The sequence below is a fragment of the Heteronotia binoei genome, chromosome 5, assembly GCF_032191835.1.
Source record: "Heteronotia binoei isolate CCM8104 ecotype False Entrance Well chromosome 5, APGP_CSIRO_Hbin_v1, whole genome shotgun sequence".
NCBI classification, from domain to species: Eukaryota; Metazoa; Chordata; class Lepidosauria; order Squamata; family Gekkonidae; genus Heteronotia; species Heteronotia binoei.
This window is the reverse complement of record NC_083227.1, coordinates 118,445,391-118,733,748: the sequence shown is the minus strand read 5'-3', so window position 1 is coordinate 118,733,748 and position 288,358 is coordinate 118,445,391. Positions and strand designations below refer to the sequence as shown.

General features: G+C 42.3%; 4 protein-coding genes across 5 annotated transcripts; 1 reads left to right on the top strand and 3 right to left on the bottom strand.

Annotated features, from left to right (window-relative positions):
* Positions 1-129,627: 129,627 nt before the first annotated feature.
* On the bottom strand, positions 129,628-154,919 carry LOC132572802 (T-cell immunoglobulin and mucin domain-containing protein 4-like). Of its 2 annotated transcripts, none has more exons than XM_060240251.1 (9): positions 154,785-154,919; positions 146,644-146,982; positions 144,130-144,450; positions 141,689-141,760; positions 137,339-137,668; positions 134,483-134,514; positions 132,687-132,759; positions 131,632-131,671; positions 129,628-130,965 (listed from the first exon to the last, which is right to left on the bottom strand). In XM_060240251.1, exons 1-9 carry the CDS (start codon positions 154,828-154,830, stop codon positions 130,893-130,895), a joined length of 1,326 nt encoding a protein of 441 aa, XP_060096234.1. In that variant the 5' UTR covers positions 154,831-154,919; the 3' UTR covers positions 129,628-130,892. The 2 variants fall into 2 exon arrangements, with proteins under 2 accessions (XP_060096234.1, XP_060096235.1); XM_060240252.1 differs by having other exon boundaries at positions 137,339-137,524.
* Positions 154,920-184,550: 29,631 nt separating this feature from the next.
* Positions 184,551-186,423, bottom strand: LOC132572046 (hepatitis A virus cellular receptor 1 homolog). Its single transcript, XM_060238833.1, has 2 exons — positions 186,338-186,423; positions 184,551-184,915 (listed from the first exon to the last, which is right to left on the bottom strand). Exons 1-2 carry the CDS (start codon positions 186,384-186,386, stop codon positions 184,551-184,553), a joined length of 414 nt encoding a protein of 137 aa, XP_060094816.1. The 5' UTR covers positions 186,387-186,423.
* A 6,058-nt stretch (positions 186,424-192,481) lies between these two features.
* On the bottom strand, positions 192,482-197,007 carry MED7 (mediator complex subunit 7). The gene is made up of 2 exons (XM_060240253.1): positions 196,899-197,007; positions 192,482-194,333 (listed from the first exon to the last, which is right to left on the bottom strand). Exon 2 carries the CDS (start codon positions 194,309-194,311, stop codon positions 193,619-193,621), a length of 693 nt encoding a protein of 230 aa, XP_060096236.1. The 5' UTR covers positions 194,312-194,333; positions 196,899-197,007; the 3' UTR covers positions 192,482-193,618.
* Positions 197,008-204,149: 7,142 nt separating this feature from the next.
* ITK (IL2 inducible T cell kinase) lies at positions 204,150-282,411 on the top strand. Its single transcript, XM_060238311.1, has 17 exons — positions 204,150-204,384; positions 235,022-235,126; positions 238,268-238,349; positions 245,425-245,550; positions 248,449-248,489; positions 255,632-255,783; positions 257,322-257,387; positions 260,880-260,934; positions 264,103-264,182; positions 266,595-266,731; positions 267,888-267,962; positions 274,185-274,356; positions 276,004-276,220; positions 276,813-276,877; positions 277,426-277,544; positions 279,011-279,168; positions 281,913-282,411. Exons 1-17 carry the CDS (start codon positions 204,247-204,249, stop codon positions 281,982-281,984), a joined length of 1,860 nt encoding a protein of 619 aa, XP_060094294.1. The 5' UTR covers positions 204,150-204,246; the 3' UTR covers positions 281,985-282,411.
* The last annotated feature ends 5,947 nt before the right edge of the window (positions 282,412-288,358 follow it).

The following is a 288,358-nucleotide window of genomic DNA, read 5'->3' as shown; positions in this document are numbered from 1 at the left end:
GAACACAGCTAACCTTATACCAGTAACATGTCCCTTTAACATCAGGCTGCATGTCATATATAAAACATATGAAGCTGCCTTATACTGAATCAGACCCTTGGTCCATCAAAGTCAGTATTGCCTTCTCAGACTGGCAGCAGCTCTCCAGGGTCTCAAGCTGAGGTTTTTCACACCTATTTGCCTGGACCCTTTTTTGGAGATGCCAGGGATTGAACCTGGGACCTTCTGCTTCCCAAGCAGATGCTCTACCACTGAGCCACCATCCCTCCCATGTCGATACAACTCTCTGGGGACTCAGTAATGCCATAGAGTTTTGCATGAATCCTAGATCCTAGTTTGCCAGCACCCACAGTTATTTGTTGAGAGGATGCTGCTGTGTGTGTAAAAATGTTTGTTATTTTGCACTGGTTTGTGTTTGCAACGGGTGAGCGTTTCAAAAACAGGTGTGTTGTAATTCTAGGAGATCCCCACCTGGAGGTTGGCAACCCTAATGCTGGGCATCTGTGCAAAAGCTGTGCTTTGGGGAAAAAACTGTGTTGGGGGTGTTAAAGGTTTTTCAGTGTCTCTCTGTGTGTTTTACAGGTGGGGGGAAGTGTTGCAAGACAAGCATGACTAGTTCTGCCGCCCATTCTAATAACACTGCCGCATTAATTATTAATTGCAAACACCTATAGTTTCTTATTCATGCTTTTCCAACATTAAATCCTATTTTTCTAGCATCTTCAGTGGCCTGTTCTCAGACGATTATAAAGAAGATATCCTCTTGTTCGCTGCAAGCTCTCAGGGAGGTTGCCAGTCTCCAGATTGGAGAATCTAACTTTGGTTGCCAAAACAAAAATGCACATCCTTGCAAAAAGAGTTCTCACAGGCCCATGTCTGGGAAAGTTATTTCTTCCAAGGGGCTTTCGACCACAGCTTTTAAAAAAACAAACAAGGTAGAGCTTTTCAGCTTTATGATTTTTTGACAACTGCCTTCTAATTTGATTGATCTTATATTTTGCTATTTGTGAGACAAACAGCATTTGACCCGCAAACAGTCCTAAAAGGTCAGGGGCCCTAGGTCAATGGTTTTACAGGTGAGGAATGCAGGCACCAGAATGCTAGAGAAATGTTGTTGTACAATATATTTCAAATGTTGCCAGTCACTTCCGGTGTTAGACTCCCATCAACATGAATCTTAACAGCTCTTGGACATTCTTATACACATTCTTTTAAAATTATACTCTCTGCTTAGACCTGATAAGGTCGGACAAAGATAAATAAACAGAAAGAACTTGGGACAGTTTTTCAAAAACAGATTTGTTGCAATTCTATGAGATTTCCACCCAGAGGTTGGCATCCCTAATGCACAGCATTTGTGCTTGTGCAAAAGCTGTGCAAAGCTGTGTCTGTTTGTTACATGTTTTTAAGTAATTAGTTTCCCTCACATTTCAACGCAATGAACATTTTTTTAAATTTTTAGTTCTTTGGGCTGCCAAAGCCTCTGATTTTAAATGCATAATTTGTCAAAAGAAAAATTTAATAGCAGTGGTCTGATAGGCACAGAACTATGGCTGCCAGCCACAATACGAATCACCCAACAAAGAAATTTTATTTTTACACAATGTATAGTCCATATTAAGCAGTTAGGCATTCATAACATTACCTTAGTAATATTTGCTTATAACATTGCAAATTATTGTGACTATCTATATATTATAAATGGCATTATTGCTTCAGTTTTTAATTTTGTATTAATGTTGACTTCTCCTCTTGAAATGAAAAATGATCATTGTGTCTCGTCACAACTATATAGCTTAAAACCCATCAATGATTTCTATGATATGTATATAAGGGTTGGCGCATGTTTCTTAACTTATCATAAGTTTAATTCATTGTATACACACATCAATGTTGATATTAACTTGTTTGCTTCAAAAAAGCAAAAAAGCAGAAAGCAAAGCGAAGACCCTGTTGTGCAGGCAGTCTGTTTGAAACATGGTCTGCTCTTTTAATTGGGAAATCATTATCTGCTACAAGTTATTAAATCAGAGCACAAGATAAGGGGGGAGATGACAACGGCGTCTACAGGCTATGTAGATCTATGGAAAATTATAACAATAACTTAACCATACAGTAGTTACCGTCACAACATGCCAAGAATGTTCATAGAGCAAATACAAATCAGTTCCTCCCTCCCCTTCTCCATATAGGGGAATCCATTTCCTAGCATTTGGCCAAAGAATAAATTTAAATGACATATATCGAAGTTAGTGGGACTTTCAAAAAATGAACACAGGGCTGAACAACGGTCTCTTCAGTTTATATCTATCAGTCTGATTTAATATCTAGAATGGGTATTCTTCTAAGCACACGTGTACTCTAAACCCGCCCGAGGCACTTTGTGTAGTTTTGAACTGTATCATTATATATCAAAATTATTGCTTAAAACAACAATGTGTACTTAAAAAAAGAAAAATAAGAATACAGAAAGAAAAACAGAATAGAGAGAGAGAGATAATTGTATAAAAAGCTTACATTTTAACAAGCATATTCTCAGCATTATTATAAGGTACAATTGTCATAAACTGTAGAGCTGAAATAAAAGTTAAGATTAAAAGTGAGAATTTTACAAAGATGATTATTGACTAGATGACTGTGTCCCCAGCCTGGAATTCTTCCTCTGTAGCTTTAAATAGTTAAGTATTGGTTGAAAGATTAGATTTTGCTACTTTTTGCAGTATTTATCAGAGGCATCTGATGCATAATTAGTTTCTGAGGAGACTGTAGGTTTGGCATTCAGATGCATCTTTTTCTGGGTATCACAGTTATGGGGGGCAAATGCACTGATTGGGGATTGACATTTTTTTCCCCAATTGCATTTGTTAATTGATTTATGTCAAAAGTCACGCTCGCAACCTTTCCTTCAACATTTTTTTAATGTTTTCAAAGAGGCTTTTAACCATTCTAGCAGTAAGTTCAAGAAGTGCAAGCCCGGTAGGACACACTTATCAGAACATGGGGAGAAGTAGAACAACGTATAAACTGTTTACAAGGCTTTAATTCCAGGGGGGCTAGCCACTCCCACCCCGCACACCATTGTGTTGTGGCAAAAGTACAACTGTGTCTTATGCAGGAACAGGGTTTACCGTTCTTAGGGTGCAGCTGGGTTTTCCTAAGCTAACTTAGTATCCCCATCTAGAAGAGAATTTTTGTGGGAACGCTTTACCCCAGCCTTTCTGAAAAAAGAGATAGTTCAGACCAGATCTTTACTAATAAATTTCCATATGAACAATGCTGTACTCAACAGTGATGCACGGTATAGGCTCATCGCTTTTCACAGGACATAACTAGGGTGGCCATAGTGTCTGAAGGCCAGCCAGGGACACCTTTTGGGGGGGGGAGGTAGGGGTGCCGGAAACAGGAAGTGACGTCACTTCCGGTGACGTCACTTCCGGTGACGGCATGCCACCGCCGGAAACAGGAAGTGACATCACTTCCTGTGACATCATTCCCCCCCACGCCACCTGCCGAAAACAGGAAGTGACATCACTTCCTTGGCATCATTCCCCCCCCCCACGCCGCCTGCCGGAAGCAGGAAGTGACATCACTTCCTGTGACATCATTTCCCCCAAATGACATCATTTTCCCCCAAATGCCACTGCCAGAAACAGGAAGTGACTTCACAGCACTTCCTGTGACGTCCCCAAAAATCCCCCAAATATCACCGCCGGAAACATCAAGATTATTTATAGAGAGGGAAAGGGGGAAGTAAAGTTAAATGAAACTCTTTTTTTACTTTTTTCAAAGTGAGAAGACTAGAGAGAACGGGTTCCATGCTGAGAAGCCAGTCAGATTCCAGTGAGATTCCAGTGAGACTGTGCTGCATAATGCAGCCTATTTATTTTGTCCTGTTTGCTCTGTTGGCTCTATCTGCGCCACCTTCATCACTTTCGGGGTGTGGATCCTCCAGTGGGGTGGTCTCCCGACTCCCTCCGCCGGCTGTTTCTGATAGCCCTACGCCCCCTCTTTCATGTGATATGTGTCCCGTGCGGGTGCCACCCTCCCTCCGGGAGATGCCGCAAAATGAGCCCCCTTGAGGCTTATGGCGGCAGGGCTCAGGGGAAGCGAGCTAGACTGCTGTTCTTTTGAGGGGTTATAGAGTGTTTCGAGCCCGTCCCTGTAGCATCGGTCCCATCGTTGTGGGACCCAGGGGGCCGGCGCAGCGGCACGCCGAAGCAGCCTGTCACTAATAACACAGGTCGAGATGCAGGACACGAACCCGGAAATGACCGACAGGCTGCTTCAGCGTGTTTTCATGGGTTCCTAACTTTAATCTTTCATCATGTTTTCATGGGTTCCTAACTTTAAAAAGCAACACTGTGCACACTCTTCCCCACATTATCCTGAACAGCTCTTTAAAAGTTCTTTAAAAGCCGGAGCAAGTCTTTTTTCTGTACTGATCCCTTACTTATGCCCCGCTGAAGGCAGGGGCCATCTCTTCTCTCATCCAATATCACCAATACAGAAAGTCCTTTTCCTGGTTTGGTTTTAATAATGTTTAATCATGTCAATTTTTGGCGAATGGCTTTTTTGTAAAACACTTTGAGTAACAAAGAAACATGGTATAAAAAGACACCGAATAAATGGACACCACTGGTTATTACATATAAGGTTTTTTCTTTATTTTCACTTTACAGTGAAACACTTCCCTGTAAGTATGACCTATTGAACAGGATAAGGGTGATGGTGTAAAGGCTGTGGATCACAATTGTGAGAGGATAGGTTTCTTTAGTGTTTGCTTGGGTGGACTAATATTAGTCGGGGCAGCTGGGGCAAGAAACAGCAGAAGTCTATTTGATTTTATATAGGAAAGTGGGTGTAATATTGTATAAAGTTGGCTACAAATCAAAGGTACTGAGGGTGAGCATTATGGCAAAAGGTGGGAATGGGGGAGGCCGGAATTAGGTTGGGGTACAATAAACATATTACAAAGTAACACACACGCAAACACTGAAGAAACCTGTCCTCCCACAATTGCGATCCACAGCAATGGCAACATAGGGCATGATCAAAGCCTACTGGGGGGGCAGGGGGTTTGAGGGAGAGCCCCCAAAACTGCATGGAACCCTCAGACTCCAAAAATAGCTCTATAAAAACATGAAAGTGACACACCCCACACAGCCTACACACCAACCCCCTCACATCAACCAGAGGTAATTAAAAAAAACCCAAAATGTGACAGAAAGAAACTTAACTTTTAACCCCCCCCCCCCAAAAAAAAAAACAGAAACAGGAAAAGGGACAACAGGACGGGATGCAAAACCAACAGCAACAAATCCAAGAAAAGGCCAACAAACTCAACTGTCAAAAAACTGAACTTTTTAACAATAAAAATCTCAGGCCAAATTAGTCATCACCCTCCCCTCACCAAAAAAAAAAAACCCAGAACCAGGAAAAGGAACAACAGGACAGGATGCAAAACCAACAACGACACGGATCCAAACAAATCCAACTAAGAAAAGGCCAACAAACTCAACTGTTAAAAACTGAACTTGTTAACAATACAAATTGGGCCAACAGCCCCCCCCCCCCACAAGAACCAGAACCAGAAGAGAAAAGGAACAACAGCAGCACAACACAGCAGCAACAAGTCAAACGCAGAATCTTTTTAAAACAGTAAAAAAAACCCTTGACTTTTAACAATACAGGAACTTTACCAACCCCTCCCCCCAAAAAAACTTCACCCTAACCCAAAGAAATCCAAGCCACCCAAATCAGGAAAAGTAAAAGGACACTGCACTTTTAAAAGTCCTCTCACTAAAGTTAGATATAGGAAAATTGGCAACCCCTCCACCCCAGGCCCCCACCCCCAGCAGAACCCCCTAACCCTAACCCCAAATAAGCTACCCCACCCACCCAAATCTGGATAAGTAAAGGGACTCTGAGTCTTAAAAAGTCATTTTACTTTTATCCTAACTAAAATAAAAACGAGAACCCCAAGACTGTCTTACCTTAGATCTCTTCTCCAGGCAGGTCAGGCAAGGCTGAGAGAGAGCAGCAGCAGCAGCTGAGACCAAGGGCCAGCACAGCACAATCTCTCTCACACACCAACACCAACACAGCAGTGGAATGGAGTCCAGCCAGGCAGACTACTTTAAGAGGTTCTCTGGCCCTATGCAGAGCAGTTTCAAAAAATACCACTGCTCTGTGATTGGCCAGAGAACAGTGTTTACCTGGATACCCAAGTAAACAAAAAACCAACAATGTCGCTGATGGCTGGGGGATTAGCCCAGCCATCAGCTACACAACAGCCCTGCAAAGCATGCCTTTGCAATGCATTTTGCAAAAGCATGCTTTGGATTGGCTGCTGCGGCTCCTCTCCCCTTCTACCTCTCTCCCTGATCCCAGGGAGGCTATGGGAGAGGCGGGAAAAGGCTTCCAAAGGTGGTAAAGAAGGCAAGCAGCTTCCCTGAGGCTGCAGAAGCAACTTTCCCACCTGTTCCACTGAGTTCCATATACTTCTAAATATTGATTCGGATGTATACCTCCCCGTATAATACCTTCTAATTGGATTCGGAAGTATACGATGCCGTATACTTCCGAATCAGGGGGTATTCGGCAGTCATTTCTGTTCGGCTGAATTGAATGCACAACCCTACTAGAGACATTATGATTAAAACCAATGCAGGGTGCTACTGTGTTTGCAAAAACATTTCCTCTGCAGAGAAAGCAAGGATACTTTTGATATAAGCAGCCTGAATGCCTGTGAGAAAGACACACAAGCTTAGAATTTAAAAGGGCTTTCCCATAAGTTACAGTGAATTATTTGCAATTAAATAACATTTATGATCTGTTAAATGCAGTTAACGTTGCAGAGCCTTATAAAATGACCCCAAATGGCATATTAAAGGGCTGCTTTGCTATTTTTCCCACAGCATAAAAATTAATTAGATGAAGAGTATGCTGTTCAAACTGGACAGCCATTTGGATAGTAGGCAGTAAGCTGAACCATAAAATATGCACATTATGGTGCCAATTTTTTAAAATAATATTTTTATTTAACTTTTATGTTTCCAAAGGTTTTTCCTCCTTTTCAGATCACTCTCATTCATGACATATGGTCTTCTAACCATAGCTATAGTAGTTTAAATTGATAATAGAGAGAAAAACTGTCACATCTTAATGTGTCTTGATTTCTGGATTTTGTTTCAACATACAGGGGTAAATTTAGAAAATATCAGATTTTTCGAAAGATGAAACTGGAAAGAAGAAATGTCTTTTCAGGGTACTTATATGTTTTTTCCATACAGAAATGTCATATGTTCCATCTTTAATCCTGTTCTGTTCCATCTTTAATCCTCAATATAGCCAGAGCCATGAGCCTTTTGGCAACAGAGGCTGATTCATACAAGGAAATTGATCAATTGTTCCAGAATAAAAAAGTAATTTTGTATGTGTAAGTCATTGCAGTAAGTAATGAGGCAGTCATTCCAGATGAAACTCCAGAGACAAAACTGTGGTATCATCACTCGTCTCATTGTTACTGTTTTGTTGAGAAGGGTGATACAAAGTATATATTTAAACATCTTCATTCAAGTTCACATCTTCATATTCCATCCTAAACTGAACAAGTGTAGTTCTATGTTTATATGGAGACTGTCTGCACCTGTAGTAGAGACTCATCAATACTGACTGATCAGACAATGAGAAGTTAAATGATGTGTGAAGCAATCCTCATTCTTCAGGTCTTAATGTCTTCATAGACAGTCAACCCATTCCTATTTAGTTTCCTTGGAAGCTCTTTGAAAATCAAAAGCAGGAGAAAACTGAAATAAACTTGCAGTCAGTAACTTTCTTATTCACTGAAGAACTCAAGACAATCACTTTGAGTAGATGAGAAGAACTGTGCCAGTCTAGAAAGGTAAGGATTAGGTTGATGACACAAAGTGAGTAAAAGTTCAGTTATTCACAGCAAAAACCAATCAAGCAACTAGTAAGAGAGAGGAGTCAAGAAGACGTCACAGTCAATAACTTCCAAGGGTTAGTAGAGCCAATGAGTATACAAGTATCAGACTTAAGATAAATCACAATAACATGTATCCAAGAGGAGAGAAAGTAAATTGAAAAAAGCTCTCTCCTTCCCTTTCTCTCTCTCTCAAGTTGCAAAAAGAACACACATTAGACAAAAAAGTATACAGCACAAAATGTCTCATAGCTACTGAAAATAACACCCATCTTCTAAGTTCCACAGCACCACTAGCATTTTCCCCTCATTTTTATCACCAGTTGGCAGTGAACTCTTTTATGCAACACAAGGAATTATGTGGCCATCCTTCTCTCCTTATTTCGACTCCTGAATGATCATAAGCAAAGCAATTCTAGGGCTTTCCCAGTGCTTTTCTATGGAAGCCCTGGTATCTCAGCAGCTTGTCAAAGCAGCACTGCAGCAGCTTTCCCAGCATTTTCCCTTCCCCTGTCCCCACGGCATTTCAATATTTTTAAAAAGTCTTGGGGAAGGCCTCTCTACACACTACAGCTACTGGGCAGGTTAAACATTCTGAGCTTTTCTGAGCTTTTAACATTTTCTGAGGTTTAAATTCTGCCAATCACCATTTTTAAAAAACCTGGTGGTATGAGGGGGAACTGCTGTGGAAAATGGGACAGGGTGTTTTCGCACTCACCTTCAGCCGGCGCCGCGACCCTCTTGACGACGGAGGATCTGTGCTGATTTCCCACACGAAGCGCTGGAGCAACCAGAAGAGCCGCCAATTTCCGGCGCGAAGCCCGCTCAAGCGTTTTCCTGCTTCTTGGCGATTTACGTTTGAGCGGGCTTCGCGCCGGAAATTGGCGGCTCTTCTGGTTGCTCCAGCGCTTCGTGTGGGAAATCAGCACAGATCCTCCGTCGTCAAGAGGGTCGCGGCGCCGGCTGAAGGTGAGTGCGAAAACACCCACAGAGAAATTGGTCATGTGGGTAGGGCAGGGAAAATCCAGACTTTTCCACAGGCAGGTAGCCCTACTTGCTATGATATTTATCAAAAATTGCAGCAAAGCTGGAAAAATCAAGTGGTGCACAGAAACACCATGATCCTGTGGGGAAACAGGGGGAAAAATCCACTTCCCAATAGCAGCAGCCCCTCTGGCAAATCATCCAAGCCGAAACAACCCCAATTGACAGCTTGCTACCAAATAGTTTCCTAAGTCAATCTTCAGGTTGTCCCTGAATCTCAGTGGTCTATTCTCTACTGGAAATGAATTGCTGTTTCCAAAGCTTCAAACAAGTTACTGATATGACTTGAAATAATATGGAAGATTTGTTTAAAAACAGACTCAGTCATTTGAATTCCTTCATGCTGCTAGCCAGTGGTTCCTGCTGCCAACACATATGGAAAAATGAGCCAAAGATGTGGTTTTGTGCCCTGGTTTTGAGGGCCCTTTATGAATGTGGCTGGAAGGTAAATTGGCCTTGGCTCTCCCACCTGCAAGATAAACCCAATTGTTGCTAGGTCAATGTGGACTTAGGTCATTGGCTGTAGCTTTGACAGCTGTCGCAGTGTAATTGCTATCAAAGGTAATTACTACTGTCAGAGCAATTATGCTGAGTCATCCCCTAACAAGATAATTGGACCACAACTCCTATTGGGCAGTCCAGAATGCCCATGAGGACTGGGATCCCTTAATTACCCACCATCTGGTACATTAGGAGGGGTGGGGAGGGTGTGGTAGAAGGTATACTGCCCTTCTTGCCACTCTTCCCAGAACAAGCTGTGTGGCCAAGGACTGATGCCGACATCCACATCGTAAAACTAGCCTGTCCAATGATATGTGTTTAGTTAGTCTTTTTATGTTTAGTGTTCTTATTTTTAATTATGTACTTAATTATGCCTTAATTATGTACTTCTGACTTGCTTTTTCTAAATAAAAAGCCTTAATATTTTTAGCACTGGCCTGTGTATTTGCCCACTAGATCTATCCAGGGGATTTAGTGCTTTAGGCTCTTGGTCACAACACTGCCTGTGTACCTTTGGGTGTGGCTGCAGGTTGCAGGTGGTCTACTCTGCAGGGCTGTGAGCTGCTAATAATCCTGGTAAGGGCGGCGGGGGGAGGTTCTATTTTTCCCTCCTTAGTCCCCAGACCTGTAAAATGAGGGGGGGGCAGACTACTGGAAAGGCTGTATAGCTTTACAGCCTGAGGTTTGTTTTTCAAGGAAGGCAGCTCTGGCCTCCCATGGCAGCGTGGCAGTGGGCTTGATTCCTTGATAATGGTTTTTTAAAAAAACACACTCAAGAGCTGTCCATTTTCACTTAGGAAAATTTATAAGAAAAATTATAGGTTCCAAGTTGTGAGAATAATAATACAGAAATCATAGAACAGATAGCAGTATGTTAGCATGGCAGACCTGGTTTTTCATTGTTTTAAACAGGAGCAGTTCCATTTTACATTCACAAAAGATCTAATGCAGGGAAATTGTGTGGTAGAAATAGTAGTAAAGAACTGGCATTATGACTGATCATTGAACTAATGTGTTTCGTCTGAACAATCATTTTGTTGAGTTTCCCCATCTAATTACCATACTGCTACTCCTTGTGCATTTGGCACCATGGAAAACATGCATTGGAATTGACTAATTAGTCAATAGATGAATAAGAGGTCATAACTCAAGAGAAAATAACATGCTTTGCATATAAAAAGTCTCAGGTTCAATCTTGACACCTTCCACTAATGAATCAAAGAAAATGTGAATGAGGAAAGTGCTTTCTCTGCCTGAGACTTGCAGAGCCACAGGCTGTTAGAGAAGAACATAAGAACAAAAGAACATAAGAGTAGCCATGTTGGATCAGACCAATGGCCCATCCAGTCCAACATTCTGTGTCACACAGTGGCCAAAAAAAAAAGACAAAAAACCCCAAGTGCCATCAGGAGGTTCACAAGTGGATCTAGAAGCCCTTCCACTTTGCCCCCCCCCCAAGCACTGAGAATACAGAGCATCACCGCCCCAGACAGTTCCAGTAATATACTGTGGCTAATAGCCACTGATGGACCTCAGCTCCATATTTTTATCCAATCCCCTCTATGCCTGTAGCTGCTGCCACCTCCTGTGGCAGTGAATTTCGCATGCTAATCACCCTTTGGGTGAAGAAGTACTTCCTTTTATCTGTTTTAACCTGACTGCTCAGCAATTTCATTGAATGGCCTCGAGTTCTTGTATTGTGAGAAAGGGAGAAAGCTTTTGATAAAGTTCCTCATCAAAGGCTCCTTAGTAAGCTCGAGAGTCCTCTTGTGGATCAAAAACTGCCTAATTAATAGAAAGCAGAGAGTGAATATAAATGAGCAGTCTCCGCAGTGGAGGATGGTAAGCAGTGGGGTGCCGCAGGGCTCAGTACTGGGTCCTGTGGCAGTGAATTCCACATGTTAATCACCCTTTGGGTGAAGAAGTACTTTCTTTTCTCTGTTTTAACCCGACTGCTCAGCAATTTCATTGAATGCCCATGAGTTCTTGTATTGTGAGAAAAGGAGAAAAGGATTTCTTTCTCTACTTTCTCCATCCCATGCATAATCTTGTAAACGTCTATCATGTCACCCCACAGTCGACGTTTTTCCAAGCTAAAGAGCCCCAAGTATTTTACCTTTCTTCATAGGGAAAGTGTTCCAAACCTTTAATCATTCTAGTTGCCCTTTTCTGCACTTTTTCCAATGCTATAATATCCTTATTGAGGTGCGGTGACCAGAATTGCACACAGTATTCCAAATGAGACCGTACCATTGATTTATACAGGGGCACTATGATACTGGCTTTGTTTTCAATTCCCTTCCTAATAATTCCCAGTATGGTGTTGGTCTTTTTTATTGCAACCACACACTATCTTGACATTTTCAGTGAGTTATCTACCATGACCCCAAGATCTCTCTCTTGGTCAGTCTCTGCCAGTTCACACCCCATCAACTTGTATTTGTAGCTGGGATTTTTGGCCCCAATGTGCATTATTTTGCACTTGGCCACATTGAACCTTATCTGCCACATTGACACCCACTCACCCAGCCTCAACAGATCCCTTTGGAGTGCCTCACAATCCTCTCTGGTTCTCACCACCCTGAACAATTTAGTGTCATCTGCAAACTCGGCCACTTCACTGCTTACTCCCAACTCCAAATCATTAATGAACAAGTTAAAGAGCATGGGACCCAGTACTGAGCCTGGCGTCACCCCACTACTTACCATCCTCCACTGCGAAGACTGCCCATTTATACTCACTCTCTGCTTCCTATTAATTAGCCAGTTTTTGATCCACAAGAGAACTTGTCCTTTTACTCCATGACTCTCGAGCTTTCTAAGGAGCCTTTGATGAGGAACTTTATCAAAAGCTTTCTGGAAGTCAAGGTAAACAACAACTATTGGGTCCCCTTTGTCCACATGTTTGTTCACCCCCTCAAAGAACTCTAACAGGTTAGTGAGGCAAGATCTTCCCTTACAGAATCCATGTTGAGTCTTCCTCAATAACTTGTGTTCATCAATGTGCCTACTCATTTTGTCCTTGATAATGGTTTCTACCAACTTTCCCGGTATTGAAGTCAGACTGACTGGCTTGTAGTTTCCCGGATCTCCTCTGAAACCCTTTTTAAAGATAGGGGTGACATTTGCTACCTTCCAGTCCTCAGGAACGGAGGCAGATTTCAATGAAAGATTACATATTTTTGTCAGGAGATCCAGAAGTTCACCTTTGAGTTCTTTCAGAACTCTTGGATGTATGCCATTTGGACCTGGTGACTTATTAGTTTTTAATTCGTCACCAGGTCCGGATGGCATACATCCAAGAGTAGATGTTACTGAGGAATCCAGACAGCTTTGTATTTGTCTTCATATTTACTTGATCTTTATTTCCAAAGATAAACACCTACTAATGTGTTTTAATAACATATGCTGATGATAAATCTTTCTTCAAATATATCAGAAGCAGAAAGCCAGCCAGAAAGGCAGAGTAATCATTAAATGATAGCTTCTCTCCCAGCATCAACAGCACATTCCCATGTCACCACCACCACCCCAGACTCCTGAAGATGATCTGATGTATGCCATCCACTGACAGGCCAAAGAAGTATGCCTTGCAGAAGTAACAAAAGAGAGTTTTTAAATAGATAAAATAATTCACAGGTCATTGGGCCATATATAATTTTCTAGAGAAAGCTTAGATCTTAAATAAGAAATCATTGTTCCATAATGTTTCTAAAACAGACCTCTTTATCAAAGGAGTAGAAAATACCCAGTATAAACCAATTCTAAATAGGTACCTGACAGATCCACCTCCATAATTTCTTATAAGTATAGCATGCACTATGAAAGCTGTAACATGTCATTACTGAACAGCTCTTTTCTTCTAGCTTATGTGTGGCTTTGCCCTAGTCCTATTTTCCTTTCTTGAGTTCAGCTTTCTTCAACTCTGGCCCATTATGTATGCACATCTTACTGCAGATTTCCAGAGCAGTATGCCTTTAATCTTGACTTCAAATTCTGTGCCCACCTTACGTACCATTCTTTCCCTCCAATTAAATTTTCCTCCAATTAAAAAAAAACTTTGCTAAATGATGTTGGAAATCACTTGTGACTGGTGTCCAAAGTTGTTGCTGTTCTTTAAAAAATGTAATTGCCCTATTGCAGCTGTGCAGTAGCATCAAGCAGGCACCTTACATTTCATGAAGTTGAAATTGATACATTTCCCCCCCCCACAAAGACCCAGTTTATTTAGGATCATAAAGTCCTGTGTCCCCTCCCCCCCACCCACTTCACCTCCAAATGTCCAGGAATGTCCCAACCCAGAGTTTGCAGCCCTACTTATTGGGTACAATGGTCAAAAATTGATCTGTGATAAATGTGTTTAGAAATAATTACGAGCAGGGCTTTTCTTGCAGAAAAAGCCCAACAGGAACTCATCTGCATATTACGTCACCCCCCTGATGTCACCATTGTTTCATAGAGGGCTTTTTTGTAGAAAAGCGCAGCAGGAACTCATTTGCATATTAGGCCACAGCCTCTGATGCCAAGCCAGCTGGAATTGCATTCTTGTGCATTCCTGCTCAAAAAAAGACCTGATTAGGGTTTTTCCAGTTTCAGCGCAACACCAGACGGATACGTTCAACAGGGCTCTGTGAGAACACTCCGGACTGCTCAACTTCGGGGATCTTCAGGAACTCAAGGACCCATTAGAAACCCAGTCGGGGGTTTCTAGAGGCAGAAGGCTGCTTGGGGAGGCAAGTATTGTGACGGGAGTCACAAATTGAGCTTTCTCTTTCCACTTCCCCTTGCCTGGGTTGGGCGAACACCATTTCGGCAAGACAGACATGATTGCCGGAGTGGTGGAGTGGGAACGGTAAGATATATAATATTTTTCTTACTTTTAAATTGCTCACGGTTTTTTCTTTGTTTTTGTTTCTTCTGCACACTTCCGTAAAATCTCGATCTGACCCGGTTATTTGGGGTGGAGTGTGGAGACGGAGAGAGACACCGAGAGAGAGACGTGGGGGTTGGTGACGAAGTTGGTGAGTGTGAGCTGAGGCGAGAGGAGGCGACAGTGGAGGAGAAAAAGCAGCTGAAAGATACAGCGGTTGGAGAAGACAGTGGAGCCGAAAGTTGGAAGAAGAGAAGGAAAGAACATTTAACCTAACATTTGACATTTAAACACTTAAAACGAGAACGAACATTAGAAAGAAGGAAAGGAGAAGATGAAGGACGAAGATTTAGCAGTAGAGAGAAAGCAGATGGGAGGTGGATGAAGAAAGAAATTTGAGACAGGAACATGAAGACTATAGCAGAAAGTAATTAGAAAGTAATTAGAAGATTATAATTGAAAGTAATTAGAAACTGAGACAAGGTTGGGACTAAGACTGAGATAAGGCGAGTGGGTGTGTCTTGGTATCATTACTACTTTCTGAGGTTTTTTTGCTTCTCTTTTATTTCTCGTGTGTGTGTGTGTGTGTGGCTGTTTAAGAGGTTTTGAAAGAATATTGTCAGAGGAGCTAGAGATGCTTATGAGCATAGTTTGAGAGTTGGTGAGCTATAAAACAGATACCAAAACTATGCTGAGGTACTGATACATGGATATATTGAAGTATTGGATGATCTGAAATATTGAAATCCTGTGAAATATTGAAATTTCTGAATTACTGTAGTAAAGGTAATCAAAGGACTCATATTAACAATACTGGTACATATTGCTGGTTAAATATATACTGTCACCTGAAAGAGAATTTGGTTTGAAACAATTTTGGATACCTAGAGACGCTTAAGCCTCTTATATTTCCAATCACAGAAACCAAAAAAAGAGATATCTGGGCTGAGCCAAACGGTGAAAGTGTTTGATTCTAAATTGGTAGTAGTTAATAAAAGGCCAGAGACAGTGGAATCTACACAAAAACTAATACAAAATAGGATAATAAAATTAGAGCTTGACAGTGCAGTCTTAGTTCTAAGATTCCAAAATGTTCCTGAACAAAAATCTGAAGATCTGACATCCAAAATGTGTGACGCATTGGCACCAGTAATAGATCTAGAGCCCTCTGAGCTAGAAAAAGAAATAGATCGTGTACAGAGGGTCAGCACAGCTTATTCAAAAAATCACTCACTCCATAGGGAGGTTTATGTCAGGATCAACAGAAGAAAAGTCAAAGAGACAGTATGGAATGCCTGTAAAGGCCAAGATTTAAAAGTAGAGGACAAAGCTGTGAGAATTTTACGAGAAGTCCCATAGCAGGTGTAAACAACCTATACTCTGAAGCAGAGCAAGGTGTTTCTTTACAGTGACAGACAAGGCAACACAACTCAAAGGTAAGCAAAAATATTTATTGAGCTGGCAGGCAGTTTCAGAATAGACTGGTGAAACTAAAAAAAACCCGTTATAAAATATAACTAACTAATGCACTTACATCACATCATAATCACCAGCCGGTAAGCAGGACGGCTCTTTGACAAGAAAACAGTAGTAAAAAAGTGGTTTTGGGAAACAGTATAAATCCCCCTCAGCTGGCTAATGACAACCAAAAATGGGCATCCCGGAAGAAACAATCAACCAAGCTGACTTTCCTAGTGCCGCTGAGATTGGCCATTAATTAGGAGGAGTTTAGAACAACTCCTTCCAAGGTTACACCTAACCAAAACACTGCTGAAGGAATAAAAGTTGGCAAGCAGCCCAGAAATCAAAACCACCATATATATATATATATATATATATATATATATATATATATATATATATATATATATATATATATATATATATATATATATATATATATATATATATATATATATATAAATTAGAGTTTTAAAATCCACAATACCCTTTAAGAGAGATTTTCATTACAGCAGGTGTGAAATAGAAGGCAGGACTACAAGCAATTGGCAGAGTTCTTGCAAGAGAAATCAATATCTTATAGATGACTCTTCCCAGAAGGGCTGTTATTTACATCCCAAGAACGAAGATATAAAATTGACTCTGTATTTAAATTAGAGGAATTTATGGATCAAAACAACATTAAAAAGAGCAGGTACAAAGAGGGAAGGACTCATAGAGATACTAAGAAGAGGCAGGAGAAAGGAGAGGGACAAGGCTTCACAGAAGAATCATCAGAAGAGGGAAAAGATTCTGAGGAAGAAAGGGGAGCAAGCAGATCTATGGAAACAAGACTGCAAAAGAAGAAGTCGAACATAAATGGTAATAAAGAGCACCAGACATACTAGAGAGTAGTCAATTGAAACTTTTGTCGGTTAACAGCAGTGGGTTTAATGTACCACAGAAAAGAAGGAAGACATTTTTACAACTTTCTAGATTGAAAGCTGATATCATATGCCTCCAGGAAGTACATATTAGAGAAAAGGATAAACACCTATTAGAAAACAAAAATTAGGGTAAATACACATGGCATTGAACCCTAAAAAGAAAAAAAGAGAGGTGGCTATATATGTTAATGAAAGACTTGAATCAAAATGTGTCTGCTCTGCAGAGGATGCGAGATCTCTTTTTTGTTGAATTAGAGAGGACAGCAAAAAATACTGATTGTAAATGTTTATGCACCAAATGAAAACCAGGAACCTTTTTACAGCAAATTGCAACAAATATTACAGTTGTATGTCTATGGAAATATTTGTGTAATAGGGGACTTTAATGCTGGTTTTGATAATCAGGAAGACAGAAAGCACAGTAGACAAGTAAAGACAAAAGGTCAATTATTATCTAAAAATTTTATGAAAATGGCCGAAGAATATAAGATGTTGGATGCCTGGAGACCCCATAACCCGTCAGCGAGAGATTTCATGTTTTACTCAGAAAGGCATGAATCTTGGTCCCGAATTGACATGGCATGGCTTATTCTGAGAGATCTTTTAGATGTCCAGATTTTGGCAAGAACATTAGCAGACTATAGCCCTCTGTTATTAATGTGGAAGGGCAAACCTAGAAATATGAGGTGGAGGTTAAATACTTTACTGCTGAACAATGAACAATTTGTTTCTGAAGTGGAAAAAGAAATGAGGTTCTTCTTTAAAACTAACACGCCAGAGGAAAAACCCCCAAATATAATCTGGGATACCAGCAAAGCTTATTTTAGAGGACTGGCGATTAAGTATAATTCATGGCAGAAGAAACTGAAGAAGAAAAAATATGAAGAATTATGTGCTGCTCTCAAAATTAAAGACTCCCTTAAAAACAACCCTAATATTAAGAACCTGAAGAAGGAGATAAAGCTCCTTCAACACCAGATGAACTTCTTGTATCTAGATGAAATGGCAAAAAAGATTAAATATGCAAGGCAAAGCTATTTTGAACAAGCAAATAAGCCTGGACGATGATTGGCATATAAATTAAGGAAAGAGAAAGCCAAATACTTTCGTTAAAAGATAAAAAGGGTAAAGAGAAGTTTAAAAATAGTGAGATGGCTGAAATAATTAGAGACTTCTACAAGGAATTGTATGGGAAAACAGAGATTCAGGTGAATGATCAGATCGAATATTTACAAGCCCAGGACCTTCCTAGCATAAATGAAGACCAAAGAAAGATATTCAATCACCTGATAATGATACAAGAAATTAAAGAAGCCTTATCCTCTATGAAGAAAGGGAAATAACCAGGGCCTGTGGGTATCCCATTAGAATTTTATACCACATTTAAAGATTGCATACTAATGCCTTTTAAAAGATTGACAGAATATATATGGGAGGAAGCCAAAATACCTGAGACATGGAAGGAAGCAAACATAGCCCTGATACCGAAATCAGATGTCGACCCAAAAGAGGTTAAAAACTACCATCCAATCTCGCTATTAAATGTTGACTATAAGATATTCGCTACAATACTGTCTATAAGACTAAAGAAAATTTTAGCCCATATTATTCACCAAGATGAGGGAGGCTTCTTGCCAAAGAGACAGATTAGGAATAACATCAGAATGGTCATGAATGTACTTGAATATTATGAACAACATAGCAAGGCTAAAATGGCTCTAATCTTTCTCGATGCAGAAAAAGCATTCGATAATGTAAACTGGCAGTTTCTTTTGGAACTATGGAAAAAGATGAATTTTGGGGCCAAATTTGGGGAAATTACGGAGGCTATATATTTCAATCAGAAAGCTAGGATAGTTGTGAATGGCACGTTAACAGATACTATTAACCTCTGGAAAGGTACCAGACAGGGCTGTCCATTATCCCCTTTGGTATTCATTTTATATCTGGAGGTATTGAATATAGCAATTCAGAACAATCAACATATTAAAGGGCTAAGAATAAAAGGGGAGGAATATAAGCTTCAAGCATTTGCAGATGATCAAGTATTTATTCTAGAGAACCTTATGCAATCCATTGTTATTTTAAAAGAGGAGTTAGAGAAGTTTGGGGAGGTGGCAGACTTAAGAGTTAATCTAGAAAAGACAAAGATGCAGGTCAAAAACATTACGAAAAATGAATCTATAGAACTGCAACAACTATCCAATTTTCAAATAGTTAAAAAAGTGAAGTATTTGGGGATATACCTTACCAATAGATGCAGTACAATATTTTAAGGATAACTATGGAAGGTTATTAAAAGAAACAGAGCAAGAAATGGGCAAATGGGGGGAATCTTCAACTGTCCCTCATGGGCAGAATAGCAGCTTTGAAAATGTCTATCCTTCCCAAAATAATGTTTCTATTTCAGGTTATCCCAATACAGTTAAATAAATCCTTTTTCCATACTTTGGACAAACTAACTGGCAATTGGGTCTGGCAAGGAAAGCAAGCAAGAATTAAGCGTAAACTTCTGCAGGACTCTAGGGAGAGGGGGGACTATCCCTACCTAATTGGGAGATTTATTACAGAGCAAGCATACTGGTCAGGCTGAAGGAATGGAACAAATTAGAGAACAGGAGGTTGTTGATGATTGAAGAGCATGATTTAAGAACTGGCTGGCATGCATTTATCTGGTATAATATAGAAGGACATAAATACTTTAAAAACCATCTAATAAGAAAGTCCTTACTTGTAACGTAGGAAAAAATGAGAAGATCTATATATGATAAGACTCCAAGTTGGGTGGCGCCATTAGAGGCCTCCACACAACCCCATCTATCAATTCACAAGATTCCTTTAACATATGCAACTTTATTGAATAAAGATGGGAGTATAAGAACAAAGGTACAATTGACAGAGCAGAATATCTCTTTGGACTGATGAAGATTGGCCCAACTAAAGTCCAGATATAACATGGATAAAGAGAAAGGTTTTCATCTGAAAGAATTCCATTTTGATAAACTTCTTTTGAAGACCAATGTAAAACAGATAAGTAAACTATATAGTCACCTCCTGCAGTTGGAGATGCAGGATAAGGAAGTAAAAGATGTAATGATGAAATGGGCCAGAAACATAGGTCACACAATCTATCTGGAACAATGGTCACAAATTTGGCAAACAAATATAAAGATTAAGAAGTTGGTTTCTTTTAAAGAAAAAATATATAAAATGATATATTTTCTTTAAAAGAAACCAACTTTTTAATCTTTATATTTGTTTGTCAAATTTGTGACCATTGTTCCAGATAGATTGTGTGACCTATGTTTCCGGCCCATTTCATCATTACATCTTTTACTTCCTTATCCTGCATCTCCAACTGCAGGAGGTGACTATATAGTTTACTTATCTGTTTTACCTTGGTCTTCAAAAGGAGTTTATCAAAATGGAATTTGATAATGGCATATGATTCTAGCAAAGCTAGCAAGAATGTTCCCAGGTCTATCTAATAAATGCTGAAAGTGTGAGAGCACTGTGGGAACGTATTTTCATGTCTGGTGGACTTGTAAAAGGGTTAAGGACTTTTGGATGAAAGTCCACAAAATGCTTCAAAAAATGTTAAAAACTGTTATTCCTTTTAAGCCAGAGTTCTTTCTTTTGAACCTATTGCCAGATAAACTGGGTAAAGCTGAGAAACATTTGATAGTTCAAGTTAGCACTGCAGCGAGGATATTGTTAGCTCAGTACTGGAAAGGAATCGATATGCCAACAATGGATGACTTAATTGTAAAGGTAATAGACACAGCTGAGATGGATAAGCTTTCTAACTTGTTAAGATCAAAACCTAGGGAATATGTGGGAAAAAATTGGAATTTATTCTGTGAATGGTTGACAAAGGGATAATGTTGATAAAAACTAGAAAGACAAATACTCCTGCCAGAAAATGAGTAAATGATGTGTATGCTAACTAAGTGATATCAATTAATTCTTGATATTAATATTAATTTACTTAAAGATTACAAGGTTGAATACAAGAGGATGGAAAGTGAGGTATCACTGTTCCCTTTACCTGTATGTGTTTTGATGTTACTGTGTGCATATTAGGCATATTAGGCCACATCCTTTGATGCCAAGCCAGCTGGAACTGCATTCCTGCTCAAAAAAAGCCCTGATTAGGAGGTTCCTAATTCAGTGAAAAAATCAAGGATCATCTCCCTGGATTGTGGAAGAGCTGCAGAACAAAGACCCTGAGAGACTGTGTGGACCTCTGAGAGCAAAATGGACCCTGAAGTGAAATTTATTGAGGAGAAGGGAGTCTTGGGGGATCTGCTGAGTGTTGCTGCTCAATTTTGCCAACAGACTAGGAAGTGGACCAGCTTCTCCTGCATCTCTTCTCCCCATGCAGAAGGGGTGGCTGCCCTGCCTGCTCTTCCCCAGTCTTTGCACACTTATCTGTACCTGAACAACCCTTAACACAGCTTGTGGGAGTCAAGGAATGCAGCCGTCAGTTCAAAGACAACACGAAAGTATGCAAAGAGCAGACCAACTCTGCAGGTGTACTGTAAGTCGGAACAATAGCTCAGCCCACCCAGCTGCTCTTGGTGGATGACTCCATGGAGTCTGGAAGAGGCAGCCAATGCACCCACATCACGAGCTGGAGGGAGAAAGGAAGATTTGCACACAAACCCTTGTGCTTTCAGTAATCTGTGGCCATTGTCAGTTAGAGGTGCAGCAGAGTGATCCAAGAGTGCTGGCTCAGCAAGAGAGTCACTCACTGGCCTGACAGTCAAAGCGTGTTCTGGGATTGTGAGCTGCCTTCCATTAATCCTGGGGAGATTTGCTCCAAGTTTGCTCCTTCTCCAGGCAGCAGGAGAGGACAGTCCAGCCAGCCTCACTGTGTGTGTGGGGAGCTGATGGCTCCTCACAAGCATGGCTCTGTGCTGCCTTCTCCTGCCACTTTGGCCCAGCCAGGATTCATTTAATTTTTTTAACAAGTGAAATGAGACTAGTTTAAGGTCTCATATCACTAGACTCATGCGGCTTGCAAAATAATTAAATGAAAACAATGAGGGACACATGGATGAATGATGGAAGGTACACAGTGGGTGGAACAGCCTTGATGTGGGCAGGGAGTAACCTTCAAGTGGCAACAAAGGGGCAGAGGGAATCTGAGGAAATCTGTATGCTTTTGAATTGCCTTTGGCTCAGAAGCAAAACAAGGGGGAAATCGACACAAAAACACTCTCAGAAAACCCAGAGAAACAGAAACGAGTAAAAAAACTTAGCACTTAAGTGGGGAGGAAAATCAATGCAGAATGAAAAAGCAAACCCTGTGGACATGCATAGCAAAAGTGAGGCAAAATACCCATGCATAATAGACCTCTATGTCCTTCTTTGCTTCCTATGCTTTTTATACCACTGCCCACTTTGTCCTGTTTAATTTAGCCATGAGGCCTCTTGGTTGTCATATAAGATTTCATCTGTTTTACTTCCTTCCTGAATTTTAGGAACAATTAGATTTTTTCAGAGTCTGCTTTCTTATCATTAGCTTCTTTTTGCCTGGCATCAGCCCCTTTCTTCTTCACAGATACAAATTTCCAGCTGCTTCATGACTACTTGCCCCTGTGTCCCCTTCATCCCTGGCTCTTAGAATTGTATCTCAGTTACCATCCTTCCTGTCCCACAAATGTAACTTTTCATTGCTCTGGTTGAGATCGTAATGCAAGCCAAATTGATTTTCCTTCATCACAAAAACTTGGTTGTAGGACATCTGACAGCTTTATTCCCTAAGCAGCTGGAATGTTCATGAGCATTCCATGCCATCATACTCAGTTCAGCCAATGAAAATCAAATGTTTCACTGCCACAATACAATATCAGTTTTGTTGTGTACAGTTTGCAGGTTTTTCCTTGAAGGCACAATTTCTGTTCCAGTGATTGCATTTTGAAGCACTCACACTACAACCTTATGTAGCAAGGAAAATGTGATACTTCCTCCAGATAGTGCATCCATAGTTACAGCATTCACTCTGTGGATATTGTTCATTGGATAGTCAGTGATGAGCAATACTGGGAAATTTCATAAAGTTTTTAGTTACATTATTTGTTATATCAGAATGATCTATGCAATCTCCCATTCTTTGATTTCTCTGCAGGAGCCAGATTACCACAAAAAATGATAATATGTACTTTAAATACCCTGCTGCAATATGCCAATATGATACTAGATAACTGCTTAAAGTTAAGAAATCTTAATACCAGTTGGATCACTTTGTGGCTTTAAAGGATTACTTACTAAAGGCAGTGCTCAATGCTTGTGCAATATGCATTATTCTGTTGGGATGGATCCAGTTCAGAAACACACATGCTGCTGTGTTTTGTTGTCACTTGGCAGACTGTTTGATATTAGTTCTGTTTCGTACAAGTCCAGACAAATCTCTCTCTGACTTGATCTTCACACAGTCCCATCCAACAGCAGTATGCTTCAACACTAAATTTGCCTGGGATAAATATTAGAAAAGGATTTTTTAAATGTAATTCATTTTAAATGCCAATTTATAAAGTCGTAGCAAATGCAAATCACCAACGTTGGGAATAACCCATTTAAACCTCATTTCAGTAGTCTGCCAAGGTTGAGGACTGTTCTTGGCAATTTAATGATGGGTTTGGAAAACTTACTGCCGATCTGGCAGCAGAAGATACTGGCTGATGTCTGGCAGTCATGCAAAGGACAGCCAACAGATTTGTTTAGATTACATGGGCATCATCTGTAACTGCAGTATGGCAACATTTTGGAAAAGAGGAGGGATTTTATCCATGTCAGTGAAGGCAAGGCTATTATCCACACTTAAAAGGAGAAGTCTAGCAAAGATTGCATTGGACATGTTGATAACTTCTTGCAAAAATTTGGGAGGCACAAATTTTTAAAAAGTCCCCCAACCTAAAAAAAAAAAAAATTCCTGGCTTTGCCCCTGAGAGGCAGGGCCAGCAGGCCTGATCTTCCTGCTTCTTGAAGGCAGCCAGTTGCGAGAAGCATGAAGCTCCACCACTCTGGTTGCGAGACCACAAAGATCCACAGCAACCACCTCTCACCTGAGTTTGGGGGCCTCAATTGGAAGTTGGGGGTTCATACCCACCCCAAACCCTCCCCCAGCTATAGGCCTGTGGGGGGCAGAGTTAAAGCAAGTGTATGGAATGGAAGTAAAACTGAAGGTCACAAAAATTCATAGGTTTCTCAGGACTGCACAAAAGTAATTTCAAAATTTGATGGTACATTTTCATGCATTTTAAATTTATGAAAGTCCCTGTTACTAGTCAATTTTTGCTTAGCAAAAAATCTGCACACTGATGCGTATGATAAGGTAAGGGGAAACCATTTGCATTCATCAGACACTTGGTGCTGTGAACAGTAAAGACACTTGCAAGACATGTGTTGCTCCATTTCCCTTCTTTCTCTCCCCTCACCCCCAAGTCAGCAGTACAGTAGCAGCTCTTGCTGGGAGCTGTTCAGACCTGCCTTATTAGTATTTGACTTGATTGCTCTGTTGTGTTACTGGGACAAGAACAAGGCTGGGATTTTATCCTGATTACCCTGGCTTTCTTCTTTATCCAGAAGATCTTCAGCGATGCGGGCATGACTCACAGCACTGAAGTATTCAGTCAGTCATCTCTTCTACGCAGCAACTCAATTTATTGATGATGGGCAAATCCTCCATTAAATTCCAGTCACAGTTAATTGCATATTTGTTTGGTCTCTTGGATAGCACATTTATTCTCCATTAAATACAAGTTTATAATATATGAGGAATGATTACATCCTCTCTATTGTATCTTCCTTTATTTTTCTTCCCGTTCCTGGGATGAAAGGATAAAATATTTCTCCCTTAGTTATAATAAAGGTGAAAAGTAAAGTCTTTTGCATTTGTCCAAAGCTTTAGGCTTTATAGCATCATTGTACTATATAAAATCTGCAAGTATTCCACACACTCAGGCACAGTGATATATCCCTCATTAAAGTTCTAGTTCAGCAACATTATTTTGCCTCTGCTCAGTTAAATGTCAAACCAGAAGACCTTTTCTGTGAAGTCCTTAACCTCTTCTGCCACAACATCTTCCATTATTACTTCATCTAAAATGGATATAAAGGACATAGAAATTAAGGAATCCTAAGCAAGAAGACTTTAAGCTAACACAAAGAGGAAAGCAAAGGAGTATAGTCAGAGAATCAACAAGAGGTGGGCTGTGCAACATTGGCAAGGCTATGATATAAAACTGCTTATTTAGGCAAAATTCACACATGTATCTACTTCACTTGATCTATGAGCATTAACACTTAAGGGTATTGCACAGTAACTGGGCATTGCACTAGGATCAGGGGTGGTCAATGGTAGCTCTCCAGATTGGCCATGCTGGCTGGGGCTGATGAGAGTTGTAGGCAAAAACATCTGGAGAGCTACCATTGGCCACCCCTGCACTAGGTGAACAAGGTCTTTACCAGTGCAGAGCACAAACAACTGTCACAGCATGGATGACAGTACAATACTCTTTTTCTGATGCTACACCTGCAGAAAGACTCTTGTATCCTATCTCATATGCTGCTTTGTCAGTTTCCAGAACTGTGGCATAAACTTTATCATAAATTCAGTCAAAAATTCAAGGCTTACTTGTTTTTTGGCTCAGTGAGAGACAAAGATTACATTACTGGAAGGACACAACCACATTTCATGAGATAGGACCTCTATCTCTAACCATCTTCCAACACGACTACTTTGGCAATGGAGAATTTCACAAGAAATGGTTTTTAGAACTTCCCTTAGTAGTTTACTCTACTGCAGAGCCACATTTATGTGACTGGAAAACTTGAGATTCTGCTTGGCAGCATCATAGCAAATTTTCATTTGGAATGTGCTGACTTTGGATTTTTAATACGGGGTCAAAACTTAATATATAACTGTTTTCATAAGACATTTGAAAACCACTTTTCATTCTCTCTCAATTCCTGCCATATATGAACGATGGAAATGCAAATTAGAACATGAAAGAGAAATCAAATGATTATTTTCAATGTGGGTTTCACATTTGGTAATGCAGACAAATTTCATTTCAGCCTTGTATATGAAGCTGGCCTGCAAACAATGTGCTATCTTTTTTACCAAAGAGAATACTGACACAGAGAAAGGTTTCTCCACAATATTTCTCCAAATAGTTCCCTCCTGTGGCAGTATATGGGGTTATACAACTACCGCAGTGCTCCCAATATTCCTCAGTGCTGAGGTCCACTCTTGTTTAAGAGAGTCATTAACACTCGACCTGACTAGGTAGCCCCATGAAAGATCACTAACCTGGGAACTGTGCACAGCTGTAAAAAAACATCCAAGATTGTGATTGTGATTGCCTCCAGCTCCTGAAGTTAGTTTCTTTATACAGTCTGCAGTACACCCCTGCCTGTGCTGTGAACTTCACTATACACAGCAGCAGGCTCATGCTGCCTAATCAGGCCTTCTCGCAGCTGCTGAAGCAAGCTCATTAGGAGAGGTCGTTAAATGAAGAGCAGAGGCCTTTCCCCAAAGAAATAATCAAGTTGCTCCCGCCTAAGATCACATAGCATGGATCTGTGTGTGAGTGGTCTACACACAAACATAACAGGCTGAGAGCTCTGTCTCTGGCCCATCAACCTTGCATACATATTCAGAATTTCTTCCAATAACTCTGTATACAAATGTTAAGAAGAGGTCAGCAGATCCATTTGACTTCTTTGCCCTGTATATTTCTTATATATCCTGTGATGTGCTGCTCTTATAGTGATCAAAGTGCAGCCTCACATCACATGTCTCATGTACTTTTAATAGTTGTGTAAAAAATGGATATTTTGTTATTTGTTATTTGGGGTGAAAAAGCAGCTACTGCTAAAATTCTCTCCTGCTTAAAAATATAACAGCCCCATCTCCCAAGGCATACATATGATGACCATAGCTTCATATAATTCTGGCTCCCCAGCATGCTGCCAGGAACTAGGAGTGTGCATAATGAAATTCCTGAACCAAAGATATACATTGAAATAACTGGTTTGGGCAGTTATCACAATATTCTGGAACAGTAACACAAATCCGAGGTGTTTAAATATTTAAAAGGTAAAATAAAAACCACCCTCCTGGAACAATCCATGTTTTCCCCTATCTTTGGGTCCTATGTGTGTGCTTTCTTTGATTCTACTCATTTCCTAAGCAATGCCATTTCCTCCTTAGAATCGGATCCTTGCCAGGGAGGAGTACAGAGTGCTTCCAGTCAAACAGCTTTGGAGACAAGCCACAGAGAGCCACAGTTCTCTTTCTTTCCCTTCCTTTGTGGGGGCAGAACCCTTTCATTCTTTGCAAGTCATATGACTGGGAAAACAGAAAATGGGGGATCACAGAATTCACCCCCTGGCCTGATTTACTCAAAACTTGGGAATTCTTTAGATGACAGGCAGCATTCATTCTGCTACAATTTTGTTGTCATTTGGTTTAAAAACAGCCACTCCAACACCCCTGAAATGTCCCTTGTGGGAAACAATGGCAGATTGACAGAAAGCAATGAGTTGTGTGCAAAGGAAGCCACTTTCATTTTGTGGGAGAAACAAACATACCACACCAAGGAAGGATGGCAAATAGAGAGTTTTTAGTGACAAGGTAAGGCATTTTTATTGCCAGTCACTGAAAGAGTGGGAAAATGCAGAGAGGGTTTAAAATAAAAAAAATGATGTGGCCTGCCAGAATTCTCCTGTTAGGTTGCCATTTGACTACCACTTTAGGAGTAAGTAGAGAGCAGTGTAGCTGCTACTTTGGAGGTCTGTAAAATCAAACCCCATTATTAAATTGGTTGAAAATTAGAGTGTTTTTAGATTACAGGGAATACAGTGTTCTGTGCCAGTATTTTTATAAGCAGCTACCACAGATCATCATATACATTCCCCATTGAAAATAATCATCCTGAACTCTGCAACCACATGGATTTGAATCCCAAACCAGTAATGTAATACCTGAAAATAAGCAATCACAACAAAACAAACAAAAAAACTGAAGCCCAGATCTGAAATTACAATAAAAATTTTCTCAATGCAAACCCCTACCAATGATTTTTAAGCATGAGACTCAGGTCTCAACAGATGCAAAGTTAATTACCAGCTTTCTGCCTTGCATATAGCTACAATAGTTTTCTTTCTACTATTTCTCTTAGACTGTCAGTGCATTATAGAGATGGTGGCTCAGTGGTAGAGCATCTGCTTGGTAAGCAGAAGGTCCCAGGTTCAGTCCCCAGCATCTCCAACTGAAAAGGGTCCAGGCAAATAGGCATGAAAAACCTCAGCTTGAGACCCTGGAGAGCTGCTGCCAGTCTGAGTAGACAATACTGACTTTGATGGACCAAGGGTCTGATTCAGTATAAGGCAGCTTCATGTGTTCATATATGTTCATATATATAAATCCTGAACTAAATTAGCATGTGATTACCGGACAGATTCTGAAATGCCAACTGGGATCAAAAAATGCAAGTGGTCACAAACAACACACACAGTTTTCATTTTATTTTATTTGTCAGTCCTAGAAGCCTGCTCCTAGAAGATAGTTTTCAAGTCTTTGGTAGTAGTAGAGTTCCGCACACCATACCACTTTAGGCTTCATTCTATGTATCTTACCCTCAGGCAGATAAGATATTATGGCCACAGAGACTTTTCCCAGTGAGTCATGAGTGGTGTAGAGAAGGTGCTTCAAGGTCCAGCCATGTCACACATGGCAAAGTGCCACCCACTTTGGCACAGTCACACAGAGCTTTTTTGTAGAAAAAGTCCAGCAGGAACTCATTTATATGTTAGGCCACACCCCCTGACATCACCAAAAGTGTCATCATCCCACCACACCCACCTTGCCATATCACTAGAAGCGTCATCGGCTAGGCCAAACCCCCTAACATCACCAGAAGTGTGATCATCCTGTCATGCTCACCTCATAGAGTTTTGATGATGGATGGTGAAAGTTCTAGAGAGAGTAAAGACACTATAGTCACTCCACCAAAACAAACACCACACATATCTTAGCTTTAAAGCAGTTTCCAACACAATTGTTAAAATTCTTCTCTGAAATGGTTTTTGTTTCTTATTCTGCTGTTTACCTTGTTTGTTGTCAGAACCAATAAAATATTATTTAAAAAGCAGTTTCCAATTTTTAAATAATTAATATAATTAATATTTTATATTATATTAATATTTTATATTAATTAATATAATTAATATTTTATTTATTTTAAAAGTGACACTAACAGTGACATAAGCAAATGTCTGAAACTTGGAAAACTACTGAAATGGTGAGATAAATCTTTAAATCGAAGTTGGATTATCTAACAGTCTAAATTGTACACTCCTAACCTACCTCACATGATTGTTGTGAGGATAAAACAGAGGGGAGGAAAAAAATGTAAGTTGCTTTGATTCCCCAGTGGGAATAATGGCAGGATATAAATGAAGGAAATAATTAAAAATATCTCTATTGCTGAGAAAAATGAAATGGTAGGGGAAGAGAATCCCTTCTTTTCAGTTTCTCCTCACATCCCACCTTTTTGGTCCAGCCTTGGGCTTATAGCGCTGAGGCCTCACTGCCAACTGTAACCAAGCTTTAAGTACAGAATTTCTTCCCTCTGTTATTTCTTCTCACTGTCCATTTTATAGCTCCTTGGGAGCAAGGACCTGTCTCTGTTGCCTACATACCATAATTCTGAAGTGTCACTATATTGTTGTTTGTATCACTGTTCCAGCAAAGCAAGTTTGGTTTCTATCTACCCAATTTGGCTGGGAAGAAAAAGAAAATATTTGACTCCAGGATGAGATAGGAACCTTAACAGCTCTGAGATAAGCTCTTCCAAACTTTAATTCTGCAATCTAGGGAGCAAGAACTCCTTTCAGCAAGTGTTAGTACTGCAAACCAATTCCACTCTAAAGTAGCTCAAAGCTTGGCAAGTACCACAAGCATCAGAAACTCACCAATCTGATTTGCTCATTGACACTAATTCATGCCTTCTGGTATTACAATTTCTGATGGGGATGGTAGATGAAAAGAAAAGTCAGAAAGCATTGCATGACATTTGGGAAGTCCCTGTACAGGAACAGATGCTTGTTTGGAGGTTAAAGCAGGGGAGCACAGCTATCATATACCCTTGACCGAAGAATGGTACATTCCTTCTATCTGGGATGGTTGTCCTCTTCCACCAAGTGTGCAGCTTCGGGAGGGACGCACATGGAGCGGTGAGGGAGGTAGGGGACACCTGCCTAGTCAGCCAGATCAGCCAAATCAACCCTGGTGAACAATGGGGTGACAGATGTCACAGCCAGATTGCTCTCACATCCAGGAATAGATGCTTGTTTCAAGAACACATTTGAACTCAACCTCCTTCAAAGTGGGACTGTGGCAATTGTGAAAACTAGAGACCAATTTTTCACTAGGCTTGTTTGGGGTGGGGACCCGTTTTGTTCCCAGTGCTTCTCTAGGCTTTCACACAAGCTGCTCTGGAGCTGCGAGTTGGTGCACTGCTTTTCTGCAGCAAGCAAGATCCTTTTACAATCGGTTTCTACTTGCCATGGAAAAATGGCGCACCAACTCGCATCTCCAGGGCAGCTTGTGCAAAACCCGAGAGAAGCGCTGGGGGCAAAAGGGCTCTCCATCCAGAACAGGCCCTAGTGCAAAATTGGTCAGAGAGTATCCACAAAGTTGCAGGGCACAAGCTGCTCTTCTCCAGCTCCAATTAGCAGAACAGTATGATGTTCAAAGCAAAACCCTCTAAGCAAAATCCTCTACTTACTACGAATCTGAAAGGCAGAAGAGTTCAGTTATAAAAGGTCAATAATTTTTCTTAAAAGTTCTACAATACTGGTATGAGACTAATAGATGGAAATCATTAGCTTAATACAGTATTATCTCCCCTAAATAGGCCCCCCCTCACAGCGCATCATCCCTAACTTTATGTTACCTCTGGGTTGCTTGCAGAGATGGTAGGGCATTTGCTGAAATTTTGTATTCATATCCTAAAGCAACACTATATAATATTGAAAATCTGTGTCACCAGTAGTTTCAATTAAACATTGGTAGAGTCTGTGGTGGCTGATAAAAATCTAATGAAAACAAAGGTAGCTGGAGGCAGATTCTCATTTGTCTCCTTTATGAGCTGCTATAGGCTGCAGAATTGTGACAGCCTTATGGGGTTGTCTTATGTGAGCTGCTACTTGATGGCACATTCCTCCACCCCTTAGTATCATAGGGTTGAATATAGCACAGTGGTTATGCAAGTGTAAGGACTTCCACCTGCAGACCATGCCTTCCTTGTAACCGTCCCACAGTACTGTACCTGGGGGTTCCCAGTGCTGGATTCACCCTCATGAGTGTCATCACTTGATAATTTCAGAGGGTAGCCAAGTTGGTCTGCGGTAGGAGAGCTCGATTCAAGTCAAGGAACACAACAGTGACCAAAAAGACTTTCAGACTGATTTCCCGCTCACTTTATGCTGCTCTCACATTCGTCTTCTCAGCATGGCTTCCTTCTGATTTCATTTCTGCCCTGGGGCTGCAGTAAGCATCGATGTTTTCACACAGCAAACAGAAACTGCTAAAACCCAGTTTCTGTTTGCTGCATGAAAATGCCAACGCTTGCTGCAGCCTTGGGGTAGCTAGTGTGAAATCGGAAGGAAGCTGCGCTGAGAAGACAAACATGAGAGTGGCTTAAGGTGGGTGGGAAATCGGTCTCAGAGTTTGAGCTTTTGAAAGCCAAACTTTCCTTCATCAGATTATGACAAAAGGAACTTTGACTCTCAAATGCTCATTTCCCCCCAGATCTGGTCAGTCTCTAAGGTCCTCCTGAATTCAAATCTAACTGATCTCCTGATACAGTTTCTGAAGTATAGATTGATAGTGGCAAGGAAAGGAAAGATCCCCTGTGCAAGCACCAGTCATTTCCAACTCTGGGGTGATGTTGCTTTCACAATGTTTTAATGGCAGACTTTTTACAGGGTGGTTTGCCATTGCCTTCCCCAGTCATCTACACTTTCCCCCCAGCAAGCTGGGTACTCATTTTACCGCCCTCGGAAGGAAGGAAGTGTCAGACGAGGAACTTCAAACAAGAGCGGATCATAGTGTTGCAAAATTAATCCATTTATTTGAGAACAATCAGTCTAGTATGGAAGCAAGTTGAGTTTGATAACTTCCAAGGCTGCGCTCTGCCTTTTTGTACATTTCAAAGAAAGAAAACAATATGCATTTTCACACTCTCAGAGACAGTCGGTTCTTCCCATACCCCCTTATCTCGCTCCCAGGAAGCTACCCACTGATTGCCTTGGGCAGGCTGACGTCAAAGGCCCAGATGGCTTCTATGCCGGGTGTGAAATTCTTCTCCTTGCGGTTTGGAATTGCTTTAGGGAAGGATACAGGTTGCTGTTCTCACGGTTAGTAACAAGCAGGGTCATAGCAGGGTACAATATGGCGTTAGTCATGTCAAGCAGTACATTACACATATCAAAACACTACAGCTAAGTTACACGTCTGACAGGAAGGCTAAGTCAACCTGAAAATCAAGCTTCCGCCAGGGATCGAACTCAGGTCGTGAGCAGAGCTTAGGACTGCAGTACTGCAGCTTTAACACTCTGCACCACGGGGCTCTTCTGATAGTGGCAAAGACCCAGACAAATGATAGATGCATTTCAGATCAAATCAGACTCCAGAGGGATTCTAAGGAAAGGAGATGCTTTTGACTCATCTTACATCTCCATGTCTATGCTATATTTTCACTCTGCTCTTTCTCTGAGGAGCAAAAAGTGGCATATGTGACTTTCACCTCACTTTGTCCCCGTAACAACCCTGTGAGAGAGGTCAGGCTGAGAGAGAGGGATCAAGAAAGAGACAGACTGGCCCTGGTTCCTGAGCCAGGATCCAGGAGGCTGCCCTGCAATGCGGCCTCATAAGAAGGGCTTCAGGGGGCTGCTGTTGCAGTGCAGCTTGGCCCTGTGAACCCAGCTGGCAAACCAGGCTCTGGGAGGCTGCTGCCACAATGTGGCTTGGCACTACTAGCATTTCTGGTCTGGGAGCACATGGCTCCCTTATTCTGCCAGAGCCCTGGCCATCCCAAGTGGAGGTGTACTCTGGTGGGCTCTGGCACAAAAAGCCCTGCAGTCACATATATGAAAGGCACTATTGTGTGTACACAAACTGGCCAGATTGTGTACATAAAAGGCACTGCTCAGTCTGGCCAAATCATGATGAAGTAAGGCTGACTGACTAGAGAAGGAGAATGCCATAGCATCTCCTTGGTTTCAATTGAATAATTTTTCCTTCCTCCACTGGAAGGCGTAGGGCCATGACAGCCTGAAGGATGGGCCCTTTTCCAGTTTTTTCTTCCTCGTAGTCTATCATTTGATCATTGGATTATCCAGCAAGATACCTCTTTCCTTTATATTACAGCTTGCTTTATTGACAAAACAATCTTAAACAGGTCTGCTTAGAAGTATATTCAATGGGACTTTCTACCAGGAATTTGTTCTTAGTCTTGCATGGTGAGCCCATTCTTTCTGTTGCACAAACTCCCAAGTAAATTAACTTTTCACAGATAGGGTTACTGTATTAATAAAGGACAATGATACTTTTCCTCTATGGCTTATGAAGGCAATGAATGCACAAATGGTAAAGGGAAATAGTTTAAGTACCCTGCAGAAGGAAATCACATTTACAGAATGATTAGCGCAGTACAATAATAAGCTTAAACCACTTCAGCCATGGGAACCCGTGGAGAACAACAGTTGACACACTCCCTGGAAATGGCCCACTGCACATCACTGTTCCACTGGTTCAGTCTGTGCTGGGGTTTCAATCTCAGGGCTACTCCCATTTCTTTTATCTACTATAATAAGAATCACTAAATTGGTCTTAAACAGAGGTGTTGAACTCATTTGTAACAAGAGTCAGTTCTGACACAAGTGTCACTTTGTCAGGCCGAGCCATGCTTGCCATGAAGTGTAGCACAACGTCCTGGAGATATGAACTTTATAAAGATGATTTCAGATGTCAAATGGCAATAGCTGGTGAAGGACAATAGCAGACTTGATTGGATTAGATGTGCTTTGCAGAGGGGTAGTAGGCATGGTTGGTAATGAGACAGGAAACCTAGGTCTCAGTTTCATCCAGGAAAATTCAGTCCAGGAGGATGCAAAGAATAAATGAACATGTCTGACATTAGAAACCACAGCATTCAGTTGCTGACCTAATAGTAGCAGTGCCCTTACAAAGGAATTTTAAAGGGAGATTAGAAAGAGAGACTGCTGAATTACCATCAATAATGGAGCTCAAGACAATACATCTTTTGGATTGAATCGAGAGCTAGTTTTCCTGTCTCCTTACCATTGTGTGCTATTATCATTTGACATCTGAAATCACTCCATTCTCCAAGATATAAGGGCCAATCCAATTCCTAATAGGGTCTTTTTGAAAGAAAATAAATCCAGATAGGAGCAGAGTAATCCAGTCTTTTTAGAGTTCTTTTCACTCCCCCACACTGTCTGCTGTTTGAAGATAATAAGGTACAGTTCCTCAGAGGCAATTGCTTTCCTGCTGTTCTCCCTTATGTTCAGCAAATTGGGTGGAGTTCTCAAATCTTCAGCACAGCTTGTCTCCGAGAGAATAAGGGACCGCAGCCCGGGATTCCTCATGGTTTCTGATCTTCGTCAGCCTTTATCTCTCAGTGTTTTATTCTGGAGCCTCAGTACAACATTCAACAACTTGGATCAACGCATGTTAATTGCTCTTTCTGTTTCTGGCTCTCCCGAGCCACAATTTGGCCACCCCTGCTCTAGACAATGGTAAGCAATGCACTTGTGGATTAATCTGGAGAACTTTCCCTGTGAAACATCCAGAAACAAGTTAACTAATTAGGATGATGAGAGACAATTCTACGGTGACAAAAATGTTATGGGAAGCTTTGTAAGTAAATGTAACAAACCAGGATGTCTATTAGTGGGTCAGTACTTTGAATATTTGCAGAAGAACTGGTGCACAGCTGTTCATGTTGTCGTTTGCAGCAGTGTCTTTTCCTGTAGACTATTCTTTCCTATTAAACACTGGAAATCAAAGATTTTTTTAAAAAAGATCTGTTTTTGCTCTTGGAGCTGAAATCCATTTGCCTGCATAGTTCCTTTTCAGCTAATTTGTCTCTGAGCACATTCCAGACATGGAAAGGGCTGGTTGCTGTTTTCCACTGATGAAGTCTTCTTTTAAATTCTCTGTTGGATGAAAACTTCCTCACTTTACAGAAGCAGAACTGCAGAAAGATTATTTTTAAGGTAGGAGCAGAGACATCCTTTAGTTTACAGCTGCTTCCCCTTATAATTACTTCCAGGACAGGCTTCTTTGCCCTCCCTTAGATGGACCACAGTAATATTTTTTTAAAAAAATAGGGAGACAGGATGTCAAACAGCAACGTGGTAGTTGTAGTGTCACCAGAATGGCTTTCATATCAAAGAAGACTCCTCCCTCACCCTTCTATTTCCCAATCCCAAATGTCATTTAATTTTAGCAATTAGATATTACAAAAGAGATTTTCTTTTTATTTTATTTTTGTTAGCTAATATCCAAGTGTACAATCTCTACCGTTAATGCCATTGGGGCCCAAACAGAAAGTAAAAATTGAACCTATAATATTTCCATCCTAGACTAACCCCTACCATGATGTGGCAGAATGTGCCTGCTCTGACCAGCAGGCCACATTTCTGCCTTGCCTTCTTTGGGGTTCCCAACTCCTCTGGAGGGGTTATTCCTTTCTCTCTCCCAGTAGTACCACCACCGCCTGATCAATATAAGTGTTTCCTGCTGAGAAGACCAGGGCTCCCAATTCGTCTTCCAAGCTCAGAAGCCTTGCCTCCTGCTAGTCCAGTACCTAGCTTCCACGGGGACAAATTATTACCTTGTACACCCCTGGGGGAATTGTCAGTTGCCAACTGCTTGCCTTCCCTCCTCCTGGGGCTCCTTTTTAAAATAGCATGTCTGAACCATCTATGCAGAATCAAAAGTTAAGTATTTATTTATAAGAAAATGCTTACAAGCATATTTTTAGCACCACACCAGATAGAAGCAAGGAAGAAAGAAATTAAAAGTAAATCCTCTGTCCCTCTCTCTAAAACATACCCTAACTTGATTTTAATATTAGGATAGGCTCTGTAGATCAAACCATGCAAACAGTATGTTGATCCACTCAATGAATTGGAAGCTGGATTCAAAAGCCCTTAGAGCAATGGTTGTTAACATTTTTGGGGTCACACACTCCTTTGAGAATCTGATGAAAGCTATGCCCCCTCCCCAGAAAAAACATCACAACATGGTGACAGTGACAACTATACACTACCCAACCATGTATAGCAGCTTCCCATGCCACCCTACATGTGTTTGAAAGGAAACAATTCCTTAATTGTGTGATTTGACATAAAATAGAAAATTTAGCACAAAGACAATTTTCAAAGAAACAGGAAGAAAAACTAAGGGAAACAAAATCATATTTTGCACCTGTTCATGGACCCCTTGAAGCCCATCCATGTACCAAAAGGGATTTATGGACCACAGGTTAATTACTCCTGCATTACAACTTCTTCCATGAAATTCCATTTTAATCTGTCAAACACTTTTCTGCATCTGTATAATAAAAAAACAATTGGAAGTCCTTGTTTCTTGGACAGATCCATTACATTGAATTACTTTCTGATAGTTCAGGACATTTGCCTTTATTTATTTACTAGGAGTAAGGCCCGTTGTGAAGAAACATACAACAGGCTCTAGAAGGAGGCTCTGGGCAAGTGCCTGCCACCCTTGCTGTCTTCCCATGCACCCAAGTGAAGGCATTGACTCCCCACCACGCCTCAAGGGGAGCTAATCTCTGCCATTTAGAGAGCAGTTGTAAATCTGAGTGATCTCTACTGGCTCCCCAGGAAATGGCATTGTACCTGTATGAGGTCCTATCCCTTCTCAAACCCCACCCCTAACCTGGAGTTGGCAACCCTATCTCCTTTCCTTTAACTGCCCTTCAGCTTTCCATTGCCTTCCCCCACCCTGGAGCTTCTACGTAGGAAAATGACAGTCTTTCTTCACAGTGGGGGGAGGAAAGCAAAGCAGTTTGCATCATTCTCCCCCCCCCCCATGTGATCTGAACAATAACCCTGCAAGGCAGGTTAGGCTGGAAGTCTATGATTGACCCAAAATCATCCAGTCAGCTGGGTCTGGCGGATCCCACTCTGAAGCCCTAACCCGTATGTCCTCCTCAAACTCCAACAATGACTCTCCAGGAATTTCCCACCAACTTGGAAAAGTACCACTAAAGGCTTCTGGGCAAGTGCCCCCCCCCCCACAGCCTTGCTGTCTTCCCACCCACCCCATTGAAGGCATTCACTTCCCCCCCCCAGGGGAGCTGATCTTGACCATCTATTTGGATAGCGGTTGTAATTCTGAGAGCTCTCCAGCCCTCACCTGGAGATTGGCAACACTGATTCCCCATGAGGAAAGGCCTTTCTTTCAGAGGCCTGTAGTGATCCCTTAGGAATTTTCCACCAATCTGGAAAGGTATTACTAAAGGCCTCTGGGCGAGTGCACCCCCCCAGCCTTGCTATCTTCCCACCCAAGTGAAGGCATTAATTCCCTCACACACGCACACACACACCCCTCAAGGGAAGCTGATCTCTGCCATTTGGAAGTCCCTAACCTGCAGTTCCCAACCCTGCAGCCTCTAAAGAAAAGGACAGTCTTTCTTCACAGTGTGTGTGTGTGGGGGGGCAAAGCAGCTGACATCATTCTCCTCATTTCTCTTCCCCCCTTTGATCTGAACTAGGGTTGCCAAGTCCAACCCCAGAAATATCTGGGGACTTTGGGGGTGGAGCCAGGAGACTTTGGGGGTGGAGCCAGGAGACACTGGGGTGGAGCTAGGGAGAGGGGGGAAACGGCACCGGAGAGCGTGGCGAGCCGCCCCGCAGCTGCCGCCTCTTCTCCGCTCACTGTGGCTGCTCCTCCGAGATGGGCTCAGGCTGAGCCCATTTCGGAGGAGCAGCCACGGCGAGCGGAAAAGAGCCGGCAGTGGCGTGGCGGCCTCACCCGCTCCGCCTCTGGGGTGGAAGTGGAGGGGGGGTGGAGGCGGGCCGGGGGCATGGCAAGCCGCAAGTCTGGGTCCTAGAAGGGCCCGGATTCGCGGCTCGCCATGCTCCTGGCCTGCCTCGCCCTCCCCTGCGCTGCTGCCGCCTCTTGACTGCTCCTCCGAGATGGGCTCAGCCTGGGCCCATCTCGGAAGAGCAGCTGCGGTGGGCAGGGAGGGGGCGGCAGCAGCGCGGTGCGGCAGCCTCGCCCGCTCCAGGATCGGGCGGCTCGCCATGCTCCCCGGCGCCGTTTCCCCCCTCCCCCCGCTTCCGTTTTTTTGGGGGAGTGGGGGAAGAGGGTGGAAATCCTGGGGTCCCCCACCAGGGCGGGAGGGTTGGGAAGCCTAATCTGAACAACAACCCTGTGAGGCTTCCCTATCTCCTTCTCAGACAGCCATCTTGGGGCAAGGCTGAGGGGAGGAGGGAGAGAGGGAGTGAAAGACAGTAAAGGTGCGATAGCCATGCCTTCTGAGGCAGAGCCAGGTTCCCTGGCTCTGCAGCCCTTTCTGAAGCCAGTTGACAGAGAAGAGATGTGGCTGTCTCTGAGGTAAGACTACTTCTGGCAGTTTGTTCTACATTCCTGGGCCTGAGTAGGCAAGGCAGGGAAGTCAGCCAATGGGATGCCAGAGACATTAACACTGACTTGTGATGGGCCAATTGTTTGTTCTCAAAATATTAGCAAATGGCCTTCCTCGGTTTGGCCATGGTGATAGGAGAATTATTGCTATAGATTCAATTGAGTTGAATTTATATCCCCCCCCTTTCTGTGAAGAGGCTCACAAAACCAGTTTGTCCAGTCCAACATGTTGATCTAGAACCAGGTTAAGAGGTTTGGCCAGGATTTTATAATCTATATTGAGCAAAGATATGAGTCTATATGATTATATGTCTTCTGGATCTTTTTATTTATTACAAATCAAGGTGATGCTAGCCTCAGCCTACTTCGACAATATTTCACCATGTGTTTGGAAATGTGCAAATAATTTTTCTGAACATCTATCTAATCTAAATAGAATTTATTTACAGACTTCTCTGGCCTAAGGGATTTACTTATTCAATTTTAGATGTTTAGTAGTTGATTTTATCTCTTATATAGAGAGAAGCTTGAACAAATCTTTCATAAAACATAAAAGGGTTTATTTAAGAAATCCTATGGGATTCTTATGGAACAGTCTATGCCAGATTTACCTTTCAAAAGAAAACAGAGAAAAAATCTGGACATCAATATACCCACAAAGGAATGGTGCAAATTTCATAAAGTAATTATATCTTCTATGTGAAAGTAGGGGTTAAAGAGAATGGGATTAATTTTTTATATGGATAATATTACACTCCTGTGAGTTTGGCAAAGATTTTTCAACATTTTATATATACTGGATGTGATAAGGTAACAGTTACCTTCCTGCATGTTTGCTGTAACTTCCAGCTATATTGGGACAGAGGAGGGGTGCCAGAGAGGATGGGGAATAACAGAGATGGGATTGGGAGGGGGGGAGAGAAAGAATAACAGAATTACTGGCAGGTCCTGTTTATATTATCATCATCAGATGATAATATAAACAGAGCCAGTTTGGTGTAGTTGTTAAGTGTGTGGACTCTTATCTGGGAAAACCGGGTTTGATTCCCCACTCCTCCACTTGCACCTGCTGGAATGGTCTTGGGTTAGCCATAACTATCAGAGGAGCTGTCTTTGAAAGGGCAGCTGCTGTGAGAGCCCTCTCAGCCCCACCCACCTCAAAGGGTTTCTGTTTTGGGGGGAGAAGACATGGGAGATTGTAAGCTGCTGTAAGCTGCTCTGAGTCTCTGATTTAGGGCGAAGAGCGGGGTATAAATCTGCAATTCTTCTTCATGGCCTGTATCATCTCATAATGGCCTCATCTGAAGGAAACATTCACTGACATTTAAATGAAAAATGGTAATCATTACTATTATACATGAACTGCTCTGAGTATATGGCTACAGCCTTTGCCTGTTCATGCATTGTCATTTGCAGGGCCAGCCCTAGGGCTCATGGTGCCCCAGGCAGACTTGGCCCCTGCTGCCCCCTCCATGGAGCCCCACCCCACCGCCCCCTCTGAGGCACCATGCCCCCCGCCTCCCTCCGCCCCCTCCACTGCCCCCTCCATGGTGCCTCCTCCTCCCTCCTCCCTTCCTCACCATTTCAATGCCCTGAAAGAGCAGCTGCCACTGCTGCCTCCCCCCCTTCCTTCCTGGATCATGGGGAAAGGAAGGGGGGAGGCAGCGGTGATGGCCGCTCTTTCAGTGGCTCGCTCATCCTTCCCACTGCTGCTGCCTCAACCTTGCTCTGATCATGATTGCACTAGAGAGCCGGCATAGGAGCCACGAGAGCTCCTGCACAGTTTTACCCACCAATCAGCTGATTGACGTGGGGAGTGGCCTTTAAAGAGCCTGGGAAGTGCGGCGCTCCACCGCCCCTTCCCAGGCATTGAAATGGTGAGGACGGGAGGGAGGAGGAGGCAAATAGGTATTTGCCTAGGGGGCGGGAGGAAGGGTCTAATTCAGTGCCCAGGGGTTGCTGAGGGGTTGGCTGGGTTTGGGGGAACTTTACTTAATTAAAGCAAATGGACAGAGGAGTAGCTTGGACCATAGCTTGACTGACAGTGACATTACTAGGCATCCAAAACAGGCCATTGACAATGGTGTCTCAAGGCTCTGTGGACATTTTATTCCCCCCATATGCATGGCAAATCTTATACTCCTTTTAATATAAAATGTGGAGAGGACCCTGGTGCTTTAGGGACATAAGCTCAAATGGTGAGGGCTTCCTAGGTCACTCATTCCAGAGTGAGGGCACCTTCTAAGCAATATTACCTAGGAGACCATTTAAAAGGAAAAAGCATAGAGGACTTCTTAAAAAGGTTAGAACAGATCAGATGCTCTTAGTGAAAATGCATAAGTAGGACACACTCTGACAAATAATATTTTTAAGCTTCTCAGCAGATTGGTTAAATCCCAAACACGGGGCTTCCTGGCTAACCAGCGTCTTATTCCTCTGTGATTTACAATTTGTGCTGGTTTGTTTTAGCACCAGCTGATGCTTAGGCATCTGTTAAATGAGAGCAAAGATCCAAACATTCTAACGGATCAGTTACATCACATAATAACAGCAGGGTTTTGATTTTAAAGTATGTCATGAGAAAAAAAAATACTTGTGTTTCAATGGATCACTTAATTCTTATGTTTCAGTGGATCATTTAACATGACAAATATTTACTGACAAGTACCAGCCAAAGAGATAAGCATCTCCTCCCCCACCCCAGAATTTGGATTATGAATGTTTCATGCTTATTGTATCTGCAGAGTGTTTTATATTGATAAAATCCAAATTTTTGCATAATTACATGGCTGCTAACATTCATGCGCCTCTGGCAATGATTCTAATTTGGCAAAGTGAATTACTTTCCCCCCCTAATAATTCTTCAGAGTCCTATATACCAAGCAGGATGTCTAAGCTATAGCTGCCTAGCCGTTACTATGCTAATGCATTAACAATTCTGAATGTACAGTTCCACAAATTGTTACTCTACTGGAAAAAAATGAGCTTTAGAAAAATAATTAGGCAAACACCCATTTTGTCAATCTCCAGACAGATTCCAGCTGTTCAAGCTACAAGCATAGAGTGTAGAAATCCGGTAGTTTAAAATTTGCTAGGAAAATGTGGCATTAGCACTTTAAATGCAGTTGCTATAATTGGCATTTTGATTAGAATTAATAAGGCAGTAAATTCTTCTTAACAAGATACCTGGTTCATTACTGAAATATCAATTTGTTGCATTTTAATGGGACTTTCTATATCAGATAGCATAGCACATAGCAGATATCCTGAAGATAAGGTTATTCTTTCTCCAAATGGATGGAACTTGAACATCTGTATTACCAAACAGTATAATGAAAGAGCACAAATTACTCCTGGGACCTCTGAATCAGAAGATCAGGAATTACTCAGATGTTATTAACACAGATCAGGCTTTTGACAAGGTACTTCACCAAAGACTTCAGAGGAAGCTTAGCAGTCATATGATAAGAGAATAGGACCTCTTATGGATTAAAAATTGGTAAAACAACAGGATATCCCAGGCTAGCCCAATCTCCTCAATACTAAGCAGGGTCAGCCCTGGTTAGTGTTTGGATGGGAGACCACCAAGGAAGACCAGGGTTGCTGCACAAAGGCAGGCAACAGCAAACCAAGCTGCAAATTGAAGGCACTTCACTGCCAATGCCCCCCCTGCCGTCCCCCCACCGCCACCTTCCTCCACAGCCCACACCCTTCTGCCCTCTAGGTAGGGCTCATGACAGATTAGGGTGAGGAGGACACCCAGGCCCTCTGTGCCAGCTGACTGGTTTCCTTCACCTCCCTTCTGATTTTTGGAAGGGAGGTGGAGCAAAGACAGAAGTTGTGCACCGGCTGGCTTCACTCGCCTTGGAGTGAAGCCAGTCGGTGCGCAACAGTTGGGTAGCTTTGTTTCACCTCCCTTCTAGAATCAAAAGGAAGGTGAAGTGAAGCCAGCAGTTGCACCCCAGCAGGCTTTACTCACCTCGGAGTGAAGCCAGCTGGTGCGCGATGGCCAAGTGACTTCGCTTTGCCTCCCTACTGAAATTGGAAGGGAGTGGAGTGGAACCAGCTGACTGGCGCTCAAGCCAGGGCATTTGCCTAGGGCACTGGGAGGAGAGGAGCACCCAATTCGGCGCCCCCTGTCCCAGCACTTTAGGCAAATGCCTTATTTGCTTAGTGGAAGGGCCAGCCCTTGCTATTTCCCACGTGTGGGTTTTTCCTCCAACTTCTTTTTCTTCAACTATTCTTTTTTATTTTCTTAACTATTCTTTTTCTTCTTTTTACCTCAACTATTTTTTTCTTTTTCCAATTGAGTCCACACCCCCTCATGCCTTCCCCCTCCCCTGTGGGGCTTCCTTGCTCTTTTTAAAATTATTTTAAATGTGCAAAATTAGTGATCAAACTCTGAGGAATCTGTTTGCACGTGACAAGGCTCTTCTGGTCAGTCTCACTACTATGAAACTGACTAGAAAGCCATGCAACCATTAAACTGGCCAGAAGTAGATAGCACTGGCATTTTTTCACTATCTCCCCTTCAGTCTGGTCATGCTTTCTGTCCTTCTCTTTTTTTAAGCAATATAATATTATTAGATCACTGGTGCATAGAAGCAATAATATTAGTTGATTCTCTAAATTTTGAGCTTTCATTTTTTAAAAAGAAAATAAATCTCTGCCTCCTTCATTCACAGAGATACAAGGAAAAAGATGGGAGGAGACAGGACATTATTTTATTTATTTATTTATTTATTCAGCTTTTTAAACTGCTCTTCTGTGCAAGACAGGGCTCAGGGCAGTGTACATAAAAATATTAATTAAAATACAAAAGGTTAAAATCACAAAATATAGTAATACCAATCAGATGGCAGGGTAAAGCTTCCAGCCATGAGGGACACAGGTCTAAGAGGCATGTAGTCAGCCTTACAGCATCCAGAATCCTGTAAAAAGTTCAGACAGAGAGTTGGCTGAAGTTGTTAAATACAGAATCCGAAGGCAGCCATGGGGCCTCCAGTTCACATGATGGGAGGGAAGCAAGAGAAGCAAGAGAGACAGGAAAAGTAGGAGTGCCAGCCAGCCGGAGAACTGTTGCTGTCCTCAATCAAATGCCTGGTGGAACATCTGTTCCCTGCAATCCCTGGAAAACTGCATTAAGTCCCACAGGGTGTGGATGTTACTCAGCAGAGAGTTCCACCAGTTTGACATCAATACTAGGTAAGCTGGTGGAAACTGTTATTAAAGAGAGAATTAGCAGACACATTGATTATCAAAAGCTCTCGAGGAAGACTCAGCATGGGTTCTGTAATGGAACATCTTGTTTCACTAACCTGTTAGTATTCTTTGAGGGGATGAACAAACATGTGGACAAGGGGAATCCAATAGATGTTGCTTACCTTGACTTCCAGAAAGCTTTTAATAAAGTTCCTCATCAAAAGCTCTTAGGTAAGTTCAATAGTCATGGGGTAAAAGGACAAGTCCTCTCATGGATCAAAAAGTGACTAATTAATAGGAAACAAAGAGTGAGTATAAATGGGCAATTTTCACAGTGGAGGGTGGTAAGCAGTGGGGTATGGCATGGCTCAGTACTGGGTCTGATGCTTTTTAACTTGTTCATTAATGATGTGGAGTTGATGACGAAGAAGATATTGAATTTATATCTCGCCCTCCACTCTGAATCTCAGAGTGGCTCAAAATCTCCTTTATCTTCCTCCCCCACAACCGACACCCTGTGAGGTGGGTGGGGCTGAGAGGACTCTCACTGCAGCTGCCCTTTCAAGGACAACCTCTGCCAGAGCTATGGCTGACCCAAGGCCATTCCAGCAGGTACAAGTAGAGGAGTGGGGAATCAAACCCAGTTCTCCCAGATAAGAGTCCGCACACTTAACCACTATACCAAACTGGCTCTCAAAGTTGGAAGTAAGTAGATAAGTGTCTAAGTTTGTGGATGACACTAAATTGTTTAGGGTGGTGAGAACCAGAGAGGATTGTGAGGCACTCCAAAGGGATCTGTCGAGGCTGGGTAAGTGGCAAATGAGGTTCAACATGGCCAAGTGCAAAGTAATGCACATTGGGGCCAAAAATCCTAACTATAAATACAAGTTGATGGGGTATGAACTGGTGGAGCCTGACCAAGAGAGTCTGATAGATAACGCCCTGAAAATGTTGAGACAGTGTGCCACAGCAATTTTTTTTAAAAAGGCCAATGCTGGGGAATGGAAAGCAAATCAGCCAATATCATAATGCCCCTGTATAAATTGATGGTGTGATAACATTTGGAATACTGTGTACAATTCTGGTCACCACACTTAAAAAATATATTATAGCATTGGAAAAAGAGCAGAAAAGGGCAACTAGAATGATTAAACAGTTGGAACACTTTCCGTATGAAGAAAGGTTAAAGCGCTTGGGGCTCTTTAGCTTGGAGAAACGATGACTGAGGGGTGACATGATAGAGGTTTAAAATTTATGCATGGGATAGAGAAGGTGAAGAAAGAAGTACTTTTCTCCCTTTCTCACAATACAATAACTTGTGGATACTCAATGAGCTGTACAAGCAGGAGCTGTACAAAAGAGATGGTCTCCACTTGTCTCGAGAAGGAACCAGGCTGCTGGCACTTAAAATCAAAAAGGTGGCAGAGTAGTTTTTAAACTGAATCTTGGGGGAAAGCTGACAGGAGATGAAACATCTCTAGTTTGGGATGGCTCATCTCAAATTGCTGAGCAGTTGGGTTAGAATGGATAAAAGGAAGTACTTCTTCACCCAAAGAGTGATTAACACATGGAATTCACTGCTGCAGGAGGTGGTGGCAGCTACAAGCATAGACAGCTTCAAGAGGGGATTGGATAAACATATGGAGCAGAGGTCCATCTGTGTCTATTAGCCACAAGGTACAGATGGAACTCTGTCTGGGGCAAGTGATACTCTGTATTTTTGGTTTATATGGGGGGGGGGGGACAGTGGGAAGGTTTCTAGTGTCCTGGCCCCACTGGTGGACCTCCTGATGGCACCTTTTTTTGGCCATTGTGTGACGGAGTGTTGGCCTGGATGGGCCATTGGCTTGATCCAACATGGCTTCTCTTATGTTCACTGTTCTGATCTTAAAATCATACAAACACCATACAATTGCAATGATACAATTAATTAATTAATGATTGCATGGCATTGTGTGTAGTATAGCCAGGAGATCCTAAGATTGTATGGCAGCCTGAAGTTCTAGCTCTTTCAGCATCATGCAGCACTATGTGGTAAGCTAGACTTTTTGGACTGAAAGAGCTCTGAAAGAGCTGTGGCTGACCCAAGGTTTCATGTAGCTTCATGTGGAAGAATGTGGAGTCAAACCCAGCTCTCCAGATTAGAATCCATCACTCTTAACTAGTGCATCATCCTGGCTCTCTGCAATAATACAATAATGTATTAATATATGCATTGACATGTATAAGTAACATACAACAAGAATCAGGAACACCTTCAACAAAATCTGGGTAAAAAAAAAGCTCATGTGACAACTTATAAAAGAAAAAAAACAGTGGTACCTCTCTACTTCTAACTAGGGTACAATGACTACCAGAAAATGCTGTAATTGTAGTCAACACTTTGAGTTGGTGTACCACCATGAATTCGAACTGGAATTACTGTGATGGGGAAACCAGCATCAGACACAGCCTTGCTCAATTACACAAAGTGGTTAGCAGAGAAATCGTTGTCAACATGGTAGACTAAGACCTAATAGGGTTATTACTCAAACAATTTACTAACACAAATCTTTCAAGGTAATAAAATTATACTGCAACTAGCACAGAGCATAAGAGAATTTTCACCTCACACAGATATGCTGTGACCCTTCAGAAACGCTGTACCTGGTGCAGTTTTGCGTTCATGAAGCAAGGCAAGCCAAAGAATCCCAGCAAGAATTGTGTATTTAGTCCAAAAAGCTGCTGGAACTGCTAATCTCAACTAGAAATGTAGGGGGGAAATTGGTAAAATCCAGATTCCAGGCATTGTGGAGCAAAGATATTGGGGTGGGGGAGGAGTGTATATCTCTGAATATCAGATTTGGTGTCTGAATCTGATTTGGGAGATACTTGGCTATTTCCAAATATATGGCTCTATTATACCCTATGGGTCATTAAAGTCAATGGCAAAACACAATGTCTGGGGGGAGGGGGCACCAAATTTGCAGTGTAGCTGCAGGAGCTTCTTCCCCAAGGAACCTACAAGTTTAAAAAAGATTGGACCTGGGTATTAAGTAGTGAGTTCAGCCAGCATAGTGATTCAGCATCTTTACTATTCGCAAACAAGCACTCAGGACATGCGGCAATATATACAGTTGGGGCAGGAGAAACCCAGCCCCCATGAAGCAGAAAACACCCTGTGATTGCACCCTTTTGGATCCTTCATTAGAATATTCTGTGACGGAATTGGAAGGGTTAATAGAAAAGCTAAGGACTCAGGGAGTCTGAGTCATGTGATCTGAGGGTGGGGGCCGGAGTGCTCGGAGCTCTCAGGATGAGTGAGTGACAGATAACAGCTGGAGAGTCAACTGTCAGCAACTGTCAGAGAGAGACAGTGGAAGTGAGCAGGAGAGCTGAAGAGAGAGCTGATACAGAGAGCTGTGAAGAGACTTCTGGTGAAGTGAAGCTCGCTGTTGGCTCTGTGGAGACAGCCAGGTGGCTGAGAGTGACAATCGAGTGTCACAGTGAAAGACCTGAGTGGTCACAGAAATATTTACACTACTCTTAAGAACTAACAAGGTTGCTGAGGGAGAGATGTGGGTCTGAGGGAGTCAGGAGGGCTGGGAGCAGACACACCAGTCGACTCAAGAGACCAGACACATAAAGCCCAAGAGGCCAACCTAATTAGAGTTTGGAGAGTGAAGAAAATCAGAACTGTGGACCCTGAGATACCTCAGTGAACCTCTGTATTGTAAAGCCTGAACTGTTTAGCAACTGTTATTCATCCAAGACAAAATAGCCTATGTAAATACATCCCTTCCCCCCAGCTGAAGACTGTGTGTAAATAAAAATCTGTGGTTAACTGTTAAGTTCTCTGGTGCCTGAGTATTTGGGAATCAGCAGCAAATCAGCAGTGATCCCCTACATACATAGTTATCTGTCTATCTGAAAATAAAAGAAAACCCCAAAGAGACTAGAAATCCTTATTATACCCACCCCCTTTACTCAGTAGTCGTGAGGTAACACCAGAAGGAGGAAACAAAGTCTGCAGGAGGGCCTGGGGTCGCCATAAGTCGCCTTAAGGGGTGAAGGGCGGTCATATATGCATACTCATTGGCAGATCCTAGGATCCTCTGATACTGCCTCCCAATTGGCAAGTTTGAATTATGCAGCCAATAGGGATACAGATCTTTGGATCCTCTCAGTCTATTGTGTTGTGCCTCAAGCTCAGGACACAACACTGGGGGTCCAATTTTAGGGGCATCCAAAAAGGGTGCCCCCACCCCACCATTGTTTCCTATGAAGGGAAAAAAAACTAACTTCTTCTGCGGCACTGACCACTTCTGGGGTGGTCTCTAGACTTTGTTCTTTTATGAGGTTCCCCTTCAGGTCCCCCTCTGTCATGTCCCCCTGGCACTGCATTTGCTGCTCCTGAGGAACCCTTTCAGGTAGCCACCCCTCACTACTGGATCCCCTAGTTTTGCTGTCTTCTGCATGGATCCTTGGGGTTTCGGAGTGCTGGGATATAACTGGAGGTGTCTCTGGAAAGTTCAGGGGGGGTACTCTACCCCAAGCTAAGTCCCCCCTCAGCATGCCCTCTGGATCTCTGAAAAGGGGGGCTTTGTTTCCCCCACCCATCTACTCTGGTACCTTCTACACTGTGGATCTCTGTTTTTCGGGGGGGGGCACAGTGCTCAAGTGACCTGATACTCTCAGAGCCTTTCTCAAACTGAGAAACTCCCCCCATTGACTCCTGAGGGCTATGGGAGGGCCATGGATCTATCACACATCCTTTCTCCACTTTCCCCCTTCTCTCTCCTTCAGATTTTGGGGTCCATGGGGTGGGCTGATGGGATCTCCTGATTCCCCCTGCCTTCTGCTGTGGGTTCTAACCAGACCCATGCCAGCAGCAGCCCCTGCCGTTTTTGTCTTTTTTCTATCTCGTGGCATCCCTGGCACCCCCTGCAGCTGTGGCCTTGCAGTGTCTCTGCTGCTTGAGGGGATCCTCTACCAAGTCCCCTCAGCTGTGGTATTGCAGGAGCCCATTTCCCAAGATATCACATGGGGGTAGGGGAAGCCCCTGTGCACTGGAGTTCTGTTGTTGGGGCTGTTGGCCCTTTAAGTCTCTGTGAGTTGCCATCCAACTTGCCAAGTTGACTGGCATAGCCCAGCAGCAACACCAGTCTTGCTAAAGTGCAAATGCATGACTGGCTGTTGAAGTCCCCTCTCCACCTCCCACCCACATCCCAGGGGAGTAAGAGGTTCAGAAACAGCAGGAAAGGAGGTAACTGCACTCCCTTTAATTCTAACCCCACTTTCCTGCCGCTGTTTGGGAGCCCCATATGCCACCATAATCTTTATTTGGGCAGCTGTATTTGGTTCCCAGATAACATCACTGATTCTGATTTGGCTGTATTCAGCACCAAATGCAGCTGAATCAGCTGGTATTCAGGGTTGTAATCATTTTGGCCAAACCAAATGCCCATCCCTAATCCCAACATGCTTTCAGCCATTAGAGAAGAACAAAATGGAATAATGCACCAGGTACAAAGTCACTACTATCTTAGTGAAGTATTGCTGCTGTTGGCATAAAACTTAATAATAGTATAGCCATATTTAAGTATAGTAGGAATTATGTAGCAATGTGGAGAAGGGTTTTCCAGTGCCCTCTCAGTATCATTTTTAAAAAATTCATGAGTATATTGTGTGTGTGTGTGTGTGTGTACACCTGCATGCTTGGAAGTCATGGCTGACTTCTGACCACCCTAGAGGGGCTTGGATGTTCAGAGGAGTGACATGCTATTGTCTGCCTCTGTGTCTCAGCCCTGATATTCCTTGGTGGTCTCCCATCCTAGTACTTGCTAGAGTTGCTCAAGATCTGATGAGATCAGGCTTGCCTGTCAGGGTTCATTTGTATTGCCCAGGACAGATCTGGGGAGCTGCTATTACACGTGGGACTTTTTCACACAGCCTATGTATTCCGGTATGGAAGCTGGTTAGTTACTGAACAGTAACGGGTTTCTGCTGGCATTTCAGACAGACCCAACTCAGTAACTGGCTGCTACCGGAATACTGTCACCTTTTCACACAGTCCCGCAGCTGTCCCGATAGTGAGGCATGCCTGAGTCATTACTAACAAAAAGCAGCTTCTTCCAGTTTTCAACCCCTCCTTCCGGGTTGAAATTGGTATGGGGCGCTGTGTGAAATGTCCAGTATCTAATCCAGGAGCAGTTTTCGTGCCCTTTTTCGCCCGCTGGCGCGTGATCTCTGCCTTTTGGGGGGGGGGGGACGTTGGGCTAAGATCGCTATAGTGATGTATCACAACAGCATCACCATAGGGATGCCTGGGTTCGATTAAGATGCCAGAGATCTCCGCCACTGAAACTTGGTAACTTATCTCAATGGAGCCTAGCCATCTCTCTGGTGGTGCTGTTGTGATACATCACTATAGCGCTATAGCGATCTTAGCCCAATGTCCCCCCCCCCAAAAAAGCCGGAGATCGCGCGCCGGCAGGCGAAAAAGGGCACAAAAACTGTCATCTTTGCCCGATGTCCCCCCCCCCAAAAAGCCGGAGATCGCGCACCGGCAGGCAAAAACGGCTGGCGCTGGTGGAAGCGAGATAAAAGCGGAACAGTGTGAAATGGCTTGCTTCAATCACGAAACCCTACCGGGGAAAAAAACATGTGTCTGAAAACTCCCATCCCTGTCTCGGATTACTGCAAGGTGGCACAATACAGACTCCCTTCCAGTTTCCACCAGTAAGTGTGAAAAGGCCCGTAGTTTCCCAGTAAGAGAAACAGTGGCTTGTGGACTGTTTCATTTCAGGAAGAAGCACAGGGAGGAAGGAAAGAACAGCACTTACAATAGACATGTGACCCAAATTTCTCATGGTGATTTTGAGGACTTTGTTATGTGTGAGTCAGCCCAGGGACAGATTAACCCAATTTGTTGTTGTCAGGATAGAATGGATGGAGACAAGTAGCTATCTTGTTTTTATGGCACATTAAGAGCACAAGTGAATGCAAGATCCAAGCATGGTACATGTTGCCTGCATCAAATTAGTGGCCAGTGGTGATAAATTACACAGAAATATTTACAAGAAGGATTTCTGTTAGAAATCCTGTTGTAGGACCTTATATGGTCCTTGAATCAGATGGTAGTTAATTCCCCCACCCTCCCACTGCCACCACTGATAAAGTAATCAGAAAAGCAAGCTCAAAGAAATTCAAAGTAAAACCCATCACATTTAATATGTGTCTATCATGCCACATTTCCCCCAAAGACTGCTGTAAGCTTTGTTGTCTCTCTTTGTATTAAAATTCTGACACCTTTGCTTGAGATGCAATCGTGGGAGAATGTACTGGCAATGTTACAGTATAACAATCAGTTACTGTAAATGTACAACCACTGGTAGTAACATTCATTGGGGTCAGGCAGGCAAAGAAGAAAAATCGTCATCTGGTTTGAACAAACTACAGCACCTGCAACAGACCTCAACTGGATAATACTTCAACAACGTGGTAATTTTAGTGCTATGAAAGGGAAACACTCCACTTATTAGGAGCCATTTGGAGTTGAAGACTGCTTAATAGTTTATTCCTGCTTAAACAAAATTCATTTTGGCTCTTCATATGGTAACTCTGGGATAAGGAAAAAGGCCCACTTTTCAGAATTTGTTTTTTTGTAGAGACAAAGTCGTAACTATTGTCTGCAGCTGAGCGGATTCTGTTCATAATGTAGGCAACCTGCAGGTTCTTAAGAAATCCAGCTGAGTGTTTCTTTGTATTGAGAGCTGGAGAATTGTCACTGGAATGCTGTGCAGCTGAAAAGGCATAGGCTTGGTGGGCAAGTTAAGACGCCAATTGTTCTTCAAACTGTCCTTTGAATATCTCAGTCCACCTCTTGTCTTTTATCTTGGTTTTCTATCATCTAACACAAGCCTGGTTCACACATGCATGTACATCTCTAGAATTTTTTGTCTTTTCTTACTGTATACTTGATGGCTGAATATATGAAATGACTCCTTTGAAAAGCATTGAACATGCAATAACATGAAAGTTCTGTCTGTGGTTCTGTTCTTTTTCTTGGTATTAAGACATTTACAGGTGGGGGGATTCAAAGCAATCATTGGGGGGGATCCCATCCTTCCTTCGGTCTCTGAGCCATCCCCTTGCCAGTCAGCCCACCCACCTGCAGTACCACTGCCTCCACTTTCTTGTCTCATGCAGCAGTATGGGGAGTGGCTCCCACTCCTACCCACTCTGCCCCACAGTGCTGGAAACACCTACCTGGTTCAAGAAGTGACACTTTTTCCCTTTTATTTCCTCAAAATGGTGGCCAAGATGTTATGATGTTTCATCATGAGATCTCAGTTTTTCCATCTGTAATTTACCAGGGTGGGGTCCCTTTGGGGGCTCACTCAGCTTTGCACAAACAGGCCCTTCTTCTATACCTAATCCCAGTGTGTGGATTTAATGAGTCACACACCAAAGTCCCATTTCATAATTAGATACCCCATTTTTCTTCCTGATGGAGATCCAAACCAGCATATACCATTGTTCTCCTCTTCTACAGTTTTTTGCAGAGATCAGCTTAAGGTCACCCAATTTGTTGTTGTGAGGATTTGTTGTTGTGAGGATAGAATTTGACAAGCTTAAGGTCAGCCAGCACTAGCTTCCATGGCAGAATGGAGCTTCGAATCTGGATTTCTTTCTGACACTCTAACCAATAAGCCACACTGTCTCTATACCACAAAGGCCCATTCACAGAGACAAATGATCAGTATTGCAGTCCTCAAGTCATTAACATGTTTGTTTAAAGTAGTCTCCCATTGGCTTGGATCCAGGCTAGGTATTTCCATGGGTTTAAGGATTTCCATTTGCAGATGACAATTCTCCCATCTCCTGTCTCCCATGGCAGCTTGAAATGCACCCTGAAATTCAGTTCCTAGGAGCAGGAAGAGGTTTTCATGGGGATTTTCCTCTGTAGTTGTGGGAGGGGAGATAAGGAAAATCATGCCATGCGGGTGGAAACCCTTGTGCCCATGGAAATGTTAGTCTGGACCCAACCCGCTATTTCCTCTGTGCAGGAATCTGGCCCCCTGATTTCTAGTAAACCTATAGCAGCCCTCCTCTTGCCCCTACCAATTCAGTAGTGTTTTGGATGAATCCAGCTGATGAGTGTTCCTCCTCCTTCCTATTAGACAAATTTCCTTGTCAATTTAACATATATTTTTCCTGAGGTCATGAAAAACAGTTTATCTACCTATCTATCTATCTATCTATCTATCTATCTATCTATCTATCTATCTATCTATCTATCTATCATCTATCTATCATGTGTGTGTGAGTGTAGACATGTAATCAAAGATGTGTTGTGATGCACACAATTAATTTTTGAACTTCTACCATTCACCTTTGCACATATCCAACAATTAGTATTCAGCAAGCTTTTGCTCTAATTATGGAGGATGGGTGGGAAGGGTGAAGAAGTCACTCACATATCACATTATTGCTCACAATCTTTTTTCTTCATGCCCATCTGATTTAGTTACATTTGGTCAGGCTTTTCCACTGCCTTTTGAACCATGGCAAGTAATTCATATCCTCAGATAGGCAATGTTAAGAACAAAGGAACTGTGGTGCCACCTTTGGGTAAAAATTAATACTGCGGATTCCTGACTTCTCAGTCAGGTGAGTGGTTATGAGTCTGTACACTGTTTGAACATCAATAGTTTGTGCGCATTGAAGCAAACCTTTCAAGTCAAAAGTATAAAAGAAACCTGAACTTTAAGTCAGAAGATCAAAGACATTCACCCACACAATAACAAGGAAGGGGGATGATCTATATAGTTACTGCAGATCAAATAGTAGACCAATCACTATTCTCTTTAACAATTTGGCTGCATCAGAGGCTGAAACAAAACATAATACATAGTTCTGTCCAGACTCCTTGACTCAATCTTCAGTTTTTTTAAAAAAATCCAAAGCAGCCTGGAGCTGCAAGCATCTGAATGGAGGAGGAGGAAGAAGAGAAGATTGGATTTATACCCATCCTTCACTTTGAGTCTCATCACGATTTACAATCTCATTCCCTACCTCTCCCCACAGTAGACACCCTGTGAGGGAGGTGGGGTCAGAGCTTTTTTTGTAGAAAAAACCCAGCATGAACTGATATGCATATTAGGCTACACCTTAATATCACCATTGTTTCATACAGGGCATTTTTTAAAGAAAAAGCCCAGCAGAAATTCAGTTGCATGAGGCCGCACCCCGTGATGCCAAGCCAGCCGAAATGGCATCCCTGTCATTCCTGCTCAAAAAAGCCTTAGGTGGGACTTAGAGGGCTCTTTCAAGAACTGTGACTGATCCAAGGTCACTTAACAGGTGCACGTGAAGGAGCAGGGAATCAAACCTGCTTCTCCTAGATTAGAATCCACACACTTAACCCCTACACCAAACTGGCTGCTTTCTCTTTACTCCTCCAGTCTTTCTTAACTCCTTCCTGGTCAATGATATTGCATTCCAAGCTAATTTTTTTTTTAACTGTGGGGGGAAAGATAGTAAGGAAGTTATAGTGGCTCAGATGTAACTTGTCTCAGGATGGTTAAAGATAAAACAAAAAAGTCTAAAGATACAAAGACAATAATCACCACAAAGACAATAATCACCACACTTTGCTTGACTTATGGTTCTAGCCTTACTGCTACATTCCTCTAGAGGAGAGATATTTCCTTATGTTAAGATAAGGGTTTTTACATGATCCTGTAAGTGCTATCATATATAGCAGTCAACACACAGTGCTGACTTGAATAGTCTGATCTTGGAAGTCAGGTTACAAATCTCCTAAAGAAGATTACAGCCTTTGCTACACCATACATCCTCTTCAATCTAAAATGTTTCAGAATAATCCCTACAAATAGGCCTCATTTTGGGCAGCAGCTCACAGGAGCAGAGCTCTGGAACTTCTAAATTTTATTGTGCTCTTTCCTTCTTACCTCCCACCCAAAATACTTGCTTCTGGGCTCCATTGTTCAAACCCCCTGTGAGAATTTTGCCAAACTCTAAGATTTGACAAACTTTTAAATATTTTCCCCACAAAAAATGGGGAAAGAACAAAAACATATAAAGCAGACAAATGGCTTTATGCCCCATAGGAGAAAGTAATTTTGAAAGTATGATGGGCATAAGGTTTGATTATGATGATTATAACTCAAGAAGCATTTTAAGGTAGAAGCTGAGCTGATACAATTTAGTACACCTTCTGATGATGTCAGGGGTGTGTGGCATATGCAAATGAGTTGTGCTAATGAGCTCCTGCACCTCTGTTTCTATGAAATAACCCCTGCCTACAAATATGAAACCACAAAAGTAGTATAAACATAATGATATAGATCAAAAGATCAAGAAGTCAAATAAAGGAATAGATGGGAGTTAAATGACAGAAGGAGGGGAATCAAAGAATTTACAAATGTCTGAGAAATAAAAATGTTAGCTTGATGTTGAAAGGTTAACAGGTTTGATACCAGGTTAGTTGAAATATACTTCACAAACTAGGTGCTACAATAGTCTGTGATATTTTTCTTAACCAGCAGTTTGCTGTGGCTTTGGGGGCTTCAACAGGCTTATGGAGCTCTTCTGCCCAGAAGCCTTTCCACATTCACTTGAATCAAGGAAGTGGCCCACAAAGCTAGTGTCCATTTCTGAGATGACAGCTGTCTTACCACAATATCCTGTCATGCATCAGTGGAGAAAGGAGAAGCCTCATGTAAAGAAAGTCTTAATATGCCAGTATTTGTAGCAGCTTGAAAAGGGTGATTTTGAGCTAGACAAAAATAAAAGAAAGGTTTAAACAATTTGTCTTTGTTTTTCTGTTTGTATGTAGCCTATCTCATATTATAACTGAGAAATTGAGAGAATAATGTAGACAGCAAAAGCAGCTATGGAAGGCGCTGTGGCTCAGTAGTAGAGCATCTGTTTGGCATGCAGAAAGTCCCAGGTTCAATCCCCTGTATCTCCAGTTAAAAACCTGGCAGTAGGTGATGTGAAACACCTCTGCCTGAAATCTTGGAGAGCCACTACCAGTCATAGTAAATAATATTGACTTTGATGGGGCAAGGTCTGATTCAGTATAAGGCGGTTTCATATGAGGGGAAATATAACTCACAATCTGAACCATGCAACATAGTTGTGGCCCTTCATTATGGCTTTATCCTTTGCTTTAGACTGACGGGCTGATTTCAGCTAAGCTTCTAGGTTTTTGGTATGATTTTTCCACAGAGGAAAGTCATCAACTATGTAACAATGTTCCCTTAGTTTTAAATTTGGGGTAAAGACCCATGATTTTTACATCACCTTTTTTAATTCAAAGTTCCTGTATTGCAGTTCTGCCATTTAGATTCACAAATTTAGAGTCACAATTCTGATGTTTACAATCAAGGATAACTTGAACACCACAGTGAAGCCAACAAAGTGCTACTAACCATGATAGTATTCAAATTCCCCTTTAAAACAAGTAAGAAACACTAACAAACTATCCCAGCAGAAATCAAATTTATGTCCCTCACCTCTGTCAGGTTTAATTATCTAGATGCTATTTAGAATAAAGCCCCATTGGGATGGAATCAAAAGCTCTCTATTGGGAGGCTGTTGCTAGTTTAGCCATTCCTCACTCCTTGCTGAGCGCGAATTACAGGAGGAACAATAATGTTATCCCACATGCTGGACCCCTAACTCCTGGTACATTACTTGAAGTTCCATACTTCAGCAGTTTGCAATTGATTAAAACACTGAACATCGGCTGCTTTCCAAACTAATTAAAAAGGGTTTCAGGGCCTAGGAGTGTCTGCATATTATTCAAGGGAATCAGTGGGTTCCATAATAAACATATAACTTGATAAATAAAAGGTGTTAAAATGCATTCAATCTATAGGCAAGAAGAAATGTTTGAGGAGCACAGCATATTATAAGATACCTGTAATGTTCCTGTCCAATTTTGACAGTTTCTCTTCAGCATGGTAGCATAGAATGCAAAACACAATTATATCTGAAGTTATCCATGAGATACTAGTCTCAACGGCTCTGTGTGACCCATTAAATCAATATATTCATGGCTTTTAAAATGGGGGAATGCAGTGGAATGGAGTTCCAAAACCTCTTAATAGAAACAAAATTCTTAAAAAATGTTTGAAAGTTCATGAGGGGCACCCATGTGTTTCTCCTTCATTTCCCTCTTGAGAGTTCCAGCACCCCTTTTTTCTGGAGGGGAAAGAAAAGCCCTGAATATATCCGATTCTTAATATGGCCCTATCTGTGGATACTTAAATCCATGAGTTGGAATCATCGACAGAGAAGAGAAATTTCTCTACAAATTTTGGAGACCCCCTAGGTTTAGAGAAAAATTGAGACATGGGTAACATTTTTTTAAAAAAAATTAAACTATACAAATGTCAGCACAGTCACTGCTAACATAAAGGACACAGCTCTTGGAAATGTGTGTTGATGGCAGCTGACAAAAAGAACCTGAATGGGCAGGAGAGAGAGAAACCAATTTCACACTAGACCTTTAATCCTGGTTTAGCTCTGTCCCCAAACTGACATTCTACACTAGCATCAGAGAAACCAACTCTATGACTCTATGATTTTAGTGCAGAATGTCAGCTTGGGAACAGGGCCAAACCAGGATTAAAGGTCTAGTGGAAAACTGGTCAGAGAGTGAGAGCAAGTGAGTAAGCAGGGCCAGATGGCAGGAAGAAAGGAGTTTTATTACTGCTACTGCAGCTGCCCAGCAGAAATGAAGCAGAATGGGCAAAAAAGGCAACAGCAGTGACAAGAATAAGGAAGGTGCAGTGCAGCTTTCTCCTTCCTTCAATAGCTATGAGGGGAAAAGAAGACAAGTGAAAGGGGGGAGACAAGTGAGAGTGGGTGAAAGTGTAGCAGGTAAATAATGAAGCCCCACACATTGCATGGTTTGAAGCGAGGTATTTTATTTTGACATCAAAGTAGAACTTGTCAGCATAAGCTCAAAATGACTAAGTTAAAATCATCAGCCTTCTGACCATTTTTATTCATCCCCAAAACAAGCAGACAAGCCCCTCTTATCTAATTCAAATGCTCCACCTCCTGCTTTCCTTCCAGTAATTTCTTGTAGTTTTCCCCTGCTCTGTCCCTCTGTGTTATTAGCAAGACGCTCCTTTTCTGTGGGGCCCCTGTTATCTTGGATTCACACCCTTCGCCTGTCTGGTTTTAATAGTATTAGCAGAAGCTCCTCTGAGGGGCCTCTTAACAGTCACTCTAAATGTTGCATCAGACATTCTCTTTTGAAGGCACAACCATATTTCCATTATTATTATTGAGGTATTCATTAATTATTCAGGAGTCCCTCTTCAAAAAGAGAGGGAGGTGTGCTGCATCTTGTACCTTTGTTTCTTCTATTGAGGGCTCCATTTTTTAGGATGACCAATTTCGCACTAGGCTTCTTCTGGGTGGAGAGCCCCTTTTGCTCCCGGCCCTTCTCTTGGTTTTCACACAAGCTGCCACAGAGCTGCGAGTTGGCGTGCTGTTTTCCTGCTGCAAGCAAGATCCTCTTACAAGTGGTTTCTGCTTGCCATGGGAGAGCAGTGCACCAACACCTAGCTCTGCGGCAGCTTGTGCGAAAATGAAGAGAAACACTGGGGGCAAAAGGGCTCTCCACCTGGGACAAGCTCTAGTGTGAAATCAATTCCAATGTCTTTCCATGCTTTGCTTCCTGATTGTTCAGAACAGACAAGGAAAAATGCTCAGAACAGACAAGGAAAAATTCATAAATGGAAATAACAGAAATTATACACTTTTGTACATTTTTGGCTCTGTTTTGTTCTTTAAAACAGCTTGTACATAAATACATATTCTATGCTATTTTTATACAGCTCCTCAATCAGTGATCTCCCTGTTCTTCTTGCTCACTGCAAAGTTTTCCTCATGGCAATGAATCCAGAGCCTTTATATTTGCTACAGTGCCTCATAAATGAAAGACACTAGAGAGAGGAAGCTTTTATTTTAAAACAACTTGGTGCCCAAAAATCTTAAGAGGCTGTGTGGGTTCTCTTGGTGAGCCTGTGCCCACTTACTCTCCTTTGGTATCCTTGACTTTCTCTGTCATGGCAACTAAGGTTAACACTCTAATGTGTTGAATTTGTCTTTAGCTCTGTAGAGAAAGCTATGTGTGGATGAGGGGAAATGTTGCCTGGAGGCAATTCTTATATAGTGTAATGATCCAGCAATCAGCTAATTATATTTTTAATTAATTTGAGATAGACATTAAGGGCAGTGATCTAAAATGTAAAAGGTTCCTTGATTTGAAATGATTAGAAGCAAATCATGGATGCTATGGAACAGAACAAATAATATGTTTAGGATTCCTGTGATCTAATATATGCCCTTTTTTCAAGGTGTGTGTTGACAGGGATCTTCTGGCCAGCTTCCCATTCAGGTACCAGGTCTCTTAGCTTCAAGAATAGAATCACATCAGACATCTTTTGAGTATTATTATGTTATGTTCAACTGTATAGATTTTTTTGATGAATGATGCTGATTGGTCCTAGACCAACCTTCTGAATTAGTAGGCTTATTCTTATGATGTTGACCCTCCCTCCCCCCTGAATAGTTTGACAATAGCTACAAATACTTTTTGTCTATAGGAGAATTTCTCATAAACAATCATCAATAATTGCCCATTAGCAAGCAAGTGTCCTGATATATGTTCCTATTTATTCTACATATGTCTCTGCTATTTCTGCATTACAGAACTTCTCAGTCTTTAAAAAGAAAGCCCTATTTAAGCACTCAGAACAAATGTGCTGGAAGGAAGGAAATAATAATAATAATAATAATAATAATAATAATAATAATAATAATAATAATAATAATAATAATAATAATAATAATAATAATAATAATAATAATAATAATAATAATAGATAGTAAAATTTATTGTTGCCACATGAGGCTGACAGCTCCTGAGTAGGAAATACCTTGTTGAAAAGATCATTGCCGGTTGGGATTACAAATGGAAACATTTCCAAAAGAAGATAGAACTTTGATTTGGTACTTGCTTTCAGTGGCTAGGACATTGTATGCGCAATTATGGAAGCAAGAAAAAATACCAGAAAAATGGGATTGGATTATAAAAGTTATAACATGGAGTGAGATGGATAAACTAACAAGAATCTTAAGAGACTATGATTTGGAAGTTTATAGAAAGGAGTGGGAAAAGTTTATATGTTATGTAAAAGAACAATGGAAAATAAAAGGACATTGGACAATTTTTTTAATAATGATTAAGTATTAGAAAAAAAAGAAGAATATGAATCTAGGTTCATATGGTTCATATGGTTTAAGGGTACCTTTAAGTGTTAGCTTTTTAAGTTTATAACATCGACGGGAGTCAAGTAACGGAGGGAGGGGGATTTAGAAAATAGCAGATGGGATAGATAAAAAAAGTTATTAATGGATATTGTTACCATATGTTACTAATAAAATTCTTTAAACAAAGAAAAGATCATTGCCTGTTATTTCCCACCCATCCACCCCCAGCCTGTCACAGCCTGCTTCCACGTCTGGGTTGCTTTCCATGGTGGTTTGGTTGTTAATATTGGTGATGTGATAGATAGATAGATGATAGATAGATAGATAGATAGATAGATAGATAGATAGATAGATAGATGATAGATAGATAGATAGATAGATGATAGATAGATAGATAGATAGATAGATAGATAGATAGATAGATAGATAGATAGATAGATAGATAGATAGATAGATAGATAGATGCAGTGTACATTCTTACTAAATTAGAACAAGATGAGTTAGTTTTTCTTTTGATTTACAGAAATTGATTTGATGCTGATGGTATGATAGCTTTGAAGGTGCTTGGGAAAATGGGAACAAGCTATGAAGGGTGTCGTGGAAGCAAGTGGATCTATGTGAAAGAGAGAGAAAATAATTAATTCACATGCTGTCAGCTGCAGAGACTGCCAGTGGACTTTGTTTCCTCAGAAGTTGGCTGTAGCCTGGGCTTAGCTGTCTTAGGTGACAATGTATACTGGGGAGATGTTTGAGATGTCAATACTACACTAATTTAAGTAGCATCAGATCTAGATTGGCTAATGGCTAATGACAACAACAAAGTACTATTTTACATAGCAAAAGAGTCCCCCTAAATTATCTCACTATCCATTTTACATATAAACAAAGCAGGAGTCAAGGTGCACCTTTTAGACCAACTAAGGTCTTAAAGGTACAGCTTTCGTGTGCTTATGTTCTGAATAAAACTTAGTTGGTCTTAAAAGTGCAACTTGGCTCCTGCTTTGTTCAGCTGCTCCAGACCAACATGGCTGCCCACTTGGATCTATCTTACATATAATAATTATCTGGAAACCAGATAATTTCTCTTTTTCTTTCTTTCTTTCTTTCTTTCTTTCTTTCTTTCTTTCTTTCTTTCTTTCTTTCTTTCTTTCTTTCTTTCTATCTTTCTATCTTTCTATCTTTCTGCCTTTCTTTCTGCCTTTCTTTCTGCCTTTCTGCCTTATGCTTGTGTAATGTGTCTAATCATATTTTTTTACCTTTTTATAAGCTGAAAACCAGAGGGAACTGAATTCAGTTTTCCACAATTACAGGTGACAATCAGAAAAGTAAGCAGGCACACAGGGCCGGCCCTAGACTGTCTGACACCCCAGGCAAGGCTAATTTCTGGCACACACCCCTGCACTGATAACATTACCCAATCACATGGGGGTGTCCAATTCAGTGCCCCCAGAAGGCTGGCACCATAGACAGCCTAGTTTGCCTAGTGGCAGGGCCAGCCCTGCAGACACATAGCTATTGTTATCACCATGCAGATGATGTTATGGCAGGTGGGTTCATGAGCCACTCCTGTTCCCATTTATAACGACATAAACAGGCAAGAAGCAAAACTGTAAAGTAACGTTACTTTGGACAGTTCTGAATTGGAGTATTGTAAAATAGTGGCACCCACTGGCCAAACAAAATAATCTTTTTTTAAAAAAATCTTAACCATTAATTCTTAACATTCAGAAACCCAAATGCTGTGTTCCTTTAATCTAGTGATAGCACAAAGAACATGTTTAAGAAGTCCACACATCGTCCGACATGTTCCAGAGGAAAAAGAGGTACATTTAAACAGCTTCTTATAAATAATGGACCATAGAATGTGAGTTTTTCTTAATGAGTCTCAACAATTGGAAGGTAAGTAGGGATGTGATTTATACAGTTCTGGTGTAAGTACAGTCCTGAAGCAAGTCTATTACAGCAAGGGCTCCACTCAATCCCCCATCTAGAGGAAATCACCTTCTCAATCTGTCTCCCCCATCTGAGACTTGTTAACTTGGTATTTAGTATTTTTGTTACAACTATGTGGTCATGAAACTTGTTGAGATATACATGTTTGGAAAGTACAGGAAATTCTGTGCTCAAAGACTTTATCATCTCACATACAGCATCATGCCAATGACTCAAAAATTTCAGTTCCCCATTTATATATTGGAGGGAGGGGTTTCATTTTCAAGCAAGCCTAATTCTATTCTAGCTGGAAAATAAAATGCATCTTTTTGCAGATCACAAAAATGTCATAATCTAGATCCCTGTCCAGTAGCAGTAGCACTTGAGAGATCAACAAAATTTGTGGGGTTGTAAGCTTTGAAGATTCAGAGCTCCATTCATCAGATCTAATTGTTAATCTAACTCTTCTACTGCAGACCAACATAGTTGCCCTCCTGAAAGAAATGACACATTTGCTTTAAGGTTTGTTTTCAGTCATTCTTTCATTTGAATCCTGGTCTCCTTGTCACCATTTTGCATCCATCTTTAGGAATATCTATTGCATAAAAAAAAAGCAGCAGTTTTGCCATTATTGAGAAGTCATTAAGAAAACTACAAAAGTCTGAATGCCACAATTTTGTTGCAATTCAATAAGCAGGTTGCTCAGTCTGGGGTAATGAGGGTAATGGTGTGGCTCCTGTGAATAAGATCTTAGTGAATCAGGTTTGCTTCATCGAGCCCACTTTCATTGCAATGGTGACATTTCAACCATGCCAAGTAACTTGAAACATGAAACCTTGGAGCCAATAACAACCTTTTCACTTTGTGTGGTTAATAGATTTCAATGAAGCCTTGAGTCCATTCAAGCCTCTACATCATGGATGGGTAAATTTTCCGATCTCCTTGCATTGATTGACAAGGGAGAGCTCTTTCAGTTGTGCATTAGTGACTCACAGATAAATCTGTATTTAGAATTGTATGTATTCTAGCAGCACTTATTCTTAAACAAGTATAATATTATTAAACTCATTTTAATACTTTATTTTATTTATTAACCAAATGGTTCTGTCGTATGTTAACAAGTCAATGGATCCCAAATTTGGGAGCATCTGAAGATTGAAATTGAAACATTCTTCACATAAAGGAAATGCTCTGCCATTGAATTATGAGTCCTCTTTGATCTAGCTTTCCTTCTTCATTTGCCTCTATTTACCCAGATTGTTCCTTCTGAAAAGCCAGTCTTTCCCAGATACACACAATACTGTTTTCTGCACACCTAGGCTAGTCCATTGAAACTATTGGTACAGATAGTGGAGAAGAAGGAAGAGAATGCTATCACCATATCTCTTTAGCCCAGTGCACAAAGTACAATGAATGCATGTACTATCTGTGTACAGTGTACACTTGATTGTTCTTTGTATTTGTATTCTCATGTTAAATGCATGTACAGCTGAACGTGTGTTACAAACCCTACATATATCCAGGCACAAGTCCCTGATTTCATTTGTAAAGTGAAACTTGTTGACTCTATCTTACACAAATATGTGTTCATGTACAAGTGGGCTGTATGTGCAATAATTATAACATGCAAACAGTACCTGTGGATGCATGGAAGGAGGGTGCAGCATGGTCAAGTGTTTCTTTGGTGCAAAACAGCTTATCAGAAGCACCCACCTATCTACCTATCTGCCTCTTGAACCCACTACACCTGCTAGCAATTTCAGGCAAGAATATTCAGTTAGATGGACCTTCAACTAATTTAACAAGGTTTTCATACGCTCTAAATACTGTAAATTGTAAATGTTAGTTCTAATGTAAAACCCAATAAAATAAGTTAAGTAACAGTGCTCAAAAGATAAATTAAAATACTAGAGCCACCTCCCTAAAAATCTCTGATCTCTAATATTCCTTAAAAACCTGCCTAGTTATTATTCACAGCTGCATTTGTTCCTCAGATGTCCAAGTGCCACAGCTCAAGAATGTTTTATTTAGTCTTTGCTCCTGAGACACATCTCTCAGCTCATTTATCATTTCATTAATGTGCTGTGCATTTGAGATGGTGTGTATAAAATTAATCCCATCACACTCTGGAAGGGGGAATTCAAGGATTCTCATGCAATCTTTAGAGCACATATTCCATGGACCTTCCCTTTGTAAATTAAAATAATATGATGTTCTAAAACCTTAATTAACTGTATTTGTATGGCATGTCAATTTCATCATAAAATTTAATGTTTAATGTTCACCTGCCTTTCTGTGAATGAAGTGGATGAAATTGCTTTTGATTAATTTTTCCATTAGTTCCTAGTTAATTTGAATCATGAAGACAAGTGAAAGTGGAAATGTACTTGATGACCCCACCTGAGAAGATGAATTGCTCTCTAGATCCCCTCTACTCCTTTTCTTCCTTTCTGCACTAGCAAATTTATTTTCTGCCATCAGAAAATGGGTCAGAATATAAATATTAGTCTTTCGATTGTAAATGATTGATCTATGCCTACTGTGTTCCAGGGTGAAAATTCCAGCTGATATAACCCCTATTCCTAGATACTGAAATATAGAAATTTCCAAATATGGAATCTGATGAATGTCTATTGCCTTGTAAAAATCACACAAACAAAATATCAGTAAAGACTAGCGATTGTTATGTCTGGATGCTCTCTGTTGAAAAGTGGGATATAAAAATAAAAACAATAATGGGAGACAAAATATAAATGCTTGGTGCTGACATCTACGCTGTGGTATAAAGGATAAAGGATAGTGATGGGATCTCTCTTATTGTTTCATACTTGTAGATTCACATGGTTGAGTTTGTACTTTCAAAGCCATCTAAGTGAGCTCATGGAAGAGGTGAAATCTGAACCGGGCACTAGGGATGTGCATTCGGCTCGGCCGAGCCGTATTTACAGCCGAATCAGTGCTGATTTGGCCGCATACGGAATAGCCTGCAGCCGACTTCCATAAGCGCCCATTATACGGCAGCCGAATAGGCTCGCTGTGTAGTTACGAATAGCTATTTGTAAGCACACAGCTGTCAATTCAAAAGGCGGCAATTAGCTTCTGGAGCTTCAAAGGAGCTGCTTTGGCGCCTTTAGTGGCTTCTTCCCGCCTCTGCCTTAACCTCCCTGGGATCAGGGAGGGGGGGAGGGGGAAGAGGAGCCCCAGCAGCCAATCCAAAGCATGCATTTGCAAAATGCATTGCAAATGCATGCTTTGAAGGGCTTTCTAAGGAGTCTTCCCTTCTTGGCTGACTCCTCCATGCTGTGTGTGAGAGATTGTGCAAAGGGCTGGCAGTGGCTGGCTGGCCCTTCGCTTAAGCTGCTGCCTGGTGCCTGCTGCAGCTCTCTCACTCAGACTTCCCTGAGACAAGGTAAGACACTCTTTGGGTTCTTGTTTTTATTTATTGTTGGTAAAAGGACTTTTTTTAAAGACTTAGAGTCCCTTTACTTATCCAGATTTGGGTGGTGGTGGGGTAGCTTATCTGGGGGTTTCTGCTTGGGGAGGGGGCCTGGGGTGGGGGGGGTTTGCCAATTTGCCCATATCTTAATTTAGTGAGAGGACTTTTAAAAGTGCAGTGTCCTTTTACTTCTCCTGATTTGGGTGGCTTGGATTTCTTGGGGTTAGGGTGAAGGGTTTTTTTTGGGGGGGAGGGGGTGGCAAAGTCCCTGTATTGTTAAAAGTTAATTTTTTACTGTTTTAAAAGTATTCAGTGTTTGATTTGTTGCTGCTGTGCTGTGTTGTGCTGCTGCTGTTACTCTTTTCTTTGGGTTCTTGGGGCGGGTGCTGTTTGGACTAATTTCCATTGTTTAAAAGGCCACTTTTGTCCCCCTTTTCTTGTTGGTGAAAAGGCCACTTTTTTAACACTTGGCCTTTTGTGATTCTGCTGGTTTTGTTTTGGTTTTTGAATTGCCTCTGGTTGGTGTGGGGGTTGGTGAGGGTGTGTGTGGGCTGGGTCACTTTCTTGTTTTTATAGAGTAGGTTGTGTGTTCTGTGGCAGGGAAGCTGGCACCTGGGTGAGAGACCCAGAACCAGCAGGCTTTTTGTGGTTGGCCAGCTCTCCCCTTGTTATTTGGGGCAGGGCTGGAGAGCTGGCATCTGTAGATTGTGTGTTCTGTGGCAGGGAAGCTGGCACCTGGGTGAGAGACCCAGAACCAGCAGGCTTTTTGTGGTTGGCCAGCTCTCCCCGTGTTGTTTGGGGCAGGGCTGGAGAGCTGGCATCTGGGTTTGTTGCAGCCAGGTCTGCAGAGCAGACCTTGAGCAGATTGTGTTTTGTGTGGCAGTGACGTTGGCAACTGGGTTTATATTGGGGCCAGGCCTGCAGGCCCAGGGTTCATAGATTAGATAGAGGGATGTAGTGCATTTGGGGCCTATAGAGATTCTCTGGTGTGAAGTTAGGTTTGGCTTTGGGTGCCCCAGGAATTGGACCCCCTGGTCCAATTTTTTTTTTTACCTTGTGGGTTTTGTGTGGGACAGTGCCCTGAAGCTGCACAGCAGTTTGGGGGGCTCTCCTCAAAACCTCCTGCTCCCCAGAGCCACACTTCCCATGACAATTGCAGTGAGGAAGTGGCTCTAATTGGTTTTTTCTCACCATTGGGAGCAGTGTTCCTTTTGGGGTGCCCACAGATGGGTGCTGTCTTTTGGGGCCAGGGGTGTTGCATGCTGGGGAGTCCCCTGAAGCTGCCCTGCAGTTTTGGGGCCTCTCCCTCAAACCCCCCTCTGGCCAGAGCCACTTTCCCCACAGCAATTGTAGTGGAGGAAGTGGCTAATTAGGCTTTCCCCATCATTGTTGGCAATGGGCCTTTTGGGGAGCCCAAAGACAGGGACCCCCTGGCCCAATCTTTTTGGGACTTGGGGGGGTTGGAGGGGAGAGTCCCCTGTAGGTCCCCTGCAAATTTGGGGGCTCTCCCTCAAACCCCCTCCCCTCCAGGCGGCTTCAATTATACCCTATTTGCCATTGATTTCAATGGCCCATAGGGTATAATGATGGAATAGGGGCACCCTCTTTGGGTGCCCCTGGAATGGGATCCCCTGGCCCAATCTTTTTGGGACTTGGGGGGGTTGGAGGGGAGAGTCCCCTGCAAATTTGGGGGCTCTCCCTCAAACCCCCCCTCCAGGCGGCTTCAAATATACCCTATTTGCCATTGATTTCAATGGCCCATAGGGTATAATAGGGCCGTATATTCGGTAATAGCCGTGCATCTACCGTATATGCGGCTATTCCGAATACGGTATTCAGTAGTGCGTGGGGAATCCGAATTTTTCCCCCCGTGTACTTCCGAATCCGTGTAATTCCGAATTTTTATTTTTTATTTTTGCACATCCCTATGTGGGCACTTTGATTTGTGGCTTAGACATGTTATAGTTAGTTTGCTACACAGACTATCATAGCATTTCAGATTTGATCTTTGGTAATTATTTTAGGTCTGGTCTAGACATGTAGCAGAATGAATATGTTGAAAATTAACACAGATGAAAAAAAGAATAGACTCTTTCTTTATGAAGTTCTTTTTTTATTTGTGGGTGTTTACTTGGGGGGGGGGACATTAAGATCACGAGTCACCTCACCTACTGACTGAAGTGGTACAGGCCATTCTTTGTTGTTTTCTGTCAAGTTTGCCATTGCCTGCCTCTGTGCCTCTGGTCCTGGTATTCCTTGGTGGTCTCCCATCCAAATACTGGCCAGGGCTGTTTAACTGCTGAGACTGATGACATTGGGCTAGCCTGGACTATTCAGGCCAGGGTACAGTCCATCCCTAAGAATTGTATTACCTCATCCTGTTGTAGGGCTGCCAAGTTCCAGGTGGGGGGAAATAATTCCCCATCTCCAGATCCCATTGCCCACTATCACTGGAAAGGGCAGTAGAAGAAAACTGAAAAAGAAAAATAATGCCTCATCTACTTACAGGAAGTTCTTAATATAGAATTCATGGCAATTCCAAGAGCTACATGGAATTCCAGAAATTAGACAACAATCATAGAATTTCTGGCAAATTTCTAGAGCTACTCTTTGTTACTCTGAGGTTACTCTTGGAATTATGATGAACTCTATTGTAAGAATTTCTTCTAAGATCTTGTTTTTCTTCTTTCTCTTGGAATGCTGCCCACCCTACCCCACTCATACTGGGTGTTAGGAACTGCCTGTTAACCCCATACTGCTGTATAAGCTTCTATAATATTTCAACATCCAGTGACTTGTTTTAAAAAACTGACATGGAGGTGGCAGTTAATGTGCAAAAATATACTAATGGATTTATGGTCTTTTATGCTAAATAATATTTTGGATTCAGAGTTTTAAAAAGCTGCACACACTACTCTGCCAAAACACACATGTACAACTACAATCATTTTTATCCAAACTTTGGAATATGCCTTTGTACTAAAGGCCATGAAAAGTAGAGTCCCCACATAATATTTTTAACCTATTTCAGTGGATGGTGACATGGTTAAGACTTCTCTGTCATGTGCTGAGGCAAGGGATAACATTTTCAAGCAGCAAAGAATTGGGTTCCAAGGCAACCTAGTATGGAAAGCGGGAGTTGTCCCATTTCATTGCCTCAAACCAATAGCTGAATTCTCAGATCCAGTCTTCTTTTGACTAGAATTAGTTGTTGTTTGTTTGGTTACAAAATTTTTACCCAAACTTTTTGCCATGAGCAGGGGCACCAAGGCAGCTAACAGATTAAAAACATACATAATAAAAATACATATTAAAACCATTAAAATCAAACAAAAATATATAAAACAATTAAAACCAAGTTTTTTTGAGCAGGAGGTTGGACTAGATGGCCTCTATTGACCCTTCCAACTCTGTGATTTTATTATTCTAATATATGATTCAATCTAAAATACTCATACAGTACAATAATATGCACAAATATTAAAACAACAATTAAAACATAGAGCTGGAAGGAAGGCACACTGAGGGGATGCCAGGCAAAACAAAACAAAAAGTCTTCACTCACTGATGGAGGACAGCAACAGAAGGGGATAGGGGAGTCTTTCTGGAGAAAGAATTATGGTCTATGATAAGAAGGCCATCTCCCAGGTTGCTACTCACCTAAGCTCAGAAGTTAGGGGCACCAGAAGTAGGGCATCAAATGATGGCCATAGCAGTTGGGTAGGTTTGTAAGGAAGTAGGTAGTCCTTCAGATATGCTGGTCCTAAGCCATATACGGATTTAAAGGTCAACAATAGTACCTTGAATTGTGCTTGGAAACAGATTGGGACGGTAGATGGAACAAGCTGGAGTCTGCAACTGGACAGCATTCTGGAATTACTGAAGTTTCCAAACAGTTTTCAAGGGTAGACCATGTTTTGCAGTAATCTAATCTAAATATGACCAGAGCATGAACTATAGTGACCAGATCTTTTTTACCTAGGAAAGGCCAGAGCTGGTAAACTAGTAAAAGCTACTAAAAAAAGTTCCTGGCCACATCTGCCAGCAGTAAGCCTTGTTCCAAAACCATGGACCCCATCCAGAACAGGTAACACTTTAAGTCCTAGATCTTCCACTTATGAGGACCATGTCTGTCTTGCCAGGAATAAGCTTCTATTAGCCCTCATATACTCCAAAACTGCTCCAGTTCAGGGTTTCTGCAGCATTCCTGGGATCAGTCAGATGTGCAAGATAGAGTGAGTGTCATTTGAATATTGGTGACAGCCCAGCCCAAACCTTCAAATGCTCTCACTCAGCGATTTCATGTAGATGTTGGAAAGCACATGGAGTAAGATATAGCCTTGAAAGTTGCTACAGGCCAAAGGCCAAAGGGTTGAGTAGCAGTCCTCTAGAACAATCTTATGAAACCTACCTTCTAGGTAAGACCTGACCCACTATAAAACATCACTTCCCAGTTTCAGTCTGGAAAGATGGTTGAGAAGGATACCATGATGAATAATATTAAAAGCTGTTGAGAAGTTCAGGAGGATCAATGGAATCCTTGGTCCATCTCCTGGTGTGTATCATCCAAGGCTGTTTCAGTCCCATAACCAGGCCTGAAACTAGATTCAAAAGGATGCAAACAATCAACTTCATCCCAGAATCCTTAAAGTTGTCTAAGCACCACCCTAGAGTCTTTTTAGAGATGACAGTTTCTCTAGTCCCTATAGTTTACCATGTATCATGAAATAAGAGAAACAGATTCCTAGAGCATCCACCCTATTCAGCACTTCTATGTCTCCTAAACTTGTTGGTATACCGCAGAGTCCATCCTCTGAATATGCCTTTTCTTCTATATTGTCTGCAGATCAGTTGTAATTCCAGGAGAACTCTAGAGCCTACCCTGTGGGTGGTAATCTGAATTAAAACACTTTCCTTCTGTTAGGAACAACGTGTCTGCCTCTCCCGACCCCTCCAGGAGATTCAAAGAAAAAGAGCTGTCGGTTGGGAGTCTCCTTTAAAATATACAACTTTATTGATAGCAAGAAAGAGGGGAGTTGCTTTGCAACAAGCTCCCTGATCAGTTCCATATATGCTCTTTTATCCTCTACTCCCAGCCGATGAGTCCATCCTCCTTTCCCCATAGGCTGAGGTACTCAGAAGGTACAGCCTATCCGGACGCCTACTTCATACTTCCTCGTTGATATGTACCCCTCCTGTTACATACATTGCATGTGCATTTAAATGTACCTTTCTCTGAAGTAGGGTGTGTCGGTTAATATTCATTACTTGATTATGCCTGTGTACTTGCTACTTATTAGTCTCTATTGCTATTAATCTTTACTGTTGTCATGGCCTATTCAATTGTGTCATTTCTTTTACTACAGTAGTTCTGCTTCTGCGTTTTAACACTGGCTAATACACCTGTTCTATGGTTACTAAGCGTTTGTGCTTTGCATACCTGGTTCTGCTTCTTGTGTTTTTACAATCACTAAGACATTACACTTGGTTCTTCCTTTGGAAAATACCTTCTGTTTGTTTCAGCTAATTTCATTATTTCACTCCTCTCACTTCTACCTACTGCTATCACATTGTCATCATTATGAGGGGCTGGGAATTATGTGTTTGCCCTGCAATGTGGAGTTCCATATACTGTGATGGATATATTCCATCTGAACTAACATATTAAACTAAGCGAGAATTAAATCTTCGAAATAAAGACATAGTTGAAAATGCTCTTTCCTAAACTGGTACCTGAAGTAGTTTTCCTCTTGTTATTCTTTACCCTGACTTTCTTCTCCTACCCCCTTTCTCTTCTTTGATAAATTTAAATTGTAAGGTTGTCAGGGCAGGAATATGTTTCTGCCTGCTTATTTACTTTGTAAAGCACCATATGGATGATGATGATGATGATGATGATGATGATGATGATGATGATGATGATGATGATGATGATGATGATGCTATATTGTTAGACATGTGTTGATCTTGCAAGGTACATCTGAAGAAAGCATCACAGTTTCTGGGATTAAGTAGTGTAATTTCTTGGCCCTTAGAATTTTGGCAAAGAAAGCAGGAGGAAGTTATGGCAAAATTAAGATCTAAAAGTAAGAAAAGTAGCTGCAGATTTCTGCATGGTAGCAACTATTTTAGAACATTGTGACCTCATTTTCATTCTGATTAGGGATAATATAACCAGAGTGAGTATACTTGATGAGCTGGAAAATAAAGGGGGAAATTAAATAACTTAAGGTTCCCTGCTGCTCCTGAAAAGACCACAGTAGATTATCTTAAGGGCTTTTTGCTCTTAATTAAAAATAGAAATTGCATGGAGATGTCTGTGGCAAATCTATATTTTATAGACATCAAAAACCCTTTGTTGTATTTGATAGCAAGACTCCACCATATCCTTCTACAACATTATTTATTGTAATCCTGAAATGTTGTTCATGAAAGGATTGGGGCTGGTGGGGGGACATTTGCAGCTTAAAGATCTGAGAAGAGACAATTCCTAATACCAGGGGTCATTTTTTAGAAAAATAGGTGGTGGAGCTCATCCATGGATTGTTATGCAGCTGCAATACTATTCAATGGACAAGGAGGTGGAACTCTCAGAAGGAGGAGGTGGAACCCTCAGAAAGGTTCAGGAGCTGTGCTCCTATGAGCTCCCACTGAATCTGAGGCCTGCCTAATACTAAAGTTGGTCTTTAAAGAAAATAAATGTAAAATTTGCCATCATGGTAAATAATTCTCATATCTTTTTCTTGTACAAGATGGTGGGAAATTTCCTAAGAAATGAAAGTCAGGTTTTTAAAAATTCAGCAGCTAAGAAATGATAGAACTGGCTAGATAGAAATGGTAGAACTAACTGGCTAGATAAAAGTGATAAAACTAAGAACTGGCTAACAAGTTTTGACAATTTAGGTTCATTCTTGGACTAAAAATTCTTTGAAAGCAAAGCAGTTTGATAAGGCATCTAAAAATCAGCTACCTACAAACTCATCTGAACACTAGAAAGGACAAACAGAAGTATGCATTCACATCCCAGACCTTTTCTAAAATGTTACTGTATTCATCATGTTAGGGCAGCCACAAATTGGAGATGGTAATCAAGGATATATCAGGACTTTAACATAAGCAATCAAGAGCAGAGAGTTTCAAAACATTCTGAACCAAAATTGTTCTTTGTCAAAGTAAAATCTCATAAAATAACTTTTGAACTGGAAACAAATCTATGGATTGCAGCCTTGTTTTACAAAATGACAGCATTTTTATCTCTTGATGAAGAGCTATTTCAGCTTGTAATGTGCTGGTCCAGTCTCTCCAACACATTAAAGAACAGATGTGTTGAAAGATGGCATTTCATATATCAGGAATTAAAGATTTTCAGAAAGGTCCAAAAGCTCACTTTTGGATATATTTAAAGTTGCAAAAATGGTGTTGCCACACAGTTGTTGTTTGTAAATTCTTAATATTCCTTTAGGCAGCTCTCTCTCTCTTTATATATATATATATATATATATATATATATATATATATATATATATATATATATATATATATATATATATATATATATATATATATATCTTTTACTGAAATCCCTGGGACAAGTGTTCAACTTTGTTGAATCATGTCTTCTCTGTGGAAAACCAGTGGAATTCCAGAGACAGAGGTATATCTAAGGAATAACTGCATGTGGTTTAAAACATGGGTGGGGTCACTGATCTTTTGTTGCCCATGAATGTTGCTCCAATACTTTGACATTTTTGAGAGTTTCAGTGTGGACTGAATTGGAATAGTAGTTTCTTGCCAAAGTCAGAGAAACAAACACTATAGACACATATTTCATGTCATGATTTTCAGCGACGTTCATTCACACATTCAACAAATGAATAGTTTAAACAATTTTATTAATAACATATGGTTACAATGTTTAATTATATCCTTAATTAATCCTGATATTTTCAATCCCCCCTCCCTCCGTTACTAGACTCCCGCCGAGGTTATATACTTAAGTTCAATTATAAAGGTATCCTTAACCAATCAAAATTCAATGTCTTCTTTTCTCACATTCATATTAAAAGATTGTCCAATGTCTTTTTACGTTCCACTCTTGCTCTATATATCCTCTAAATTTCTTCCACTCCTTTTTAAACACGTCCAAGTCATAGTCTCTTAAAGTTCTTGTTAATTTGTCCATCTCACTCCACGATAAAACTTTCACAATCCAGTCCCATTTCTCTGGTATTTTTTCTTGCTTCCACAACTGCGCATACAATGTCCTAGCAGCTGAGAGCAAATACCAAATTAAAGTCCTATCTTCTTTTGGAAATTTTTCCAATTGTAATCCCAGCAGAAAAGTCTCTGCAATTTTCTTAAAGTCGTATCCCAAAATTTTAGAAATTTCTTGTTGTATCATCTGCCAAAACTTTTTCGTTCTTTCACAAGTTCACCACATATGAAAAAAAAGAACCCTCGTGTTTTTTACATTTCTGACATCTATCCGACATCTCTTTACTCATCTATGCCAGTTTTTTCGGAGTCATATACCACCTATACATCATCTTAAAGCATTTCTCTTTAATATTCTGGCATGTTGATATCTTCATCGAGTTCTTCCAAAGATACTCTCAAATATCCATTTGTATTTCTCTATTTACATTAATTGCCCATTTAATCATTTGAGATTTTACTACTTCTTCTTCTGTAGACCATTTCAATAGTAGTTTATATACTTTCGATATTAATTTTTCGTTATCTCCAAGCAGAACCCTTTCTAATTCTGTTTGCTCACGTCTAATTCCATCAGATTTAATATTATTTTCTATCAAGCTTTTTATTTGTTGCATTTGAAACCAGTCATACTTGTTGTTTAACTCTTCTGCAGACTTTAATTCAACTTTATCACCTTGAATCTTTAGCAGTTGATTATTACATTGCTCTTTCTTCATCAGATTCAGCTGTTATTTTTATTACTTCTGCTGGCCCTATCCAAAGCAACTTTCTCTCATCACCATATTTTTTATATTTTATCCAAGTGTTTAGTAAGCTATTTCTAATATAGTGGTGAGAAAAAAGACCATCCATCTTACTTTCCCCATAGTACAAATAAGCGTGTCAGCCGAATTTATTCCCGTGAGCTTCTAGCCATAAAGGTTTTTTATCTAACAGCATTATCCAATCTTTAATCCATGTCAAGCAAACTGCATCATGATACAATCTTAAATCTGGAAGCTGAAAACCTCCTCTCTCCTTAGCATCTGTTAAAATTTTCATCTTAGTCCTTGGTTTTTTCCCGGCCCATACAAAATCAGAAATCTTCCTTTGCCATTTATTGAATTGTTTGCTGTCTTTCACAATTGGAATAGTTTGGAACAAATACATTATTCTTGGCAAAATATTCATCTTAATTGCAGCAATCCTGCCCAGCAAGGACAAGTTAAGTCTGTTCCATTTCATCAAATCTTTGTCCATCTTGCACCATAGCTTTTCATAATTATTTTTATGATTTATAATTATATTTAGAGGTAACTTCACATCCCGTCAAAGTCTGCAATTCTTTCTGTCTATTTGGTTGCATATTTTTACATAAAAAATTTGACTTCTCTTTGTTTATATATAATCCTGCTATTTCTGCATATTCTTTTATCTTGGCTAACAACAAAGGTGTCACTTGAATCGGATTCTCAATTATAAACACAATATCATCTGCAAATGCTTTATATTTATAAGAAAATCCTCTAATTTTTAATCCTTCTATTTCTTTATCATTTTGTACTTGTTGTAATAGAATTTCAAGAGTCACATTCAACAAATGAATAATAATTGGCTGTCACATACTCTGGTGGTATACATGAAAATGTGGACTAGCCTGCTATATCCCCAGAGCTTAAAAGCAGGAGTCTCAATTCTTAAAAGCAGGAGAAGAATTTGCCTGTTTCCCAAAATAGCTTACAGGCAGCCTCCATTTTCCTTTAAGAGCCTGTGCTTCCTGTGAAGAGGAATGCTGAAGACAATAGTGGCATTTGCTAGTGACATTTACTGATGGCAAAAGCTGCAGAGAAAAGCCTACTTTGGATTCAGACAGAATGTGACTATTTAATGGATGACTGGTACATAAGAGCCATTAAGGGAAAATAAAGATATAATTAAATAAGTAGACAGAAGGGAGTAGACTGTGCTAATGGGTGGCCATGGAATACCAAAGGGAAGCAGGAGACAATTGAATAATATATTGTGTTAACAGAAACACAGTAGTAACTCAAAGCAATGGTATAAACTGGAAATGAATCTATAGGGAATTGTGAGGTGGGGGTGTTTATATGTGGATTGGTAAAGACTGTATTTGCTCTTTTGGACTGTATTTGCTCCTCAAAAGACCACTGTGCTTCTGTAAGTATAAATCTTTAATCAGCTCCCCAACTTTCTGTCTTATTTCTGACACAGACACTATAACTCTCCCCATTTCTCAGTCTATGGATTTTCCTTTGCTCTAGTTAAAAGACAAGAGGTTGACTGAAAAGACAATTAATCCTAATGGATCAATACAATATTAGTGGCATCATTTTAAAAAGGGCAACGTGTTTCTGTGTAACAGACTGAGAATACTTCTGTTTATTCCTCATAGATTTTGGATTTGAACATTTGGTGTTGCCTCATATGAAGAAAACTGTAATCATTTGATAGGAAGATGCCTTTCAATTTTTTCTTCTAAGCATTGCCCTCTGAAAGCAAAGGGTGATAATACCAAATCTCCCTCTTTACTGTGATGGCAAAAGATAGACTAAAACATAGAAGTGGAGCTGTTCACCACAGCCATTGTGTGTTTAAGAGCAACCTTGAATCTATGTGACAGTGTAAATGGATTATAATATGAAAATCAGTTCAAGTAGGAATTCAAAACATGCACTTTCCACATTGGTGACTTCACTTCAGTACCTTTTTTTGTAGCAGGAACTCCTTTGCATATTAGGCCACACACCCCTGGTGTAGCCAATCCTCCAATAACTTACTTGGCTCTTAGTAAAGAGCCTACTGTATGCTCCAGGAGGATAGGCTACATCAGCAGTGTGTGGCCTTATATGCAAAGGAGTTCCAGCTGCAAAAAAAGCCTTGCTTCACTTACTTGGACATTGATGTTTTACCCCTCACTAGGTTGTCCTAGGTTGCCATCTTTTTACTTTAGTTCATGTGAATGTCTATCCCTTAGCCCTCTCCTAATGGAGATGTGGCATTGTGTCTCCCCCCATGCTCAATGTAACAATACTATTTCATTAGCTTATTCTAAGCATTAGAACTGGGCCCTATGCTCTCAGGACATACTCAAAAGTGCTGCAGGAATTTCACTTTGCAGATACATAAGAAAGGTACAATCTGTTAAAATGAAATAAATACTAAAGTTATTTACTCAGGAGTGAGTCTGCTTTGAGACTCTGCTTATGAAATGGTAGACTGAGAATCAATATAGAGCTCAGTGGTATTTCATAGATTGTCTGATCTGGTACAGTTTCCTACAAATAGAGTGATACCTGCAAAACAATTGATTTCAGATGCACTAATGCACTGAGAGAAAATACATCATCAAAATAAACAAGATATAGGTTTCAATTTGAACAATGCAGGACTGCAATAATGTTTTTAAAATGAAAACAAACAAACAAAATCTAGATTAGATATAATAAACTGGTTTCTAGTTCTTACATGAAAGTATTTCTGAGCCAAAAAATAGTGTGGCAGGCTGTTGACCTATATTTTTCAGAAATCTTTCCCCCATATATTTGTGAATATCTAGCTTTCACAGCTTTTAGTCTCCTCACAGTAAAGTTGTTTAACTCTTCTCTCTCTCTCTAGATAGCAAGGTAAGATACTGAATCAAAATAAATAAAGGTAAAACTGAATAATGAAAGTCTAACCATCAAAGCTCCCTCAAGGCCCTTTGATCTAGTCTACCTTTTCCAAACTTGGGAATATCTAGATATATTAGGCAAGGGAAGGCAACATGGTATATCTATATCTTGATCTCATCAGCTCTCAGAAGCAAAGTAGGGTCACTACTAGGAAGGGAGACCACCAAGGAATACTCTGCAGTGGAAGACAATAATAAAACACCTCTGCTTCTCGCTTGCCTTGTCCACTGTGACTTGACCTCACTTTACACACAGAGATATACTAGGGAAATTACCTCCTCTTAGGGTAGAAGCTGCATATGATGATTATTGTGATACCTTAGTTCATGAAAGCTTCATTTTCCAAAGGTAGGTAGACTGCATTGATGGAAGACAAAAGATGAAACTACATATCAGCTATCACATTGTTGCAGATTTTAAGTCTGAAACACCTTTTAGGATGCTTTGACACAGCAGACCTGCCAGTTTGCTTTTAGGTTCTTGGGCAAACATGCATTTTTTCCTACAGTTTGGCCAACCTACAACTTCAACTCTGAGAAGGATAGCTTATGAATCAACGGTTATATGACCAAAGTAACTCCCAGAAAAGTTTGCAACAATTATTCTTTGAAATGTTCAGAGGTATCTAATATCATGCCATTAAAGAAAATGTGAGGCTGATACAATTGTGTCTGTATAAGAAAGCCCAACCTAAAACCTGTAAACATCTCCAATCTGAGTTGTGGTGAAACAATGTTATATTTCCCAAAAAGGCTTCTTGAGAAGGATAACTTATGAATGAACAGTTATATGAACAAGGTAACTCTCAAAACAAGTATGCAACAGCTATTCTTTGAAATGTTCATTGGTATCTAACATCATGCCATTAGAGAAAATGTGAGGCTGATGCAATTGTGCCTATATAAGAAAGGAAAGGAAAGATCCCCTATGCAAGCACCAGTCATTTCCAACTCTGGGGTGACATCACATCACGACGTTTTCACGGCAGACTTTTTTACAGGATGGTTTGCCATTGCCTTCCCCAGTCATCTACACTTTCCCCCCAGCAAGCTGGGTACTCATTTTACCGACCTCAGAAGGATGGAAGGCTGAGTCAACCTTGAGTCAGCTACCTGAATCCAGCTTCCACTGGAATCGAACTCAGGTTGTGAGCAGAGAGTTCAGACCGCAGTACTGCAGCTTTACCACTCTGTGCCACGGGACTCTAAAACCTGTAAATCTCTCCAATCTGAGTTGTGGTGAAACAATGCTATAGTTCCCAAAATTAATAATAATAATAATTAATTTTTATCCCGCCCTCCCCACTGAAGCAGGCTCAGGGCGGCTCACATATCATAACATAATATACAACATTTCAACAGTTAAAACAAGGTGTTTACAAAACATATTACAAATCATATATACATATTATAATCATCCATTAAAACCATCTAATTAAAACCATCAAATTACTTTGGTGCTAAAATCTCGATGTTACCCATTTTACAGTTTTTCCATGGTGACAGTATTCCTTCTACAGTAGATTCCATATTAAGGAAAAGCCAGCTGGAAGAGAGCAGTCTTGCAGGCCTTGTGGAACTGGGCAAGGCTCTGCAAGGCCCGCACCTCCTCTGGCCAATAGGCTCCACCAGTGAGGAGCTCTAATCGAGAAGGCCCTTTCTCTGGTGACTTGCAGTTTGGCCTCCTTCAGCCCGGGGATTGCCAATAGATTTTGAGAACCAGGTCACAGTACCCTCTGGGGAATATATGGGGAGAGACAGTCCCTAAAGTAGGCAGGTCCTCGGCCAAAAAGGCTTGACAAAAATTTTGGAAATTGAATTTTATCTGTAAGTGCAGGCTAGCTAAAAGGAGGGATGACTTCTATTTCTGTATGCTAGTGTTTTCTGTGTAATTGTGATTCTGGGTTATTTAATCTGTTCAAGGGTAATTAAAATGATTTTGAAATACAACATTGAATTATCATTAGTTGGGAACAGACAAACTTCTGATCTCTTTCCTTACAGAAGACCAGCACTTGTACTGAATGATCATTTTAAGAGACTGATCATTCTTCACCCAGCCTCATGGTTTAGTGACTAATGCATTGCTTTGAAATTGTCAAAGAGATTTTTGGTTCCTGTGTATCAGTTAATGCACCCACCCCCATGGGTGAAAGTAACTCCATCCTAATACAATGTATGAAAACAAAGTTTGTGTGGATGCCCATTAGTGTCTCACTGGGCTTATTTGTGTCAGTTTTTCTGAACGATGCTCTTACAGTTATAAGTCTTGTGTTGTGGAAGTATTGTTGTTACAGGAAACAGATATGTTCCGTTTTTAAAATTTAGTAGGGTCTCCCTGGGGAAGTATATTGTCCACTATGCTTTCAGTCACCCATTAACTCAATTAAGATTTATATATTTACAGATTGCGATCATAGTTTGGCTTCTAGAAGTTTCCCTTCTAGAAATGCTTTGGGTCGAAATAGAGGACCCAAAAGGAAATTTAACTATGGGAGTTTGTTATCGCTCACCAAATCAAAAGATAGAGGACAATTATAATATGATGGAAGGATTAAAGTGTAGGAATGTCACTCACCAGTCTGTCTCTCTCCTGACAGTGGTCATTTTATTTTATACATTCTTCTATACACAATCATTTACTAGGAGCATGCAGAGTAAGGAGACCTATGTTTGCCTTAGCTTTTTACCCCAAATGTCCATTCCAGGAATGAGGTGAAAAAGCAGAACATTCCGAGGCCCTCAGCATTCTTGCATAGGGCAAAGTACATAAAGGCTTAAGGCTGCCTTCTAAGTCTATAGACGAAGTCAGATCAAGGTTGGTGTGCCAGACAGTTGACCTTTCCTTCATCTTCCATTTTTTAAGGGGTATCAAAAACATTCTGACCCCTCACCATCACTCTCTGGAATCAATTGTATTAAAGGGGTATACTGTTCCAATTGCTTTGCTAATACATATGCATGATTGGCTTGCAAGGTATATTCTTCTCTTGAATTTACATATTCTTATAAACAAGACACATACATATTCTTATAAACAAGACACATAAGGAAGGCAAGCATTGTACAAAGCAACATACCGCTACAGCTAATCCTATCATTCCCAAGCCCCACTGACACAAAGTGCCCAACCATCCTGTAGGCAGTCTGGACCACAGTGCTTCCCACCAGGATGGTAGAATGTCCTTATGAATGGAAGCAGCCAACTGCCGTAGGTTATTGAGCTGATGGTTTATTCTTTGAGAATTGTCAGTGATATTGAAGCAGCGCATATTTTGCAATGATTCACATCCTTGGTGGTGGAGGAGGAGCAGATAGTCTATGGCTCCATCTGTTCTGCATTCAAAGCGGCCAAGGCGATGGAGGTAGAATTAATAGTTTTTGCTAAGCTGCAAGCAATTTTACTTAATGTTCTGTGATTAATAACAGCTAAGGCTGGCACCCCGACGAGTGAAGCAGCCAGAGATACATATTCAGCTTGAGATAATAATGCCATATCAGAAGAATCACAGGTCGAGTCCAAGGGGACAGTTTCTCTGCTAATGCGTGAGGCAGAGGGTTCCATAAGCCAGGATTTTTGAGGCAACAACACAGCAAGGCGACTTAAACAACATACAGAAAGAGATATATTAGCAGGAATATAACTAAAAGTTCAATGGCCGCAAGAAAAAAACCAACCAGGTGGTAAGGGAATATGGCCATAATTACTGGTTCTATTAATTGTTGCATTACATTTTCCACAAGGGGGCACCTGTTTGCAGGCAACCATGCAATGGTTTATGGTGGGAGCAATTTACCATCTGTACACAAGTAAGATTTTCATGGTTATCCACATATGGGGTATATAGAGTTAAGGCATCCGCTGGAAGCTTATAGGTGGGAATGCCAGTTGGGTAAAGTTGCATAAGAGATTTGCGATTCATTTAAACATTTACCAAGAACGGTATCAGTTCCTGGAGCTTTGCAAACAGGAATTAGACAGGTTCCTAATAACATATGTAAATCAGTGTTGTGTCAAACAAAAATGCGAAATGTTAATGTTAGCTAAACATTCCCAAATATTAAACTGAAGACGATCTCCAAAATTAATAGCCTTGACAGGAGACAAAATACATAAACACAAACAACAGAGAATAGTCATGGAGTTAATTGTGAGTATGTGCGAATAAAGCAGCCACTGAGTTCTCTGGCGATGGCTCTCACCCAGCCTCTTCCAATGTTCGTTGAGCTTTGTTAGTTAGATGCTTCACATCCCCCATGTGATATCACAAGCCATCTGGGTGTGTGGGTTTCACCATCTCCCTTCTGAGGCTGAGATTGAAATTGGGAATTGGATTTGGGAGACCCTGATGCCATCTTTAGCTGGGTGAACACAATGTGCCAGAACCCACAAAGAACCTGCAAGAGAGAACACAGCAGCATGCCTGCGCCCCCAGGTAATAAGGGGAACTGGACCATGCCAAGTTAATAAGACCAAATTCAATTGTTCCTGAACCCGCATTTGGATAGGAACCTTCATTTTCACTCCTTTTAATTGTTTTTGAAGAGTGGTTTTCAATGTCTGATTAGCATGTTCCACAATAACTTGACCTGTGGAATTATATGGAATGCCATGCTAGATTTAAATGTTCCATTGTGTACAAAAATCAACAAATTCAGAAAAACTATATGCTGAGGCGTTATCAGTTTTCAACAGTTGCAGACGACCCATTACCACAAAGGCAGAAATAAGGTGAGCCATGACATGTTTTGTGGCTTCACCACGGTGGGCAGTAGCCCAAAGATATCCAGAGTACGTGTCTATGGAAACATGAACACAGTACCAGGGTTTCAAGGAAGCTATATGGGTAACATCAATTTGCCAAAGTTTGTTAGGGAACACTTTCCCTATGAAGAAAGGTTAAAACACATGGGGCTCTTTGGCTTGGAGAAACATTGACTGTGGGGTGACATGATAAGAGGTTTACAAGATTATGCATGGGATGGAGAAAGTAGAGAAAGAAGTACTTTTCTCCCTTTCTTACAAAACAAAAACTCATGGGCATTCAATGAAATTGCTGAGCAGTCAGGTTAAAACAGATAAAAGGAAGTACTTCTTCACCCAAAGGGTGATTAACATGTGGAATTTACTGCCACAGGAGGTGGTGGTGGCTACCAGCATAGCCAGCCCCAAGAGGGGACTGGATAAAAATATAGAGCAGAGGTCCATCAGGTGCTATTAGTCACAGTATATATACATGTGTGTATGTGCATGGAAGAAGACATTGGATTTATATTCTGCCCTCCACTCAAGAGTCTCAGAGCGGCTCACAATCTCCTTTATCTCCCTCCCCCACAACAGACACCCTGTGAGGTGGGTGGGGCTGAGAGGGTTCTCACAGCAGCTGTCCTTTCAAGGACGACTCCTGCAAGAGCTACAGCTGACCCAAGGCCATTCCAGCAGCTGCAAGCGGAGGAGTGGGGAATCAAACCTGGCTCTCCCAGATAAGAGTTCACACACTTAACCACTACACCAAACTGACACATATATTGGTCACTGTATGACACAGAGAGTTGGACTGGATGGGCCACTGGCCTGATTAGAAGGTAATAAGAACTGTTTGACAAATGCTTTGGCATTCTGGTGAAAATAGCTGTGACTGAAAAAGGGATTAGAAAATACAAAGGTAACACTTTTTAAACCTTATCAGCATGCATTGCCCTGAACAATCAAGCCAGGAAGATTAGAATACTTTCGAATAGTGAGCAACAGAAAAAAGTAACTCATAGCAAGAAATTAAAAACTGCAAAATTAAAAATACAGGCAACAAATTTGAGGGTCAATTTGTGAAGTGATACCTGCACCAGGAAGTTGATGAATCAAATCCAATAATATAAGGTGTCAACTACTAAATTGAAATCTGTTGTGAATAGCAGCAATTTCAGCCTGCTGCATTGAGTGCTGTTGCAAAGTAAAGTGAGTCTTTTACACTTCCCCGCCCCAGCAAACTGGGTACTCATTTGACCAACCTTGGAAGGATGGAAGGCTGAGTAACCTTGAGGCAGCTACCTGCATCTAGCTTCTGCCGGGATCAAACTCAGGCCATGAGCATAGTTCAAGACTGCAGTACTGTAGCTTTAACACTCTGCGTCACAGGATTCTATCTGAATCCAAATTAGCATTTTCCTTAGCCAATTTCATCATCAATTCTCCTGCTGCATCAGGATTATCAACCTGTCTTCTGATTGCTGCCTGAAGAAGGTTGATAAGGTCTAAACAGGGCTGTTGTGGCTTTTGACAGACAGTTGCAAAACTATGGGCTGACCGACCTTCTGTAAGTACCTCGGCAAAGGCCTGTAAAGCAGATTTAGATATTATAGCAAGGGTTGCAACAGGAAGCACTGCTTGTGCTTCAATAGTGCTGAACTGTCCATATCCATATAGTTGTTCAGCAGTATAAGCCCCATTGGAGCCAAACCCTTGACCATCAGCCAAATTACGATATTCACTGTCCCATACCACATACTGTCCAGGAGTTAACATCATCCCCATCATATTTTTCCAATCTTGAGGAATAATCGTGTATCCATTAGAGATTCCTTCTAAAAGACTGCACATCGGTTCACCCTATGCCCGTGTCTATGATAGCCTTTTCAATTTCACTCAAAACAGAGTGGGGCAACACAGTATAGTTAACAACCTGTTGCCTATTCTCATTCTGTGCATATGTTACTGTGCATACCAATAAAAGGTCAGACAACTCTTCTGTCTAATGTACAGGGCAAATAGAAACATTTCCACCAATTCTGGAACATTTTCCAATTTAGCCTGATCAAGTTCCTTCTCCAAAACTTCACAGACCATGCGTCCCGGGGCATTAAATGGTGGGCCCATGGGTGGATCCGTTGGCGGAGGAGGGGGGAAAGGAGGAGCAGGAGGCAGAAGTTGGACACCAGTGCATTTTAGGGGACAATTTTTGGAGAACTGGCTTGTGTTAGAAAGGGGCATAAATTTCCCTACTGCATACCAACATTGATGCCAGCCTTGAAGAAGTTTGACAGAAGCTCGGGGCTCTGTGTGAAAGGTCTTCCCTATCTTCTCCCGGTCCCAAAGTTTAAGAGAACTTCCCTCTAGGTACCAGGGGCATTGCTTACTGATCTTACTGTCCACCCCTGGACCAAAAGAAGCCAGGTTATGTGTGACAAGATCTAGGGCTTTTTCGGTGGCAGCACCAGAACTTTGGAACACCCTTCTGGGGGCCAAAAGGGCCCTGCCGGATCTGTCTGCGTTCTGCAGGGCCTGTAAGACCGAATTGTTTAAGCAGGCCTTCGATGCTTAACTGAAAGAGGGCTGCCACCAGACATCATATAGAATGCTGGTGATCGCTGTTCGAAACTTAAATGCCGCCTATATTGTACTGATTCAGCACCATAGAATTGGTTTTAAAAATCGAAAATGTAAATTATGGTTTTATATGTTTTATTAGTTTAATTGTATTGACATGATGTTGTGAGCCGCCTTGAGTCCGCTTGCGGAGAGGACGGGATATAAGTCGAAAGTAATAAATAAATAAATAATAAATCTCTTGTAACAGAGTCTTAAGTTGGCCAGAAGTCACGGACCCGCCAGACTTTTGGATGAGGAACTGCAGCTCCTCCAAATGTTTGCTCTGGGTTTGTGAGAACTGTCCTCCCATACTCACCAATGAAGGGGTTGTTGAGAATGAAGGAGTGCACTCAAGGGGCCTATGCCGGGCATTGATGAGAGGGGTGCCTGTTCACTGCACCACTTGTAGGAATGTCACACGACTCAGGGTTGAGGTTCATTGCACCAGTCTATCTCTCTCCTGACAGTGGTTGTTTTATTTTATACATTCTTCTATACACAATCATTTACTAACAACATGCAGAGTAAGGAGACCGATGTTTACCTTAGCTTTTTACCCCAAATGTGCATTCCAGGAATGAGGTGAAAGGGCCGAACATTTTGAGGCCTCAGCATTCTTGCATAGGGCAAAGTATATAATGGCTTAAGGCTGCCTTCTAAGTCTATAGATGAAGTTGGATCAAGATTGGTGTGCCAGACCGTTGACCTTTCCTCCATTAAAGATAGCGGCTAAACATAAAAACTATGTCGTAATAGGTGATTTTAACTACCCGCAGATTGATTGAGTCAATATGTGTTCTGGTCAAGAGAAAGAGATTGAGTTTCTAGATGCTCTCAATGACTGTGCTATGGAGCAGATAGTCACAGAACCTACCAGGAGTGGGCGATCCTGGATTTGATCCTAAGTAATGCCCAAGACTTGGTGAGAGATGTAAAAGTGATCACACCACTTGGGAGCAGTGACCATAACATTATTGATTTCACCATTTGTATAAATAGGGAGTTGCCCCAAAAGACCAGCACAAACATGTTTAACTTTAAAAGGGGTAAATTCTCTGAGATGAGAAGGCATATGAAGAGGAAACTGAAAGGAAAGGTAAATACTGTCAAAACCCTTGGGGAAACTTGGAGGCTATTGAAAACTACAATCCTAGACGCTCAGATAAAATATATACCACAAGTTAGGAAAGGCCCAAACAGGTATAAGAGAAGGCCTGCATGGTTAACAAACAAAGTAATGGAAGCTGTAAAAGGTAAGAAGGACTCCTTTAAGTGGTGGAAAGCTAGTCCAAGTGAGGTTAATAAAAGGGAACACAGGCTGTGGCAAATCAAATGCAAGACTGTGATCAGGCAGGCAAAAAGGGACTATGAGGAGCATATTGCAAAAAAACATAAATACCAACAACAAAAATTTCTTCAATTTTATTAGAAGCTGGAAACCAGCCAGGGAGGCAGTGGGGCCCATGGATGACCAAGGGGTCAAAGGATTACTGAAGCTGAATGAATTTTTTGCCTCTGTCTTCACTGTGGAAGATGAGAAATGTTTGCCCGCTCCAGAACCACTAATTTTGGAAGGGGTGTTGAAAGACCTGAGTCAGATTGAGGTGACAAGAGAGGAGGTCCTACAACTGATTGACGAATTAAAAATTCATAAATCACCAGGTCCGGATGGCATACATCCAAGAGTTCTGAAAGAACTCAAAGTTGAACTTGTGGATCTTCTGACAAAAATATGTAATCTTTCCTTGAAATCTGCCTCCGTTCCTGAGGACTAGAAGTTAGCAAATGTCACCCCATCTTTAAAAAGGGTTCCAGAGGAGATCCAGGCAATTACAGGTCAGTCAGTCTGACTTCAATACCGGGAAAGTTGGTAGAAACCATTATCAAGGACAGAATGAGTAGGCACATTGATGAACACAAGTTATTGAGGGAGACTCAGCATGAGTTCTATAAGGGAAGATCTTGTCTCACTAACCTGTTACATTTCTTTGAGGGGTTGAACAAGCATGTGGACAAAGGGGATCCAATAGATGTTGTTTAGCTTGACTTCCAGAAAGCTTTTGATAAAGTTCCTCATCAAAGGCTCCTTAGAAAGCTCGAGAGTCATGGAGTAAAAGCACAGGTCCTTTTGTGGATCAAAAACTGGCTAAGTAATAGGAAGCAGAGAGTATAAATGGGCAGTCTTCGCAGTGGAAGATGGTAAGCAGTGGGGTGCCGCAGGGCTCAGTATTGGGTCCCATGCTCTTTAACTTGTTCATTAATGATCTGGACTTGGGAGTAAGCAGTGAATTGGCCAAGTTTGCAGATGACACTAAATTGTTCAGGGTGGTGAGAACCAGAGAGGATTGTGAGGAACTCCAAAGGGATCTGTTGAGGCTGGGTGAGTGGGCGTCAACGTGGCAGATGAGGTTCAATGTGGCCAAGTGCAAAGTAATGCACATTGGGGCCAAGAATCCCAGCTACAAATACAAGTTGATGGGGTGTGAACTGGCAGAGACTGACCAAGAGAGAGATCTTGGAGTTGTGGTAGATAACTCACTGAAAATGTCAAGACAGTGTGCGATTGCAATAAAAAAAAAAGGCCAATGCCATGCTGGGAATTATTAGGAAGGGAATTGAAAACAAATCAGCCAGTATCATAATGCCCCTGTATAAATCGATGGTGCAGTCTCATTTGGAATACTGTGTGCAATTCTGGTTGCCGCACCTCAAAAAGGATATTATAGCATTGGAAAAAGTCCAGAAAATAGCAACTAGAATGATTAAAGGTTTGGAACACTTTCCCTATGAAGAAAGGTTAAAACGCTTGGGGTCTTTAGCCTGGAGAAATGGCGACTGCTGGGTGACATAATAGAGGTTTAGAAGATTATGCATGGGATGGAGAAAGTAGAGAAAGAAGTCCTTTTCTCCCTTTCTCACAATACAAGAATTCGTGGGCATTCAATGAAATTGCTGAGCAGTCAGGTTAGAACAGATCAAAGGAAGTACTTCTTCACCCAAAGGGTGATTAACATGTGGAATTCACTGCCATAAGAGGTGGTGGCAGCTACAAGCATAGCCAGCTTCAAAAAAGGATTGGATAAAAATATGGAGCACAGGTCCATAAGTAGGTATTAGCCACTGTGTGTGTGTATTGGCCACTTTGTGATACAGAGTGTTGGACTGGATGGGCCATTGGCCTGATCCAACATGGCTTCACTTATGTTCTTCTTATGTTCAAGCAGCCATCTGAGTTGAATTTTATTGAACTCTTCTTTGCCTACAAGAAGCTATGGGATATTGACTAAAGAAGTCCATTTTTGTGTGTTGTATACAAATATCATTATCCAAATGATAAAAATTAACTTAAAAGTTCCCAGTATAGTGACTATGGTCACCATGGTGTTTACCAACACCTTTCCATGTGCTCACCAAGTGCTTTTAGAAAGTGAGTGGGAGCCGGTAAGATTTTTGCCCAGCAAGGCTTCTGATTGGCCATTGGAGATTTGATTTGTTGTGTATATTTTGATGGTACAAGGATCTTCACTATGTGTCTGAAAGTAAGCCACAACAGCTATTTTGCAGCTGGTTCTGCCTTCTGTGGCAGTGATTTTGCAGCTGAGCCCACCATGCTATGTCGGAATTCTAAAAGGGCCCACATGCTCAAAAAGATTGGGGAGCCTTGGATTAACTACTCTGCTGCATGTAAGGGGATACCTGCCTTGGGGAGAGGCCAGAGTTTAGTGTCAAAGTGCATGTTTTATGAACAAGAGTTCCACAGTTTAGTCTCTTGCACTGTTAGGTAAAAGAAACTTGGATGGTAGGGCTGGAAAATATTTTTGCTTAAATCCTTGGAGAGACTCTGTCAGTCAAAAGAGACAGTACTTGATGCAATGGATTGGTCATCTATCTCAATTATAAGGTAGTTTCATATGACTGGTATATATTACTTGCTACCCTTCATTTCCCCTCTCTTTCAGTCCTTTGATTCTACAAAGAGGAAGGATAAAATAGATAACATAATATCTTTTATTAGGTGGTTAATATTTGAGGTTATCTGTGCTCCTTCTCACTCCCTCTCTTCTTCCATTCCTTTAACAAGACACACTTTAATCTGATAAAAGAACTCACTGCATTTTATATAACTTTATCATCTTGACTTTTCAACTGGTTAACAACCCTTATCAGTGAATAAAAACCTCCCCCGACAGAATGGCAGAGTGATCAGGAAAGCCATAAACAGAGAGAGGAAGAAGACATCTATAGTTCAACCAAGCTTGAATGCCTGTTTGCTGCCAAAACCATCCGTAAATACAAACGTCTAACAGGTTTATTATCCTCCCTTTGATTGTATGTCATTATAACTGCATTGTTTTCAAAAACACCAATTCCTCCTTACTGCACACTTTGCTATAAAGCTCACATATCTGGGTTCTTCAAAAAGATTAATAGACATAGTTCCCCTTGGATTCTAAACCAGTAAAATGACTAGATACTGCCGTGCAGATTCCAAGTGTACAATTGCATGGTTCATTGCTGATGCTTTCTGTCAAACCTTTTAGAGAAGATATACGGTAGTAAGGATGGACCTTGGGATAATCAAGGAAAGAACTGCACTGGCTATCATTTACAGAGCTACCCTTAAGTAAATTGAACACAGAGTCAGTACAAGTATACATCCTCCACACATATATTTGTACATAAGTATGATCCATCCAAGCAACCTGCTTGCTGCAAAAGAAGTGGGTTGTAAAGCATGTATGAATGCACACATGAAGGCACCTGATACATATGCTATCCAACTATACTCAGAGTACATTAGGAATCAGACTTCTTGAAGCTCTTGTAAGTAATGCCAAAGGGGAAGGACAGCATAGCTTTCCCCCATGGACCAGAAATTTCTTCAACCCCTGTACATGCTTCTGCACATGTGTAGTGAAGTCTGGGCAAATGGGCATACATGAGACTACAGCTTAAATGACAACCTGCTATTATGGTTACCAGTCTCAAGATAGGGCCTTGCCACTCCCACAGCCAGCTCCCTCCCTCCCATGCCCCCCTGAAGATCACCCTACCACTGCAGCCAGCTCTCACCTGGCCCCGAGAAGCTTGCTGCCAAGACCCCAAGCCGTATTGGCTTTGAGGTCTGTGTGTGTTTTGGAGAGACCTCTGGAAGATGTTTCTCTCCCCTCCTTTCCAGAAAGGAGGGAGAAGAAACTTCCTCCAGAGGTCTCTTCAAAACACGCACAGACCTCGGAGCTGGTATGGCTGGGTGTCCTTACGGCGAGTGAGAGGGGGGCCTGCCACGAGTAGGCGTCATGTGCGGGGACTCACAGGCAGGCGGAAGGGCTTGGGCCAGACCTGCCTACCAAATATTCTGACTAGACCTATACAGCCAGGGGTCAGCATATCTTTAGGCCCTGTAGGAGTTTATGATCTACAAACCAACATCACCTGGTGGTCCCTGACCCCGGGGACATCCTACTTTCCTCGACAAAAAGGCCCTGGCTCCTACCTGGTGGAATGAGCGTTCATTACAGATCAGTTTCCCATGAGAGCCACTACAGTCCTTCAGGGCCTGTAAGATGGAACTCTTCTGCCAGGTCTTTAGTTGAGGCAGCAAGCATCCATTCTATATCAGGCCTCCTCTCCAGTGATCTGAGTGACCAGCTGGGCCTAAATGGTCAAATACCTGCTGAGGCACTGCTTAGTTATTGATGCTGATGTTCTGATCATTTTAAATGTATTTTTCTTAGTCAATTGACTTAATAGGCTTGCCAATCCCCAGGTCCCAGCGGGGGTTCTTCCACTTTCCCAGGCTCCTTCCCACCCCCAGTCAACTGGCCGGCGGGGAGAAGCCCCGCCCCCATGTGCCTTTCCACCTCCGGAGGCTTCAGTCTCCGATTGAAAGGCTTCCTCTTGGGATTGTGTGTCTGTGTTACTTTGAAGAAGTTGGCAGCAACTCATGAGTAGAGAGGCCAATCCCTCGCTTCAGAGTCACCAGAAACGGGGTGGGGGGAGGAGGGGAACATCTGCTGAGCACTTCATTATTCCCTATGTGGAGATCAATTCTCATAGGGTATAATGGGGAATTGATCTGGAGGTTTCAGGGGCTCTGGGGGAGCTGTTTTTTGATGTAGAGGCATCACATTTTCAATATAATATCTAGTACCTCTCCCCAAAATACCCCCCAAGTTTCAAAACAATTGGATCAGGGGATCCAATTCTATGAGCCCCCCAAAAAGGTGCCCCTATCCTTCATTATTTCCTATGGAAGGAAGACATTTAAAAAGGTGTGCTGTCCCTTTAAATGTGATGGCCAGAACTCCCTTGGAATTCAATTATGCTTGTCACACCCTTGTTCCTGGCTCCACCCCCAAAGTCCCCAGATATTTCTTGAATTGGACTTGGCAACCCTATGACTTAATGTGTGATTTTATGATGAGCCTGCTTGCAGGGAGGGCAGGATATACATGGGATATATAAATACACCACAAATGTGTTGGAAGTATGAAAAATCTGCAGCCTTATGCTTATCCTTCTTCACCATCTTTACTGCCTCTGCAAATCAAATGAAAGGGGTACAAAGAGGACTGTACCTGTAGTCAGAAAATCTGAATCAGTTTCAGCCAGGGAAATTGTGGATTTAATCTTAAGTGGATATAAAGGAATGAAACCTAAAATCTTGTGGTCAGTCTTACAGCACTCCCCCTTTGGATGTTGACTGAAAATGTGGGCATTGTTTATTTGTAGTTGGTCTGTGGATGCCTTGCACCATTTCTGAGGAACACTAACTTTCTCGTTTAAGCCAGAGCATTAGTTATGTCTGCTAAGGAGGAAACTATATCTCTATAATTAGCATTCCTTACAATGCTGCTGCATCCTCTTGACTGCCTTCATTGTTTATGATATCCCTGCATTTCTTCTAATCAGGTAGACTCATGAGTAATTTATTATTAGTTAAGGATTAAGAGACAACTAGAAGTATAATTCTGTATTTTCCCTCCTCTCTTTTAGTACTCAACAGCAGACGACATTATAGATCCAGCATTAAATATGTCATGCAAACACATTATTGTGTCATATATTGCAAGGTGATATCAAGATAAAACAAACACACTTTTTATTTAATGTGTTCTGCAAAAAAAAATTCCAGAGAGGGGGGTGCTGCATAATAAATATCTTGTTTTTAATAGTTTCAGAGGGTTGGTCTCTAAGGTACTCCTGGACTCAAATCTAGGTGTTTTTAATAGTAACTCCAACCATGGCTTTTCTAGGAGGCATGTGAGACATGGACAATCAATGCAAATTATAAAGTGGGAGTTATGTCCCCATGCTGTGGATGGTAAGATGCAGGGAATTCTTATTATACAATACATCACAATAGATTCTCATTTTGTCTCAGAGTATTCCTTGCATCCTCCGCTAGCTTTTGAAACTGCAAGCATGATGATATAAGAAAATCATACAGTACTAAATCAGTTCTATGAGATATTATTTTTCACATTTGAAGTGATTCAAATAAGATGCAGAAAGGGATATAAGAGAAAGGAAAATTAAGTTGTGGGCTGCAGCCCAACAGAATAAACAACAGTAATTAAAACATTTAGAGGGAGTCCCCTGAATATTGCTCCAGGGCAGAATATCAATTATTATTATCTTTTGCATCATATAAATAAAATTAATATGAACAATGAGTCATTTATTTTGGTCTATAATATGGATTGTAGCCATAATTAAACACTGGTATTTCATGTTTCATGTTGAAGTTAAATGCTTATATAATTCTTATAAAGTTGTAGCAATTCTTGTTTTAGTTTGCAGTTAATTAGAGTTGCATTTATGCTTACCATACAGACCTGAACCTTCTTTAGTGGACTCTGCTCCACTTCTGTGAACGCAAGCCATGATTTGGTACCATAAAAGATTTCCCAGTGTATACGGTGTGAGACCCCTATCCTCTCTCCTGATGAGACTCCTCAATTGATTCCCAATTCCCTCTTAGTTGTTTTGCAGGACACCCTCTAAAAAGCCTAAGTGGGGTGGGGATCCCTAGGATGAGACTCAGAGAGGATGTCTGGTCTGCCATTACAAAGGTACACTTTATTATGGAGGCAGGATGTCAGAGATAGGTATTTTATCTAGCCCCAGCTCCAAGTCATGTGTAATACTAATATATCCTTTGCTTCAAAAACTGCTCCATCGAAGCAAAATGAATAATTTAATGTCTCCCTTAAGTGTGACCTCTGATCCAGTTGTTTAGAAAGCAGCCAAACATGCAATCCACTCAGGATGATCCATGAACGGGATAGTTCTACTATCACTTTACACAAGGATCTTTATACCCACCTCACCTTGGGATGATAGGGATCACCTTGTAATCTTCTGCCAGATGTGTGCAGGAGTTACCTTTAAACTGCCTAGTCAAATTCAGACTTCTTGTCTTGGATATCTCCTGATCCTGGGAAATTGGAGTCTCATGTCTAGCTATGGGGTCCTTGTTTATATAAGGGCCAGCCCGGGTCAGATGTGTATCAGATTCTCTCACTGCCTGGATACCCCATCATCTACTTTGCAGGATCCCTTTTGCTTGTTTTTCTTGACACTGTGCCACCATAGATTTCTGCTGTATGGATTTCCCTCAGTTCACATACCCCCAAATAAGCTTCATATAAATGCTAATAATGGGAGAGATTATGAGTGGGTCAAGCTCTCCCCCTTCTTCTAACAGGGAACAGAGATTGGGAGAAATGAACTACTAGAGAGGTGGCATGAAAGAAAATTCTGGTGGCTGTAAGAAAAGTCTCTTTGACCTGATGTGACCTGGTCAGGAGGTGGGGGGGAAAGAGGTGATAAAAACTCCTTGCAGCAGGAAGGAGGTTATCGGACTGGTGGATAATGAGTTCTTCAGCGGGGCCCATAATAAAAACCCATTTAACTTTAAGCATTATGACATCAATTTCTTTGCTCTCTACTTGGATGGAGAACAGGTACACACAAAACCACTGCAGCTGGACTTTGAATGTGGAAACTGCGTGAAAGAATACATGCAGCTGGTTCAGGCTGTTGGTAAACATATGAAAGACAGGTCTTTGTTAGTAAACCGCGAGGAGTTTGCACAGGGCTACATGCTATTTGCATTTGATCTTTCCCCAGATCAGGAGTGTGCAGACCACTATTCCTTGATTAAAACTGGGAACCTGTGGGCTGAAGTGAGGTTTGCTAGAGCATTGCCTCACACTGTCAACATGATTGTCTATGGTGTTTTTGACAACGTTATAGAGATAAACTATAGGCAAAATGTTTTGTTTGACTATATGTAACATGGACACCCTGCAGCTAACAACTGTGTTATCTACTAACCCTTACACCAAAAAGACTTTCTTGGGAGTGTATCCAAGCAACTGGCTCCCCAAACAGAGTGTATCAAAGACCAGCAGAGCTAGTTGTAAATACCCACCCACATGACCTCCCTGGAGAACATTGGCTTGTCATATACTTGACAGAGGACGGATACAGCGAGTTCTTTGATTCATATGGACATGCGCCTAGAAGTGTTTTATTTCCTAAATCCATTGTGAGATTTTTGAGAAAAAATGTCAATGAGACTGCATTTCAACCAAGGCAATTACAGGCATCTAACTCTGTGGTCTGTGGATATCACTGCATATTTTTTCTACAATTGCGCAGTAAAGGAATTTCTTTTGAGCAGATTCAAGAGCTATACTCTGATGATTTAGCACAGAATGACCGAATGGTGGAGCAATTTGTAAAAAAGAAGGGCATGCCCAGACATGCTCTAAACTTCTTTGTGCAACTCCAGGCCTGTGTATCTTACAGTGAGTTCCACAATAACAACATTGTATTTCAATAAAGCGCCCCCTTGTGGGCTTATTTTGTCTGTTCATTTTTTTAAAAAACTAAACAAAGAAAATTTATTTTAATTAAAAAACATTTATTTACATGATTACAAGGTTATCCAGCCAGAGTGTGTGACAGCTTTGTGGTTTTTTAGATGCTCTGTAAGACAGCTGCGGTGTCTCTGGAATGGAGGCAGGGTTCTTTAGGTATTCCAAAGCATGGCGATTAGTCGTGTTGCCCACAACAGAAGATGGAACGTTTAGTTCAGCCGTAGCCTTCATGAAAACATCCCAGCCTTTAGGCTTGTGGTGGCTAGGCAGATCATGTGTTTGAGTGACAGCCTTCACCAGATCCATAAGATGAGATCTCTTTAGATTTTCACCTCGATATACAAAGGTTCCATTGCCATCCCAAGAAGAAATAATTTTGTTCTGTTTCATTTTGTTTAACAGCATCTTTGCAAGGTTCTTAAACCTGACAGGCAAGCTGTCTATTATTTCTTGGAAGACCACATCAGAACTCGTATTGGTTTCTCCAGAGGCTGTCTCTGGCTGAGGTAGAAACAGGTTCAATTTAGATTTTTCAGTTTCCCCCTGCTTCACATGAGCTAAACATTTTTGCAGCAGAGTTTCAAATAGGCTTACTTTTTGAAACTCTGATAAATCTTGCCTTCAGAGAACACCCTTCATTTCAGTATCTAGGGAATGCATTGCATTGGCTCTGATGTTCTCCTCCTTAAAGGGAGGGGGGGTCCTTTATTGTTCCAGCTGATGGCTAGGAACCAAGTACATTTTTCTGCATATTCCTGCTTGATAAAAAGCCAGTTAAGAGAGGAATAGCAAAGCTTATCAGAGGCCCTATAAATCCGCCAGATTGTTTCACCAGCTGTTTCTTCTTTTTCAGTAGTACTCTCTTGTTACTCAGTTTTTAAATGAAATGTCGCCTTTTCCTCAACACACACACCTGACGTGGTGAAAGAGGAATGTTCCCTTTTAAAGTATTGAGCACAATTTCTGAGATAGCTGCGACCAGATCATCTGAAGCTGAGCATAGAATGGCTTTCTTTTGTTGCAGGGTGGTCTTGATAAGTAGTTTTAGGAGGAGCAGATTCCTCTTTATACGGCTGGACATGTTGACACTTTGGAGGATTTGGAGGTGACAGACTGTTTAATGTACCGCCTGTTTCCTTTTGTGCCCACTGGGTGCTTGTTTTGTTTTTAAGACATACGCAACAGGCCACTAGGGTGGGGAAAGCCCTGTTCTTAGCCTCAATGAATCTGGCATGCACACATTTAAATCCACCACCAGATACCCATAATGTTTTTGTGTTGCAATCTCAAAGGCCTCCAGAAAGAATTGGGACTTCCCCAGGTACATTTGGCGGGCCAGAGTGGCAATCTGTAATTTGTCCCTGGGGTTTTTAAACAGAACCAGGTATTTTGTATTTAAACTTATGGTTCTGGTGCTTTTTCCACAAAAGAAAATATTCTGAGTAATAAATATAATGCTCAGATTCCAATGATGCACGTATTTGGTAAAGGCTCTCTCAATTTCAAGGTTTTGACAAGCAGAGTCCATCAAATCATCCACTATAATCAGACTTACTTTATTAGCTGGGAGCAGTTGATCATCATTTAGGGTTTCAGGCAGCCCTTCAACAAACTTTACAGATGTGAATTTACAGAGGATTTCATCATACAGATTCTGCCAACAGCTGTAAAACCACACAACATTATCAGGTGATACAGAAAGCACATGTTGATCATTGTCAAAAATACTTTTTACAAAGATGCTCTTGCCACAATTGCTAGACCCTGCCAGTACTGCAGAAAATGGATGTTTCCACCGTACATCCATTTAAAAACCATATGGCAATGTTCTGTATTTGTCCACAAGGACCCTCTTATCATAAACGACTTTGAGGGTTTTCTTAAGTGGCCCTTTCTCAATAAGCCAATTCTTTTTCCTCATGATGGAGGGTTGCTGGACTCTGATCTCTTTAGATGCCTGCTCGACAGTGTAATCTAAGACCAAGTCCTTCAAGGTATTAAAGTTATTTTTTTTCACAATTAGAAACATTGAGGGTGATGCCTTTGGCTTTCATGCACACCTTTCATGCGGACATGTGTTCAAGAACAAATGGCTTCTTTCCTAAAATAACCTGGTGGGGGTGGGCCCCAGCCCCAGCCCCCCAGCCCATTTGCTATTGGCCAGGGGTGACTGGGCATGTTGTTAGAGGGGTCACAGGGACCTGAATACATTAAAGTGCACCTCCGCCAAAACCAGGAGTCTTCTGGCTATCCTAGCTGGTGTACAGATGAGGGGAAAAGGGCCAAATACATACAGGATTACCTAGAGAAAGAGGGTGTTCAGTTGAGTCCTGAACACATTGCTGTCAATCCTGCAAAGAGGCAGATTGCAAAATTATTTTTAAATTCCTTGTGAGGCAAGTTTGGACCATAGTGAGGGATGCTACCAAGCTTCTAGAATTTGCCTTTTCTCCAGCATATGATGTGTCAGGGTTTGACATAATTGACGATGAAACAGCAAGCGTGTCCTGGAAACACACAAAAGATACAGTTACCTTAGCTGGCAACACAAATGTTCTGATTGCATGTTTTACAACATCCTATGCACGGTTAGAATTGTATGAAATTTTAGACAGGCTGCAGGACCGCATCATGACACCGATTCAGTCATTTTTGTCAGTAGGGAGAGGGATTTTATTCCGGCTCTCGGAGATTATTTAGGAGATCTGACATCGGAACTCCCACCAGCTGAACATATCACAGAGTTCACGTCAGCAGGTCTTAAAACCTATGGTTACAAATTGTCGGGTGGAAAGGTGTGCATGAAAGCCAAAGGCATCACCCTCAATGTTTCTAATTGTGAAAAAATTCACTTTAATAATAATAATAATAATAATAATAATAATAATAATAATAATAATAATAATAATAATAATAATAATAATAATAATAATAATAATAATAATAATAATAATTTATTTATATCCCACCCTCCCCACCAGAGCAGGCTCAGGGCGGCTAACAACATTTCATACAATAAATTATACAATGGATATTAAAACAACATTAATCTTAAAAACATTCTAATTATAAGTTAAAATCAGCATTTCTGGTGCTATTCTATCAGCGAATATGATGGCAAGTCATTTTAAGCAAATCCTTTGATCATTCAGTCAGCAAAGGACATCTTAAAAAGGATGGTCTTGCAGGCACTGTGGAACTGTTCAAGGCTCCGCAGGGCCCACACTTCTTCCGAGAGCTGGTTCCAAAGGTGTGGCACTGCAATAGAGAAGGCCCATGTGTAAGTGTTTTGAAGTCTTGCCTCCTTTGGCCCGGGGATAGTCATCTGGTTCTTCCCCGCTGACCTCAGTGCTCTCTGGGGTTCATATGGGGAGAGACAGTCCCCTTAAATAGACAGGTCCTCGGCCATATAGGGCTTTAAAGGTAATAACCAGCGCTTTGTAATGAACCCGATATATAACTGGCAGCCAGTGTAGTCCACGCAGGCCCGGCCGTATGTGCTCCCACTTCGGGAGCCCTAATAACAACCTAGCCGCTGCGTTCTGCACCAGCCCGCTGCGTTTAATACCTTGAAGGACCTGGACTTAGATTACACTGCTGAGCAGGCATCTAAAGAGATTGATGTCATAATGCTTAAAGTTAAATGGGTTTTTATTATGGGCCCCGCTGAAGGTTATCCACCAGACTGATAACCAGCAGCTTGGGTAATTGCCCCCAAAACAAATTCTCTTGGTTGCTGACATGACTTCCTGCAGGGAACACTTTGATGCCCACACGGTCCACAGGATATTTGGCATTAGCTGTGAAGAGCACCTCTGCGTGGCCTAAATGGACACCCAGGGCTACTCTGACTTTCTTGACGAAAAGGGAAGCAGACAAGATATTTAATTTGCAACCCTTGTTTAAATCATCTGCCATGAGGCAAAAAGCATCTTTACTGCATGTCAGTTTAATTTTGACATCCACACCATTTAAGAGCAGTTTTTCTTGGAAAAACAGGTCACTGTGAAGCTGACCCAGCAAATTTATTTTTCTGCTTTCAGCCGCTAAAGCTGCTCTTTTAACAAACCCTTTGTTGTCTCCATCCAGGGCAGTTGATTCATGTTGAGCAGCTGTGTCTTTGTACTGAACTGAGTGTTCAGAGTATCATTGCTGTAATTCAGTACAGCTTCTATAAACCCTCTGTATGGATATGCGTTATGCGACTGTATGATGAGCCTGTCTCCCAGAGTCACATCCAGCTGGCTAAAGATGGATGTGATAGGGTAATTCACCAGACTAACCCTTGCATTTCTGTTAAGGTCTGTCCCATCTTCTTTCACAATTTTGCAGCACAGGTAAAGCAGGGTATTATTTAAATCTATATAATCATCTCCATTTCCAGCGATGAAAAAGTCAAGTGGTGCTGATTCTGACAAAGCAGCCAGGAGAGGAACTTCAGTATATAGACATCTCTCAATGCTGGTTTGCATAGGGGCTATTTGGAATAGGTCCAGTTCAGATTTGGTGCGTTCTTCTGACCTGCTGTGAATAAAAGCCATTGCTGTTTAAAATATATCTTGGGAGACGTCTTCCTGCCCTTCTCTTGGCCTTCTTCTTCTGAGGGACCTTGCACTTCACAGCTTTTCTTTTAAAGGGGCATGGTGGGCCAATTAGTTGTGCCCATGATGCCTTTCTTTTAACTCCGCGTTGTCTTTTAAGGTATATGAGGCCTGAGCCTTCTTGTGGCATAGGGGGACTCTTTTTATTTAGAAAAATGCCAGAAATGTGACCTACTACATCTTTGGCTATATTTCTGGCGGCAGTTCTCACATGGGGCTTCATGAGTTCAAACCCCCTTCTCAAAAGAGGGACAGCTTTTCTGAAAAGGCTCTGAAAATTCCACCTACCCCAGCCCCATACATCACTGGGGCACCATGGTAACCAGGAAGAGCACAGCCAGCCTGGTTTTTGTAGTAATTCTTATAGAGGTCAGGATCCCCATAGCTTTTTAAGATGACCATCTTTGCATGCTTAACAGCCCAGGTCTTTCTGCGGATGAAAGTGAAACTTCACGATCACCTTACCAAACTGGAATGGGACGTTCTTGTTCTGGTCCGTCTTTATTTCAATAGTGATGGTGTCTAAGTGGTGCTTATTCACAGGAATATAGTGTGACTTGTCATAGATATTATTGATACAGTCGCCAGTCTCCCCTTGCACAGTGATACAACACAGTATTGGAACATATGCATCACTCACAATTCGGTGATCCACAATGTCTGTGTAAATGTACAAAGTGTTGAACCCCCCTGTGATGTCTGCTGTAAAGTTTATATTTTGGATCATTTGGGGGTGCCCCTAAAAGGTGAGCCAATTCTTTAGAAGTTGAAAAGGTATAAGTAGGCGGTGCTTTTAGACCGATCTACCTATTGGTCTAATGACCGTGGATCATAGTCCATGCTCAGTTCAGGGCAGGGGGGAAATGTGACTGTATAGTGGTGTTCAGTTTCACCACCAGGTCAGGAATGCTTTTATAATAGCCGCTACTGAATCTGTATTTCCACTGTTTCTCTTTGGTAACGATGACAATGGTGGAATCTTCAGTGAGGGATTCCAGAGGTGAGGATACTGTATTTCCACAAGCCCAACCTCCCAGGCCCCTGGAAGGTCCAGTGACCGTGCTAGATGGGTCGTAAAGGTCGCTGTAGTGTTCTGTGGAAAAACACTTGTGCATGAGTTGCTAGGAAGAGTGATAAAGAAGCCGCTGTCAGCCATTTTTTTTCTATATAGGATCACAGAGTTGAGAAGCAGGTACCCAGCTGTTAAATTTATCAGGCCACTCTAACCACTTCGCTAGATGTTGTTTTCTCTTCCCCCTGCATTTGGAGGCTAAGATTTTCTCAATTCGATACACACTGTCTGCTTTACTCTTAACTTTTTGTAGCTCTTCAAGATAGAATAAGCCTATGATGGGGTCTCTGGCATAATCTTTGAGCAAGTACACAGGCCTCTTGCCTCTACAGATGACCTGTTCTACTATAAATAGTTCATCTGTGTGAGGCTCCATTCATATCCTTTTACAAAAACTCCTTTGCTTTTAGCCACATGCACATGATCTCCTTTTCTAATGAAAGGCCTCTCCTTTACATTTGCACCAACATAGTCTCTGTAAAGCATTTTCCACATGGTATTAGTGTTGGTGTGGTTTACATCCACAGGATGGGCTCTAATTGTCCTGTGAAAGCTTTGGTTGTAACTTTTAATAAGCAGCAGCATGTCTATATATCTGAAGGTGTTGTTGGCAGTAAAATACCTCCACATTTTTATTTTTAATGTTCGATTGAAGCATTCCACAATAGCTGCTTTGACTTCATTATGGTTGTAAAAGTGGTGGACTCCGTGTCGCTTTAACACGCCACTTAGAGACTGGTTTAGAAACTCTTTACCTGCATCAGTCTCAAGCTTGGCAGGTATTCTACCTTGTTTGAAAATTTCCTTAAGGGCTTTCGGCACCCTCCCCCCTGTCTTGTCTTTTAAGGCCAAAGCCCAGGGATATTTAGACAATATGTCAACCACTGTTAAAATGTACTTGTAGCCATCATTATTTTTGGAAAATTTCTGCATATCAACTAAATCCACTTGCCACTGGGCATTGAGACCAGAAACCATCTCTTGTTTCTCTGAAAACGGACGCAGGCTTGCTTATGCAATGTGTAAGCATCTTGCTCTGAAAGCCAGTTAGTAACATGATTTTGAGTAAGAGCTTTATACTGCTTTTTGGATGCCTGGAAGAGAGGCCTCACCCCACCAAAGCTTCCTGCTTTTCCGGGTGTATAATACATCGCCTTAAGACCTCCTCTTCATCAGCTGCCCCCATCATCGCTACCTCTTCCTCTTATTATTCATTTTATTCTTTTTCTTGTCACGCTGGGTAACGTTGGTACAGAAACATGACACACACGATAGATTCACATCAACAGGGTTACCGATGTGAAGATTACTGAAAGCCTGGATAAAATTCTCATCAAGCTATCAAAAGAAAATAAAAAGAACAGCTCAGTGAAAAAGTCCATCACCTGCCTTCATTATACACCCATTCACAAACAGTGCTTTACCTGATTACCTGTGAGTTTGACACTGCGTTCTCTTGTTCCACGGATTTGTCTAAAACCTCTTCATTTGCACCCCCCTCTGGAGTTTCTTCATCTTCAAACTGCTCAGCAGGGTCCCGGTAAATACACCATCTCATCTTTAGGGTGGCTGGAAAGCGCCGTCCACACATCATGCTGGCTTCTCCATGCAGGCATCATTGTGTTTTCTGTTCTGCCATTTACCTCTGGAGTTGCGGAGTGCTTGGGCATCTCCACAGCCTCACTGGAGACCAGGTAAGTACAGCACATAGGGACAACTCCGCCAAAGTACATAGTAGATGCAGAAGGGATGTCAAATGCCAGCTGCCTGGCAGGAGTGCCAATGTTGTTAAAGCTAGGCCTTCCCAATGGCAGTGGTGTGGTGAATACCTGGGACCTGGCAGGAGTTTTCATGTTCTCAGCAAGAGCCTGTGCACATGTGTTCAAGCACAAATGGCTTCTTTCCTAAAATAACCTGATAGGGGTGCGCCCCAGCCCATTTGCTATTGACCAGGGGTGACTGGGCATGTTGTTAGAGGGGTCACACAGACCTACTCAGGCCTTCTCAGTGGCGGCCCCCATTTTCCGGGGTGGGGTGCCACAGGCAGAAGTTCAATGACGCTGCAGTGGGTGGCACTGGAGAAGGTGGCAGGGGAGGGGGCTACACATGTGATTTCCGGCCTGCTCAATTAATATACAGGGTTGCTATGTCACAGTGGGGTGGACGTAGATGCTGATTGGCCTGGCTACGCCACGTGGTGTGAGTCAGTAAGGTCATTTCCTGGAGGAGGTGCTTAATTAAATATGCGGGATAGCTATGTCACAGCGGGGTGGACGAAGACGCTGATTGGCCTGGCTATGTCACGTGGTGTGAGTCAGTAAGGTCATTTCCTGGATGAGGTGCTTAATTAATTAAATATGTGGGGTAGCTACATCATGGTGGGGCATAGATGGTGATTGGTGGGGCTAGGTCACGTGGGAGTGGGGCTAGACAGGACACCTCCTGGTGGAAGGCGTTTAATTAAATATGCGGGGTCCCTACATCATAGTGGCGATCCCAAAATAGGTCACTTCCGTCCTCCATTTGATGCAGTTTCTGGTCACATGACTCTGGGGTCATGACCTGGGTGACGTCATTGGAGTCATGACCTTGATGACACAGTTTCCGATAATGTCACCAGATGTGACATCACTGGCCATGCCCCTTCATTAATTATGTATGGGGTTGACACAGTTTCCAGTGACGTCACCGGAAGTGACATCACTGGCCATGCCCCCTTCATTAATAATGCATGGGGGGGTCTATTTACTACTACTGTACTCTTAGTCCATCATACATTCAACTACTCTTACACCTAATAAAACGAGCTACTTGTGTCAGTAGAATGAGTGTGTGGCGTTGGAATGTAGGTTATGCACTGATTTCCCTTTCAGAGAGCCAGTTTGGGGTAGAGGTCAAATGCGTGGACTCTCATCTGGGAGAACTGGATTTGATTTCCCACTCCCCTGCTTGCAGTTGCTGGAATGGCCTTGGGTCAGTCATAGATCTCACAGAGATTGTCCTTGAAAGGACAGCTTCTGGGAGAGCCCTCTCAGCCCCACCCACCTCACAGGGTGTCTGTTGTGGGGGAGGAAGATAAAGGAGACTATGAGCCGCTCTGAGACTCTGAGATTCAGAGGGTAGGGTGGGATATAAATCCAATTTCTTCCTCCTCCTCCTTCTCCTCTTCTTCTTCTTTCAGAATTCCTAAAATCCTAATAAAGGGTTCCTACTATGGTTGATTAGAATGCTGGAGATTTTTCACCCAAGCGCTGATAAGAACTGCAGCAGAATTCACTTAAAGTAGATTCAGGACATATGGCAGAGTTTAATTTATCTTTGTGGTAGAATGTGCCTGCTCTGGCCTGCAGGCCCTGTTTCTGCCCTGCCTTCCTAGGTTTTTCCTCAACACCTGAAGAGGCTTTTCTTCCACACTCAGGTAGCCTGCCACCACCACCTGACCTTTGTATAGAACTGCTCACTGGGAGGGTCAGATTCCTTTCCAAGTTTTAAGCCCTTGCCTCTGTGTCTGCCCAGCACCCAGTCACCACAGGGACAGTTTACTGCCTTGCATGCCCTGGAGGAATAGCCATTTGCCAACTACCTGCCTTATCCTTGGCATTTCTTTTAAAATAATATGTTCAAGACAACGGTACATAGAACCCCTGCTTGTATATGTCATACAGAGAACAACTGCCAGTATCAAAAGTTATAGTGTTTATTTAAAAGTAAACGTTCACAAGCATACTTTTAGCACAGCATCAGATTGAGCAAGGGATTTAAAAGAAACATGCCCTTTCAAATGTTAAAATAGGACAGACATCTTTAGCTTAGGCCATTACATATCCCTATAAAGTTAACATTACCTTGAAGCTCTCTGCCAACTCTTCAGGCAAGCACATGGTCAATGGCTGCCCTTCCAGGGGAGAGTCTGTGTGCCCTCATGGACTCAGCACCCAAGGAAAAGAGACCTCCTTCCTGCTGCACGGAGTTTTTATCACCTCTTTCCCCCCCCCCCCACCTCCTGACTAGGTCACATCAGGTCAAAGAGACTTTTCTTGCAGCCACCAGAATTTTCTTTCATACCACTTCTCTAGTAGTTCATTCCTCCCAATCTCTGTTCCCTGTTAGAAGAAGGGGAAGAGCTTGACCCACTCATAATCTCTCCCACTATTAGCATTTGTATGAAGGTTATTTGGGGGTATGTCTGGGAAGAAGAAGAAGAAGACTGCAGATTTATACCCCACCCTTCTCTCTGAATCAGAGATGTCAGTGGCCATGCCCCCTTCATTAATAATGTGTGTGGGGGGGTCTATTTACTACTTACAGTGTTGTGAAGACTGAGAAAATGTCCTGCACCATCAGTTCTTCAATGACAGAGGACATCTGGGATCACCCATGAATTGGACCAAAGAACTGGACCAATTGTATTAGTCCTACTAAAACAATGTCCAAATTAGCCAACAGACACTTAGGGAACACTTACATAGCATCATTTGCAAGGTGATAATACCTATTGCATAGTAACTGGTATAAATAATTATGATTTATCTTTATACTTCATCACATGTAAGCTGTATCCATCAATGGAGAAACAAGCTTGCAAATAATATGGTGTATTTTCTGTATTTGCCTGCTGTAAGAGGGACCAACAACCTAAATCTATCCAGATAATCCCAAACTACAATGGCTTTTGAAGCACATACATAATCCTTGTACCATTTTTTGAAAGCCAGTATGGTACTGTACTTAGATTGTCAGACCAGGATCTGGGAAACCCAAGTTCCAGTCTCCACTCTGACATGAAAGGTGGCCTTTGGCCTGTCACACTCCATCAGTCTAACCTATGTCAATGTTGTTAGGTGAAGGGAAAAGGTAGTGTAAAAATGAAGTATAAATAATATTTTTGCTCTGTTTGCAATAGCAGTAATTTAGCAATATAGAGGACCGGAAGGAGACAATAACAATGGGGTGAACCACTCCATATTTGAAGTATGCTTTTCTTCTCATTTAATTTCAAGGGCTGACCTCAAGTACTGGTCAAATTTGAGCTCATGCAATAATTACATCTGTCTCACTTTAATTATTCACTACATTTTCAATTTAAGAAAATGTTCTTCATTTCCTCCCTTCAATTCTTGCATTGAGTACTCCTCCGTAGGAACTTAATGCCTGTCAGTGGTGGTGTTTCATGTACAATCTCCATTACTTTTTCCCCCTCAGGGATGTTGTGCAGTTGGATTAGAGTTTTTATAAAGTGCTCCAAAACCTTGAAATGAGAAGTACTGGACAAAATGTGAGGCATTGTGGCTAGAATTCAAAACAAAGTGATAGCAGAAAATAGAGAGCAGACATAAAACCGAAATGTGGAGGGCCTTGGCACTGTGGAAATGTTGTAGAGAGCTGTGTATGCTCACAGCATTAAATGATTGATGAGATACTCAGGCATAGCCTTAATACAGGGAACCTGTTTGTTGAAAAGAAGCAGTAAAAGGAAAGAGATGGGACGGAAGTTAGATGGTCCAGTTGTTTTGCTATTGCAAATACAGTGTAAAATATCAGGGACTGAATTAAGTAAAGGGCTGCTCTAGGGTATATACCTTGTTCACCAAGGGCAATGGAAAGATTTATAACCAGGAGCAACAAATTGGCTCAGGGGCTTCCCAGGACTATAATTCTGTGATAATTCTGAGTACTTTTCTATCATTCCAGATTTTTGATAGATAAAGGTTGTACAGGGAAGCAGTGGGAGGAATAAGTGTGTGCCAAAAGATACGAGGGGTGATAAAGGCACCCATTCTTGTAAAATATTGCTGGATATTTGGGACAGCCAAACAGGGAGAGTGAGATAGCAGCTGAAAGTCTATATGAACAACTTTCACTTACATGGATTCTTAAAGAACAAACATCTTTACTGAGGTTTTAGACTTAGCACTAACATTTCCATTGAGGATAAACATTAAAACTGTTCCAAACTTCTGGTTCAGCACAGACTAGGATATTCTGAATTGATGGGGTGGGGTGGGCATGAACTGGGAAAATGCAATTCAGTTTGGTTCATGGCATGCCCAGTTTGTGAACAACAAATCATCATGAACTTTTAAGGGCTAAATGAACTGGTTCAGTTTGTGTGGTTTGTGATGTGGTAGAATGGCCCCCTGGAGACCCAAACTCACAGGAGATATCTAGATGATTCTCCTCTACTTGCCCTCCAAGTTTGGTGGGGATTGGAATTACAGAGTCCAATTTATGGCCTCCCCAAAGAAGGTGCCCCAGAAAAGAGCTAAGCTTTATGGGTAATTCTTTATGGGGAATTCCAGTATATGACTGGTCATCATAAGCACTCATCAATAGGGGTGGACATGAACTGATTTGTGAAGCAAAGCTCACGGCAGGACAACTGGCAACTTTCAAGCAGTTCATGGGGGTTCATGTCAGTTTGTGAAGGGATACATTTCCATACAGAATGCCTCCACTCAAACAAAACATTTACCAAACTTCAAAACAACAGGGATGCCAAACACTGGGAACACTGTTTTCAGTTTCAAACTAGCAATGTCAGTTTCAAAAGGGTTTATTCCCCCTCCCCCTTTGCCTGTGATCCTTTGTGTTCATTTCCAATTTTATTGCAAAGAGTTTTCAAAATCCCACCTCCCTTGCTTGGATTTGTGATTCTGTGCTTTGAGATCAGTCCTTTTAAGCTTGCAATGCCAGTGGTTCTGGGTTCTACTGAGCACTCTGTGATTGCACTGGTACTGCTGGGCATTCTGTACATTGTACTGGTTGAGCTGGTACAATGTTCCGCTGTGCACTGTGCATACACTGGTACTGCTGGGCACTCTGAACATTGTACTGGTTTTGCTGGGTTTGCAAAAATGCCCCCCTTGCTTGGATTGTGATTGAGCTGGTATTGCCACTGGGTTCTGCTGGACAATAGTCCATTGGAAGATAATGGATTTGGACTGGAAGATACTGGATTTGGATTTGGACTGGGTCTATTGGGCTTGTAAAAATGTCCCCACTATGCAGAGATTCTCTGGTTTGGCCTTAGTCCTGCTGGGTTTTCACTGCCACAGTGGCACAGGTTCTGCTGGGCACATTGCACTAATTCTGCTGGGCTTGAATAAATTACACCCCCCCCTTTCAACTTTAGTTTCTACTGCAGAGATTCTCTGGTACTTTGATTCTGTTTTGCTGGGTTTCTATTGCCTTTGCTTTTTTGCTGTTTTTTTCCTCCATTGGAAAGAATGGAGGATGGGGGCACCACCTTTCATTGGAGGGCTGTAACTCAGACCCTGTAAACCCAATCCTTACAAAACTTGGAGGTAAAAACAGGTAAAAGAGAGCCAACTGGAGATCCCCTGGATGTTTGGTATCTCTAACCTGCACAGGATCTGTTCTATACGCTCCTGAGCCTCCTTTGACACTGGCCTTGAAGAAAGAAAATCTTGGAAACTAGGGGACTTGGATTTTAAAAGAAGCTTCTGAGAAGTTAAGGCTGCTTAAGGGGAACCTTAACTTACATGACAATACGTTGCATTAATATTGCCTCAAATTTAGTGTTAAAGGATTCCTCATAGGTGTTTCTTCAGTAGGGCTGTGCAACTGCTTTGCATGCAGAACGTGCATGCCCCATCTCTGCTGCTTGGCACTAGTGTGTTCAATGCACTGGTTCTGTGCTGCAATCCTTGGAGAAAGCCCCCAGTCAATTTTTTGTATTAGAGGGATTCTCTGATTTGACCCAAGGTCCTGTGTACTGCAGTGCCACTGCCACAGTGGTACTTGTTCTGCTGGGCACATAGCACTGTTATGTTCCTTGCAAAGCAAGCAAGCACCCTCAACACAGTTGAATTGACTGCAGAGATTACAACCATAGATGGCGGCATCCTATTTGGGTGCCCCTAGAACTGAGCCCCTTGTTCCAATCCTGTTGGAACTCTGGGGTTCTGTGGGGAAGAGGCACCAGAAGCAGCCCTGAAACTTTGGTGCCTCTCCCTCAAACCCCTTGAAGAGTCACTTTTCCCACTCTAATTACAGTCTAATTGCTTTTTTCCCATCACAGGGAGCACTGGGCATCTTTGGGTGCTCCTAGAATTGGACCCCTTGGTCCAATCTTTTTGAAACTTGGGGGTTCTGTGAGGGAGATGCTCCTGCAGCTTTCCTGCAAATTTTGAGCCTCTCCCTCAAACCACTTTCCCCCAGCTGCCATTCATTGTACTCTATTTGGCATTGACTTCAATGGCCCATAGGGAATAATGGTGGGATAGGAACAACCTTTTTAGGTGCCCCTAGAATTGAAACCCCTGGTCCAATATTTTTGAAACTTGGAGGTTCTGTGGGGAAGAGGCTCTTGGAGCTGCCTGAAAATTTGAAGCCTCTATGTCAACCCCGTGCCCCCCCACCAGCCACCATTCATTATACCCTATTTTGCAATTTACTTCAATGGTCCTTAGGGTATAATGGGGTCATATATACAGGAATAGCTGAATATTTCCTGTATATTTGAGAACAGCTGGATCTGGTATTTGGGGATATTTGGCCCTCTCAAAAATCTTGCCCCTGAATAACCCCAAATCTGGATTTTACTGGATTTTTTTATTTTAATTTTTTGCACCCACCTAATTATGACTAGAGCATTACTGGCAGAAAACTCAAAGTAAGGCTGAACAAACATGGCATAAAGCCCATATTAGAGCCTATTCCATTGTGGTGATGGTGGTGAAAATGCAATATTTCTCCACTATCATTGTGTCTTCATTGTGTCATCCAGTAGAGCTGTTCCATGTGGTTTGGGGACTCTTATATCTTAGCCCTGGGGAATTGGACTGTGTCCACAGGACATCCCACTGTGATCAGTTTGCTAATTACTTGCCAGACAAATTTGCCCAAATCCGCTCTGAGTTAGATGCTGGTGTGAATGCCTATTCAGATAATGTACCTTTAGCATCTGCTTCTTCAGTTTATATGGGCACCTTTCAACTTGTGGTGCCTGACTATGTGGACAAGTTCTTTGGAGAAATGAGGCCTACCACCTGTGTACTTGACCCTTGTCCCACCTGTCTGATAAAAGCTGTCAGAGAGGGACTGGTCAAGTTGGCAAGGGGAACAGTAAATGCTTCCTTGGTAGCAGGTGTTGTGCCACCTATGCTCAAAGAGGAAGTGATTAGACTTGTTCTGGGGAGAGAAGAAACCCTTCCTGAGTCCTACCATGTTGGAGAACTTCCAGCCAATCTGCATTCTTCCATTCTTGAGCAAGGTGCTGAAGTGAGTGGTTGCTTCTCAGTTCCAGGGACTCTCAGAAGAGACTGATTTTCTGAAAGTATTTCAATCTGGCTTTAGGGTGGGATTTGGAACAGAGACTGCTTTGGTCATCTTGGTTCTCCTGGATCTCTAAGTGGCCTTAAATATGATCAACTATGGTATCTTACTGAACCACCTCTTGGCTTTGGGACTAAAGACTACCCTGTTGTGGTGATTTTAGGACTGACCTTCCAGATAGGACTCAAATCGCCACAATAGGGTGGTCCTTAGTCCCAAAGCCAAGAGGTGGCCTAGTAAAGATAAGTAAGTGCTGAGGATTCTTGCTCTGTCCCATGGCTTTTGGTGTATGGAGTTCCTTGGAGTTCAATGTTATCCCTCCATGTTATTTAATATCTACACAAAGCCATGGGAGAGGTCAACAGGAGGTTTGGGCTGCAGTATCACCAGTATATGGATGTTGCCCATCTTTCTTTTCCACATAATTCTGAAGAAGTGGTTGATGTTCTAAACTGGTGCTTGAAGTCAGTAATGGGCTGGATGAGGGTGAGCAAGCTGAAACTAAATCCTGATAAAACAGGTTGGTAGAAAGGCAGTCCAGGGTTTTAAAATCTCTCCTATCTTGGATGGGATTACACTCCCTTTGAAAAGTTAAGTTCACAGCATGGGAGTGCTGATCAACACAGCAGTCACCTCAGAAAATCAGGTGGCTGTTGTGGTTGGGAGTACTTTCATCAAGCTTTGGCTGGTGCAGCCATTCCTGGCTCAGTAGAATTCTGCAGCTAGACTGCAGTTCAGGGCCAGTTATTGGGATAATATGACCCTTCTATTACTGCAATTATACTTGCTTCCTGTCTTCTCTTGAGCCCAATTCAAGGTGTTGGTTTTGATCTTTAATCCTCTACAGGACTTGGAACCAGGGTATCTGAAGAAGTATCTTCTCTTAAATATTCGTAGCCAAGCACTAAGACCACAAAGAGAGGCCCTCTTGACTGACCCATCAACCAGAGAAGCTCATCTGAAGGGTACACAAGCAAGGGCATTTTTGGTAGCAGCCCCACAATTGTGGAATAGCCTCCTCAATGGGGAGCACCTAGCCCCTTCACTATCAACCCTTAGGAGGCAGCTGAAGACAGTTTTATTCAACATGGCTTTTGATTAATTTTAACTCTTCTGCTGACTGACAGTTTTTTCTTTTTCTCTCTCAAAGATTTTTCTTTTGTTTATAGGATACAGAAATTTAAAAAGAAAAAGGGAAAAGGTAAATAAAGAAATTAAAAATAACAAAGCGCATATATATATATATATATATATATATATATATATATATATATATATATATATATATATATATACACACACACACACACACACACACACACACACACCCCTTCTTCAGTTTCAAAGCAACCCATACATAACACTAACAATACATTCCATTATTATCATAATTATACAGATCAACTCCAGTCTTCTAATTCAATAAGTTCTTTTGAACATGGTTATTCCCTTGGTTACTATCAAAGTTTTCTTCTGCCATTACTATTTATCCCCAAATTTAACATATTAATATTTATTCACAAATTCAACATTAAACAAAGTTAAACAAATATTCTAAAAAAGGATACTATGTGGATACTATAAGCCTCAGCTTTGCAGCAGCATTCTACATCTCTGGATGGGTGTTAGCCAGAACTACAGACGAGCTTCCAGCTGCTCCTTGTGTGCCCAGTCTTGGCCGCTGCAGTGGAAGAAGCCATGCCACCATGTTTCCAGCCTGTTTCCATGAACCAAAGGCTAACACCACCAGAATCCATCTTGTTTTCCTGATTCCATATCCAACAGCTGCTTCAATTTCTGCATAAGGCAATCAAGCTTATCCACGCATGGATCTTGCCAGACCACTCAAGCCTTTGTATAACAAAACCCAGGACAAAGACTGGTGCCAGGAAGAAGACTAGGGAAGATGAAGACCATCTTCAGCCAAAAGCCAAGTGCCATTGTAAACCGGGTGTTACCTAGGCCAACATTTGATTCTCTATTGTCACCTTTTTAGATAAGTCCATTTAATCTTAAGTGTTCCCCACCCAGTAATCACTTCTATTCTTCTTCCCAACTGTCACTTTGGAGCCTCCCCCTGGTCTGTTTCAGTCTGAAAGTTCTCTCAGGTATCCAGGATCCAGGCAAGTCCATTGGTCAAGAGCAAGTACCCAATTAGGTGTCACCAATGCATTTTCTATTGGCTACTGTAGAAGTCCAGCCTTATGGTCACTGCAGAGCCTCCCCTTTCTCCTCCCCTATACCTCCCAGCCCCTGAGGGTCTATTTAACCTCTGACCCAACTCCACTCATGTGTGCATCTAGCAGTACCCCAGTTCTGCTGTCTAGATCCATCCCCAATTCTGGCCACAGTTTTGGGTCCATTTCCCCCATCCTCTTACATTGCCATTGGAGCCTTCTTGAAGACTACGATAGCAGTACCCCAGTTCCGCTGTCTAGATCCATACCCAATTCTGGCCACAGTTTTGGATCCATTTCCGCTGTCCTCTTACGTCGCCATTGGAGCCTTCTTGAAGACTACGATAGGTAAATATCACCCTGTTTGTCTACCCATGTGTTCCTCTATATCTCGCTCTATATTTCCTAGGACTGTATGTATGATTGTATGAGTATTCTATCTTGTATGTATGCCTATATTTTTCTAGAATAAATTGTAATTGTTTTACTTAATTAGAGTCCCTGTTATTTTAAGCATTACTCTCTGGATGGTTAATCTTGTATACATTGGGAAAAGATCCCGAGTGAGCCAGGTGCCCACCTGACTAATTCCCCAACCTCGTTTTGAGGGCATTTCGGCTTACAGTGTAATATGGGAAGCAGAATGTATATTCCAATCGTCATGTAGGAATAAGTGCAAGTACAAACATAATAGTTTTGCTAGATTAGACACTTTCTCTAGAGAGTGGCCAGCAAGAGATGCTCAAAAGAAAGAAAACTTGGCCTAAAGGCACTAGATTCGTATTTCATATATTATTTAATACTCATTGTGTTTTCTTTAAATTAGAAATTCCATACAAACAATGCTTGTTTTATTTTGTAATATCAGAAGATATAGGAAGAGACTTCAAATCAAGCATCTTAATTCAATGCTAGGTGAGTAATCAAAAATACACTACATAATTCATATGAGTCATAGACATCATTCTGCAATTGGGCCTATGATTCTGATCATAACAAGGGGGGCTTCCTTTGTGTATGAGACATCTTAATTCAGTGCATAATGAATACTCCAACCTCCTAAATAATTCATTACTGGATTAAGTACTGAAGATTTCTCCATAGACATATTTTGTAGTGTATTAAATATGCACATGGTTTTTATGGAAAGATCACCAGTGTCTGTTTTATCTCAGGAACAGCTTTCAAAATATAGAAGATACCCAAGCATTTTTAAAAAGAAAACTACCTTCAGGTGTTGTGGTGAGACATATATGTACAAGAATTCCTAACAATGTGTTCATTTCAGCAATCCCCCAGGTTCAGAGAGGTTTTTGGCTCCACAATTTATACCAGATTTATGTTGGATTCATCACTGGTACTGGATTTGTGCCTCATATACATCTGTGTGAATCAAAGAAGAACTGAAACCACTGAGTTGTTTATGAAAGCAAATCAAGATAGTCTCTTTCAAGAATTTCCAAACCAGGGGATCCTTGGTAGGGGGGAGGGGGGGCAGAGCTTAAAATTGCACAACCAAACTGGAGTGTGAGTCATCACAAACTGGAGGGGGGGAGGGGATAGCTTGCCACCAGCCTATTAGAGCATCTGTATGATAAGAAGCCAGTGGACAGACTCCTGACCTTTCTGGGATTAAACCAGAAAGTCAACCTGCAAGGTGTGACATTTGCAGAATGAGTTTTGTCACAAATGAGCTCAGACGGCACACAGGTCTTGCTGTTCTTAGTGATTTACTACCAGTTAGTGCATACAGACCCTGAAACAACCAGCTGCATTCCCTGGAACAGCCTTGGAAGCCCTCGAATTTTCTAACTTCCCCAGTCTATGGTTGGCCCCTCATGAGATGCCTCAGCAGCACCTTGTTCTCCAGTTGTCAACCCTCATCCCAGCTTATCTCCATTTGTCACAGCTGCTACTCGTGCTTCAGCTCTCCCAAAATCTGGTTTCCCCATAGCTGTGGTCAGCCCCATCTTCAAGTGCTCACAACCATTTTCAGTTCCTCCTCATGAACCAGTTTCCAGTAGGTGGATGCTTTAAGTCTAAGGTACTGAATTTAAATTGCAACTTCTGAAGTACAGAACAACCAGATATAGTGAAAGAATGGTTTTATTAGAGTGCTGGAATATTTCCAAAGGAATTTAGCAGTAAGAAAGAAAACAAAGACGCTACCATTTAAGGTTCGAACTACATAGTTAAATCCTAATCCATAGTTACCATGTTGCTTCTTGAGTGAAATCAGGCAATCATTCCAATGAAGGTGAAGTGGGCTTTGCTCCAACTAACAAAGAACACAGAAAATGCTAGCTCCTTAAAGTCTAAGTTTGAATCAGCTGGGGGCCCAGCCAGCCAATCCAAAGTCAGGCCTTTGAAGTTTCTTAACTTGCAACTGTGACACCAAATGGTTTTAGCTGAGGAGCTGTGTATGACAGAGTGCTACTCTCTGTTGTATAAATTCAAAAAATCAATAAGCAGAAGTGAGGTGTGTTTTTGGCACCACTCTTCCTGGTGATAAAAAGCACCAAATCTGACCTGTGAACTTTCTCATGACAAAAACAACAGACATTTTCATTTTTGATCTCTTTAATTCTATGTGTAATGACAGTATCTCCTACCACCATTGTTCTTTTACCCTTTGACTGGATTTAAAAATCGCAAGTTGACCTCTGATCCAGAACTCACCATATTTATCTTCTCCCTTATGCAGCTCCCTGTACTACCTATAAAACTGATTGTGACACTTAGAAGGTCATTGGGACAGCCATGTGGAAGAGGCAGTAGGTAAACAGATAATGGTCTGTTGTATGTTCCTTCTGTATGCACAAGAGGATAAATAAATGGAGCAGAGGTCCATCAGTGGCTATTAGCCACAATGTATTGTTGGAACTCTCTATCTGGGACAGTGAAGCTCTGTATACTTTGTGCTTGGGGGGGGGGGGCAACAGTGGGAGGGCTTCTAATGTCCTGACTCCACTGATGGACTTCCTGATGGCACCTGGGTTTTTTTGGCCACTGTGTGACACAGAGTGTTGGACTGTATAGGCCATTGGCCTGATCCAACATTGCTTCTCTTATGTTCTTAAGAGCACCTTTGGATCAAACTCAGTGCCTTCCACATATCATTTTTAACAATTCTTTTTATGCTTAACATAAAAGATACTGCAAAAAAGACACCTATTTTGAGTATTTTGGTTCTAGAACTTCTTCTATGCAATGCTGATTTCTTTTGACTTTGACTCCTTGTTCTCAAGCATGCTTTGCAAGTTATATTGAAACACCTATAAAACATTCAGTTAAAATGATTCAAACGTATGTTAAAATCTCAAATCTGTTAAAAGTTTAATTTACTAGGCCAATAAAAGTGTTAATGGTTGGAAGATGATACACCAAGATGGAGTATCTTAAAGTATGTGTGGAAGAAGAGTCCATGGAAATATGCGTATGGGGTACGGGTGCATGACTTATTTCACATTTTTTAAAATAAAACAAAGTCTTAGCCTATTATCACAGATGGAGGTAGCATACTAAATAGGTAATGCCAGAAAGCTAATACTAGGAAAACCAGTGATTAATAAGGGATGAAAAGAAGTGAGACATAGTGTCCCATCAGGGATGTTCAATCAGCTGTCTTTTCTGGGCACAGTTTGTTTGCAAATAGTAAGCAGCATCCTCAGACATGCCAGTCTTGCCTGGTTTGGCCTCCCCAAATGGTTCTCAAAGCCAAGACTTCCAACTCATGCTAATTCAATTATATTTGTGCACTACCTTTGCTACCCGATGTCATTTTAATCCTACCTGTAACTCTTCAATCCATTAAATTTAAGCATTTGCCATCAACTGATGAATGCCACCAAATGCACAGGCACAAAAGGCAGCACATTCATTGATGATTTCAGATGATGCAGGACTTACCCAGTGACGATGATCCTGGGGCATATGTAATCTTAGCAAGCTGGTACATGTGAGCATGTGTCAATAGCCACCACCTGTCCAGCCACAGTGTACTGAATGTCACTACTGTATAAAACATGCCCCCCAATAGCTTATTTTGAATTGAGGTGATTATACCAAGTACTCAATAGTGAACAGGCAGAGCAGAGAAGATAAATTTAACTTTCAAAACCTCTTTTACAAACATCAGATCATTCTTGTCTGTTATTGCTGCTCCCCTTCTGAAAGGGCAAACAAAATACAACTTATTTCTCTTCCTTCAAAAGGCCTTTTCTTTCCACTTCTCCTAGTTACCAGACTTCCTTTGTCATCTTCGGTCATTGTTCTAAGAACCTTTTCTTTTGCCTTGGTAAATTGAACTTAGCATTTCCATTAGTTTCATTCAGTTACCTTGTGTGATTTCTCTTCTGTCATTCTTTTGTATCTCTCTTACGGCATTAAAAAAAAATAACTTCCCCTGTTATAGCAATATCATTTACTAGGTTCTCAGGTACATGTTTTAAAAGTTGCTTCTTCAGTTACTCTTCTTCACTCTCACCTTACTAAATTCATCAAATGCATTTGTCTTCAACTTTTAAAAAAAGAAAGAAACTGGATGAAACACCTTGGAAACTAACCCAGAAAAGGAATAAAACAAGGAGGAAAGCAACTGTAGGAATCATTTATTTATTTTATTCAGTTTATATCCCATCCTACTACAATGAGGTCTATTAAGAAAGTCACTATGGTCTTCTATTAGTCCTGAACTAATCTTTTAATTCCCTCTTCTTAAAGGATTTGCCTTCCTATCTTAGCTTCTGGATGGCCTTACTATAGTTGTCTTGTACTTTCTCATTATTCAATTCTTGTTCTGAAATAGCCAGATTTTCATTTTTAATTACTTTTCTCCACCTTCCCTATATTCAACATTCGTTAAGTCATATTATATTGTCTGTAGGTCTTTTTAGAGCCAATTTATTCGTCATTTTAGTGCAGACTTACTCTAGTCAGTCGGTATAGGTCCTTATGAAATTATTTCTTAGACATAGCTAAATCTTTGATTTAATTACTTCATTGCTTCATGAAGTAATGTTTCCCTTTGGAATCACCAGATATAATGCTATTAATATTTGACATTAAACAAATTAAGAACCACTTGGGCCAGTTAGTTGTTACTCTCCACTGTAGGAATTGCAATATGTTGAACATTTATTATTGGAAGTTGGGATGGGCATGAACCAGAAAAAAAGCAGTTCAGTTCATAGTTCATGGCTGGACCCCAAGCTGAATCCCAAACTGAATTGAACCAGGAGACTTGTTTATGAACTGAACTGGTTTCTGCAGTTCATGGCCCTGCAAACTCCACTGAAAGGTACCATGGTTCCCTTTCAATGGGTTTTGCAGAAAGCCTGAAAAACAGCTGAATGACAGGAAGCAACTTGCTCCCAGCTACTCAGCTGTTTCAGACTGTCTTGTGCAGTCCCTTTAAAGTTTAAAAAGATTGCAAACCAGTGTGAAAAACAACTGCACAGTGGAGAGGCATTCCCTACCCTGCAGCTGTTTCAAGCTGTCTTCTGCAGTCCCTTTAAACTTTAAAAGGACTGCAGAAGACAGACCAAAAGCAGCAGCCAGGAAAGGGAAGATCTCCCAGGATGAGACTTCCTTTCCACCTTTCTCCTGGCTATGGCTTACATTCAGCAGGAAGTGTGTGGGGGGGGGACTTGCCTTCCATCTTTAGCACAGCCAGCAAAAAGGTGGAGTTGAAGTGCCCCTGGAAAGGCACTTTAGCCCTTCCATTTAAACCCTCATTTTTGTTCCCCACAGCTATTTAAACCCGTTTTTTAATTTATTTATTTAGATAATTTATCTAAATTTAACATCTGCTAAATTTTAAATCTGCTAACATCAGATTTATTTATTTATTTAGATAATTTAGATAATATTCCACCCTTTCCCAGACAGGCTTATGGCCGTTAACATTTCTAAAACAGTAAAACAGTTAAAACCAATAAAAGCGAACAATACAGTTTGGCGGCTCAGTTGAGCACATCATAATATACTGAGAGTCTCAGACATCAGGTAGTATAAAACCAATATTTCAGCAGAGGTGGTATTGCAGCATAGGCCAGCCAATAGAATAGGATGCCCACTGCCTCAACCAAAAGCATGACGGAATAGCTCCATCTTGCAGGCCTTATTAAAAGGTAACATTTCATTAAGGGCCCGGATCTCTAAGGGGAGGTGATTCCTCCAGGTTGGGGCCAAGGCCAAAAAGGCCCTGGCCCTGGTTGAGGCTAGTCGGACATCCTTCGGGCCAGGGATGGTCATCAGATGTTAGGTGCTAGATGGTAGTGTTCTATGGGGCATATATGAAGATAGATGTCAGTCCCAGGCCATGTAAGGCTTTAAAAGTTAGGACTAAAACCTTGAAATGGATCCAGTACTCCAGAGTATACCATGGAGTTGCTTTGGAGCGGCAACAAAGAGGACAGTGAACGGCGATGTCGTCAATGGCTGTGGAGAGCTGAGAATACCTTCATAAGCTCATCTATCGACTTGCCAGGGGGGCATCAGATCCTGCAGAGCTTCCTGAAGCTGCGCAGAGTCCAGTTGCCTCTGTGGGTGAGCATAAATCTGCTCGCCGCCTAAACAGATGACAGCCACATGGAGCAGAAAGCAGCAATGATTTAAATGTCTGCCACAAAAAGTTGCAGGGACCTGAAATCAGTGGTGGATTAAATGGCTCTTAGTCATCTAAACAAGGCAGCTGGGCTGTGGGGAGTTCCCGGCCACTCAGCTGTTTCTCCTGAAGATCATGCTCTTCATGAACCATCACAAGCCACCATGAATTGTGCTGAAATTCATGGTAGTTTGTCTTGGTTCTTCAGTTCACAAACTCTGGTTCATGAACCCTGGACAGGCTAAAATTCATTATGAGCTCTGGTTCATCCGTTGGTGTGTGCCCATCCCTAATAAGGACATTAAACTGGGAAGGGTATCCTCCTGCTAACAAAGTATAGTTCTTCTAAAAGTCCTGTGAGTAATGAAACTTATCATATCTTATAGAAATGGGAAAACAAAGTTATTTCTGTTGGTGCACAGGGATATGTGGCATTGCAACATTTTTATGCTTACAGATCTCAAGCAACCATACCCTCCTTTCAAAAGTCATGAAATATAAAATAACCAGCTTCTAGGTGCGGCCTGAAGTTCTCCTGATCTCCAGATAGTGTTGCCAGCTCTGAGTTGGGAAATTCCTGGAGATTTGGGGGTGGACACTGAGAAGAGTGGGTTTTGAGGACTGGAGATACTTCATATCATATAGCCGCCCTGAGACACTTCGATGAGAAGGGCGGGATATAAGTCCAAATATAAATAAATAAATAAATAAATAAATAAATAAATAAATAAATAAATAAATAAATAAATAAATTCATAATACCATCGTGTGGCATTTCACATTTGCAGGGTTGTGACCCAGCACCGGGCCATGGAAGCCTTAATACCGGGTCACAAGAAAAGCCAACACTAGCATCATCCCCAGCAAAGCATGAGCTCTTCTTCCTTCCTTTCTCATCTCTCTGTTGTGCAGAGAAAAGCTAGGCTTGAAGAATGACACAGGCTGCAAAGCCTGAGCTCTGTTTTCCTTCCTTCCATCCCCCAATCTCTCTTTGTTTTGCAGAAAAAAGCTAGGCTTGAAGACTGACACAGGCTGCAAAGCCTGAACTCCATTTTCCTTCCTTCCATCCCCCAACATCTCTGTGTTGTGCAGATAAAAGCTAGGCTTGAAGACTGACACAGTCTGCAAAGCCTGAGCTCTGTTTTCCTTCCTTCCATCCCCCAGCATCTCTGTGTTGTGCAGAGAAAAGCTAGGCTTGACACAGGCTGCAATGTCTGAGCTCTGTTTGGCTTCCTTCCATCCCCTCTGTGTTATGCAGAGAGGAGCTGGGCTGCCTCTCTTTCCTTCTCCCCCCCCCTCCCAGTGTTTGAGAGAAAAGCTGGAGTCCACTGGCACTTTAGACCCATGAAGTGTTCTTCAAGGTATGAGCTTTCATATGCCTTGCAGTATGTTCTTTTAGGGAGATTTCCCCAGGAGGCCTGGGTGGCAAAGAAGGAGGGGGGTTTTTTTTCAGCCAGGAGAGGCGGGGAGTGGGCATTCCAGTAGCTTTTTTTTTTTTACCAAATGACCCCTGGGCAGAATTGTTGCTGGCTGAGGTCATCTAGTGGTGAGTAAGGCTTTTCCCTCTTTCTTTCTTTCTTTCTTTTCTTTCTTTCTTTCTTTCTTTCTTTCTTTCTTTCTTTCTTTCTTTCTTTCTTTCTTTCTTTCTTTCTTTCTTTCCTTTCTTTCTTTCTTTCTTTCTTTCCCTGCAAGTGATGCTCTGTCTGTATTCTTGGAGCTGGCGGGGGGAAGCAACAGTGGAAGGGCTTCTAATGCCCTGACCCCACTGGTGGACAATGTGGTGTTTTTGGGCATTGGGTGAGAATTTTGGACTGGATGGTCCACTGGCCTGATCCAACATGGCTTCTCTTATGTTCTTTCTTTCCATGAACATAAGAACATAAGAGAAGCCATGTTAGATCAGGCCAATGGCCCATCCAGTCCAACATTCTGTGTCACACAGCGGCCAAATATATATATATATATATATATATATATATATATATATATATATATATATACACACACACACACACACTGTGGCTAATAGCCACTGATGGACCTCTGCTCCATATTTTTATCTAACCCCTTCTTGAAGGTGGCTATGCTTGTGGACGCCACCACCTCCTGTGGCAGTGAATTCCACATGTTAATCACCCTTTGGGTGAAGAAGTACTTCCTTTTATCCGTTTTAACCTGTCTGCTCAGCAATTTCATCGAATGCCCACGAGTTCTTGTATTGTGAGAAAGGGAAAAAAGTACTTCTTTCTCTACTTTCTCCATCCCATGCATTATCTTGTAAACTTCTATCATGTCACCCCTCAGTCGACGTTTCTCCAAGCTAAAGAGCCCTAAGCGTTTCAACCTTTCTTCATAGGGAAGGTGTTTCCAGCCCTTTAATCATTTTAGTTGCCCTTTTCTGAACTTTCTCCAATGCTATAATATCCTTTTTGAGGTGCGGCGACCAGAACTGCACACAGTACTCCAAATGAGACCGCACCATCGATTTATACAGAGGCATTATGATACTGGCTGATTTGTTTCAATTCCCTTCCTAATAATTCCCAGCATGGCGTTGGCCTTTTTTATTGCAAATGCACACTGTCTTGACATTTTCAGTGAATTATCTACCATGACCCCAAGATCTCTCTCTTGGTCTGTCTCTGCCAGTTCACACCCCATCAACTTGTATTTGTAGCTGGGATTCTTGGCCCCAATGTGCATTACTTTGCACTTGGCCACATTGAACCGCATCTGCCACGTTGACGCCCACTCACCCAGCCTCAACAGATCCCTTTGGAGTTCCTCACAATCCTCTCTGGTTCTCACCACCCTGAACAATTTAGTGTCATCCGCAAATTTGGCCACTTCACTGCTCACTCCCAACTCTAAATCATTTATGAACAAGTTAAAGAGGATGGGACCCAGTACCGAGCCCTGCGGCACCCCACTGCTTACCGTCCTCCACTGCGAAGACTGCCCATTTATACTCACTCTCTGCTTCCTATTACTCAGCCAGTTTTTGATCCACAAGAGGACCTGTCCTTTTACTCCATGACTCTCAAGCTTTCTAAGGAGCCTTTGATGAGGAACTTTATCAAAAGCTTTCTGGAAGTCAAGGTAAACAACATCTATCGGGTCTCCTTTGTCCACATGTTTGTTCACCCCCTCAAAGAAATGTAACAGGTTAGTGAGGCAAGATCTTCCCTTGCAGAACCCATGCTGAGTCTTTCTCAATAAACCCGTGTTCATCAATGTGCCTACTCATTCTGTCCTTGATAATGGTTTCTACCAACTTTCCCGGTATTGAAGTCAGACTGACTGGCCTGTAATTTCCCGGATCTCCTCTGGAACCCTTTTTAAAGATGGGGGTGACATTTGCTACCTTCCAGTCCTCAGGAACGGAGGCAGATTTCAATGAAAGATTACAGATTTTTGTTAGAAGATCCACAAGTTCAACTTTGAGTTCTTTCAGAACTCTCGGATGTATGCCATCCGGACCCGGTGACTTATTAGTTTTTAATTTGTCTATTAGTTGTAGGACCTCCTCTTTTGTCACCTCAATCTGACTCAGGTCTTTCAACACCCCTTCCAATATTAGTGGTTCTGGGGCGGGCAAACACTTCTCATCTTCCACGGTGAAGACGGAGGCAAAAAATGCATTCAGCTTCTCAGCCATTTCCCATCCTCCTTCAGTAATCCTTTTACCCCATGGTCATCCAAGGGCCCCACTGCTTCCCTGGCTGGTTTCCTACTTCTAATATATTTGAAGAAATTTTTATTGTTGGTCTTTATGTTTTTTGCTAATATGCTCCTCATAGTCCCTTTTTGCCTGCCTGATCACAGTCTTGCATTTGATTTGCCACTGCCTGTGTTCCCTTTTATTAATCTCACTTGGACTGGTTTTCCACCGCTTAAAGGAGTCCTTCTTACCTTTTACAGCTTCCATTACTTTGTTTGTTAACCATGCTGGCCTCTTCTTATACCTGTTTGTGCCTTTCCTAACTTGTGGTATGTATTTTATCTGAGCTTCTAGGATTATAGTTTTAAATAGTCTCCAAGCTTCCCCAAGGGTTTTGACCGTATTTACCTTTCCTTTCAGTTTCCTCCTCACATGCCTCCTCATCTCAGAGAATTTACCCCTTTTAAAGTTAAGTTTCCTAAAGGAAACTTAAAGGAAACTAAAGTCTTTAGTTTCCTTTCCTTCCATTTCACTCTTTCCCTTTCTTTCTTTCCCTTTCCCTCTTTCCTTCAATTTTTATTGGATGAAACTTTTCTGTTCATCATACTGTTGTTGCAGACATAGGAGCTCTGCCAATGGAAAGTTGGCACCCCAGTTGTAGCCAGCTGGCCTTTCTATGAGATTACTCTGTGTGTGAGTGAGAGAGAGTGAGAGGTGTGGGATAGAAAGAGATTATTGGAGATTACTGCTGTATATCTCTACAGCACTGGAAGTGATGGTGCTATGAACTTGGCACCATTTTACTGGTCTTGCTTTTAACAGCTGTCTGACACCAAAATTAAACTCCTTCTGTAGATATTAAAAAAAGATTAAAGAAGTTCACTGGCTAAATATCTGCAGAACAGGTTGCTTTTAAAGGCATGGGAAACACAGCCAGTAAAAAGCTGCAAGCCCCTCATAAATATCCTTTTTGGGATAACTACAGAAAAGCTTGTATGAACTTCATATAACTTGAAATTAATTCATTAATTGCAGTACAGTTCTCTGCTATCTTTCACAGCAATTTCCCAGTGTTTCAGCCAAGGAAAAATAGCTGTCAAAAGATTTTCTTGAAACCAAGCAAGCTTGGTTGTAGCTTGAGGCAGGGTTCCAGCAGTAGCAGCTGAAGGAAGGGTCTACTAAATGTGTCAGTATATTTTGAGGTAGAGCAGCTGTCAGGGTCCAGTGTGGGTGGTATACAGTGCTGGCATTCCTGATGGCAAAGGCAACAGCACTCCCAAATGCTTATACTGGCCAATGCTGTCGAGGAAGGGGTGTGTAGGTGGTGCAGGCAATTGAACATGGGCATTAGGAGTGCTTTGCAAGCTGGAGAAGAACACACAAACAGATAGGTGCATGCAAGTGTGGAGATGGAAAGAGAGGACCCTGAGAATGTATGTAAAAGTTGCAGACCGCCCACTTTCCACCTCCATTTTGGCTCAGCATGAGTTTCAGAGAGATTTTTCTGAAAACAAAGTTACTTCAGAAGAGGCAGTTTTGGGGGAGTGCCCTGGAAGTGACATCACAGGAAGAGGTGGAGTTTTGGTTCAGTGTGCCCCGGAATTGACATCACTTGGCCCTTGACCAGGAAGTAACACCACAGGAAATGACATAATTCCTGTCTCCAAGCTCCACCCCCAAAGTTTCCTGGCTCCACTCCCAAATTTTAGTGGGCCATGAACGAGAAGTGTAAAAATAACCGGGCCACGGGAAAAAAAAGGTTTGAGAAACCCTGCCATAGTGTATCCAAAGCAGCCATTTGTTTATGAGTAACTGATCTCTGTAATCTAGAGATTAGTCATAATTCTAAGAGATGTCTAGGCCCCACATGGAGGTTGGCAACCCTAATCCAGAATACACAAATCAGTTCCCTGGAGGAAATGACAGTTTTGGATGGCAGATTTTTTAGCATCTGTCTCCCCTCTCCGAACTCCTCCCTCCCCAGGCATTGCTCCCAAATCCAACTTCCAGCTCTTGATGGGATGCTATTAACACCAGTACCAACAGTGAATAGATTGGGTATGATTTTGGATGGCCACATCTCTGGAGACCCACATCACAAATGTTACCTGATTGGCATTTCCCCATCTTTTCCAGATGGCTCCCTATGGCAACTGGCTCCCTATTTCTCCCCCTAAACCTAGCCACAGTGATCCATGAAATTGTCACCTCCAGGTTGGACTACTGTAATTCACTTTATGCAGGGCTACCCTTGTAACTGATCTGGAAACTCCAGTTGGTCCAGAATGCAACAGTCCATGTTCTTACAGGAACTCCAACAAGGGCACATATACAACTGGTGCTCTGCCAGCTGCACTGGCTTCCAGGTCAAGTTCAAAGTATTGGTTTTAACCTTTAAAGCCCTATGTAGTCTGGGACCAACATACCTTCAGGACTACCTCTTCCAGTATGTCCCTCACAGAGCATTGCGCTTGATAGATCAAGATCAGCTGGTGATGTTCACTTAGCCTCAATCAGAGCCTTCTTGACTCTGGTGCCAGCCTAGTGGAACAACCTCCCTACTGAGATCCAGGTCCTATGGGATTTAATGTAGTTCCACAGGGCCTGCAAAACATAGATGTTCTGCTAGGCCTATGGTTAAGGCGGCTGAGACTTATTTACATTGACCTCCCCTACATGATTGTCATCTCTTCATTGTCTTTCATTCACCTGCCCCCCCCCCCCATCAGTTGTCATCCACCTGTAAATATGTGGGGAACCTGTGTGGAACAGATGGAGATGGACTGGTTGAATGATGCCATTGATTATTAATGTTGATATTCAGTTGTTTTATTGTGACTGGGTTTGTTATATTTTAAATGCTGAATTATATTATTTATTGTTGTTGTAGACCCACCCCTGCGCCTGCTCGTGGGGGAGAAAAGGCTAGAAGTCAAACAAACAAATAAATAAATCCTTTCTCACTCCACACTATGCAGAAACCATGTCTGATCCCTGTTCCAGTGCAGTACACCAGCACAGCATTGAAATATCTGCTGAAACTTTGACATATCGCAAAATCATGCCAGGAAGGAAGGGGCTTAGTTGCTATCCCAAACTGTTTACAGATTGGCTCAGGATCGTGCCTTTGATGAACTGCTGTGGTGATTATTTTTATAACATTTTAAATCTACCCTTCCTGTAAGAAGCTCAGGGTACATACTATGAAAAGTATGTATTTCAATTTAATTGTCATAGCCAGTGTTCCCTCTAAGCTAAGTTAGTGTGAGCAAGCTCATAGTTTTTTAGCCTCCGGCTCACACAATTTTGTGTTAGATCAGGGAAAATGCCCCAGAGCAAACTAATTTATGCAGTAGCTCACAACTTCAATGCAAGCAGGCTCACAAAATAGAATTTTTTCTCACAAGACTCCACAGTTCAGAGGGAGCATTGGCCATGGCAGCCTTGAAGATGAGGTTGAGAGATAGTTGTGAGTGATGGTGTTCATGAGTTTCATGCCAAATACAGATTTAAATCCAGGTCTCCCAGTTCCCTCCCAGTCACAATGCGTGTACAGTCTGTTGATTATAAACAGGAAAGCTATTTGATACATGTCTGGTGAAAAGATGCCCATATTCTGTTAATGTGTTTGCTTGCTAATAGCAGCTGTTGTTTTCTGCTGTGAGCTGAAGTTATTTCTACTGCCAGCACTTCAGTGACCACTAAGAAGACAGCTTCTAATAGTAGTTAAGCTATGTGCCTACATTATATATGTCATTGGTGACCGGACTTACCTTTAAACCAGATGGTTGCATCCAGATGGAATTTTCCATAAGTGGAAATTAACTTTCCCTCCCTCCTCCTCCCCACCCCCGCAGGCCACTGATCTACACACAATGATGCTCCTGCAGGATAGGGTATTCTGAGGAATAACATGTGCAGGGTCTGCGGTGGAAAGGGGAAATCTATGAAATTGCTAATTTAGCCTGGAGCCAACCTCAAGATTCTTTTGTTTTGCTTCAGGTGGCGGGGGAGGTGTGTTCATCAGGCCCAGAATATTTGTATGAATGAGCCCAGCATATCTTGCATGCTTGAACATGTGATGCAGAGACACATTTTGATGAGGAGGGATTTGTGCAGTAGGCAGAGTAAGGGGTTAAAAGCAACTCAAAGGACATACATTGATGGACATGGCAGGCTATTAAGTGGATGCAGTTTTAAGAACTGATACTGCTTTACAGATTAGCAGTCTGTCTGTATGCTTACACACTTCCCTGCAAAATATTCAACATGTATATTTGTAAACATACAAATACTACAGAATACCATAAGTCCCCAGTGCTGTCTGCTCACAGGAAAATAACATAGCATTTGAATTTCCTACCATTCCAGGAATTAAGAAACTCTGTATTCAAAATAGGCTCTCAATATTTAACTAAGTTTTACAGACTAAGTTTTAAATTTTAAAATACAGCACATACAATTGATGAACCTGACTATACTGGAGGCTGAATTTGCAACCTGAGACAGGAGACAAGCCAGGAAGATGTTCTTCAGGCTGGCAGCAGTGGGCTGGCTGACCAATTTCACAGTAGGCTTACAGGCCTATATGCAAAAGGCATCCTAGGGAGGAGTGTTGATGCACAGGTCTTGTCAGCTCTCCCCACAGCTATTTAAACTTCCACCACCAGTTGCCTCCTCCTGCTTTATCCATCTATTCTCTCACACCCACCCTCCCCTCCCTTATGTTATGTTCAAGTTGGTGTTTTTTATGCTCTATATTTTGTCACAGCTTCACTGTGTCAGGCATTGGGATGGATCCATTTTGTGGAGGCTGGGCCTGCACACCCCACCTCTAATTGGGGATGCCCTTAAAGGGTCTTGGGGATGGAACCAAGATTTGGCATAACCAGATCAGGGGCTGTCACCTGATCTCACTACCTGGGGGCAAGGGGACCCACCCAGTTGCTGCACCCAGGTCACCCCAATGGGACTTGGCCACTCCATGGTTTTCCCCCAGCAAGTGGGCTGAGGGAATCCAGCCCCGCCCTGGCCGCGCCGCAAAAGCGGCTGTGGCCGCGGGGCTGCGCTTTGCAGCCCCGGCAGGATGAAAGGCCTGCTTCCCGGGCAGAGCCTTGGCCCCGCCTCTCCCACGCAGTCCTGGGGCAGTTGTTGGCCCGCCCACCCACCCTTCAGTAGTACAGGTTTTCACCGGTCGCCTTATTAGGGCCAGGTAGGAATTTTTTCACTATCACCTGATTGGCCGTTGGTGGTGTGTTTTTCGCCTACCTTGCACTGCAAGCAGTGGTGTGGTGGTTAGGTAGGTAGGTAATTTGGTCACTTGGCGGAATGAGCAAGGGGTTCAGACCTTGCCGGTGAGCACACCAGGCCTAAGCGCCTGCGTTGGGCAAGGCGATCCGTAGGAAGGCAGATGGGCTTCACGGCTCAATGTCATGAATATGGATCGGGTTGCATGCCTCCCCTTGTCGCCCCCTTCTGGTGATCGGGGCAGGGTCTAGGGGAGGCATGTTTGGTCTGCCGGCCTGGTTCTAGCCACATTAGTATGGCTGGGGCCAGGGGTAGGGTGGCTCGCCCTTGCGTGGGACTTGACTTCAGGGCTCATCCCACTTCAGTTTACCTTGCCATGTTGTTTTTACGTTAATAAAGTGGCCCGTTTTCCCAACTTCTTGTGTATGCCTTTTTATTCCGTATGGGGGTGCAATAGGTTTATAGGGAGATCAGGCAGGTTGTCTGATTCTGGATCTGTTCCTATACTGTGCCAATACTCCTTGGTTTGTAACTAATAAAGCTGTGGCCATTTTTGTCCAAAATGTCTGGTTGTGTTTTTTTTTCTGCATGCTGTCTCCCTAATAGGCCATGGGCCCTCAATTAAGTATTTGTAAAGTCTTTCTTTCTTTCTTTCTTTCTTTCTTTCTTTCTTTCTTTCTTTCTTTCTTTCTTTCTTTCTTTCTTTCTTTCTTTCTTTCTTTCTTTCTTTCTTCTTTCTTTCTTCTTTCTTTCTTTCTTCTTCTTTCTTTCTTTCTCTTTTGAGATTACATCTCTCTCATTTAAAAAGGGAGTTAAAAGTACTTTGACTAAACCATGCTTATGCAATTGTTTACAAAATATTGGTTCCATTTCCTAATAGTACAATGGGGTGATCTGCAGGTACCAGTTCTGTGTCTTCAATGCTGGAGCCTTCTGCTCAGGCAAGAATCCCTCCTTGCAGTATAGCTCTTCTAATGAAGGAAAACTCATGACATCACAGGAAGGCTCCATCGTTAGCAGCACAGTTGGATTCAATCCATTGAATTTAGGTTTTGGGGGATTTTTAATCAATCAAAGAAAATCAAATTATGTTTTTGTCCAATGATGTTTTTATCAGCCATATTCTTCACCACTACTCCTTTGATCTCTTTACATTTGCTTTATTGCAAAAGTCTTCTTGTAAGTGATGAGGAATGTAAACAGACTTTGAATGCTTCACTTTCTGACATAATCACTCTGTTATGCCCACTGCTGTGTTTGCCAAATTTTCCTGCCAACCAGGTGTTGCATTTCTTATACCTTTTTTTTCATTAGAGAAAGTTACTTCTCTCTTGGTTACCTCTCAAAAAGATCTCTTTAACCTTTCATTAAATAGGCTGACAGCTGGTATCAGTTCCTCATGAATTAGTCCCATGCATTTCCATTTAATATGTTCCAGCGGATTCGTTAGAGTTCTGTGCAGGTACTTGCCCTCTGCTATCCTTTGTAAATTCAAATATGAAGGCTGAGTAAATAATTAGAACTGGAGGTATGGATAAAAAGTGGGGAGGGAGGAATGCACAGGTGGCTGTGTTGATTTTCATTTGCCTTTCCAGAACAAGTCTACACTAGGCTCAAGCTTAACATTGTTGTACGCTTATGTGAATATAACATACTATAACCTTTTGTATGATGCTATTATTCTTTCTTACCTTTGTATCTCATCTTTGTTCTAAAGAAGCACGTATATGACTCTCCTCTTTCCTTTTATCTTCCATACAACCCTTTAAGGTTGGTTAGGTGGAGAAACAATGACTGACCCAATAGCAGCCAGTGATCTTCAGGGCAGAGTGGAGATCTGAACCCAGGTCTCACCAGGCCTAAGACTCAACTGCTACACCACCATTAATTCCATGCTATGAGTTGATTCAAGCCCTGTTCGTTCATTGGGCAAATGGGACATCTTGATCTAGGTGTCAAGCATTTTGATCCGGTGTCAAGCATCTTACTGGAATGCTGCTTCCATTTCTGGCTATCCCTGCTGCAGTTACTTCCCAGTTTTAGCCTTTCCAATAACTGAGAGAAAGAGCAGTAGTCACAGGATCATAACTGCATATCTACTTTCCTTTCTTTAAGACTCAGCAGAATGCCTGGTCAGCAACTTGGAGGCAGCATCAGCAAGACAGGAGAAGATATGGAGGAACTGGGCAAGCATCAGTTGCAACACAGGGAAATCATGCACACCACTCGTGCTTGGGATTACTTTAGGGTATTGTAGAACTATTTTCAGATGAAGTCCTTTATATCATAAGCAAAGTTACACCCTTCTAAGCCCATTGACTTCCATGGACTGCACAGGATTAACTGTAAATGTCCCACCAAATATAAAAAGTATATGGCTAAGATCCACAAAAGTACAAAAGATTATCTATAGGATCACTCAGGACTGACTCCAGTTAAAGAAAAATGTTGATTTTTCTTCCTTGACATACAAAAGAAGCATATTGATATAATTTTATTGTATTAACATCACTAAGCATGAACGTTGCTCCTGATCTTAGGTCAGAACTGGAGCTCATTATTAAAAGGCAAAAACTAGTTAAAGAATATCAATGTATGGTATGATTAGAAGGCTATTAATACACAAGTATGAATTTTTACAAATGAGAACTAAGATGAATATTACCAGGGAAATTTAGTATCCAGTGAGATTTCCAGTGAGATTTTCAAGCAATGGTTTCTTAGATATGTACCAAATAAAATGGCTGAATATACTAGAGGAAATGGCAATGAGCTTGCAAGAGCTTTAGGAATACAGTTTCTCAGTGGCTCATAATATGTGGGTGCAACACAATTGAGAAGAAAGAATCAAAATATTTAAAAAGCAAATATTGCCAATCACCTAAAAATATTTCCTTCATCAACCTATGCTGAAATTGTTAATTCATTTGACTTACTGATGAGCATATGAGCACTGATCAATGTATTCTGTTTTAAATACTGGTGTTCTTAAAATTGATTAGCTGGCCCAGGATTTGCATAATCTAGGTTAAAAAAAATAATTGGACAACTAAAGATGAATTTGAAGTAAACAATGATGGCTTTACCTTGTAACATTAGTAATTGCTGAAATAGAAAATACCCATTATATATATATGTGTGTGTGTGTGTGTGTGTGTGTGTATCTAAGTTGGTTTTAATTAACATTGCTGGTACTACTGCTGCTATTGCTTTTATTACAACTGTACCTAATAATAGTATATACTATAATTGTTTACAGAGTTTTTGTGCATGTGTGTGCCTACAGCATGCTCAGTATAGAACACAAACATTTCATGTGGTTGCATCTTACTGTCATTTTCTGCTTGCAGAAGGACACTACCATAGAGGAGGGAAAGCAATGTAGTTGGGGGATGGGGTGGCTGAATCCTAGGGGTAATGTTTTGAACAGGCATGACTCAAAGAGGATCCAGACAATGGGATAGGCAATCAGGAAAGTCCTGTTCTTTAAGCTCTGCTATCTGATGGTTGTCACTGGATGCCACCCAGCCTTTGCCTTGAGACCTTGCAATATTAAAATGGAAGCAGAGAAGACAGTTCAGTAAAAGAGTAGTGGTGCTGGGGAGGGGCAGATTAACGGGCAGGTAGAAGCCCAGCAAAAGCAGTTCTGCCTGTTATATCCAAGTTTATCATTCAAGAATGTTGCTTTGAAATGTCCCTTTCCAAAGCCAACACAGCAAGGCTAAAAACAAGAACTGAGATGTTTTACAGAGCAAAAATTCCATTATCTCCTTCCATTCCAATAAGCATCTTTTCAGGTTCTTCCACTTCATTTACGCTGCAATGACAAGCACATGTCCTTTTGTACAGTAGTGGAAATAGGCATATAATCATTCTGAGGAGGATTAAGCATGAGACCCAGGTTGCTCCCTCAAAATACAGGACAGGAAAATCTGCCAGCTTCAGCTAAACTAATTTAGCACACTTCAACTTACTTCAACACAGTTCTGGCTCCTACTGAGGATTATAAACTCAATATATGAACTGGTGAAGGCAGAGCACATGATTTTACCTTGGCTTGGCTCCACTTAAGTCAGTGGAAGTGGAAAATACTATGTGGACACAGTAGCTGTGCTAGCATATGGCTTTTGGGGATGACAAATGCTACATTTTACAATTTTGCAACAAATCCAGTGGAACAACAGCCCTTTGATACAAAATGCCAGAATCCCTTTTCTACACAATTAGCATCCAAAACCCACAGGCGCTGAAATGACTATAACCATATTTGCAAAATTTGCTGAAGCCATTGTGAACTGTACATTTAAGAGCATCAACAACAATGTAAACATAACAAACTGCCCAGAAGATTAGAGTCTTTAAAAGTCAAGGGGAAGGGAATGAATCCAACCAGAACAGTGAGCCTAGGCCTGTATAAATAAGTAAGGAATTTGCTTGCCTCTCAATGGGACATGACTCAAAAGGCTGCAAATTAAATTCTTACCTTTTTGCTTTGTTGCACTGATATAGTGTTATATTTTTTCCTAAATGAGAAACAAAATCCATTAAAACAGTGTGAGTGTGAAACTAATTCATGAAATGAGACATCATTATGTGTTTCATAGAACAAAGCAGACCATGTTTATTTGTATATGGGTTTTCACTAAACTGTCTTTAAAGTCAAAATTATATGTATTTTCTATAAAGTACACACTTCCCACAGCTCCATCAGCTTTGAAAGCAAAAAATCTAGTCAAGCCAATTTGAAGCCAACAAGATGGCATTCATGTTTTAAGTTCATAACTTTATTTGAACAAGGCAGGTTTTTTCACACCATGGCTGATCTTTCATAAGTAATTGTATTGTACATGGTTCTTCTGTGGATCTCTTATAGCCCTATATGCAGTTGGTATTTTAATGGAAAAATGAAATTGACAAGGCTTTTTTCTTACCTCAACTATTAGAGAAAGTATGTGCTTTGTGTTGGAGACAAAGAGGGCATGACTTTTAAAAAGATGTAAAAGATCAAAAAAGGGTTTGGATCCAGACAAAACTTTCCAGTGGCAAAAAAGGCATTCCCCGGCCTCTCACTCCCAAAGCAGCCCACTGGTTTCCTTGAAATGCTGTTACTGTGGGATAGGTTACCTGGAGGAATAACATGAGTTAGGGATGCTAGCCTCCAGGTGAGACTGGGGGATCTTCCAGAATTACAGGAATTCCAGGATTTCTAGGAGTTTCCCAATGTGGAGATGGCAACCCTTCCACTCACCCCCTTCCAGTGGCCATGGGGGACCTGGCAACTCTTACATGAATGCTCTTGAGAGGAACAGCTCTGAGAGAGTTATGACTGATCTAAGGTCATACCAACAGGTGCAGGTGGAGGAGTGAGGAATCAAATCCAGTTCTTCCAGATAAGTGCACTCAACCATTACATCAGACTGGCTTTCCAGAAGACTAGATACGTTAGTTCAGATTTGTTAGTAGAAAGCTCCAGAAGACTCTTCCCATAATGAGCCACAGTCAGTACTAAGCACAAACTATTCCATGTTCCATACTTACTTTTCACTATCAATAACAGTACAACCAGGAGTAGGACAAGAACTACTACAGCACAAGAAACTGCAGCATGGTTCTACAAAGAAAAGCAGAAAAGATCTTTAAAACTCTTTATTACTTGGATTAGATCTGCAGGCAAGCATGCATATCTGAACACAGTATAGTTGTCCTGGAGGATGGGACTGAAAGAACTAAAGGATTATTTCACTTGAGTTGAGTGCTATGGATCCACCTCCCTGTCCCTGTCCCTACATCAGAGTCACCTTTTCTGAAACATGAATGATCCACTCGAAAGAGATCATTTTAGGACCATTTACCCCTCTCATTTTCATATGAGTGAGGAACCCGTTCAGAAGCTTTACTCGGGAGATGACCACTTTAAATTTCTTCCCGGTCACCTTCCCTCAGTCCCTCAGTAACACTCCCAGAAATCCTGTCAGAACGCTTAATAATTGGCACCAGATGGTTTTAAAGGCAAAAACCACAAAATATTTATTAGGTAACAAAAGGCAAGGGAGAGGGATGAAAGAATATTGATTATGACTGTTCAGTATGCAGGAGGCAAATCAGTTGGCAGCTGGTTGGCAGAATAAAACAATTACAGAGAGTAGAGACTAATCAGACTGAGGTAAGATACAACAAAACTTTGGCAGAAGATCTTTGAAATAAACAATAAACCAGGCAGGTTTTAGAGTCACACTAGACTCTGCTTCACACAGGCTGTCTGTGTCTTCTGGGCACTCAGAACGCTGTTTCTTCAGATGTTTAACCCTAACTTGGCAGTGCCAAATCATAAAAACAACAAACCTCAATCACTCTCCCACACACACATAGAGAACTCCTGACTGGTGTCAGTATTCTCCCTCACAGACCCTTTCACACTAACTGTCTTCCAGGACTCACACCCCTGAATACCGATGCGTCTCAACCCCCACAGCTAGTCCTCTGGTTTGAGTCTTGCGCAACCCTGCTGACCACCAGAATCCAGTTCTCCCCTTAGTGTGTATTTGTGTGATCTAGTTTGTACCTGGAGATTGCCTGATGCACTGGCAAAATCTCCCTCAGAGAGTTTCAAACCATCTGAAAACCCCCTCTTCCAGAAAAAGTCCACTCAGCTCTGTCTCCTACAAGGAGCTCAGCCTCTCTGGCTGCTCTCAGCCCCTTGTCCAATTGGTTTTACAACTGCCTGACCTAAGCCCACTGTCTTCACTTCAGACTGGTATACTGAAGACTTCACTCAAAGACCCCCTTGGCTCAGACTAAAAATCCTGAGGTGATTTTCTGCTGAGCAAACCTCCAAAGGATATTTTTCCGTTGCTTGGGCAACGTTCCAGCCAATCGCTGCAAGCCTCTTTCTCAGCTACTCAGGCTAAGGGCCTGAGTCTGTCACAGGGTGTATTTATTTAATTTCTCCTTTGAGCAGGGAAAGCACAGGATTTTGCACACAGAAATGTACAATGAAGCTCAGGCTTTCTGTGTGTGTGAAAAGAAGCATCAACAGGCTGCAATCAGAAGCAAAAGAACAGCTTTGGGGAGAGAGGTTGCTTACGACTTTTCCTTCTAGCCAGTATTCTAACCCAAAGTCCTGCCTCTGTGCTCATTCTCTCCCTGCTCCCCCCACAGGAGAGTCTGATTATGAATTATGTCTCAGCCTCTGAAAATATCTGCAGGTGATCATCTTCTGTAAACACCTCCTTGAAATGGTAAACACCATTATATATAGATGATGATGATGATGACTGGGGCCAGCATCTGTGCAAGCACAAGTAGAAATTCAGGCTAAACTTTTTTGCACTTACATGTGAAAGGATCTTCCAGACTTGTGCCATCCCTGAGAAAAATAAAATAAATAAAATATGAAGAAACAAATGGAGACCAATGTTATTTCACAGGGAAAAAGTTCTTGTTTTCTTTTACACAGATCTCAATCAAGCAATTCTCTGGAACTCACGCAGCTATCTTTGGGGGGGGGGGGGAGGTAATCACAGAAGATGATTTTTAATTATTGGTCGGTTTCATGTAGGACTACACTGTTCCCGCTCCTACTTCCCAGAATGCAGAATAGCAGTAAAATTATCTGGCTTGATTTCCACAGATTTTTCTGTTAAACCCACACTGATGTGTGGGTTTAACAGATTTCCCCAAAAATGATAAGCCCTTACAGTATTTGAAAGAGAAAGATACATAAGGAAAAATGTGGAAGCATCATCTGAAAAACATCACAGGAAAACGGCAGAATTTAGTGAGCCTTTTGTACACTACAGCTTCTTTGAGGCTGATCTGGAATTGGTTAAAAAAAACAACACCTCAAAAGCAAGGTAGAAGAAAGTGAAGTTATAATTTTATGGCTTCATGAAGGAAACAGAAATGCATGCCACAAATATTTCCCAGCTTTCCTGGGCTTTTGACATAGTACCAGCAGGACAATAGTATGTTCCTTTGGTTGTTTATAGTTTATTTACTGGAGCTTTCAACAGGGAAGGTAGGCTAGATAATAAAACCTTGATGTCATTTGTATTTATATTTGAGTGCATCCATTCAAGCATTGACAATCTTAGGACAGTTTTGTAGAAGCCACAGAATGAACTACGCTGTCACGTAATCCAAGGAAGACTCACTATGGTGTGGGTTTTCCTTCCTACAATGAAGCTGCCTTATGAATGTAACTTCACCTAATCAGACTGGAAGGATGTCTTACAACTATCTTCCTTCAGACCAAAAAAGTTTATTTGTAAACCATAAATCAATATCAGCACCTGGATCACTAGGAAACATAAAACATAAAGTAATTTTATTGCATTCTGCTGTAAACCTTGCAGATTTCCTCAATGTGGAACAGTATGAACATTTAATAAATAAAAAATAATAAAAATATAAGTACTGTGCTCTGTACTTACAGCAATGGCAGTGAAGTCTGAAGCACAGCTATGCCCATTCTAACCCCATTGACTTAGAAGTCTGTAACTCTTCTGGGGATGGCACAGTAGGGGTAAGAAATTTATAGTCAGGAGCAAAAATGATGCATGTTTAGAATAAGGATGGGCATAATATGCAAGCATCTGGGTGTCTCGATCATCTTACCCAATAGTTCAAGTAACTGCAATGTTATTATGTGTAATGTTTGCAAACATTGCCCATACCAGCACACTTATTGCCTGTACATGGATTAGATGTTGGCATTTTTGGGGGGAGCTGTCACTAAAATGAACAAAGGAAAAATGCGAAATGCTCATCAAAAACAAGACTTCAGAACACATTGTCCCCTATCACCCACCATTCATAAGTGGATGTGCAAAAGAAGATTTGAAAGTAAATGTGTTGATGATCCTTTTGGGAAATGAAGAAGTTCAAAAGAAGAAGGAAAAGAAACTATCTAATTTCTAGTCCTGACACCACCAATTTGAGATGTGAAATGTGAAAGGAAGCAGTCAAACAGGGGTGGGTTGAAGCTACTGTGTTTTGTTACAGTTCTGGAAACATGCTTTAGTAGCAAGTTCAGTTTTCAGGTCTGGTCATGCAGAACTCTGTCTACAGAAAATATTTTGCTTGCCTGCAAAACAAAATTGATTCCTGTTTGTTGCTTAACCATCAAGCTATATTAGTTTGTTGCACCAAAAAGACCCCAATCTGATTCAAACTTGTTTAAAGGTAAATTAGTCTCCAGATTACAGAAATCAATTCCCCTGGAGAAAATGGATGCTTCAGAGAGTGGACTTTGTGACATTGTACCCCACTGAGATCCCTGTCCTCCCCAGGCTTCACCCCCAAATCAACAGGAGTTTCCCAATCTGGAGCTGACAACCCTTGCCCCCACCCCCTTCCAGTGGCCACAGGGGATCTGGCGACTCTTACATGAATGGGGTTTGCAATGGGAAGGAGGGATTGGTGAAAGTTATCACCTTAGTCTGGATCCAACCCAAGATCTGTGAAATATGATTGCCTGCATTGGGAAATACTTGATGGGATGGCTATAGAACCCAACCTGGGTCATGCCAAACCCTATAAAGCAGGTCTCAGTATAGGGGGGTATTTAAAGTACAGTGTGGGTTGGTAGGAGCAGGGAACCAAACCCAATCTATGCTTATCTTCTTCAAAATGGTTTATCCCCTCTCATTTTCCCCAGTAGCTTGGAGCCCCACCAGGAGAAGTCAATTGGAGAGAAGCTATTTGAGGACTGTTGGGCAGAGACAGGGTTCCACTTGCTCTAGCTGCACTTTAAACACCCTCCCATCCCCACCTATGCTTCAAAGGGAATCAGCAGCGATCCAGAGATGAAATATAGGACTTCCCATGCTCCACTTTGGCTTTCTGTTTGTGTTAGTTTGTAGCTAAAAAGTTTTAGTCTGAGTTTACAAAAAAATACCATTTTAGAGTGCAGGAGTCACTAACAATAACATTCAAGTAGGATCTTAGCCAGTGTCATTACCACTTCAGAGCCAACTTATAAGTGACTTTAGTCTGAACCACATCTTACTGATTCAGTAGCCCTCCCTACAAATGTTTCCTTCTGCTTGAGTCTTCTGTTGCATTGCTATCCTATAGAAAGGTTGATCATGTGAGTCACTCAGATATTTTCCTTGTCACAAAAAAAGAGTGAGAAACACTAGCCTACATACAACTTAGTGAAATTTACTGTTTCCAGTTAGTTTTTATACCTGTAGAAGAAGCAACAGCCTCTGGAGTAAGTGAACTGTCATGTTCAATGCATTCATGCTGAGGACTAGTTGACAAAGACTTGGTGTTAACTAACAGAGGAGAAGATGTCAGAAGAGCAACAGCTGTTGATGCAGAAGATGTGGTCATTGATGAAACATTAGTGATTGGCAGTGCAACAGCAGAGACTGTTGGGGAAGAGGAAGTAGTTGGTGAGATAAAAGGATAAGTTATTGGAATGGTAACTGTTGTCGTTAGGGGAGTCATAGCAGACAGCATGGCAGCTGTATGAGACATGTTGGTTATAGCTGCAGGATAAGTTGTGATTGGCACTAAAAATAGAAAAAAGAAGTAGAGGTCAGAGTCATTTTGAACAAAGCCAATGACACTAAAAAAAAATACCAGTGAAACGTGAATATGCACACCGTTCTGTGAACCAAGTGAAAATAAACTTAGATTTCTGTTCAGAGAAATGGGCAAAAACCAATGTGGGTACAGGGACAAACTTTCTTCACCCCTCACCTAAGAAAAACTGATTAGAATCCTTTCCCCCACTATTATCATAAATTTCAGAAAAGATTCGGTCCTGAATCTTCCAGTCAGCTGGAGAACTAACAGTAAAGAAAGAAAGTAGTTTTTAAGATAAGTGATATTGTCTTGAGAAAGATAATACTTCCAAGGTACATATGGACTTCTCTTTGGACTAGGGTGGCCAGACCGTCCCGGTCTCCCGGGACATTCCCGGATCTGGCCACCCAATCCCGGATCCCGGGCTGCCTATACCGGGACCATTAAAGGTCCCGGTTTAGGCAGCCCCGGAGGCGGTGGGCCGCGGGCGCCGGCGGGGAAGGCGGCGAGGGAGGGAGGGAGCGTCCCTGCGCCTGCGCCGCCGCCCTGGAATAAGGTAAGGGGGCCGAAAGCGGGGGGGCGGGGGGCGGCCTTCCTTTCTTCCCTCCCTCCTCCCTCCCTCCCTCCCTCCCTCTCTTCCTTCCTTCCTTCCTTCCTTCCTTCCCTCACTCCCTTCCCTTCCTTCCTTCCTTCCCTCCCTCCCTTCCTTCCTTCCCTCCCTCCCTCCCTCCCTCCCTCCCCCCCTTCCTTCCTTCCCTTCCTCCCTCCCCCCTTCCTTCCTTCCTTCCTTCCCTCCCTCCTCCCTTCCTTCCTTCCTTCCCTCCCTTCCTCCCCCCTTCCTTCCTTCCTTCCTTCCCTCCCTCCCTCCCCCTTCCTTCCTTCCTTCCTTCCTTCCTTCCTTCCTTCCTTCCCTCCTTCCTTCCTTCCTTCCTTCCCTCCCTTCCTTCCTCCCTCCCTTCCCTCCCTTCCTTCCCTCCCTCCCTTCTTCCTTTCTTCCCTTCTTCCCTCCCTCCCTTTCTCCCTTCCTTCCTTCCTTCCCTCCCTCCCTCCTTATGTTCTTATGTGACACAGAGTGTTGGACTGGATGGGCCACTGGCCTGATCCAACAGGGCTTCTCTTATGTTGTTATGTGACGCAGAGTGTTGGACTGGATGGGCCACTGGCCTGATCCAACAGGGCTTCTCTTATGTTGTTATGTGACGCAGAGTGTTGGACTGGATGGGCCACTGGCCTGATCCAACAGGGCTTCTCTTATGTTGTTATGTGACGCAGAGTGTTGGACTGGATGGGCCACTGGCCTGATCCAACAGGGCTTCTCTTATGTTGTTATGTGACGCAGAGTGTTGGACTGGATGGGCCACTGGCCTGATCCAACAGGGCTTCTCTTATGTTGTTATGTGACGCAGAGTGTTGGACTGGATGGGCCACTGGCCTGATCCAACAGGGCTTCTCTTATGTTGTTATGTGACGCAGAGTGTTGGACTGGATGGGCCACTGGCCTGATCCGACAGGGCTTCTCTTATGTTGTTATGTGACGCAGAGTGTTGGACTGGATGGGCCACTGGCCTGATCCGACAGGGCTTCTCTTATGTTCTTATGTGACGCAGAGTGTTGGACTGGATGGGCCACTGGCCTGATCCAACAGGGCTTCTCTCATGTTCTTATGTGACACAGAGTGTTGGACTGGATGGGCCACTGGCCTGATCCAACAGGGCTTCTCTTATGTTCTTATGTGACACAGAGTGTTGGACTGGATGGGCCACTGGCCTGATCCAACAGGGCTTCTCTTATGTTCTTATGTGACGCAGAGTGTTGGACTGGATGGGCCACTGGCCTGATCCAACAGGGCTTCTCTTATGTGACAATACTGACTTTGGTGGACCCAAGCACTGATTCAGTGTAAGGGAGCTTTGTGTTTGTGTCTTCTAGTGCAATTTTGTTCTCAGATCCTGTATTTACTTCATCAGTATATGGGATAAGGCACTTTCTCAACTGTGCTGCATAATGCAGCCTATTTATTTTGTCCTGTTGGCTCTGTTGGCTCTATCTGCGCCACCTTCATCACTTTCGGGGTGTGGATCCCCCAGTGGAGTGGTCTCCCGACTCCCTCCGCCGGCTGTTTCTGATAGCCCTGCGCCCCCTCTTTCATTTGATATGTGTCCCGTGCGGGTGCCACCCTCCCGCCGGGAGATGCCGCAAAATGAGCCCCCTTGAGGCTTATGGCGGCAGGGCTCGGGGGAAGCGAGCTAGACTGCTGTTCTTTTGAGGGGTTATAGAGTGTTTCGAGCCCGTCCCTGTGGCATCGGTCCCATCATTGTGGGGCCCAGGGGGCCGGCGCAGCGGCACGCTGAAGCAGCCTGTCGGTCACTTCCAGGTTCCTGTCCTGCATCTTGACCGGTGTTATTAGTGACAGGCTGCTTCGGCGTGCCGCTGCGCCGGCCCCCTGGGTCCCACAACGATGGGACCGATGCCACAGGGACGGGCTCGAAACACTCTATAACCCCTCAAAAGAACAGCAGTCTAGCTCGCTTCCCCCGAGCCCTGCCGCCATAAGCCTCAAGGGGGCTCATTTTGCGGCATCTCCCGGCGGGAGGGTGGCACCCGCATGGGACACATATCAAATGAAAGAGGGGGCGCAGGGCTATCAGAAACAGTCAGCGGAGGGAGTCGGGAGACCACCCCACTGGGGGATCCACACCCCGAAAGTGATGAAGGTGGCGCAGATAGAGCCAACAGAGCCAACAGGACAAAATAAATAGGCTGCATTATGCAGCACAGTTGAGAAAGTGCCTTATCCCATATACTGATGAAGTATATACAGGATTTGAGAACAAAATTGTTTCCGGCGGTGATATTTGGGGGATTTTTGGGGACGTCACAGGAAGTGCTGTGAAGTCACTTCCTGTTTCCGGCAGGTGACGCGGGGGAAATGATGTCACAGGAAGTGATGCCACTTCCTGTTTCCGGTGGTGGCGTGACGTCACCGGAAGTGACGTCACCGGAAGTGACGTCACTTCCTGTTTCCGGCGGCGCGCACGCACCCCCCCCCCCAGTGTCCCTGGCTGGCCTTCAGACATTATGGTCACCCTACTTTGGACCCCTTGTCAACTCCAGAGAAACACATTTAACTGCTACTTGACAAAATTCTGTGGAAGTGAATACTTTGCAAAACCCTTTCACTGTAAGTGAATGTATATGTTAAGAGAAATTTGTTTCACACCACCCTCAGCTCTCTGGAGGGAAAATTATCTATCTCCAATCTAAAAATTGCAGGCCAGTGTAAAAAAATAAATTAATACTTTTAAATGATTTGTGGTTTTAAATTTCTTTCTATTGTAAAATCTTTGAAGTCACTCAATGTTACTTTGCAACAATGAGGACTCATTACTTTTTAAATATGAAATGTTAGATTGTTAGGAGTAATTCAAGATTATAGGTGGTCTCTAGGTTACATTTTAAGAACATAAGAGAAGCCATGTTGGATCAGGCCAATGGCCATCCAGTCTAACACTCTGTGTTACACAGTGGTCAAAAAAACCAGGTGCCATCAGGAGGTCCATCAGTGGGGCCAGAACGCTAGATGGACCTTCCCACTGTCCACCTCCCCCCCCCCTCCGCAGCACCAAGAATACAGAGCATCACTGTCCCAGATAGAGAGTTCTAACAATATGCTGTGACTAATAGCCACTGGACCTCTGCCCCACATGTTTATCCAATCCCCTCTTGAAGCTGTCTATGTTTGCAGCTGGCACCACATTCTGTGGCAGTGAATTCCATGTGTTAATCATCCTTTGGATGAAGAGGTACTTCCTTTTATCAGTTCTAACCTGACTGCTCAGCAATTTCATTGAATGTCCATGAGTTCTTGTATTGTGAGAAAGGGAGAAAAGTACTTCTTTCTCTACCTTCTCTATCTTTAATATAAATTTCTCAAATATCCAACAGTTTTTGAATATGATAAATAGAAAAGTATAGCTATCATCATCATTTGTAATAATTCATACCTGAGGTGGGCTGGTTTTCAATATTTTCAGTGTTCTTGTGGGTCAGCAGTGTCCATGGAGGAGATGTAGTCACTTAAAAAAAACCACCAAAAAATCACTGTGCAAATAAAGACCAAATTAAGCCTTTAAAAAAATACTTCTACTGTGTGGATGATTTTTTCCATCCCAGCTCTTAAAGCACAGCAGGGTTTGGGGGAGTCTTCACACAACATCCTCTTCCTTCCATTCTGTTGCCTTCCACAGTTTCCCTTCCTTTGCACCAGTGTTTCTTGAACATACTTTTATCTGATGTTTCCAGAAACACTGGAATCAAAGCAAGTTAGTCCATATGTGGATGGAAGACTGATTATTTCTGAAGTTCCCCATCCACATTCAATAGCATTTCTCCTCACCATCCTCTTGCCATTTCCCTACCCTGCTTATAGAGGGCTTTTGCCCAGCTTTTAATTTTTTTTTAAATAGTTATGTGCATGTGTAATGTGCTGTCAAGTCACAGCCGACTTATGGCAAATCAAGCAAGGGGGCTTTCAAGGTAAGTGAGAAGCAGAGATGGTTTGGCATTGCCTTTCTCTGCAGAGTCTTCCTTGGTGGTTCCTCTACAAGCAGTGTTCCCTCTAAGCTGGGTTAGTGTGAGCTAGCTCACAGATTTTTAGCCTCCAGCTCACACATTTTTGTTTTAGCTCAGAAAGGATGACCCCAGAGCACGCTAATTTATGTAGTAGCTCACAACTTTAATGTCAGTAGCTCACAAAGCAGAATTTTTACTCACAAGACTCTGCAGCTTAGAGGGAACATTGTCTACAAGTATCAGCCCTGCTTAGCTTCTGAGATTTGTTGGGCTATATAGCATGCCATCTTACCTCCTGGCAATAATTTTATTTCTATAATATTAAAACAATATGACTTTTGCTTTTTAAAAACCCTGAGATGGCATAGGATAGAAGTGAGTAAATGGAATGAGAAAGAAAAATCATTCACATCATTGTAGATGCGGTGGGATCAAAGTGGCAAATGTGGTTCAAAGTGGGGAAATGTAAAGTACTGCATATTGGAGCCGACTTATGGCAAACCATTATAAATATACATCGATGGGGTCTGAACTGGCAGACCAGGAGAGATCACAGTCACAAATAACTTACTGAAGAGGTCAACTCAGTGTGCAACTGCAGTTAAAATGGCAAATGTTATGCTGTGTTGGGGATTATTAGGAAGTGGACTGAAAACAAGTCAACCAGTATCATAATGCCCCTGTATAAATCTATAGTGTGGCTTCATTTGGAACAGTTCTGGTCACTGTTCTTCAAAAAAGACATTACAGCATTGGAAAAGGTGCAGAAAAGGGCAACTAAAATGATTAAGGGGATGAAACATCTTCCTTATAAAGAAAGATTAAAGAGGTTAGGGATTTTTAGCTTGGAGAAAAGATGACTGAGGAGTGACATGATGGAAGTTCGCAAAATTATGCAAGGGATAGAGAAGGTAGAGAAAGAAGTACTTTTCTTCCTTTCTCACTATACAAAAACTCATGGACTTCTCTTATGTTCTGATGTTCTTATGCTCTGGTGTTACTGCAACTGCCTCTGCAAACTGTATTGGTAGTGGGTCCACAATAAATAATAGTCTGTATGTAAAAATAGCCAAAATCGTTAGTACTGCAAAGCTTTCTGCTGTCATATAAATGTAAACTGATGAACTGTGGGTCATGGTTAGCTTTATTATCTCATTATGGCACATCATTTAACATCAGGTAAACATACAAATACTTCTGGAAATAAGTGCAATGTGTTTCTGTGGAGAAAAAAACCCCTATAAATACAAATGAAATAAGGAAAGCATAGCAGCAGGAATCAGTCTGCAAGCAGACTATATCTTTCTCTGTTGAGATTCACAAATTATTTTCTTTATTTAACAAACAGTGGACACCACATAAAAGATATTAGACTAGTTGTCACTCTCTCAGTGCTATCTAATTATTTTGATTTTTTTCTAACACCAGATGTTATAAATGTATCCACAAATCTCCAAACTGGATTAGGCCCACCCCATTGAGTTTATCGATAAAGACCAGATTTGAACCAAAGACTTCAATGGCTCACAGCTCATTCTGGACATTTCCAAGTGTGATTTGCTCCAGGTTTGATGCTGTTGAGAAGTGAGTAGCAATGAGCAGAAAGCCCTCACTTTTAAACCCGTTTTTTTGCTCCTGCTGCTCCATGAACCAGCCAAAATGTGTGACCTTTAGTCTGTGAACCAGTTTGTGCCCATCCCTAGAAGTGAGGGTTTCCCCCCGTTCCCTCACAGCATCATGATGCCTTCATGCATTCCTGGAGGTTTCCCTGGTTTTTCTTTGATATTTCTCAAACCAACTTTGCAGTGAATTTTTGGGAAAGTTTGTAGTAAACCCTGAAAACTGCCAGGGTGGGGGGTATTTTTCTTCATACCTGCAGTAGAAGTGGCAATCTCTGATTCTGTGGTGAGAAAATTATAGTTATATCCAAACACTGTCTGAAGATTAGGCTTTGAAGGGTTGATGTTGACGAATGGAGGGTCACTGGTCAAAACCTCAGTGGCTTCTTTCATAGAAGATGTAGACATTGGTGGAACATTAGTGGTTAATGGGGGAACAGGAGGAACTGCTGAAGGAGCTGTTAAGAGAAAAGCAGTTGGAGGACTCGCCGTAGTCATTGGAGGAACTGAGGTGGTTGTGATAGGAACTGGATGAGATTTAGTTGTTGTAGTTGTTTGAGAGGTTGTGGTAGTTGCTGTAAAAAAATAATAACTGAAGTCATATCTGAAGACCTGAACAAAACAAAATATTATCTCATATCAAACAATATAGTTTCTAATAGATAAACCAGAGAAAATGGAAATGGAAGAACCACTGTTGACAGAATGAGTGGCAAGCCCACACAAAACTAATACTTAGCATTTGTACATCACTGTTGATTTCCAAAGCATATTAGATGGCCTTGTTGGACTCAGTGCTCCATTGCAATATGGGGGTACTGGTTTACTGAGTCCAACAAGACCATCTAATATGTTTGTGACAGCAAGATTTGAACCCTGACATCTCTCTCCTGAAATAAAGAATCTTCTGTCATTCCGTTGTGTATAAGTTTGTCTTCTAAGCCATGCCATAGCTGCCCCCAAAGTCTGTGCTTATACACTGCTGTCTAGTTTTTAATGTATTAATGTGACATTAATGTGGTGGCGGGAAATGTATTATTAGTTATTGTGTAGGAATGACATGTATACATTTATGTGTGTCTTTCTGTAGCATCCAGGTTTCCCTTTAATTTCTTGTGTGAGTTACTGCTCGGTGTCTTTTGAGTGGAGAGAGCAACTCTGCCACAACCTTTGGTCTGCAATGCATATTACTTAAGGACTCGTTGAAAAGTTAAAATGTTGACCTTTCCTACCAAAGCAAAACAAGGAATTCTAGTTAGTTTTTGAAGAAGAAGAAGTGGTAGTAGTAGTGGTGGTGGTGGTGGTGGTGGTAGTATTAGTAGTAGCATCCAGGCCTCAGATTTAGTGAGAGCTCACAGGAGCACAGTTCCTGAACCTTTCTGAGAGTTCCACCTCCTCCTTCTGAGAGCTCTGCCTCCTTGTTCATTGAATAGTATTGCAGCTGCATAACAATCCCTGGATGAGCTCCACCACCTATTTTTCTACAAAATGACCGCTGGTAGTATCCCTTGGTAAGCCCAGGTATGGTAAACATTAGAACCAGTTCTGTTTGTATTTATTTATTTGTAATTACTTATTGACATTGGCAATGTCTTATATCGATGTTGAAATGGTTGGTTGTGATCTGTAACTTGATTAATAAAGAAAAAAGATGTAATACATAATATCTTCATTAAACTTCTCATATCATGTATATGGGGTTATTATAATGGATTCTTATACTTTTATTCTTTCATGCTTACAATATGTGGCAACTGGTATTGTATGGTGACAGAGAAAAGATGAAATAAATAAAATAATGGTTCTGTTATCACTCCAGGATCCTTCTCAGCAGTTTACAGTTACATTTCTTGGGGATACTCTTGCCATATGTAAAGTTTTTATTTCATAGATTTCTATGATATCTGAAGAAGTGAGCAGTTACTTACGAAACTTCCTACCCTGCCACAAATTTTGTTAGTCTTTAAGGTGCTACTGGACTCTTTCTCTTTTCTACTTCTATGGAAAGATTGAAGATGTACACAGAAAGATATTTATTTCACTGTGAACCAGATGAAAATAAACTGAACTGTGTGTGCATCAATTTTTCTCCCTAGTAGAGAAATGATCAGGAGGACAAAGATACCTGGCCCTCTCCAAATAATGAGGACAAGCAAGCTTCATATCAACATGGAATTTCTGTCCTCACACATTTTCACATTAGATTATATTGTAGCCAAAAATGTATCTCTCTTCAAAGACTTCAGGTTTTCACGGCTGGTAACATCATTAGGGTTTGTAGAATCTTTCGGGATCAAGTGCCGTGTTCTACTGGAGAAAGTTTTCCTTCCAGACGTTTCGTTCTCAGCTGCGGAGAACATCCTCAGTGGCGTTGCAGCTGGAGCAGGCGCTCAGACCTTCTTGGCTGCTGTGCACTCAATGCACAGCAGCCAAGAAGGTCTGAGCACCTGCTCCGGCTGCAACGCCACTGAGGATGTTCTCCGCAGCTGAGAACGAAACGTCTGGAAGGAAAACTTTCTCCAGTAGAACACGGCACTTGATCCCGAAAGATTCTACAAACCCTATCTCTCTTCAGTCTAACCTATAAGATGTGAAAAGTGCAACCTACTCTGATTTCAACATGTTACTTATAGATATTGTGGGTCTCCCATCAGCTTAATCAGCTTCATCTAAGAAATGAGTCATAGTCAGCTGGTAGGATAGACAAGCGCTAAATTAATGCTTCTGATAGTTTATTAAGTGTAGAAGAGAACGATAATTCCACTCACCTCTGCCAACCTGTAGATTCAAGGTCTTTTTCAAGTCATTAAACCACCCAGGGACCTCAATACGACAGCAGTACATTCCTTTATCTCCTTCTTTCAGATTTACAATTGTCAGAGATACATCTCCTCTTGTAATCCATCCTCTTAGCTGGTATCTGCTTGAAGTTCTTGATGTCACCCTCCTTCCGTCCGTGCGAAGAATTTCATTGCTGCATTTAGAGTTTGGACAGCTACCTTGGCCCCAGCACATGTGAGTTGTGCCACCTCGGACACTGTAGGAGCATGGCAAAGTGATTTCCTGGCCCACTACCCCTCTTACTACTGTTTGAGATATGGTGCCCACTAAGAAGAAAACAGCAGAGGAAATGGTCAAGAATATTTTATTTCACAATATGCAATCTGGCTTCTCTAAAATTAAAAGTACATGTTCTTTTAAAAAGTTATATTGTAGCAGCAAAAGCTGTAGCAGTGATTAACCAAACTACTTGTAATGGCACAAAACATTGACAAACATTCCAACTGCTCAGGGAACATAGATTTGCATTCTAGGTTCTCTGAAGAAAAAGTTCATCAGTTTGATCAACTAAAGTAAGAATTCAGCAAGAGGTTAAAAGCTGCAATGCATGTCTTAGGTAAAAGTAAAGTCAAAAAGTAAAAGTTTCCATCTTTTTTTAAAAAAATACAATTTGCCTTTTTGTATCATGTGGGATTAGGGAAAAGCATCTGTGAGTGGGTGCTGCATTAGCTGACAATGTCTGGCAAGGCTTTGTGTGAATACATGTAACTGTCTTATACTGAATAAGGCCACTGGTCCATGTCATACATGCAGTCATCTGAACCAAGCAGCAGTCAGCCCCCACCGTGTCAGGTCTGTTTATTTCCTGCCTGTTTTCCCTTAGCTTTCTTTAGACTTGCCTAAAACAGCTTGCCCAGCAGGACTTCAGTAAATAGTGACTTTTGCTGCTGTTGCCAAACTGGTGTATTCAAGGTGGTCACAGCCCTCTTTGTGGAATGCTTGAATCCTAGAGAGTAGATTCTTTCATACTTGCTGTTTTGCTTCAGGCACTCTAATAAAAGAAGATCTGTACTTAACTCCATTTCCTTCAGCACAGTCAAGGAAGCAAAGGATCCACCTGATCTCTTTAATTCATCCTTTCCTCTTGGTGTGGACTTTTCAAAATCTGTATCTTTCTTGTCTTCTGTATGAGATAACTTCTAATATTTTGCTAAGCGGAGGGTAGGAAGGTCATTGCAATGCCTGCGGCTTATCAGATTTCAATGCACCTCAATTGTAACACCTGACTGTTGAAGCAGCAAAATGACCCTGTGATTTTAATCCCTATCCGGCTCAGTTATCCCAGAAAGGCCCACAGGCATTAAATGCTTTGGCCTTAATTTTGCTGAGCAGGTCTTCTATGCTACTTTGTGGATGTTATTTTCTCATGGCAAGATTCCCAGAGAAAATGCAAAGAGTCCTCCATATGGGCCCTCATAATTTCCATGCAACATTTCCCAGGTGACATGAGAATAGTGTTGTTATGTTTCAGGGTGTTATCAAGATGGTATTCCAACTTGTTTATTGCTTTTGCTGTTGGCCCTTGGATTTACAAATTCCAGTAATATCCTAATTGCTATACAGACAAAATAATAACATTGAGAGGGGTGCAAAGCAAGCAGGCAGTGCCTTGGAAAACAAATTCATTTGCCCTTCACTGTAAATAAAAAAAAGAATTAACCAACAAGAGGTACAATATGTTGTCGAAGGCTTTCACGGCTGGAGTCCATTGGTTGTTGTAGATTTTCCGGGCTGTATGGCCGTGGTCTTGGCATTGTAAGACCTGACATTTCACCAGCAACTGTGACTGGCATCCTCAGATGTATAACCCAGAAAACTGGAGTTCTTTCTGGGTTGGAGGTAGAGTTGGGTAGAGCTGTGGTAGAGTTGGGTCAGAGAGAACTCCAGTTTTCTGGGTTACACCTCTGAGGATGCTGGTCACAGTTGCTGGTGAAACATCAGGTCTCACAATGCCAAGACCACGGCCACACAGCCCGGAAAATCTACAACAACCAACAAAAGGTACCTTCATAGGACATAACAAAAAGTGTTGTTGACTTATGTGTGTCATTGGCAAAAGAAATCTAGGGTGTGATCCTATGCAGATTTACTCAGTCCCATGCTATTCAATGGAGCTCACTCCCAGGAAAGTGTATTTAGGAATGCAGCCCTAGTATACTTCCAAGTACTTTGTTCTCCTCCTTATAATTATAATGGATATTGCCAAGTCATTTATTAAAGAGCTGATTCTGCTTGCACTGCGGTCAATTCTAATGACAGAAGTCCACTAAATACAGAGAGCTTCAACCCCATTTGGGATATGTTTCATCCATTCATCTTGATGTTAAGACTAGTTTTCTCCTCTGTATTTTTAATCAGGCCAGTAAATATATTTCCAGGCACAAAGATATAGCAGAGAAGACTGTGCTATACCTACCCCAACTATAGTGATTAGAATAGGTATTCCAAGGAGCTAGAGTTGTCAGGTCCCTCCTGACAACCAGTGGGGCTGGGGTGGGGGACTTCCCAGGAGAAAGAGGAAGGCCCAGGTGATGTGGAGATGTCACTTACAGCATGCACAGGAAGTGAAATAATTAACCTGTGATATCTTGGTGACACTCTGGTATTTGGGCACAAACTCTATGGTAAAAATGGCTTCTACTATAGAGTTCTTGCCCAAATACCAGAGCATCACCTGGACATCACCTGTGTGATGATATTTCCTGTGTGCGCTAGGAATGACATCATCATGTTGCTGGTAATGTCATCTGGGCCTTTTACTCTCTCCACTTAAGCCAGCTAATCAATGTTGGAGGGGTGCCTTATATATATATATATATATATATATATATATATATATATATATATATATATATATTTGGAGCTCTGTCTTGGCATTTGGACCCCTGCTTAGATTTGTGCCTACTGGTATTTGTCACTATATTTGCTTGCTGTATTCCTTGGGTCTCTTGATTTCCCTCTTCAGTGGCATAACTTCATAATACTTAGATGACTGGAATGACTGGCTATTCAGTAGGTTTTCTAGCATTTGATCTTGTCATAGAGTGTTTGCTTTTGTTTTGACTTGTTGCAGTTTGTTAGTTCCACACAAAAGGTATTTGTTTTATTCCCCTTAATGAATGCATTTCTGTTTCATTCTATCTAGATCTAACCTTGTTGTGTCACCTTACAAATTACACAGATCCCTTAGCAGTAATGTGTGGTGGGTTTACTGCCTAGAGCCAAGAGTTCCCTTAAGGCAGGTATAGAAACAAAGCCAGCAGCTCCTTGGAATGAGAGGCTGCTTTCTTACACTCAGGTATGTATAGTGAAGATCAAGCTTGAAAGTGGATCATATTCACACTGGTCTGTCTTCAGGACATCCAAAGTACAAAGCAATACTAAACAAATGTCAAGGCCTAATTATTTGAAATATAAAATTTATAAATTCAGTTCTATGTTTTCAGTGGAATTCAGTCCTGTATTTCTTTCTATTCATTCTCTCACGAGCAAGGTCTCACACAGGTTTGCTAGAAATCAATTCACAAAGTAAACTGAACATATGTAATGAGTTTCCATGGAGAGGGGGGTGCTTGAATTTTCTACAGGGTTACAACAAAACAATGTTGAAAGCTGAAAATATTGAACTTGAGTTATTATGAGTGAGAAGGTTTATGAAAGTTGATTCTTCATTAACCTTTTATAAAGGATGCTGAGGCACAATTAGTTCCAGGGAGAAACTTTTAAATCTAAATATTTATGATGTACTTTGCATGCCCCAGATATTTAGACAGCTGGGAAATGCATCATATGATGTACCATCTATGATGTACTTTATATTTTTATGTTATGGTTCATTAATACTAGTTTTATGACCTTTTAATGTGAGCTGCCCTGAGCCTGCTTCGTTGGGAAGTCAAATAAACCCAATAGGTTAAGTATGTCTCCCCCTGTTCCCCTTTTCTTGTTATCTTTGAAAAATTTCAAACATTTATCCCTCACAGTAACCGTATTCTGTTGTGTTTAACATTTTTATTTTAGAATTTCTTCACATGCTGCCCTGAGTATGTGTTTAGCTGAGGGTAGGGTAGAAGTATTTTAAGTAAACAAAACCAGGTTAGGTTACCCAGATTTCATGAGGTCAGTCAGTTACATTATGGTCTAAAGCAGGGGCATCAAACATGAGGCCCATGAGCCAAATCCATCCCACATAGGGCTCCAATCCAGCCCCTGAGCAACTTCCTTATCCTTCTTCCTTTTCCAGGGCTGCAGCTGCATCGTAGTTTGCTTTTTTCAAGCTCCTTCGGTGGCTGTTTCCTTCCTATTTCCTGCCACTTGCCTCCTTCCCTCCCTTTCTCAGACACATACATATACACAAGCACACAGAGAGCTCTGTGGCTGCTTCCTGCTTCACATGGGAGAGATACAAAGACAAACCCCCCTTCACTCACTCACATACACACAACTTCTGCTTCCTTCTCTGGGACTGCTCTTCCTCTTTGTGGGAGGAGGGGAGGGGGAGGAAAGATAGAAAAAAAACAGCTTCAAGATCAACAACGTTTTATTCCAGTTATAAACTTTTGTGTGCAAGCACACTTCTTCAGAGGGTAGGAGCGTGACAAGCACAATATACACTGAGGAAATTATTTTGTCTTATTATGAAGAGTTGTTTTTTTTTAAAAAAAGACTGGATTTCTCTGTTCTTCTCTGGATTTATTTTCTTTCAAAAAGATCGTGTTTAGGAATTAGAAAACCTGAATTGGTCTTTATATTTTGGAGAGTGAAGTGATTTTAGATGCCAAATGATAATAGCACACATTGGTAATGAGACAGGAAAACTAGCTCTCAATTCAGTCCAGAAGGATGCATTGTCTTGAGCTTCATTATAAATTGCAATTCAGCAGTCTCTTTTTCTAATCTCCCTTTGAAATTCCTTTGTAAGTGCACTGCTACTTTAAGGCAGCAACTGAATGGTGTGGTTTCTAATGTCAGACTTATGTCCATTTAATCTCTGCATCCTCCTGGACTGAATCCTCTTGGATGAAACTGAGACCTAGGTTTCTTGTCAAATCACCAAAGCTGGTATCTCCACACCTACTACCCTTCTCCGCTACTACTACCATAGCAGAATGACCCTGCTATTGTCATTCATCTGCTATTGCCATTCAACATCTGAAATCACCTTTATAAAGTTTATATCTCTGGTACTTCATGTTACATTTCATGGCATGCATGGCCCAGCTCAACAAAGCAACATGTATGTCAGATCCATCCCTTGTAACAAATGAGTTTGACACCTCTGGTCTAAAGTGTTTGTGGAGTTTTCCCATAACATATCAAAACACTTACAACTATCTAACCATTCCAAGACAGCAAGGTTTGCCAACAGGCATGGGGAGGGGAGGGGATGGCCTCTTCCTTTAATAGAGACTTAAAATGTATATGAATGAGCAGATGAAGCTTTTCATGGCATGAAGGTAAATTACATCACTTAATAAATAACATCCTTTTAAGCCTCTATTAAAGGGAAAGACTTTTTTCCCAAGTCTGTTGGCAACCCTACCCATATCCAGTACCTGACCAATTAAAAAAAAATGGAAGGTTCCACAAGGATATGTTGTTATAAAATGATTCTACACACTATAATTCCACAGTTGTATCATTTCAGAGGCTTAAATTAGTCAATGGGCTGGATCCAGACTAAATTTGCCATCAGTACAACACAACTTTCCTGTCTCCATTCTTCTCCCATTGCAACCCATGGACCTCCATGAAACACAGTTCCTTGCAGACAGGGAAGCCTGAGGGAGAAAGAGATGTGCAGCAAGAAGGGAAAAACTGGGGAAATTGCCTGTTTAGACCATATTCAGCCCTAAGTCATAATCAAAATGTTAAACAAGAAAAAAAAGTTAAAATACCCAATCATTCAAATTAACTAGAAACAATATATGTTCCAAAAGAATTTACCTGTAAAGTGTGTCTAGTAATGCTAGGACTTTAATTTCAATAGAAGGATTTTTCATTTTTCAGTGAATTTAAAAGACTGAGTAACCTTTCATGCCTTGTAAATGTAAAGTTTTTTTTTTTCATCAGTGTTTCATTCCATACATGATTCAACTCAAAGGATTGTGATTATTTTCTGTTTCCTAGCAATTTCTAATCTTGTGGTAGATAAAAGGGTGGGGAATACGATTTGCATGCAATAGGGTTTTTTTGTTTTAAATGACCTTCATAACAATAGAAAATGATTCAGTTGACATTCTGACTAGTTTTGTCAACAGGCATGAGAAACCTCTATGTATAACCACCAGCTCATATGATAATACGTTGTCTGCAATTAATAGCCCATCCAACTATAAGGGAAAAAATTTGCCAGTATGTACACTAGAATCCTAAGTGCAGCTATACCCTTCTAAAATCATTGACGTCAGAAGGATGCCACTCTACTTAGGGCTAGACTAGTAACAGTTTTCATGGTTTCATATCCCACCTAAGTCAATGAAATCAATAGGATGGGACATCCAAAAAGCAGTGTAATAGGATTACAATTGCAGAAATAAAAACCAAGTGGAAACAAAGCATAGTAATTAACATGACATATTAAACTATGCAGAAATAATATAACAGGATAATACAGATAATTACAGATAGTACAAGTCTCCTTCTCTTTTATGTCTGAATCATTCTGTTTTAATACAGCTATTTTAAAAGGAAATTATTTTATTTTAGTAGCATTTGTTTTAAAAGGTGAGTTAATCCAAATCTAAGTCACATCTGTTAAAGCCATTATCCCACAATTCTTGTAGAATAGTTGATGAGAAATGGTAAAGATGAGAAATGGTATAAATTTTAGAGTTGAACTCTTAGAGCTCTTTCCACCTGTAGTATTATATGTTCAGTGGGATTAATAGAACATGAGACTTGCACTGAAACTGTAACCCTTGTAACTTTTTGCTGTGCAGTATAAAAATCAATTTTCAATGCTAATACAGTGCCATAATCCAATTACATTTTTGGTAGATTTAATTAAATCTTTCAATAGATTTCATCTATATTATTTAAAGTGCTTTATAATTGTTGTTGCCATAAAAGAAAGTATTTTTGAACAGAACAAAAGATAATATCATGGGTATTAAATTAATGTTTCAAATTTCCCAGAAACTTAATATAGCATTTGTTAAATGATTGTGGACTAGCTCTATGTTATGGAAAGTTCTAGATGCAAAAATATTCATTGTATAAGGTACTGTGTTTAACTTCAATACATTCCATAAATATCCTTTGAGGTCTATTTTCATGTATTTATAACAGCCAAAACTTGTTTTAATTGATGATATTCAAAATAGATGTTACACCTAGTCTTCCATTACTGATATCTCCCAAAATAACTTTTATACTCAATCTAAATCTTTTTATCTCCACAGACAAAATAAATATTGGTAAATCCTGAAAGCAAATTTAACTTTGGTCAAAACTACTATTTTAAACAATAAAGCTCAGGCTTATCTGTGGGGTGTTTAAACAATAAAGTTCAGGCTTATCTGTGTTAATGCTTAGATCTGCAACTAAACTAAATCCCTTCAACTCTTAGAGATGAACTGGTATTGCTACTTTGGGATTTGCTATTATCTGAATATAAATTAACAACATGCTTGTGATAATTAATCATAATCCCCTTAATATTTTGATTAAATCTAACAGCATTAGTCAGCAGCTTAGTTAACAATGCAAATAAAATAGGGGAAAGTAGACATCGCTATTTGATACTTCATCGATAACCATTTAAAAATAATTCTAACACTAAACCATTAACAGGGCAATCCTAAGTAGAGTTACTCCAATCTAAACCAATTGAAATCAATGTAACTGTACAGGATCACTCTGTAAATTTGTCATTTCCAAAGGCATTTTAGATATTCTCTTCAAAATATGAAATGCAGAAACAGTGAGTTCTAAACACAAAAAAGTGGGTACTAAAAGTAACTGACTTAAGGGTGTTTCCAGATAAGAAATGTTTTGTTAAATAATGGAAGAGAATCCCTATTTATCTGATATCATTCTCCCCCAAACAATGGAAAATAACACTCACCTATACAAAGATTAATTACTAGAAGCAATGAGCAAAACATGTTCATTGATCAAAGACTTCAGCAGTATCTGATATCCAAAAATGTGTTTGGTCATATACGGACTGGAAGTGCTGAGTGAGCTTTGTCTTGCGTAATTTCTCTATTTAATATGTGAGCACAGAAAATTCACTGTTTCTGTGGTAAATTTAAAGTCTTAAATTATTTTCCTTTCTTGTCTTTCACCAGGATAAGTTTCCCCACCCAATAGTCTGATCATTCTACCCACATTTTCAAATTACTCCAAGTAGAGATGGCCATGAACTGGGAAAAGATGGTTTGCTTTGTGATGGCCTCACAAATCAAACCCAGAACTGAACTTTACTAAAATGGCCTTGCACAAACTGAACCAGTTTGGGAAGTTATTGATGCAACAGAACAGCCCCTCCCTTAGTGTGCTAAAGACTTCAAATTCATAGGAGAACTCCCACTGACTCTCCTCTATCTGCCCCAACATTTGGTAAATATTGGACTTAGGAGGTCTGAGTTACAGTTCCCTAATGAGGGTGCCTCCAAGAAAGTACTTTTGGGGAAAATGTTATGCACAGCTTCAGCAGTGCATGGATGGACTCCATGCAAGCTAGAAGCATTAAACTTGCAGTGGACCTCCCCAGGATGCTTTCCTACATGCCTTCCAAGTTACGTGCAGATTGGACCAAAAAGGATGCACTCAGGAAAGTCTTTGGGAAAACATTTGGCACAATTTCAGCAGTGTATAAAACAGACCCCGTGCAAGCTAGAGACATCAAATTCACAGCAGACCTCCCTGGGATGCTCCCCTACATGCTCTCCAGTTTATGTGTTGATTGGACTTGGGAAGGTCTGAGTTAATGGTCCCCAAAGTAGGTGCTCCCAGGAAAGTGCTTTTAGGGAAATGTCAGGTGCAGCTTAAGCAATGTATAGAATGGACCCCAAGCAAGCTAGAGGCATCAAACTCATGGTGGACCTCCCTGGGACACTGATCCTTCTCCTCCAGACCCAGGAGTCATCTGCATTGTTGAAATCAACTTGCCAGGGGTTCAAGTGATAGAGGATAGCTCTGGAGCCATGGCACAAAGGGAAGCCTCCCCCCTGACGACTCCTGAATGAAGTCTTGGGAAAGGACACACAGAATATCACCAGCAATGTGAGCAAAAGGCTGGCTCTGGAGCCCTGCAAGCAAAGAAGGATCCAACTCCCACATGTTCAACAACTCCTCACTGGATGAGGTAGTGATTCAAACTTGATGCCAAACATGAAGGATTGGCCAAGCACAGGAATAAACCTAAATATGGGGTGAGAGTCAAAGCCCAGTGCAACACACCCAAACTCCAAACAGCAGAAAGAGAGCAGACCACACTCGGAAGAGGTGGCTCAAACCTGCTGCCATGCCAACACCCTATTCCCAGGAAAGGTTGGCCATGCACAGTGATCATCTTTACAGTGAACAAGTGACAGGGCATAGATCTGGAGAACTCTGGAGCCAGGGAACAAATGCTGCCATGAAAATGAAGAGTAGGGTACTAGTTGCCTTGTGAAATTGGTCGTGCACTCCACTCACCCTGCCAGTGGTGTGAGTGAAAGGGGATGGCTATGCAGCCCTGAAACAAGGGGAAGAAGGAAGACCTGCCAACTCCTATGAGGATCTGGGAAAAGAGTTGGCCATGCCCAGCCCACATGTTGAAGAACAAGTTTCCTCTGGTTACAGTCCACCCCAAGGTGAAATTTCATGTGGGGCCCTATACAAGCTAGAGGCATCAGACTCATAGAGGACCTCTTGGGGATGCTCCCTGGGATGTCCAACCCCCCCCCCTCCTGTCCCACCTGAGCCCTGGAGCAATCTGCATTGTTGCAGGTGGCCACATTTCTGGGCCCACCCACAGCTCACATGGTGACTGCAGAGCAGGCCCACTCAGGTCAGGAGCTACCTGCACTGTTGTGAATGGCCATGTCCCCAGGTCCACCCAACCTCTATTTGCATGGTAAATGCAGGGCAGAGCCAACCCCCTCCTGCCCTACCTGGGAGCCATACACACTGTTGTGGGTGTCCACAATCCCAGGCCCACCCACCATCCATTTGCAAGGTGAGTGTAGGAAACCAATGCTCTCCTGCCCCACCTGGGCCATGAAGCCTCCTAGATTGTTGTGGGTGACCATATCCCTGGGCCCACCCACCATCTGCTCACAAGCTGAGTGCAGGGCAGGGGCAACCCCCTTCTGCCCCACCCAGGAGCCACCCCCAATGCTGCAGGTGGCCACATCCCTGGGCTCTCTTCACCCTCTGATGTAAAGATGATTAGATGGCATGGCCAACCCCACTTTCCCCCTAGGCTCAGGAGACACCTGCAACAGTGGAGGTGATTCAGGGCTATGACACTAAGAAGACCCAGACCCAACAGCATTGAAAAATGGAAAGGAGGCATGGAAATAGCTCAGGGTGCTGAGAGAGCAGGGAGAAAGGGAAAGAGAAACAGAGGACCACCCAAACTTAGTCCAATCATGTTTGACTCAGAGTTGCCGCTTGTTTTTCTGATACTGGCTGTAAACCATGGCCTGGATGGGGGGCATGACATTGGGAGTTGGCGGAACAGTCTTGTTTCACTTGCACCACTGTACATGCCCCCCAACCCCTCCCAAGTGGAGGCAGTCATCCTCCTACCCAAATGCCATGGGTGCGACCTAGAGGCCAGATCACCCAGATTGGGGAAAAGGAGGGGGGAACACACAGGGAGGACAATGGGGGGCCTGGATCTTAGTCTGCCAGTCCCAAAGCAGAGTGGCCCAGCAGGAAGAGGTTGACTTTCAGGAAGGACAACTCATCCATCCTAGCTGAGTCTATACAAGAATAGTGGGGGCTGAGGATGTCTCCCAGGTGAGAGAACACCCACTCGCTCTGGACACTGGTGGAAGGGCATGGCTATACAAGAGAGGCTGAACCAGATGATGGCCTTGTGCAGTCAGTGCTCCAGGGGGTTGGAGCTGGTAGGCTTAGGGGACTCAGGAAGGTACTCCTTGACCTTGGTAGAATTCCACCTTGGTAGAATTCTCTGCAATAGCACACCTGCCCTCCTGACACTGCTCCTGACTTCCCACTTCACCATCAACAACCAGCATTGGGGTTCTCCATCTGTCTCTTAGAGGGGTGTGCACCCTCCCTCCTCTTTTTCTCCCCCCCCCCCCCAGCTTCTTCCCCCTGCCATTCCCTCTGGCCATGTTTTCTGCCCTGAAACCTCTGCACCTCACTGCAGAGCTCATGCTTCCATTCTGTAAGTTCTGCACTAAGAGAGCAATGCTGACCTTAATTCATGGGTTACACGTGCAGGTCAGCTTGTACTTCCTCTCATTGCAGACAGGATGCAACCTGGTGGTGATGCCCACCTGCAACTCATCTGCCAAGGCCCGCCCCTGACCCATGGGAGAATAGCATTAATAGCATTTTCACAATGTAGAGAGCCATCATGCATCATGACCTGGGGTGCACACTAGGGATGTGCAAAAAAAAAAAAAAAATTCAGTAGTACACAGATTTGGAAATATACGGGGGGGGGGGGAATACAGAATCCCGTATATTTCTGAATTCCGTAGTCAGAATAGCCACATATACGGTAGATGCGCGGCTATTTCCGAATATACGGCCCCATTATACCCTATGGGCCATTGAAATCAATGGCAAATAAGGTATATTTGAAGCCACCTGGAGGGGAGGGGGTTTGAGGGAGAACCCCCAAATTTGCAGGGGACCTGCAGGGGACTCTCCCCTACAAACCCCCCAAGTCCCAAAAAGATTGGGCCAGGGGGTCCAATTCCTGGGGCACCCAAATCCAAACCTAACTTCACACCAGAGAATCTCTATAGGACCCAAATGCACTACATCCATCTATCTACAGTATGAACCCTGCCACACAAAACACAATGTGCTCAAGGTCTGCTCTGCAGACCTGGCTGCAGCAAACCCAGATGCCAGCTCTCCAGCCCTGCCCCAAAGAACATGGGGAGAGCTGGCCAAGCACAACAAGCATGCTGGCTCTGGGTCTCTCACCCAGGTGCCAGCTTCCCTGCCACAGAACACACAATCTACAGATGCCAGCTCTCCAACCCTGGCCCAAAGAACGCGGGCAGAGCTGGCCAAGCACAACAAGCATGCTGGCTCTAGGTCTCTCACCCGGGTGCCAGCTTCCCTGTCACAGAACACACAATCTACAGATGCCAGCTCTCCAGCCCTGCCGCAAACAACATGGGGAGAGCTGGCCAAGCACAATAAGCCTGCTGGTTCTGGGTCTCTCACCCAGGTGCGAGCTCCCCCCCCCCCCAAAAAAAAAAACAGAACCAGGAAAAGGGACAGCAGGAGAAGGCCAAGAAACTCAACTGTTTCTGGCCTTTTAAACAATGAAAATTAGGCCAAACAGCACCCCCCCCCCAAGAACCAGAACCAGAAGAGAAAAGGAACAACAGCAGCACAACACAGCAGCAACAAATCAAACACAGAATCCTCTTAAAACAGTAAAAAAAACCTTAACTTTTAACAATACAGGAACTTTACCAACCCCTCCCCCCAAAAAAACCCCTTCACCCTAACCCCAAGAAATCCAAGCCATCCAAATCAGGAATAGTAAAAGGACACGGCACTTTGAAAAGTCCTCTCACTAAAGTAAGATACGGGCAAATTGGCAAAAAAAAACCCACCCCAGGCCCCCTCCTCCAGCAGAACCCCCTAACCCTAACCCCAAATAAGCTACCCACCACCCAAATCTGAATAAGTAAAGGGACTCTGAGTCTTAAAAAGTCCTTTTACCAACTAAAATAAAAACAAGAACCTCAAGACTGTCTTACCTTAGACGTCTTCTCTACTCCAGGCAAGTCTGGTAAGGCTGAGAGAGAGCAGCAGCAGCTGAGGCCAAGGGCCAGCACAGCAAAATCTCTCTCTCACACCAACACACACCAACACAGCAGCAATGGAGGAGTCCAGCCAGGCAGACTCCTTAAAAAGGTTCTCTGGCCCTACAAAGAGTAGTTTCAAAAAATAGCACTGCTCTGTGATTGGCCAGACAACAGTGCTTACTTGGATAACCAAGTAAGCAAAAGATCAAAAGAACAACAATGTTGCTGATGGCTGGGGGATCAGCTACACAACAGCCCTGCAAAGCATGCATTTGCAATGCATTTTGCAAATGCATGCTTTGGATTGTCTGCTGGGGCTCCTTTTTCCCCTCCCCCCACCCCCCGGTTCTCAGGGAGGCTATGGGAGAGGCAGGAAAAGGCTACCAAAGGCGGGAAAGGAGGCAAGCAGCTCCCCTGAGGCTGCAGAAGCCCCTTTCCCGCCTTTTGCATTGAATTCTGTATACTTCCGAATATCTATACAGAAGTATATGGGGAGCCATACTCGGCTCCCGCATAATGGGCCCCAACTGGATTCGGCTGCATGCGATTCCATATATAGCCGAATCAGGGGTGCTTCGGCGGTTGATTCGGTTCGGCCAAACTGAATGCACACTCCTAGTGCACACCACCAGTCTGCCAGTGATCCTAGTACCATCTTCACACAAACACACGGAAACAATAAATATGTCCAAAAGATTTGGTTGGGGGGGTGTTTTGGGAGGCATATGTGGGGGTCTTCATAAACATATTGACCAATGTAATATGAAATGTACATAAGGAAACAGAAGATGATGACCAGCCAATAGCCTAGGCAATCCAGGCAGATAACTGGTAATCATATGAGGAAAGGAAATCCATATGTGTGAGGGAGAACAGGGCTGAGGTAAAAACTAGGAGAGAGTCCCACATCAGAAACGGAGGCAAAAGAAACTGCACAATTGTGTGTGTGTGTGCTGAGAAGGCTCAGACAAGTGAAATAGTCCTAGAAGTAAACTGCAGTCCTCATGAGATAGGTTCTGCTAGGGATAGTAAAGTGAGTGAATGAATATGCTTGTGAGGTATATTGTTATGTTCTGGTGGCAAGTACAGTTTTCATGTATCTGAATGCACAAGGGTGCCTCACAAATGTACATCCATATGTTTAAGCACTAACACACTAAAAAGACATTATCAGTGCATGGATTGGTCATTAAGGAAAAGCATTTAATATGATTGATTTATTTTCCCTGGATTTTTAAAGTTTATTGATGATCAATTGTAAAAGTTATCTTTTTCTCTTTGTTTTATCTTAAAGTGAAATTTCATACTGGAGGTCCATGTATGAAGCGGATGTACTCTACAACTAGGAATGGGAATGTATCAAAGGATATTTTTACCACTACTGAATGTATTATTATAATCACTCTTTTTGACTACCAATTTGTGATATTATCTAGTTCTTTTACATGAATAACTGCTAACTTTCTGTCCTGTGTCAGATACATTACGCTAGTGCCAGTGTTTGGGAACCCCAGGAGTAGAGTTTGGCAAAACAAAGAAGACAGCAAAAGAAACAGGTGAGTACAGCATATTCCATAATGGGTCTAGCCTGTCACCATGTATTCTTAGAAGCTGCTGTCTGGCCTTAGCAACAGTTTAAAAATGTGGTTTATTATTCCTGCACTGAACCATTACAAACATATAATGATTGTTAAAGTCAATGTGCTCGAAAATCCATTTGTCACAATACATGTTAAAATACCAGTTGCCATGTTGTGAGTCATCTTGCACATGTATACAGAGATCTAAACTATAAAGCAATTACTCCATTGACTAGAATTACAACTGATATCCAGGCTACAGATTAGGTGGGGGTTTGCCAATTTGCCTATATCTTACTTTAGTGAGAGGACTTTTAAAAGTGCAGTGTCCTTTTACTTTTCCTGATTTGGGTGGCTTGGATTTCTTGGGGTTAGGGTGAAGGTTTTTTGGGGGGGAGGGGTTGGTAAAGTTCCTGTATTGTTAAAAGTCAAGTTTTTACTGTTTTAAAAGCTTTTCTGTGTTTGATTTGTTGCTGCTGTGTTGTGCTGCTGTTATTTCTTTTCTCTTTTGATTCTGGTTCTTGGGGGGGGGGCTGTTTGGCTTAATTTTCATTGTTAAAAAGGTCACTTTTTTAACAGTTGAGTTTGTTGGCCTTTTCTCAGTAATTTGGATCTGTTGTTGTTGGTTTTGCATTGTGTTCTGTTGTCCCTTTTCCTGGTTCTGGTTTTCGGGGTGGGGGTTGTTGACTGATTTGGCCTGAGGTTTTTTATTGTTGAAAAGGTCACTTTTTTAACAGTTGAGTTTGTTGGCCTTTTCTCAGTGATCTGTTTGGATCTGTTGTTGTTGGTTTTGCATCCTTTCCTGTTGTCCCTTTTCCTGGTTCTGGTTTTGGGGGGGGGGGTTGTTGAGTGATTTGGTCTGAGGTTTTTTGTTGTTGAAAAGGTCACTTTTTTAACTGTTGAGTTTCTTGGCCTTTTCTCAGTGATCTGTTTGGATCTGTTGTTGATGGTTTTGCATCCTGTCCCTTTTCCTGGTTCTGGTTTTGGAGGAGGGGGTTAAAAGTTAAGTTTCTTTCTGTCACGTTTTGGTTTTTTTTAATTACCTTGGGTTGGTGTGTGGGGTGGGTCACTTTCATGGGGTTTTTTGGAGTTATTTTGGGAGTCTGAGGGTGCTTTCGGTTTGGCTAGGGCCACTAAATAGGCTGCCCCACTAGTAAGGGTGTTTTTAGGGATTGTGCTTTTTGAAATTTAAAAAAAAATAATCCAGTTTAGGGCTTTATCTTCTTTCAAAATTCAACTACGCCAGATAGGGGCGATTTAAAAAGATTTTAGGTTTCTCATAAAAAACAGCGTGACTACTAGGCCACATCAGGCTCCCTTTTAAAGAGACTAGGGTTGCAGTGCATCTTGCTTTCAGCCACTGAAAGCTGGTGCATCCTTAGATTTCCATAGGATAAACCACAGCAGCCCATAGCTATGAGGGGGCCTGTGGGGGCACAGCCCCCCGACTTCTGGGTGAGGCCCCCTGACTGGATGCCCCAACCAGTCCCCGGGGCCTCTGCCATAGCTCCGGGGGCTGCCGCTGGCCCCACCAGCAATTTGGCTGGCCGGGGGCAGAAGCAGTCTCAGCCTCCCCCTGGAGTTAAAGGGCCAGCAGATCAGCTGTTTTGCAGGCCCTTTAACTCCAGGGGGGAGCTGGGGGTTACTTTTGCTGTGGCTTCACCAGCTGTTTTAGTGGCTGGGAATGAAGGGAGGGTTGTGACCAGAGTGACAGGGAGGGAAAAGAAGGGTCTTCTCTTCCCCCCCTGCTTCTCTTGCAGCTGCCCTCCCTTCCTCACCATTAAAATAGCTGTGCCGGGGCAGAAGTAGCGGCCCACCTTCCTCCCAGTTAAAGGACCCGATGATCAGCTGTTTCGCGGGCCCTTTAACTAGCAGGGGGGCTAAAGCTGCTTCGGCCTCCACCCCACACTATTTTAATGGCAGGGAAAGAAGGGAGGGTGTTGGCAGGGGCAGGCAAGGAAGAGCTTCCCTTCCCTCCTCTCCCTGCTGCTTTCCCTGCCACCACCCTCCCTTCCTTTACAGCCACTTGACTCTTCCCCTGCCCCCTAGCCCCCATCGCAGCAGCTTCTCCTTGCCCCTTCCCCTCCCACCCAGCCCCGATTGCCACCGCTTCTCCCCACCTCCTTTCTCACCCTCCCAGTTCTGATCACTGCTGCTTCTCCTCACTTCTTCCCCTCCCTCCCAGCCCCGATCGCAGCCACTTCTCCTGCCCTTTCCCCTCCCTCCTAGCCCTGATCACAGCCACTTCTCTTGCCCTTTCCCCTCCCACCCAGCCCCGATTGCCCCCGCTTCTCCCCACCACCATTCCCGCCCTCCCATCTCTGATCACAGCCACTTCTCCTGCCCCTTCCCCTCCCTTTCAGCCCCAATCACAGCCACTACTTCTGCCCCTTTCCCTCCCTCTTAGTCCCGATCGCATCCACTTCTCCTGCCCCTTCCCCTCCCTCCCAGCCCTGATCACATCGCAGCCACTTCTCCTGCCCCTTCCCCTCCCTCCCTGCCCCATTGCAGCAGCTTCTCCTGCCCTTTCCCCTCCCTCCCAGCCCCGATCCCCACTGCTTCTCCTCACCCCTTCCCCTCCCACCCAGCCCCATCGCAGCAGTTTCTCCTCGCCTCTTCCCCTCCCTCCCAGCCCTGATCACCTCTGCTTCTCTTCACCTCTGCTCCCTGCTTCTTCCCTGCCTGTTCCCGTGAGTAGCCTCACGCCTGCTGCCTACTCAGAGAGCTACTCATGAGTAGGCAGCCGATCTGTTGACTGGGGCAGGGTGGAGCTGTGCTGCCTGGCCAGAAGGGCTAGGGCCGGCCCTGCCTGTCACTAGAGGGAAGGTCGTGTGGGGCACTGGGGGGCATCAGTGCCCCCCCCCAAAATGTAAATGCCCCCCGACCTTCCAAATCCTGGCTATGACCCTGAACCACAGCTTCTCTCTAGTTATAGGGGACACCTGATTTCTAGTTTGCAAGGGAATCCAGTTTGTCCCAGGATCTAGTTAGAAGTTTAACTAGGAGGATATAACAAGGATTGCCTTCATCTCAAGTTAGCCTTTTAAAAACTAGCCAGGTAGAGGCAGGATCACCTAGTCTCCTAAACTTTACCAGACTACTACTACCCCAAACCAAAGAAGGACAGGTTAGGGACCAAAAAAACAAACAAGTTTTGGTGGGAGGGTTTTTAAAAAGAAGTCAGGGCACCTGTTGGTTCAGGGTACAGTGCAGTGAGTTAGGTTTGTAAAAAATCCCACTCTCAGTTCAAGTTGTGTGAGACTTGCCAAAGATGACATGAGTGACAGACAGCAGAAGACAGGACCTGGGGGCAAGGCCAAGGAGAAGACTAGAGGAGGGGAGGGGAGGGGGAGGACCCAGGTTTCCCCCCCCCACCTGTGTGTAGGGCCACTCCACCTCTGGCCGGAGTGTGACGAAGAAGAAGGCCCGCCTTGGACCCTTCATTGAGGCTGCTGCTGGGGCGCCCCCAGCACAGGTGCCATTAGGTGCTGGCACTGAGCAGGGGTCTGCTGCTCGGGCAGTCTCTCCTCCAGCTGATGTCGCTCGGCCTCAGCAGCCGTAGGAGGGGCAGCAAGAGCAGCCCTCCTTGGAGATGAGATTTGGGGACAGTTTTCTGTCCAAAACAATCACCCAAGGAGGGTGTAGTGTCGTGCAGGAGCTGGAGGAGAAGCTGGTTGAGGAGGACCAGCCCCCTTCTTCGGTTCCTTTGAGCAGCAGCAGTCCTTCAGGAGATGGCCAGGAGGGGAGGCCGCATGGGGTGGAGGGGGAAGAAATGGAGACACATGAGGTGTCTCCATCTCTGCCCACTCCCCTTCCCTGTGATCAGCCCCTCCTGCCACCCCGAGACATGATGTGTCTGCCCTGAGCATCTCACAGGAGGTGGCTCCGGACACCCAAGCTGCTGGTCAGCTTGGGCATCCATACACCTCCGAGTCTGGAAGCATTTCTGACTTATGGAGGATCCATGCTATCCACAGTGCCAGCTGTGCAGGGCCCGGGTAGGTCGTGGGCGGGACCCTGCCCACCTGACTCTGGGGGGGGATGCAGAACCACCTGCGGAAGCACCACCAGGCGGTGCTTCTTAAGGGGGAGAAGCAGGCTGGTGCTGGGGTGCCCAAGCGGCCAACACCACCCAGGCAGGAGGTCTGTACCATTTTGACTACCTCCAGAGCTCTCCAGGAGAGTTCCGTGACAAGGCAGGAATGCCAGCGATCTCTGCCTGAGATGTTTGGTGCGGGTGGCACCTGTGTGCCAAGAGGGAGAATCAGGTATAGCAGGAAGGTGATTGCCTGGAACCTTGCCAGGTCAGTCGCTCATGGGCTTCCATTTTCAGTGGTTGAGAATCCTAAGGTGCTAGGGTAGCTCGAGTACCTGGTGCCCTGGTACAAAGTTCCTGCTAGAACCACCATTAGCAGGACCATTGTACCATCTGTTTTCAGGGTGACCAGATCTGTGGTGAAGGAGCATTTGTCCCATGCTATCGGGGGGACTGTTCATTTCACCTCAGATATCTGGAGCTCCCAACATGCGTTCGAGGGGTATCTCTCCCTGACTGCTCATTGGTGGCAACCCAGTGAGCTGCAGGGTGGGGGTGGCAGTAGCGGCAGGCAGAGTCAGGGCCACCAGGCCAGCTATTGCTGGGCCTTGCTGCATGCTGAAGCAGTCGACACGCCGCAAAAGGCGGACACTCTCGGAGCCATCCTCTCACGGCTGTTAGAGGGCTGAGTAGGCAGCAGGGACATCGCCACGGGTTTCGTGGTGACTGACGGTGGCTCCAACATCAAGGTGGCTGTCCAGTGTTAGGGCCTAAATTACCTTCCTTGCATGGCCCACCTTCTCCACCTCATGGTTAAGGACGCATTGGGCCAGACGAAAAGCCAGGATTGTCGGTATCTAGCTGCGACGCATGAGTACCAATTTCTGCTCCACAAGTGTCGGTACATCATGGGTCACTTCTCACGCAGCAATACAGACTCGTATCTGCTGTGTGAGAAACAGACACTGACAGGCGTGCCAGGGTACCGCCTGATCAGTGACATCAGCACATGCTGGAACTCCACCTGTGCCGTGCTGGAGCACATGATGGAGCAGACAGCAGCCCTGGATGCCTTTGTCTCTGAGATGAGGGTCTCTCGGGATGAGAACCATCTCACCCAAGCGGATTGGGTGGTCATTTCTCAGACTGTGGAGGTTCTTGGGCCCTTAAAGACCCACACAGAAATGCTCTCGTCTGACACAGCACTGGTCGTCCCCATGGTCCACATGGCCCGTGAGGACCTGGCCTCGTTTCTAATGCCAGCTCAAGGCCGTGCAGACGTTCTTCCAATGGTGCACGCCCTGGTTGTTAGGCTGCAGGAAGGGCTTGAGGCCTGCTTTCAGACTTTCACCCTGGATAAGGTCTACATGATGGCAACCATGTTAGACCCGCGCCTTAAGGGCACGATCGCCGAGCAGGCCAACGAGCTCGATCGCTGGCGAGACAAGCTCTCACAGAAGGTCGAGCGCTGCAGAGTCAGGGCAGCCCCAGTGCCGGTAGCTGAGGAGGAGGGGGGTGGATGCAGCTCATCTGCCACTTCCACTGCTATTCATCCCCATTCTCCCCAGCTAGGCAGTGTTTCCCACCAGACTTATGCCAAGAAGAGTGCCGAGAAGACACTCATCGGGCGGCTCATTGGCCACTCTGGGAGCGGTAGGCCCCTGAGAGCGGAGACTGGTGCTGCAATGGTGAGGGACTATCTTTCAGAGCCCAACGAGTTGCAGGAAATGTCTCCTTTGGACTATTGGGTCGCAAAGCAGGGGGTCTGGCCAGCCCTCTCCTCTGTGGCCAAGGCGTTCCTCTCATGCCCACCGACGAGCATGCAGAGCGAGTGCGTCTTTTCGCATATAGGCGACATTGCCCACATCACAATCGCCTGCAACCCTGGACAGTTGAGCAGTTGGGCTTCCTGAAGGTCAACTTTCCTCTGTTTGGCTCCCTGAACGTAGACTTTGAGAGTGAATGAAGTGAGCACCTACTTGTTCCTGCATCCTCTCTTGGCCCATGCTTGGAAGGTGGTTGTAAAATGCTCTCCCACTAAAAATAGACTAGAGTCCAAGGACAGCCCAAAAACTCAATCACAAATTGATTGGCAGTGCACCCCCCCCCCTCATCCATCCCCCCCAAAAAAGGGAATGCTGGTTTAAAATCTGCAAAGCAATCCAAATTTCGCCAGTCCCCATCCACACATGCCTAATAATACTGAAAGGGCCATTGCAGCCCCCAACTGTAACTGACAGCACCCACAGGCCCAACCAGGATAACCCAGGTTTTTTTTCAGGGGCAGGAGGAAGAAAGAGGGAGGTGCCAGTGATGATGACAGGCAGCCAGCAGCCATACCAATGCTGAGGTCCCTCTAATAGCTGGTGTGTTGCTGCTGAGCTGAGAGAGAAGGAATGGTTCCCTTCCTCTCACAGTCTGAGGCCCTCCCAGTGATCTTCCTCATTTGGGGTGCAACTCTGGCTTACCTCCTCGTGGTGCACCCTGGGTAATGCAAAAGAGGCTGGACCAGCCAACCATCCATCACTCAAGGTAAGTCTAAATGTTTCTTGCTTTGTGTCAGATACAGAATGTGGAGCTAGGTGTGGTCCACCGCTTCTCTTGTTTGAGAGTTGTGTTGTTTGGGGCAAGGCTGGAGAGTTGGCATCTGTAGATCGTTCTGTGGCAGGGAAGCTGGCATCTGGGTGAAAGACCCAGAACCAGCATGCTTGTTGTGCTTGGCCAGCTCTCCCCGCGTAGGTTTTGGGCAGGGCTGGAGAGGTGGCGTCTGGGTTTGCTGCAGCCAGGTCTGCAGAGCAGATCTTGAGCAAATTGTATTTTGTGTAGCAGTGACTTTGTCCAACTGGGTTTATATTGGTTCCAGGCCAGCAGGGTACATAGAATAGATAGATGGATGTAGTGCATTTGGGTCCTATAGAGATTCTCTGGTGTGAAGTTAGGTTTGGCTTTGGGTGCCCCAAGAATTGGACCCCCTGGTCCAATTTTTTTTTGGCCTTGTGGGTTTTGTGTGGGACAGTGCCCTGAACCTGCATAGCAGTTTGGGGGCTCTCCTCAAAAACCCCTGCTCCACAGAGCCACTTTTCCCACGACAATTACAATGGGGGAAGTGGCTCTAATTGGTTTTTTCTCACCATTGGGAACAGTGTTCCTTTTGGGGTGCCCACAGATGGGTGCAGTCTTTTTGGGCCAGGGGGGTTGCATGTGGGGGAGTCCCCTGAAGCTGCCTTGCAGTTTTGGGGCCTCTCCCTCAAACCCCCCTCTGGCCAGAGCCACTTTCCCCACAACAATTATAGTGGAGGAAGTGACTTTGGGCTTTCCCCAGCATTGGTGGCAATGGGCCTTTTGGAAAGCCCAAAGACAGGGCCCCCTGGCCCAATCTTTTTGGGACTTGGGGTTATTGTAGGGGAAAGTCCACTGCGGGTTCCCTGCAGTTTGGGGGGGCTCTCCCTCAAACCCCCTGCCCCCCCCCAGTAGCCTCTGATTATGCTCTATGTTGCCATTGATTTCAATGGCCCATAGGGTATGATGGTGGGATAGGGGCACCCTCTTTGGGTGCCCCTGGAATGGGACCCCCTGGCCCAATCTTTTCAGGACTTGGGGGGTTTGTAGGGGAGAGTCCCCCGCAAATTTGGGGGCTCTCCCTCAAACCCCCTGCCCTCCAGGCAGCTTCCAATATATCTTATTTTGCCATTGATTTCAGTGGCCATAGGGTATAATAGGGCCGTATATTCAAAAATAGCTGTACATCTACCATATATACAGCTATTCCGAGTACCGGTATTCGGAAATATACGGTATTCCGAATATTTTGGCCCCATATATTTCCGAATCTGATTAATTTCGAATATTTTTTTGCACACCCCTACTACAGATATCAGATCTCATGGAGAAAAGGGTTGCTTTGAAGAGTGGACTTTGTGGCATTAAACTCTGCTGAGATCCCTCCCCATACCAAATGACACCCTCCAGAATCTACCTCCAATTTTTCAGGAATTTCCCAACCCAAAGTTGGCAACCCTGCACTGAAGATCCATGTCTGGAACAGCTGGCATATACTTCAGCCCTAAAAAGCAGCTGTGGAGGAACCTGATCAGTTCCTTTCACCAGAACAGCTGTTCCCTCCCAACATCATTTATCTAATCAAAAGTGGCCCTCCTCACCCCCGCTACTTTAACCCCTAGTGTGGGGCAAAACTTTAGCACAGAATTAGCTCAGATAAGCCATTTTTAATTAGGGAAATTTCATAGATGAAGTACCTACCACAACCTCCATACTTTGCCACATGGTGATCCCTGTGACTATTTTTTATGGTCAAGTACTAGGGATGGGCATTTTTGAGGCTCAGTTCATAGTTTATGACTGAACCACAAACTGATATGGACTTGGAGTTGGCTGAGAAATTGAACCAGTTTGTATTGGTTCATGACCCCTTTTGATCCCTGGCACTTTTCACAGGGAGCAGAAAACGGTGGGTTAAGTGGCTCTGAACCACTTAAACCTCTGCTTTTCTGCTCCCCACCACTTTTTGCAAGGATCAGAAAGCAGGGATTTCCCCAGGAAAAGCATCAGTTTAAATGCCCACAAACTACCTTAATATTCATGGAAGTTCACTGTGGTGAACATTGCTTTGTGAACCACAAACTGAGCAGTCGGGTTAGATTGGATAAAAGGAGGTACTTCTTCATCCAAAGGGTGATTAACATGTGGAATTCACTGCCACAGGAGGTGGTGGCGGCTACAAGCATAGCCAGCTTCAAGAGGGGGTTAGATAAAAATATGGAGCAGAGGTGGATCAGTGGCTATTAGCCACGGTGTGTGTGTGTGTGTGTGTGTATAGGTGTTTGTTATTTTAGTGGCACTCAATATATATAAATTTTTGGCCACTGTGTGACAGAGTGTTGGACTGGATGGGCCATTGGCCTGATCCAACATGGCTTCTCTTATGTTCTTACAAACCAGTCAAAATTCATCACAAACTTTCACCGGTGAGCCAGTTCATGCCCATCTCTACCAAGTACGTGTCTAAATTCCAGTCACAGAATTTCAGTGTCACATGTTGTTAAGCCCTTAGCTATATTCTGGAAAGCACAATAGGCAGCGTGGCTGGGAGCGGGGCTTTGAGTTAGGAAGATTTATTACAGAAAATTTTGAAATAATTTCCTCTCCAGGAAATGGAGAGTCTGCAGAGTACAGAACAAACTGATAAATTCAAGATGCACTTCTGGCACCCTCTAGTGAGCAAGTTTGAGCATTGTTTCTCTTCAGAAATAATTGAGCTGTATTTGACAGTGACATCTGACAATGCATTTGGCAATGGGAACCTAAATTTTTACTGTCTTCAAGACCTCCACAACACTGCAAAATCCCTACTTCTTGCAATGTTCTGTTCTTTCGATATACCTGTGTGTAAGTGCCAGCAAGACAAGAGCTGCAGTGGCTTTGAATGGACTAGCTTAGAATCAATGTAAACAATACAGCTCCCACAAAGAGCTTGCTAGAAAGAATTTCCACATGGGAGCATGCCACCTGATATTGGTACTTGTGCCTGCTCCTCCATTCATTGACACATACACTGTCATCCCATTCTCATACAAGAGTGACAGGTGCCCGTGGATTGCAGCCAGAAATTTGCTTGTATAAGAATTGCCCCTGCCAGCAGCCCATCTTGACTCTAGGAAAGTTACTTTCTGAGACTGGAGACCCACATGGAATAATAGCCATGCAGGTTGGGGATTGCAGTGTTATTTCTATCCACTTTCTCCACATCTTTCATAATTTTAGACTGTTTTAGACTTTTTGTAATCTAGTAAATTCATCTGTATTCAATAGACTAGGGGTGGCCAACGGTAGCTCTCCAGATGTTTTTTGCCTACAACTCCCATCAGCCCCAGCCATTGGCCATGCTGGCTGGAGCTGATGGGAGTTGTAGGCAAAAACATCTGGAGAACTACCGTTGGCCACCCCTGCAATAGACTTTGCCAGTATGCAGGCTCATTAATGCTGGGTATTAACAACAGGAAAGTGATGTACTCAGGAAGGTGTTTGTTATTTTAGTGGCACTCAAGCAGCACACAACTTGTACCCCTACCTATGTAGGGAACGTCAAAGAGGCAGAGCTTGGAGACTCCAAGCTTCTGATTGGCAGGCACAATTTTCTATTTACATCATTCAGGAGGACTCAGCACAGCTTCTGCCTTTCTCCTATGTGACCTATTTCAGTAGCAACAGGCAGCCAACAGCAGCTAGAATTAATTAATGCCAAAACCATTGTTATAAAAAATTATTTGAAAGTGCATATAGACTGAAGCACGTTTAGCAAATAATCTGTACTTAGACATGAGTATTTACAAAATATTCTTGCACTGCATAATTGCAGGTGCAACAAGAATGAAGGGGATGGGAGGGGCACAGGTGACTAGTGGTAATAGGGTGCTGGGAGGCCTTGGGTAGCTGGAGCTCAGAGTACCTCTAGTTCTGAGCATACAGCTCCTGGAGTTGTAATAATTTGATAGTACTCTGTTAGTTAGGCTGAGTTCTTATTTTGCAAAGCAAAAGGAAATGAAATTACTTTTAGTGAATGGCAAAGTCCCCTATCTGAACTAGAACTATTTGCACATTTAACAACTTATGTGTTAAACAGACCATAGAATAAAATTTTAAAAGTCGCAAGTGAGCTGATACCCCAGGATGTATCTGTGCTGGGATACCCCAGGATGTATCTGCACCAGCTGATCTTTCACATAATTAAGAGCAGTAAATATTGTGAATCTATCGTGCAGCCTATACTTAATAACATGTCCTGGTTTTTTTCACATTAAGAATTTTTGAGTTCTAAATTACTACTCTCTCATGCAATAGGTAGCAATATTGTGTAGGCTTTAACTATGTGTATGTTGTGAAGGGGTCATTCACTAAAGAATGGTAGAAAAAGGGGGAGGGGGATGCTAACTAAGGGTTTGACCCTGTGATCACTACTGATAGGAGCTCCCCTTGGCTCAAATTGCAAATGGCTCACCAACTGCACATGGCATCTAAAAATATTTGGGGAAAGTAGTTATTTTCTATTTTGTGTTCTAAAATGATTTTTTAAAAAGAATTGTACATGTAATTTAATTTGCACTTGCATTGCTGCAGACCAGAAAACTTCCAAAGAAATTTTGCAGCATGAGAGATGCAGATTTTGGCGTATCTGTTCAGGAACAGAAGGACATTACTTTGTTGTAAAAGCAGAGTTGCAGCTCTGGTCTGCTTTTCTGCACTGCCACCAGCTCCATGGTATCATAACCCAGAGAAGAAAACATACCAAACTATAACGGGAGGCATATATATGCTTGACAATGAGCTTGACCACCACAGGACTAGAATCTACTGCAACTTGTTTTTCCAGTTATCTTATGCTCAGAGAGTAGCAGAACTTGATCTATCTACAGAGAGTAGCAGCTCTTCTTAAGTTCTCCATCCAAGATAAATTGATGAATACATATCATTCTTCAGTTCAACTCATAAATATTTTCCTGCACACGGATCCCAGATTCCAGAGCATGCTGAATCCCCCTAGTCTCTGAGGATTCCGCCTGCCTGTAAAGAAGCACAAATAAAACAAAGGGAAATTTGAGCAAAGTGAAATGTGCTAATCTAATGGAGCATTTTCAATATGGTAACATCTTGATTAACCTGTATATATTTACATTTATGCAATGAATTCAAAAACCCTATTTCACATGCTAATGCTGAACCCTACTCATGGCTGCCTGATAAGACTTCCAGTATTGTCCACCACACACATCCCTATATACGCATACTAGTTAATGAGATGGAAGTGTTTTATATCCTACATGGACACACACACTGCCTGCTGGGGTCTGGGAAACTTTGAGGACAGGTTATCAATTGCCTGGCAGAGTACAACCCACTGCTGGCTCATTGTGTTTGGTCTGGTAGCTAATTCTAAGTTTTGTGGACCTTGCAGAGCTGCCACCCTGTCAAAACAATACATGGGCAAGAATATATGTGCTGTTTAGAAGCCCAAATCACCACTGGCAATATGAACAAGTTGCATAGTTTCTTGGATCCAAGTCTATGCATGTGTGCCAGCCTTAAAAGAGACTGCTGAACTTGAATTCCATTCCAAATCATACCTGACAAAGGGAGATATGCCTCACAAAAGCTCCTGTTGGTCTCTAAGGTGTTCCTGGGCTTGTATCCTGTGTTCCCTCTAAGCTGAGTTAGTGTGAGCTAGCTCAGTTTTTCAGCCTCCTGATCACACAATTTTGTCTTAGCTCAGGAAGAATGGCTCCTGAGTAAGCCAATTTATGCAGTAGCCAAATTGCTTGCTCACAACTTTATTTATTTATTTATTTATTTGGATTTATATCCCACCCTCCCCACCGAGGCAGGCTCAGGGTGGCTTACAACAATAAAACATTTACAATATTAAGCATTAACTAATTAAAACCTTAAACAGTATAACAATTAAAACATTTTAAAACAATTTGGTGCTAATTGTACATTCCAATAACTTTAATGCCAGTAACTCACAAAGTAGAATTTTTGCTCACAAGACTCCACAGCTCTGAGAGCGCATTGCTTGTATCTACCTGTTCTACTACGTGCAAACATGGCTACCCTCTATAACAACATTCCAGAGGAGACACTTGCTAACTTTTCCAACTCCAGGATAATTATTCGTTATTTCAGACCGACAGAAAGTTGTTGAATTACTGTTACATTCTAGTCTGCCCAGCACTAAAGCTGAAACAGAGTGAACAGGAATTACCTTGTAAAAAAAAATGTCTTCTGATTCTTGGGTAGATACCCTGTAGGAGATTCAAAACAATAAAAAAGATCTTAAAATCAAAGTAAATAAAAGCTGGTTAGTTCAATTAGATTTTTTTTTTTAAAAAAAAAAGATAAACATACCATTGTTCCCCTTTATAATGGATCATAATACATTAATCTGCCCTATCTGTTTGCTGGTGTGAGTGTGCGCATGTGCAGCACTTAAATCAGATGGATGTTCCACATATTATCTGCATATACAATCATAACTTTTGTACTCCATAATAAATGCTGTTGAAGACATTCTCATTAGCAGGCACGGTTTATGAATTCCAATAGTTCATAATGCTCATCTTTCATTGAAAGGGGAGCATTGTGGGTCTGAGAGTTGTTTCCTCACTTTGCTCAAAACCAAGCTGAGGAAGAAACCCTTACCTGCCCTCCTGCTTATCTTCCTCCTGTGTTCTCACTTACCTGGCTGCAAGGACAAGAATAGCAAGGTCTCTCTGTGAGGGACAAACTAGATGCTATGGACATCTTTACCATTTTAAAGAGACAGATCTCCAAAAGGATAAGCGAGTGGGCATCAACATGGCAAATGAGGTTCAATGTGGACAATTGCAAAGTAATGTACATTGGGGCCAAAAATCCTAACAATAAATACACATTGATGGGTCTGAACTGGTGGAGACTGACCAAGAGAGAGATCTTGGGGTCATGGTAGATAACTCACTGAAAATGTTGAGACAGTGCATGACTGCAATAAAAAAGGACAACACTATGATGGGGATTATTAGGAAGGGAACTGAAAACAATTCAGCCAGTATCATAATGCCCCTGTATACATTGATGGTGCGGCCTCATTTGGAATACTGTGTACAATTCTGGTCACCACATCTCAAGAAAGAGATTATAGCATTGGAAAAAGTGCAGAAAAGGGCAACTAGAATGATTAAAGGGCTGGAACACACTCCCTATGAAGAAATGTTAAAGCGCTTGGGGCTCTTTAGCTTGGAGAAACAACGACTGAGGGGTGACAAGATTTTGCATGGGATAGAGAAGGTTGAGAAATAAGTACTTTTCTCCCCTTTTCACAATACAAGAACTTGTGAGCAGTCAATGAAATTGTTTAGCAGTAGGGTTAGAACAGATTATTGTTTATTATTATTTATTACATTAGATTTATATCCCGCCCATTCTACAAAGACTCAAGATGGCTAACAACATAAAATAAACAGAGACAACATTAACAAATAGTATTAAAACCATAACAATAAAACAATCAAATAAAATCACAGTGGTGCTACTACATCTATTATAGGCAGGATCATATAGTATCATCCTTTCTCCATCGAATCCTAGATGCTGATATTAATACAAGATAGGTCCAGGTGGGGATGGTAGCCCTCTCCCATTTAGATGTCATATGCCATCCAGAACAATTCAGTTTTGCAGGCCCTGTGGAACTGTGATAAATCCCGCAGGGTCCTAATGGCTTCTGGGAGGTTGTTCCAGAATATTGGAGCTGCTACAGAGAAGTCTCTGACTCTGGTGGAATTTAGCCTAGTCTCTTTTAGCCCAGGGACAACCAGAAAATTTTGAGAACTTGATAGAAGTGTTCTCTGGGGAACATGTGAGGCAAGGCAGTCCCACAGATAGGTAGGTCCTAGGCTGTATAGGGCTTTGAAGGTTAATACCAGTATCTTGAAACAAATTCGGTATGCAACAGGCAGCCAGTGCAGTGCCCTCAGCACAGGCTGAATGTGCTCCTGCCAAGGGAGCCCCATTAGTAGCCTGGTTGCAGCATTCTGCACCAGCTGCAGCTTCTGACTCTGAGTCAAAGGCAGCCCCATGTAGAGTGTGTTACAGTAATCTATTCTCAAAATGGCTGAGGCATGGATCACCATTGATAAGTCACTGCATTCAAGGTAGGGGACCAGCTGCCATATTCACCGAAGATGGTAAAAGGTGGATCTGGCAGTGGCTGCTACCTGGGCCTCCATAGTTAAGAAGGGCTCCAGTAGCACTCCCAAACTCTTAACCCTTGATGCTGGCATCAACGGCACCCCATCAAAGGTTGGTAAAGGAATCACCCTTCCTGGGCTGCTGTGACTTAGATAGAGAACCTCAATCTTCGCAGACCCCTGTATTCCCACATTGGAAGATAAAAGGAAGTACTTTTTTATTCAAAGAGTGATTAACATATGGAATTCACTGCCACAGGAGGTGATGGCAGCTACAAGCATAGACAGCTTCAAGAGGGAATTGGATAAACATATGGAGCAGAGGTCCATCAGTGGCTATTAGCTACAAGATATAGATGGAACTCTCTGTCAGGGGCAAGTGATGCTCTGTATTCTTGGTGCTTGGGTGGGTGGGGGGCAACAGTGGGAGAGCTTCTAGAGTCCTGAACCCACTGGTGTACCTCCTGATGGCCACTGTGTGACAGAGTGTTGGACTGGATGGGCCATTGGCTTGATCCAACATGGCTTGTTTTATGTTCTTATGTTCTTAAAGAGGCTGCAAGGGCTTAATCCACATCAGGCTCACAGTGCAGCAAGCTGAGGTGCTCTAGTTTCCCGTTCCTTTTAAAGTGCTAAACAGATGGGGGATTGGGGTCAGTCATTTTGGAACTTTAGAAGGCACAATGGGGAAAGAGTGCCTCAGCCTACTGTTTTGTAGGTCCTTTCAGGATTAGACCCTCACCACTTTTTACATATCTCATTATAATCATGGTGGTGGACTCATGGATGCTCTCATGTCTAGTCTGTTCCTGAGCCTTCCTTTTAAATGCTACCATAACAATGTCTCAGGTGCTGGGGACCTGAGGTAAATGTGGTTTGATATAGATTTAATATCTATAAGGACTCAAGCATTCCCAGGGTTCATGTTACCTAGGATGCTGCTGTAGCATAGAGGTGCAAGAGAGTGAGGCCATCAGAGAGACTTCCATGCTGTCCTCACTATATTCAGGTGACTGGGAAGAGATGGTGATTATAAGACAAGGTCAGAGGTCACAATGTGGTGAGCAGAAAGATTCAGACCCATCAAGAGACTGACAGGGCTGAAAATTCAGAATCAGTTATTTTCACATTTTTCTTTGTCAGGACAAAGGCTGAGGAATAATCTCCCATCACTATCCATATCACAGTAGCCCCTTGTTCGAAAATGCATTTAGAAAACACTGACAAAAGACCAAGTTACAACAGAAAGCAGATGTTCTGTTCTCCACTCTATCATAATGATATAATGAATCACGGTCAGCAGCAATGCATGTTGAATGTGTTTTAAAAAGCTGAAATTGTGCAATGCCTGCTGCCAAACAAGGAGGTTTGTAGTGGCTGAAGTGTTTTCCAGGCTAGAGTTACAATATATATAAAAAGGGCTTCAATTAACAAATGCTACATATATAAAAGGTAGACAATGTATAACATTTAACATGAGAAACCTTGTTTTTAGGTCCAATTATATGCTAATTTATAGTTTATTTAACTTCCACCTTTGCTAAGGGGAAGATACAAGAGAGGGGGCTGAAAAGGGAGTGCTAAGCACAGGAAATGCTCAGGAAAAGTAACCTGCCTGAGGCTTCATATAAATTAATGGGGTATGTTGGTTGATTGTGCCCCCTACCCCACAAAAGTGCTTGTTACAGTGCTCCTGTAACTCTACGAAGAGATGGAGGAAGAGTTTCACTGGAAATTACTTACACTTTAGAAGCAGCAGGATCACACCTGGAATGATGAATAAGAGTACGGTAGCCATTCCAATGCCAATATATAGGCCTGATGAGGTTTCTAGTTTCCTTTGCTCTTTTAACCATGTGGGAAAATATACAGAAGCATTCTGTAAAAGCAGAAGAATGCAGAAATGACCACAGCAAGTAAAAGCACAACTGCAGTTGTTGCAGAAGAACATGGTTCAATACTAGATTTACTGGGGCCTACAACAAGAATTCTGGAAAGCAAGACATCAGTCCCCACCTGCCTCCCTGTGAGTGACACAGAGTAGTTCACTGGTATTATTTTAGTTTCCCCAATTGGCTGTTTTCACCATTTCCTGATCACGTGGTAAGGGTTTAACAGCACTGGCCTAAGCAGTGTTACCTTTCTAAATCCACTGAAGTCAGTGGGCTTAGAACATACAACTCTGTTTAAGGTGGCAATAGATGAGCATGTCCAGTTCTTTCCCCAGATAATGCTCCAGTAGCAAAATCAGTATGACTCCATCAGTACATGAAAACAAGCACCAGTTTGGGTATTCCAGCCTCCTTAGGTGGAAGAAGATAAAATGAATACCAACTGGAGTTTGTGTGGGTCAGTTAACTGTAAGTCCTAAATAGATGCTGACTTCATACTCAAGAGTTGTTTGCTTTCATGATATAAACAAATGGGGGGGGGGACAATTGGGGGGGAATCTAATTAGTTTTGCTTTTCCTTTTTTCCCCCCATTGCTTTACATTGACAGTGCAAAGCAATTCCAGAGGAGTAGCTCTATTATAACACAAAACAGAACAAAACAAAAGTCCATTGGCATCTTAACAATGAACAGCATTCCAGCATTTATTCTGAGTGTTTGTGAGTCAGAGTTCACTTCCTCAGATACAATGAATGAAAGAAAATAATTTTCCTAATCTTTATGCAGAAAATTACAGCATGAGAGTGGGAAAAAAGGAAGAGCTGAGCAAAGAACACCCGGTTTATTATACTAGGCTTCAATTTGCCCTATTCCTCCTCCATGTCTGTAATTTTTTGCATAAAAATGAGATAAATTATTTTCTTTCTTTCATGGCATCTGATGAAGTGAGCTCTAACCCACAAAAGGTCATGCTAGAATAAATGTTACTAGCATTTAACCTGCCACTGGAATTCTATTTGTAATACAAAGTAATGCCTTGGATAGTTAATTATATTGCTAGAACTGTCCATAAAGTTCATAGAAAGGGGCAAAAAGAGCAGTATAATTAGTAGATTGGTTTTCTTATTGCTTTCCATTTGCAACATTTTGCATGAGACCCATTTTACTAAAACATCCTGTACATTTCACAGAAAGGGATGAATTCAGTGATGTTTCAATGCAAAGACTGTGAATATTTCCCATGTACCCCTCACTGCCTCAGCAGCTCTTTTCATTGACGAAAGCAGCAGAAAGGAGCAATTTTGCACCTTCCTCAATGTACCTCCATGAACTTCATAGCTGTTAGTTCACACAGGTCCTGTCTAGGGTTGCCAAGTCCCCAGCTTCCCGCAGCGGGGGACTCTCTCTCACATGCAGAGTGTGTGCGTGATGCGATGATGTCACCCAGATGTGACATCATCAAAACGGTGGCGCCCATGTGGGGCTGCTCTAGGTGTTTCCCGGAAAACTCTATGGTTTTCCTGGATGCTCTAGCCATTTGGGAGGTTAAAACTCTATGGTACCTATGCACCTCCCAAATAGCTGGAGTGTCCAGGAAAACCATAGAGTTTTCCTGGAAATGCCTAGAGCGGCCCCGCATAGGTGCCGCCATTTTTATGATGTCACTTCCGGGTGATGTCATCACACCAGCGACGTTGGGGGAGGTTCCTCCCGCCGGCCCACATTGGGGAGAACCTCCTGCCCAGACCTGGGGATTGGCAGCCCTACCTGTGACCTTAGGGAATTAACTTTCCTGAAATCAAAAAAGGACTAATGGATGAAGGGAAGATGAATATTCATCAGTACCTTCCACTGAGAGACTGCAGGACATAAAACAAATAAATAGATTGGATATCTTTGATAAATAGATTGGATATCTTTAATACTACTAATTATTAGAAAAATTAGATAAATCCATGTGGTGTCAGTTAGTACATTCAGCAGAATTCAATGAAACTGCTATTCCTTGACTGAACCACAGTCAGAGTGTATATGTTGTCTCTTTGAAAGTCTCTCCATGACATTGTACATTTCTATATGCTAGGATTTTCTAATTTGCATTTAAACATGCATCTTCTCTCTTGAAATCTGAGGCAGTCCAGGGAAAAGCTGCACTTTTTACATTCTATTGAAAAGATTCATCTTCACTCTCAGTTTTGTCCCCTCAGCTGTGTAAATGTGTGTAGGTGGGGCTAGGAAATCAAGACAAAACCAAAACACTATGTTCATCCCTGTTTAGGAATTGTGCCTGCCAATTTTTTATAAGGAATATCATTTTTACTTTGGTAGCTTATTGTATTTCTTTTAATTAAAAAAATCAGGTTATGATGCTCCACATATAAAGGTGATTAGAAAGCAGATGACAGTCACATTCATTTTTCTATGAGATATTAGATAATTAAGCAAAGTCAAATCCGGAACCCCTCCAATCACAATGCGCAAGAGAAGGGAATGCAAATTAAGCTTCTCTAGTCTGATATAATTTTAAAATTAAATGACAGAAGTCTGGCTGTAAGATTCTATAATGTAATATTAGAATCATGTTGCATTATAGGATCCAATAGACCTTTCTACGTCCCTCTATAATCATCTTCCTGCATCCAATTCCTTGAAAGCAGTAGTAGAATACCAGAAGATTTCACATCAGTAAGTAGCAAGACATCAAAAGGAGACTGGCTCAGTATGTCACAAAAATAACTCCAAAGCTTATAAAGTATGTATTTTTAAAATTGCCTCTAAAAATGGACATTCTTTCATTTTATGACAAATGGAAGGCCTGATCCTTTGGAGGGAGAAGTAGGATTCCATGCCAATTATATGTCATTTAGATGCAAAACACCAAAGTTAATAGGCAAGTAACGACTGGCTGTGACTCCAATTGTAATAAGTGGAGAATGAAAATGATTGTTTCCTCATTCATACTCCTGCTGCTAATGTCTCTTTTCCAAAGAAGCATTACAATGCTTAACTGGATTTGAAACCACTACCCTATCAAAATGCTAGATAGCCAGTAATATAAAATGCCCAAAACATACATCTTGGGCATTTATATAGTGTAATAGGCCTGTTCCACATCTATAGTCTAATGATTCTGTATCAATCCTTGAAGAGGCAGCAAAGATACTTACATCTGGTGGTGATTCTGTAATGGGTGTCCATGTTGATTCCAAAGGAATGAACAATTCAGTGAAACATGTGGCAGCTTGTAAAGCAGACATAAAGCAACAGGAACAATATAGTTTATGACTTTATCTTATGCATTCAAATCAGGAAGTCAGAGTCTTAAATCATTTGAAAGAATATAAATCTTATAGATTTGGTTTAAAATTAGATAAAAGTACACTAAACTGCATTGTATCCTTTTTATTCTTCATTTTTAGATTTATGGTACTTATTCCACTTTAATATATGCTTCATTATATTTTCTCATCAAATTTTTTTCACTACCAAGTTCTCCCATCTTTTGTTTATTTTCACCAGGAATCTCCTCTTCCAGGGTTTCCGGTGGGGTTCATCTCCTTTTTTTGTTTTGTTTATTGGACAGTAAAGAGGTGATGATATTTCCAGTGTAATTTGAATCAGGCCTTTGGAGAATACAGGTGACATACACCGAAGTAGACTGTACAATCTGAGCGTGCATAACGTCAAAAGATCCTCAGATGAATTGTCTACTATGTTTGCTTTAATGAAGATTGACCCCACTAGTGTCCCCTTGGTTATAAAACTCAAAGAGATGGGAGTAAAAGAACTTTGCTGTAAGCTATGCACTTATGGGTAGTAAATTCCATCCTAAGTTTACATGCAAGTAAAAACACACAGCATTCTACTATAGCCACTAAAGCCAACATGAGTCAAATATAAAATTTTGAGGGACTGTGGTTTGCCTAAAGTTTCCTAGCATGAAAGCCCTTTTTGTTTTATGTATAATTTAAAAGCCAACAATACCAATGCTAAAACTGCAACACTTAAAATTTGTGAGTTATATGGGAACAGTGGGTTATGCTTCACTTCCTCTATTACCCATGTATCCAATGCCCACTTATAATAAACTTGGAAGAGGTTTTGCTTCCTATTTGGAAGGGAACTGTAACCACGGAGGAGAAAGACATTTCTGTTACCAGGCAGATAAAATTAAATAGACAGTAGAACTGATAATAGTTCCTTTGGTAAGAACAGTGTACTTTTGACTAGCAGGCCAAATATCCTTCAAATTATCCCCTACACAAAGTACCCCCCAGAATGATATTTTGTGTTTGTTTGCTATTTGAAATATCTCACTCTCCTAAGAGAAATGAACTTGTGAAACTGAAGTTTTAGCTTGATTATAAGAACGTTTTGATATGCTCAGATGAATAAAAAGTGCATCTGGTAGTACAATTCTGAGAACATATAATAAACAGGGATTGGATATTCAAAAATAACCAAAGCTGTATAGCTGATGCAAAAAAAAACTTGATAGTTTCAAGCCAGCCTCATTTTGGGGAGGAGCTCACAGGAGTGGAGCTCCGAAACCTCTAAATATTATTGTGCTTTCTTTCTTAACCCCACCCTCCCAATACTTGCTTCTGGGCTCCATTGTTCAAACCTCCTGTGAGAATTTTGCTGAACTCTAAGATTTGACAAACTTTCTAATATTTTCTCCTACAAAAATGGAGAAAATAACCAAAATATATAAAGCAGAAAGATGGAAATATTCATCAGGGTACTATGGCCACATAGGAGAAAGTAATTTAAAAAGTATGATTTTATGTAAGGTTTTATGGTGACAATTATAATTCAAGAAGCATTTTAAGGTAGATGCTGAGCTGATATAATTTAGTACACCTTCCAGTGATGTCAGGGGTGTGTGGCATATGCAAATGAATCTGCTAATGAGCACCTCTTTTTCTACAAAATGACCCCTGGTTTCAAGTAAACGTTGAGAACTGGTCTGAGCTTTCACATGGATTGGCTATACTCATGGCCACACCACCTGTGCACAGCAGTTTCACTCACCAGGCAACATATAACATTACTCAGGGTGTATTCACACAATGCCTTCTTATTACTCTCCAGGTCTCAATAGTTTATTCTAATGCTGCCTTTGTCTAGAAGTCTGAAAATATAATCTGTTGGAAGGGGAGACATCACCTTGAAGATAGCAGGGCAGATTCTGTTCTGGTGGAAATGGTTAAGTAAGAGGATCATCAAAAGCTCATGTATCATGGACCCAAAGAGAGAAGCACATATGTTTAAGGAAAGTCTCCAATGGAGACAGCTAGTAACATATCCAATTCCAGCATCTCCTCGTTCCATACTATGGTTTGGATCCCACAAACCTCCAGAAGAAAGCACTTATTTCTCTGAGAATGTTTATTCCTGGTGTTGAGGAACTAGCTACCCCAGGAAGTGGTTGACAGCACCCTTTATGCCTCTAGTGTGAGCGGAGTGTAAGCTCATGGAAGAGAATGAAAGGAGCAATTTCACCCCTTTCCTTCTTCTCATTGCAGCCACCTGGTACAACCATTACTACATGCAGTTAACTTTCCTGAGACTGGAAAGGGGAAGGGGGAACCCACACTGATCCCGGGATGCTTATCATATATAGATAGAAGGATGCATTGTGTAAATCCCCTTCTGGTTTGGTTTCAAGAGATAATAGAGACCACCAAATTCAGAAGCCTTTTGTATACATACCTGGCATTCCATCTTTAATGGGATCTGATTTCTCTGAGAAAGAAATGGAACACAGAAGCCAGTTAAATCATGCTATATTCAGCAGCAGCTAGTAACATGCAGTGAAATGTATTTGTGCTTTCTGAACATGAGCCTAAACTAAAAATAACAAAAAAAAAAAATCATAGTGTAGATTCACTGATCACCAAGAAGGTTCACCAGACTAATCAAACTTCATGGCATCGTGCTGAAAAGTTGCATGAAACCATATGCTTTGGTCTTGCAAACTAGACTTCTCCTTTTGGCAGGAGCTCAGCAAGTGCATATGTTAGCTTGAAGCCATGCTGGACTCTGTGTTTTCCATAGCAGATCACATACTCAAAGGTACTTACAGAAGACTGCCACTCTTCGACAGAGAAAATAGAGCAACAAAATCAGGGGTGCTTAACTTTCCTTCACTTGTCTCTTCCCTTTTTCATTCTTTTAGTTGGTTGATTGGTTATGTGAATGTGCGAGAAAAGATGTGTGGATGAAAGAAAGGTGGCTATTTGACTTCTTAGAAAGGAATCAATGGCCTAAGAATATGATGTCTGTCTTGCTCAGTCAAACCAAAAGGTTCATGAAGTCCAGCATTTTGTGCCTAAAGCTGACCATGACAATGGGGTTTCACTTAGCTATCAGATTTAATAGCTATTGATAAACCTATTCTCTATAACCCTATTCTTCATAAGCGTGTATAATTTTTTAAAGCCACTTGAGTTTTAAATGAGATTAGAGGAGATTACTTGGGGAGCTGAACTACATAGCAAAAGTTGTTAATTTGTTTTCAGGAAAAGTTTGAAAAATCAAGCTATTAAAAAAAACCCTAATATTATTTCAGACATAAAGTATGCTGCAAGCACAGTACTCTGTAACAGAGCATCAGATGTCTAAGTATTCTGTTCACCTTTCTCAATCATAACTTCCACATGTGTTTTCTGATCATTGCCCCAGCCTTTGATTTCCACCCGGCAACAGTATGTCCCTGTAGCTGATTCTGTTACATTCACAATGGTCAGTGCCACATCTCCTTGATCAGTGTTTCCCATTAGTTGGTACATGCTGGATTTTCTGAATGTTACTTGTTGTCCATTACTCCTCACAATTGTATCATCACATGTAAAAGTGGGACAAGTTCCTCGTCCCCAGCACATGGTTGTAATCCCATATCTCTTAGTAGAGTAATCACAGGGTAAAGTGATGTTCTGACCCACCATTCCTCTCACTAGCGTCTTAGCACTTGATGCCAGGAAACCTGTAAGGAAAGATGCTATTGTGATTGAAAAGATTTTTTTTCAAAGAATGGAATTAAAGCCAATAGTAGAGATCTCTGTGTCTCTACAAAGAGGTACATCTCAATAAGCTTTCACCAAGACTAACACGGCAGCAAGGTCCATTTGTCCTCTGATAACATTTTGCCTAAGCACATATTCTCACATCCTAAAGCACAATGTTCTTCTGAGACAAACCTAAGAGCTGGAGGTATAAGGCACACAAGCAAGACCTCAAAAAATGAACAGATGAGTGCCCAGACAAAAACACTTAGTCATTTGTGGCCATGTGACCTTTTCTTAATCTTTATTAAGCTTAACTTTCCAGCAGATATACCAAGTGCTTTTACAGAAGCTGCTTCTGAAATTATTAGTGAATTATTTTAAAAGTGGCTTCATTTAGTATCACTTTTTATGATACATTACTTCCTTTTGTGATTCAGTTTGGAATATACCCTTTGCACATTTGTGTCTCTGCTGAGGCACAATTACTATGACGAAACTATGTGCTAAGCCCCTCTCTTGTCTCAAGATTTTTTAAAAAAGAAGTGTTATCTACCAGAAACCAAACAGCATGAAACAAAAGCACTTATTGGAAAGGCCTTTAGTTGCTAAGAATTATGGTCTGATTGCACAGTCATCCTTAATCATCACTGGCAAGTGCATTTTATTTTCAAATGTGCATTAATCTTTATCCTCGCAGCTCTTGCTAACACAGCTTTGTGGTGAATAAAAAGATCACTGTTTCTTATAAAATGGAAGTGAAACATATAATAGCCTAGATTATATATCCACAACATGAAATGCATTCTACAGCAAAAGATCCCACAAGTTCTTAGAATGGAAGATGGTTTATTACAGGCTCTTTTCCTAATAAAAAATAGCAATGTTACTTAAACATCTATATGGCACACCACTGGTGCTGAATGTATAATAATAATAATGTATTAATTTCCCATGGCCTAGACAATACTTACCAATCACGCAAGAATAACAACAGCATATTCACTTCCTATCATCTGAGCAGCCTGATCCTAAGTTTGATTACGAAGAAGTAAATCAATGTGATCCTAAGCGAAGTTCTTAATTCATTTAAGTCAATGGGTTTAGAAGAATGTAACTGTCTAGGAGTGCAGTTATTTCCATATACATTTGAAATCACAATCACATAGCAGTGCTTGAACATGGAACATCTAGCCCATCACATGCTTACAATAACACTATGTATCCGAAGAAATGAGCAGTGATTCACAAAATTTTGTAGTCTTTAAGGTATTACTGGACTACAAATTTAGTTAGTCTTTAAAGTACTACTGGATCTTGCTCTTTTCTGCTATTATGTATCTCTGAAGTGACTTCAAAGACATTTCATCTGCTGTTATTAATAATTTTATTAATGTAGTTACCTTCGAACAGCATAACTAGGATCCATTCCAGGCACAAACAACAAAACATGGTGAAGGCTGAAACAGCTGCAGAGAAGTCTCTTGATACTGCTAGTAACAAACATTTAAAAGAAAGGTCATTTCCAAAGTAGGTTTCTGACTTCTCCAATTTCTGAGCTGCATTGCACATTGCATCATGCACAGTACACAGTGGCAGAAACTCTATTCAGGCATGCCTTTTCCTGTGGTTAATTCAGCACTGTCTGACTAGCCTAATGAGCAATGTGTCACTTTCTATATTAAAGTGTAACAAAGTTTCACAGCAAAGACAAGAGATTCTACATCACTTCAGACAATGGGTTTCCTATCATGCTCCCCTAACCCATTAAGAAATAGCTCTGAAGTTTTAAATAAGATTTCTAAATTGTCATGACTCACCTCCAACACCCCCCTTTGTTTATTCTTACTCTCAGGGTTACCCTTGGATTTTAGCACCTCCATGCTGGGGAGAGGTCATGGAAGGGGTTTCTTATCTGTTTCCTGGTCCCCGCTATTCTACCAGCTAGCCTAGTCAGGGAACTACTCCAGGAAACATGGGCTGGCTTAGTGCACAGCCCTCTTGGTAGTCTGCTACCACTCCCTTTACAAACAAAAACCCCTGGAAGGAGAAAAGGGGAACCCCCACCTGGGTCCACTTTGAGGAAAGTCAGCAGCCCTGCCCAAAGGCCAATGCACAGGGCCAGCGTGTGGGAATAGGCGAACTAGGTGACGGCCTAGTGTGCCAGCTCTCACTGGGGCACCTCCCGCCCACTGCCCTCCTACCTCCGCTGCGCTGGCTTCCAGCGCCATGCTCCACTTGCCTTGCCTCCCCCCTCCCACCGCCACCCTCCCTCCCTTCTCAGCGCTGGAAGCCAGCGCTGCACTCTGCTTGCCTTGCCTCACCTCCCACACACACCTGCCACCACCCTCCTCCATCCCTCCCTTCACGGCGCTAGCTTAGCGCCATGCCCCGCTCGCCTCGCCTCCCACCCACCCCCACCCTCCCTCCCTAGCGCTGGGAGCCAGTGCCGCAACCTCACTCCACTCGCCTCCCCCCCCCCCCCCCCGCCGCTGAGTCTAGGCTGGTCCTTACAAGCTTCAATGTTGCTGCTCATGGCTTCTAAGTCTTTGAAGGGCCCACGGGAAGAGAATTCGTTCCCCCTCACTTCTTCTTTTTTTTTGTAATAACAATTTTTATTGTAATTAAACACTTAAACAATAAGAAGGAATAATTTAACAATACATATAAAGTAGGTATTATCTCATACCAGATTGTTAATAAATTTACCATATGACCATCAAACTACATCAACTAAAAATTATTTTGTCTTGTTACTTATACAAGTTGTTACATTAAATTAGCTAATACAAATAATATTTTTTTTATTATATTAGAAATCTCACCTTGAGCCATTAAATATTCTAGAACAGGAAACCAAACGATTTCAAAGGTATTAGCCTGAAGAGGATTCTGTATTGATTTTATGTTAGATGTTATTTTACTCATTAAATAAAGATTCCATAATTTTTTATGCCATAGACTTAATGTTGGTTGTCGTTCACTTTTCCAAAGGAGAGCAATACTTGATTTTGCTGCATATAGCAACATAGTTATCATTTCATAGGTAGACCTAGACTGTATATAATGAGGCCGCACATTCAAAAGCAAAATTTCTGGTTCTAATTCCAATGAGAATCCAGTAATTTCTTTTATTTTTTGAAGAATTATATTTCAAAATTGTTTTATTACTGGGCAGTCCATCCAGCAATGTATATATGTGCCAATCTCACCACATTTCCTCCAGCATTGTGGTGAAAGCTCTTTTGTTATATGAGATAATTGCTGGGGAGTGGTGTACCAAAAAGTTATAATTTTCAAGGTTTGTTGCCTAAATTCTAAAATGGGAGTAGTTGAAGCATAGCTATTCCAAATTTTATCCCATATCTCAGTTGTAAGACTGGAGTTACATAATGTTTGCCATTTTTGTTGATATGGTAGTCTTTTAGTTTCTGTATTAAATAAAATGGCTTAAGAACATAAGAACATAAGAGAAGCCATGTTGGATCAGGCCAGCGGCCCATCAAGTCCAACACTCTGTGTCACACAGTGGCAAAAAATGTTATATACACACATACGCTGTGGCTAATAGCCACTGATGGACCTGTGCTCCATATTTTTATCTAAACCCATCTTGAAGGTGGCTATACTTGTGGCCGCCACCACCTCCTGTGGCAGTGAATTCCACATGTTAATCACCCTTTGGGTGAAGAAGTACTTCCTTTTATCCGTCTTAACCTGTCTGCTCAGCAATTTCATCGAATGCCCACGAGTTCTTGTATTGTGAGAAAGGGAGAAAAGTACTTCTTTCTCTACTTTCTCCATTCCATGCATTATCTTGTAAACCTCTATCATGTCACCCCGCAGTCGACGTTTCTCCAAGCTAAAGAGTCCCAAGCGTTTCAACCTTTCTTCATAGGGAAAGTGCTCCAGCCCTTTAATCATTCTAGTTGCCCTTCTCTGCACCTTCTCTAAAGCTATAATATCCTTTTTGAGGTGCGGCGACCAGAACTGCACACAGTACTCCAAATGAGACCGCACCATCCATTTATACAGGGGCATTATGATACTGGCTGATTTGTTTTCAATTCCCTTCCTAATAATTCCCAGCATGGCATTGGCCTTTTTTATTGCAAACGCACACTGTCTTGACACTTTCAGTGAGTTATCTATCATGACCCCAAGATCTCTCTCTTGATCAGTCTCTGCCAGTTCACACCCCATCAACTTGTATTTGTAGCTGGGATTCTTAGCCCCAATGTGCATTACTTTGCACTTGGCCACATTGAACCGCATCTGCCACGTTGACGCCCACTCACCCAGCCTCAACAGATCCCTTTGGAGTTCCTCACAATCCTCTCTGGTTCTCACCACCCTGAACAATTTAGTGTCATCCGCAAACTTGGCCACTTCACTGCTCACTCCCAACTCTAAATCATTTATGAACAAGTTAAAGAGCATGGGACCCAGTACCGAGCCCTGCGGCACCCCACTGCTTACCGTCCTCCACTGCGAAGACTGCCCATTTATACTCACTCTCTGCTTCCTATTACTCAGCCAGTTTTTGATCCACAAGAGGACCTGTCCTTTTACTCCATGATTCTCAAGCTTTCTAAGGAGCCTTTGATGAGGAACTTTATCAAAAGCTTTCTGGAAGTCAAGGTAAACAACGTCTATCGGGTCTCTATCATCTATCGGCTTGATATGCTTTGGAGAGTATCCCTTTAGAAATACCTGTTTCTGACTGTAACATTTTTTCAAATAATGTTAATGGTTGTTTTACTATTTCTATTAATTTAATAGACTCATGGAGATGTTTAAGTTGATAATATTCTAACCAATTGATTTGAAAAAATAGGGTTTTTTCTAGTGATACTTTATCTATAATTTAAGTCATTAAGGGTGTCAACCCCATACTGATGCCATTTTTGATATTGTTGCTGAAGTTTGGCAGGTAAGTACCATGTTTGTCCAATAAAAGAAGTGCTCCCCCTCACTTCTAGGAAGGAGGAGGAGTGAACTCTCCTCCTGCGGACCCTTCAAAGGCTTAGAAGCCTCACACAGCAACATTGAAGCTGGTAAGGACCAGCATAGGCATGGCGGTGGGGGGGGGGAGCAAATGGAGCGCGGCACTGGAAGCCAGCACCGCAAAGAGAGGGAGGAGGAGGGTGGCGGCTTGCATTGCTGGGATGGGCGGTGGGGGAGGAAAGTTTATGGGGGGGGGGAGGACAACAGCATCGTATTGTCAGCATAAGTAACAAGGGTACATGTAATGCACCGAGTTTTGGACTATGGCAGTCAGGACTAGACTGCTGAATAGCCAGGTCATTAAGAGATTGAATAAAAAGGGATGCAACGCTGTTTGACACCCTTATTGGCAGCAATCTTTGATGTTAGGTTGCCCGCTAATGAGCATTTGATCTGGCAGGTGGTAGAAGTGTGTAATCTTTTAATAAGCATAAGAAATCTTTTATCCAGGAAACTATGCATTGCTGATTTCAAGAAGATAGTGACATTTATATTTTTGCTGATCCAACCACTTTCCACAGATGAAGGGTCAGAGGTAGATGAACATGCAATGTCATTGCAGAGGGCTGTATAGTTGAAGTCTTGAAGCAGCCAGTGGCCTGGTACCTTCTGAAGAAACACTAGTTCTGGTCCTAAAGAATTAACCTGGACCGATTTCGCACTCACCCTTCTCTGCTCTGACGTTCCTCTTTTCAGTGCGGCATCCTTCCGATTTCTCACTATCTGCCCCGGGGCTTCAGCTTGAGTCACCGTTTTTGCACAGCAAAGAGAAACTGGTTTTTAGTGGTTTTTCTTTGCCTTGCAAAAATAACGATGCAAGCTGATGCCCCACGGCAGATAGTGGGAAACTGAAAGGAAACTGCACTGAAAAGAGGAACGTCAGAGCAGCGTAGGGTGAGTGTGAAATCGGTCCTGGTTAATCAGGCCAATCTGTAATCTACCTTTCTTGAGCAGCCACTGCTTTTTGGAATAGTGGTTAGGCAACTTCAGATGCTCTTGAATGAAGCACATAATTCCATTACAATATAGCTAATTCTAATGTTGCATTTGATGTATGTACAGCTGAGTGTATGACTGAAACATCATGCTCAATTTGATTCGTAAACTGCTTTTTGGATCTTTCTTACAAACACATGCGCATACATTTGCAGTAACATTGCAAAACTTCTAGTGATAGGGACAGGGGCAGTGGATCAGCTGCTGGAAAAAGTATCTGATCTGGATGGCTTAGTGCCCAGAAAGTTGTGGCTCACACTGAAACATTCCTAACAGGAAGAGATAAATGCTTCTAATATTTCTGAGAATTCATTTGGGGAATATTATATTCTCCACATATTGTTTTCTAACCTTATACAAGAGCTTGTATAAGGGAACTGTGAATCAGGAAGTCCCTGATCAATTTTCACCTCACCCACACAGTCACTAAAATGGCTCCAGGCAAGCCACATTCTTTCAGCCTTGAAACCCACTTCTCCCCAGTCTCTCATTAATATGGGAATAATGACATGCTTTATGCAGTTGTCATAAGGATCAAGATGTTTAGCCCTTTGAACATGACTTGCTATATAAATGCTAAGCTTAAGTGGCTGTTCCCAAGGTGCTACTCAAAAGATTAAACTGACTTTCATCTGAACCAGATATGCTTTAATTTTTTCCCCTTCAGTTCATCGCTCGCTGCGGTATTTGCATTTAAAGAAAAACTAAACAAAATGGGAGGAACATGTAGTTTCCCTTTTCATATCAAATATCATTCCTTCAAGCCTGTCTCCAGCCACAGTTACGTGCTGGCTCCTTCTATTACTGTTTTTCTTACAGAAGCCTGAAATGCTTCAGTTAAGTTAAACACTTCTTTGGCTACATGATCCAGTGCCTTCTCTCTCTTCATTTGCCCAGAACAAAATTATTGGTTTTAAAAACCCAGATTTAGTAAAAATGCAGATTATCGCACAAGATTTTTCAATAGACCAAGCATTGTACCATGAGTGAAAAGGGCTTTTCTTAAAAGCATGCTTCACTTTTTTGTACCGCTTGATTAAACCACAGAATTACAAATTTCTCTTTGTAGAGATTATACAACTCATATCTACTTTTTGAGTCAGTATAGTTTAATTCTGTGTCGTCATGACTAAATACCAACAGACGTGTACTTCAACCTTAGTGCTAAGTACACAACAACCAACTTGTGTGTGTGTGTGTATGCATGCAGGCATGGGGAGTTAATTTTTATTGACAGCTGTGACATTGTCTCAAAGCACAAATAATGTATGCATATTTGACTCACAGAACTAAGCTACTTAAAGGTATGTTGAAGTCTCATATTTAGTAAGAATTATTGGCATAGCACATAACAGCATCACCACTGTTTATTTCTTAAATGTTTTACAGCTATGCATATATGGACTTTTCTTTCAGGCTGATGATGGAGTTTGCTACAGAAGTGCTGCCCTCTACTGATGTATCACAGAAAAAAGCATCACTGGGCATAATGTGTTGCATGTATAAAAGAACCTCTAACTGCACAAGAATGGCAAACTAGGAACTCAAGTTTGTAGAAATTTAATGCACTCAAATTAACACAAGGCTTTTCAATTAAACCCAAACAGTTGCAAGTATTTCATGGAAAGAAATTACATATACAACATGTATAGCTTTCAAAGACACATGTGACCTTAAAGAGGGCTTTTAAAATCTAGCTGGGCACAGAAAAATGAACTGCGGCAGCTTCCATAAAGCAACGTTTCCATTAGATCACTGATGACATGTAAGAAAAAACTTTACACTGACACTCATTTTTGTCTCCTTGTTTTACTGCATTCTGTGATTAACAGTGGAATCCTATGCAGTTAGTCCTAAGGCCACTAAAATCAGTAGGTTTGAGATCTGAGCAGCTTATCATAGGATTGCACTATAAGCTTATTACGTCAACTTTCTTCTTCCCAGAGTAAGCAGTAGAGAAGATATTTTTTTCACATATGGCAAGAGTTCATCCTCTAGATCCAAGCTAGACTGGCATGGAGACAAAGCACCCAAGACAGATTTTTATCAAAACTGAATTATTTTTAAGTACACTCTTCTGAACAGACAACCAATATTTATTTATTTATTTATTTAAAAGTTCAAATTAAACACCAAAATCTTCATATATGCAGAAGCACTGTTGCTGGCAACTAATGTATCCATATTTGGCTACTTTCTAACAGAAATTATAGATACAGAACTGTAATTATGTATAACTGTATACAGATATAACTTCTGTAATATAGCAGTATATCGCTTGGCTTTGCCTACAACAAAGAAAAATGTAAGTCATCAGAGATTCAGATTCATTACAGCATTTCTCACATGCATGAATAGAAGAAGTTAACAATGGAAGCTGAGAAATGACTAGTGATGCTTTAGAACTAGTGAACAACGGACATGGACTAATTCCCCCCGCCCCAGCAGAACAATAAGCTATTATACTTCTTTCCTTTAAAAACAAATTTAAAAAACACAAAGTACACACTGAAAAGCTAAATAAATACATCATTTGGTTTATTGTCTCTTACAGACTATGTTCCATGATTGTTTATTGCTATATAAAGGCAGTATAGAAGAAAAAAAGTGTATCTAATTCTTTAGCATCAGCTTCAGTCTTATTCACAAGGTCTTACTATGCTGACACAAAAGCCCTCTTTTCATGTCAATTCATCAATAATAATGCACATGGAAGCATCTTTATCCAAAACCTGATCCTTCTTGATGCTAGAACTTGCTCTCTGCTGCTCCTTCTGCCCAATGCAATTGTTGTTGTCCTCTATGTCCATGGGTTCAGTTTTTACCCTCATTCCTCCATCTGAATGCGGCAAATCATCAGGCAAAGAGGTCAGGCAATTCTGTATCATTTCACCAACACGCTCTAAATGCTTCTGGAATCTCTCAGCTGTCTCCAGACGCTGACGTTTCTGCACCTCCATCATGACCCTCAATGTCTCTCTGGCTTGGTGGGGCCGATATTCATTTATCAGATGATGTACATGAACAAACAACAATTTTAAGTCTTCCAGCTTCTCCTCCCGTTTTATGTTGCCAGGGCTCCTTATCAATATATCCAAGAGGTCCAAGAAATTGACCAAGATAGACATGTTGAGTTTCCTCAGTTCTTTCTTATGGTCAAACTGCATGGGATGCAAACGGTCAATGCCTTGGCTTTCCAAAGGTCGTATAATGAGGTCATCACACTGGAACTGGTTTCCAAACATCATATAGCTATCTTTAATAGGTGGAGGAGGCTTAGGGGCCGCAGCTTTCCGAATATTTTCATCTGTATATTCTTTAATATACTGCATCGGAGGAGGAGGGAGGGCACTCACTTGCTGAGGTTCACCCATTGTGGCAGATTAAAAGTACTAACTGAATAAATAAATAAAAATTTAGTGTACAGCCCATATAAACTAATATTACCACTTAGTTATTTAACACACAATAATCTGCTTTCCTCCCAAAACAAGACCCATATATTCAGATTAATGATTAGGCAGGGAAAATCTGGGAAACAGAGGAGAATTTAATTTCCTTTCAGATCATCTATGTAGCACAATGACTAACACAGGCTCAACAAATCCCAGGTCACCAAGGAACTCAGAAATTTCATTGTAGCAATTAGTACTTTTGATTATTTTATTTCAATATCTCTCAGTGATACTTGTAGAAAATACAAATCTCATTTATCATTTTGCATCAGGATGTATTCTGTACGTATCCTTTAAAATATAAAAGTGCATGAAGTTCTTTCTATTGCTTGAGATTCCATGTGAAGGGCAGGGTATAAATCCAATCTCTTCTTCTCCTCTCTAAAATGGCACTGGCAGCCATAGATACATGGTCACGATAAAATCTAGTCTGGGCCTCAGGCAAGGGTCCTCAAACGCCACAAGTCTGTTTTCTTTCTCTGAGCTCTTCCTGGCTAAGTTCTATCTGCTTTGAAATTCATTTTGAATTTTGGGGAAAGCTGTGCTCTGCTGGATTAAATCTATGTTTGTGTTTTCATGGAATTTTATGTTTACGGCTGTGTTTTTATGGATTTTACAATGAAACCTGTTTTCTGCATAGCTGGGCATACAGTAAAAAATAAATGTCAGACCTAAGGGGAAAGTCTTACATAGGTTTCCAAATAATTGAAGTCTTCAAGTTGTTCCATTTGGGACTGAATGTGGATACACAGGATATTTTGATATCAACAGGCAATATGGGTATGAACAGATTACTAGAAGAACACTTAAGGAGAAAGCCAAAGAATACTTTGAAAGGGAACAGAGAAAGAATAGAAGGAGTAAAGAGCAGAAAAAATATGCTGATTCATATTTTACTTTTCACACTGGCTTTAATCTCCTTCCAAAGGGAACTGTATAAGCAGGGTCCACTACATTTGTCTAGTACAGGGTTGGCCAAACTGTGGCTTGGGATCCACATGTAGCTCTTTCACACATATTGTGTGGCTCTCAAAGCCACCACCACCCTGGAGACTGGCTTGGAGAATGCATTTAAAATTAAATTTGTTTTCTTTTCACTTCCACCTCCCTCCCTCACCTATCTTCCTCCCTTCCTTCCTGTCTTGTGGCTCTTAAACATCTGATATTCATATTTGCAGCTCTCAAACATCTGACATTTATTCTATGTAGCTCTTATGTTAAGCAAGTTTAGCCACCTCTGCTCTAGTACATCCTAGATCTACTGAACCTGGAATCATGGAAGTAGATTGAGTTTGTTTTTCTTTCATCAAGGACGCTGAAAATCAGGGCTTTTTTTAGCAGGAACTCCTCTGCATTTTAGGCCACATACCCCTGATGTAGCCAATCCCCCAAGAGCTTACAATAGCCCCTGTAATAAGAGCCCTGTAACCTCTTGGGAGGATTGGCTACATCAGTCACACCAGTTTGGGAACTACAATCACACCTGCACTGGTAAGTTGGACTTCAGGAAGTCCTACAAACGAAGAAAAACATTGTATATTGTAAAATGGACTGAAATAATTTCAAATTAATGTGGAAAATACTGTGGTTTAATATATTGTTTAAAATATTGTTTTCAATATATATTAGTTAAAGCTCTCACAGAGTGTTCTCCTATATACCTTACTCTTACCCGTGAGCTCTCTGGTTTCATATAGAAAATATAAAATGTGGCATAACAATATTAATTGAAATACAAACTATTTATTTATCTATTTATTTCCATTGATTTATAACCATCCCACAAACTACCCTCCACCCCACAATTGGGGAGGGACGGTGGCTCAGTGGTAGAGCATCTGCTTGGTAAGCAGAAGGTCCCAAGTTCAATCCCCGGCATCTCCAACTAAAAAGGGTCCAGGAAAATAGGCATGAAAAACCTCAGCTTGAGACCCTGGAGAGCCGCTGCCAGTCTGAGTAGACAATTTTGACTTTGATGGATCGAGGGTCTGATTCAATATAAGGCAGCTTCATATGTTCATATGTTACTTAAGCATTCCTACAGGACTGAAAACATGCAAAGTGTAAAACAGAGGTGTTAATTTCTTAACAAAAGCTGGGAGTATTCCCCACCCATTACAAGCGTTAACTAGTTTAGCATAGCTAGTGAATGGTCTCTATATGGGGGCAATAGATTCAAATTTCACACAACTGAATATTACTCTGAACTTCCGGCATTTCATGGCTCCTTGACTGTTTTTCTTCCATTTATTGATTCAGTTACATATACATAAATCGGCTGCACAGGGAGAATCCACTTTTCGCATACAAAGCAGGCTCTTACCCATGAACGCTTATGTTGGAATAGAACCTGGCTAGCATTTAAGGTTCCATAAGACTCCACGGCTACTCTTCCAGAACTACCATTAAAAAATCGCCAAACCAGAAATGTAGGAGAAAAGCCTATGACTAAAGACCTACGCAAAAGGGGACAAACTCAAAAAATAAAACCGACAAACGCCCTCACCTGAGTCTCCCACTCAACGTCCCACTCTTCCCTCTGTTCCTCCGTTCTCCGTCTCGAAACATAAAACTACTTCCGGCGTCTTCCTCGCCTCCCTATTGGTTCACACAGTGGGATCATAGAGTGCAAAGCGGAAGAAGTGGCAGGGAATATTACCAGAAGGAAACACCAAGAGCTTTTTTTACATTTTGATTGGTTGCTTCTGCCGTCAATCAGGGTTGATTTGCTATTCTCTCGCCTAGCTCATCTCTTGAACAAAGCAGGAGTCAAGTTCATCTTTAAAACAAACCAAGAAACACACGAAACTCCTGCTTTGTTCAAGTGATTCAGACTAACACGACTGCCCACTTGGCTCTATCTCATCTCTGGTCCTGCTGTTTTGTGTCACAAGGGAGAGCGAACGCGAGCTCGACAGAGGCAGCCGCACGCATGCGTTTCGGACATCGCGCATTCACTGGGCGATTTGCGCAGAGGAAAAAAAATGAAATGTTTACGTTACTGTTTCTAGAGAAAAAGACGTATTAGTAACAAGCAGATTTTTTAAAAAGAAGCATTCTGATTTGTCACGTATCGTGCAAAATAGGCCAAGCTCTCAAAAGGTTATGAAGGAATAAATGGAAAAGGGTGAAAGAAGTTAAAGCTGTTAAAGCTGTAACAGTGTACATGTATTCCAACATGCCGATGCAATAATGGCATAAAACTGCATGTGTCAGACAGTTTCCTTGTGGTTCTCTGTTTGAATATTTAGCATGGCTGAAGAGAAAAGATTTTTCAGAGGCAAATAAGGAAAAATAAGTTTGATGCAACCTTGAAAAAAATTAGTGATTTATGCAAGTGAACACAGTGAAGTCATTAATTTGTTCTGGGGTTCAATGGGCTAAATGTAAATATCACTGACTGGACAACATCAGCTTGATTTACTATTCCATACTGCAGAACATTATGTCACTATAAAATATTATTTGTAATATTGTGGCACACACACAGCTTCTGCAACATTTTCGTTTAACAACTGCAAATAGAAATAATAGGTTTGTAAGAACGTAAAGTTTACATTGCATACTCCTGCTAAGATGCAACTAATACTTTTTCAAGTTTATCTAAAACTGCATAGCTACACAATTTTATAACTGCATAAGATAGTCAGTTTAATTAAGTGTAATTTAATGAAATTCAGTACTGCAGCCCAAGCTCTGCTCACGACCTGAGTTTGATCCTGGTGGAAGTTTGCTTCAGGTAGCCGGCTCAAGGTTGACTCAGCCTTCCATTCTTCCAAGGTCTGTAAAATGAGTACCCGGCTTGTTGGGGGTAAAGTGTAGGTGACTGGGGAAGGCAATGGCAAACCACCCGGTAAAAAGTCTGTCATGAAAATGTTGTGATGTGACATCACCCCAGAGTCGGAAATGACTGGTGCTGGCACAGGGGACTACCTTTACCTTTTACCTTTTTTTAATTCTCCTGCAAATTCACTACCAGAATTCAACATACACCTGGCTTTTCATCCCTCAGGTGACAGCTTAATGCATTCTGACATATAGAGGACCAATCTTGAAAAATAAGTCATGTATTTCAATTTTTTTTGTAGCATGATGTAAAATGAACCAGTTAAGGAATTCAAGGGCAGAGAACAAATAGATATTATTTTATTATATTATTGTTGTTGTAATGGTGTTAAAATGAGTCTGGGAAGAATAGGGTGTTCTTTGTGATAGAAACAAGATATTGATCTGGAAAGAATCTACCTAACAATTGCATTCTCTAATGAAATACTGCTAACTCAAATGGACATTACCTGGTCAAGCCAATGATGGTTAGTTTATTAAAATTTTCTGCTTATGAATAAAACCTTAGGTCAAGCATTGTAAACCTCAGAGATCACTTTGACTCAGGGGGTCTTAACTCTCTGTATTCAGACACTTTCCCATGCTTATTAATAAACATTATTTTTTTTTCTTATTCTATTTACCAGGATTCCTCCATGTGTTTCTTAGAGAATTGGGTTTAGGGGCACATGAGCCACAGTTTATGTGTGCTACAATATGATGTGAAGAAGCCTTTACATTGCGTTGAGAATAATAGATGGCTCATCATGTTTCAAGCTATATAGCCATTCTTCAGGGGAGTACTTGCCACCAAATGCAGCCACATGAAAAATAAATTCAGATAAGGTGCTATTGCTTTCGTTTAAAACTCCAGAAACACAGTAATATTTATGTTATGCCCCCATTACACAGTAGAGAGCAGTACTGATCTTGGTTTGAAGGAGATGTTCTTATTTATTTACTTCATTTGATTTCTCATCCTCTTTATTTTATGAACTTGTTCTATGGAAGTAATTGCTGTGCCTTATGGTTGTCAGTCGAGCCCTCCAACAGTGAAGGAACAGTTTATTAAGATTTTGCACATTGTTGAAATGGACAGGATGGATTAACACATGGATAGCTAAGAGACAAAAACTAAAGTTACTGAAGAATCAATCTATCTTAATAATATGCAGGAAGCTCCATGAAGCTCAATCCTACACATGCTCCCCGCCCCACCCCCAAATGTACATAGATGACAGTTTTTTGTTCTCATTGTTTTCTGTTAGATAATCTTCTTTTGCAATGTAAAATGGCCATCAGTTTCCTTGACCACATAATTAGTAAATATCATTTGTCATCAGAGCAAGACACACTTCACCAACATATACTTCGTGGAAAGTGCCATCAAATCACAGCTGGTTTATGGCAATCCCATAGGATTTTCAAGGCAAGAGAGGTTCAGAGGTGTTTTGACATTGCCGGCCTCCATGTCAGGCCCCTGGTATTCCTTGGAGATCTCCCATCAAAATATTAGCCAGAGCCAACACTGCTTTAGCTTCAGAGATCTGATGAAATTGGGCTGGCCTGGGCTATTCAGTTCAGGGCTGGAATGGTCAAAAACAGGAGAGATTTTAAACATTGTTTAAGAACAAACTTTTTATATACAGTGAGTACACAATTAACTTTTGCTTGGTGACAGCACTTCTATCCTTTCTGTCTTTGTAGTCATACCACACAAGAGTCTTTGAAATGCTTGAATACAATGCATGTAATGACAGACAGATAGGGTTGCCAGGTCTGTGTTGGAAAATACCTGGAGACTCCGGGGATGGATCCAGGAGAGGGCAGGGTTTGGGGAAGGAAGGGTACAATGAATGGTACAATGCCACAGAGGCCACCTTTCAAAGCATCCATTTTCTCCAGGGGAGCTGATCTCTGCCAGCTGGAGATGTGTTGTACAAGCAGGAGATCTTCAGACCCCACCTAAGCAACAAATGCAGAAATACGACCTAGCTCATTGAACCAAGGGTGGCCAATGGTAGCTCTCCAGATATTTTTTACCCACAACTCCCATGAGCCCCAGCCATTGGCCATGCTGGCTGGGGCTGATGGGAGTTGTAGGCAAAAAACATCTGGAGAGCTACTGTTGGCCACCCCTGGACTATATGCTTGAAGTTATTTTTCTGTATTTTTAAATAATGAACAACCAGAGTAATTTGGTCCTGAGCTTTTTATTAGGCACTTTCAAGAATGTCTCAATATTATATATTAAGGAGGCCTTCTCATTTTTTCTTAGAATATTTATCATAGTATTTATTTATTTATTTACAACATTTATACCTCACCTTTCTGTTCTTACAAGGGCCAACAAGGCAGCTGACAATTTAAAACATACATAAGATCACATTTTAAAACCATTAAAATCAGCCCGCTCCCCAAAAATGCATATCATTAAAACAATTAAAAACAGAGTTATAATACATACAAGATGTTTTAAAAAACAGCAATTAAAACATTGGTTAGGAAGCAGGGATAACTGAGAATGCCCAAGGAAACAACAACAAAAGTCTTCATTGGCTGGCAGAAAATGGCAACAGAAGGAGAAATGGAGAGAGTTCCAGAGTTTTGGTATTAAGGTTGCCACCTGCATAGCCTCAGAAGACATGGCCCTTCAGATATGTTGATTCTAAACCATATAGAGTTTTTAAGAACAGCATCTTGAACCGTACCCAGAAACAAACTGGAAGGTGGTGTGGATAGGCCAAGATTGGAGTGAAAGGGTCCAATGATCTGCACAAGTTTGGCCACGGCATTCTATAACAATTGAAGTTACAAACACTTCTCAAGGGCAAACCCAGCATTGCAGTAGGCCTGCCAAGCTCCCCACTAGATGTGGGGAATCCCCCACCCTGGAGAGCCCCAACCCACTGGGAGGGAGCAAAATGCCGAGGGATCCCCACCCACAAAGAGCCTTGTCAGCACATGCTGTCCCTGGTGTGATGATGCCACCCAGAAGTGACATCATCACACTGGGGACTGTCATGTTCTCAGGGCACAGGCAGGCGGGGGTCCAAAGGTGGTCCAAGGTCAAAGTCCAGGAAGTCAGGCAGGAGCTGAGCCACCAAAGCAAAATCGCAAACCAGAGGCAGAAGTCAGTGTCCAAAGCCAAAGGATCAAGGTGCCATGGAATTCAAACTGGTCAGGAGCTGGAATCAGGAAGGAGCGTGGATGCAAGCCAGAGAATCGACTTGTTGCTTCCACGGGGTTGCCAAGTTCCAGGTGTGAGTTATATGGGAGCCTCAATCAGCCTGCTCCCTGGGTAGCTGTAATTGTCCTAGAACTCGGGGCAAAGAGATCAGAAGCATTGGAGCACCTCGTGCCTGCGTTCTGAGAGTGTTTTCCAAAGCTGGCTCCACATTCTTGAGATGGGAGGGGGAGAGCTTGGAGGAGACTGATTGTCAACAGTCAGCGCTGGTGCCTGGAATGTGGGGAGAGTGATTGAGGGGCCAGCTGTTGATTGTTCAGCTGAGGCGCTGGAAGGCCGTTCTTCCTGGTCTGTTAACCCTTCCAGCTCCCCCTCCTCAGGGTTCATGACAGGGACATCGTGCCGGGGACACTCTAGAACTCATACTAAAAACTCTATGTACCATAGATACATGTACCATAGACACAAGTTTTACTGCATATCCTAGAGTGTTTCCAGTGTGATGCTCTAGGACTCATGGTAAAACACTATGGTGTCATAGAGTTTTATTGCGAGTCCTAGAGCGTCCCTGGCATGATGTATCCAGCATGATGATGCCACTTCTGGCAGAGGGACTTGACAGCTCTGCATTGCAGTAGTCTAATCTAGATGTAACCAGAGCATGCTACCACAGTGGCCAGATAGTTTCTGCTCAGCAAAGGCTGCAGCTGACTAAGCAGTCAAAGCTAGTAAAAGATGCTCCTGGCTGCAGCTACCACCTGCTTATCCAGCAGTAGCTCTGAGTCCAAGAGAACCTGCAGACTACAGACTTGTTCCTTCAACACTATCCAGAATGACTGAGACCTGAAATCCTGGGTCCAACTTTCCATCCACAAGTAGCTCTTCCATCTTGTTGGGAATAAGCATCAGTTTATTGGTCTGCATCTGCTCCAAAACTGCCCTTAGATACTGGTTCAGGGTTGCTACAGCCTCCCTGGATATGGTGACAACATAACTCAGATTTCTTCTTCCTCCTCCTCTTCCTCTTCCTCTTCTTTCATCATCATCATTTTCAATTTCTATACCGCCTTTCACTATAAACAGGGTTCAGAATGATGTACAATAATAGATAAAACAACCATATACTAATTTGAGGTTAAAATATTAAAATTACAATAAAATGACAGTAATCAACTTAATTAGTCAGAACTTCTAATTGTGCTACTGCCTTTTGGGAGCAAGGGGTAAGAGTGCCAGCCAAGTAGGCACTGTCCTCAACCAGATGCCTGGCAGAACATCTCTGCCTTACAAGCCCTGCAGAACTGCACAAAATCCCTCAGGACACAGATGTTTCTTGGCAGAGAGTGGTACCAGGTTGGAGGCAGGGCACTAAAAGCCCTGGTCCTGGTCAAGGACAGCCAACTATTTCTTGAGCTGGGGACTATAAGTAAGTTCTTATCTGCAGAGCATAATGCTCTTTGGGGGGGTATACCAGGAGAGGTAGTCTTGGAGATGACCTTACCCAGCATGAGCATAGGGGACAAGATGAAACCTTGCAAGATCCCATAAACCAAAGGCCAAGGGCTGAGCAGCAGTCCCCCAGGAACGCCTTCCAGGTAGGAGCAGAACCACCACAGAACAGTGCCTCCCAGTCCCAGCCCAGATAAGGATACCATGGTCTCAGATATTGAAATCCACCAAGAGATCCAGGAGAATCAACAGCAATGCTTCCTCTTGATGTAGTGGTTAAGTGAGTGGACTCTTGCCTGGGAGAACCGGGTTTGATTCTGCACTCCTCCACATGCACCTGCTGATGTGACGAGTCAGTCACAAGTTCTCACAGAGTTGTTCCTCTCAAGAGCAGCTTCTGTCGTAGCTCTCTCAGCTCCACCTACTAGGCTTCCCAATCCCCAGGTCCCAGCGGGGGATCCCCTGGTTTTACAGGCTTCCCCCCTCCCCCAGCCAGCTGGCCGGCGGGGGAAGCTCCACCCCCATAGCCATTATGCACCTCCAGGAACGATTCCCATAGGGAATGATGGGGAATTGATCTGCGGGTGTCAGGGGCTCTGGGGGGCTGTTTTTTGAGGTAGAGGTGCCAAATTTTCAGTATAGCATCTAGTGCCTCTCCCCAAAATACCCCCCAAGTTTCAAAAAGATTGGACCAGGGGGTCCAATTCTATGAGCCCCAAAAGAAGGTGCCCCTATCCTTCATTATTTTCTATGGAAGGAAGGCATTCTAAAAGGTGTGCTGTCCCTTTAAATGTGATGGCCAGAACTCCCTTGGAGTTCAATTATGCTTGTCACACCCTTGCTCCTGGCTCCGCCCCTGATGTCTCCTGGCTCCACCCCCAAAGTCTCCTGGCTTCACCCCCAAAGTCCCCAGATATTTCTTGAATTGGACTTGGCAACCCTACCACCTACCTCACAGATGTCTGTTGTGAGGAGAGGAAGGGAAACCACTCTGTGACTCCTTTGGGTAGTGAAGGGCAGGATATAAATTCAATCTCTTCTTCTCTCTGTGTCTATCTTCAGTCTATCCATCAGGGTGTCCAAGTTTGTTTCTGTTCTATAACCATGCCTAACCCCAGCCTGAAAGGGATCTAAGCATATATCATAATGTAGCATGCACTATTCATATGGCAATATTTGAAAGGATGTGGTTACCGTTTTTGACATCAGAAAGGAAGCTGAACAACATTGCCTAGATGACAGATGGAAAGATAATGCACCTACGCTGCTTTTGAATCCATTTTCATAAAACTCAACAGTTTATTTGTTTTCACTTTTCTGAATTCATGTGTGGTGGTCAGGTACTGGGGCAGGTGCCTTTCTGTCCTGCAAAATTGTCATTACCTGCTGCAGAATGAATAATTGCATCCTTCTTGAAGAAGAGCTGATCAAAAGGTCCCAGCAAAAGAGACGGACTTCTCCTTCCAACTTTAAAGTACGATTCTTCGTTTTAACAAAGTCAAGGCTGGCATATTTTGAACATCGTCCTGGGGTATGTGTGCCAACTCTTGTATATTTATACCACTTCTTATCACAGGATTAACATGGAAACGGAATGAAATTTGCAGATCCTTTGAGATCAGTCATTGGTTTTGGCAGAAGCAGGGTTCAATCTTGAGTTTTTAAATATATGGCAGAAGCAGGGTTCAATCTTGAGTTTTTAAATATATGAATTAACATAGTTAATTAGTGTGATCTGTCATCACAACAATCTTATGAAGTGGAGTGGACAAATGAGAGATACTTCTAATGTTACATTAAGGTTTATGCCTGAGCAGAACACTCCTATGTCAAAATTAACACAGGATCCTGCATGTATGCACAACAATGCTTGTTCTTTTACAAGAATACTGGCCCAAATCAGTCACAACAGAATTCTGCATTTGTTGCCAGCAGTTGTTTTCTGTTCATTAATGCCAAGAAAATAAAGCAATTTGAGATATATGTGGGAATGGCTGCTTTACTTAGCTTTATGCATCTGAGTTTTTATGGATAAGTCACCAACTGTATCATGTTTCATTGTCTTTTAACCCCACTATTATCTACATTTTCCCATGATTATATACTTGCCAACTGATGAAGTGGGAGCTAGTCTATAAAAGCTTATGCCGCAATAAATCTAGTATCTTTAAGGTACCACAAGATTCTCTTATTTTGCCAAAATGGACTAACATCACTCTGGAATTTACAAGAATCACTCATTCTCGGTAATTATCCTTGGGACAGTCCTTTGATTACGGGGGACAAGCTGAGAGCATTTTCTTCTGTGGCTATGAACAAAAAAAAAATGGGCCAAGCCCCACAGAGCCACCCAGGAGATCACCTACCTTGCACAGACAACCACCCCATTCTTTAAGCATTAAAATAATCTGTTCTTTGAATATCAGTCTGACAAAAATACAATTTTCAGAGAGTCCTATTGTTTTAGGGACTAGGATGTATTTGTCATGGCTTCTCCTATATCACTCAGTATTGCTAAATAGTAGTGAAATGATCAGGACTTCACTTATATTTGCTGCTCCCATCAGGAGAGCTCCGCTTTGTCCCCTATCAATATAATCTTCCATTATCAGCTGAAATTTGCTTGTTTTTCTAGGTATTTGGAAATTGCACAGAGTTCTGATTTAGTACTTGTTTCCTTACTGCTGCTTTAATCTTGTATGGAGTTTATATTGAAAAAGTAATTTTAATTTTTGTGGGGATGGAGAAGTTTGCTTTCTTTTGAACTGCACAATATGTCTTTCAAAGCTCTCTTGGAAAGAGTCAGAAAATATTGTAAGGAGGTTGGCTCGCTCTATTTAGGATAAAGCAACTTCAAGTAGAGTTGTCACCTCTTCTCTCAGGCATCAGACATCACTCTTTTTATTTTTATTTATTTATTTTTGTTAATTTGTATTCTGCCCTTTCCCACAAGCAGGCTCAGGGCGGATCACAACAGGAGTCAAAACAATCAAAAGCTACATGCTAAAATCATAAAATGGAATAAAACAGATAACACATATATCAAAGGCAGTGGTTGCCATTGGTCGCATTCTATATATCAGTAGGCCCAGAGATGAAATATAGCATCATAGCAGGCAAGGGAGGCCAAGCAGATGGAAATAAGAATGTCTGCTGCCTCAACCGAAGACCCAGGGGAACAGCTCCATCTTGCAGGCCCTACAAAATGGCATCAGATCAGGCTTTACATCTCCAGCTGGAACCAGAGAGAAAAGGTGACTATGGGTGCTTACTAGTTCCTCTTGTCCTTTTTCGTTGTGGTGCTTTCTTTCTGTTTGCTCTCATTATGATAGTCCAATGCATCTAAAGACATGTTATCATGGCTTTTTTTTTAGCAGGAACACACAGGATCACAGTTCTGGCTGGCTTGGTGTCAGGGGGTGTGACCTAATATGCAAATGAAGTCCTTCTGGGCTTTTTCTTCAAAAAAGCCCTGTGTGAAACAATGGTGACATCAGGGGTTGTGGCTTAGTATGCAAATGAGTTTCTGCTGGACTTTTTCTACAAAAAAAACCCTGCTAGTTACCATAACACAGCATTGTGGTAGAAATAAGTTTGAATAAAATGGCCGGGGGGGGGGGTCAGAAAAATCATGTTCTATAGCAGCTGACTGACTAGCCCAATGCTGATCTCATCCTTAGCAGGTGAGTCACAGGCATGCAAACTAATACCAAGTAGCAATGCTTCCCCCAAAGCAAAGAGCTGATCCCAGCTTTTCTTCCTTTGTTTCAGAAGTTACTTCAGAAGAAGCCAGGACACATCACTTTTGTGTCTGGTCAGAGCTCACCCATTCAAAAGCTGCTGCCTCCATTGTTGGAGGACACTTTGCTTGGAATCTCCCAGCATTTTGCAATTGGCCCTGCCAGGTTGTAACCATTTTGTGATGGCATCCACTAGATTTTTGCAAAATTCCAAAAATGCTCAAAGGCACAAGGTTAGAGACTCCTACCATAAAAGGAAAGGGTGAAAATCCCCCCACTTCCCTTTCTCTTGCTTAAACTGTAGGTTTAGAAGTCCATGGCTATTTCCACATAGCTTGCCTGCCCAGGGTTCAATGCTATTGTGAAGCATGTTTGTTTTTCCTGCTTCCCCACAACATTGTGGTACCTCCTGGCTTTCCCCCCAGCTTTTTGAAATCTGCTTTGCTCTTCTGTGCTGTTAAATCCTGGATGGCTGCTGTGAGAGTGGGAAAATTACCATGGTAGTCATCCCGCCCCTTTGCCTCCACCATCATGAACTTCTATTTTTATTTTTAAAACACCACTAGAATGTATATAACAGGTTTGCTGAATTTCATGATCTCATTTTTAAAAGTCTCTATCTGGCTGACTAGGCAGGTGTCCCCTCCCTCCCTCACCGCTCCATGTACATCCTTCCCAAAGCTGAACGCTCAGTGGAAGAAGACAACCATCTCAGTCTCTATCCTATTCCTTTGTGGAGATATAAAGAATATCTCCGCAATGAAATGAACTTAGAGACTTACTTTAAAAATTAAAGCTGGGAGTTCAGAGAACCTGTTACACAGTTGTTATAATGCTATAACAATATTGTAGTGCCAGTTTTTTAAGGCCACAGTGAGTCTGAGGTGAGTATGGCCACTTCCAAGGGACTGGGAGGGAATCTGCAGGAAAATCTCCCATGTGGAAGCTCAATTGCCACTGTGCTTTAGCAGCTGCTGCATCAATAATGAAGAAACTGCACGAGCCCATTCCCATGTGGAAACCACCCTGAACGACATACATAAACTTATTCAACCTATCATACTAGCTTTTCATTTCCCAGTAACCATTTAACTCTTTTGTTACCATAGGCATTACTGAAGAATTTAAGGCCACGGAGTAAAGATGGATGGTCCACTCAGTAAAATTAATAGGCTATTGATAAAGATATGTATGTTACATGCAACAAAATGTGTACAGGGCTTTAGTCTTAGCCTGTAGTTCTACTGCTTCTTCTGCAAAGTCTTCCTTGGTGGTCATTCTTTCAAGTACTGACTAGGGTTGCTAATCCCCAGGTCCCATTAAGGTTTCCCCAATTTGGGGGGCTCCAATCCACCACCAGCTAACTGACTGCAAGGGAAACCTCACCCCCGAACAGGGATGCTGTCACACCATGTCCCTGATACAATGACGTCACATGAGGCTGCTCTGATTTTTTTGGACAAACTCTATGGTCTTGCAGCAAAAACCATAGAGTTTTTGCCCAAAGCCTAGAGTGTCATGTGCAATGTCAGTGGCATGATGATGTCCCTTCCGGGTGATGTAATTGTGCTGTGCATGCTTTACACACAAGGCATAAGATTCCCAGAGTGGCTCCAGGATCCCCACACTAGCAGCCAGGTAGAACATGGCAATTGTAGTACTAACTCTGCTTAGCTTCTGAGGTACAATGAGATCTGGCTACACCATGCCAGTTTCCCTTTTTTTGAAAGCTGTATTGTAACCTAGTGATGGTAAGATCATTTGTTTCCACACATAAGATGGGCTTGCTCAGAAAACAACACTGTTGGGCTTTATGTGATACTTCTCACGTAAAGAATATCTTCTCTAGTGATAAAATAAAATCCTGATAGGATTGAAAGATATCTAATTTCTGCCAGTTTTTGTTGTTGTTAGTCGGGCTCTGTATTCCAACAACACAATGAGAATATAGGAGACAAGTTTCAAAGTCCTGATACATCACACCATTTTTAAAAAGCAAGTTCCTAGAACTAAGTTGTGTCTATGACTAGGAGTTTGAATGAATGTGGGCCATTCCTTCTGATATGCCATAAGCTAGAGGACAGAGGTACTGAACTTGGTTTCTGATTGTCAGAAATCACGTTCTTAGATGTAAATGTTTGTCTTTCACCGCATCAGGTAGATACAGAATAAATCATGCAAAGTAAGCAAATATATGGATTTCTTCTTCCATATATTTATAACTAATGTATAGGTGGCAAATTGTTTTTGGCACAAAGGTTGTGTTACCTTGATGGAGATTTTTAAAGGGAAAATCAGTTTAATATCAAATACTTAAATTCATAAATATTAATTTGTTACTTTAATATTGGTGGAGCATTTAGGAGTCCAGAGAGAATAATTTTCTGAAAGCTTGTACTAGCTTTCAGTGGCCCTCCTCCATTTTGTCTTCACAACAACTTTGAGAAGTAGGTTAGGCTTAGAGAACAACTGATTCAAAATTACACAGTGAGTTTCATGGCTGAGTGGGAATTTAAACATGTATCTCCTCAGTCATAGTCTGCTACTCTGTGCTCACTAGCCCTCTAAATCTGAATTAATTAATTTCTCAACTGTATATGATTTTAATATATGAAATTAGGTTGAAAGTCTTTCTTTCATTAATGGAATGACACTTTCATTCATGAAAGGAAGGAAGCAGTTATTGTCGATTCTTTCTTCCCTCTGAAAATCCTGTACTTTACGATTTTTAAGACGGACCTTGATCACCCAAGAGGTGTTTTAGGGGGAGCATATGGGGCTGCACTGGAAAGGAGGAAGCAAGAAAGATCTACTCTGTTAGCAGTACCTGCTCACAGTCGTTTTGACACAAGTTAACAGTTGCTTTAACCCAGGCCCATTGTATCTTTATTTTTGAGATCCTAAAAATTAGCTAATCCATAAGTATTTTTAAGAGGTTTTATTTTAATTTATTTTGAAAGTACAAGCTATACATAGTTCTGGCTATGTCATTATTACACTGAGAAAGCAGATATAGGTATTTTTAAAAATAAACAACACTGAATGGCCAGTGGTTTTTTTTAATTGAGAAGACAATCTGACTGACTTTTAAATGCTTGAATTTTTGAGACATTTGTCCTTATAGGAGAGCTTTCACTTATGAACAGGCGCTTGTTGAATTCGGTCAGACCACTGGCATATGCATCATTAGTGCACATACGTCAGTATTTGTGAGATCAGGCAATTAGCAAAATAGAGTTTTGTCTGTAGCAGCAATTTGCATGTTATAATAAGAAAACCTATTCTAGGAAGCTGGTAGGCTTATGTGGGGAGGCAAGCCTGAAAACACATATCTATTATGTGCTCTTTTCTTCATGGTAAGACAACTCCTGATTGTGCACTGTATAATGAATTTCAGAAGACATAGATCCCTATTGTTGCTAGATTTTCTGGGATTCATTCTTCCCCTGATGTATATATATGAACCTTTCATTAATGGCAATTACACACTAAACACTGGAAAAGAATGAGCTTTCTGTGTCAGGGACAAAAATTACAGTTTTAAAAGTCACGGGAAAACACTTGCCTTTAAAAAAGACTGTAGGCCAGCTAATATTGAATATTGACAAGACAATTCTCCTAAGATTGCCCATTTTATTTAGGATTCCCCCTCTCTTTTTAAAAAGTGGATATGTAAAGACAGTACAGCCAAATCTGCTACAGTGGTGTTTTTAGGTGTTGTGGTATTTCAATAGGCTTCCTAAATCCCCTGCCTGGGCGGGGGACCCCCGATTTGGAGCCTCCTCCCCCCGCTCACCAAAAATCTGGAAAGCGGGGGGGGAGGGGGAATGGTGGCCCTTCCCATCCAGCCCCGATCCCAACAGCTTCTCCTTGCCCCTTCCCTTCCTACCGATCCCCAATGCTTCTCTTCATCCCTTCCCTTCCCACCCCGGATCGTAGCAGCTTCTCCTTGCCCTTCCCTTCCCACCCAGCCCCGATCACAGCAGCCTTTCTTCGGTTCTCCTAGGCTGCTTTCCACCCCCAGTCAGCTCGCTGGGGGGGGGGGGGGAGCCCCACCCTGCCCGCAAAGGACCATGTGCCTTTGCACCTCCGGAGGCTTGACCTGAAAGGCTTCAATTTGGGATGGTGTTTCTGTGTTGCTGTGAAGAAGCTGGCAGCAACTGGTGAGTAGAGAGGCCAATCCCCTGCCTCAGACTCGCCAGAAACGTGGGGGGGGGGGGGAGAGAGGGAAACGTCTTCATTATTCCCTATGTGGAGATTGATTCTCATAGGGTATAATGGGGAATTGTTCTGGAGGTTTCAGGGGCTCTGGGGGAGCTGTTTTCTGTGGTAGAGGCACCAAATTTTCAATATAGTATCTACTGCCTCTCCCCAAAGTACCCCCCAAGTTTCAAAATGATTGGACCAGGGAGTCCAATTCTATGAGCCCCAAAAGAAGGTGCCCCTATCCATTATTTCCTGTGGAAGGAAGACATTTAAAAAGGTGTGCTGTTCCTTTAAATGTGATGGCCAGAACTCTCTTGGAGTTCAATTATGCTTGTCACACCCTTGTTCCTGGCTCCACCCCCCAATGTCTCCTGGCTCCACCCTCAAAGTCCCCAGATATTTCTTGAATTGGACTTGGCAACCCTATTGTTCATTTCCAAAAGGTGAGTGCAGTGGCTCCTATCCAGATAAGCATGGAAGCACATACAGCTTTAAGTATGGTCCACTACAGCCAGTGTACTTGAGAACAAAGATTTTTCTGAGCTTCAGCCACACCCAAAGCTTTTCAATGAGCCACCCTTTTCCTTCTTTGTTAGAATCTTATTGGTAATTCCCTTGGTCCACTTAACATTTTTGAATCAGAAGAACTCTTTGAAGTGGCAACAGAATCCAAAAGCATACAGTAGAGGCCATAACAAACAGTGAAGGTGTTCAGAGGCTTCACACAACTATATCTGACATTACCAATCATAGTTTCTTACTACTGCAAGCAAAAACTATGAAAATACATTTTTTTTCATGTCTTGACTAGAAGGTAAATATTGGAAATAGGCAATCAAGTAGCAAAGTGTTGTCTGATGGGATCAGGAGAATTATTAATAAAAAAGATTAGTTTCAGGATGCAGTAAAAATATACCAAATACAACTGAATTTCTGTCAGTTCTGCTGTCATTAGCTTTCCATTTGCTTTCAAAATATTTGAAAAGGATCACATATGGGAAGAGTGATAAATGTATATTAACAATGGATCAAATGTATATTAACAATGCAAGGACAACATTGGTGTGATACACAAGTATATCTAGGACAGAAAATAAAATTGGAGTATGTTGCATTTGCTTTGGTGTAAAAGAATATGTGATGAGTTTCTGCAAGGATAACAAAGTAGTGTACATAGATTCAGGTGGGTAACCATGTTCGTCCGAAGCAACAGAACAAAGTTTAAGTCCAGTGGCACCTTTAAGGTTTTATTCAAGGTATGAGCTTTTGTGTGCATGCACACTTCTTCAGATACACTGAAATGGCAGTTACCAGTTTGTACATATAGGTAGAGGGTGAGCAGCAAATTAGCATACAACATAATGAAGATGTTTAACAGATGCAAGAACCAAACAGGAATAACAAGCTTAGTTTATATGTGTTTCAGTTTAATTCTGTGGGGTGAGACAGGGTGAAGCAAATAAATATATCAAAATTGGAGATTGATATGTAAATAAACCCTCCTTAATTATGAAATGCTGAGAGTAATTAACTGAGACCCTATTTGTTATGCTCTGTCCATCTCCTCTGAAGCATGGAGGTAACTAATAGCATCTTTTTCTGTAGTTTGCTCAGTGTTATGTCTCCTCTGTCACTCAATCTACCATTCCAAATTAGATTACATTTTACTATTTATTGAATTACATTACAATCACTATTCCAGTCTACTGTTCCAAATAAGAAATACAATAAAAAAAACAATAAAATGAAGAGAATGTATGGCCCTTCTTGGTGAGAATACTAACTGAATGAGATTAGCATGTATAATTGTAATGAAGCATTTTTACAATGAGGACATACAAAATACTGTCGACCCAAACTTGAAATGCTCATATGCATGAATATAGTAACACAGGAAGCACAAACTCACACATTTTGATACCTTTCCCTTCTTTGCACCAAGTTCTTGCCACTAGCAGAGCATCCTGTTTTCCAAAAAAGCCAGCTCAGTTTTTAGTTGGTTTTCACCTGTCTTGTCCACAGGAAGACATATTCTGTAGGCTTTACTTCTTATTGTTTTTTTCTTCACTGGAGTCAGCATAGTGACAGGAACAATGCATAGTTGTCATTACTGAACCTTGAAACACATAGATCAAGATAATAATTTAGAGTGTGATTGTACTTAGACTATGTAAAATATTGCCTTGCTGCTCCAATGGTCCCTGCATGCAAATTTTGACTCTTATGCCCCCTGTGACAATTATAATTGTGTTCTCTTGTCTAGTTCAGTTAGCTCTGGAGAACCAAGCATGTTAAAGGCAGGAGTCAGGAGGTTTCTTCCACTTAGGACCAGACTTCTCAAAGTATGAGGCAGGTTTCCCTTACAAAGTTCTGAGAGCAGATGTATAATTCTGAATCGCTTTTGAACACTAGTTTTTCTGAAGGAAAAAATGCTTCACAAATAAAGTAGGCAATTAGATAAGAACATAAGAACATAAGAGAAGCCATGTTAGATCAGGCCAATGGCCCATCCAGTCCAACATTCTGTGTCACACAGCGGCCAAATATATATATATATATATATATATATATATATATATATATATATATATATATATACACAGACACACACACACTGTGGCTAATAGCCACTGATGGACCTCTGCTCCATATTTTTATCTAACCCCTTCTTGAAGGTGGCTATGCTTGTGGACGCCACCACCTCCTGTGGCAGTGAATTCCACATGTTAATCACCCTTTGGGTGAAGAAGTACTTCCTTTTATCCGTTTTAACCTGTCTGCTTAGCAATTTCATCGAATGCCCACGAGTTCTTGTATTGTGAGAAAGGGAGAAAAGTACTTCTTTCTCTATTTTCTCCATCCCATGCATTATCTTGTAAACTTCTATCATGTCACCCCTCAGTCGACGTTTCTCCAAGCTAAAGAGCCCTAAGCGTTTCAACCTTTCTACATAGGGAAGGTGTTCCAGCCCTTTAATCATTTTAGTTGCCCTTTTCTGAACTTTCTCCAATGCTATAATATCCTTTTTGAGGTGCGGCGACCAGAACTGCACACAGTACTCCAAATGAGACCTACTCAACTGTTTGATAGTATAATCCTTGAGAAAGATTAGAGTTCGAAATGTGTTAGGAATTAAGTATACTTTTTTCTTCTACACAGCTAATACTTTTATAATGTTTTCATGTATTTTTTTACATCCATTGAATTCTTTTTCAAGACGTGTCCTATTACACACATGCTCATGCACTCCTCCCCTAAGGTTGCCAGCTCTGGCTTAGGGGTGGAGCCTGTGAAGAGCAGGGTTTGGAGATGGGAGGGACTTCAGTTGGGTATAATGCTATAGAGTCCACCTTCCAGAGTAGTCATTTTCTCCAGGTGAACTGATATCTGTTGCCTGGAGATCAGTAATAATCCCAGCCACCTCTGGAGGTTGACAACCCTCCCCTCCACTAATTTGACCATATGAAGTTATCTTAGGCCAAATGTTTCACTTGTTAGTTTCCTGATTGGTGGTGTCAACTGGGGGGGGGGATATTTGTCATGTTGATTGTTGCAGATAATATGCATTGAACGTCATAAAGTGTTTTTAAAAAAAACAAAAAACCCAAACATTTTCCATTGCAATATGTTTTTCCTCTTACCCAATCTTGGACTTCCAGACATTTCATATCCCAGTCTTAGTTATAGAAACACAGACACACAGAAAGCCAGACATTCGCCATGTTTTTGGACACTTTGCAATCAGAACACAATGCCCAACGCAATGCTTACTTTGTGAGCTATTGACATTAAAGTTGTGAGCAAGCAATTTGGCTATAACTAGGCTTGCCAATCCCCAGGTCCCAAAGGGGGTTCTCCCGCTTTCCCAGCTTCCTTCCCGCTCCCAGTCAGCTGGCCCATCCCCACAGCCACCAAGTGCCTTTCTACCTCTGGAGGCCTGAAAAGGCTTTCTCTTGGAATAGTGTGTCTGTTTCTTTAAGGCTGAATAGCGGTGGGGGGAGCAGGGGGAGAGCAACATGGCTGCGAAAACAGCCCAGACCCTCCCAAACCCTCCATTTTCAGAGGTCGTTTGCATTGGAAAGGTAAACTTGAACCTTTGGTTACTTTGAAGAAATTGGAAGTTCAGCAACTCATGAGTAGAGATGCCAGTCCCCCGCTTCAGAGTCGTCAGAAATGGAGGGAGGGGACAGGAGGGCAGTGTCTGCTGGGCACTTCATTATTCCCTATGGAGATCGATTTTCTTAGGGTATAATGGAGAATTGATCTGGGAGGTATCTGGGGCTCTGGAGGGGCTGTTTTTTGAGGTAGAGGTACCAAATTTTCAGCATAGCATCTGATGAGTTTCCTCAAAATGCTCTCCAAGTTTCAAAAATATTGGACCAGGGAGTACAACTCTATGACCCCCGAAAAAGGTGCCTCTATCCTTCATTACTTCTAATGTAGGGAAGGCATTTAAAAGGTGTGCGGTTCCTTTAAATGTGATGGCCAGAACTCCCTTTGGAGTTCAGTTGTGCTTGTCACAACTTTGCTTTTGGCTCCACCCTCCAATGTCTCCTGGCTCCATCCCCAAAGTCACCTGGCTCCACTCCCAAAGTCCCCAGATATTTCTTGAATTGGACTTGGCAACCCTAGCTATTACATAAATCAGTTTGCTCTGGGACCATCCTTCCTGAGCTAAGACAAAAATGTGCGAACCAGTGACTAAAAAACTATGAACTAGCTCACACTAACTCAACTGCTCATGACCAGTTCTGAGTCCAGTCTTAAAATGAATATATGGCCCTAAAAAGATAGCTAGTAGTTGCTTAGGGATCTCTGACTAAAATGTTGATCAACAGTCTATTTCTGGCTATTGTGTTATTGTGTTCATCCATTGCCTTACATCAGAATATCAAACCAGGAGCAGGGAAGCTTGTCTTCAAATTCATATTCAGTCATGAATAGGATTGCCAGGTCTGGGTTGGGAAATACTTGGAAATTTTGGGGGTGTTACCTGACAAGGGCAGGGTTTGAGAAGGGGGAGGACTTCAGTGGAGTATAATGCCATAGAGTTCACCTTCAAAGCAGCTATTTTCTTCTGGTGAGCTGGTGCGAACTATTTTGCGGACAAGATCGCATCACTCCGTCTCGACCTCCCCGTCAACTTTTAGACAGTTAACACAACTGAGGCCCCGAGCATGTCTTCAGATTATATCCTGGACGGTTTCAGCCCCCTCAGCCTGGAGGAAGTTGACAGGATCCTCTCATCTGCCCGGCCAACAACTTGTAAACTGGACCCATGCCCTTCCTGGCTTATTAAATCTTGCCAGGGGGATCTCAGATATCCTATACGGGATATCATAAACAGATCCCTAACGGAAGGGCTTTTTCCAGCGCCACTTAAAGAGGCTGTGGTCCGTCCCCTCCTAAAAAAACCATCTTTAGACCCGGCACAATTGGCACACTATAGGCCGGTCTCAAACTTGCCCTTCTTGGGCAAAGTTATTGAGAGGGCAGTGGCGAGGCAGTTACAGACTTTCCTGGAGGACGCTTCCATCCTTGACCCACTTCAGTCCGGCTTTCGCCCAGGTCATGGGACGGAGACGGTGTTGGTTGCCCTGGTGGATGACCTTCAACGGCATCTGGATCGGGGTGGCTCGGCGGTACTAGGCTTCCCAAATCTCCCGCTCTGGCTGGAGACCCCCGATTTGGAGCCTCCATCCCCCGCGCGCCAGAAATCTGGAAAGCGGGGGGGAATGGCGGCCCTTCCCACCCAGCTTCTCCTCCCCCCTTCCCTTCCCACCGATCCCCGATGGAGATCTGAAGAACCGGGATGGTGAGAGGTCAGGCTGCAGCCGTTGTAGTGGTTGTGGGTGGCAGGAAGAGAGTCTTCCTTATCCAGCGGGAGTAACGAGCTTTCCTTTCCGGTGCCTCATGTAATGTTGTCGCGCCGTTGCCTAGGAGACTGGAGGCGGAGGAGTAATAACGGCGTGCTGGGAGCTGGCAGCAAGCTCCTGGCTTCTGCTGGCCTCAAGACCAACGGCCGCGCAAGTTCAGCAGCGCGTGGCTTTTTATTCTGCAAGAGCGTCGGCGTTTCCTCAGCCTCGATGGGGGTCGTTCCCTCACCTCCAAACAGCAAGATATCAGCATCTGTGCACCACCCGTACATGTAGAAACCAGTAAGGCGAGTCCCTCCCCCCCTCCCCCCGGTCAGGAAGCAAGAAGCTTTATTTTGACACCCATGCCCTTGTGTGCCTTATGGAGGAAAATGGTTTCATCACTCTGCAATCTGAGATTATTGTATCTGCGTTAATTAACACCATGAATGGCAATATGGCTGTGATGTACAAGGATATGGTCACCAAAGTACAACAGGTTATATATAAAACATAATGTTTAATTTTAGCCAAGTATATAATTAATGTGTTTTGGAATAATGGGGAATTGATCTGGAGGTTTTGGGGGTTCTGGAGGAGCTGTTTTTTGAGGTAGAGGCACCAAATTTTTAATATAGTATCTAGTGCCTCTCCTCAAAGTACCCCCCAAGTTTCAAAACGATTGGAGCAGGGGGTCCAATTCTATGAGCCCCAAAAGAAGGTGCCCCTATCCTTCATTATTTTCTATGGAAGGAAGGTGTTCTAAAAGGTGTGCTGTCCCTTTAAATGTGATGGCCAGAACTCCCTTTGGAGTTCAATTATGCTTGTCACACCCTTGTTCCTGGCTCCGCCCCAATGTCTCCTGGCTCCACCCCCAAAGTCTCCTGGCCCCACCCCCAAAGTCCCCAGATATTTCTTGAATTGGACTTGGCAACCCTAGGCGGTACTGATGTTGTTGGACCTATCGGCGGCGTTCGATATGGTCGACCATCGGTTGCTGACTTGCCACCTCGCCGACGCGGGGATTCAGGGGCTGGCCTTGCAGTGGCTTTCCTCTTTCCTTGAAGGTCGGGGACAAAGGGTCGCGATTGGGGGGGAACTATCCCAGAGGCGCTCACTTAATTGCGGGGTGCCCCAGGGAGCAGTTCTCTCCCCGATGTTATTCAACATCTATATGCAACCTCTTGCCAAGATTGCCCGAAGGTATGGGCTGGGGTGCCACCAGTATGCTGATGACACCCAGCTCTATCTACTTATGGACGGCCGACCGGTCTGCGCCCCAGAGAACCTAATAATAATAATAATAATAATAATAATAATAATAATAATAATAATAATAATAATAATAATAATAATAATAATAATATTTTATTTTTATATCCCGCCCTCCCCGCCGAGGCGGGCTCAGGGCGGCTGACAGGCATGGGAATCCCATGAATCATAAACAACATAAACAATTTTAAATATCAATTACAGTAAAATTATTTAAAAGTTAAATATATAATAAAATAGGTGCTAAATGCTGTAGTCGTGATATCCACAAGATGACTAGTTGTCCATTCATCAAATTAGTCGGGTTCCATCTCAAAGGCCAGCTGAAAGAGACATGTTTTGCAAGCCCTGTGGAATTGGTTCAAGTCCCGCAGGGCTCGCACCATCTCCGGAAGGTCGTTCCACCAACGAGGGGCTATCACCGAGAAGGCCTGCTCCCTAGTGGCCCTCAGCCTGGCTTCTCTTGGCCCAGGGATTGTCAGTAAGTTCTGTGAGCTGGATCTCAGTGCTCTCTGGGGCACATATGGGGAGAGGCGGTCCTTTAGGTAGGCAGGTCCTCGGCCATATAGGGCTTTAAAGGTGATAACCAGCACCTTATAGCGAACACGGTAGACAACCGGTAGCCAATGTAGATCCCGCAGCCCAGGCCGTGCAGTTTCCCACCGTGGTAGTCCCTCCAACAGCCTGGCCGCCGCGTTCTGGACTACCTGAAGCCTCCGTGTTCGGTACAAGGGCAGCCCCATGTAGAGGGCATTGCAGTAGTCTAATCTCGAAGTGACAGTTGCGTGGATCACAGTTGCTAGGTCGGTGCGTTCCAGGAAGGGGGCCAACTGCCTCGCTCTCCTAAGATGAAAGAAGGCGGATCTAGCAGTGGCAGCTACTTGGGCCTCCATTGATAAAGAGGATTCCAGTAGCACTCCCAGGCTCTTGACTTTGCGCACTGGTACCAGTGGCGCACCGTCAAAGGCCGGTAAGGTGATCTCCCCTCCCGGCCCGCCGCGGCCCACGCAAAGGACCTCAGTCTTCGCCGGATTCAGCTTCAGCCCGCTCAGCCTGAGCCAGTCAGCCATGGCTTGTAATGCCCGGTCCAAGTTTGTTGGGGCATCACCAGTCCGGCCGTCCATCAGTAGATAGAGCTGGGTGTCATCTGCGTATTGATGACAGCCCAGCCCATACCTCCGTGCAATCTGGGCAAGGGGGCGCATAAAGATGTTAAACAACATCGGGGAGAGAACTGCTCCCTGAGGCACTCCACAATGAAGTGGGTGCCTCTGAGACAGCTCCCCCCCGATTGCCACCCTTTGTCCCCGACCGTCAAGAAAGGAGGAGAACCACTGTAAGGCTAGCCCCCGAATTCCTGCGTCGACGAGGCGGCGGGTCAGCAGCTGATGGTCGACCATATCGAACGCAGCCAATAGGTCTAGCAACAGCAATACCGCCGAGCCGCCTCGATCCAGTTGTCGTCGGAGGTCATCCATGAGGGCGACCAGGACTGTTTCCGTCCCATGACCCGGGCGGAAGCCGGACTGGCATGGATCTAAGACGGAAGCGTCCTCCAGAAATTCCTGTAACTGCATCGCCACTGCCCTCTCGATAATCTTGCCCAAAAAGGGCAGATTTGAGACCGGCCGGTAGTGTGCCAATTCGGCCGGGTCTGATGACGGTTTTTTCAAGAGAGGGCGGACCAATGCCTCTTTCAGGGGTGTTGGAAAAACACCTTCTGAAAGGGATCGATTTATAATATCCCGTATAGGATATCTTAATTCCTCCTGGCAGGCCTTAATTAGCCAGGAGGGGCATGGGTCCAGGTCACAAGTCGTGGATCGTGCAGTGCCAAGAATTCTGTCGACTTCCTCCAAGCTGAGCGGGTCGAAGCAATCCAGAGTTAAATCCGAAGACACGCATTGGGCTTCGAGTCCACTTACTGCCTCTAAATTGGCGGGGCAGTCCTGGCGGAGCGATTGGACCTTATCCGCAAAGTATTTCGCAAAGGCCTCGCAGCCTATCTCCAATTCCTTAGCTTTTGAATTGCCTTGAGGCAATGTAGTCAGGTTCCGAATTATTCTAAATAATTGGGCTGGGCGCGAATTTGCAGATGCAATCTTAGCCGCAAAGTATGTTTTCTTTGCGGCCTTGATTGCCATCTCATAGGACTTCATAAACTTCCTATAGGATGTTCCAATCGCCTCGTCACGGGTACGCCGCCATTGCCTCTCTAGCCATCTAAGGCCTTGTTTCAGCCGGCGCAGTTCCGGGGTATACCACGGAGCCGGCTTAGTCCGAGGCCGCAGAGGACGTCGAGGTGCAATCTCCTCAATGGCTCTGGAGAGCCGATTATTCCAGGACTCAACCAGGCCATCGAGGGAGGTGCCAGAGGGCCAGGGATCCCGCAGAGCCATTTGGAACCGTTCCGGGTCCATCTGGTTCCGCGGGCGAGCCATAATAGGCTCCTCGCCTAAACAGGTTTGGGGAGGCATGTCTACACGGGCCTTGAGGGCAAAGTGATCCGACCATGGCACCGCCTTGGCGGTTATATCGCTCACTACAACCCCGGCCGCAAAGATCAGGTCCAACATGTGACCAGCCTGGTGAGTGGGGGTTACAACAAGTTGAGAGAGTCCCAGTGTCGCCATGGAAGACACTAGGTCCGTCGCCTGACTGGAGGACGGGTCATCAGCATGGACGTTGAAGTCACCCAGGATTATCAACCTTGGGTGCTCCAACGCCCAGCCCGTCGCCGCCTCCAGTAGGGATGGTAAGGCGCTGGCTGGTGCGTTAGGCGTACGGTACACCAGCCAGACCGCCAACCCCTCTCCAGCCTCCCACGCCAGGCCGGCACACTCAATACCTTCAATCTTTGGGGCCGGGAGTGCCCTGAAGGAGTAAGCCTCCCGTACAAACAGTGCCACCCCTCCACCCCGCCCGCTAGTCCGTGATTGATGTAGGACTGAGTAACCTGGAGGAGCTGTTTGCGCGAGGGCCACTGTCTCACCCTCCCGGGTCCAGGTTTCAGTCACGCAAGCCAGGTCCATATTTTGTTCGAGGAGAAACTCTCGAAGAATTGAGGTCTTATTATTGATGGACCTGGCGTTGCACAACACCAATGACGGAGGCGGGTTATTCCATCTGGCCCTGCTACCTGTCTCTCTTGGGATGGGACGCAGACTGGAAGAGGACCGAGCACTGTCTTGTCTCTTTCCTCTTCCCTTATAATATCTGCTCCCACCGCTGTATCTCCCCCTCCCCAGGAGCACTGGGATCCCTGAGCCTGCCATCTCTCGCTGGTGGCAGCTGCTGAGTTCACCACTATCGGGTTGGAGTCAAGGATATTTCCACTACCTCGACCCACTAGGTCCTAGTAATCTAATTGACCCAAGAATTTGAGAATCTTCCCTCCCTCAGTTTCTTATATATATTTGGTAAATTAACTCCTATAGCAAATTAATTTAGTCCCTCTTATTATATTAAATTAACCAGCTAAAAATTTGTACAATTCAATCCAAATATACAATAAATTAGTCTAATGCGTCAATTAATAGCAATCCGATTTAAACCAGTAGGTTACGAGGTGCAGTTGTAAAGTGCAGTGCAAAATCCTCTCATGGAGATAGTGAGGTAGCAACAGAGTACTGTGGGTATTGCTGCGAGGATGTTTAGCAGCCAATGTAGGTTAAAGTGCAAATGCAACGCCAGAGTTCCAGTTTAAAAACGTTAGCAGCAAAGTTGTTATATAGATGTTCTATAGATGTTCTGGGTGATTCTGTTGGTCGTAGGCTCTGAGTACCGGGTCTTGCGGTAAGGGGACTACCCGATGTTTCCTGCATAGGCTGGTGGGTCCGTGGTGAGTAAAGACCCCCCACGTACTCCCTCGCCACACAATGGGGTCCCCTCCCGCTTCGTCTATAGGGGCGACCAGTTCGTAAATGGCCCCATTCAGCCTGTACATCCCGTTGTAGACCACCCAGTTCACCTGCATCGGCTGACCGCGTCGCTGATTCCACCCTCGGCTCCACTCTCAGCCCTACTCCGACGCGAACCAGCGGCTCCGGCCTCCGTCGGCTGCCGGACCGCGGCGTCAATTTCACACTCGGCCCGGGCGTTCGTATCGCTGTCCCAGTCGGGCCGTAGTCCACACCGCCGCCGCCGCAATTTCCAGCCGGCAGGCACCGCCCTCAGTCCAACTCGGTTGTTCGGCGTTCGGCGTTGGGGCGTGCCTCGCGGCCGCCGGGCACAGCGTCAATTTCGGTGACAGTGCCAATTTCGCTTCCAGTCCAGCGCCCGGACCGCCGCCTCGGTTGGTTTGTCAAACGCCGCACGCCGCCTCAACTATGGTTGCGGTCGGGCCGGAGCAGGTCTCACCTCGGCTAGACCCAGCGTTTCAGCATTTCAAGCCGGCGTTTCAAGCCGGCGTTAGAGACGTTCCGTTGGCACCCCAGCTCTCCCAGGTAATCTGTTGACTCACCCCTTGCCAGGGATTAATACCAGTCTGTCTGGTTCTCTCAAGAAGTGGTGGAATATAAGAAAGGACCCGACTATCAGGAGCTCTAGCACCTGAGCTCCTGCCTAGGTCGCCATCTTGGAGCCAACTCCTAGATCAGGCATTACAGGCCGTGGATGAGTGGCTCACACTGAGTGGACTGACACTGAATCCTGCGAAGACAGAGGTCCTTTGTTTGGGCCGTCGGGGTCCAGGGGGGGAAATCCCCCTGCCAGCCTTTGGCGGTGTACCGCTGAGGCCAGCAGACAGGGTCAGAAGCCTGGGGGTGCTACTGGAGCCGTCCCTGAAGATGGAGGCTCAGATAGTGACCACTGCCAAGTCCGCATTTTTTCATCTTAGACGGGCAAGGCAGTTGGCCCCCTTCCTGGACCCCAACGACCTAGCAACAGTGATCCATGCTACGGTCACCTCGAGGTTGGATTACTGCAATGCCCTCTACATGGGGCTGCCCCTGTGCCGGACCCGGAAATTGCAGCTGGTGCAGAATGCCGCGGCCCGGCTGTTACTGGGCCTCCCAAGATGGGGGCACATTCGGCCGGGTCTTCGGGCTCTGCACTGGCTCCCAATAACATACCGGGTCTGGTACAAGGTGCTGGTCATTACCTTTAAAGCCCTATATGGCCTGGGACCTGCCTACCTGAGGGACCATCTCTCCCCACACGTTCCCCAGAGAGTACTGAGGTCTGGGACTCAAAATCTTCTCAACATCCCCGGGCCCAAGGAAGTGTGTCTCAAGACAACTAGAGACAGGGCCTTTTCTACAATGGCCCCTATGTGGTGGAACCAGCTACCGGAAGAGGTGAGGACCCTGCGGGATCTTACTCAGTTCCGCAGGGCCTGTAAGACGACCCTCTTTCGGTTAGCCTATGCCTGACTGGATAAATGTAGCTTTCTAGATTTCTGTGATTACTGTATAGTTTAATGCTAAAATTTTTTAAGGTTTTTAGGTTTTTAAATGCTTGATTTTAAATGTAATTATGTTGTTCCGATTTTATTGTTTTATTGTTTGTTGTAAGCCGCCCTGAGCCACTCGTGGGAAGGGCGGGATATAATTCCCGGAATAAATAAATAAATAAAATAAATGTCTGTCACCTGGAGATTGATTTTAATCCCAGGAGATCTCCAGCCAACACCTGTCGATTGGCAACCCTAGGAAGCTCACTAAGGCTGGGTCCAGACTGGCATTTTATGCCGACACAGGGACAGGATGCGGGCGGACCAAAAAAAGCATGACCAAATGTGCACAACTGCCTTCTGTCCCACTCCTGCACTCATCCCATCCCAGTCATGCCTGAGGCAAGCCTGAGGTGCAACTGGGACAGGATGAGTGCGGGAGCGGGATGGGAGGCAGCTGCACACATTTGGTCATGCTTTTTTGGTCTGCCCGCATCCCATCCCATAAAATGCCAGTCTAAGTGACCTTTTACAGGATTGTGAGGATAAAATGAGGATGAGGTGAGCCATTGGTCCTAAGTTGAGTGCTTGGGAATATGGATGAGAAACAGGGTTGCCAACAGACTTGAAGACGCAGCTTCCTCTCTCTTTAATAGTGGCTAAATGTGTGGAAATGGGTTGGAGAAGCTTTTCATGGCATATTAGTGTTTTGGGTATTTTCTTACATGAGGATTAAGACTGCTTTTGTCTAACCCAAGCATGAAGTCTTCAAGGAGCAAAATGGACATTTGGATTATAAATGCCTGCTTTTCTACTTTTTGTAAAGCATTAACATGTTATTTACCTCCATACTCGAGGCTGTCAACAGCTGGGGGGGGAAGTCCCTTTTGGGGGGATGTTATTTTATCAGATGATATTATTTACCTTCAAGCCATGCAAAGCTTCATCTGCTCATTTCCACACATTAAGTTTCTATTAAAAGGACACTTTTTTTGCTATGTATGCACTGAGGTTAATAAGAGTTGTGCATACTGAGGAAGAGAATATAATTTAGAGTACATAATGTATAGCAAAATCCTAATCCCAACAAATATATCAGGATTACCATTTTACAATATACAGTGTGTGTTTGGGGGTGGGGGGGACTTTCTTAAATTGAAAGACTAGCCAAGGATACTCTTTCCCCAATATACTTTCATTGCAGTTGTATTTTCTGTGTATATAATTCAGTCTTTGCTGCATGCTTGTAACCTGCAAATGTTATATGTTTTTGTTTGGGGTTGGTTTGCCTTCTTGGTAATGTCAAACCATATTTTCCCAGTGTGCAGGTATTGTGTGGGTTTTTTAATGCTGAAACCACTGAGTGGGGGAGACCAAAAGCCCCTCCTGTGCTGATACAGTTCCTCTTCTCCTCTGCACTGTTTGAAGCACAGCAGATGGCTGAGGAAAGAAGGGTCAGGTTGTGACTGCTGCCACTCTGTTAGAAGCAAGCCTTATTGGACTCTGACAGATTTACTTGAGTTAACATGCACAAGCTAGGGCTCCAGTCCAACGTTTAGGAGTAAGCACTAGTGGACATATTTGGATTTACTTCTATGCCCAAGATGGGACTGCACATCAAAATACTTTACAACCTGATCCCAAGAATTGTTTTAGTAAATTAATGTTTATCCTAGTTGTGAAAGCTGAGCCCTGAACCAGTGCAATGTAGTAAACCATACACCGTCCAAGTTTTGTTGCTAGTGGACAACACTGGGGTGTCTTTTAGCCACTCAGAACTCCTTTATCTCGGATTACTGTCAGTACAATGGCAAAACCCACAGTGACTTGCAAATTATGGCTTTTAGACTGTCAAAACAGCATCTGCAAAGAGCTGTTTCCCATTGCTAAGATGGCTGTGGTTCAAAATATTTGGTAACAAATGAATGCATTTTTGAGAAGGGAGAGCAAACCACAAAAATGATGAGCGCTGAACATCAACTGTGAAGGTTGCTATTTGGTCTCATGAAACGCAGTGTGGTTTTCTCTCTGTGTCCTAAAATAAGAGCAATTGGATTATTCAGTGCATTTAAATCCTGTCTTTCTTTTGGGGAGCACTGTGTAGCATACCTGGTTCTGTCCTCAGTACCCCAAAAACTCCATGCAGGAGAATAGGCTAAATGTAGTAGTTTTCTTGCTCCTTCTATGAGTGAAATGCATCCTGCCCTCAGCATAGACAACTGGACTCTAGACCACAAATTCCATCAGTAATGCCATGAAATCCGCTTGACTATAATAAAGGGAAATCTCCAGGCCCCATGACTAGATTGCAGTGTTTGGTAGTCTCCTTCCCTCATGCACTGCTTGTGAGAATTTAAATTTTGGGCATCATCATTGTCATCGTTGTTGTTAATTACTTCATTTATACCCCATAGTTCCACATGTGAAGACCCATGTCATTTTTACATCATTTTGCTCTATTCCATTCTGTCCTCATCATAAACCTGCGAGGTAGGTCAGGCTGAGAAATTGTGACTGGCCCAAGGTCATCTAGCACTCTTCCATGGCAGAGTGAGGATTCAGGGCTGGGTCTCCAAGATTCTGGTTGAATATTCTAGCCATTATGCCACCCTGACTCTCTGGCATGTACTTTGTTCCGTGGTTCTCTTTGGTTTCCTTTAACAGCTGTTGTTTCCTTCTACATCTTGATTGATGTCTTGATTGATTTCCTTCATTTAAAGTCTTCTTTGCTTGCTAAGACTCAAGGCGGATTACATCATTTTAAATGATGCTATAAGGACATACAACCCACGGGAAATAAAACTAGGCTACGCTATTAGAGAACAATGTGTAATATGCACAAATAGTACAACAAAACTGAACTGCAAAGTTGGTTAATAGTACAATAAACAGCGTAATATATAAAATTAACAAAGCAATGAAAACTGACTAAATTTTGAATAACCTTATCCGGTATTATAAATAGCATTAAAATAAGCTCATTGTCATGTTAATACCTTTCCCTATATAAGGAAGGAGGTTTTCCAATAAAAGCAGGCTGTGACTGAATTAAATGAAGATAACTAATAACACATGCTTGGTTTAGTAGTTCTGTGCATGGGCAGAATGCATTGCCTCACAAATGAGGAATTGTAGTCACTTGTCATAGGTCAGAGCTTTTAGAAGGAGGGGCAGTTTCTGGCATTTTTAAAGGGCTAGTTTGAAGTTGTTTTCTAGCTCATTCTCTTTTGGGTATTATGATTATGGACATATGGACATATGAAGCTGCCTTATACTGAATCAGACCCTTGGTCCATCAAAGTCAGTATTGTCTACTCAGACTGGCAGCGGCTCTCCAGGGTCTCAAGCTGAGGTTTTTCACACCTATTTGCCTGGACCCTTTTTTGGAGATGCCAGGGATTGAACCTGGGACCTTCTGCTTACCAAGCAGATGCTGTACCACTGAGCCACCGTCCCTCCCCTGATTATGTGGGGCTGTTACCTTTAGACATTTTGGTTTGAGTGGTCTACTGACCTTTGGATTTTATGTTGGCTTTATGATTTATGGTTATATGTGTTTGAATAAAGGAAGAACATGTATATTTTAAAATCTTAAAATAAAATTCCCATAAAGCATGGCTCCATACGTTCCAAAATAGCTTTAATTTCAAATTAAACGTTGCTGCACAATAAGTAGTTACTGAAGTAGTAACTGAAGACAAAAGAAAGGGGGCTAGCAATTAGATTTAATGCCATGGAAAAGAAGGAAAGAACTGAAAACTTCCAAAAGCTAATGTTACAGGTGGAGAAGGCTGAAAAAAACTTAAAAGCACAACCTACAAAACGGGAGTTCCAAAATAAGATTTAAAAAGTCCAGCACCAACTTAACCTACTATTGGTAGAGGAGGTTGAGAAAAAATTAAGATTTGCCAGGCAGAAATACGTCGAACATGCCAACAAGCCGGGAAGATGGTTGGCTTACAGATTGAGAAAATACAAAAAGAATAATTCCAGTATTGAAAGATGAAAATAACAAAGAGAAATTCCAAAGGCAGGAGATATACCAAATCGTTGAGCAATTTCACAAAAGATTATATGAAGCCAAGCAAGTTCAAAAGGAAGCTCTGGAAGAGTATATTAAACATAATAATCTTAATAAATTTACAGAGAAGCAATGAAGAACATTAAATGAGGCAATAACAATAAGGGAAATTGGAGATGCAATTGCATCACAAAAGAATGGTAAATCTCCAGGACCAGACGGTTTACCTGCAGAGTTCTATAAAGCTTTTGAAGATTGTTTGTTGATACCATTTAAATCTCTTATAGGAAAGATTCAGATTGAAGCCCAAATTCCAGCTTTGTGGCAAGAAGCCACAATATCTTTAATTCCTAAAGAGGGTACAGATATAAAGATTTTTCAACCAATTTCTCTCTTAAATGTGGATTACAAAATTTTTGCTTCAATACTGGCACAACACTTGAAGAAAGTATTATTGAGGACGATTCATCAAAATCAGGCAGGATTTTTGTCCAGAAGATATCTGAAAGATAATGTCAGAACAATATGTAATATAATGGAATACTATGAGAACCACCCAGAGAAACAATTGGCATTAATTTGTCTCGATGCAGAGAAGGCCTTTGATAACGTTCGTTGGTAATTCATGAAGAATATGGAATGTGGTGAGAACTTCTTGAGATCGATACAATCAATATACTCTTCACAAAGAGCTAAGGTGATGGTGAATGGTGAACTAACAGAAGCAATTGCTATCCAAAAAGGTACAAGACAAGGTTGCCCACTATCACCACTTTTGTTCATTCTGTGTCTAGAGATATTGAATAACCAGATAAGAGAAGATCAAATTATCAAGGGAGCCCTAATTAAGGGTGAACAATACAAACTGAGGGCCTTTGCAGATGATCTAGTTTTTATATTAGAGCAGCCAACAGATTCTATTGACCATCTGCTGAATAAGATTAATCAGTTTGGTCTCTGGGCAGGGTTGAAGATAAATGATCACAAAACAAAATTTTTAACCAAGAATATGATGGTAGAACAAACTCAACTTCTCCAACAAAAATCCGGATTCTCTCATGAGAAAAGAGTAAAGTACTTGGGCATTCATATTACAAATAAATGCAGTAATCTAAAGGTAGATAATTATGATAAATTGCTTAAAGAGATTAAAAAAGACCTTGGGAAGTGGCAAGATTTGAATTTCTATTTAATGGGAAGAATTGCTTCAGTAAAAATGAATATTTTGCCAAGACTGTTATTCCTCTTCCAACCCATACCCGTGCTTTTAACTAATGTATTTTTTTCAGGAATTGAATAAAATGGTCTCTGAATTCATTTGGCGAAAGAAAAAACAAAGAATTAAACTGAAGACATTACAAGACTCTAAAACAAGAGTGGGCTTGGGTCTACTTGATTGGCAATTGTATTACAGAGCTTTGGTGTTGACCTGGGTAAGAGACTGGGTCCTTTTGAACGATAGAAGACAGTTGATGCTAGAGGGCCATGATCTCACTATGGGTTGGCATGCGTACTTATGGTACCAAAGACTAGAAGGACATTCGTATTTTAAAAATCATTGGTTCCGGAAATCCCTGTACCACACATGGACTTGGCTAAAGTAAAAAAATTATCAGAAAATTCCAAGATGGGTATCACCGGTAGAAGCATTTACACCTCCAAACCTTATAAAACCAAACCAGAATTACAGATATGAAGAATTGTTGGGGAAAAGATAATCAATTGAAAACTAAGGAAGAATTGGAAAACATGGACATTAAAATGAGTTGGTGATTGAGAACACAAGTAGAATCCAGGTATGCTAAGGATAAGACAATAGATTTTAATATGGATCAATATCCATTTGATAAAATCTTCTTGGGACCTCAAGAAAAGTTAAGTTCCAACTTATACTCATATTTACTACAGATGATGCAAGATGAGACTATAAAAGAGTGGGCCGTAACATCATGCTAGAGGAATAGGAGAAGTTATGGAAACTTAACATTAAATTAACTAAGTCAGTAGCTTTTTAAGAAAACTTGTATAAGATGTTTTATAGATGGTATGTAACTCCACAAAATCTTTCTAAAATGTACTCTAATATGTCAAATAAGTGTTGGAAATGTATTAAGCATGTTGGATCGTTCTACCACATGTGGTGGACTTGTGAGGTGGGGAAAGGCTACTGGAAGATGGTACATGAACTACTACAGAAAATCCTGAAGACACAGATCGAATTTAAACCAAAACTGTTTTTATTGAATATATATCCTAATGACTATATGAAAGAGATGAGACATTTATTGGTGCATATTAACAGAACAGCTAGAATCCTTTTGGCACAGAAATGGAAGCTACAGGAAATCCCCACGAGATCGGACCTGGTGGAGAAGATACTGGAAATGGCTGAGATGGACTATTTATCCCAGCTGCTTGCTGGGAAATCTAAGGAAGAAGCAAGAAAACTTTGGGTGAAGCTATATGTATGGTTAGATACCTAAGACTCTCTGTTGTTAACTTTTACCCCCTTCTCCTGTAATGAATATTATAATGGCACACTTATTTGAAATGTAAAGCTAACTAGTTAATCTAATAGGCTTACAATTGTTAGAATATTTTACTAAGAGTGTGTTGATAAGGTGTGATTTTAAGGAAGTATGATTATATATGCTAAATTACAATTATACTGATGTCTATATCTAATTCTATTTCCCTCTTTCCCTGTTCCCTTATTTTTCTGGAAACTAATAAAAATATTGAAACGAAAAGACAAAAGAAAGAAGGAAAGAAAAATAAACAGGTTGTGAATTTAATTATAGTGTAGATAGACAGACACCACCAAATAGAGAGCTGGGTGTATTTTGCTTCTGTTCCTTTGATTCTTTTTTTGACTGGAGACAAGATCCTGAGGTTGACTGAGAGTGTGTTAAACAAACCAATCTTTACAAAATGACAAGTTTAGATTATAACCAGGCTTCAGAAATCCAGGACTATCTTTAGTTTCCTGGCTATTTTAAGGATAATATGTAATTTGCAAATCCCACCTCCACATCTTAAGGCTGTTTCTAAACAAAAATATATAGTATTTCTTCTATCTTTCAAAAAAAAAGGGGAGTGAAAGATGAAGGTAAACTTTCCAGAGAAAATGCAGTATGAATGGCTTGATTCTGTCAGTTGTATCACCTAAAATATGCATCAGGCAGTGTAGGACATAAATCTTCTCTGCTGGCACTCATTGGATCAGGAACTGATATTCATTGGCAGCATAACAGGCAGAAGGAAGACACAACTGTAAATACACAATTCTTTGGTGGACTTTAATTTTTTTAAATATACCGCTTATTCTATCCCAGATTTCTCCCAAGGTCCTATAGAAGTTGCATACAGCAAATAGGAATCAAATTTAACACTAGGATTTGTAGGGTTGCCAGGTCCCCCCTGGCCACAGACAGGAGGTGGGGTGGGGATTGCCAGATCCTGTTTGGGAAACTCCTGGAGATTTGGGGATGGAGGACAGGGACCACAGTGGGGCACAATGCCATAGAGTCCACTCTCCGAAGCATCAAAACAAAAACTTTTCTTTGGGGTGAAACAGTGTTATCTCTGAAGCTTATGGTGTTGTACTCATACGTATGTCTGCTTGCTTTGGTGCCTGTGAGCACATTATCGTTGCTGATTATTGTTACAAATATTTGCAGGTTGTTTACCACCAACCTATTTTATCTTTATTATAATTGCAATATAGCATTTTGATATGAAATAATGTTTTATGGTCGCTGCTTAATGGTTTTTATGTGACACATACTTCCACTAAGTTCTTTTCTCCTTTGCGCTACAAAATATTCAGCAATAGGGTTCTCCTGAATTTATCATATTAAAGGCTGATTAGCAACCTATAATTCTGATAATACAAAATAATAAGGCGGTTGAGTTCAGGCTTTGAATATAACCAGCCAATCATACAGAACAACTACAGAAATCTTTATCTTTTATTGAGATAAAATGTTAGTTTCTTTAGTGAAATGGACAGAATACAAGCATGAAAAAGTTAATTCTATAATTACTGTGGAAATAAATGCTGAAATTATCAAAGTACCTAGTATCACTTTTTAGCAAATAATAGTTTTAGAAACAAATCAGTTTTTAGCTGTTTGGAAAACCTGCTTTTAGAGATAAGCAAATAAGCCCAAATTACTCACAAAAAAAATCTCACCTATTCCAGAGAAATCTAATTTGCTTGTCACAAAGATTACACGTTTATAGAAAAATATAAATTCTTTTCTTATCTCTAAAGAGTGTCTTTTATAATCATGTGATATTATTTAAAGAAGTGATTGCTTCAAAACTAATAAGAGATAAGCAATATGAATGCTGATTAACTAGAATAGTTAAGCGATATTACACAAATTACTTATTCCCGCTTCTTAACTAGATAAACAACATATGAGCTAATCTGAAGGTGCATATGAAATACATCTGGTAAAGCACGATAAGAAGACCAATCTCAACCTTTAGCCTACTTTCTTCTGTAACTAGTTCAGCTAATGTCTAAGATGAAAATATTTGAAGCAAACAAAATTAATGGACAGTTAAAAGTGCTCGAGCACTTGAGTAATTAGCAAACTTAGCAAGAAAAGCTTAGTGATACCATAGCTACTGCTAGGGTGCGGTCACACTCACCATTAAATCCATCTGCAACTCGCCTCTATTATAATCCGCACAACCAATTTTCCGATCAGACAACAGCCAGGCTCCCGTTCTATCCCATTTGGGTCCTGTCGCTGGTCGATCAGAGTGCTCTACTGGACCTCGTTTCATGAGACGTCAATCTGCATTAGTGCAGGTGCAGTGATGCCTGCTATCTGCAGCGCGTCGCTTTTAAATGGGTCAGATCACTAACAGTTTTGCTAGTCCGTTGGCACTACTTTTCCAGCACAAGCACTACGCGTGCAGAAAAAAAACCAGGAATTCAAATCAGTTCACATCTACTTTCAAAAGTGAGTTTTGTTTCCCGACATAGGGGTGGGTAAACGATTTATCGAGCCAACATTTGCTCGCTCATTCACTGGCGCAGTGATATCACTTGCAGGGGGCTTTGGGAGGGAAGCGGTGGTGCGCTTCCGATGAGTCGCCAACGATGGAGTGTTCAAACAGAGAAATCCCACTCAGGAACCGTCAGAAGAATTTTGTTCCAGATTTAAAGCAGTATCAAATTAGTCTGCGCCCCAGTCGTCTCAACGCAGGACTCGAACGAACTAACCACCATTCGCAGATGCTGACGTTTGGACAACCGCTTAAAATCCAACATGCTTCCAGACTCCACTGATGCCCGTAGCGGGATTTTATGAACGTCTGACCTCACCCCTACAGAGGCAGAACAATACTACATGTGGCGTCACAGCATCACTTTTGGTCATATAACCAAAAGTGATGTCATGCTTCACTGACATGCTCTAGTAATCCTACAACACTCTATGGTAAAACCAAACAGCAGGGGTCCCCAACATGGAGGCCATGGGATTTGCTGATATCTTTCCTAGTGCCTGTCAAATGTTTTTAGAAAGTGGGTGGGGTCGGGTGATTTATTTGTTTGTTTTTTGCTCTGGTGGTAGTTGCCATCACAGCAAAAGGACCTGCACTGCATAAGTGAAGGTTAGCTGTGCGTATGCAAAAAATAAACCAACCAACAAACAATAGATTTATTTTAAAAGGCATTCTGCTCAAGAGAGCCTCTGCCTAAAATGCTGAAGAGTTACTATTAAAGTTATGCATAATGTCACTGCCTGCCATTCTGTGGTTGGCTCCACCTCCTGTGGCAAACATTTTGTGATTGTGCCCACCAACCTGGCTCAGAATTCCAAAGGTGCCCATAGGCTTAAAATGTTTGGGGACTCCTGCCATAGAGTTTGGGGGACTGTCAGAGCATCATTGTGCCATGAAACATCACTTCCACTTATGCAAACAGAACTGACATTGTGACATCACCATGACATCAGTTTTAACCCCACATTTTTTCTCACTGCTGTACTTGGAGGTTGCAGGCAGTGGAGGTTGGGGTTGGAGGTTTAGTCCCTGTATGTTTGCTGCTCTGAGCTCTTGAGGAAGAAATGTTCTAGAAAAATGCACCAAACAGTGATTAGAGTGAATTTGCTGAAGGAAGTTCTGCTATACCCTCTCCCCACTGAATCCACCCACAGCCTGCAAAAACAGCCCTCAGGTGCTGGGAGACCATTGGGAATCTGTGTTCTGGGAGTTTCAACTCTGGGAGAGCCAGTTTGATGTAGTGGTTAAGTGTGTGGACTCTTATCTGGGAGAACCGGGTTTGATTCCCCGCTCCTCCACTTGCACCTGCTGGAATGGCCTTGGGTTAGCCATAGCCCTGGCAGAGGTTGTCCTTGAAAGGGCAGCTGCTGTAAGAGCTCTCTTAGCCCCACCCACCTCACAGGGTGTCTGTTGTGGGAGAGGAAGGTAAAGGAGATTGTGAGCCGCTCTGAGACTCTTCGGAGTGGAGGGCGGGATATAAATCCAATATCTTCTTCTTCTTCAACCAGAAGGAATAAATGATATTGTCCTCCCTCCATTTTGTATGAGCTATTCTGTGTGTGTGTTGGGGTGGGGGATAATTTCTGCCAATTTCCTTTTTTGACCACACCTTCTGTGCCATATCCTCACTATTTCTGTGGGTCCATCAATTGTTTTGGCCTTGGGGATTTTAGTGGCAAAAACACCATTTGCTTTTAAAATGGATTATTAAACAACAGATCAGGAGTTCGGCCATAAATCAGCATCTGGGCTGTACCACTTCACAGTATGGTTACCAACTCCAGTTTAAGAAATTCTCTGAGATTAGGGGCAGTGTCTGGGGAGGGTAAAGGAACCTTAGCAGGAATTTGATACCTTAGAATTCACCTGCTGAAGCTACCATTTCCTCCAAGGAAACAGTCTGGATCAGTTGTAATTCCTGGTTGGTAATCTAATTTAGGGGTGCAAGTGGTTACTGTTATGACTGAAATGTTCCTGCATATAGATACATAGAAAATTGGATGTCACATAGAAGGGATTTAGTCTGACATGCTAGTGCTCAACATGCGAAGATTCAATCAGATGGCATCCTTCTGAAATCTGACAAAATGGAGCACAGAAACAGATATAACTCTTCATCTTTTTGTGAGAACTATACTTAAAACGCAAGATACAAGATTTGTGTGGGCTGAGTGATGAGACATGTTTCATTTCACCTCTAGAAGAACTGAAACAGGAAATGATCTTGCCCCCAAAGAAAAAGAAACAGGTGCTGAGAAGCCTTGAAACAGAGGCACCAGGCTAGAGAGCAGGCATTTGTTCTTCTCTCGTCTTTCATACATATAAATTTTTCTCATGGGCCCTGCTTTTGTAGCGGTATTCAGGCTGACTAATTGATGCCTCATAAAAGTTTACAGAGGGTTATGAGATTGATGTACTGCTCAAGAAATAAACCCATTTTTCATTTCCTTGGAGATTTCTTTCTCTTTGTGCTAAAAATCAGTCCGTGTGTCATTTTCTAATAGGCAGTCATCTAGCTTTGCATTGTCAATGTGCTTTTCAGACACCAAACCATGACCAAGGTTTGGTAATGTAATGTCAGTTGTAAAACAAGCACTGTTTGGGTAACCCTTCACAAAACTGAATTGGCTAACTAGGTACTTTCTTTTATCTTCTAGAAAAAGAAAATTCTAAAGGGTTCAGTTGAACTGTCCACAATTAAATGTGTAGAAATTGTGAAAAGTGATATCATAATTCCATGCCAATATAAATACCCTTTCCAGGTAAGTAACAAGAATGATAATAACAGCAAACATCTTAAACCATTATGAAATATTATATGTATAATTTTTCTAGCTATAGCAATATATTAAGCATTGAGAATCTGCCACTTTCTTCTCAAAACCAGCATATTGTTTAGAATAACTGAAAGTAAGTTTAGCCCTGTTAAGGTAACTATCATTTTTTTCTAAACATAGAGGTCAAATTTACATTTGAAACATGGAGCTTTGCTAAATTAAATGATTTCACAGCCCTGTGTCTTATTTTACAGAAAATGTAAAATATCAGTTTATTTTAATAATTGAATCATTATCAATGTACCAGATTTTTAAAAGCTTCCTGCTTGGATTCTTGTGGTAAAAATACAGTGCTCTTTAATTGGGTTTTAAATTCTAGCAATTTAAGGGATGATAATTTTGAAGGGTGGTACAATTGGGGCGGGGGGGGGGGAAGTATGGTTATAAAATATAACCTTCTGACTTCCCAAATTAGTTTCTATTTTAGTGTTGTTGTTTACTCAGATATGATAAATGTGGCCCTGCCAATCTCTGTCACAGCCCTCTGACTGAATTTTGCAGCTGTCTTTCAGGTTTGTAGTCACAGAGGGGTATATGATCCATATAATTTGGTAAATCATTCTGATAGCACAGGAATGGAAGGGGATCAGTCAGGCTGACCTGGACCCTTAATATACTGGGAAAGTTCCCAGTGTTCCAGTGATCTGGAGGGCCACTGGAGGCTAGGAGGAAGATGAGCCAAGTGACTCCTGAAGTGCTGGCTATGCTTCAGGGGCTGCACAACTTGAACTTGGGCTTTGGTGAAACTAGTGACAATAGGTGAAGGCTCACCAATGGTTCAGCTTGCTCTAGGACTGTTTTAATAGCCTAGTCCACTCCTGGGATCAGAAGACATAGAGGTTAACATCAAGAAGTTTCTTAGTTCAAGAAGTTTCTTAGCTGCAGCAGTGGCAGCCATGGGATTCATGTCTGCCACCAACATCTAAAGCAGCAGAAGGAAGGATGTAGAGGGTGCTGTAACTTCTCCCCACCCACTGTTTTCCTCTGCTATACTCCTTCTGTATTGCTTTCTCACCAGCTGTGGTCCTGAATGATGGTCAAACAGGAAAAAAGTTGCTAGGGAAAGTGTTAATCAGCACCCTGCCACTTTCGTTTACATTGACAGTAAACACAAGGTTGGAAATCCTGTGTCTGCTGACCAACCTGCAATTCCTTTCTGAACTGATGCTACTAACAGTAAAATAGACTGTCCTGTAGTCATGCCTCTGATAATCTAAAAACACTCTCCTTATCCTACCCTTACATTTTACAATTATATGAGAACTCATAATTCCTAGCAGAACTAGTGATGTCAGGGAATCTCTCCTCAATTCTATGGATTAATTGCTTTTAACCACAATTACTACACCCCACTCTTCCTGAGTCTTATATAGCATAAGATTTTTGGCATCTGGTGAAGAATGCAGCACTCTGAGAATCTCAGCTGGGAAAGAAAGAAAGAAAGAAAGAAAGAAAGAAAGAAAGAAAGAAAGAAAGAAAGAAAGAAAGAAAGAAAGAAAGAAAGAAAGAAAGAAAGAAAGAAAGAAAGAAAGTTAGTTTAGCATTTTCAACAGAAATGAACTTGATAATGTGAAGGTTGTGCCTAAACACCTACCCTGTATTGACACCAATCAACTGAATCCATCACTACCGCTTAGTGGAAGGAAGAATCACAGAAGCACTATTCACTGGTTACGGTGAACACTTGTACATCCCGTTTGTAAGAAACAGCCAGCATGTTGATTTTTACAAAGTAAACCAGGGGCCTGTACCTGGACAGATGTGTGGTACCCATCACATGTTCAGTTGTCCATGTGTTGACGGTAACATGGCACTTACTCAGTGCATGTAGAAAGAAAAAATTAAGTCATTTGTGAACAGGGCCAGTATGTGGCCATTTCCATTAGCCTGCCAGACCCAACTGTTGCTTCATCAGCAATGTCCAGTCTACAGAAGAGGGAGTGAGAGACTGTGAGACACCATGCATTGACCTACTGTAATACATCTGTGTTTCATATTCACTTGATGGCTTATGGTGGCTTCGATTTATTTTAAGCTGCCTTCCACATTTTTGAATAAGCACATTTTCTAAATACATAAATGAACAGGACCCTGCACCAAAATTAGGGATGCGGGCCTCCAGTTGGGACCTGGGGATCCCCTAGAATTACATCTCCAGACTACAAAGATCAGTTCCCCTGAAGAAAATAGATGTTTTGGGAGTCTATGGTACTGTACCCCCGAGCTCTTTTTGTAGAAACAGCCCAGCAGGAACTCCTTTGCATATTACCACATCCCCTGACATCACCATTGTTTCACACAGCTTTTTTGTAGAAAAAGTCCAGCAGGAATTCATTTGCACATTAGGCCACATACCCTAATGCCAAGCCAGCCAGAACTGCGTTCCTGGGTGTTCCTGCTAAAAGAAAAAAAGAAGAAGATATTGGATTTATATCCCGCCCTCCACTCCAAAGAGTCTCAGAGCGGCTCACAATCTCCTTTACCTTCCTCCCCCACAACAGACACCCTGTGAGGTGGGTGGGGCTGGAGAGGGCTCTCACAGCAGCTGCCCTTTCAAGGACAACCTCTGCCAGACTTATGGCTGACCCAAGGCCATTCCAGCAGCTGCAAGTGGAGGAGTGGCGAATCAAACCCGGTTCTCCCGGATAAGAGTCCGCACACTTAACCACTACACCAAACTGGCTCTCCGAAAAGAAAAAGAAAAAAGCCCTGTGTACCTCACTATGGTTCTTGCCCTCCCCTGGCTCTGGCCCCAAATCTCCAGGAGTTCTCCAACCTTCAGCTGACAACTTTATCCCTACCCCACCAGCAGTCAGGGGGGGACCTAGCAACCCTGTCCACAACAATGTCTGAGACTTTAGTGCAATTCAGAGATCCTTTCTCAAAGTCATCAGAAGAATTTCACTTTAAAGCAAGAAACTATAAGTAACTGTTTCCTACTTGTGAAATTTATTTTATACATGAAATCTATGATACTTCGACAATTCATTGGACTACCGTACATCAGGAAGTGCTTAACTTGTATTTGGCTGTGAATTTATTCTAAAACAGGCTTTCTCCCCATAGGTTTTTCATGACAGCTATCTGTTGTATGTATTTACACCCAGCCAAGAGAGCCGGGAGAGATGGGTGTTGACCTTGAAAAAAGGTAACTGGTCACAGTAGAGTCTATTCAATATGGTCCAAAATAAATGAAAAAAAGAAGAGTCTTTTTGCATGTTAAAAGCTAACTAATGCATGTGTAAGCCAAAGACCACTAACTGAATTTCTATATACTGTGGTACTCGAAGCATTTCTGAAACTGTCCCTCATTGTTGGTGTGTATATTAGGACATGCAGTTTTAAAAGCACTCATCTCCAGTGTTATAAACGGTTGATAGCTGACCTAGGGTTGCCAATCCCCATTTGAGGGCAGGGGATCCCCTGGTTTGGAGGCCCTCCTCCCACTTCAGGGTTATCAGAATTGGACCTGGCAACCCTAGTGCAATCCTAGGTGCAATCCTAAACAGAGTTATATCCTTTAAAGCTTGTTGATTTGAATGAATTAAGAAGACTCTAACTCTGTTCAGGAATGCAGTGTTAGAACTGCATTTTGTCCTTCCTGCAACTGAACAGAAGAGCTAGTACTCACCATTTTCTATTAAAGCTCTTTCTTGCCTGTAAGGAAAGAGTCTGTTTTTCTTTGGTACCAGCTAAGAAACCCAGAATTTTCACAGACAGGAAATTGGGTTTTTTTAATTTTTATTTATTTATTTATTTATTTGTTTGTTTGTTTGTTTGTTTGTTTGTTTATTATTATTTATATCCCGCCCTTCCCATAAAGTGGCTCAGGGCGGCTCACAACAGATAGTCAAACATAAAATTAAACTAGCATTTAAATATATAAGCATTTAAAACATTTAAAACCTTAAAAACATAAACATTACAACAGTATGTATAACAGGAGTCTGGTAAAGCTACATTTAGTTTCTCATATCAGTTAGGTGTAAGCTAGCTGGAAGAGGGTTGTCTTACAGGCCCTGCGGAACTGAACAAGGTCCTTGTAATGTACTGGGAGACGAGACGTGGTAAAGGCATTGGTCTTTAATCGCTGGTACATTACAGAACTGGGGAACACGCGGCCGGGTCCGCTAATATATACATGCACCCCGGATCAACCCCCCTGCTGGCCAGCCCAATCCTGGCCAGTTAAACTTCCCGCGCTTGGTCTTGATTGGCGGTGACTTTTCCCGCGCTGCGCCGGGTAACCCGAGGACGTCCCGGCTTGCGCGGCGCGGGTGCAGAGTCCGATACTCAACACTCCTCCCCCCTTAGTTTAAACCACATAGTCCCGGAGGTACGCCGGTGCTCTCCGTTCCCGTGTCGATCTCCTCGGGGTCGCTCTTGGTGCGGAGGCTGGTTCCGTTGTGGGCGATGCTGCTTCTGGCTGCGGGATGTTGGGGTCTGTTTCAGGCTCCGGCTCTGGTTCGGTGTCTCTGGGGGCGTCATAAGTGGGTAGTTCCTGTATTGGCGAGCGCCCTTCCGGACCTTCGGTTGCCCGCGGTTCCCTATTCCCTACCTCCTCTGTTTCTTCGGGTAGGGTGCGGCGGCGCAGCTGATCTATGTGCCGCCTTAGTACCTGGCCCCCCTCGGTGGTCACCTCGTATGACCTGGAACCTGTCACCCTAAGGACTCTCCCCGCGACCCACTCGGGACCGCTTGCGAAGTTCTTCGCGTATACCGGGTCACCCGGAAAGAACCCCCGCACCGCCTCCCGGACCTCTGGGGACCCGCGGACCTCGGGGGCCCGGTCGGGGTGCAGCCTGTCTAGGCGTGTTGTCAGTTTCCTCCCCATAAGCAGCTCTGCGGGGCTGGATCCCGTTATAGGGTTTGGGGTGATCCTGTTGTGGAACAGGAAGGCTGAGAGGCGGTGGTCCCAATCCCCTTGTACTATTCTCCCCAGTGCTTCCTTGGTGGTCCGCACCATCCGCTCTGCCTGGCCGTTGGTGGCCGGATGGAAGGGTGCGGATCTTATGTGTCGTATGAGGTACCTCTCCGTGAACTCCCGGAATTCCCGGGAGGTGAATGCAGTACCGTTATCCGTCACCAGGGTGTCTGGGATCCCGTGCGTGCATAGGACCCTCCTGAGTGCCCGGACGGCTGCTGCTGTGGAGGTCGAGGCTACTGGAATCACCTCCAGCCATTTTGTGTAGGCATCCACAAGTATAAAAAAGATTTGGCCCTGATACGGGCCTGCAAAATCTAAGTGGAGGCGGGACCATGGTCGCCTGTTAGACTCCCATCTGTGGACCGGGGCTGATGGGGGATCGGGCCGGGATTCTTGGCAGGGTTGGCACCTCCTCACCCACCCCTCTATCTCCTCGTCCATGCCCGGCCACCACACATAACTACGGGCCAGGGCTTTCATCCTCACGATGCCCGGGTGGGTCTCGTGGAGGTCTTCCAGCACCTGCTTGCGCAAGGGGGGGGGAACCACCACCCGGCTGCCCCAAAGCACACACCCCTTGTGGGTTGATAGCTCGTCCTTCCTGGACGCGAATGGCCTGAACGCGTCTTCGACTTTGCCTGATGGCCACCCCCTCCCCACCCAGTCCCTGACCCGTGCCAGGATGCGGTCCCTCCCTGTTGCCCGAGCCACCTCCGCCGCGTGCAGGGGGCGCTCGGGGAGCGATTCAATGAGCATTACCCCATGTGCAGGGGCGGGATCCGGTTCTGTCATGGGGAGCGGCAGGCGGCTGAGGGCATCGGCGTGTCCCATGGCTTTACCCGGGCGGTGGACCAGTTCATACGTGTAGGAGTTCAGGAACTGGTTCCACCTCAGGACCCTCTGGGATAGGATTTGGGGGGTCTGACGGTCTGGAGCTAGGAGGCCCAGGAGCGGCTTGTGGTCCGTGGCGATGGTGAAACGCCTACCGTAGAGGTAGTCGTTGAACTTGTGCACCCCCGCCACGATCGCCAAGGCCTCCTTGTCAATTTGAGCGTAGTTCCGCTCCGCTGGAGATAGAGTCCGTGAATAGTACGCGACTGGCACTTCCCTCCCGTCCGGGAGTTGGTGCCCCAAAACCGCTCCTACTCCGTAGGGGGAGGCGTCGCAAGCTAGGATCAGGGGTAGGTTTTCGTCGTAGTGGTGAAGTACCGCGTTAGAGACCAAGAGGTCCTTCACTGCTTGGAACGCCGCGGCTTGGCGTTGGCCCCAGACCCACGGGGCCTGTTTATCCAGCAAACGGTGCAACGGTTCCGCTACGGCGGCTTTGTGCGGTAGGAACGTGTGATAAAAGTTCAACAATCCTAAAAAACTCTGTAGTTCTGCCTTGCATTTGGGCGCAGGAGCCTGGACTATGGCCCTGGTCTTGTCCGCCGTCGGGTGTATCCCCGCCGCGTCCACGGCGAACCCCAGGAACTCCACTCGCGGGACCCCTAACAAACATTTCTCCTTTTTGACTCTCAGCCCCGCCGCTTGGAACCGCCTGAGGACCTCGCGCAGGCGGCAGCAGAACTCTCCTTCATTGGGGGCGGCGATTAAAACGTCGTCAAAGAAGGGTTGAACTCCGGGGATCCCTTTAAGGAGAGAGTCCATTATGCTCTGGAATATCCCCGGAGCCACACTGACCCCGAACTGCAGCCGTTTAACCCGGAACGCGCCCCTGTGGGTCACGATCGTCTGCGCCTCCGCTGTCTTAGCGTCGACCGGCAGTTGCTGGTATGCTTGTGCTAAGTCCAGCTTCCCAAAAACCTTCGCCCCGGCTAGCGCTGCTAGGACGTGGCTGACCACCGGGACTGGGTAGGGGTTGTCTTGTAGCGCCTTATTGATCGTGCACTTGTAGTCAGCGCAGATCCTCACCTCCCCATTGGGTTTGACGGGCGTTACTATGGGGGTTTCCCATTCCGCGTATGTTACCGGTTCTAGGACGCCCTGGGCCGTTAGGCGGTCCAGCTCTGCCTCTATTTTCGGCTTAAGGGCGAACGGGACGCGCCTCGCTTTAAGCCTTATGGGCCTGACCATTGGGTCAATCGGTAGGGTGATGGGCGGACCCTTATAGCTCCCCAAAGACCCATCAAAGACCTCGGGGAACTCTCGGCAGACCCCGTCGAAATTGCTTGCCTGCAAGTGGTCCACCCCCACCAGCTGGATCCCCAGGGGATTGAACCAAGCCAACCCTAGAAGTGTGGTCAGTTGGCGCTTGACCACTAGGATGTCCAGGGGCCCTCTGAAACCCCTTCTTTCCACATGCACCCGGGCCCACCCCACGATGTGTACTGGGTTCTTCTGAAAGTCCCTCAGTACGAAGTCCGCTGGCCTCGTTTGAAGGCGGCGGTGGGGGCATAGTTTCTTGAGGGTTTCCTCCGAAATGATGGAGATGGAGGAACCCGAGTCCACTTCCATGGTGCAGGGGGCGCCCTCGATTAGGACCGACATTTTGACCTTGTCTGGGGCCGATAGGGGCAAGTTCAATACCTGCAGAGTGGTGGATGCCGCCGTGTGGGTGTCCAGGGAGTCGTGATGCGCTGATGGTTGTCGGCGGCTGTTCTTGGCCCGGCAAGCCCGAGCGATGTGGCCCGTCTTTCCGCAGCTGCGGCAGTCCAGGTTGCGGTACGGGCAGTCCCGGCGCTCGTGGGGGTCGCCGCAGCTGGCGCACCTGGGACCGGTGGTGGCGGTGGCCCTCTCCGTCGCTCGCTGTCTAGTGGGGGCCCTTGTGTCCGTTCTTTGGGGCCGCCGGAGTTGAAACGCTTCTTCCTCCGTTCGGTCTTCTGGCTCCGTTTCCCCTTGGTGGACTGCTTCACCTCGTGGCTGGCCGAACGCCTTGGTGGCCCTCTCGAAGGCCGTTGCCTCGTTGAAGGCTTGTTGTAGCGTTAGCTCCTCCTTCGCGAAGAGCTTCTGCTGCAATCGCTCGTCGCGGAGGCCCCAGACGAAACGGTCCCGCAGGGCTTCGTCCCTTTTGTCAAAGTTGCAATTTCCGGCGATCTGCCGAAGGGCCGCCAGGTAGACCGCCGCTGTCTCCCCCGACTTTTGGTCCCTCTTGTGGAAGAGGAATCGGCGGGCGACGATGGACGGTTGGGGTGAAAAGTGGCCCGTGAGGAGCCTCACGACTTCCCGGTAGGTCCTCTCCGTCAGCTTAGCTGGAGCGGAGAGACCTCGTGCGATCTCGAAGGTCTCTTCGCCACAGACGCTCAGCAGGACGTCTCTCTTTCTCTCGTCATCGTCGATCAGGTTCGCCCGCAGGTAGCACTCGACCCTTTCGGTGTAGGTCTCCCATCTCTCGGGGTGCTCCGGGTTGAATTCCGCAAGATGGCCCGTCGTTACGCTCGAGTTCGCCATGGTGGCGGCGGGCTGCCCGATCCTGCGGTCTCTCGCCTTCCTCGTCTCCGGCCGGACCTATCTAGATCCCATCCTCGTCGCCAGTGTAATGTACTGGGAGACGAGACGTGGTAAAGGCATTGGTCTTTAATCGCTGGTACATTACAGAACTGGGGAACACGCGGCCGGGTCCGCTAATATATACATGCACCCCGGATCAACCCCCCTGCTGGCCAGCCCAATCCTGGCCAGTTAAACTTCCCGCGCTTGGTCTTGATTGGCGGTGACTTTTCCCGCGCTGCGCCGGGTAACCCGAGGACGTCCCGGCTTGCGCGGCGCGGGTGCAGAGTCCGATACTCAACAGTCCTGCAGGGCCCTCACCTCCTCCGGCAGCTGATTCCACCATGTAGGGGCCATAACAGAGAAGGCCCTGTCCCTAGTAGATTTTAGGCGGGCTTCTTTTGGACCAGGGATAGCGAGAAAATTTTGAGTTCCCAATCTCAGTACTCTCTGGGGAACATTGTGCTACTATGTTTGCACCTCAGTTTTATGAAGCAGCACAAACAATTTTTAAGGTGAAAGGATGTCATACACATTTTAAAAACAAATTTCCAGAATCAAATAAATAATTTCTGATTAGAGATAGTGGGTTGAATACTGCACAAAATATCTGCTTGCAAGTGGAAATGCAAGAAAAAGACCATGGTAACTACTTCATCAGGATGGCCCAGGGTAGCCTGATCTCATCAGATCTTGGAAGCTAAGCAGTGTTGGCCCTGGCTTATGGATGCCAAGTCTAACTCAGAAAATATCTGGGACTTTGGGGGTGGAGCCAGGAGACTTTAGGGCGGAGCCAGGAGACTTTCCCATTTAGGCTTGCCAGTCCCCAAGTCCCAGCTTTACTATGTTTTTCCTTTACTATGCAAACATCTTCTAAGAGGATTGTGAAACATACGGAGGGTCTCTGGACTGCTATAGCTTCACAGCTAACTGGGAGCAGCCATTTTGTTCTGCCAGCTCACCCCACCCCCATTCAGCCTGGGTAGGTCCTAGATTTAAAGGCACAGACACACCATCCAGAAAGCAAGCCTTTCCAAGGTTCCTCTAATTCTAAAGTGGAAAGACAGGTGCCGGCTGTGGGGGTGGGGCTTCCCCCCACCGGCAGCTAACTGGGGATGGGAAGGAGCCTGAAAAACCGGGGGATCCCCTGCTGGGACCTGTGGATTGGCAAGCCTACCCTGGCTAGTATTTGGATGGGAGGCCACCAAGGAAGCCCAGGGTCACTGTGCAGAGGTATGCAATTGGCAAACCACCTCTGAATATCTCTTTTCTTGAAAACCTTATAAGGTCACCATAAGTTGGCTAAGGCTTGACACCACTTTCTACCACCACAGCTGCTCATATTAAATCAAATTTGCTGTATCCCCACTTGTGTTTTGACTTGTGCAAGATCTTGTGCAACTATTTTCTAGGCATGATGATGAAAAATCTGGAATGTCTTGCAGTTAAAGTGCAAAATGTTGCACAAGATTTTACACAAGCAGAACAAAATCCACTCATGTTACTGCTTTCATATGGCTAGATCCAAGCCATTCTTTTTATTAGTTATTTATTCTTTTTATTATTTCCAGGGACAGAACAGTGATTGGATCCTAACATAAAATGAATTTTGCTGTACAGCCACAATGCACAATGAAATGTTAGATGCTGATCATAAATTCTGAATTGTGGCTGAGAGATCATATATTTTAATTTTTTCTGTATTTTAAAAACTCCTCCATTTACAAACTAGCACGTTAACAAGATAGAATTGCCCTAATTTCTTTATTAGATGACATGGCATGACTATAAAGACCATTGGACAACACCATAAAGGAGGTGTTGATAGTATTTGATCTGATCTTAATTTTCTATCCTTCTGTTTCAGAAACTAAAAACAACAATTTGGTGACAAAGTATCACCCAGATTTCTGGATAGATGGGAGATGGAGATGTTGTGGTCAAGGTGAAAAGCTGGCAACAGGCTGTATGGTATATGCTGCAGCCAAGAATGGTATGTAACTCATTTATGTGTTTTCAGGTCTTCTGAATTTGGTGGCTTATTTCCATACAAGATGCTCTTAGTATTTTGGCTTGAAAAATTTCACATGAGAAAAAATAAACATCTGCTGTTACATTTTAATATCAATAATCAAAGTTTGTTTCAAAACCATTTGGCACTTTTTTTCTCCACATTCTGCTCTATATTTTCAAAATACTTTCTCTTGCAGATATCACTTGATATCTGTTTATCTTTCAAGAAACTAAGTTCACATGAATCCGGAACAATTTGGAATACCTTGCAGTTAATGAGATGAGGCTATTTAAGGATGTGTCATTAATGTCCTGTTGCATGTTCCAAGACGAGGAGAGGGAGTAAAAAAAAAAGAAGCAAATTTTCGTCCTGTATGTACTAGGATTGCCAATTGACTAGAAAACTACAGCATGGATGGTTATGGAATGCCTGGCCCTACCCTACAGTTGTTGACTAAGGGGGTGGGGGGGAGGCTAATTTTTCCACCTTTGACCTATTTTTATCAATGTTTAAATATATATATGTGTAGCTTTGTAAACATTACTGTGTGAACATACGTACATACTGGTGCTAAGCTTTAGCAGAAGGACGTTTGTGTGTGTCTTCATGCATTGGCTCAAGAAGAAGAAGAAAGACATTAGATTTATATTCTGCCCTCCACTCAGAGTCTCAGAGTGGCTCACAAGCTCCTTTATCTTCCTCCCCTACAACAAACACCCTATGTGGTGGGTGGGGCTGGAGAGGGCTCTCACAGCAGCTGCCCTTTCAAGGGCAAACTCTGCCAGAGCTATGGCTGACCCAAGGTCATTTCAGCAGGTGCAAGTGGAGGAGTGGGGAATCAAACCCGGTTCTCCTAGATAAGAGTCCACACACTTAACCACTACACCAAACTGGCTCTCAAACCGACAAAATCTGAGATGGCCATACCACCAGCAGTTGCTATTGAGAACAATGGTGCAGTGCCCATAGGAGTGGCTGGCTCACTTTTTGGAGCACTTCTGTTTGCACTGCATTCAGGCTACTCAGGATGGCGAGGGTATCTGGCGGGGAAAAGGAAGACAAAGCCATACTAGCCGGGTGACTGGAGTTGTTGTGAAAAGACAGGCCCATAGCCATGGAGGGGCCTACAGGGACCCAGCCCCACCACCAAAACACCAAGGCCAGGACTCTGGCCCCACCACATACCACCCCAACTCACTCCTGCTGCCCAGCTAGTCGCTCCCAAGCCACTTGCCAGCTGGCCGAACTGAGGCAGTGCTCTCTTGCTCCCTCCCTTACATGATGGCTGGCTGGGCACATCAGGGCAGCCTTCCCTCTGAGCAACAGCCTACCCGGCCATAGAGGAGGCCAGGAGGTGCACTTGGGGGTGTGCAGCCATTCAGAGGGCCCCAATAGTGTATCCAACTTGAAGGTGAAGTAGGTGCCCACAGATGGCACTGTGCTTGTGTTCACCACTGTGACCACCACCGTCTCTTGTCTGCCTTCTCCAGCACTTGCCTCACTGGTGCCCACTGGTGCCCACTCAGTTTGCTCCAGTCATCCTGCGCCAGACAGACCGCCCTTCCTGAAGCTGCAGCCCAGCTCCCGCGATGCCCCATGCCACCAGCCAAGGCAGGGTGGGGTGGTAGTAGGCCACTGGGACTTGCACCTGCATGCCTCCCAGGCTGCCTAGGCCAGCGTTGTGGTGGGAAGAGCTGCCAGAGGTGGAGGAGGAGGAGACACAGCTGTCAAGTCCGCCGTTCCCCTGCTTAAGGGCCACTTGCCTCATTCTCTTGCCCCCCAACAAAAGTTGTGTCTCTGTGCCCCACCAATCTTCAAATCCTGATTACAGCCTTGGAGGCAGGTCTCATCCCATACATTATGTGTATGGTGGTGAGTGAGGAAGTGAAAGATTGTGTTTGTTTTCCTTTGTATGTGGGAGACTATGAGAGAAGATGTTTGTCTCTAGGGGCTTACGTGATTTGAGTTGCATGCTATCTTTGGCTTACTTCTTTGAGTGATCCGCTTTGCTGCAAATGTTTTGAGATCTCTGGCATACCTTAACCAATTATCCTTGGTACTAGGGATTGCCAGCTGCAGTGCTGAATGTATAAAATGAGCTTTCTAGACTGAATTCTAGAGTTAACTCCATAATTTGCTGTACATCTTTGTAGTATACATGTGATGTAATGTGTAGTCTAGTTTAGTTTTATCTCTGTGCTATGGACACACTTGTAGACTGGGTTATGACAGAGTGGTTTATTGATGTCCCATGCTCCAAACTTTGACCCCTCTGGGTTTTGTCTGAGGCCCTGCCTAGGAAGTACAAGTTTATCTTCCAGGGGCTATCAATAATCCTGTGTGCCCTTCTTCAGGGAAAGATAATATACTATATATTTATAAAATATTTAACACTGTAGAATATAGAAATAGTGTTGTCATTTTAAAGAAAGGAAATTATGTCTCTTAAAGGATGCAGGAACAGTTTCAAATAACCTGGCTGGAAAAATGACCTAAATATTTGTAAGTTGGAATGGCTGAAAATGAGTTTCATGAAAAAAACTTGCAGACTTATTTGAGTTGGATCCAAGTGAGCATTTGCTGTATCACATGAAGAGGATTTGTCTGTATTCAATGATAATTATCTTTATCTCAGATCTGCATTTCACACTCGCATCCTGTTTCCCCCAATATCTGCTCTGATGAAGATGTATTATAACTGTTCCTTGTGTGACTAGAGACCAGCAACCAGCTTTCAATGAGAACAGAGCCATCAAGTGGTTAGTTGAACCCACACAGATTTCTGGCCTGGTAGTCACTGGTTCACTAGAGCACATTTCCCCCAAAATCCATTCTGCCTTGCTCTAGACATGTGACTTCTCTCCTCTTTTATTTCAGCTTCCAAGAAACCTCTTCCTCCAACTCCAGAGGATAACCATGTGAGTAACAAGGCAGTGGGTCATGTACAGAAATTCAAAGCAGAGGATTGCAACTTTCCTGAAACTTCATGTTAAATTTTGTATTCCAGATTGAACTGAAATCTTTCAGTTTGTGATACTGTTTTCATTTTTATAATATTTACATTCAGGATAAAAATATAGTATGACCGGTTTGTTACTTCATCTTTTTTGGGGAGGTGGGGGCTATTTTTGTGTGTCTGCAACTGGAAGTCATGTTGACTGCTGGTGACTGACCCCTACTGGGGTCCTAGAGGATATTCAGGGAGTTGGCTGAATAAGGTTGCCCCCACCTCCTGACTGGGTATTTCAAGGACGATCTCCCATCCAAGTATTAACCATAGTTAACCTTGTTCAGCTTCTGAGGTCTGATGAGATTGGGCTTGCTTGGGCTATTCAATTCAGGGCTGTTTCTTCATCTTTTCTGTTTGCTTTTCAGAACACACTGAAAAAAAAAACTGGGAAAGATCCTGGAATGAATATTAATGTATTATGCCTTCTTTTTCCCCATATCTTTTTAGTGTACACTGCCAGCACATCCATTAGGCAACCCCAGCGGGGAGGGTGCTGGTTTCAGCCGTCCCTCCCACCCTTGCCCCGGTGAAGGAATTTAGGAAGTTTGGCAGTGGCAGCATTCACACAGCATGCCCCGCTGCTGACCACTGTAGCTCCGCCTCCTGTGCTGCGTCTATGCTTCCAGAAGCAGAGAGAGTGTGGGGGAGGTGGAGCTACAAAGGTCAGTAGTGGGGAATGTTCTGCAAATGCTGCTGCCAAGCTTGCCCTCACTGGGGGGGGGAGGGTGGGGGAAGGAGGAGTGCACTGGGCAGGAGTGGGGAGGAGCACCGTGGCTGGGACACTGTGCTGGCACTCTGTTGCCAGTGCTGTTAGTGTAGTTCACTGTATGCAAAATAATCAGATTATGCATTACTTTAAATTATCTATGGTCAGGACCTTTTTTGTAGGAAAAGCCCAGCAGGAACTCATTTTCATATTAGGCCACGCCCCCTGACATCACCATTGTTTAATATAGGGCTTTTTTGTAGAAAAAGCCCAGCAGAAGCTCATTAGAATATTAGGCCACACCCCCTGATGCCAAAGACAGCCGGAACTGCGTTCCTGTGTGCTCCTGCTCAGAAAAAGCCCGGTCTATGGTCCAGTTCATTTACTTTATATCATATGTACATGGGCAGGAGCAGGCCTGTATCCCCCCCCCCCCCCACTGTATAACACACAGGGGTCATTTTGTAGAAAAAGAGGTGCTGGAGCTTATTTGCACAACTCATTTGTATAACTCATTAGCATATGTCACACACCCCTGCTATCACCAGAAGGTGTACTAAATTATATCAGCTCAGCATCTACCTTAAAATGCTTCTTGAATTACAATTGTCATAATAAAACTTTACTCCCAGTCCCATCATACTTTTTAAGCTACTTTCTCCTATGTGGCCACAGTGGCATGATGAATATAACAAGGATTTTTTTGGTAGAAAAAGCCCAGCAGAAATTCATTAACATATTAGGCCACACCCCCTGACACCAAGCCAGCTGGAACTGCGTTTCTGTGCGTTCCTGCTCAAAAAAAGTCCTGAAGATTTCCATTTTTGTGGGGGGAAATATTAGAAAGTTTGTCAAATCTTAGGGTTCAACAAAATGCAGAGGGAGGGCAGACATTTGAAGAGCTTATATGTTTTAGCAATAACATGTTCGTCATTTGTACATAATTCTGTTTCAAATTCAGTTTTAGATTATTCAAAACCATGAGCTCTTTTATTTGCTTTAAACCTTTCTGATAATAGTTCATTTTAAAAATTGGCAAGTATATTCTTCTGTTATCAAATCTTCTCTTAACTTCATTTTACAATCCCCTTGAGAGAAATCTAATATGTCACAATATGTTAGCCATTTATGCTTTGTTATCATTTCTCATCTATAGAATGCGTCTTGTCTAGAAAGCCACAAAATGGTTTTGGGGGATAACCTATGTAGGTTTATATGTATTGTATATTCTCAAAATAGCACATCTAACATAATGAGTTTTTTAAAATCAACATTAACCGTAGCTTTCTCATGCCACTAATAACCATGACTTCCAAATCTCAAATCATTACCTTCTAACTCCAATAATCTTCTATCTTTCAATAACACTTTCATTCAAAATAAGCAACAAGCATCATAGTATAGTTTCAAATCAGGTAACTCTAGTGTTCGTCTTTCCTTTGTACCTTGTAATACCTTATATAAACTTGAGCTTTTTTCTCTAGCCATACAAATTTAGATGTATCTTTCTGCCATTGTTAAATGGTACATTAGTTTTCAAAACAGGTATCTTAACATACAATTTTTAACTTCATTCTGTCTTAATATAATTATTTTAAAATAACATACAATTAATATTTGTCAACATAATAACCAGATATTTTACCTTCTTTTCTACCTTAAACCAATTTTATTTATCAGTTCTATTTGCTCTTGTATGTTCATATTTTTAACATCTTTATGTTCTGTTTATTAATTTTAAAAACCCACTAATGCATCAAATTCTTTCACTTTAGCCATTAATAACTAAATTCCCTTTAAAGAGCCTTCCAGAAATAACATCAAATCATCTTCAAAGGCTCTTCGCTTGTAAATCTCTTTTTTGATCTTTACAATGCCAACCCTTCCATCATGTCTTATATCTCTATTCAATATTTCAAGAACCAAAATATACAAAACAGGAAACAGTGGGCAAACTTGTCTTGTTCCTTTTTTTAATCTCACATGGTTAGTTATCTCCATTAACAATTATTTGTGCTGTCTGTGAAGTTTTATTGTAGCGTTTTAAATTTGACTTGTAGGTTTTTATTGTCTAATTTATGCTGTGATCTGCCCTGAGCCCATTATGGGAATGGGTGAAATATAAGTTCACTAAATCAATCAATAAATCAATCAATAATAAAATTGATTTCACCCATGTTATAAAGTTCTCTCCAAAATCTTGAACAAAAATGCTTTGTCTGCATCTAAAAAGATCAATGAGGCTTGTTTTTCATTATGTTTTCCCAAATACTCCAAAATATCTCAAACAGTTCTAACATTATCCTCCAGCTGTCTTTTAAGTAAAAATCCACATTCATTTCCGTGAATAAATCATTTTCAAGCTTTTAGCCAGAATCATTATAAAAAACATGATCAATATTAAATAATTATTAAATTGAAGCTCAGATAAAATACATACTACAAGTTAGGAAAGGCACAAACAGGCATAAGAAAAGGCCTGCATGGTTAACAAACAAAGTAATGGAAGCTGTAAAAGATAAGAAGGACTCCTTTAAGCAGTGGAAAACCTGTCCAAGTGAAATTAGTAAAAGGGAACACAGGCTGTGGCAAATCAAATGCAAGACTGTGATCAGGCAGGCAAAAAGGGACTATGAGGAGCATATTGCAAAAAACATAAAGACCAACAATAAAAATTTCTTCAAATATATTAGAAGTAGGAAACCAGCCAGGGAGGCAGTGGGGCCCTTGGATGACCATGGGGTAAAAGGATTACTGAAGGAGGATAGGGAAATGGCTGAGAAGCTGAATGAATTTTTTGCCTCCATCTTCACTGTGGAAGATGAGAACGTTTTGCCCGCCCCAGAACCACTAATTTTGGAAGGGGTGTTGAAAGACCTGAGTCAGATTGAGGTGACAAAAGAGGAGGTCCTACAACTGATAGACAAATTAAAAACTAATAAGTCACCGGGTCCGGATGGCATACATCTGAGAGTTCTGAAGGAACTCAAAGTTGAACTTGTGGATCTTCTAACAAAAATCTGTAAACTTTCATTGAAATCTGCCTCTGTTCCTGAGGACTGGAAGGTAGCAAATGTCACCCCCATCTTTAAAAAGGGTTCCAGAGGAGATCCGGGAAATTACAGGTTAGTCAGTCTGACTTCAATTTTGGGAAAGTTGATAGAAAGCATTATCAAGGACAGAATGAGTAGGCACATTGATGAACACGGGTTATTGAGGAAGACTCAGCATGGGTTCTGGAAGGGAAGATCTTGCCTCACTAACCTGTTACATTTCTTTAAGGGGGTGAACAAACATGTGGACAAAGGAGACCCGATAGGTGTTGTTTACCTTGACTTCCAGAAAGCTTTTTATAAAGTTCCTCATCAAAGGCACCTTAGAAAGCTTGAGAGTCATGGAGTAAAAGGACAGGTCCTCTTGTGGATCAAAAACTGGCTGAGTAATAGGAAGCAGAGAGTGAGTATAAATGGGCAGTCTTCGCAGTGGAGGACGGTAAGCAGTGGGGTGCCACAGGGCTCGGTTCTGGGTCCCATGCTCTTGAATGTGAATGAAAGTTTAATACGGTCAAAGACCAATCAATTAAATACAAATAACTTAATAAGATACAGTCAGGCAATAGTAAAATGGGAATAAAACATACACAGTATAAAATATAATTAGGCAATACTATAATGAGAATAAAACATAGACAGTATAAAATATAATTTCCTCCCCAAAACACTGATTAAATTCCAGAACCAAGGCGTTCAATTGGGTATTCCCCTTAAGAATTGCTTCCGGAGACTTATGGATCGCGAAGCAAACTTTGCCACACATAAAGTGGTTCCTTTGTTCCTATCAGCCAATAATCTGTCTAGCTGAAATCTAATATTTCTTCCAGGGACACTGGCACAGATCGGGAGTATATACTCGGCCCTAATATGCTGATATAATTTACATTGGAATAGTACATGCTCCCTATCTTCCGGTTTATTGTCCCCACAAATACACAGTCTCTCCTCGTATAATCGTCCTGTGTATCTGCCTTCAATAATAGCTGACGGTAACATATCAAATCTGAGAAGAGTAAATGCTCTCCTATACTCTGCTTTGTCAAGATTTTGCAAGTATTAGTATGGCATCAGTGTTATTTTATGTAACTCCTCTATTCCTGGTAAATAGCCTTTAAGCTGATTCAGATCATGCTGTCTTTCAACATCCAAGATCCTCTGTTTAAGAAAGGGTTTAACCAGATTATGCTCCATATTGAGCAAAAATTGTTTAGATAGTCCATAATAGCCCAACTTGGACTCCATGCTCTTTAACTTGTTCATAAAAGATTTAGAGTTGGGAGTGGCCAAATTTGCGGATGACACTAAATTGTTCAGGGTGGTGAGAACCAGAGAGGATTGTGAGGAACTCCAAAGGGATCTGTTGAGGCTGGGTGAGTGGGCATCAACGTGGCAGATGCGGTTCAATGTGGCCAAGTGCAAAGTAATGCACATTGGGGCCAAGAATCCCAGGTACAAATACAAGTTGATGGGGTGTGAACTGGCAGAGACTGACCAAGAGAGAATCTTGGGGTCATGGTAGATAACTCACTGAAAATGTCAAGACAGTGTGCGTTTGCAAGAAAAAAGGCCAACGCCATGCTGGGAATTATTAGGAAGGGAATTGAAAACAAATCAGCCAGTATCATAATGCCCCTGTATAAATGGATGGTGCGGTCTCATTTGGAATACTGTGTGCAGTTCTGGTCGCCGTACCTCAAAAAGGATATTATAGCATTGGAGAAAGTCCAGAAAAGGGCAACTAGAATGATTAAAGGGCTGGAACACTTTCCCTATGAAGAAAGGTTGAAACGCTTGGGACTCTTTAGCTTGGAGAAACATCGACTGCGGGGTGACATGATAGAGGTTTACAAGATAATGCATGGGATGGAGAAAGTAGAGAAAGAAGTACTTTTCTCCCTTTCTCACGTGGGCATTCGATGAAATTGCTGAGCAGACAGGTTAAAACAGATAAAAGGAAGTACTTCTTCACCCAAAGGGTGATTAACATGTGGAATTCACTGCCACAGGAGCTGGTGGTGGCCACAAGCATAGCCACCTTCAAGAGGGGTTTAGACAGAGTGTTGGACTGGATGGGCCATTGGCCTGATCTAACATGGCTTCTCTTATGTTCTTATGTTCTAATGATATTGGTCTATAATTTCTTGCCAAAATTAGTCTTTTCTATCTTTAGATATTAATGTTATACTGGCCTTTCCCCACATCTCTGGCATCTTTCCTTCCAGTAAAATAGAATTCATTGTATTTTGTAAAGGTTGTAAAATCTTGTCCTTAAGGCTCTTATAATACAAACTCAATAGTCCATATGGTCCATGAGTTTTTCCTGGTTTGATTTTTAAAATAGCTTCTACAACTTCTGTTATTGTTGTAGGTCCATTCATAATAAGGATTTTCAATGGGAAGGTGCTGTCTCCATCAGTATTGTCATCAGTGGTATCATAGCATACACAGAATATCAGTGTATCACAGAATACAACATTGTAACAATAGGGTTAGCAGGTTCTCTGATTTCCCAGCGTTCAGGGTTGTTGTTGTTGTTTTTAAAGTAAGCCTCTCAAAGGAAAAGGGCATATCTCTGTGACAGAAAGAGCTAGAGGTTTACTTAAAAAAATAAAAGCTTGGAAATCAGAGAACTTTAAAGTTTATTTCAGGTGGGCAGCCGTGTTGGTCTGAAGCAACAGAACAAAGTTTGAGTCCAGTGGCACTTTTAAGACCAACAAAATTTAATTTTGGGTATAAGCTTTTGTATGCATGCACACTTGAGCTCATACCCATTTAAACTTGTTGGTCTTAAAAGTGCCACTGGACTCAAACTTTGTTTTAAGCTTAGTGTTACAACATTCTAGAGTTATATGCATATTTTAGTGCCATTTTTTGTTTAAAAATAAAATAGTAAATGAAGCCACCCATCTTTGGAGGGAAGCAGAAAAAGTGGTTTGACCACCATAGTCCAATCATTGAAAAAGTGGGCTGGAGGTGGGTGGGGGGTGGGCAGAACAAAGAAAACCAACAGAAATATTATGTGTGACGGAAAAAGTGTCTCAAAATCAGCTTCTGGGGGTGGGGGGGGGGGGAATGCAGAGTAAAATTGTCTTCAAAGAACTGGGGGGAAATGGGATTTAAAAAAAGATGTGAAAAATAAAAGGCACAAAAAAGTATGCTGAGATCAAGGGATAAACTTAAACAGAACCAGTGGGGGCGGGGGGATCCATATGGGAAAGCTCTCATGTTATTGTACTACAGTAGCTCTGTTTAATGTGTTTGATTGGTTTATTATTATTATTTTTTGTACAGAGATTGCTTTTAAACTCCAAGGAATCTTTAGTAATAGCTGTTTATGACTATCAAGCTCAGAATCCCCAGGAACTAACATTACAGTGTAATGAAGAATACTATGTTATTGATAGTTCTGAGGATCACTGGTGGTTGGTTCAGGATAAGAATGGGTAAGTATCCTTTAAAAAGTTTCACTCAATCTCTTTGAACATCTACTCTGCTTTGAATTATGAAGAAGGTAGATGCTGGTATGTTTCTTCCAGCTTAGAACTTCTTACTTATTTTGCTTGACTAGACCTCCAGAACCGTTCCTAGACTATGGTGCCATTCATCTTTATTACAGATTCTGCAGTAGGGCCCATAATCCACTTGTTCAAATTGTTTAACAGCTGAATTTCAGTAATGGAGCTATCATAATTAATTTACATCATTTGCCTGTAGAGGATGGTGTTCAAGCAAGATGAGAACATTTCCAATAGCTTGGTGGGAAAGATATAAAATTTCTATATTAGGATTCATACACCTGATTCATTTGTTCTCTCTCTCCAGCTGTGACTGTCAGAAAGACTCTTAAAATTATAAATTAAAATTATCAGAAGTTGTACTTACATCCACTTTATTGAGGATCAAGGTACAGAGATAGAGCAAATGAAATTATGTTTTTTGAGACAAAATCCAGGAGAATTAGTATGTTTTGACTGTATCCAAAATGTATTATGATATCTTAGAGACTTCAGTCTAGAATCTTATGTATATACATATGTTTCCATGTATGCACTGAATTTTCCATTTTTTCTTTCCAACCATGTTCTGCATTGAAAGACATTCTTGCACTTCCTGAAGGTTTCACAAGTAATTTGTCAGACAGCACAGGGAGCTGTCTTGAGAAGGCAGTCATTTAAATTTAACTTTGTGTGTTGAAGTGCCTTATACAGTCACAAAGAGTGCATCTACAAGGCCTCCTTCACTTTGGTATGCTAGAGATTTGTAAGGAAGTTTATATTGTCTCAGAAGGGCCTGAGTGAAAGATGCTTCTTCTGATTTGCTTGGAAATATGCATCTTCACCAGAGCCACCACTGTTGCATGCAACACTTGTAAGTAGTTAAGACCATTTATTGTCTGCAGATAGGAGGCAGTCTTTAATGGCACACTTTCATATCCATTTTCTCTATCAATGGATGAAGGACCAGTGTATGCTCAGTTGAAGGTATACTCACTTCTGGGGATGAGAGTCATTGATGCATTTCAGCCAATTGTGGAGAAAAATATGCATTACATGGTACCAAGTGAAGCACTGATATGAGTTATATAATAAACCTTGCAAAAGAGAATTAAAAATGGATTTTGATGCCATCTTAACTAGGCATGTTTAAAGACAGAAGGCATGTTCCAGAGTAGGTGATTGCAGAGTAGTATAAAGATGCAAAGTAGTACAGGAGAATAGTTCATCATCATCATCATGTTGTCAGTACAGCTACTGATGGGTTGGACTAGATGACCCTAGAAGTCCCTTCCAACTCTATGATTCTATGATCTTTGGTGTTAAAAGCAATAATAGGTTATACCTATTATATAAAAAGAAACATTAATTCATCATGAGACACATATAGCATAGCTAGAGAAAGTATATTATCGAGAATTTTAACCTATTTTTGCTAGAAAATGTTTGAGTTTTTAATAAACTAATATCAAAACATATTTTTAAAGGCACGAAGGATACATACCAAGCAGCTACGTGGTGGGAAAATCACTGGAAAACCTGCAAATATATGAGTAAGATTATTTTGTTTCTTTAACTGCTATACAAGAGTTGCTGGAAAAGACAATAAAGTTGAAGGCAGCAGGAGTAAAGGAAGACCCAACATGAGATGGATTGACTCAATTAAGGATCCATTGCCTTCAGTGTGCAAAACTCGAGCAAGGATGTTAACAATAGGGCATTTTGGAGGCCATTAACTCATAGGGCCACCATTAGTTGGAAGACTTTTATACTTAATGCAGTGTCATTGAATTCAGTAGTTATTTCCCCCCAAAGATCACCAAATGGAAGAGTAAATTGATTGAAGTTTCAAAGGAGTAGGAATAAATCAATAATTATGAATCAAATCAGACCTGTAGCCATACATTTTATGGTTGGCAGGAATAAGAACACATCAGGGGTTAGAGTTGCTAGGTCCCCTCTCCTCACACCCTGAGTAACACTCAGGTTTTTCTTGTTGTTGTTGTCGTCATTAAGTCACAGTTGACTTAAGGTGACCCAATAGGGTTTATAAGGCAAAAGATATTCAGAGGTGATTTGCCATTGCCTCACAACCCTGCCTCTGCCTCACAACTGTGATATTCCTTGGTGGTCTCCCATCCAAATACTAGCCAGGGCCAGCCCTGCTTAGCTTCCAAGATCTGATGAGATTGGACTAGCTTGGGCTATTCAGGTTAGGGCCACCTTCAGGTAGACTCCAGTAATACCACAGTTGAAGCAGGCCCTTAGCTACGAGGGGGCCTGTGGGGGCACAGTCCCCTGACTGCTAGGCTGAGCCCCCTGACTTGGGGCCCCTAATCAGCCTCCAGTGCCTCAGCTGCATCCTTCTCCATTCTGCCTTCATACACCGTTGCTTCTGCTTGCTTAGGGGATGTGATCATACACAGTTGCTTCTGCTTGCTTAGGGACCGGAAGAATTCTCTGACCCCTCAGCAAGCAGAAACAACGGAGCACTTTCAGAGCCCAGGACTGAAACTTAAGCTCCCTGTTGCTTCTGCTTCCTTAGGGCTGGAAGAAATCTCTGACTCCTCAGCAAGCAGAAACAATGGGACACTTTCAGTGCCCAGGACTGAAAGTTAAGCTCCACCTTGCTTCTGCTTGCTTAGGGGCTGGAAGAAATCTCTGACCCCTCAGCAAGCAGAAACAACGGGGCACTTTCAGAGCTCAGGACTAAAAGTTAAGCTTCCTGTTGCTTCTGCTTGCTTAGGGGCTGGAAGAAATCTCTGACCCCAGCAAGCAGAAACAGCAGGGCACTTTCAGCTCCCAGGACTGAAACTTAAGCTCCACCTTGTTTCTGCTTGCTTAGGGGCTGGAAGAATACTCTGACCCCCTCAGCAAGCACAAACAACAGGACATTTTTGGAACCCAGGACTGAAAGTTAAGCTCCACCTTGCTTCTGCTTGCTTAGGGGCTGGAAGAAATCTCTGACCCCTCAGCAAGCAGAAACAAAGTGCCCAGGACTGAAAGTTAAGCTCCGAGTTGCTTCTGCTTGCTTAGGGGCTGGAAGAAACCTCTGATCCCCCAGCAAGCAAAAACAACGGGGCACTTTTAGCACCCAGGACTGAAAGTTAAGCTCCACATTGGGCTGATGTTGGTCTAGAGGGCGCCTGCAAGAAGAGGCCGTTCTGGCCCTCACGTGGGGCGGTGGGGGTAGGGGGCGGATGGCTCCATTGCAGACAGGGCAGGGTAGGGTAGACTGGCGTACACAAGTGGAGGTCCCGGCTGCAGTCCGGGGCTGGGGATCAGTGGAGAGGTGATGTTCGCCTGCAGGGGTTTTCTGGCCTGGTCTCACTAGCCACCTGAGCGAGGGTGGGAGCTGCGCTTGGGCAGCCTCGGCTCGCCCTCCGACAGGAAGAAATCCGAATTGGAGATCTTGTAGCCCCAGAAGTCAGTTGCGACTTGGTGGCGCCTTCCACCCCCACCCCCCTTGTCCCGCCGGGCTTGTCTAACTGGATCATGCTACAGGTAAGGGCAGGGGACCGTGCGGCACGTATCTAAACCTCTGAGTGGCTCCCCACCAGAGCTGCTGGAAGAAGGGTGGAAAGGGATCACCTTGGGGCAGCTGTGGGGAGGGGGGAGGCTGTATGGCAGTGAGCTGGCAGCTTTCCTCCTTAGCAGTGGTAGGAGAGAAGGCCATGGAGGTTGGGGCCACTATGTGCCCCCTGAAAAAAATCAGGCCCCCCCAATTCTTCAAATCCTGGCTACAGGGCTGAGTTGAAGCCTAGTGATATCACACTGTATAGCAATGTTAATAGCAGGGCTTTTTTTGAGTAGGAATGCACAGGAATGCAGTTCCAGCTGGCCTGGGTTAAGGGGTGTAGCCTAATATGCAAATGATTTCCTGATGGGCTTTTTCTACAAAAAAGCCCTGTGTGAAACAATGGTGACATCGGGGGGTGTGGCCTAATGTGCAAATGAGTTTTTGCTGAGCTTTTTCTACAAAAAAGCCTTGGTTAATGGTAGTATTTCCATACATCACTTGGTACTATACTACACTTTTCCTGTGAATGTGTGTAGTCACAGCCATGCAGTTTCCTCATAATGAATAACAGTTCTTTCAGTTATGGCACATTTTTTCCAAAATGAATTCCATTTTTTTAAAAAAATATTTAGAATGTCCCTTGAAATAAGAAACAGGAGACAAACCTAGAATAAAAGTTTGTATGGTAACTGGGTGGTGACTAGACAATGGGCTTTTTCAGTAGGTCGAGCTCCATTTGTGCAGTATACCCTAGACAGATTCATTAAACATCTGCATTGATTTCATTTTGGCACCAGGTAAGACCTTTTATTCCTCAAGGGGTTTTTTGTGACTGCTAACTTTTGCTGATGTATTTGTGTGTGGGTGTTTGACTGACTTATTTGATAATACCTGCTCCTTACGTCTGTTTTATTTGTTGTTTTATATTAGCTTTCTTTTGATTTTATTGTATGCTGCCTTAGAGACTTTTTAAAAGTAGAAAAACAGGCTATAAGTTATTTGAAGAGAGCCCCATGGCGCAGAGTGGTAAAGCTGCAGTACTGCAGTCAGAGCCCTCTGCTCACGACCTGAGTTCAATCCCAGCGGAAACTGGTTCAGGTAGCCGGCTCCAGGTTGACTCAGCCTTCCATCCATTCAAGGTCGGTAAAATGAGGAAAGTGTAGATGACTGGGGAAGGCAATGGCAAACCACCCTGTAAAAAGTCTGCTGTGAAAAAGTTGTGAAAGCAACGTCACCCCAGAGTTGAAAATGACTGGTGCTTGCAGTTATTTGAAATAAGCAGGGGTGGAATTCTAGCAGGAGCTCCTTTGCATATTAGGCCACACACCCCTGGTGTAGCCAATTCTCCAAGAGCTTACAAAAAAGAGCCTTGTAAGTTTTTGGAAGATTGGCTACATCAGGGGGTGTGGCCTAATATGCAGAGAAGCTTCTGCTAGAATTCTACCCCTGGAAATAAGTAAAACCCCAGTAAGTATTTTAAAAAATCCCTGAAGATCACACTCCAAGACTTTTGGTATCATTGCAGGTGGTACAACAAGAATATCAGTCGAACCAGGGCTGAAGCACTGCTCAGGGAAGAGGTAAGATGACAACCACATTCTAATTTATATGGAACTTCAGTGGTAGGGTATAGGAATGGAATGATAATTGAAGAAGCTGCCATCAAAATTCAAGTCATGTGAATCTCCTAATCTCCTATTTGACCAGAATGCAGTTCCAGATGGCTTGGTGTCAGGGGATGTGGCCTAATATGCAAATGAGTTCCTGCTGGGCCTTTTGTACAAAAAAAGCCCTGCTCCTCATTATTCCTCTGCTCACACCAATGCATGTTATCAGAATTCCCTAACCTTATCTTTTTGCTCGCCCTGTTCATGGCAGTGTAGGCTTCCCAATCCCCAGGGCCCAGCAGGGGATCCCCTGTTTTTACAGGCTTCTCCCCGCCCCCAGCCAGCTGGCCAGCGGGAGAAGCCCCACCCCCACAGTCATCATGTAGTAGTAGAGCTCCTGCAGGTTTAGAAACCTGCAAACTGATCCATTTGTAAAATGTGTGCCTTTAAGGCTGAGCAGGAAACAGGAAGGGCTTCATGGGAAAGGGCTAGTAACAGTTTCCATGGAGAACGACCCCTCCCTTTCTTTTGCTTTCGTTTTCACAGCAAGTAAAGTTCTGCAGGAATAAGATCTAGTAAGTATTTGTGTGTGAGAGAGAGGAAGGGGGCAGGGGATTCCCTGGTTTGGAGGCCCTCCCCCCCCCCGCTTTAGAAAGCGTGGGGGGGAGGGAAATGTCTACTGGGCACTCTATTATTCCCTATGGAGAATGATTCCCATAGGGGATAATGGGGAATTGATCCAAGTGTATTGGGGGCTCTGGGGGGGCTATTTTTTGAGGTAGAGGCACCAAACTTTTCGTATAGCATCTAGTGCTTCTCCCCAAAATACCCCCCCAAGTTTCAAAACGATTGGACCAGAGGGTCCAATTCTATGAGCCCCAAAAGATGGTGCCCCTATCCTTAATTATTTCCTATGGAAGAAAGGCATTTAAAAAGGTGTGCTGTCCCTTTAAATGTGATGGCGAGAACTCCCTTGGAGTTCAATTATGCTTGTCACACCCTTGTTCCTGGCTCCACCTCCAATGTCTCCTGGCTCCACTCCCTAAGTCTCCTGGCTCCGCCCCCAAAGTCCCCAGATTTTTCTTGAATTGGACTTGGCAACCCTATGGCAGGGAGAGTTTTTGTATATTTATTAGAACCCTGGTACCCTGCCTTTTTATTTAACAATACTGAAAGCAGCTTATAATATTGAATTTTCATAACAATAACTGTTAAAAACTTTTAAAATCTTCTGGAATTTTTTTTAAAAAAACTTCAGCTGATACTGGAAAGCACTGAAGGAGGAAACCTTCTGCAGTACAAGGAAAACTGAGTTTCAAAAAGGTGGCAGCTAGGGTTTAATTCTTTCCTCTGTACCATTTCCAGGATAGAAATCTCTCCTTTCCATCCCCAACCCCAAATGGATACCGGCCCTGGTGGGAATTGTTTTTGTCCTAACAGGTGCTTGGCTGATAGTCATTTGGTGGGCTTATGTTTTATACTGGAAACAGTGAGGTAGAATTGAATCAGGACTGTGGTCTTTAATCCATAATTATTTTGGAGAGATCCAGTTACAAGTATCTCACATCTGATTGAGCCCCCTCCTTGCCCAACCCGAGCTATTCTGGTAAATATTTGGAAAGATCATCTTGTATTCAATTCTTAAAGTTTAGCTAAATGGTCACAAGGCCAGTAAGTTTGTCTTTGTTTTGCTTAGGAGTACAAATCATAGTTTAACTTTAATAGAAGTCTGTACTGATTTTTCTTTGCACTGCTTTTTTTGAGTGCACATGAAAAATCAGCAGCAGTTATAGCATCAGTGTCAAAGCATGAATCCTGTTCTAATGTTTAGTGTGGTCTGTTCACTAGAGCTAGACGAGTGTATGTTAGTGAACAAAGAGGATCAACCTAAGAGGAAAAACTAGCATTACAAGCTGGATGGCTTTAAAGTTGAGCGTGCTTTTTACAAAGGTTGTCAAATCACTATTTGCAAAGGTTCTTCTTTATTATTTTGGGACATCTAGTCAAAAAGTGATGTTTGGTTCATCTTGTTTATTTATTATCTGTATCCCTAATTAAGGACCCAAAATGGCTTTTTATATTGTTCCTCCCCTCCTCCACTGAGTCCTCACAATAATTGTGTGTGGGGGGGAGAGGGGTAAATTAGTCTGGAGTGTGTCTGGAGAGCTTCTATGACTGAGTGCGGGATATGAACCTGCTGTTGCTGGTCCTAATCTGACACTCTAACTACCACATCATGCCAGCCCTCATAAGCAATTTCTTCTTCTGAAACCTGAGAGAGACTTCTGGATGATTTCACCAACGTTTACCATTGTTCTGGGCTGGCTATCAGAAGATATTACAGCATCATTGCACACCAGAAACAGAACTCCAAATCTATTATGTACTGGACTCGATGTTTGGTGGGTAGCTTTTATGCGTGCCCGGGCTACCATGGGAACGCTGGGGACTCTGAACAAAGCTAATAGGGAACCAATGAACAGTTCTGGTGTGATGCTTGACTGCCGTGGTTTGGTATGGGAATCTGGGGGATGGTTTTTGTGCATATATATAAGCGGGGTCACGGCCCTGCCATCTTGTCTTGTTCCGGAATTATCAATAAAGCATGTTCCTGTTTTGAACTTATATGTATCGAACCCAGTATTTAACAAAATCCTACTGGCTAAATGATGTTTAGTAATTAAGAAATTAGGCTCCTGGTAGATTTCAGATTAAAAGAGCCAGGTACAGAGTGCTGAACTTGTACCACCTAGAAGAGTTAGATTCAGTAACTAATTTTTATCCTAAACAACCTTCCACAGTTGTTGAGAGGATAAAACAGAAGAAAAATTATATGTATGTGTTCCTTTAAAAAAAGTTGGAATCCAGATGTGGGATCCAGATGTAAGAATTCTGTACTTGTTGAGATCAGAGAGAAATCAAGTGTTTAATGCAAGGAAAGTACTTTAAAGAGTGTATCTTCCTCTTCTTTCTGAGCTTCTTCCTCTTATAAAGAATAGTTTGTTTTGTAACTCAGGGCTCACTCTGTGATATTTTCCAAGTTGATGTGAAATGATTTCATACTTTAAAGATACTATTTGTAGAGACAAAGCTACATAATCATTGCATTTATTCCTACAAATTCTTTTCATTTGTGTTCAGGCTAAGGAAGGAGCCTTCATGGTGAGAGACTCAAGGCACCCAGGCACATATACAGTCTCTGTCTTCACAAGAGCTCTGAGGTAACTACAGACTTAGTGTTGATTCAGTTATTTGATGATATTTTCAAGAATATACCTTAATGTTACATAAGATTATACAATCAATCAATATATTACGATCATAGATCAGAATAAAACAAAAAAGTATCAATCGAGGGAAATAATATAAAACTAGATAAAAATTCAATTTTAGGGGAAAATTGAATTTTATCTAGTTTTATATTATTTTCCTCAATTGATACCTTTTTGTTTTATTCTGATCTATGATCGTAATAAATATATTGATTGATAAGGTTATACTTAGAATCATGAACTGAGTTCCACTCATAAAACAAGTATTTATTGCTTCCCCATGTCATACTATTTTGCATCTAATGAGGTTATGGTGATCAGTTGTGAAAATATCTCTGTATTTTAACATATTTCTTTTCAGCATGATGAAAATGTTCCTGCAAAAGGAGGTTTCATTTGCAAAAAAAAAATTTCTATGGTACATTGGAAATAATAGGTTTGTTGATAAGTATTTCATAGAATCATAGAATAAGAAGAGACCTCCAAGTCTAACACCCTGCACAATGCAGGAAATTCACAAATACCTCTTCTCCACACCTAGTTACCCCTGCTCCATGCCCAGAAATTGGCCAAAACAAAAACAACAACAAAAACCACTCCAGGCTCCCTGGCCAAGCTGACCTGGAGAAAATTGATTCCTGCCCCCAAAGTGGTGATCAGCATTTCCCTGGGTGTGTAAGAATGGGCCACAAGAACTAAGCACTGATGCAACCCTTTCTGCTCTCCCTCCCAGAATCAGCATTGCCGTCAGCATCTATGACATATAGGTTTGATTCCCCACTCCTCTACATGCACCTGCTGAGTAATTTAGGGTCAGTCACAAACTCTCTCAGTAGAGAATTCAAACAGGCTTGAGTCAGTCACAAGTTCTCTCAGAGCTGTTCTCTTAAGAGCAGTTCTCTGAGAGCTCTCTCAGCCCCACCTACCTCGCAGGGTATCTGTTGTGGGGAGGGGAAGGGAAAAAAGATTATAAACTGCTCTGAGACTCCGAGTGAAGGGCAGGGTATAAATCCAATCTCCTCCTCCTCCTTTATTTGCAAATCTGATTGAACAAAATTCACATAATTTTTAATTGAGCTTTACCTTTAGGCAACTCAGCTGTGACTTATATCCAAATACATATGTTTATGACTGGTATATTAAAATGCATTGTTAGTTCTCCTATCCGTTGATGGACATTCTATATTTTATCATGAACTTTTAGAAAATATTCTTTTAGAACTTCAGCATCAGCCAAAATGACTAATTTCCACAGACATGTTGGTGATGGTCACAGAAGCCAGTCACATCGTTATGGCATTCTGCTGACGGCCTATTTTGACATCACATCAGCAGTGTGAGAGCTGCAGCCATAAGGATGCTTGCCATACGATTCTGGTAACTCAGGATCCCTGAGGTCATGTGGTAATGGTTCCTGGCATGGTTATTACTAGAGGTGTGCTTGATAGAAAAAAAAACCCAGTGTCTCCATTTTAAGATCCCTTGTATAGATTTTCATTCATTCAAATTATATTTATTTCATATTTCATTGAAGGTTTTTTCCATTCATTTCAGCTTTCCATTGATGTTAATAGGAAACCAGCCAGTTTTCTCCTGCCCATAACATCCTTGTTTTACATCCAAATGACATGCAATTTTCAGGCATTCTTCTTCTATGTCAGGTCAATAGACCAGCCAATTTTCAGCGAAATAAAACAAAGGATGCCTATTTTAGACAAATTGGTATATACTAGTTACTTCCCATTGTTCAGATGTGTCACTGTTGCAGACTTTCCACTTTCACTTTTGTAACTTTTCTGATGTGCCAGCCAATGTACTCAAAGCAAAGTGCCTCCTCTGCATTCCTTTGTATTGCCATAGAAAAACTAATGGGAAAACGAAATCGGTTTTCATTGGTTTCTCATTTGTTTGTTTGGTTTTTAAAAATCAGTTTCTATTATGAAAATGAATGGGGTACATCCCTAATTCTTACAAAAGTTTTCCCCTCGCCTCACTAGAGCTATGGTAAAATTGAGCCTCTCATCAACATGGTGAGGTGAGATGAAGAAAAGAGAAAGTGAAGGGCACTTCATGTTTTTGAAAAGGTATCAAATCCATTTAATCCAGGCTTTATGAAGTATGTAATTCTAATGGTAATATGTATTCTAACAGAAATAGCAAAAGGAAGTAAAATGGTTTATGCTTGAGGTAGATAGAGACTGTGGAGCCTATTAATTTAGATTTGTTGTCTTCAGAGGTATGATTTATAACGCACTTCCAACTGTGTGCCCCAATTTCTATTGATGCTTTGTAGTTTGCTCCTGTGCCCTACTTTAAGCTGTTTCTATACAAATTTGTAAACAAAAACTGTATTTTTTAAAGCAATGAGAACAGCCCAGTTATAAAGCATTATCACATCAAGGAGACATGTGACAGTCCCAAGAGGTACTACCTAGCAGAAAAATATGTCTTTGACTCTATCCCAGAAATGATCAGCTATCACCACCATAATGCAGGAGGTAAGTAGAAGCAGGAAATGTTAAAACACAGGGGGGGGGGGGGAGGAGTTTGAAATAACTCACTTTCTTCAAAAATGTCTCAAAATAGCCAGTTAAAATTTATCCAGGCCTCCGATTCAGTGCAGTTCCTAAACCTTTCTGAGTTCCACCTCCTCCTTCACACCTTGTCCATTGAATAGTAGGTGCAGCTCCATAACAATCCATGGATGAGCTCCACTACCTATTTTTCTACAAAACGACCTCTGAATTTATCCTTGTTACTTATTTGATTACTATGAAAATGAATAATACTTTGTAGAAGCCAGAGGAATCATAGAATATAATATAATTTGAAGGTTAGCTGAAATTCTGTCTGTGAAAAAAGATATTTCCTCTAAAATTGTTGGTGAATGATTGCCTGCAGTCTCTTTTGTGCTCTTTACTTCATGTGCTCCATAACATACCATTTGAGGTTACTTAGAACAGACATCCAAGAACAACAATAGTGCAATGTTATTTTATTAAGGTTAACCAAAATATCACAAAATAGTGAGTTCAAAGTTTCAAGTTCCCTAGAACTCTTCATCCAGCTGTATGCTAAACACAACAAGAAGATGATGGGTGTGGAGAGAAAACACATGTTTTAAAGCATGTTTCCAGTTTATCAGACCCCTCCTGAGTACTATATGTCTCCATATGTCTGGAACAAGCAGAAAAAAATATGGTAGTCCTTACATTATCAGGAAACAATTTTTGATGATATACTAGGTTGACTAGAAAAGCTCCATATCAGTGCAGCACAAATCCTTACTATCTGAATGTTCTAGGAAAGATTTCATGTGTTCAAATAGGAAGAATTTAAGGGAAATTGGCATGCTGCTTACATAGTTTTATATCAACCTGGAGATTCATCAGCCACCTTTAAAATTCATAGCAGAAGCAGTCCAGATGTAACTGTTGTATCAGTAATGATAACTTTGCTATATTTGACACTGAGGGAAAATATAGCTGGTTATTTCAAATCACAGTATGAAATGTGGCCATAATTAGCCGCTGTGTCCTAATGTTCTCTTGGCTTTATGTACCATAGACTATGCACCTTCCTAGCTTTAATTTCATCAGCTCTCTCTGCCACCTCTTTCTCTCACCCCATCTTGTATTGATCTTGGGAATACAGGTCTTGTAACTCGCTTGCGGTATGCTGTTTGCTCCTGGAGAGAAAAAGCCCCTGTCACTGCTGGTCTAAGCTATGGTAAGCAGTCCTGATTACATAGATCTAACAGTACTTATTAATATTATTCAGGTCCATCTCACAAGAAGAATAAGTCAAACACTCTAAGGCAGGGGAGTCAAATGTGCTGCTTGCAAGACAGATCCATCCCCCACAGGGGTTGTATGCAGCCCACAAACAACTGCCTGTCATCTGCTTTTGTCTTCCTCTCTCTTGATTTCTTCTGCATGGCAGCTTGCTTTGCCAGGCTCTCTCAATTATACAGCAGAGCTACTGAGCCAAGCCTTTCTGCCCTGCATTGGCTGAGGAGGAAGAGAGGGAGAGGGAGGGAAAGAGTGACAGCTTACTTTGCCCAGTTCCCTGAATAGCAAAGGAGAGATACAAAGAAAGCACCTTTAAGCAGGGCCGGATCTACAGGGGGGGGGGACCAAGTTGGACACCTCACCCTCCAGGAAGGGGGGAGAAAGATCGGCTTCTTTTGCACCGTCACCTGGCCCGCTGGAATCCCTTCCCTTGCCTTATCCGCAGCGATACAGGAATGCAATAATCGCTCCCTCCCGGCTGCTTTTCCTGTCTTTTCCCCTCCCCACCATCCCAGCCCCTTCCCATTGGCACCTGGTCATGCACACCTCCCTGACAGCATAACCGGTTGTGTGTGTTGGGGTGGGAGGGACGGAGGGAAGAATCTTGTGGGCTATCTCCTCCCCCCCCTCAGAAGTGCTTTCATCTCACCCCTCCCCCCCCCCAAAAAAAAACAGCCTCTGCTCTGCATGAGAAAGCCCTTTGCCAGCAGTTTGTCAATTGCGGTTCATTCCTGCAGCTCATCAAAGTAAAGCAGGTGAGAAAAAAATCCAGGCTGACCATTTGCTACTACTGAAACAGAGAATAAAAAGAAGAGTCGCTTTCTCTAGTCCACCTCTGGGGTTCTTCCATAAACAAGACCCACTCGCTCTCTCCAAGACCCCCACCCCCTGTCCCTCCACCCTTTCCAGACTTAGAGCCAACAAGCTGGAAGGGAAGATCATGGACATGCTGGTAGGAGAGTCTCAAAGAAGTCAGTGATTGACTTGCATTGGAGTAAGTTTTTAGGGGAAAAGGTAAAAGTCGGATCTACATGGATCCTCAAGAATGCATATGATTTTTATATTGAAATGAAATCAAACCACTATTATTCTGTAGATCCTGTCTTAGACTATAGTCAGGACCACAAAAATCATTCCTCCATGGATTCGTGGCGCCGCACCAGTGCAAAAACAGGGTTCCAAAGCACAGATCCTCATGAATTCATATGATTTTTACGGTGAAATGAAATCAAACAACCATCATGCTGTAGATCCTGTCTTAGACTATAGGCAGCACCAGAAAAATCTTGCCTCCATGAATCTGTGGTGCCACAACAGTGGAAAAATATGTTTCCAAACCTCAGATCCTCATGGATCCACATGATTTTTGCTTCGGATACCCCCAAGCTCACCATCAATTCTTATATCATGTCCATGGGCAGAGTTTGCACTCAAAAATTGTAGATCCACAGCTTCATGGCAGCACCATGGACCAAAACTTGGTTATTAACCACGGATCCTCATGGATCCTCATGATTTTTGCTTTTTTGTTTGTTTGTTTGTTTTTTGTTTTGTTTTAAATTCTTTTATTAATTCCAAAAAAACAATACAACAGCCAGTAACAAAACATTAACAATGAAAGCAAACAACCATAATATTTGGCATATCATTCATCCTTGAGGAGGATTGTCTGAGGATTGTTCCAAACCCAGAAATTAAACAAAACGTAAAAAAGTGATTTTTGCTTTGGATCCCCCCAAGCTCACTATCCAATCACATATCCTGTCCAAGGGCAGAGTTTGCACCACAGAAATCGTGGATTCACGGATTTGTGGAAGCAACACGGACCAAAAACTTGGTTTTGAACCATGGATCCTCATGATTTTTGCTTTGGGCCACCCCAAGCTCACCATCCAATCACATTATCATGTCCATGGGCAGAGTTTGTACCACAAAAATCATGGATCCACAGCTTCGTGGCAGCACCATGGACCAAAAACTTAATTTTGAATTACGGATCCTCATGATTTTTGCTTTGGCCCACCCCAAGTTAACCATCCAATCACATATCGTGTCCGTGGGCAGAGGTTGCACCAAAGAAATGATACATCCACGGCTTCGTGGCAGCACCATGGTCCAAAAACTTGGATTTGAAGCACGAATCCTCATGGATCCTCATGATTTTTGCTTTGGATTCCCCAAAACTCACTATCCAATCACATATCATCTCCATGGGCAGAGTTTGCACCCCAGAAACTGTGGACCCATGATTTCTGTGATGCAAACAATGCCCATGGACATGATAATGTGATTGGATGGTGAGCTTGGGGGGATCAAAGCAAAAATCATGAGGATCGATGAGGATCCGTGGTTTGGAAACATGTTTTTCCACTGTTGTGGTACCACAGTTTCATGGAGGCATGATTTTTCTGGTGCTGCCTATAGTCTAAGACAGGATCTACAGCGTGATGGTGGTTTGATTTCATTTCACCATGAAAATATGAATTCATGAGGATCTGTGCTTTGGAACCCTGTTTTGCACTGGTGAGGCGCCACGAATCTGTGGAGGCATGCTTTTTGTGGTTCTGCCTAAGACAGGATCTACAGAACATAAGAGAAGCCATGTTGGATCAGGCCAATGGCCCATCCAGTCCAACACTCTGTGTCACACAGTGGCCCCAAAAAAAAGGAGGTTTACAAGTGGGGCTAGAAGCCCTTCCACTTTGCACCCCCCCCCCCCCGCAAGCACCAAGAATACAGAGCATCACTGCTCCAGACAGTTCCAATAATATGATGTGGCTAATAGCCACTGATGGACCTCTGCTCCATATGTTGAGCCAATCCCCACTTGAAGCTGGCTATGCTTGTAGCCGCCACCAAGTCCTGTGGCAGTGAATTCCACATGTATCACCCTTTGGGTGAAGAAGTACTTCCTTTTATCTGTTCTAACCCAACTGCTCAGCAATTTCATTGAATGCCCACGAGTTCTTGTATTGTGAGAAAAGGAGGAAAGTACTTCTTTCTCTACTTTCTCCATCCCATGCATAATCTTGTAAACCTCTATCATGTCACCCTGCAGTTGACATTTCTCCAAGCTAAAGAGCCCCAAGCGTTTTAACCTTTCTTCATAAGGAAAGTATTCCAAACCTTTAATCATTCTAGTTGCCCTTTTCTGGACTTTTCCAATGCCATAATATCCTTTTTTGAGGTGCGATGATGAGAATTGTACACAGTATTCCAAATGAGACCGCACCATCGATTTATACAGGGGCATTATGATACTGGCTGATTTGTTTTCAATTCCCTTCCTAATAATTCCCAGCATAATAATAGTGGTTTGATTTCATTTCAATGTAAAAATCATATGAATTCATGAAGATCCGTGTAGATCTGACTTTTACTCAGACCCAGTTTTTAGAGTATCCAGTTGCAAACACTGCATTTTCGCTTACTTGTCCCTTACAGTCCTTAGCTCTTCCCCCTTTCTCCCTCTTTGCCAAAATGCAAGCTGTAACCTCCTCGGTTGGGGCAGAGCCTTGCCTTATGTTAGTCTGTACAGCACCCTATACAGGAACAAAACTATGAATATTATTACCAGTTCTCCTTTTTCAAGGTGAGACGCTCTCTAAATTTTATACTGGCTTGTAAGAAAGTCTCACTGAATTTAATGAGACTAGAGGAGAGGGGACCTAAAATTGCAGCTGAGAGTCCTGAACCTTTACTCAGAAGTAAGTTCCACATAGCTCAGCATTGAGTATCAAGTATTTATGCTTGGGACTGTGGCCTTCTTTGTTGCAGATTCCAAACAGTTTATGCATTTAAAGAAATGCAAACAGCCATCAGATCCCTGGAAAGAAGTGCATGCCATATTGAGAAGGGAAAACCAACCTGGGTTTTTCTCTTACTGTTCAGGTGAAGATCCTGTGAATTTAGGGGGAGATATTTGTGAGTTTCCTGCATTGTGCAGGGAGTTGGACTAGATGACCCTGGAGGTCCCTTCCAACTCTAGGATTCTATGATTCTAGGTTCCTATCCTTTCGCCACTGCTGCACAACTCTAGAGAAGGGGATTTAACCTTTAAACCCCTTCTCTGGTGTGGCGCTGCAGAGTGGCGCACAAAGTTAGTTTTGGCTAGGGCTCAAAATGCTCTAGGGCCAGCCCTGCTAAGGCTTCCCCTCACCATACAAACACCTGATAGGGTGTTTAAATGGAGTGTGTGTGTCAGATTACCCACGGGTCCCTTCATTTTTTGAGTGGGGGTGCCATTTTTTGGTTTTGCTCCCCTCAAAAAATATGTAGCTCCAGCCCTGCCTTTAAGACCAACAAAGTTTTATTCAAGGTCTGAGGGTGCAACTGGGTTCCCCTCCTCTTCTTCACTGTATTATACCCTTCTGATCCAGTCTTCCTCAGTAAGAAAGCAATGTGAACTATTTAGATGAGGAATAACAGCAAGCCAGTGGGGTGGATTATGCTGAGTATATGTGTCCAGACCAAGTTCACCCAGCACATTTCCTTTGCAGACTGTGGGTTTTGAATTTAGACTTCCCAGATAGTAAGCTGATATTGAACACTATACATTGCTTTCTCTTTATTCTTGCATTGCCACATAAGAGTGGTAATTATTACTCTGGAGGAGCCTATAGTTTTGTAGACAAACACAAAGCCCTCAGTCTGTGTCATGGTGCCATCACATGTTCTTGACCAGCACAAGAAGTCACTTATCTACAAAAGCTCATAATGCCCTGCCATTTCATGTTTTCCTCTGGGTCTAAACCTCAAAGCATTGACCATGAGATTTCTGTAATTAATGTCAATAAATCAAAAGTAGGTTTGCAACACACCTGAACAACACCTGAACAGCATACTCAAGATTGCTACAGCAGACATTGTCTCCAGTTTTTGATGCAATGATTCAGTACAAAAGGTGTCAGTTATCAGAGACTGTTAAATAAACAAAATATTGCAAGAGTGCTAATGTTTTAACCATATTTTATTTTAAGTTTTTTTAAAAAATCTCTAATTGTGTTTTTCTGTGTTCTTTATAAAGTTTGTATCTCTGCAACCTGGCATTACATTTCATGATGCACACGGCCCAGCCCAACAAGGTGTCATTTATGCCAGATCTGGTCCTTATAACAAATGAGTTTGACACCCCTGGTCTAAGGGATTCTGGAATGATTAAATTATTTCTTACACTGATCTGTCCTGTTGGAGATTTAATACTATTCATAAGACTGTAGGTCAGAATCAGAGAGGTGGAAGACATCAAAAAGCCCACACAAGTATCCAGTCATTCACAGGTCAACCTATACAATTCACACCTTGTTCCAGCATTCCATAAACAACTTTAGAGACTGACAATGCAATCATAAACAGAGTTATATTCTTCTAAATCCACTGATGTCAATGGGCTTAGAAGGATAGTACTTTTTTTAGGATTGCACTGCAACCCTTGTTCTCTATAGAAAGCCAGTGTGGTGTAGTGGTTAAGAGTGATGGACTCTAATCAGGAGAACTGGGTTCGATTCTGCTCTCCTCCCTATGAAGCCAGCTGGGTGATCTTGGGTCAGTCACATCTCTTTCAGAGCTCTCTCAGCTGAAAAAAATAAGTCTAGCTCACCACCTAATGGTGTATAATGCCAAAAAGATCCAAAACTTGAGGCTGCCAGAACATTTTAGGATCTCCTGGCTATACTACACAATGCCATAACATCATCATCATCACCACCACCACTACTACTACTGTAGTTCTAAATTACTTGAACAAACAAGTAGTGATTAATATTATAATCAAAGATAACTGGATAATAACCTGAGAAAATTCATTTCCACACCCTGAATTAATCCTTTTGAAATGTAATACCATTGTTGAAATAGGAGGTTGTCAAAGGTACATCTAATCTCAAAACACTTTATGTCCCAGCATTTCAAAAGGGGTAACAACCTGAAAGATTGAGGACCTGGTGACCATTAGTATTATGCTAAGACCTCCAAATGCAAAGTATTGAAATTCTCTCTGAAACTAACCACATTCTTCTCAGTAAAAAGGTTAAATAACTAAGGAACAAAATATTCTTTGTAAATATTGGCAAATATAGATAAGCCTACTGTTGTACTCTCCTTTTCCTTCCTAAACACAGAAATCATGATTTAAAGGTTTTTTTCTGCTTTTCCTTCCTAGGAAAATGGATGATAAACCCTCAGGAACTCACTTTTGAAGAGGAAATTGGTATAGGTGAATTTGGGGTAGTTCATCTTGGCACTTGGCTTCAGCAGATGAAAGTGGCCATAAAGACTATCCGTACAGGAGCAATGTCAAAAGAGGACTTTATTGAAGAGGCCCAAGTCATGATGTAAGCAACACAAAATTCCACTTAGGTGAACGGCATTGTGTCATGTTTTTGGAGAGCAATGCTGAGTGAACCTAACAATGCCTGAGCTACGGTTGCCAACTTCCAGATGGCACTGGGATCCCTCCTGCTATTACAATTGATCTCCAGACAATCAAAATCAGTTCCCCTGGAGAAAATGGCTGCTCTGAAGGGTGGATTGTATGGCATTATACCCTTCTGAGCCCTCCCCTCCCCAAAGCCTGCATTCCCCAAGCTCCACCTCCAAAATCTCCAGGTATTTCTTATCCCAGATCTGGAACCCTATGCCTGACATTTAGGTACTATTTTCTTGAGCATGTTCAGTTGTGTAGCTTTTGAACTGTAAGCATGGTCCAGCTACTGTAAATGTCTCAGTAAGTTTTATGAATAGAATCATAACGCTCTTCTAGTGCTTTGCTTCCTCCACTGTAGTGGATGTTGCTACAAGGACAACCTGGGAAGCTGTGCATACTTCTTAATGCCTGTTGTGGAACTAACATTTATCAGAAGAACAAGAGTTATCCTTTGTACTTCATTTTTGTTCATGTGCATATACATGCATCAATGAATACAAAAAGCAAGGACATTTGGATGATGTTTAAGTTGGTAGCAGATCTGTACTCTGTCCTTTTTAATATGAAGTAACACTAAAATACAGGGATAATACGTTTACAACAGCCAACATACAGAGACTCTGTTTGACTCAAGGGTTTTTAAAAATCCTAAACATTTCTGCTATTGTTTTCCACAGTATGTTTCTAGTTCTCATGACTGGGAGAAAGCAATTGAATATATGACGTCATCATTTCCAAACCCACATAAACAACCCACAATTTAAAATAACCAATTAGTTTTAATGTTTGTAATTGACAGTATAAGAGGTTGTCATAGCTAGCTAAAAGTTGCTACTAATTTCATACTACTAATAGATTAGCTGTTAAATTCATGCTAAGAATCCAATGTGGCCTTGATGCTAAACAAGCTTCTAAAGAATACATGAAAAATACTCTGATATAACTGGTACCCATTTCAGTGAAAGTATGTCAACTGAAATCATAACTACATCTTGTTTTATGGAGAATAAGGGGAAAGGTGGGGATATTTTACTTATGTACTTAAAAAGTAGACAGTTGATTTTATTTTTCAAGAGTCATAAAGGTACAGATTTGTAATGGTATAGGAATATATAGGTGTAATTTGTAATGTTATAGGAATATATATAGACCATCCCATGTCTGGCTTTCTTCTTTCGCTTTAATTTTCTTACTCTTTCCTTAACTTTCCTGCTGAGAGAACACGGGTTGCCAAGTCCTCCGCAGCCTCCGGTGGCCTCGCAAGTGACGTCATTGTGCCAGCAACGGTGTGCGCTGGCTGCTCTAGGAGCTTCCAGGAAAATTCTATGGTTTTTCTGGATGCTCTAGCAATTTGGGAGGGAAACTCTATGGTACTTGTGAGTGACATCATCATGCCGGCAACGTCGGGAGGGGATCCCCCCACCAGCCCAATGTGGGCTGGCAGGTTGGGGACCTCCTGAGCAGGAGAACCCAGGAGCTTGCCAGTCCTGCACATGTATTAGTTCATGAAAAATACTGTATTTGCCAACACTGATCCATCATTTTGTATTGGCAGGAAACTGTCTCATCCCAAATTAGTCCAGCTACATGGTGTGTGCATACAACAAGATCCGATGTGTCTTGTGTTTGAGTACATGGAATATGGCTGTTTGTGTGATTACCTGAAAAAGCAGCGAGGGAGCTTTTCAAAGGAAGATCTTTTGGGAATGTGCCAAGATGTATGTGAGGGAATGGCTTATCTGGAACAAATGTCAGTCATCCATAGAGATCTGGTATGTCTTGGATTCTCTTGACTTAGAAAATACCCAGTAACAAAGAAGGGATAAAAGAAAATCATGACCCCAGATAATCTTAAATTTCTAATAATTAAGGCTGTACAAAATATTTTAAAATTAACTTTTCAGGTGATTTTGGCTTGGAGAAATCCAGCTTGGAGAATATTCATATGCTTTCTGCCCTGTTTAGTACCATTGCTTCCCTGTCTACAGCCACTACTTCAGAAACTTTTTTCCCTATTAGTGCTTCTATTTTTGTAATACAAGGAGAATTACTACCAAATGAAGATCATATATCGAACAGGATGAAATTATGACTTTGTGTAGTGAGTGAGATTTGGCAATAGCTATGTGACCAGTGAGGACAAAGTCAATTGAGAGTGAAGGCAAAACTTTTTAAAATTAGGAATCAAGCAATACAAAGAACAATAATGTCACTGAAAGCAAACAAAACTAGGTGAGAGAGCGCAATGTAAATGTAAATTTTCACAGGCATTTCTGGAAATTTTTCAGAAGGCTCTGTGTATGCCTTTTGGACACTGATAAATATCTCAGAATGCCAATCTTCTTTTTCTCATCTTTCTTATAGGCTGCTCGGAATTGTCTGGTAGGAGAATGCCATGTTGTTAAAGTATCTGATTTTGGAATGTCACGGTAATTTGAACTTCATATGCATAACTAATCATTTACTCCTACTCCACTGGTGGAATTCCACTTATGCTGATCCTTCTTTCAAGTGCATCCAACATCAAGCTTATTGTGGTGATAAAACCAACATTTGGTCTGGAGCTCAAAACTGCTCCATTCTTGCTATGATTTCATCTAATCTCTCTTTTGCCCTCTTTATGGCTAGAGATAAACAATAGCTTAAGAGGTGATATGAGAAAGTAATCTATTTTCATAATTTCCACATGGATAGTTTACATTGTCATCTCAGGTAAAACACAAAGGTTGAGCAGTATTACAAAAATCCAAACGTATACACACTGTGAGCAGAGGCAATGATTAGATATGTGGACTTGCCACAGGTAATTTTATACCATCATAGCAATGGTATAAAATTAATCCACTGCCTGAGGTGATGAGCTTTGAACTTCCTGCTTGTAGAACTTGTTGAGTTACAGCCTTTCTTTGTGGCCTTTGTAACATGAAATAAGAATCATTATGATGCTTGTGGCATTAACCATGATTGTTTATTCCAGATATGTCCTTGATGATCAGTATACAAGCTCCATGGGCACCAAATTTGCCATCAAATGGTCAGCTCCTGAGGTTTTCTCCTATAGCCGATACAGCACCAAATCTGATGTCTGGTCATTTGGTAAGAGCCTTTAAGCAGGAAATTTGCATTCAATTGCTTAGATTTCTTGGTCTTGAACATCCCTTCCTACCTTGTTTGGGAATCTTTCTTGGTAAGAAGGCTCTATCTGTCCTTTAGCAGAAAAAGACTTTCAAACATATTGAAAACTTATTTGGGGGTGCAGATTATTTTACATTATATTTGACAATGTTTCGCATGGACAGGTGAACATTTGTAGACACACCAGCACTGTTTATAACATTTTATCACTCTTAGCATTGTTTGCATAAGAGGATTCTTCTGTCATATCAAGACTTCATGCTTCATGCTTTCCTCTTTACTGCTCTCCACTCTTTTAACATTTTCCTCTTGGTTATTGATCCATTCCATTGTGAGCCAGATAAAATATCCTTGACAAGTGTAATAGCCTGAATCTACTAGCAGTCATCTCAGGAAAGGAAAGGTCCCCTGTGCAAGCACCAGTCGTTTCCAACTCTGGGTTGCTTTCACAACGTTTTCATGGGAGACTTTATATGGGGTGGTTTGCCATTGCCTTCCTCAGTCATCTACACTTCCCCCCACCCCCCGCCCCAGCAAGCTGGGTACTCATTTTACTGACCTTGAAAGGATGGAAGGCTGAGTCAACCTCGAGCCAGCTACCTGAAAAACCATCTCAATGACTGAGTAATTTAGTTTATTCCTTGATTGTAGGCAGAATATCCCATATGAATGCTTTAAATTGTAGCAGCAATTAAGATGTTTCCTTGTCCAAGCAGCAGCACAGTTCAGCTAAATTGAATAGGAAATTGACTTACAGAAAGGGCAGATATTCGCATTGCATTCAATAGATTTTAATTAATATTTCTGCCAGAGTAAAATATCGGCTTTGGCAGAACCAAAATGAAACATTTCCATTTTGCCTGCTCATTTTGAATTCATCCCTAGTGGCTGGTATGTTTGTCTCCAGTTATATGAAATAATAAAATTTTGGATTGAAAAAACAATTTTTTTGCTTCAATCTGGATTCAGCTCTGGTAGGTAATTTTGCAGACACAACCAGTTAGCAGATAGATCTTGAGTCCAGCTGGAAAATTATAGGCTGCAGTGATGCTAATCTGGAAGTAAACCTCCATTGCACAAAGTGAGACTTCTTTCTGAATAAACATGCATAAAATTGAATTGCTTGACACAAAGAATTTAAGTGATTCAGATGAGATCATTAATTATTCTTAGTGGATGCAAATATTTCTAGTGCTTGTGTAACAGCAGTAATAATAACAAGCATCATGTATGTATTGGCAGAGGCAAATAGACAATCAGGAAGTTAGTAGGGATAGTTGTATAGGAAATGTCTTGTTTCTTCTCATTTGAAAAATTACTCTACAGTAGTATATGGGACCTGAAGATACCTACAGGGAAAAGATGGACATTAACATAGTTATGGTGCTGTGCTATCTAGAAATTATATTTTGCTTATTTTGTTTCAGGAGTGTTGATGTGGGAAGTGTTCAGTGAAGGCAAAACACCTTATGAGAACCGGAGCAATGCAGAAGTGGTGGAAGAAATCAGTGCTGGTCTTCGCTTGTATAAACCCAGACAGGCCTCCAGTACTATTTACAAGTTCATGAGAAGTTGCTGGAGTGAGGTCAGTGCTGTAACAGGTGCTGCTTAGCTCAGGCAAGACAGGGAGTCAGAAAACTTCATTTATAAAAGATGATCCAAAAGACCACTGACCTTTACTTGGGGAACAAAGAAGAGTGAGCTAATGAAATCCAAACTTAGAATATCATTCAATGTTTTTTAAAATGAAGATTTAGAATTTTCAATTTGACTATTCTAGAATTTGGATAAAAATCTGCACAAAACATTGTTTGCAATACATAATTATCAGTGAAATTTTAATTTCAGAGGATTTCAGACTCAATGGATATAATGTAAAAGGTGCAGTTCTGGTTTGCAGAAGTCAATGTTCAGTTCTTCCCAGCCTGTGTACACTTAGACAAGGGATTTTCCAAGCAACAGTCTGCAAACCATCAGTGATCCATGAATCCTTTTCATCCAGAACAAAAGGAGATAATTTTTAAAATGCAGGGGCTGCAGTATGCTTAAGTAAACTTCACACTTCTGATGGTGTGTCTGAAAGTAAAGTCAATTATCTACAAAGGGGAGATTCTTATCCCTCTTTACATGTACTAGAACAGCTAGGGCATTCTTAGCACAGAGGACAGGACAAGTGGGATGGAATGGCTGAGAGGGAAGAAGAAGATGGATATCCTGGCCACCAGGTGGAAGGCAAGACCCAGTAACCACAGGCTCTGACAGCTGGGGTTTTCAGGTCACAATCCAGAAGTCACAGTCCAGTATCCAAGAACACAATTTAAGGCAAATTCAGAAGTCAGTCCAAGGTCTCAGTCCAGGATCAGGTTACATATTCCAAAAAGTAGATTCAAAAGCAGTCCCAGGGTCAGGTAACATAAATAGATAAAAAGCATGTCAGACAACTGTTGGGATCATCCACAAGACTGCAGACAAGCTGATCCCATGCAGGCTGTAGCCTCTCTGCAACCTTATTTAGGGAACTTCCCTACAGGTGTTGCTGGTTCCCTCCTCGACTTCTGGGGTACTTCAGGAGACCATGGTGGGTCTGGTCAGATGCAGGTCCATGCTGGAGCATCCAGACCAGAGGGCCCTGCTAGTTCAGGGTGCAGTATCAGTGCTGGTTCAGGGTCCTTTGGGAAGATCCTAAGACCCCAGCCTCATGGGAAAGGTCTGCCAAGGCAAGCTGTGGAGAAGGGTTGTCCTCTTTCTCTGGTGAGGACTCATCCTGCCATGCTAAGCCAAGGCAATCCATGACAATGGAGAAGGAGGAGAAGAAGGCAGAGAGACTGAGTAGCAAACAAGTGGGGGATTCTGAGACTGTACCAATTATTCATCAATATTGACTCAATGGTCTTTGTAAAATGGGGCAGACCCTGCCTCTCCCCTGGCCCAGCCTGCTAAATAGTTTCTGCATTTCACTGTGGCCTTCAGAAAGAAAGAAAGATGCAGTAACCAAACTTAGGCAGTGATTTTGAGGATCAGCTACATGTTCCACAGGAGATCTTTAACATTAACATTATTCATTAAAATGAAGTGATGGGGGTCAAGATTCAGATTGAGGCTAAGGCACTCATGGGAAATCCTTTCCTTTGTGCAGTTTTCCCATAGAATTTCCCCCAAAATTTCTGTTATCTTCTCAAGACAGATGCAATACGGGTACTGTCCTCCCACCCCCCCACCCCCAGTCAGAGCTAATAGCAGCTGGGATGGAATCATTCTGTTACAGTTATGGAAAAGTTCAGAGGAAAAGAGCTAAACTCCCCTGTTCCAACTTCATAGCTCTGTTCTAAATCTGGTCCCTCAAAGGTGGCTTTTTAATGTCAAAGTAAATTTCAGGAAACCAGTCTCCCATGTAACATAGAAATGTAGGTAGACATAGATACCTACAGTTCTCAAGTTTATTCAAAATATAGTGTGTATGGGGGGATTCCTCAGCTCCTTCTGAGGATGGCAACTGGATGCCATTAGCCCTTAAGGCCAGCATCTTTAAATCACAAGGAATCTGAATCCTTCACTGTACAGCACACCAGTACTCAAAGCCCTTCATTTCCCTGTAGACCCTTGATAGAGAAGGCAGGAAAAAAGGCACCCAGTGACTCCAAAGCACAAGTCTCAAGCCAGGTCATTGTCTCTTTAGAAATCCTGCCAGTTGTGACTTTCACAATTAGCAATCTTTTTCACTGCTCTTTTGGATTTGTTGGAACTTTGGTTGCTATTTTTGGAGGCATTTTCAGTTCATGTGCTGCCCGGAACTTGCCCAGAAATCTCCATTACTGTATATCTATAATATCCTCCTGTGAGTCCATTAGGGAGAAATACATCATGAATATATAAATAAACAAACTTGCACATCTACCCCCTGAAATCTGAAAGGGCTATAGGTACTTTCTCATGGGCAAATGCATATGTTATCTTTTCACTTAGATTCTGAAAATGGCTCTGTTTTGGTCAAAAGCTCCTGCAGAATTTATCTATTGGACCCTCGTCCCTACTCTCTTTTTCCTTCCATAGCTAATAGGAGCACACTGGGGAAGTTCCAACTGGTAAAATCAGGGAAAATGTTAAACTATCTTTCCCTGTGCAGCCCCAATCTGAATCTCAACATCTCATTTGCTTTGACCCTGATCTGACTCTTTCCACAGATGAGCTCCAGTCTGTTGTTTACACATCCGTGCTTACAATATACCATTTTAGTTTGTTTCAAGGGGTTTTCAGTATTGTTTTGTAATTGCTACTGGCCTTCACAAAGTAGTATTTAATGTGGCTTTTTGTTCACTTTTCCCTTTTCAGAAGCAGGACGGCAGACCATCCTTCTCTACCCTGCTCTACCAGCTGAATGAAATCTCTGACTCTGATCTGTAGCCAGTGTTTTAAAGAGCTTTTTTTAGAAACTGAGAACATATGAAAAACATGCCTGTTCTTATACATGTGTCAACCAGATTTTTCCATCATATGAATCTTCTGGAGACAGCTAGCCTGGGACAGAAGTTCTTACAGGAACTGATCTCACAGCTGCCGACTGTGAAAATTGATAGCACTAGATGCTTTCAAGATTGTGTGAGAATTTGGTGGATTACTCAGTGAAGATCCCTGAGCATTCTTTTCCTATCACATGGGAATATTAATAATACAGGCAATTAGGGTGAAATGATTAGCCACTGTTTTACAAAGATCAGACTTTACTGAAAAGTGTTCCAGATGATGAAGATCTGAAACATGACCCACACCATTCAAACCTGCTTGAAGTTGAAAAAGAATATTCAGCTAACATTTTTGACACCAGATCTGAAATACAACTCCTGTTAGTTTTGAAGTATAATATTCATAGATGTGGCAATGAAAAAGAATTTCACTTATAAGGATGATGGGTGGGAGGGATGGAAGGTGACATGGTATAGATCTTATCAGATCTCAGAAGTTAAGGGTTGTACTTGGAAGGGAGACCACCAAGGAAGACTGCAGAGGAAGGCAATGGCAAACCCGCTCTGCTTCTCACTTGCCTTGAAAGCCCCTCATTGGACTGGGGTCACCATGTTGGTTGCATCTGGAGAGCACTTTACATACATGGATAGTGGGAGAACCACAGTTTTTAAAAGAGGGTTTTCAGACATAAAGAAAAAAATCTTAACCCACTTTAACTGATATTTTAATTGTGAACTCTTGAGTTTAAATCCATTTAACCTTATATGTTGCCATCGAATGGCAAATGTAAACAATTAAACTTTTTTACAAGGTTAGGTACTGGTCATAATTACCTAAATATGTGTCATGTGGTTGAAAGTGTGCACTTTGCAGATCTTAAAAGAAAGGAAAAGGGAAAAAAAGCCTTAAAAGAAAAGGAAAAGGAAAAAGTTTCAGGCAAGAACCAGGGTCTATGTAGAAATTAGATATCAAAATGAAGAACTGGAAAACACACCTGGATTTTTAAATGTCCAGTCAGTTTGTTTTGTCTGTTAACTATTATGCAGCTTTAGTTCCCACAGTAAAAAGAATGTCAGAGTAAGATAGTAAGCTAAACAATTTCTGCCCTTTCAGTACAAAATTTATATCTAATTTCTCTTGTGTGATGCTTCTTGATGTTTGTGGTTTTTTCTGGGTTTTGTTTTTGTTTTTCCTGGAACATTTTCCAGCAGTTGCTTGTTGGTTCATTGTTGTTGTTCACATGCCTTTCTATATGTCCCATTAGATAGCACATCATGTTTCTCAAAGCTAGTCTTCCTAGCAGCCAAGCTTAATGGAAGATGACCCTTGGATGAAAAGACTGGAAAAGAGCAACGGCAGAAGAGTTTAGCTGACTCCTACCTAAAATCTAATGAAAGAACTCAAGCATATGTGCCTGTTGTTTCCCGTCTCATCATGTCTGTGGTCTAGCCTGTTGCTAGGTGTATATTTAGTTTGGTCTGTGAACTCAGATCGAAAATGTGCATGACAAGGCCCTGTATTCTTTCTTTTCCATTGTGCCAACTATTTGGTCTGGAACTACTGTCAACCATCAACCATACTGTTAAATTCTACAGGTGGATGTTCTGCCCAGGACATCTAATCACCAAGCTTCTCTTACTCAAGCTTCTCTTACTTAGCCTAGCATTAGGCAGAATTAACGATGCCATAATGTTGGATGCCATTAAGGGCAACCAATTGTAATTTATTTAATTTATTATTTCAGAGTAATAAAGGGGCATATAAGATTTTCAGCTTAATCTTGGCCTGGCTTTCACAGTGTCCAGCTTTACTGTGCACTATTTTTGATCCCCTAAATCATGCCTTGCTTCTTTGCTAATGCTCCAGAGAGCAATACCACATTTATACTTATAGGAGTATTTTATTTGTGTATTTTGTATATTTTACATTTTACTTACTTATAGAATCTTAGAGTTCGAAGGGACCTCTAGGGTCATCCAGTCCAACCCCCTGCACAATGCAGGAAACTCACAAACACCTCCCCCTAAATTCACAGAATCTTCATTGCTGTCAGATGGCCATCTAGCCTCTGTTTAAAAACCTCCAAGGAAGGAGAGCCCACCATCTCCCGAGGAAGCCTGTTCCACTGAGGAATCACTCTAACTGTCAGGAAGTTCTTCCTAATATAGAGACGGAAACTCTTTTGATTTAATTTCAACCCATTGGTTCTGGTCCTACCTTCTGGGGCCACAGAAAATAATTCCACACCATCCTCTATACGACAGCCCTTCAAGTACTTGAAGACGGTGATCATATCACCTCTCAGCCACCTCCTCTCCAGGCTAAACATCCCCAACTCCTTCAACCTTTTCTCATAGGACTTGGTCTCCAGACTCCTCACCATCTTTGTCACCCTCCTCTGGACTCGTTCTAGCTTGTCTATATCCTTTTTAAAATGTGGTGCCCAAAACTGAACACAATACTCCAGGTGAGGTCTTACCAGAACAGAGTAAAGCAATACCATCACATCATGTGATCTGGACACTATACTTCTGTTGATACAGCCCAAAATTGCATTTGACTTTTTAGCCACCGCATCACACTATTGACTCATGTTCAGTGTATGATCCATTAAGATCCCTAGATCCTTTTCGCACATACTACTGCTAAGACAAGTCTCCCCCGTCCTATAACCATGCATTGGATTTTTCCTACCTAAATGCAGAACTTTACATTTATCCCCGTTAAAATTCATTGTATTGATTTTAGCCCAGTTTTCCAGCCTGTCAAGGTCATCCTGTATCCTGTTTCTGTCTTCTTCTGTATTTGCAGCTCCTCCCAATTTAGTATCATCGGCAAATTTAATAAGCATTCCCTCTATTCCTTCATCCAAATCATTGATAAAGATGTTGAACAAAACAGGTCCCAGGACAGATCCTTGAGGCACCCCGCTTGTCATTCCTCTCCAAGAGGATGAGGAACTATTCACAAGCACTCTTTGGGTGCGATCTGTCAACCAGTTACAGATCCATCTACCGGTAACAGAATCCAAACCACATTTTACCAACTTGTCAACAAGGATAGTATGTGGAACCTTATCAAAAACCTTACTGAAATCAAGATAAACAATGTCTACAACATTCCTCTGATCCAGCAAAGTAGTCACTTTCTCAAAAAAAGAGATCAGGTTAGTCTGACATGACTTGTTCTTGAGAAAACCATGCTGGCTCTTAGTAATCACATCCATTCTTTCAAAATGTTCCAGGACCGAATGTTTGATGATTTGTTCTAAAATTTTTCCAGGTATAGATGTCAAGCTGACGGGTCGGTAGTTACCCGGATCATCTTTTTTCCCCTTCTTGAAGATGGGGACAACAGTTGCCTGCCTCCAATCTTCTGGTACCTCTCCTGTTCTCCAAGAATTCTCAAAAATAATAGCCAGAGGCTCAGAAATTACATCCGCAAGCTCTTTTAGAACCCTTGGATGCAATTCATCTGGCCCTGAGGACTTAGTTTCATTTAAAGAAACTAGGCGTTTATGTACTACCCCTATGCTGATCCTAGGTTGGAACTTCATACCCTCCTTATATGTTCTGTTTTTGCCATGTTGAGCACCGTTCCCCTCAGAAGAGAAGACTGAGGAAAAGTAGGAATTGAGCAGTTCTGCCCTCTCTTCATTACCTGTTACAATTTCACTTTCTTGCCCTCGCAATGGGCCTACCATGTCCTTGCTCTTTTTCTTACTCTAAACATAAGAAAAGAACCCTTTTTTGTTGTTTTTAGCATCTTTGGCCAGCCTAAGCTCATACTGAGCTTTAGCTTTCCTAACTTTTTCTCTACAAGCACTGGTGATTTGTTTATATTCATCCTTGGTTATAAGGCCCTCTTTCCAGGAGTCTCTGTTTATTTCTCAAGTCCTTAGAGAGCTGTTTATGGAGCCACTTCGGCTTCTTTAGGCTTTTTCCATTTTTTTCTTCTCACAGGAATCATCTGCGATTGCACTTTCAGTATTTCGCTTTTAAGAAACTCCCACCCCTCCTGAACCCCCTTCCTCCTAAGTATTTCTGACCATGGGATTTTACCCAGCATAGTTCTAAGTTTACCAAAGTTTACCTTTCTGAAGTTCAACCTATAAGTCTGACTACGTATAGCTTTTCCCTTCCCTCAGACTGTAAATTCCAAAATCACATGGTCACTACTGCCCAGGGTGCCCACTATTTCCACTTCTTCAATCAATTCTTCCTTGTTGGTGAGAATCAAATCCAAAATAGCAGATCCCTTTGTTTCCTTCTTCACTTTCTGGTAAAGGAAGTTGTCAGCAAGACAAGTCAGGAATCTATTTGACTTTTCATTTTTAGCAGAATTGGACTTATAACAGATGTCCGGGTAATTGAAATCTCCCATGATCACGGTATCCCTTCTCTTGGAGAACTTTGCAGTTTGCTGTAGAAGTATCTCATCCAAGTCCTCTGCCTGACTTGGTGGTCTATAGCAGACCCCCACAATAATATCAGTTATTTCTTACACCTTTTATTTTTACCCAGAGTGTCTCAACTGAGCTGCCATGCTCAGATGCACATATTTCCTCACAAGTATATACCTCCTTCACGTATACTGCTACACCTCCGCCCTTTCTCATTTGCCTGTCCCTTTTAAATAAGTTGTACCCCTGAATCCTAATATTCCAGTTGTGAGTGTCATCCCACCAAGTTTCAGTAAGACCTATTATGTCATAGTCTCCTTCCTTTATTAGGACTTCATTTCCTCTTGTTTGTTTCCCGTACTCTGTGCATTAGTGTAGAGACATCGGAATCCACATTTTATGCATCTCGAGGGTTTAGTTTCCATACAAGCCTGCAAGTTAACATTACCTAGCATACGTGCCACTCTTTGCAAATCTTTAATGTTCTTATCCACAGTTTTTATTGGTCAGAGATTGCTGTACAGTATCATTAGAAATAATTAGGGTTGCCAGCCTCCAAATGAGGACTGGAGATCTCCTGCTTTTACAACTGATCTCCAGATGGCAGAGATCAGCTCCCCTGGAGAAAATGGCTGCTTTGAAGGGTGGACTCTATGGCATTGTACCATGCTGAGGGCCCTCTCTTCCTCAAAGCCTGCCCTCTCCTGGATCCACCCTCAAAGTCTCCAGGTATTTCTCAACACAGACCTGGCAACTCTAAATATAATACAGAGTACATGTTCACATTCAGTAAGGTTTCTGTTAGATAGCCCCGAAGTAACAAATGTAAAACAAATGCCACGATTTAGCAAGACATAGCCATTGTTCCTTAGTGGCCATCTGTCTACTTAGCTGATGGAGTTGTCCATCCTCCAGCCACACAAAGTCATGCATCAAAGCCACACTGAACTGTCTGGAGGCATCTTTGGAAACAAATAGGAATTCATAGTTGCATTTATGGCCACCTATTCTTATGTTTGACTATTGGCACCTGGATCAGACTCAAAAATTATACAGAATTACTCTACTTTGGGGTAATCTTTGATAAAGTCTTGCATACTGGGATATCTTAATGTCTAATTACAAAATGACAGTAACATTTTGTACTGTCCCCCCTCCAAAAAAAAACCAGGGTTTTTTTTGTAAAGACAATTTTTTATTGTGGAACCACTGGCTTTTAAAAGGCTGATATAGATTACTTTAAAAGTTACGTTGTCTTGCCCATTGTCTTCTTGCTGTACTCATGCTATCCCATATTATCATACATAAGCTTTCTGATCGGGAGGAATAACCTGGTTTTTTTGCTCTTTTAACAGCAACAAAATATCCACACCATAGTCCAGAATGTTTATCTGCTAATTGAATGTGCAAGTATGGTCAGGATGTGGACAAAGACACTTCGTTATGCTAACAAATTTAAGTATAATTTTCAGATTAAATTAAGCAGTGTACATATAATTGTCCATTTACACTGTAGATATGGAGAAAGGTGTAGTATGATTAAATTCAGTATGTATATTTGGAGGAAATCTTGTTAATAAATCTATCTCCTGACTGTTGGTTCTGGCTTCCTTTCATTCTGTTTTGTGAACTGCCCTCTTTCTTGTGCTTTTTTCTGTTTCATAACAAGAATGCTGTCTGGCAACTTTACTGGGAAGATGGGATCAGCAATACTTTTTGCCACATGGTAACAGATGTGTGATTATAATATAGTGGGTTCTAAGCATGGCAGAGTCTTGGCGTGAGTGATACAAGCTCTTTAATAGGAATCACATAGTAAAAGGTAACAATACAAGACTGATGTTGGGGCCCACGGGCTGAACTTATATACATCTCTGGGTTCCCGCGCAAGCACGTTATTGGGTCATTCAAA

What these genes read in the sequence shown, in the direction of transcription:
- LOC132572046 (XM_060238833.1), bottom strand. Translation starts at nt 186,386, where the DNA reads ATGTTTTGTTGTTTGTGCCTGGAATGGATCCTAGTTATGCTGTTCGAA. An exon ending in CCTAGTTATGCTGTTCGAAG is followed by an intron (nt 184,916 to 186,337) that starts GTAACTACATTA and finishes CTTTCCTTACAG; the next exon opens with GTTTCCTGGCATCAAGTGCT.
- MED7 (XM_060240253.1), bottom strand. Translation starts at nt 194,311, where the DNA reads ATGGGTGAACCTCAGCAAGTGAGTGCCCTCCCTCCTCCTCCGATGCAG.
- LOC132572802 (XM_060240251.1), bottom strand. Translation starts at nt 154,830, where the DNA reads ATGAACATGTTTTGCTCATTGCTTCTAGTAATTAATCTTTGTATAG. An exon ending in GAATCTACAGGTTGGCAGAG is followed by an intron (nt 144,451 to 146,643) that starts GTGAGTGGAATT and finishes ATTTTTTTACAG; the next exon opens with CAACTACCACAACCTCTCAA. An exon ending in TCTGGAAGATCCTTTCACAT is followed by an intron (nt 132,760 to 134,482) that starts GTAAGTGCAAAA and finishes TTTTCTTTGTAG; the next exon opens with AACCATGCTGCAGTTTCTTG.
- ITK (XM_060238311.1), top strand. Translation starts at nt 204,247, where the DNA reads ATGAATAATTGCATCCTTCTTGAAGAAGAGCTGATCAAAAGGTCCCAG. An exon ending in GTCTTCACAAGAGCTCTGAG is followed by an intron (nt 264,183 to 266,594) that starts GTAACTACAGAC and finishes TATTTTTTAAAG; the next exon opens with CAATGAGAACAGCCCAGTTA. An exon ending in CACTGCTGGTCTAAGCTATG is followed by an intron (nt 267,963 to 274,184) that starts GTAAGCAGTCCT and finishes TTTCCTTCCTAG; the next exon opens with GAAAATGGATGATAAACCCT.